The sequence below is a fragment of the Mastigoproctus giganteus genome, chromosome 12, assembly GCF_048544385.1.
Source record: "Mastigoproctus giganteus isolate SK-2022 chromosome 12, ASM4854438v1, whole genome shotgun sequence".
Taxonomy (NCBI): Eukaryota; Metazoa; Arthropoda; class Arachnida; order Uropygi; family Thelyphonidae; genus Mastigoproctus; species Mastigoproctus giganteus.
The window spans coordinates 38401581-38651974 of record NC_143586.1 but is presented as its reverse complement, the minus strand read 5'-3'; the positions used below and the strand labels follow the sequence as shown (position 1 = coordinate 38651974).

General features: G+C 36.7%; 2 protein-coding genes across 4 annotated transcripts; one reads left to right on the top strand and one right to left on the bottom strand.

The window, feature by feature from the left end:
* Positions 1-18565: 18565 nt before the first annotated feature.
* LOC150076909 (RCC1-like G exchanging factor-like protein) lies at positions 18566-180370 on the bottom strand. 3 transcript variants are annotated; one of them, XM_090386027.1, is made up of 12 exons: positions 180317-180370; positions 176469-176960; positions 158319-158445; positions 137318-137443; positions 108679-108797; positions 99519-99603; positions 88713-88823; positions 61603-61673; positions 54712-54799; positions 43362-43535; positions 37287-37372; positions 18566-18696 (listed from the first exon to the last, which is right to left on the bottom strand). In XM_090386027.1, exons 2-12 carry the CDS (start codon positions 176844-176846, stop codon positions 18619-18621), a joined length of 1443 nt encoding a protein of 480 aa, XP_090242153.1. In that variant the 5' UTR covers positions 176847-176960; positions 180317-180370; the 3' UTR covers positions 18566-18618. The 3 variants fall into 3 exon arrangements, with proteins under 3 accessions (XP_090242153.1, XP_090242152.1, XP_090242154.1); XM_090386026.1 differs by lacking the exon at positions 180317-180370 and adding an exon at positions 180135-180221; XM_090386028.1 differs by lacking the exons at positions 137318-137443; positions 180317-180370 and adding an exon at positions 180135-180221.
* Positions 180371-199486: 19116 nt separating this feature from the next.
* LOC150076908 (transcriptional regulator ZNF706-like) lies at positions 199487-239157 on the top strand. Its single transcript, XM_090386730.1, has 3 exons — positions 199487-199608; positions 215490-215641; positions 238681-239157. Exons 2-3 carry the CDS (start codon positions 215507-215509, stop codon positions 238768-238770), a joined length of 225 nt encoding a protein of 74 aa, XP_090242856.1. The 5' UTR covers positions 199487-199608; positions 215490-215506; the 3' UTR covers positions 238771-239157.
* The last annotated feature ends 11237 nt before the right edge of the window (positions 239158-250394 follow it).

The following is a 250394-nucleotide window of genomic DNA, read 5'->3' as shown; positions in this document are numbered from 1 at the left end:
GCTTTTGGCAGCAGTGGCTGCCTTCATCAGTTGTAGTGGTTGCGGGATGACCGACAATCCATATGAACTGTGTGCAGATGCCACACAGTTAGATTGTCGGTCATCCCGCAACCACTACAGCTGATGAAGGCGGCCGCTGCTGCCAAAGCTCCTGTGTTAGTGGTTCTAGTGATTTTAAACAACTTTTATCGCTTTTAAGTTTATATATTTTATTGTATTTTATTCTTGTTATACAACATTTATTTTATTTTGTTTTAATATTTTAATATACAGTTATACGATCAGTACGCATGTATTTTATTTTATATTATCATAATAAAGACGTTTTACAGATTCGAGTCAGCGTTATTTAGTAGCATTACACATGAATCTGTTAGATGCCATAACTAGCAATGGAAGGTTAATTAGTTACAGTAGCACTTCTGTAAAATATCTTTGAATAAAGACTTTTAAAAGAAACACGACAGCCACTTTTATACTCGCTGATGTTGATATTTTAACATGTAAAAGGACTTTTGTTCATCGCATTGTCAGAAGCAGCAGTAGCAAAGTATTTGTTGCAAGTCTTCTTTCTTAATTTAAGCTATCCACAACTCTGGAAGTAATTCAAGACAATGATTTATTATTATTTGCATCTTTGAACATTGCACCCTTCAGTAAAGTATGTAATTGTGACATGTCATGAAAGACAAAAGCCTCCTTTGAAATTATACAAGGTTATATTATGTTCATTTCCAGGGTAACTATATAAGTGTGCACATCTAAAATATTAAAAAAAAAAAAAACAAGGAAAATATTTTAGTAAACATATTTTCTTGTTTCTGAAGACATATGTATCTGTTTGGAATTTTGATCTGCCAAAACATTTTTTTATTTGTTCTTATTTTTAAACACAGACTGACTGTTTTGGTTACTAAGTACAGCTGATGCATTGCTCATAATACAGCATATGAAACAGCTATCATCTTTTGTGGGAAAAATAACTGATTGCTGCACACTATCTTATGAATACATGTTTTCCACCAGATTTTGAATTTCTGAATCTCAATTTTTCATTTCAAAGTTTATGATTGATATATCAGTTTTGTGAATTTTTAAATGCTCATTCATTAACCTATACATATATATATATACCTATATATATATTTTTTTTTTACAGGTGTGCTGAAGTCCTGGCATTCATTGATTAATTACATTCCTCTGCAACTACATGATGCATTTATATTAGATATTACAGAGTATCTCGCAAAGAATATGGACACTGAAACTTCAGAGAATATTAAAGTGAATTACTCACTTATGAAAATTTATGCAAGAAAAAATATTTACAGCAAGTAAAATTATATATTTATAAAAATTATAAGTTATAAAATTAAAACACACTCACTCATCTTGAAGCATAGACAGTGAAACATAAGCATATGTGGTAAAGGTGAAGTTAATAATTCCAAAGATGAAATCAAAATGAAGCTGCATATTTTAGAGCACAAATTAATATTATCCAATCACTGCATGAAGAGCAGAAATAAAATAATTAATTTGCTGGCCTGAACAACAGTGATTATACATGTAGTTCTATCCTACCAAGAAAGAATGTTACTAGTCCAGAGTTTTAAATGACAATTTAAAACTCTGGACTAGTATTATTGTATTGGATATAAGATTTATTGTATTGGTAAATATAGAATGTTGCCCCTGCATATATTCTTTATCTCAAAGACACAGGAAATGTAGGAAAGTATGTTTATTTTTTATAGTTGTTATTCACCCAAGAAAAATAAAGCCTGCCTTTTCAACCTGACTTGGTTAATTTCTAATACAGTATTTAATTTAGATGTTAAGAAACAGGAATGGAAGACTATATATATTCATTTTATTCTTCTTATCCACATATATTAATTTTATCCGATTATAACCATTTTATTATCACTCTCTTGTTGGCAGTCTGGCTTTGTGTTTGTCAAGTACTTAAAATAAAGCTTTCTCAGTTTTATTTCTTTACTGCATTAGGTCCACCATGGTGCAAGTGTATTGCTTCAGTGGGCTGACTTTTGTTTGTCAGTCACTTTCCACTGCAATGATTTGTATTGCATTCAAAATGCAGTATTTTCCACAGCTATTATTGTCCAGTGGCCCTCTGACGAAAATGGACTCAATGGTCATCTGTTTTATCATTTTTTTATTTTTTCCTCTTTTTATAGTGGTTTTACTTATCTGTTATACTTTTGTGTTTGGCTTATTGCGTTTTGTCATGATATTTCACACTTTTTTGCCCTTGGCACTGTTTCAGATTGGCACTGGTCTAAATTTGTTATTTATTGGCTGGTAATCTTAGCTACATTTACCTTTTATTTATATATTCTAAATTTTAAATACATTTTCCTTCCACAGTACTTCTTTTGTAATTTTTTTTTTTTTTGGTTTAACTAGTTTCTTTGCCTAACTTCTTGATACTTCACTTTTCTACGTGCTTTTTCGTTGCTTTATTTCTCTGACTCTCTTTTTCTTTTTCAGTCTACTAATTTTAATGTTTATATATATACTTCTTCTTCTTCTTTAATGCTGCCGAATGGCGTTTGCGACTTCGTTTTGATATTGTTCTCTGTCTAGCGCTGCGTGTAGAATTTGTGCTGTTGTCATGTGAAGCCACGTGTTGATGTTATCTAGCCATGCCATTTTCGGTCTGCCTGGGCGTTTCTTGCCTTCGATCTTTCCCTCCAGGATGAGTGGTAGTAGGTGATATTTTTGTTGGTTCCTAGCGATGTGACCTAGGTATTTGCATTTCCTGCTGATGATGGTTTTGAGCAGGTCCCGTTCCGTGTGCATGTCCTGCAGGACCTGTGCGTTGGTTATCTTGGCTGTCCACGGAATTTTCAGCATTCTTCGGTAGAGCCACATTTCGAAGGCCTGGAGCTTTTTTGTAGTGGCTGATGTTACAGTCCAGGTTTCTACACCGTAGAGCAGTATTGGCCAGATGTAGCATTTCAATGTGCGTAATTTGAGCATGATGTTCAAGCTTCTGTCGGTGAGGAGGGTTCTCCATTTGGTGAATGCCTGCCTGGCTTGTTCAATTCTGCTTTTGATTTCGGCCTCATGGTTCAGCTGGTCATCAATGAGTACTCCGAGATACTTGAAGCGGTGTATTTGCTCTAATTTTTCGTTGTTTAGTTTGATCGTGATTTTGCTTGCAGTTCTGCTGACCTTCATCACCTTTGTTTTCTTTTTGTTGATTCGTAGCCCCCATGCTTGGCTTTCTATATCCACTTCGTTCAAGATGGTCTGTAAATCTTGTTCTGAATCCGCTATTAGTGCTGTGTCATCGGCATATCTTAAGTTATTGATGTAGTGTCCGTTAACTTTTATGCCGATGTTCTTGTCAGCCAGTGTTTGGTCGAAGATCATTTCCGAATAGATGTTAAAAAGAATGGGAGATAATGGACAGCCTTGCCGGACGCCTTTTTTTATTGGAATTGGGTCTGTCAGATCGTTGTCATAGCGAAGCCGGGCTGTTTGATTCCAGTAGAGAGTTGTAATAAAGTTGATATCATTGTTTTCAAGCCCAAGTTTTCTCAGTCGGTCAATTAGGCGGTCGTGGTCTACTGAATCGAAGGCTTTCTCGTAGTCAATAAAACATATATACACGTCTTTTTGATGTTCATAGCACCTTTGTAGCAATATTTGTAAACAGAAAATTGCTTCTCTGGTGCCTAGTCCCCTGCAGAATCCGAACTGTGCGTTTCCTAGTGCACTTTCGCACTTACATCTTATCCTTTGCTGAATCACCTTGAGGAAGACTTTTAGCACCTGGCTCATTAGACTGATCAGCCTGAAGTCTTCGCATTTCCGGCTGGTAGCCTTTTTTGGCAGGGCCACGAAGATGGATTGGAGCCATTCGGATGGAATGTCGTTGTTGTTGTAGATTTGATTGAACCATTTCGTTAGTTGTTGGATGTTGCTGTAGTCTAGTTGTTTCAGCAGTTCCACATGAATCTGATCAGGTCCACAGGCCTTGCCTGGCTTTGTTATTCGGATGGCATGTTCCACTTCAGATGTTAATATGTGGAGATTGTCTTCCTGTGTTTGTTGTTGCGTTTCTGCCGGTTTTCTGTTGGTGCCGAACAGATTGTATATATAGCTCTTCCAGGTGTCGAGTTTGGCTTGTTTGCTTAGTATAGGTTGATTGTTGTCCGTCTGGGCACCTGCCTTTAGACAAAAAAAGAGCTTTTATTGTGTCATTTAATATTTTGTGCTGAAACCTTTTGCTTTTATGACAGCCTTCAATCTTCACGGCACACTCTCACACAGTTTTTTATAAATATCAGGTGATATGCTCCTCACACTTGGCCTTTAACGCAGCCCTCAGTTTGGCCTTGTTCTTTGGGCGATCTTGACGTGCACATACTCAACAATCCAATACATCCCAAAGATGCTCGATAGGGTTCAAATCAGGACTCTGGGCTGGTCAATCAAACTTTTCCACACCCACGTTCTCAAACCACTCTTACGATATGAGCAGTATGGCATGGCATGTTGTCATGCTGATACAAGTATGGGCCTTCCCTGAAGTATTGCCATAATGTTGGAAGGGCATAATTGTCCAGGCTGTCCTGGTATTGCACAGCATTCATGGTTTTATCGATAATGACTAATGGGCCCAAGTCAAACCATGAAAGGAGCTTCATACCATGACACTGCCTCCATCAAACTTCATTGTTGGGGATACAATCAAGAAGGAACTGTTCCCCTGGCATTTACCACACCCAGGAATGACCATCAGACTGGTAGAGTGTGAACCATCCATAGGACTGTTTTCCACTGCTCTACAGTCCAGGATTCGTGCTCTTTACACCATGTTAATTGGCATCTAGCATTTGTTGAGGTGATCAATGGATTGTGAACGTGAAAGCTACATGACTATTGTAGCCCATATCATGGAGTCCTTCATATTGTACTAGTGTTGACATTAGTCCCAATACTCTCACAGAGGTTTGTGTGACTTGAGACAATGGCAAATTATGCTTTGCATGCACAGTTCTTAGCATAATTCTCTTGTCCCATTTTGTTAGTTTTTGGGGTTTACCAGACCATTTTTTTGGCAGATTCAGTCCATTCCTCTTCCATTTGCATATGACGTTACTAACCGTTGACCTAGTGATCACCAAAGTGACTGCGATGTCTCGTACAGAATGCTTGCTTATGTGGCATCCTACTATCATTCCACATTGGAAGTCTGTTAATTCTGTTAAATGTGTCATCTTGCATGCCCACTTTTGCAATTGTCTGTGCAAAGCCCAGTGTGCATATTTATAGCAGGTTCTGTGACATGTTACATGCATAGGACCTGTTTCCCCATCCATAGAGGGGTGTCCAGATATTAATGGTAGGGCAGTGTATATAAACATTAAAATTAGCAGACTCTGAAGAACAAAAGGGCTGGAAACATAAAGCGATAAAGAAATTTCGGCAAACATCAGAGGCTGCATAAGCATAACCCACCACATGTAGCCTGGATTATAACATATGTAAGATAAAATAGGAAGAATGGAAGGCAGAATGGAAAAGCATAGAGAAAAGCAAAGAAAGAAGTTAAACAAAGAAAGTAGCTAAACCAAGGGCAGAAGTAAGAGGGGGGGGGGGAAAGAGCAAAGAAGTACAGAGGAAGAAATGTGTAGGTAAAATTTAGAACTTATGCGTAGCACATGCTTCTTGATTAGACCAGGGCTCGAGCCCGTCACCACCAAATACGGAGGATGAGGAAAGGTCAGGGAATGACCACCGCATATCCCGGAGCAATATGGCCTTAGTTGCTAATGCTCCTAAAAACCAAATAACTAACTAACTAACCTGATGGTGTCAATAACAGAAATGTGAAAAATCAACACAAAATACAATAAGCCAACCACAAAAGTATAACAGATAAATGAATCATGATGAATAAGAAAAACAACTAAAAATAGAAAAAAAGTCAACCACTGAGTCCATTCTCATCAGAGGGTAGGCCACTGGAAAAAAACAGTTACAGATAATACATTTTGAATAAAATGCAAACCATTGCAACAGAAAGTGATAGACAAAAGTCAGCCCACCAAAGAAAAAAGACCCTCAACATGGAGACCCTAATGGAGCAGTAAAGAAATAAAACTGAAAATAAATTGAATATAGAAGGCAACATAAGCATGCAGAGCAACTAACACTCACTACAGCCATGTAACATAAACATTAAAATTAGTAGACTCTGAAGAACAACAAAAGAGCTGGGAAATAAAGCAATACAGAAATGTTGGCAAATATCAGAGACTGTGTAAGCATAACCCACTACATGTAGCCTGTATTATATGTAAAGTAACTATATGTAAGGTAAAATAGAAAGAAAAGCATAGAGAAAAATGAAAACATTTAACAAAGTAAGAGAGGAAAGGGGAAAAAAAATGAGAAAAGTTACAGTGGAAAGAGCATGTAGCTGAGATCACGAGCTAATAAATAACAAATTTAGGCCAGTGCCCATCTGAATTTCTTTGCACTCTTTTTTTTTCTCTCTTACTTCTGACTTGGTTTACTGCTACCAATATGTAAGACTGGTCTATCTTCTTTCTATGCTTTTACATTCTGCCTTCCTTTCTTCCTATTCTACCTTACATATGTTTTATATATATATATATAAGTCCGGGTACAACTTTGCATATAAATACATATAATTTTGTTTAATTGGGACCAAGGACTAACAAAACCACTAGTTTAGAAGAAAACTAGTGTTTAGAAGAAAACTAGAAGAAAAGAAGTGTCAGATACTTCTTTAGAAGAAAAATATTTAATAAAATCGCAGTTCTTTATACATATTAATACAAAATATGTATTAAAAAAATAAATGAGTTACGTAAAAAAGTTATTTCGATGTCGATGGCTTCATAAAATCTAACAAATTTGTCTGACGACACAGTGCCTTCTTTTTTTCACACAGAATTTCTTCGTAGCAAGCTAATAATTTTTTTATTCCTTGCTTTGTAGCTGTAACGCATTCTTCGTTGGAGTCTGTTTTATAAAATTTTTAAGCCCTTTTCAATTGAGCTGAGACCTTCTCTCAAGCTTGCAATTGTCATGTACTTTTCTGGTGGAACTGAGTCTGAAGTGTCAGATACTTCAGTGACGTTTTTCTCACACATCTCTATGAGCTCATTCATTGTCAGCTCCTGACTATGTGAATCCAACAGCTCGTTGACATCATCACCATTGACTTTGAAATCTAATTGCCTGGCAAGATTAATAACTTCTTCTATCACATGAGCGACATTGATCAGTTTTTGGCGTTGTTTTCATCTCGGTTTTGAAAAAAAATGGACAAAGTTACTTCCAGACACCATTCAATGTTTTTTGTGAATTTCATCCCAAGATTCTTCAATGATTCTTACGGCATCTAAAACATTGAATTGTTTCCAAAACTCTTTAACAGATATCTCACTATTTTGTCTCATAGCTTCATTCAGACGTGCAAACGAACGCCTCGTGTAGTAAGCCGTGAATGTTTTGATGACTCCCTGGTCCATCGGTTGAAGCAAGCTGGTTGTGTTTGGAGGCAAAAACACAACTTTCACACGTGGGTCGAAATTAATTAGGGTGGCAGGAGAGTAGTGACCGGGTGCATTGTCAATAAGAAGCACCACTTTAAATGGAATCTGTTTAGACTTGCAATAACATCCGACTCCGGATATGAAGTGGTGACCAAACCAGTCCTCAAAAACGGAATCTGTCACCCAAGCTTTATGATTTGACTTCCAAATCACTGGTAAGCTAATTTTAGATATACACCAAATGAAAAAATCAGGAACCGCGTAACTCCGAGTTTGCGTAAGTCGTCGTATTACTGTATTACGAATTTTTTCACAAAACATTGCACCTTGAAACGAAATTGCATGTAAAATTAACCCCATATAGCGAAGTGTTAGTCTCTCTATAAAGAATTTTTAAAAAAAAAAATAGTAAAAGCAATTTTGAATATTATCAAGCATTTACTGCTAAACCAGCCACTCAAATCTACGGCCTCCTTCCCTCCAAACTTGCGCATCAGCATCTGGAATTAATCATGCTTTTAGTGAATACTTGTGGCCATTGACGCCTGTAGGAGGGTCTTTGTTTCATTTTCGTTACAGTTATAAAACCAAATGGGTTTTCTTAAAAGTGGTCATAAACTTGACAATAAATAGGATAGAGTTGTAAATTGATGTTGGCTCAGGGGGAAAATGAAATTCGCTGCTGTAAGCCTTTAGCGTGCTGCAGCGGCAATACATAGAATGCTACCATAGTCGGTTTTTAACAACACCTACTGAGTGACATTCGCTTCTCACCTCAACCGTACCATGTGACCTTCCTGTCAATCATTATATGATATGTCCGTTCTCATCTAACTGGACTCCCAGTAGATGGTTTTCATGAATTTTTTTTATTTTTTTTATTTTGTTCTTTTAGAACAATTTGTCATCAATCACGTAGACTATATGCTCTTGTTTTTTTTTTTTTTTTTTCATATGAATGAAAGTCATATATTTCTTCAAAGTCGTATATTTCTTCAAAGTGATTTATAGGAAAAGTCATGTGATACTGTTGAATTGGCAAGCGAATGTCATTGAGTAGGCAGTACTAACAATGCACTATATGGCCAGCGCAGTGAAAGTTTGCGGTGTGTATATCGGCAAGAGCTGCAGTCGAGTAATTTTTACAGTTGTGGAAACAATGTCAAAGAGAAAGCATTTAAGTATTAATGATAAAGTAAAGATTCTTCATGATATTGACCAGGGTTTTAAGAAAAAAGATATTGGGGAGAAATATGGCATACCTTCAAGCAGCTTATCTACAATTTTAAAAAATCGAGAATCAATTTTAAATTGAAGGAGGAGTAGACAAGAATCAAATTAAGTTGTGTACATACGAAGATGTTGATAAAGCTGTTCTAACTAAAATTGGTGCAAATGATACGTGAAAAGAATATACCAATATCGGGTCCAATAATTAAGCAACAAGCCCTGAAATTTGCACACTCCCCTGGACATACAGAATTTAATGTGAGCACTGGGTGGCTAGATAAATTTAAGAAGCGCCACAGAATTGTGGAAAAGGTTATTTGTGGAGAAAGTGTTAATGTAAGCGAAGGTGATTGCAACAGTTGGAGGAACAGTACCTTAAAGAAGATTTTGGAAGAATATGAACTTAAGGATGTTTTTAATGCTGATGAAATGGATTTATTCTTTAAATGTTTACCAAATAGAACACTTGCTTTTAAGGATAATAAATGTTTTGGCGGAAAGCAAAGCAAAGAAAGAATCACTGTGCTGGTTGGAGCAAATATGACAGGAAGTGAAAAATTAAGACTTTTAGTCATCGGAAAATCAAAACAATCAAGATGTTTTAGAGACACAAAATCTTTGGAAGTTGACTACACCTTTAATAAAAAAGCATGAATGACAAGTGATATCTTTGAAGACTGGATATTAAAACTAGACAAGCATATAACAAAAGAAAAAAGGAAAATTGTGTTGGTAACTAACAACTGTTCGGCACATCCTGCCAGTATTTCTGCCAAACTTAAAAGTGTGAAGTCGTTTTTACCACCAAACGTGATGTCAAAACTCCAGCCAATGGATCAAGGTACTATTAAAAATTTTAAATTTCATTATCGAAAGAGAATAATAATGAAGAGTGTCAATGCGTTATCAGAAAATAGAAACTTAGAGGTTACAATTAACCTTAGAGATTGCATCTCTGAACTGGCAAAAGTTGACAAATGATGTCACTGAATACACTATTCAAAATTGTTTTTCGAAGGCGGGATTTTGCATTGAATACAGAAGTCGAACAAGATGAACTGCCCCTTTCACAACTGAAAAACCTTTGGATATTATTAGAATCATCCGGAAACATTGAAAATGAAATAACACTGGATAGTTATATTTATATAGATCAAGATCTCACTACAACAGAACATCCAAACAGAGATGAAATGCTGCTGAACAGTGTTAGATGTGACCATGATCACGAAGAAATTAACGATGATGCTGAAGACACATCAGAACAACCCGTAGAAAAGCCAACTTGCGAAGAAATGATTAATGCTTTTAAAACGGTTTTTATGGGTCTACAGTTTTGTAAAAACGTTCCTGATAATGTTTTTAATGCTCTGAACAAATGAGGTTTTCTTTGAGAATCGGACAATTTTTTTAATTGTACTGTGCAAACAAAAATTACAGATTTTTTTTAATTTGTGATACTTACCGGTGAAAATTGTGTAAACGTAATTTAAATAAGTGTTTTTGAAATAAAATACATTAAAAATAAATGTAGATTCATTTTCATTTTCTAATTAGATAACAATTTCTAATAAAAAAGATTCTCTGTATAATGAAATTTCTCTATAACGAATTTTTTCGCTGGATTTATCAAGACTTATCACCCCATTAAACAAGACTGATAGTCTTGTTTAATGGGGTGAAATATCGTTATAGGGAGGTTTGACTGTATGTATATATATATATAGAACAACAGATATTTCACCCCATTAAACAAGACTATCAGTCCATTTTATTGTATATAGTAGTAGTAGTAGTGGCATGTGATGCAAGAAAGCAAATGTATGAGCTTATGCAGCATCAGCCAAAAAAAAAAAAAAAATCACACCATTCCCTCCAAATGCCTGTCCAGTTCCTCCTTAAATTTATTCAACCTATCAACTTCCACAACGACAGATGGAAGTTTGTTCCAGCAAATAACCACCCGCTGGCTAAAGGCAAATTTCCGCACATCTAATCTACATCTGTCTTTTCTTAATTTGAATTAATGCCCCTTAGGTTCGTAATCTGAACAAGTGGAAGCATCCCATCAGAATTCAGCGTGCTCAACCCATTCAAGGCCTTATATACCTCAATCAGATCACCGCGCAGGTGCCTAGTCTCCAGCCACTGCAATTTGCAGAACTTAAGCCTCTCTTGGTAAGAGGATCCCTTCATTCCCCTCACCAATCTTGTTGCCCTTCTCTGTACACGCAAAAGTAAATCTACATCCTTCCTAAAATGAGGCCTCCAGACCTGTACGCAGTACTCAAGGCGTGGCCTGACCATTGCCTTATACAGAGGGATAATCACCTCCTTTTCCCTGATAGCAAAATTCCTATATATCATTGACAAAACTCCATGACCTGCCCTGGCAGCCTGTCTGCATTGCTCAGAGAACTTCATATCTGACTGCACAATTACTCCCAGGTCTTTTTCATTTTCTACCACCTTAAGTGTAGTACCACACAGTTGGTACGTTTCTCTGGGGTTACTTCTACCCATATGCAGTACTTTGCATTTGTCAAGGTTAAACTTCAGTTGCCACTTCTTAGCCCATCTGCCCAAATTATCTAGATCCTGTTGCAGTAGCACACTGCCATTACTGTCATTAACAACCCTGCCAACCTTTGTATCATCTGCAAACTTCGACATTAGGCCTAATATACCTTCATCAATATCATTGATAAATATACAAAACAACAGTGGACCTAACACCGAACCCTGTGGGACTCCACTAATAACATTAGTCCAAGAAGAGCAGCACCCACTGATTACCACCCTCTGTCTTCTCGCACTTAACCATCCTTTTATCCATTGTAGCAACTTACCCTTAATACCATTCTGCTCCAATTTGTATAATAGTCTTCCATGCGCAACAGTGTCAAAAGCTTTCCTGAAATCCAAATATATGATATCAAAATTATTTTTTGCATCCAGTTCCTTTGTAACCACATCATAATATCCTATCAAATTTGTCAGACAAGACTTTCCCTTAACAAACCCATGCTGTGTCTGAATTAATGCTGCAGTCTTGTCTAGATGATCCTGCAATGCATCTTTAACCAGCGACTCCATTATTTTACCTGGAACAGAAGTTAAACTAACTGGTCTGTAATTACTCGTGTCACCCTTCGATCCCCCTTTGTGAATTGGGAATACATTTGCACATCTCCAGTCCGTGGGAACCTCCCCTGAGTTCAAGGATGCTCTCATAATTATGGCTAAGGGTTTGCTTAGTTGCTTTGCCGCCTCCTTTAATATAACTGGATAGATCCCATCCACCCCAGGTACTTTTCTTACATTTAACTTCAGCAATTTCTCTTCCACTTTGCTCTCAGTTATTACAAGATCATTAAGCACCCTGCTACAATTTGATAACCTTCTGCCATTTTCAAACCTTAATTCCTCACGTGTGAATGTAGATGCAAAATACTCATTCAGTTTGTTTGCTATCTGAGCAGGATCATCAACAGTCGAAGCATCGATGTCAAGTGGACCAATCAGATTCATCCCCTTCCTTTTAGAGTTTATATAAGTAAAGAAATCCTTGCTGTTTTTCTTAGCATCTTTTGCCAAGGATTTCTCTTAATCTGCCTTCGCCTGCCGAACCTCCTTTGTGACCTGATTACAGACTAGCTTATATCTGCCATAGGCTTCTGAGTCGCTTGATAATTTATATGCATCCCATGCATTTTTCTTCTCTGTTACGAGTCTCATTAGTTCATTTGACAACCATTTAGGCCTAAACCTTGAACAATATTTCTTAATAGGTATGAACCTTTTAGTAGCTTCCACGATTAATTCCTTGAATGCTTCCCATGTAGAATTTACTGTTGGTAACATCGTCAGTTGATCCCACTGTACAGAATTTAGAAACTGTCGGAGACCACTGTACTCGCCTTTATGTAAGCAAAAACCCTTTCCTTTCCTTTACCCCTGATGGTAATTAAATCTTTAAGTAAATCCCACGTCAGTACACTGTGATCACTGCCACCTAGTGGTTCTTTTATCTGCAAATTCCTAATACATGAATGATCACTGCTGATAACCAGATCAAGAGTATTACTTTCTCTGGTTGCCTCTCGAACATGCTGCTGCAGAAAACAATCATCCAATAAATCGACAAAAGTCTGACTAGTGTGTGAGTGCCCAACCCACAAGTTCCAGTCAATATCTGGGAAGTTAAAATCCCCCATTATAAGACATTCTGATTTACTAGCCCACTCTATTTCTCTGTACAATTGTTCATTGTACTCATTCGAGTCATTAGGCCTATAACACACTCCTACTCTAATTTTTGCTTTCGCAGTGCTTATGTCACACCAAACTGACTCAACAGTGCACTGTTCATCTATATCAACTGGATGCACTTCTTTTGATTTTATGTTTTTCTTTATTAACAGCATAACACCTCCTCCCTTCCTATCCTGCCTATCCCTTCTGTACACATTGTACTCCCCAAATTACAGTTCGGCATTCCTTATATCTGTGTGACACCACGTTTCTGATATCCCAACAATATCCGCCTTTGATGTCTTGACCAACACTTCAAATTCATCAAATTTATTTACTATACTTCTAGCATTGGTATACATGCAAGTATACATGCACCTATTCCTATTCCCAGCCACTCTAACACATCTCATATACCCACCTGTTTCACGATGACTGACATCCATCCCTGAAACCCCCAACACCCCTTGCTCCAGGTCGCTACTTATTCTAATAGAAGTTGTGCAAGAATCACCTTCACCTCTGCCTACGGCTACTGTTAAACTATTAGTCCTTGTATCCCCCCAAGCTATCAGTTTCGGACCCACCTAACACTGCCTCGATAGCATCAGCAAATATTCTTGCACCCTTTTGTATTTAAGTGTATCCCATCCCTGTAGAAGCAATCTCTCCTGTTAACAAGTACAGTCCAGGCTGAAAAAAATTCTACCCCTTGAGCCCTGCACAATCTTTCCAGGGACGAATTGATCGACAAGGCTCTCATCATATACTCCCTCCTATCGTGTCTAGGCAGAATTGCAGACACTTTCAAATTCCACCCTAATTCACGGCTTTTTTTCATCAGTGACCTGTACTTGTTAAGTAATTCTGCCGGTCTCCTACTCTTAATATCATTAGTGCCAACGTGTACAACTATATCACCTTTTGTGCCCTTAAAAGATGATATCTGCTCTACAACGTCATCAACCTTTGCCCCTGGCAGACATACCCTGGTCCTGTTCCATCTATCCTTTCTACAAAGGATGTTTCCCGTTTCCCTGACAATAGAGTCACCAACAACTACTAGTTCCTTTGGGACCAGCGCAATCTGCCTTGGGGGTTGCCGCTGTGTTGCGTGATGACCAAGTGCAAGCTCTGGCGTTGATGTGGGCAGCTGAGAGCCTGATGGGCCCCTCAAGTTAGATCTTTCGAGGGCACCCACCCTGTCCTTCAAACTCTCATATAGGCCCATAACAACGCTGAGTTGTCGCCTGATTTCCTTACACTCCTTACATTGCGCACACACAAAGACATCCCCCATGGCAATATCATGTTCCATTCCAGATAGTTCAGCAAACATTTCACAAGTTGCACATTTTTTTAGGCTGTGATGCGTTGGAGAATCGCCCCCTTCAGTTCTCCCCCGAGTCACAGCACTCCTGCCACTTTGTGCCCGTTGCTTTGCTGCTCTAGTTTGGGGCATGATATTTTAAATTAATAAGATCAATAAATTAAATTAAATGTCAATACTACGATATCGAATAGAAACAGTGAAGCGTATTACTGTTTCTATAATTATACGTTAGAGCTACCTAACTACCTCAATTAAAAATTTGAATTCCCTTTCACTATATACAAAAACAATGCCTACAATATTCGAATGAAATAACGGTTTTATAAAGTATTACGTATATCTACAAAAACTGTTTATACAAATTAAAATAAAAATAACCAGCGTAATTAGAACTATAAGACTACGTATTAAGTACAATATAAAATAACAATTATGTAAATAAAAAGCAAAAACTTATCGTTTTTTTCGGAGCCTGTAATTCACAGCTGTAATTTTTAAAGAGAGTCAGTGCCCTCTCCCCAAATATGTTTCCCCAAACCAATGAAGTTAATTTCCAGTGCACTATAGCATTGAAAGTTATTTTGTTGGGAGGTTGTATATATGTATATAGTTATACCACTGGGCATAAGTTGGCTATTAGGGTGTAGAAAGGTTATAGCAGTCTTTGTACAATGGAGACAACATTATAAGTGTGCATTAAAATTATGCCATTAGTTAAATATAATTAGCCTTTACTCTATTCAAAAAATTGCTTCAGATTACCATTTCTAAATTAGAATAGCAAGCACTTAGATTTGATTGAATTTAAATCAATAATTATCTACCAGATGTTACCAGATTGCAAGGTAACAGTTCACCAAGTGGCACTCTTGCAACCAATATAATCAGCGGTAAACTCAAAGTCACTCTCTTTCCTTGCTACTTGCCACATGTTGTGTGGTTTCCAGAGGTATCTGGTAAATCCTGTATTTTATTGAATTATCTGATGCATACCCACAGAGCTTTGGGTTCCAATCCCAGTTTGTTGTAAATACCAATTATGTGTTAAAAGTAAAAAATTCAGAATTGTTCTGGAATGTTCTAGAATACTGTTACATGCAGAAGAAAGGTCGGGATATTTCTGGAAGGTTCTAAAACTTTTGACACAGTTCTCTAGAAACTCCTCTACCAGTATATATATACGAGTGGGTTCCACACCAAGCAAGCATTTTCATATTTCAAAAAGTATGCATTTCAGAGAGCGAGTGGTGAATGAAGTGAACGTTTTAGTGAATTAATGTTTGTAAACAAGTGTTGTGTGCATAAGTGTAAATTGCAAACTGTGTTTAATGTGGTACCGGAAAATCTAGAAAAATTAGGTAGATGGCCTGTGAAATAATAATTCAAGTTTAACATTGCATTGACAAATACAAGGTATACTGTATATGGGTAGCTGTAATCCCAGATTAATGTCTCAACTGTCACCAACTGTGGTACTACCTGTGTTTTAGGGTACTGAAGAATGAAAAAGACCTGGGGATAATTTGTGCAGTTAATATGAAGTTTTCTAGGCATTGCAGAGGCTGCTAGGACAGCTCATCAGGTTTTGTTAATGATGTACAAGAATTTTGCTTGCAGGAATAATGAGGCGATTATCCCATTGTATAAGGCAATGGTTAGACCACACCTTCAGTACTATATATGGGTTTGGTAACCTCATTTTAGGAAGGATGTGGATTTGCTGGAATGGGTGCAGATGACATTAGCAAGGAGAACTAAAGGATGCTCTTACCAAAGGCTTCAGTTTTGCAATTTGCAACATCTATGAGGAGATATGAGATAGTAGTAGTAATATTAAAGGTATGTGATGCAAGAAAGCAAGCATATGAGCTTATGTAGCATCGGTCAAAAAAAAAAAAAAAAAAATTCACACATCCATTCCTTCTAAAAGCTTGTCCAGTTCTTCCTTGAATTTATTTAAGCTATCAACTTCCACAACGACAGATAACCACCCACTGGCTAAAAGCAAATTTCCGGCACATCTATTCTACAACTGTCTTTCCTCAATTTGAATTTATGTCCCCTCAGGTTCGTAATCTCAGTAAGCGGAAGAATCCCATCAGAATTCAGTGTGCTCAACCCATTCAAGGCCTTATACACCTCAATCAGATCACCTCAGACCAAAGACCAATCAGATCACCTCACTTTAACTTCCCAGATATTGAATGGAACTTGTGGGTTGGTCACTCGCACACTAGCAAGACTTTTGTGGATTTATTGGATGATTGTTTTCTACAGCAGCATGTTCGAGAGGCAACCAGAAAGGGTAATACTCTTGATATCAACTTTCATGTTAATTATAATCTATCCCTTTTATACAATGTATTACCCATCTTCCTGACAATAGAATCACCAACAATAACTAACTCCTGTGGGACCAGTGCATTCTACCTTGGACATTGCCACTACTAATACTAATTTCCACTGCATTGATTATTAAAAATAGTTTATTATAGTAGGACATTTGGCACTTAACATTTTGAATTTTAAATTTAAATTATAGGCATCACACATTTCAACTTCATCTTTGTGGATCGCCTTTAGTGAATTTTAATTAAACAATGCAAAAAAAAAACAACTATTAATAACTTTTAACATCCAATTATGATTACTGTTATAAAGAAAGCATTATTATATACAGTTCTTAGTGAATGGTATATTACAAAGGGGAAGAGAGAAAAAAAAAAAAAAAAGAATGCTATGTTAAAAGTTATTAATAGGTTTTTGGAATGTTAGTAGAATTTTTAAAGTCTACTGAAGAGCCACAAAGAGGAGTCGAAACATCAGGTACCTCTACATTAAATTCAAATGTTAAACATTATTCCAATATAATAAACTGTTATTATACTGGATATGGTTACAACATACCCAGGCCACTGATTGAAAAGAGCCCAAAATTCCAACAAAGAGCACCCCCCTCCCCCAGTCTTGTAAATGAGGACCAGATGGACAGAGTTTAAATCTTGTACCCAGCTCCCTAGATTCTAGGGCTGGTTTACTCTCGAGTAATCTGGTGCTTCTACCACTGCATTTAACATGAAATGAATGCTGTAAGTGGATTATCAGTTCCTCTAGTACTTTCTTTGTTAACAAAAAAAAAAAAAAATTTGTAAACATTGTCAGAAGGAAATAACACAACTTCCAGATTTTTTCAGACGTTACTGAAAAAAAAATTTTATATGAAAATAAGTTACAAAATTTAAATATAATTACATTAGAATTTCAAAGGTAATATTATTGATATGTAAAATTTAAACGCACCACTAAATGGACCATCATAAATTAAATAGTTATTAACAAATAATATTGAAAATCATGGTTTTTAATAAAATATGATCATGCAATGAAGCTGTTATGAGACAATTAAATATGAGAATAAATGCATGCTTAGTTTTATGATGTGCCAATATATTTTGTTTAAACTGATGGAGACCATTACTACATCATAATTTTACAAGCTATAGTATTCAAGGGTTAAATCGTATTTCAAGAAACTGATTCATAAATATAGGTGGAAAAGGGAATTTTGAAGAATTTATATTTACACCATTAGTTTGATAGCTGGTGAGCAAAAAATTTCTATTAATTAATATTCAAAATCTATCAAGAAACAACAAATACCTATATATTAGTGGTTAGGAGCTGTTCTCCTACTTCTGACCCTGCTGAAAGAAAGTTGATTCAAAATCTGAGTGACTGCATGAATTAAAGTAGGTTATTCATTTACACCAAATAATATCTATTGAAATAGTATAGGAATATTAACAAGTATGCAGCATATATATATACATATATATCTCATATGTAATCAGTTCTTTCTGGCCATCACTTTTATGTTTGTAGATATCCATTTCATGAAAATAATGAATTTCATATGTGAAAACACTGTTAATTTAAGGAGGGAATAGGGAACAATTAAGATTTTGGAATCTTGCATAATAATAACTTCTGCTTATGAATAATAAGATCACTTATTGATTCATAAGCAGATCATTAATAAGATTGTTATGAAATACTAGACTACATAATAACTTACAGAATTTCAATCAAAGTGCTTTAATGATTCCAATTTTTACAGATATACAGTAAATAAATAAAACTTTTATAGTTACTCGAGAAATAAACTCAAAAAGTAAATGTTTGTGCTGTTTAAGCCTCAACTGCTTTTAAATAGAAGAGTACTAGCGAAAGAGCTTGTTAACTGAATGATCTACATAAAACTGCAGTATGATCAAATCCGCATGATACTTTTAAAACTTCTGCTGGAACATTTACCTAACAAAAAGAAGAAAAAAATCGCTGAAAAACAACTACAAAGTATTGTATTCTAGATGCTCTAATTTCATAACATAATGGCATAGTGATTTAAATGAAAAGCATATTTCTAATTCATTTATAAAACAGTGAAACTTCGTTACATTATTATGACACTTTATTTCTTCAACAACCCTCTTGGTATACTCTAAGCAAAATTTAAAAAGACCAAAAACTTTCCTCTGGAAAGTTTTTGGTCTTTTTAAATTTTGCTTAGAGTATACCAATGCTTGACCTTTTACTAATGGACTGTAATACTTTATTAAATGTATTTTTTACTTTTAAAAATGTTTTTTTTTTCACTCCATTATTTCAAGGAAAAACAAAAGTTTTATTAATTTTGCCAAAAATACAAAAAAAAAACAAAAAAACACATAAATGTAAATATCAATATGAAACTATTATTCGTGTCAATTTTAAAGTTCATAAAACAAATAAGCAAACAAATTTTTAAATTGTGTATGCACCAGTATTTCTGCATACATATGTAAATCTTTTTATACATTAAAATAATTTTCCTCCTAATGATATTTATTCAGCCAATGGGAGAAGAAAGATGTGGGTTATGTGGTAATACGTAACAGAAGCCTGTTTTACTGTGGTAAAACAAAATTCTGTTTAAGCGTGGTCACGCGCTATGTTTATCCAACATGACCACGCGGCTCCATTCTTGATTTCCATACATAACGTATTTATTTAAATAAACTAAATGCAATAAGGCATAGTATTTTAAGAGTTTAAGATTCTATATCTATATAATATTGGTGTAGATAAACCATAGACAACTCTTAAAGAAAAACCATGATCGTAGTGTGAAAGGCACCCACCGATGAAAAGTCAACTAGCTTTGAAACGGTGCCATCTGGGTGGTGGTGCCCACCTAGAATAAGTGACAATAGTCTTCTCTATTAGTGAAGTGCTACTTATTCGAGGTAGTGCAATACATGGCAACTCATGAAGGTTAGCAACTAAGGCCATATTGCTCCGAGGATATGCGGTGGTCCTTCTCTGACCTTTCCGCATCCTCTGTATTTGGTGGTCACAGGCTCGAACCCCGGTCTAATCAAGAAGTGTGTGCTATGCACTGCTGCTCCTGCCCAACTTGTGAAGGATGAGCACAATATGAGAAAGATGAAATGATGCTTTTCACACTATGATCATAGTTTTTCTTTAATAGTTGTCTATGGTGTATCTACGCCGATATTATATAGATATAGTAACGTATTTATGTATTCATAGCTGAGGAAGAGACACACAGAGTCGAAAGCTTCTGTAAGCATTATATTTTATTTTATCAAAAGAAGTGAGCGCAGTGAGTAGGGGGCAAAGCCCCTAGTAAATATTAAAAAAAGAATAATAAAAAAAGAATATATATATATATATATATATATATATATATATATATATATATATATATATATATATATATATATATACATACATATGTGGTACTATTAGTCACTTCCATTTTCAAAAATCATTATAATCAGATTATAACAGTAACTTAATTAACTTAACTCCATTAAAATTAACTTTTAATTAAACCTTTAACCATCTAGTAAGAATTCCTATCCAGTACTAATTGGGAATTATATGATTTTATGATGGGTGAAAAGAAGCTGGAAGGAAAACTGCTGCAACTAAAAGTGAACAAGAAATCTGGGACTGATGGAATCTATTCAATTATATTTGATAGTATGAACCAGAACTGTAATGCTCAATATGTTCTACGTTGATATCAATATTTGTAAAATAATAAGAGAAGTTTAGCTCAATATAATATGTAGAACACTTCTGTATGATACTCTCCAGCAATTAAAATGAAAAAAATTGCAAATCTTACATTACAGTAAAAAATAAAAATTAATTAAAACTCAATTAAACATAATTAAAAAACAATGAACACAATTAGAAATCAATCTAACGCAATTAAATATTAAATTAATTAAAAGAAATTTAACAAAAAACGATTTATCTTCCTGAAGCTCAAAAAACGATTTTCCTTCCTGAGCTTCAGGAAGGAAAATCGTTTTTTTTTGCAATTTTTTTCGTTAAATTTCTTTTAATTAATTTAATTTTTAATTGCGTTAGATTGATTTCTAATTGTGTTCAATTGCTTTTTAATTGTGTTCAATTGAGTTTTAATTATTTTTTATTTTTTACTATAATGTAAGATTTGCAATTTTTTTCGTTTTAATTGCTGGAGAGTATCATACGGAAGTGTCCTATGTATTATATTGAGGCAAACTTCTCTTATTATTTTACAAATATTAAATTATATTGAAAGAAGCTACAAAAGAGGTAATCAAATTGTTTAACTATAATACTTGTTAACAGGAGAGACTGCTTCTACAGGGATGGGATACACTTAAATAGAAAGGGTGCAAGAATGTTTGCTGATGCTATCGAGGCAATGTTAGGTGGGTCGGAAAACTGCTAGATTGGGGGGATACAAGGACTAATAGATTAACAGTAGCCACTGGCAGAGGTGAAAGTGATTCTTGCACTGCTTCTATTGGAATGAGCCGCAGCCTGGAAAATAAGATGCAGGATATTTCAGAGACTGCTGGGAATCATTGGGGTACAAGTAAACACATGGGTTGTGTTAGGGTAGCTAAGAAAAAGAACAGGTGCATGTATACTTGTGTGTACACCAATGCTAGGAGTTTAGTAAATAAATTTGATGAATTTGAGGTGTTGCTCAAAACATCAAAGGCAGATATTGTGGGGATTTCAGAGACGTGGTGTCACACAGATATAAGAAATGCAGAACTGGAATTTGGGGAGTACAATGTCTACAGAAAGGATAGACAGGATAGGAAGGGAGGAGGGGTTATGCTATTAGTTAAAAAACACATAAAATCCAAGGAAGTGAAGCCAGTCGACATCGCTGGACAGTGCAGTGTCGAGTCAGTTTGGTTTGACATAAGCATTGGGAGATCAAAATTGAGAGTAGGAGTGTGCTATAGGCCTAATGACTCTGATGAGTATAATAAGAAACTGTTCGGAGAAATAGAGTGGGCCAGTAAATCAGAGAGTCTTATAATGGGGGATTTTAATTTCCCAGATATTGACTGGAATTTGGGGGCTGGTCACTCACACAGTAGCAAGGCTTTTGTGGATTTATTGGATGATTGTTTTCTACATCAGCATGTTCGGGAGGCAACTAGAGGGAGTAATACTCTTGATTTGATTATCAGTAGTGATTCTTCATGCATTAAGAATCTGCAGATAAATGAACCACTTGGTGGCAGTGATCACAGTGTGCTGAAGTGGGAGTTACTCAAAGAGGTAACTACCATTAGGGGTAAAGGGAAGGGGTATTGCTTTCGTAAAGGCGACTACAATGGACTGAGACAGTATTTAAATTCTATACAGTGGGATCAACTGATGATATTGCCAACAGCAAATTCAAAATGGGAAGCATTCAAAGAACTTATCGTGGAAGCTACTAGGCTTTACATACCAACTAAGAAATACTGTTCAAGGTTTAGGCCTAAATGGTTGTCAGATGAACTAATGAGGCATATGGCAGAGAAGAAAAATGCATGGGATACATACAAATTAACACGTGACACGGACGCCTATGATAGATACAAGTTGATCTGTAACCAAGTTACAAAGGAGGTTAGGCAGGCGAAGGCAGATTACGAGAGATCCTTGGCAAGGGATGCGAAGAAAAACAGCAAAGAGTTCTTTACTTATGTAAACTCTAGAAGGAAGGGGATGAATCAGATTGGTCCACTTGAGATCGATGGGTCAACTGTTGATGACCCTGCTCGGGTAGCTAACAAACTAAATGAATATTTTGCATCGACATTCACACATGAGGAGTTATTCAGCGAGGGGAATGCCAGAGGTGTATTCAACTCTAGCAGTAAGCTAGAGAATCTTGTAATAACTGAGAGCAAAGTGGAGGAGAAATTGTTGAAGATAAACACAAGAAAGGCACCTGGGGTGGATGGGATCTATCCAGTTATATTAAAGGAGGCAGCAAAGGAGGTAAGCAAACCCTTAGCCATAATTATGAGAGCTTCCTTGGACTCAGGGGAGGTACCCATTGACTGGAGATGTGCAAATGTGACCCCAATTCACAAAGGGGGATCAAAGGCTGACACAAGTAATTATAAACCTGTGAGTTTAACTTCTGTTCCCGGAAAATTAATGGAGGCACTGGTGAAAGAAGCACTGCAGGATCATCTAGACAAGACTTCAGTTATAGCTAGGACACAGCATGGTTTTGTTAAGGGGAAGTCTTGCCTGACCAATTTGATTGGATACTATGATGCAGTCACAAAAGAACTGGATGCAGGGAATAACTTTGATATTATATACTTGGATCTTAGAAAGGCTTTTGATACTGTTGCACATGGAAGACTGCTGCACAAATTGGAGCAGTGTGGCATTGGAGGCAAGTTGCTGCTATGGATAAAGGGGTGGTTGAGGGGGAGAAGACAGAGAGTGGTAATCAATGGACACTGCTCATCGTGGACTAATGTTATTAGTGGAGTCCCTCAGGGTTCAGTATTGGGGCCTTTATTGTTTTCTGTATTTATAAATGATATTGATGATGGTATATCAGGCTTAATGTCCAAGTTTGCAGACGATACGAAGGTTGGCAGGGTTGTCAAGGACACTACTGACACTATGCTGCTGCAACAGGATTTGGAAAGGTTGAGCAGATGGGCTTCGAGGTGGCAAATGAAGTTTAACATTGACAAATGTAAAGTACTACATATGGGAAACAGCAACCCCAGAGCAACGTATCAACTCTGTGGTACTACACTGACAGTGGTAGAGAATGAAAGGGACCTGGGGGTGGTGGTGGTGCAGGCAGATATGAAGTTCTCTGAGCAGTGCAGACGAGCTGCAAGAGTAGCTCATGGTGTATTGTCAATGATATATAGGAATTTTTCTAGCAGGGATAAGGAGGTGATTATTCCCTTGTATAAGGCAATGGTCAGGCCACACCTAGAGTACTGTATACAGGCCTGGAGGCCTCATTTCAGGAAGGATGTAGAGCTGCTGGAACGAGTACAGAGAAGGGCAACTAGATTGGTGAATGGGACAAAGGGGTTCTCTTACGAAGAAAGGCTTAAGTTTTGCAAATTACAGTGTCTGGAAACTAGGCACCAGCGCGGTGATCTGATAGAGGTGTACAAAGCCTTGAATGGTTTGAGCATGCTCAATGCTGATGGGATTCTTCCTCTAGCTCAGAAAAATCACCTGAGAGGGCATAAATTCAAATTGAGGAAAGACAGATGTAGGATAGATGTGCGGAAATTTGCCTTTAGCCAGCGGGTGGTTGGTGGGTGGAACAGACTTCCATCCCTTGTCGTGGAAGTTGATAGCCTAAATAAGTTTAAGGCTCAGCTGGACAGGTATTTCGAACGAACAGAGGGGTGAAGTGGAAGTGGTTATTTTTATTTATTAATGTTACTTAATTTTTTTTTTTTTTTTTTTTTTTTTTGGCTGATGCTGCATAAGCTTGCTTTCTTGCATCAAATGCCTCTACTAATGCTAATGCTAATGCTAATACTGAGCGCATCTTTAGATTTAGGCAAAGTCCCTGTATACATAGGAAATGTGCAAATATTAGCATTAGCAGCAGCCTGGAAAGCAAGGCAATGGAGATTTCCAGAAATGCTGGGAGTCATAGTGGAACAAATAAATACATGGGCTGTGTTAGGGTAACTAGCAGTAGAAACAGGTGAATGTACACCAATGCTAGGAGTATAGTTAATAAATTTGATGAGCTTCAAGTGCTAGTCAAGACATCAAAGGCAGATATTGTTGGGATATCAGAGATGTGGTGTCACACAGACATAAGCAGTGCAGAATTGGAATTTGGGAAGTACAATATGTACAGAAAGGATAGACAAAACAGGAAGGGAGGAGGGGTTATGCTGTTAGTTAAGAAACACATAATATCTAAGGCAGTGCATCCAATTGATGTTGGTGGACAATGCAACGTTAAGTCTGTTTGGTGTAACATAAGCACTGGGAAAAGAAAAATGAGAGTAGGAATGAATCTGATGAGTATAATGAGCAATTGCGCAGAGAAATAGAGTGGGCCAGTAAATCAGAATGTCTTATAATGGGGGATTTTAACTTTCCAGATATCAACTGGAACTTGTGGATTGGTCACTCGCACACTAGCAAGACTTTTGTGGATTTATTGGATGACTGTTTTCTACAGAAACATGTTTGAGAGGGAGTAATACTCTTGATCTGATTATCATCAGTGATTATTCATGCATTAAGAATTTGCAGATAAAGGAATCACTGGGTGACAGTGATCACAATGTACTGATGTGGGAATAACTTAGAGATGTAACTACCATCAAGGCTAAAGGTAAGGACTATTGCTTTTGTAAAGGTGATTACAGGGGTCTCAGACAGTTTTTAAATTCTGTACGGTGGGATCAACTGATGATGTTACCAATGATAATGTTGAATTCTAAATGGGAATCATTCAGGGACTTAATGTATCGTCTGCAACTTGGATATTAAGCCTGATATACCTTCATCTATATCATTGATAAATACACAAAACAACAATGGGCCCAGCACCAAACCCTGGGGGGGGGCAGAGCCTATTGTTGGCCCCTCCGCTAATAACATAAGTCCACATAGAGCAGTGTTCATTTATTATCAATCTCTGCCATCTCCCACTCAACCATCCCTTTATCCATTGCAGTAACTTGCCCTTAATGCCATACTACTCCAATTTGTACAGCAGTCTTCCATGTGCAACAGTATCAAAAGCTTTCCTGAAATCAAATCCCAGTATATGATATCAAAATTATTTTTGGCATTCAGTTCCTTTGTGACCACATCATAGTATCCAATCAAATTGGTCAGACAAGACCTCCCCTTTAACAAACCCATGCGTTGTCTTAACTATTACTGCAGTCTTGTCTAGATGATCCTGCAATGCTTCTTTAACCAGTGATTCCATTATTTTTCCAGGAACAGAAGTTAAACTAACAGGTGTATAGTTACTTGCATTACCTTTTGAACCCCCTTTGTGAATTGGTGATACATTTGCACACCTCAAGTCCACGGGGACTTCCCCTGCTCTAAGGATGCTCTCATAATTATGGCTAAGAGTTTGCTTACTTCTCTTGCTGCCTCCTTCATTACAAATGGATAGATTCCATGTGCCCCACTTGCTTTTTTGTATGCTTAACTTCAACAATTTCTCCTCCACTTTGCGCTCAGTTATCACAAAATAACTTAGCTTCCTGTTAGAGTTCGATAAACTTCTGACATTCCCCTGCTTGAATAACTTCTCATGCATGAATGTATATGCAAAATGCTCATTCAGTTTATCAGTTACTTGAGCAGGATCATCAATAGTCAAACCATCTATGTTAAGTGAACCAATCTGATTCATCCCCTCCTTCCAGAGTTTACATAAGTAAAGAATTTTTTGCTATTTTTCTTTGTGTCCTTTGCCAAAGATTTCTCATAATCTGCCTTTGCTTGCCTAACCTCCTTTGTAACTTGATTACAGACTAGCTTATATCTGTCATAGGCTTCTGTGTTGCCTGATAATTTATATGCATCCTATGCAATTTTTGTTCTCTGCCACAAGCCTCATTAATTCATCTGACATCCATTTAGGCCTGAACATTGAACAGTATTTCTTAATTCATACGAAAAGCCTAGCAGCCTACAAGATTAAGTCGCTGAAAGCATCCCATTTAGAATTCATTGTTGGTAACATCATCAGTTAATCCCACTGTATAGAATTTAAAAACCATCTGAGACTTCTGTAGTCACCTTTACGAAAACAAAAACCATTCCCTCTACCCTTGATCGTAGTTACATCTTTAAGTAAATCCCACATCAGTACACTATGATCACTGTCATCTAGTGGTTCCTTTATCTTCAAATTCCTAATGCATATGTCATCACTGCTGATAATCAGATCAAGGGTATTAACTCCCTCTGGTTGCCCTTCACAAATGTTGCTGTAGAAAACAATCCTCTAATAAATTCACAAAAGTTTTGGTAGAGTGCGAGTGACCAACCCACAAGTTCCAGGGCGCCTCCATAGCCAGGTGGGAAGGAGCAGCAGTGTGTAGCACACACTTCTTGATTAGACTGGGGTTCGAGCCCATCACCACCAAATACGGAGGATGCGGAAAGTTCAGGGAATGACCACCACATATCCCGGAGCAATATGGCCTTAGTTGCTAATGCTTCTAAAAACCAAATACCAAAATACAAGTTCCAGTCAATATCTGGAAAGTTAAAATCTCCCATTACAAGACATTCTCATTTATTGGCTCATTCTGTTTCTCTGCACAAGTGTTCAATGTACTCATCAACGTCATTAGGCCTATAACATACTCCTACTTTCATTTTCCCTTTACCAGTGTTTGTCACACAAAACAGACTCAATATTGCACTGTCCACCCATGTAAACTGGATGCACTTCCTTAGATTTTATGTGTTTCTTAACTAACAGCATAACCCCTCCTCCCTTCCTACCCTGTCTGTCCTTTCTGTACACACTGTAGTCCCTAAATTCCAATTCTGCCATGCTTATGTGTGACACCATGTCTCTGAAAGCCCAATAATATCTGCCTTTCATGTCTTGATCAGCACTTCAAATTCATCAATTTTATTTACTATACTTCTAGCATTAGTGTACATGCAAGTATAATACATGCCCTTGTTCTTATTCTTAGTTACCCTAACACAGCCCATGTATTTACTTGTTCCATGATGACCCCCAGCAGCTCTTGAAATCCACAGCAACTTGCTCTAGGCTGCTGTTCATTACAATAGAAGTAGTGCAAGAATCATTTTCATTTCTGCCTGCGGCTACCATTAATCTTTTGGTCTGTGAATCCCCCAAACTATCAGTTTCCTGACCCACCTAACACTGCCTCGATAACATAATCAAATATTCTTGCACCCTTTCTATTTAAGTGTATCCCATGCCTATAGAAGCTGCCTCTCCCGTTAGGAAGCACAGACCACACTGAAATAAAAATTCTACCCCGTGAACCTTGCACAATCTCTTCAGGGCTGAAATGATTGACAAGGCTCTCATCATATCCTCCCTCCTATTTCATATGGGCAGAATTGCAAACACTTTCAAATTTAACCCCAACTCCCAACATTTCTTTCAGCATTGACCTGTACTTGTTAAGTAAATCTACAGATCTCTTATTCTTTAGGTCAATTGTGCCAACATGTACAAAAATATCACTTTTTATTCCCTAAAAAGATGATATCTGCTCTACAACGTTATCAACTTTTGCCCCTGGTAGACATACTCTGGTCCTGTTCCACCTATCCTTTTTACATACTATATTCCCCGTCTCCCTGACAATAGAGTCACCAACAATAACTAGCTCCTGTGGGACCAGCGCATTCTGCCGTAGAGATTGCCGCTGTGTTGCCTGATGCACAGCAGTGAGCTCTGGTGTTGAGTTGGGCAGTTGAGAGCTAGATGAGTCCCTTATATTAATTTCTTCAAGGGCATTTATAATACACCTCAAACTCTCATAGATGACCATCAGAATGATGAGTTGGTGCCTAATTTCTTCACAGTCTCTGCACCTAGCACACACAAAGACATCCTCCTTGGCTAGATCATGTTCTGTTCTACAGAGGTCTGCAAACATTTCACATTTTGCGCATTGTTTTAGACTATGATGCGTGGAAACATTGCTCCCTTCAGTTCTTCCGCAAGCCACCTTGGTCCTTGAGGTTGTCACAGTCATTCTCTCAGATGTGCCAGACAAGCTGTACTTGCTACCTGGGAGTCTAAAACGCTGATGGAACTGATATTCGGGTGACACTCAAGTCAAGTGGACTCAATTTCGGCGAAGTCTGGACGGTCTGTGACAGCCAAATCCTCTGCTTGCACCTTCACGATGGTGGGACTGTTAGTAATCCTGGGTATAACCTCCATGCACAAGTACATGGTGGGCGACCACCCAGGTGTGAACCAACGTAAGCAGGGGTCGAGGTGTGGTGCCCAAACCACATGGAGGAACGCCGACTCTCTATGTTACCAGGCAGTACTAGGTGGTAGACGACTCTCATCAACCGGTGAAATACCACCACTTTGCTTATTGGAGGCTTGAAGTGGTGGAACCCATGTTTAGTCTCTAGAGCTAAGTTCCAGTCAACCCTTCCCTATCTCTTCCATCATGCAGTATGAGTGATGACTTTTGAGGTTATGATGAATGTCGTGGCGAGATCCAATATTCCTTACATTTTGAGGGTACAGCTCTAAAATGGTGTTCACAGGCCGGCCGCTAGTTAGAACACTGGATCGAACCTATTGGTAACTCTCTAGGAGGCTTCCGGATCAGCTAGTGTATAATCTTGCTACCTCTACTCTGCCAGATAGTGACTGGAGGGAGTCCGAGTAGTGTGTATGCATGGAGCATTGTCGAGGCCACATTATGTCAAGGATCTGGGTATATTCTTAATACGTGTACGCCATATCCAAAAATTTCATTACTTCATACAGCATGTCCCACCCACTTTTTCTTAATATTGAATACACTATGAATTGTTCAAATAATAGAGCAAGCTTATCTGCGAAAAGATCTAAACCTCCCAAGCACTTCCTAATTCATTTCACAAATATACGTGGTCTCAATTCTAATCTCAACGATGTCCATTTCCACTTGCAGTCTGCCAAACCCCATGTACTTTTTCTGACAGAATCTCAGTTATTGGTTGATTCAACTACTGCTCATCTCGGATTCCCAAATTATTCGTTGTATGATTCCTTTTGCTTCAAAGGTGGCACTTGTGCATATGTCCGTTCTGATATTCCCTGTCAGAGACTTGGAAATTTGGAATCTCCTCTCTTTGATCTTCTCTGGCTTAAAATATCTCTCTACCTCATTGTGTCAAATTCATCTGTTGTCTCTACCGTTCTCCCAATTCCACTAATCACTTGGAGCTCTTTGACTTCCTCTCTTTGCAACTTGACTTTCTCCAGTCCAACTTTCCTAACAGTGAGGTAATTTTCCTTGGTGATTTTAATGTTCACAACTCTAGCTGGCTTCCATTTTCTAGTCACACCGACCTAGCAGGTCGAGATGCTGAGGCTTTTGCAATTACTAATGACCTAGCACAGATTGTTCATTTACCTACAAGAATACCGGACAATCCTAATCATACAGCCAATACACTCGATCTTTTTCTCACAAACAACCCTTCTAAGTACACGGCCGAAGTGAGAGCTCCTTTAGGCACTTCAGATCACAACTTGGTGATTGTCTCTTCTCCAATGGAACCTTTATCTCATGGCTATTCCCAACCTCGTGTTGTTTGGCATTATAAGAATGCAAAATGGGATGTGACCTGCGAGACTTCTTTTTTTCTTTTCCTTGGTCGGATTACTGTTTCAAAACTTCTGATGTCAACGTTTGCTCAGATCGTGTCAGTGAAATTATTCTAGCAGGAATAGAATCCTTCATCCCACACTCCACTTTAAAATCTCGTCCTTTATCTAAACCTTGGTTTTCCAATAAATGTGCTAAGGCTGTTCAAGAGAAGAATGTTGCATATCGTAATTGGCTTGTTTCTAATTCTTCAGTGTCATTTTCTGCCTACACCAAAGCTCGCAACAATTGTAAAGCAGTTATTAATCAGTCCAAACTAGAGTTTGAACAGGTTAAGAGTAGAAAACTTGCTTCTTGCCCTAATGGTAACCAAGCATTCTGGTTTCTTGCCAAAGCTATTGGCTGCAACTTTTGCCCATCTCTGCTCCCACCTCTGTCCAAACCAGATGGTTCTGTTGTCACTTCAACCAAGGATAAAGCTGACCTGCTAGCATTTCATTTTTCTTCCAGCTCACGTATTAATGATCTTGGTAAAACACCTCCCACCATTCCCAACATGCTCCACTCAATGCCTCCTGTGGTCTTTCGTCAAAAGGATATCAGAAAGATTTTGATTAATCTTGATGCTAAGAAAGCTCCAGGTCCTGATGGTATTTCTCCAATTGTTCTCCAAACCTGTGCTCCTGAACTTACTCCTATTCTTTGCCACCTTTTTTCACTTTCTTATTCCAAATGTGTTTTTCCTTCTGCTTGGAAATTTCCTCATATCCAGCCAGTTCCAAAAAAAGGTGACAAATCCCTCCCATCCAATTATCGTCCCATTGCAATTACTTCTAGTGGGGCCTCCGTAGCCAGGTGGGCAGGAGCAGCAGTGCGTAGCACTTGCTTCTTGATTAGACCGGGGTTCGAACCCGTGACCACCAAATACGGAGGATGCGGAAAGGTCAGGAAATGACCACTGCATATCCCCGGAGCAATATGGCCTTAGTTGCTAATGCTCCTAAAAACCAAATAACAACAACAACAACTTCTACTCTTTCTAAAGTAATGGAGAAATCGATTAACTGCCAACTCTTAAACTACCTAGAAACCTTCCGTCTGATCAACGATCGCCAGTATGGATTCCGTCAGTGTCGATCCACTGGTGATATTCTGGCTTATGTTACCCATTTATGGACTAATTCAATGGAAAGGTTCGGTGAAACACAAGCAGTTGCTCTTGACATCTCAAAGGTTTTTGATCGTGTTTGGCATAAAGGTCTTCTAAACAAGCATCCATCTTATGGTTTGCCAACTGTTTTTAGTAATTGGTTATCCAGTTTTCTCTCCGATCGCTCACTGAGGGTGATGGTAGATGGCTCTCTGTCTTCTAACTTCTCCACTAATGTCGGTGTCCCCCAAGGTTCAGTTCTTCCCCCCACTCTTTTCTTCTTGTATATTAATGACCTTCTTCCATTGACTGGAAATCCTATCCATAGTTTTGCCGATGATAGCACATTGCATTCCACTTTCCATTTTGAGAAACCTTGCCCTGCTCAATCAGCTTCAACTTGTCGAAAATCTGCTACCAATTCCTTAAATGCTGATCTTCAGGTAATTCTCCAGTGGGGCAAAGACAACTTAGTTGATTTCAACCCTTCTAAAACTCGGTCTTGTCTTATATCTCGCAAAAAGGATTCTTCTGCTCCTATGCTTATCTTTAGTGACACTCTGATTTCTAGGCAAAATGATATATCTCTTTTTTGGATTACCCTGACTTCTAATCTCTCTTGGCACAAGCACATTACATATACTGCTTCTTCTGCATCTAAAAAACTTGGTTTTCTCTTTTGCTCTCCACGCTACTTTTCTTCCAAACAGCTGCTCACTCTGTATAAATCGCAAATCCGCCCTGCCATGGAATATTGTTCCACATCTGGGGTGGTGCCCCCAAAACCTCTCTCAGGCTTCTTGATTCCATTCAGAAGAGGGCAGTTAGGTTAATTAATGATTCATCTTTAACCGAGTCTCTCCACTCGCTTTCTCATAGACATACTGTTTTTGCTGCATGCCTCTTCTACAGATACTTCCATGGGCACTGTTCTTCTGAATTGGCTTCTATAATTCTCGCTCTCTCTTTCAAAACAGTCCGAACACGTGCCGCCACCAGCAAACATCCATTTACTGTCCAACTTCAAACCCACAGAACCAACTTTTCATCTTCCTCATTTATTCATTCAACTGTCGTTTTCTGGAACAACCTTCCTTCATATGTATTTCCTGAAAATTACAATCTACAGAAGTTCAAGTCCAATGTCAACAAATATCTTCTTTCGTCTTCTCAACCTCCAACCCAAGCACAGTACTAAGTACTATAGGTTCTAATACCTCTCGTGTTTGGGGTTCACATAAAAAAAAATAAAAAAAACAGCAATCTGGCTATTCTGTGAACGCTGCTTTGCTGCTCTAGTCTGGGTCATGATTCTGTTTAAGTATAATTTAATTAACAATGAAATTTTATAAGATTAATATCTCTGCAATTTACTTCCATTCCTCCACAGGAATGGAAATATAGAGCAATCAGCATGGATTTATTAAGCATAGATCATACCCGACTAATTTCAGCTGCTATGTATGTGGTCTTTACAAAGGAACTGGATGGATGCAAAGAACAATTCTGACATCATATATGTATATTTCTATAAAGCAACTCATACTGTTTCACACAAACAATCATTGTATAACGTGGAGCAATATGGCATTAAGCAAGTCTGAGGATAAAGGGATGGTTAAGTGGTAGGAGACAAAGAATAGTTACAAATGGAATAGTACACTGCTCTTCATGAACTAATGTTATGAATGGGAGATGACAGGATTTGGTGTTGAGCCCCTTACTCATTTTAATATTTATTAATGATACTGAAGTAGGTATTTCAAATTTGATGTCAGACTTTGCTGATGATAAGAAGGTGGACAGATAACGGCATTAATCCAGGTATACTACTCTAGGAAGATCTAAATAAACAAGGCAGAATGGCTAAAAAATAGCAACTAATGACTGACTGACTTTATGGCTAATGTTATGTTAAGTAAACTAAACGCTGACAGTATTTTTACACACATGGGGGGGGGGGGTTAAGCTGAAAAGGATGGTTGCAGAAATTTGCCTTCAGCCAGAGTGTAACTGACTGTTGGAATAAATTTTGATGTAGTGTTGTGGAAACGGGTAGCTCTGAATCAATATAAAGAAGGGTGGCAGTTATTAGAAGGAAAGGGCAAATGAAGTGGGTAATAAGTTTTTTTTTATGGGCTGCTATTGTATAAGCTTTGCTGCTTCTTGCATCATGTTGTCAATACTAATATTCAATTAAGTATTCCTTAAGTATTCAACTTTAATATGCATCATGAGTTTTTTTTAATTGGATATCAAAACGCACTGCTTTTCATTCATCTTGGGGATATGCTGACATCACAGCAAGTAGTAAAAAGAGGAGAACTAGCTCCTGTAAATTAATAGTGTAATTTAGGAGCTCTCACCAATAATCACAGCTAAAAGTTTATATCATCAGCATAAATCAGTAATTCAATATCCAATCCTATTAATATTTCCACATCATTTAGAAAGTTGAATTGTAAAGGCCCCTGGCATTTTAATATTGGTATAAAATTCTAGAAATTCAAAGTGATAGACAATTAAACATATGAATTCTGTTCAAACTTTTGACAAGAGGTTAACAGAAGAATAATGTAAACACTGTCAGCAAGTTGCTTCCAATTTGTTTGAATGTGTGACTAATGACAAGACATTTTTGAAATTGGAGAATAAGCATGTGTTTACAGGTATGATCACAATACCAAAGAGCAGTCATATCAGTGGAAAAATCCTTCCCAATTTGTTTAAATGTGTAACTAATGAAAAGCCATTTTTGAAATTTATTATAACTGGAGACAAAACATGGATTTATGGGTATGATCTTAATATCAAACAGCAGTCATCCCAGTGTAAAGACTCCACCTCACTTCCCCTTCCCCCAACCAAAATAAGCACAGCAAGTGCACAATAAAATGAAGGCCATGAAGCTAGCAATTTTTAACTGAGGGAGTGCTGTCCAGCACAAATACAGAGTTCTACATTGAAATTCTGAGATGCCTTCATGATGCAATTCAAAGAAAAAGAAGAGAAAATGGAACTCCAAAGAATGACTGCTTCACCATGATATCACACTACCTTATTTGTCGTTACTTATAGTTTTTGGCCAAACATGAAATTTCTCATTGGCTCCATATGACATTTTTTTATTTTGTTTGTTTCACAGAATGAAATGGCACATTAAATGATGGATAAATAATAAATATAAAGGCATAGTTTTCGGCAATTTTAAAAAAAAATTCAGCTTTCTAGAAGTGCTTCCAAGAGTTGGAAAATCATTAGGCATAAGTTTTTCTAACATAATGTCCAGTTTGATTATGTTTGAAATTCATTCTCAAGTCTTAGAACAGAAAAGAAAGAAAGAAAAGATTCTGAAAATTTCACCAGCACAAATTAATATTATCACTATAATCCTAGAAGACTGACAAGGGAACTCAAATTGTTTGGAAATGGTAAATAGCAAGAATATGAATGAGATCCCTTGTGATAAGATCATCTGTGACTTTACTGGCTAATTTACAGATCCCATAAGTTGCAGTCGAAATTATTTCGAATTTATTATAAACTTAAAATAAATTATATAAAATAATAGCCTAACCTTTATAATTTTTAAGTAACCTTTACAAAAAATTCCATTAGAAATTCTTACATGTGATTTTATGAATATGACTGGAATTCTTATTAAAGGAAATAAGAAGGCAAAAAATACCAGCACAGAAACAAGATGGAATGAGAGAGACAAACTTGCCTCCAAATTCTTCTCTCACTCATCGATCTATAATTAAAATTAGCATTCTCACACTCTTTTCCTCCATAGATCTCTAAATGAAGTTAGTCTCAACATTTAAACTAGCTCATCTAATAGGCAGAATATCTAATTAACTAGGAAGTGGGGAAAGAAACACTTTTGTAAAAACAGCCTGTAATAGTAACCAGACTGCAATTATTTAATTTTATCTTAGAGATGTTAAGATAAAATTAAATGTCATTAATACTGAGAAATTCCATCTGTTTTGTTCCTAAGAGAGTTTGATATAACTAGATTTCAAATGTATCCTTTCTTTAAAAAGTATACATAATATTCTATAGATAATTAACATTATCAATGGCAAATGATGCAAGAAAGCAAGCTTATAGAGCATCAGCCCAAAAAAAAAAAAAAAAACCCACCACCTCCCATTTTATGTATTAATTCCCTCCAATAATTCATCTAGTTCTTCCTTGAAACTATCAACTTCCACAACAGATTGAAGCTTGTTCCAACAATCAAGCATCCACTACCAAAGACAAACTTCTGCACATCTATTCTGCAACTGTCTGTCCTCAATTTCAATTTGTGCTCATATGTGTGTGGTCTGAGCAAGAGGAAGAATCGCATCAGCACTGAGCTTGCTCAAATATATTCAAAGTTTTAAACAATCAGATCATCTTGCAGGTACCTGATCTCCAGATGCTGTAATTTGCAGAACTGTAGCCTTTCTTGGTAAGAGCACCCCTTTGTTCCGCTCACCAATCTCATTGCTCTTCTCTATACTCATTCCAGCAGCTCTATCTCCTTCCTAAAATGAAGCCTCCAGAAATTTATGTAGTACTCAAGGTGTGACCTGACCATTGCCTTATACAATGGGATAATCACCTTCTTATCCCTCCTAGCAAAACTCCTGTATATCATTGACAAAACCCCATGAGATGTCCTAGCAGCCTATCTGCATTGTTCAGAGAACTTCATATCTGACCACAATTAACCCCAGGTATTTTTGATTTTCCACTAGCCTGAGTGTAGTACCACACAGTTGGTACATAATTCTAGGGTTACTGCTACCCATATGCAGTACTTTGCATTTATCAATGTTAAACTTCAATTGCCATTTCTCAGCCCATTTGCTTAACTTTTATAGATCCTGTTGCAGTAGCATCAGGGTGAGTTTGCAGGGTGATTAATGTTATTACTGTCATTAATCACCCTGCAAACTAGGACAATAAGTCTGATTTGCCTTAACAAGATTTCCCCTTTCCTCTCAGTTATTACAAAATCATTTAGCTCCCTGTTAGAGCTTGATAAACTTCTGTCATCCCCTTCCCCTAAAGAATTTCTCATGGGTGAATGTAAATGCAAAATACTGATTGTCAGCAACCTGAGCAGGATCATTAACAGCCAAACCATCGATATCAAGTGGGCCAATTTGATCCATCCCCTTCCTTCTAGTTTACATAAGTAAAGAAGTTGCTGCTGTTTTTCTTTACATACTTTGACAAAGATTTTTTGTAATCTGCCTTCACTTGCCTGACCTTCTTGGTGACTTGATTACAGACTAGTTTATATCTACCATAGGCTTCTGTGTCACCTGATAATTTATATGCATCTGTGCACTTTTTTTCTCTGCCACGAGTTTCATCAGTTTACCTGACATCCATTTAGGCCTATGCCTTAAAGAGTATTTCTTAGCTGGTGTGAAAAGCCTAGTAGCTTCTATGATTAATTCCTTGAACGCTTTCTATTTAGAATTTGCTGATGGTAAGACCATCGATTAGTTCCACTATATATAATTTAAAAACTGTCTGTAATAAATCTTATGTAATACTTTCATTTTTTTTAAACCCCACTTCTTTAACCAATCAACTTACAAATCTGAGATGATCTCAACTTTATGAACTGGACTTAAAATATTGAACTGTTTGTAAACAAACTTTTTATATTTTGATAACATCATGTAAAGTGTATATTATTGCGCTTTATAATATCTAATTGTTTATAATAGATAATAATAAGTTTATTAGTAACTGCCCAGCCTCATGGCAACATACAGGCATCTGTTTTAATTGAAATGTTCTGTGTGTGTGTGTGTGTGTGTGTGATTTCTTTATTGATTAAATTATTCAATAATTCATCAATCAAATTATAATCCTGTTAACCCAAATCTTTTCATATTTAGTTTCATCTCAAGTCTATTTAATATGCAATTTTTTAAACCAATATTTAAACATTATTTTTAACCCGCACTTTGTCTTATAACTGCTTTTTATGATTGCATTCCAGAAATACTACTCTTTATTTAAAAAATTTCCTTTTCAAGAATGGAAAACTTTCTTACTCTGAATGGAAAGAACTGGTCTATATCATGACCTAGTCCAAGGCACCTTTGTCGGTTCTTACCCCACATATAAAGTTCTCCAATATCTGAAAAACACAAAATGCATAAATGCCACTGTAAGAGTTTTTTTCCCTTAAAGAAATGATTATGAATCTATAATTTTTGGAGAATGCTAACTGTGTAAAGGAAAAAAAATTAATTAATTAAATAAGTGGAAGATGCTAAGGCCATGTGTAGTTTAATAATTTTATCATCTGCACTAAAGAAACATACCCTTAGCATACAGCTCTAAAATTTAAGATTCAACTAAATGTCTAGATTATGTGCCAAGTCCTATTTTCAGGGTGAGATGTGGAGTACATTCTTTTAATAGCATATAAGAATGTTGAAGCACTTAATTTACAGTTTTCCAACAAAAGTGTGCTATGCCATTGTTGTATCAGAAAATTAAATAATTTTTTTTAGAAAATTTAAATTAGATAGCTTACAGTTTTTTTAAGTAAACTGCAAAAAAATTAAGAATATTCTAACAAAAGATAAAAACAACAAAAAGAAAAGGGTAAATTTTTCTATGAAAAATCTGCTCTTCTTTCTGATTCATTAATAACTTCAAACAATGTCAAACTGTAAACTTAACATTTTTTAATACCGAATAACTGAATACTGAATACACTAAATAACTTTCATTGTCTCCTGATAATTAACACCAGACAACTGTGAAATAATTATTCTCCACTACCTGTTACCCATGTGTTAGGTTAAGTATTTAGTTCAACTGTTATGTACAATTCAATTCAGAAACAAGTTAATAATTGTATGCGGTGCATTTCAGGCACATCAGCAAATAGAAATAATTCATGATTTAAAAAAAAAAAAAAAACAATCCAACACCATTTCATTTCTGTGCATCCACCACATTGTTAGGCACAACTATAGCTAAGCACACTTCCATTAATATTCACAGTATTCTAGAGCTCATTTCGGTTTTACTTGATGCCAGACACTTTTGGTTTCAAGACCATATATATGAAGAAATATTCAGACTCCCCATGGGATTAGGAATCTCAGCACCCGCCGGAAATTTATTTAGCTACTATTGAACACCAAGTACTCCTCCAACCTTTTCCTATGGGTATCAAGCTTTATATGCGTTACGCTGATGATGTGTTATTAATAGGAGACAAGTCCACTATTGATAGACTTTATTAAATTTAATGCAATACATGAAAGACTTAAATATACCCTTGAAGTAGAATCTGACAACAAGATTAATTTTCTCAATCTTACAATATACAAGACAGGCACTAAAATTTATAGAAAAGATACACAGGGAAGTATTTACACTTTCAATCACATCACCCACTTAGTTCAAAAATGTTCATTCTTTATAACCTATTTATAATTTATAATGCTATTAAATACACTTCTTTATATGCTACAGAATTACAGATCTAGCCACAGAATTACAGTATCTCACGCCTGGCAACCCAAAGGTCACGGGTTTGATTCCCGCCTCGGGCTTGGATCAAAGTACTGCAAAAACCTTGGGAGGTGCATTATGGCCACAGAAACCTATGTACCAAAAAAAAAAAAAAAAAAAACAGTATCTCACAAAAAAGTTCATAGCTAGAAAATACCCTTTACAATTAATTTGACACACAATCTCCAATGCAGAAAACAGGATCAATAACCAGCGTAATCATAATACCAACCAGAACAACAAAACACACGCATTGTCCTCCCCTATCACAGTCAACTCGCCAGACAACTTCGTCAAGTGTTCGTCAACACAGATATAGCATTAATATTTTCTTCATACAACAAACTGGGGACTACATTTAACTCATACAAAGAAACACATGAATATTCAATAAATGATATCAACCACATCGTCTACTTGATTAAATGCCAATCTGATTGTAACGTGCGCTATAATGGGAGTACCCCCCACTAAATTCGGCACAACTAAAACTTTTAACACACGTGCACATTATCACCACAATAGTTTTAAGACTAATCAAGCCAACATGGAACTCACACAGCATGTACATTCCCATAATCACAACCTTCTAATTGATTCAACCATTACAATTATAAAATTAAAATCAAGTTATAAAATTTTCCAACAGGAAGCACTTGTTATAGAATGGTGTCGCTGTAACACCACATGAGACATTTTAAACACGAAACTTCCAACAAACCTTTCTTCCATTTGGAACCTTACACGTGTGAAGTTCTCACATGTCCTGAAATGCATCATGGGAACTTAGGATCTCTTTAAGTAATTTTCCAACAGGAAGCACTTGTTATAGAATGGTGTCGCCGTAACACCACATGAGACATTTTAAACACGAAACTTTCAACAAACCTTTCTCCCATTTGGAACCTTACACATGTGAAGTTCCCACATGACCTGAAATGCATCATGGAAACTTAGAATCTCTTTAAGTGCACAATCTCTTTTTTTCCTTCATTATTGCCAACCGAAGACGTTATCACGAAAATCATCCGTTATGACTATTGGCTTTATTTATTAGTTCTTCACAGTTTCAACAAATTTTATATAGTACAACCAAGGGATGGAGCAGTGCACGTCTTCCTCCTTTGGGCAAACTTTTAATTTTTAATTTACAGTTTCGATAGTCTCTACTCTATTTATATTTCAACAATTTTATATTTTATGCAACTTAATTGAATTTCCACAACTTTCACCTTAAACACCATAAACTAAGTGGGTTATTTGAGGTGAGTACCGTCAGTTAAGCTTTGCTATTAATTTTATCAGATGGAGCACTTAAGTTGAAATTCAAAAATACACTGTTGGCAGACTTCTGGGTTCAAATTCAAAAGGAATATCCTGAATTATCAAGCACTGCATTAAAAATGGTGATTCCATATTCACCTTCGCATTTGTGCGAAACCGGATTTTTAGCTTTAATAGCAATGAAAAATAAGTATAGGAACGGACTTGATATAACGTCGGACATTCGAGTGAAGCTAACAAAAAATGTAGACCCAAATATAAATGAACTTTGTAAAAGAAAGCAGGCAATAATCATTACATTAAAAATTTTAAAGCCCTTTTTTTCTTCTATTTTTTCAATAAAAAATATGACAACATATAAATTTTTCTTTCTTTTAAAATTTCCTTTACTATTCGTACATTATTACCACTGATTCATTACTTATCAGAGCTGATAATAAAAGAAAAAAACTATAAATTTGTCGGGAAAATTCATAGATGTAAATTCATAGCAGTCCGTGAATGATAAAAGGTTGAGAAGCACTATACTAGAGTATCAGTGAGAAAACAATTCATGAGAAATATATATATATACAAGTGAAAATGGTAAAAGCACTTAAATTTGGAATAAAAATCTGTGTTACATTATGTTAATCCCTGTACCAATAGATTAAAGCAGCCATATTAGAAATGTTAACCATACTCATTTAATGGCAATGTTATTATAATGTGAAATAATTGAGTATTTTCAAAACTGCCAGGATATTCTCCTTGCAAAATTAAGATTACAAAACAGCATGTCTCAAAAGTTTGCAACAGATTATTTTCTTACTGCTTTTTACTTCATGCATAATACAGTCTGCTACAGGCTATTTTTTTTTTTAATATACTGTAAGTCAAATCACTTAACTGCTGCTTTGCTTTAAATTCCTTCCTGATGATAACCTGTTTCTTGCCCATATTGACTGAATAGCCACTTCATTATACATGTATCAGAGTATGCGATATATGTATAATGTACATATATCACAGTACAGCAGACTCTCGATTTACCGGGATTGGATTAACCAGAACACTTCAAGACTCCAAATAAAAAATTTAAAAAATCAACCAGAAATCATAAAATTCAAGTAATAACTAGAATAGATATAAACAGATGTTTTGCAAGTCGTAAATAAGCGACAAGAAGTGGCATTATAAATCATCATAGGAGATTAGTGTGCCTATTATCTTTCAACTCCCGCTGTCTTCACACCTGCCGCTCAAAAAAAAAAAGGAAAAAAAAAAAGAGAGACCAAATGTTTAGTTTGACCAAATTTAGTTTGTTTTAGTGCATCGTGTCGATTGTTGTGTTCCGTCGCACTGCAAAAGGCCAAATTTTGTTTCGTTATTTATGTCAGAGATGTTGGAATTTTTTTTTTTATAGTAACTATTTTTTTCTTTTTTTTTTTTTTTTGTTTAGAAATTGCAAAAATGATGAGCAAACGCAAGAGTTGTTCTTTCAATTAAACAAAAACTTCAAATTATTCAAAAGTTTGAAAACGGTGCATCCGTTAATTAAATGTCTAAAGAACCATTATAATGTTGGTGACCAAACCATATGCAACATTGTAAAAAGTAAAGGGAAGCTATTAGATTTAAAATCGATATCATAAAAAACAAATGCGTGTCCAATATGCACTACTCGCGTATTGGACACGTAAGTACCGCATGGTAAGTTTTTTATCTATCGCTATACTTTTTATGTAGGTTGCTGAACATTTTTCGATACAGCAAGTCCCCGACTTATGTAGCTTCGAACTCACGTTATGTTATTTATATTATTTTTTTTATATACGACTGAAGATAGATTTCAGTGAAGGAGAACTCATTTCACCATAATAACGTAAAAAGTGCTATAAAAAAATAATAACGTAAAAAGTGCACAATAGCTTTCGGTATTATCGTAAATGCAATAAGATCAAGTTTACTACCCGTTTATAATTGCTTGAACTAACAGAAAAGCCCAATAAACCAGAAACTGCAAATTTTCTTTATTGTTTTATGGGATAAAAATGGGGGGGGGGGGATAATAGTGAGTTTTTGCCTTAACCCTGTGAAGTTCTTTTCAGAAAATTTAATTTTTACTGTTATCATGGTGCCGACTAAGAGAATAAGTGACAGCGGTACTAGTCAATCTATCAAGAAAAGGAAAGCGATCGAGTTGGATCAGAAAATTAAAATAATAAGGATGCATGAAAGTGGCTAAACATCAACAAGTATCGTGCGGAATTCAGATTTGTCAGTGGCAACGGTGAACACAATAAAGGAGAAAGACAGATACGAGAAGTGGTGAAGCGATCGGCACCAATGAAGTCAACTATAATAACCAGGGCTATGAAATACATATCACTTTTTACAGTACAATAACGCATTTTTTCTTCCTCTTAGGTTTGCTTTTCTTGTGCCACTCCGGCTACTTCACCGCTGTCCATAGATAAAGTTTTTAATTGAACTAATTAAAAATATATAACTATTTTTCACCATTCTTCCGAGGATATTATGCGGTTTTTGTAATTTTGGCATATCAGGGATATAGTAGCAATATTTTATTAGTCATTCCCGAGTTACGTAAAATTAGACTTACGTAAGAAGTCCTGGAATGTATCTCTTATGTATGTCGGGGACTTACTGTATTTTTGGATTAATCGGGAAATCGATTATCCGGGAATATTTTTTCACAATCTATCCTGGAAAATCAAGAGTCTACTGCATACGATATATTTATAATGAAATATAATAACATTAATTAAATATATATTATACTACTATGCATATCACAACACTTTCCTTCCTATTTATGAAAATATTTTCTTTTGGCCCTGAAATGAATGTAATAGTTATTTTGCTTATTTAGCATATATATATATATATATATATATGTCAAAAATTTTCTTTTATGCATAAATTCATATAAGAAACTACTACTTTTTTTAATGGGAATCTATTTATTCTGTAATTTTTTTATAATATTTAAAATATAAAAATATTTATATAATATAAAAATAATATTTTTATTATTTCATAAAATAAAACTTTCTATACAATACAAAATTATCTGAATATTTTTTTAAAGTCATTACATAAAAAAGTAGAAAATTGTATAAAAAAATTCTGTAAGTAATTATAATTGATAAAGTTTTCATTTAAATATAAGTTGAGCAATAATAACAACAAAAAAAAGGCTTACCACATTCTTTTTTTGTGTTTTTATAATGAATTTTGCAACAAATTTTTTATGGTTATGTTACTTTGTCATGATAATGTTTTTGGTGTGAACCATCACTACTTACTTGTAACAGCAGCAAAGTGACTTAGGCTACAAGTAATATGGGAAACCTTCACTGATGGATTGAATTCATTACATCCAAAGAGAGGTTCAGGTAATAATGTTGGTGTTTGAAGGTAAGAAACATTTGGCCCCTGACCAAGAATACCATAACCCCATACAAATACTTGTCCTTTTTCTAAAAAAAAAATAAAATAAAGTGCATATACATATATATATAATTTATTATTATTATTATTATTATAATAAATTTGATAAAGATGCAATGAAATTACGAAAGTCTTATCAAACAGGAATGAGCTATTAGAGTTTATGCAAAATTTATAAAATATATATAAGACTAGGTTATGGATCCGGGTACTACAGTAAACGCAGAAAGGACCAGCAACCATAATGAATAATAGACAAAAAAGGTAAATATCAGTATATTTGTGTATACGGTAGGGGAGATGAACTATCAGGTGTAATAACCATGGAAGAACAGGGAGAATCTGTAAGTAAGCAAAAAATCAATTTACCTGAAATAAAAATAAAATGCAATTAATAATTATTGTAAGCATCTAATGCTGTGGATCCTAGGAAAATGTTGTAGTAGTTAAGGTCCTAGGACCCACAGCGTTAGGTGCTTACAATAATTATTAATTGCATTTTATTTTTATTTCAGGTAAATTGATTTTTTACTTACAGGTTCTCCCTATTCTTCCATGGTTATTACACCTGATAGCTCATCTCCCCTACCTTATACACAAATATACTGATATTTACCTTTTTGTCTATATATATATATATATATATATATATATATACTATCATTGAATTATATTGAATAAAGTTAAATTATAATGAAATGAATAAATAATTAAGCATTCATTAGAGGCAGCGACATGCAATTCCTCCATATGAAGCTGAAATACATCCATTATTCTAAATTAAATAAAACATAAGCCAGTAGTATGGCAAAAACTGTAGAGCGAAAATTAACATAAAAATAACCCAAATAAACAATCGAACGAAAAGAAAGAATAGATATAAATAGTAGCCCAGAAACCCTAATATAATTTTGATCTTTAAATCCCGAGAATCCTTTTGGAACTGGTACCCCGAGAGGTACCAGTTCCAAAAGACGTGAAATATCACCCAAAGAGGATTAAAGGAACTACCAAACGATAACAAAATCAAAATAAACTAAAATAAAATAGACTGACCATCATGCCCCATATCGACAGAGGACCACGAGGCCAATAATGGTCATGGAATCGCTTTGTTAATCTTGTTAATCGCTTTGTTAATTTTGTTATCGTTTGGTAGTTCCTTTAATCCTCTTTGGGTGATATTTCACGTCTTTTGGAACTGGTACCTCTCGGGGGGGTACCGCTAAATTAATAACTAATTGGCATTATCCTAAAATTTGTATAGTTTTTGTTAATTGGATTTAAAGATCAAAATTATATTAGGGTTTCTGGGCTACTATTTATATCTATTCTTTCTTTTCGTTCGATTGTTTATTTGGGTTATTTTTATGTTAATTTTCGCTCTACAGTTTTTGCCATACTACTGGCTTATGTTTTATTTAATTTAGAATAATGGATGTATTTCAGCTTCATATGGAGGAATTGCATGTCGCTGCCTCTAATGAATGCTTAATTATTTATTCATTTCATTATAATTTAACTTTATTCAATATAATTCAATGATAGTATATATTTCGGCTTCATATGGAGGAATTGCAAGTTGCTGCCTCTAATGAATGCTTAATTATTTTAATTTTTTATTATAATTTAATTTTCGTCAACATTTAATATAATTCAATAGTAATGGGTCGATATGCTAATTTAGCAACGCCTGTGCCGCCATCTATTTCCTTTTTTTCTTTAATATAAGCTGATTCAGCTTACAGTATGTCAGTGGTGTGGCTCTGCTTTAGAGTGCTGTCTGTTCTATAGTTTATTTTCGCTGCATAAGGACCACCGCCATGCAAATCCTCTGCATTGGTTGATCTATCGGAGAATGGAAGGGTGGTTTGGTTCTTCGATATTTCCGCCTTTGCGATGTTTTGTATGACGATTGAAATGTAGCGATTCCATGACCATTATTGGCCTCGTGGTCCTCTGTCGATATGGGGCATGATGGTCAGTCTATTTTATTTTAGTTTATTTTGATTTTGTTATCGTTTGGCAGTTCCTTTAATCCTTTTTGGGTGATATTTCACGTCTTTTGGAACTGGTACCTCTCGGGGGGGTACCGCTAAATTAATAACTAATTGGCATTATCCTAAAATTTGTATAGTTTTTGTTAATTGGATTTAAAGATCGAAATTATATTAGGGTTTCTGGGCTACTATTTATATCTATTCTTTCTTTTCGTTCGATTGTTTATTTGGGTTATTTTTATGTTAATTTTCGCTCTACAGTTTTTGCCATACTACTGGCTTATGTTTTATTTAATTTAGAATAATGGATATATATATATATATATATATATATGTATATATATATATATATATATATATATACAAAGGGTACTAGGAAAGTTTTGCAATACAGCTTTGTTTATTTAATTTTTTCAAAGTAATTTCCTCTACATTCAATACACCTCTCCATCCTCCGAAACCAATCTTTAAACCAGTTCTGCCAAGTTTCACTAGGGAGTAAAGCACACTCGTTGTCCCAAGCCCGTAGAAGGTCCTCATCACTGGAAAACCGCCTCCCTTTTAGCTTCATTTTCACATGCGGGAACAGTGCAAAGTTGCAGGGAGCAAGGTCTGGACTGTAGGGAGGGTGCTCGAGAAGTTTCAGTCCTGTCGTGGTCAAATATTCAGTGCAGGCTTTGGCACGGTGAGCTGGAGCATTATCGTCATGGAGGTACCAGGTGTCCATTCTTGACTTTGGCGGCAGGTTCTTCATAGATCCAATGACTTTAGGCAGGCATTGTTCAGTATACCACTTAGCTGTGACTGTCTTCTGCGTGTCCAAAACGACACGTTCCACAATTCCACTCGATTTGAAAAATACAGCTATCATTTTCTTCTTTACAGATCAGGATTTTCTGACAATTACGGGTTTGTCGTCATCATCAAAGACCCAAACTTTGTTTAGAGCCTTGGTCGGCAGATCGTAATAGTACAGCCAAGTCTCGTCACCTGTCACGATGTTGTTCACATACCGAGATTGTCCCTTATCAAACTTTTTTAACATCTCCCAGCACCAAGTCACACGTCGTGTCATCTGCTCTTCAGTCAGTTGATGCGGCACCCAGAGAGAACAAAGTTTCTTCACGTGCAAATGATCTTGCAGAATCGAACGAATTGCTGGTGCATTTAGGCCCAAAGTATCCTCTATCTGTTGGTAGGTCACTCGCCTGTTTTCGTCAAGCATTTTCCTCACAGCAGTAATGTTTTCCTCTGTAACTGACGTTCGTGGCCTTCCCGGGCTCTCCGAATCCTCCAGAGTGAAATTTCCCCTTTGGAATTCTCTATACCACCTGAATATCGTTGTACGATGTGGACAATCATCATCTAGTGCAAGAGTCATTTCTTCTAAGCACTGGTCTATGGTTAAACCACGCACGAAATTATACCGCAAAACTGTCCTTATCTCATTTCGTGACCACGATGCCATCGCAAGCACTTTACACTCTCACTACTAATGAATAACTGAGCCCATCGACTTGGCGCTGCGGCTACTATGCATGTATGAACATGTCTCAACATGCAGCAACAAGCAGCTTCCTGTGATTCATTGTTGCGTCATATTGCAAAACTTTTCTAGTACCCCTTGTATATATATATATATATATATATATGTGTGTGCATGTGCACATGCAAACACACACATACACACACTGCATAAAGTCAAACAGTTCAAAACTACTGTCTTAAATGAAGAAAGAAAAAATGCACTGGCATAATTTTGTTTTAACTGAAATGAAACTGATGAAAATTAAAGATGAAAACTCAAATTAGCATCTTCATATTATGCAAATACATTTCATACTATAGAGAGAGAAAGCATCTTATTTATATGCATAACATTTACTAACTCCCATAATGAAGTGCAAAAAGGATGGGTGGAATAGGACCAGGTATGTCTGCCAGGAGTAAAAGTAGATTGACATCACTGAAAAGTGATATTGTTGTACAAATGGGCATTAATGATATTAACAGTATATATCTAAGGATTACTTAATAAGTAATCCTTAGATATACAACAGGGCAATGTTGTGAAAAAGTCACGAATTCAGATTAAATTTGAAAGTATCTACATTCCTACCAAGACAGGATAGGAGGGAGTACATGCTGAGAGCCTTGTCGATCAATTTGGCTCTGAAGAGACTGTGCAAGGATTAAGGGGTAAAATTTTTCTCAGGGTGGTCTGTATTTGTTAACAGGACAGACTGTTTTTACAGGAATGGGATACGCTTAAATAGAAGGGGTAAAAGAATATTTTTTAGCCAGGTGGGAAGGAGCAGCAGTGCGTAGCACACGCTTCTCGATTAGACCGGGGTTCGAGCCCGTCACCACCAAATACGGAGGATGCGGAAAGGTCTGGGAATGACCACCACATATCCCGGAGCAATATGGCCTTAGTTGCTAATGCTCCTAAAAACCAAAAAATAACAATAACAAAAGAATATTTTCTGATGCTATCGAGGCAGTGTTAGGTGGGTCAGAAAACTGATAGCTGATCGGAATATACAGACTAAGAGATTAAATAGAGCCACAGGCAGAGGAGGAAGTGATTCTTGCACTGTTCTTAATTAGGGTAATTAAGAGTAAGAATGGATGCATGTATACTTGCATGTACACTAATGTTAGGAGAATAGTAAATAAATTTTATGAATTTGAAGTACTGGCTAAGTCATTAAATGCATATGTAGAGACAGTAGAGACATGGTGACACTCAGACATAAGTTATTTGTTATTTGTTTTTTTTTTTAGGAGAATTAGTAACTAAGGCCATATTGCTCCAGGGATATGCGGTAGTCATTCCTTGACCTTTCCGCATCCTCCGTATTTGGTGGTCACGGGCTAGAACCCAGGTCTAATCACGAAGCGTGTGCTACTACGCACTGCTACTCCTGCCCACCTGGCTACGGAGGCGCCTCAGACATAAGTGATGCTGAATTTGAATATAGGGAGTACAATGCATACAGTACGGACAGAAAGGATGGAGGGGTTATGTTATTAGTTAAGAAACATATTAAATCCAAGGCAGTGCATCCAGTCAACATGAGTAACCAGTGCAATACTGAGTCAGTTTGGAGTGACATAAGCCGGGGAAAACAAAAATGAGAGTAGGAGTGTGTTATAGACCTAATGACTGTGATAAGAATAACAAACAACTATACAGAAAAACAGAGTGGGCCAGTAAATCAGAATGTCTTATAATGGAGGATTTACCATAGGGTTCTGTATCACCTGATAATTTATATGCATCCCATGCATTTTTCTAATTTACTAATGCGGAATTTAATTAAATGCTCCTATGCTTATCTTTGATCATATTCTGATTTCTACACAAGGTAATACATCTCTATGGGGATTACCCTGACTTCTAATCTCTCTAGGCATAAGCACAATACAAATATTGCTTTCTCTGCTTCTAAATAACTGGGTTTACTCTTTCTCAGCATTACTTTTCTTCCAAACAGTTGCTCACTCTGTACAAATTGCAAATCCACCCTACCATCAAGCCACATCTGAGGCAGTGCCTCCAAAACCTCTCTCAGGTTTCTAGATTAAATTCAAAAGAGGGCAGTTAGGGTAGTTAATGACGCATCTCTAACAGAGTCGTTCCACTCTGTCTCACAGACATTGTTTTTGCTGCATGCTTTTTCTAGATACTTGCATGGTCACTGTTCTTCTGAGTTGGCTGCTATAATTCCCTCTGTCTTTTCCAAAGCAGTCTCAACATTTGTCATAACTGGTCAACATGCTTTTACTGTACAACTTCAAACTCACAGAACCAACTTTTCTTCTTCCTCATTTATTCATTCAACTTCCGTTTTCTGGAACAACCTTCCTTCATATGTATTTCCTGAAAATCACAATCTACAAAAGTTCAAGTCTAATGTCAACAAGTATCTTCTTTCATTTTCTCGACCGTCAGCTCAAGCAAAGTACTAAGTACTATTAGATTCTAATAGTGCTGCTTGTGTTTGGGGTTTTAATTGAAAAAAAAAAAAAAAAATCCTTATATACTAATGTGAAATATAACTAAACACATAACTACTTGTCAAGGGTAAAGGGAAAGGCTTTTGCTTTTGTAAGGGACTACAGAGGTCTCAGACAGTTTATAAATTGTGTGCAGTGGGACCAACTGATGATGTTAACAACAGCAAATTCTAAATGAGAAGTATTCAGGAAAGCAATGAAAGAAGCTACTAGGCTTTTCATACCAATAAAGAAATACTGTTCAAGCCTTAGACTTAATGGACGTCAGATGAACTACTGAGACAGGTGGCACAGAATAAAAGTGCATGGGATGCATATAAATTGTCAGGTGATAGAGAAGCCTATAGTAGATATAAATTAGTTTGTAATCACGTTGAAAAGGAGGTTAGGCAAGCTAAGGCAGATTATAAGAAGTCTCTGGCAAAGAATGCAGAGAAAAACAACAAAGACTTCTATACTTATAATGGAATCTGGTTAAAGAAGTAATGCAGGACCATTTGAATAGGCACACAATTATACTTCAATCACAGCATGGCTATGTCATGGTGCAGTTTTCTCTACCCAATCTGACAGATAACTATAATACAATGACCATGGAACTGGATGCAAAAAATAATTTTGACATCATATACTATTTCAGGAAGGTTCTTGATAGTTTTGTAAATAAAAGTTTGTTATATAAATTGGAGCAATTTGGCATTATGCTCATGTTTATCCATGTATTAACTTTGTCTTCTTCCACATGATGGTTAAGTGGAAGAAGACAAAGAGTGTTTATCAATGGACACTGCTCTTCATGGACTAATATTATTAGTGGAGTTCCCCAGGGTACACTGCTGAGTCCATTATTGTTTTCAATATTTATCAATGATATTGATGAAGGTATATCTGGCTTAATTTCTAAGTTCGCAGATGACACAAAGGTTGGCAGGGTGGTTAATAACAATCATCAGGGGTAAGCTACTGCAACAAGATCTAAGAAAATTGGATCAATGTTGAAGTTAGTTTAACACTGAAAAATGCTAGGTACTGCAAATAGTAGCAGTAACCCCAGAGTAACTTACCAAATGTGTGGTATTACACAGAGGGTAGTGGAGAATGAAAAAGATCAGGGGGTAATTGTGCAGTCAGACATGAAATTTTCTGAGAAGTGCACACAAATTGCCAGGTGAGCTCATGGAGTTTTGTCAATGATATACAGAAATATTGCTAGCAGGGATAACGAGGTGATTATCCCTTTGTATGAGGTATGGTAAGGTTGCATCTTGAGTACAGTACACAGATCTGGATGAGTCAATTTAGGAAAGATCTGCTGGAATAGGTGCAAGAAAGGGCACCAGATTGGTAAAGGGAACAAAAAAGTGCTCTAAAAAGGCTTCAGTTCTGCAAATTGCAGAGTCTCAAGACCAGGCACCTGCAGGGAAATCTGATTGAGGTGTTTAAAGCATTGAACGGATTGAGTAAGATGAATATTAATGGTATTCTTCCACTTGCTGACACTATATACGAGGGGGATGATTGCAGGATGGATGTGCAAAAGTTTGCCATCAGCCAGCAGGTGGTTGATTGTTGGAAGAGGCTTCCATCTTTAGTGGAAATAGATGGACTGAATAAATTCATGGGAGAACTAGACAAATTCTTGGAGGATATGGATGGGTGGACTATGTTTTTTTTGGCTGATGCTATATAAGCTTACTTTCTTACATTATTTGCCATTACTACTATTATTTTAACTTACAAGATATTGAATGGAGCTTTTGGGTTGGTCACTCACACATTGGCAAGGTGTTTATGGATTTATTGGATGACTGTTTTCTAGAGCAGCATCTTAGAGAGATAACAAGAGGAATAATGCTTTTTATCTGATTATCAGTAGTGATTCTTCATGCATTAAGAGTCTTCAGGAAAAAGATCCTCTGAGTTGCAATGATCACACTGCATTAATGTGGGTTTTATTTAAGACATAACTACTGTTAAGGGTAAAGAGAAGGATCTTTGTTTTCATAAGGCAAGACGTGGCAAATAAGAAAAATATGTGAGATTTATATATAAATTATCAGGTAATACAGAATACTATGGTAGTTATAAATCAGTCTGTAATCAAGTCACAAATGAGGTTAGGCAGGATAAGGGCAGATTATGAGAAATCTCTGGCAAAGAATGTCAAGAAAAGCATTAAAGGCTTCTTTACTTATAATAACAATAGAAGGAAGGGGTTGAATTACATTGGTCCACTTGATGTCAATAGTTTAACTATTAGAGTTTGTTCAGGTTGTTGACAAACTAAATTTTGCATCTACATTCACACGAGAAATTCTTTAGAGAGGGGATGCCAGAAGGTCATCAAAATCTAAGAAGGAGCTAAACAGTGGTGTAGCTACCATGTAGCTACACCACTGTAGCAGGCAAGGCAATTGCCTCTGGGCCCAGGTCCTTTAGTGGCCCGGCATATTTGGCTGTCTCCTGTTTTTGCAATTTTCATTAATTAAGTAGGGACCCGAACGTGTTCTTTGCCTCTGAGCCCGAAAAAGGGTAGCTACACTACTGGAGCTAAATAATTATGTGATAAGTGAGAGGAAAGTGTAAGAGAAATTGTTGAAGTTAAACATAAAAAAGGTACCTGGAGGGGATGGAATCTATCTGGTTATATTAAAGGAGTCAGCAAAGGAAGTAAGCAAACCCTTAGCCATTATTATGAGAGCATTCTCTGATTCATGGGAGGTCCCTGTGGACAGGAGATGTGTGAATGTATTCAGAAAGGGAGATCAAAGGAGTAATTACAGACCTATTAGTTGAACTGCTGTTGCAGGAAAAGTAATGGAGTCACTGGTAAAAATAGTAATGCGGGATCATTTAGAGAAGGCCACAATTATACCTCAGACACACCATGACCAATTGGATTGGTTACTATGACATGGTAACAAAGGAACTGGATGCAAATAATAATTTTGATGTTATATGCTTGGATTTCAGAAAAGCTTCTGATAACATTGCACATAAAAGATTGCTGTACAAATTGAAGCAGTGTGGCATTAACAGCAAGTTGCTCCTATGGCTAAAGGGATGGTTGAATGGGGGAAGACAGAGTGGTAATCAATGGACTAATGTTATTATGAGGTTTGGTGTTGGGCCCATTGTTGTTTTCTATATTTATCAATCATATTGATGAAGGCATCATCAATATCATCGATAAATAAAACTGCAACAGTATCTAGAAAAGTTAGGCAGACGTGTTGAGAAATGGCAATTGAACTTTAAAATTGATACATGCAAAGTACTGCATATGGGTGGCAGTAACCCCAGAGTAATGTATCAATGTGTGGTATTATAACACTCAGGCTAGTGGAAAATCAAAAACACCTGGGGTAGTTGTGCAGTCAGATATGAAGTTCTCTGAACAATGCAGATAGGCTGCCAGGATAGCTCATGGGGTTTAGTCAATGATATACAGGAACTTTGCTATCAGGAATAAGGAGGTGATTATCCCATTGCGTAAGGCAATGGTCAAGCCACATCTTGAGTACTGCATACAGGTCCGGAGGCTTCATTTTAGGAAGGATGTGGGGCTGCTGGAATGAGTACAGAGAAGGGCAAAGAGATTGGTGAGTGGAACAAAGGGGTGCTCTCACCAATAAAGGCTTCAGTTCTGCAAATTGTCTGGAGACTACACACCTGTGAGGTGATCTGATTGAGGTGTTTGAGGATTTCAATGGATTGAGCAAGCTCAATGCTCATGGGATTCTTCATTTTACTCAGACCACACATATTAGGGGCACAAATTCAAACTGAGGAAGGATGGTTGCAGAATAGATGTGCAGAAGTTTGCCTTTAGCCAATTGGTAGTTGATTGTTGGACCAAACTTCCATCTGTTGTTGTTGTTGTAGTTGTGGAAATTGATAGCTTAAATAAATTCAACAGAACTAGAAAAACTATTAGAAAGAATGAATAAATGAAATCAGAGGTGTCAGGTTGTTTTTTTTTTTTTTTTTGCTGATGCTGTATAGGCTTGCTTCTTCTTTGCATCATTTGTCACTGCTAATATTTTTAATATTTTCTGCAGAAAAGATTGGCAGTAACATAAGAGACAGAAAAACAACAAAGTTAAGAATATAATAAAAAAAAATCAAGAAAAACAAGATGGGATAGTCAAATGTCCATAATGCAAGAATATGATGGATTAGAACAGCATTTCCCAACTTTTTTTAGTCATGGGAACACTTTTCATTTCACAATATATTTATGGAACACTTAGGAAACACAAGTTTAGCGGGACCCAAAGAACTGTTTGCTAATATTTTATTACGACAAACTGTGCATCAGGAGCATCTTCATTTCCAACACATTTGAAATTCAAATAACTGCATCATACTTTCGTTTTGGTCTTTTATTAGTTGGTTCCTGTTTTTTCACTTCGGATTTTTGGGAAACAAAAGAGGTGCGACTGTTCACCTCACTTTGAAATGTGACAATATTGTGTTCGTTTTCATCGACCACTGTTGCACTACTAGAAGTACTTGCTTCTCGTTTTAAAGATCTTTTTTTAACCACAAATCCATGGTAATTTATTTTAATAATAGTATTTCAAAATACTGATAATTATCAAAAAAGATTTATACAAGGAAGTGAGTTTAGTTATGATATCGGCTCACTTACCCCTCTCCTTCAACCCCTACTCCAGGCTAAATTGCATACAAATGGCATATTAGACCACTACATTGCTACTTTTTCGTAGATGTCATTACCTCTACGCATACTTCTTTATGCAAAGGGCCACCAAAATAAAGTGTTCCGCGGTCTATTTGATTATTAGTCTAGGCCAGTATATTAATAATCGAAAAAAAAAAAAAAATGTTAAAAATTATAATGATACAAAAGTGGTGTAAACTACAAATATGCAAAAGTTATTTTATTTCTTTAATTATTAATTATAATTTTTCATGGAACACTAGTTCACATCTTACTGAACACTAGTGTTCCGTGGAACACAGTTTGAGAAAAGCTGGATTAGAAGATGTCTAGATTGAACATCAAGTAGAGGGTATAAGACCAGAGAAACCCATGGAAAAGGTGGTGATATAAAATAAAGAAGTGGCTGAAACTAAATGGAAAGAAGCCAAAAAATGAATCAATAGAGAAATTAAAATTAGAAAACTCAGTATATTGTGAATATTAACAACCTACCATTAACAACTGAACACATAGATCCACCTGCTGCTGCTGCAATAATTCTTTCAATATTCTTCAATTTAATATGGGCGGAGATACATAGCTGAAAAATAATAATAATAAAGTATAATAAAAGTAATTAAATTAAAAATATATCTTTTTAGTTGCATTTGAAATTTTCAAGTTAACTAATATAGCATTATAAATAATATAAAATTAAAGTATTGGGTGAGAGGAACAAGAAGCATACTACAAATTCTATTTTACCTAAGAGAAAAATATCATATAATTAACTTTAACTCATTTAATCAGCAGTAATTGTAACTTAAAAGATTCAATGATGATTTTTAAATGCCAGTGTCGTCAGATTAGATCTGGTGTTTCTTCATGACATCACATCACAGACATAGCCAAGTGGTCAGGAATGCAAGTGCAGTAGCACATTCTCTGAGTGGACCAGGGTTCGAGCCTATGACTGCTAAATACGATTAACATTTGTATTGATGATTTATTGTAAACTCTACTGACCTATTGGTTGTGCCGGAATATATTTGAATACTTATATGTGCAACCATTTATGAATATTTCTCATAATATGGAATTCTTTTCCATCCCAATAATTCCATAAGCACCAAGAAATAAAATATCAAGCTCAAAATGGTTATAGTTTTTAAAATTTTTCAAAGTACTCATATTCACATTCCAACTTTCAGAAGTTTAGAACAGCTAATAGCAGAAATGCTTACTTATTCCCCTCCCCCTGCTCAACAACATTATGGACACTGCAAAAATAATATTTCATATGCAACAATGGCATTAAATTTTAACTTTTATAACAAAGGTTTTATAACACTTTTTTACTGGTTAATAATGCTATAAGAACCAAATTATTTATTCCTCTTTTACATTATCAAGAGTAATAATAATACAAAAGTTATATCAATGGAAATAGAACCTGAGCGATCGGTATGTAGACTGAATTTACTATACAGCTGTACTAGGTAAGTGCACACATCATCATCAACTATTATAGAAAGATTATTATCTTTCTATTATTATCATCAACTTTCGATTATTATCATCAACTATTATAGAAAGATTTTTTTTTTTTTTTTGGCTGATGCTGCATAAGCTCATACACTTGCTTTCTTGCATCACATGCCACTACTATTACTACTACTACTATTATACATTTCCAAGGAATGGCAAAGCAGAATTTACACTATGGCAATTAAAGAATATAGCTCAGTAGAGAAACCTTTTTCGAGCATCACATTTTAGTTGTAAGTTAATAAGTAATTAAATAAAACAGGGTGGTAAAAATGTTTCACTGTATTATATATTTCTGTCTTGATGTCTTGGAGAAACTCTGCTGATATTATTATTTATTCAGTTTATTGATTTTTACAATCATCCCTTGTACAGCATGCAAGCTAGAGGGGTGCAAGGAGAATAATTACATAGTTTATTTGTATAGTAATATATATACAATTTACAGTACTGATTTACAATCATATTTACAATTGTCATTTGATATATAGATAAATGTAATGAAGTTAAAATATAAACAGAATTGGACAATTGACACTCTATAAAAGAGTTTTCAGAAATCTGGTAAGTCGAAGATGGATTAGCATTAGCAGGTCATATGATGCAAGAAAGCAAGCTTATATAGCATCAGCCAAAAAAAAAAAAAAAAAAAAACACCCATCCATTTCACTCCAAATATTTGTCTAGTTCTGGTTGTGTGAATTTCTTTCTTTTTTTTTTTTTTTGGCTGATGCTACGTAAGCTCACACGCTTGCTTTTTTGCATCACGTGCCACAATTACTATTACTATACAGCAGTGGTTTAACCTTTTTTTAATAACGGCACTCCTAAGTAACTGATTTTATTTTGTGGCACCCCTTCTCAATTTTGTGCCTGTTGGATCTAATTCTCTCTCTCTGTATATATCCGTATATATATATAATATTAAAATATATGTTATATGAGGCGCCTCCGTAGCCAGGTGGGAAGGAGCAGTAGTTCGTAGCACACGCTTCTTGATTAGACCGGGGTTCGAGCCCGTCACCACCAAATACGGAGGATGCAGAAAGGTCAGGGAATGACCACCGCATATTCCTGGAGCAATATGGCCTTAGTTGCTAATGCTCCTAAAAACCATATAACAAGAATATGTTATATGATATTTATTACAATAATATAATTATAAAAATTACATTTCATAATACAAATTATATATATACAGTATATAATTTTATTCTTTATATAGAGGTATTAAGTAAACATCAATTATAGATCACCACAAAATTAAAAAGATACTGTACACCTTTTTATAATGAAATAAACATATAAATTTTAAAAATAATACGTTTTAAGTAACTTAAACCCAAATTACGTGATACCCCCGGAATGTTGTTGTGGCACCCCGGTTGAAAACCACTGCTATACGGCATAAGCCAAAAAAAAAAAAAAATTCATTTTACCCATCCATTTGCTGCAAAACTTTGTCTAGTTTTTCCTTGAATTTATTAAAGCTATCAACTTCCACAGCAACAGTTGGAAGTTTGTTCCAGCAATCAACTGGAACTGATTGCTGCTAAAGATAAATTTACACACATCTATTCTACAACTGTCTTTCCAGATTGTGTGACTGGTGGTCTCGACGGCAAAAAGCCAAAATTCATACTGGAGGTAAGAACATTAATCTGTTCAGAGGTCAATCACTTGCTGCTTAAATTCAGAATGAAATTAACATTATTAGTAGGATGTGCTTTTGCTCTTGAAGAGTGAGCTTCTATGGTTAAGTTAATAAATTTTCGCTGTTGGCGGGCACGGTAAGTGCCAGACATACAATTGGCTCGACAACAAAGGTTTTACGTTCTCTGGTCTCAAATGTAAAAACTCCCATTGCTCCTCTGTTACGTAGTGGAATAGTATACCGAGTAACATGCCACGATTGTGGCAGTTGCTATATAGGGGAGAGCTCAAGATGCCTTCAGGATTGCCTCGCAGAACATGATAGATCGATTTGCCTAGGTGACACTGAACACTCCCCAATCATGTAGAACATTTCTGGTGAACTCATCATGACCTTAATCCCAGATGCGATTGTGAGGTTGATTTCATTTGATTTGATTTTGATTTTTTGTAGCGCAAAAACAGCAAGGTTATAGTGCGCCATGGAAAGATTAAAATTCAAAAAAAGATAAGACTGGTTATGTGATTGTGAGGTGATTGACCAATCTGGCACTATCGTCACAGCCTTTGGTTAGAATCGTTAAATATATCAAGCTGTCCAAAAGCCTTAAATCACTGCAAGAGTACAAGGCTACACCCTATCTTAGAATCAACAGTTTTTAAACTCGAAAAATGCCAGCAGCAATCCCATACACGTCTGTGCACCAACAATGAATGCCAATCTAGTGAATGAATGTTTGTACAATCTCGGGGTCATGTGCACACTCTCAAAGTCGGTAAGGGTTTTTTTTTTGGCTGATGCTTTTTTTGCATCATTTGCCACTATTAATACTAATACAATTATATCGGGGAAGGGGGCTCAGTGCACAATATGCCTTTTTTGGTTGAATAGCATTTTGAGTTAACACTGTGGCAGCTTTCTTAATCTGAGTGTATAATTTGTTTGAGTATTCCAACACTGAAATAAAATCTTGAGTTTTTATCGATAATGTTGGAGGATGTTACTTTAAGTGTTCATGCTGTGATGTTCTTTGAACATGATGGAGCGCCTTCATTTGGGAGGGAGGGCAGATCAGAGAATGACTGAATGAATCATACTAGTACCGTTGTATCCACAGAGAACCTTCTGCATGGCTACTACATTCACCCACAACTGAAATCCAATTTATTTTTTCTCTTGTGAGGCACACAAAACAGCTACTGTACAATATAGAGATTACAACCTATAATCACATTTTAGACAAACCACAGTTTTTACATTAAATCAATGCAGTTCTGAAGTTGTGTATTGCTCCCATGAAAAATTTATATGCACCAAGCATCTGTCTTGCAGCACACTAATGTATTATTTGCATTACTAGCGGTATCTCTGAACATCTGCAAATTGCTTCACATTCCAAAGAGGATGCTTTAAATTATACAAACGACCAACATATTTAGGTACATTATACAAAGTTGATGATTTTAACATTTTTTTATTTCAATTATTGCTCATCTTTAGAATTACTGCTACTGCATACACAAGCAGAAATGATGTGTTGAAAGTTTCAGGTTGTATAATGCAATAACAGTGCTTTAAATCCATAAATGCTAATACGACTTGAGCTGAAGAATGGAAAATATTTAAGTTAGCTTATTAAGACAGCTTATTACAAATTCCAAGATTTTGCAAGTAAATATTCAGGAAGAATTATGAATAATAAAGATAACAGGAATAACACTTCTAAAATTCTGTAAGTCACAATTACATGGATCACTAGCACCCTAAAAGATGATATGATTTGGAGGTGCCAGGTACATCAAAGCAATTAACAGCACAGGGTATTTTATTAGCTCAAATCAGTATCAATCACTACATATTTATTTAATTTATTTGTTGCCAGAAACAGAAAATAGTTCTTTAAATAACGCAACATTTTAAAAATATGTGCAGTATATACCTTATCATTACACGCCAAAAAAGAGAATGTTAGGGAACAACCGGTATAGCAAATTCCAATTAAAAGCTGCTTTACATTATGCATTAATGAAAAAAAAAATATTGTTCTGAAAAAGAACAGTAAAAGTAAAATGATACTGCAAAAGTTATATGATAATCAAGGCAATGAAAGTTTCGATTAGTTGCATGGGAATTTTCAGAAATGAGAGCAACATCTCTTTTTTAAGTTTTGTATTTGACAAGAACGTGTTCAAATTCATCCCAATGAATGATTTTGTTATTTTATTACAAAACTGAGAAGCTAAATGATTTGTAAAAGGTTTATCTAATACAAATGTATAGCAGTGTCTAAGAGGATAGATATTTTTCATATGCTGGGAAGAATAAATGGGGTCAGAGATAAGTTTATACAAATGGCTAATATCCAGTACAGCACATCAATGTTTTAAAGGCAGGATAGATAATGGGTGCATCAATCATTGTAGTACTTAGTATAACAGTACAAGCAAGATATATAGCAGATAAGTCTAAGAAAACTGAATTGGAGTTTTCAAGACTTTAATGTGACCAACAAGTAAGGAGGCCAAACTTGAACTGCATTTCCAGAAATGGGAGAATGATCATTTTGCTAATAGTAATCACAGAAACAACAACTGTAAAATCCTCAAGCATACATTAAAGTAAACTAAGTCTTTGAACAGCGAGATTAAAGGCAAAAAAGTGAGGTCCTTATGTGGCATGATGGTGAAGGATGATACCTAAGTCACTAATTTTGAAGGTTTTATTAATGAGATTAGTCCCAAAGAGAGAGAGAGAGAGAGAGAGAGAGAGAGAGAGGGAGAGAGGGAGAGAGAGAGAGAGAGAGAGAGAGAGAGAGAGAGAGAGAGAGAGAGAGAGAGAGCATAAGATGGTCATAATAAGTAAATAGAAAACATTTGTCAAAGATTTTTCTGGTGTAATTCATTGGGAAATGTCTGGGGAGGTTGACAATAAACATTTTTACATGTATGTTACAATCATATGACCGTAACTATATGTTACAGGATTTGTTAAGACTCTCACACTGGATAAGCTTGCATTGCACATTAGCATGAGGGCTGTGAGCTGTTGCTATAAAAGAACATGACTATTTGCTTTTATTGCTAATATAATTATCTGTTTAATTATGGCAATTACTAAAAATCAACAGATCAACAATATATAAAAAAAAAAAAAAACAGGTTCCAGATATTCAGAAGAAATGCTTCAGGGTGTATCATCTTTATGTAGCAATTCTGATTATTGACAAATGACCAAAAACTTGATAAAGGAAAACAGCATACTCTATTAGAGAGGAAAGTTTTTAAATGAGATTTAAAAACACGGGATAACTAGAACATTCTGCCTAATAAAGCGAAATTAGTTTTTTAATTATTCATTCATTAAAAGACATTGATTTTAACTAAAACCACAGTTTCAATCATTTAAAAATTACAATGGAATTAAATGTAATAGTTCAAAAATATTAAAAATCTAAGAACAAGAAGCAAGGATAAATTATTATTATTATTATTATTAGCCATATGATGCAAGGAAGCCTGAGACTTATGCTGCACCAACATATATCCAGCTCAGGACCCTGGGTGTGCCAAGCCCATACTCACTAGATGGGGGCCCCTGGTAGGTTGCTTATGCACAATATAGTTGTTAATTAAGGCATGAGGTTATTAATTTATAAGCAAGTTAAGCATATAAATATTATTCTATATAATAAGGATTTTTATGTTACTAAATGATAAATATGAATTGAAAAGTATCGACAAGTAGTTTTGCAACTTGCCTAGTTCATATAAACATAGTATCATCCAAGGACAAGAAAAGTAATAAAATTGCTTAAAACAATATGATGGCCAGTTTAAATTCTGCTGATATTCAAGAAAACGCCTAGAATACCTGCTTGACCCCAGGTGCTCACATCTGGTGAGTATGGGCTTGGCACACCCAGGGTCCTGAGCTGGATATCATCATTCTTCTCTCTTTCTTGGTGATACTCTCTCTCTCTCTCTCTCTCTCTCTCTCTCTCTCTCTCTCAGGGTAACTGGAGAATTTTTTTTGGCTGGTGCAGCATAAGCCTCAGGCTTCCTTGCACCATAGGGCTAATAATAATAACTGCATACAAATCTATTGATAAAACAAATAGCAAAAAATTTCAGGGATTGTTTTCAAATAGCATACTCACTTGAAAAGCACTAAAATATAATAACATGTAACTATCAAACTCCTACCTGCTTTTCAGGGGTGACTGAATTCAGTTGTCCATATTCAGAATTCCCCCAGCCAAATAAGTCTCCTTTATCTAAAAATTAAACAAAATACACAGTAAAGAAAAAAAATAAACACACACACAGGTTGTTAAAATTAAAGTATCCCTATGTAGAGGGTTCTGGAGCGAGTTCTAAGGCTCATACTGAAGAGAAATTTGGATAACAAGTACAATAAAGAATGCGCTCGCCATTTATTGAAAAAAAAAATCAGTTACAAAATTTGTCACTATGGTGCTGTGGCAATACAAATCACTTGCATGTATACCAATGCTAGAAGTATAGTAAATAAATTTGATGAATTTGAAGTGTTGGTCAAGACATCAAAGGTGGATATTGTTGGGATATCAGAGACGTGGTGTCACACAGATATCAGGAATGCAGAATTGGAATTTGGGGAGTACAATGTGTACAGAAAGGATAGACAGGATAGGAAGGGAGGAGGTGTTATGCTGTTAATTAAGAAAAACAAAATCAAAAGAAGTGCATCAAGTTGATATAGATGAACAGTGCACTGTTGAGTCAGTTTGGTGTGATATAAGCACTACGAAAACAAAAATAAGAGTAGGAGTGTGTTATAGGACTAATGACTCGAATGACTACAATGAACAATTGTACAGAGAAATAGAGTGGGCTAGTAAATCAGAATGTCTTATAATGGGGGATTTTAACTTCCCAGATATTGACTGCAACTTGTAGGTTGGTCACTCATACACTAGTAAGACTTTTGTGGATTTATTGGATGATTGTTTTGTGCAGCAACATGTTTGAGAGGCAACCAGAGAGGGTAATACTCTTGATCTTGTAATCAGCAGTGATAATTCGTGTATGATCAGTGTACTGATGTGGGATTTACTTAAAGATATAAATACCATCAGGGGTAAAGGAAAGGGTTTTTTCTTCCATAAAGGTGAGTACAGTGGTCTCAGACAGTTTTTAAATTCTGTACAGTGGGTTCAACTGATGATGTTACCAAAAGCAAATTCTAAGTGGGAAGCATTCAAGGAAATAATCGTGGAAGCTACTAAAAGTTTCATACCTATTAAGAAAAATTGTTCAAGGTTTAGGCCTAAATGGTTATTAGATGAACTAATGAGACTCGTGACAGAGAAGAAAAATGCATGGGATGCATATAAATTATCAGGCGACTCAGAAGCCTATGGCAGATATAAGCTAGTCTGTATTCAAGTCACAAAGGATGTTAGGCAAGCAAACAGATTACGAGAAATCTTTGGCAAAGGATACTAAGAAAAACAGCAAGGATTTCTTTACTTATATAAACTCTAAAAGGAAGGGGATGAATCTGATTGGTCCACTTGATATCAATGGTTCGACTGTCAATGATCCTGCTCAGATAGCAAGCAAACAAACAATGAGTATTTTGCATCTACATTCACACATGGAGTTATTAAGGTTTGAAAATGCCAGAAGGTTATCAAATTGTAGCAGGGTGCTTAATGATTTTGTAAAAAAGCAAAGTGAACAGAAAATGTTCAAGTTAAACATAAGAAAGGCACCTGGGGTGGATGGGATCTATCCAGTTATATTAAAGGAGGCAGCAAAGCAACTAAGCAAACCCTTAGCCATAATTATGAGGGCATCCTTGGACTCAGGGGAGGTCCCCACGGACTAGAGATGTGCAAATGTATCTCCAATTCACAAAGCGGGATCGAAGGGTGACACGAGTAATTACAGACCAGTTAGTTTAACTTCTGTTCCGGGTAAAATAATGGAGTCATTGGTTAAAGATGCATAGCAGGATCATCTAGACAAGACTGCAGCAATAATTCAGACACAGCATGGGTTTGTTAAGGGAAAGTCTTGTCTGACAAATTTGATAGGATATTATGATGTGGTTACAAAGGAACTGGATGCAAAAAATAATTTTGATATCATATATTTGGATTTCAGGAAAGCTTTTGACACTGTTGTGCATGGAAGACTATTGTACAAACTGGAGAAGAATGGTATTAAGGGTAAGTTGCTACAATGGATAAAAGGATGGTTGAGTGGGAGAAGACAGAGGGTGGTAATTAATGGGTGCTGCTCTTCATGGACTAATGTTATTAGTGGAGTCCCACAGAGTTCGGTGTTGGGTCCTCTGTTGTTTTGTATATTTATCAATGATACTGATGAAGGTATATCAGGCTTAGTGTTGAAGTTTGCAGATGATACAAAGGTTGGCAGGTTTGTTAATGACAGTAATGGAAGTGTGCTACTGCAACAGGATCTAGATAATTTGGGCAGATAGGCTTAGAAGTGGCAACTGAAGTTTAACCTTGACAAATGCAAAGTACTGCATATGGGTAGAAGTAACCCCAGAGAAACGTACAAACTGTGTGGTACTACACTTAAGGTGGTAGAAAATGAAAAAGACCTGGGAATAATTGTGCAGTCAGATATGAAGTTTTCTGAGCAATGCAGACAGGCTGCCAGGTCAGGTCATGGGGTTTTGTCAATGATATATAGGAATTTTGCCAGCAGGGAGGAGGAGGTGATTGTCCCTCTGTATAAGGCAATGGTCAGGCCGCACCTTGAGTACTGCGTACAGGTCTGGAGGCCTCATTTTAGGAAGGATGTAGATTTGCTTGAGCATGTACAGAGAAGGGCAACAAGATTGGTGAGGGGAATGAAGGGATCCTCTTACCAAGAGGCTTAAGTTCTGCAAATTGCAGTGGCTGGAGACTAGGCACTTGTGTGGTTATCTGATTGAGGTGTATAAGGCCTTGAATGGGTTGAGCATACTGAATTCTGATGGGATCCTTCCACTTGTTCAGATTACGAACCTAAGGGGGCTTAAATTCAAATTAAGAAAAGACAGATGTAGAATAGATGTGTGGAAATTTGCCTTTAGCAAGCGGATAAAAGGCAAATTTATCCGCTGGGTGGTTAATTGCTGGAACAAACTTCCATCTATCGTTGTGGAAGTTGATAGGTTAAATAAATTTAAGGAGGAACTGGACAGGCATTTGGAGGGAATGGTGTGATTTTTTTTTTTTTTTTTGGCTGATGCTGCATAAACTCATACACTTGTTTTCTTGCATCAAATGCCACTACTACTACTTTCTCAACTTGAATTTATGATTAATACATACACACTTCACCCATCCATACCCTTCAAGAATTTGTCTAGTTCCTTCTTGAATTTATTCAAGTCATCCACTTCCACAACAGACAGAAGCCTATTCCAACAATCAACCAGCTACTGGCAGAAGAAAAACATCTGCACATCCTTTCTCAACTTGAATTTATAATTCTTCCTGTGTGTAGTCTCAGCAAGAAGAAGAATGCCATTAACAATCAGCTTACTCAATCCTTAAAGATATAAAGTGTTAAACACCTAAATCAGATCCCCTTGCAGGTATCTAGTCTCCAGATGTTGCAATTGGCAGAACTGAAGCGTTTCTAGGTAAGAGCTCCCTTTTGTTCCCTCCACCAATTTGGTTTCCCTTCTCTAAACCCATTCCAGCAGATCTATGTCCTTCCTAAAGTAAGACCTCCAGACTTGTATTTAGTACTCAAGATGCAGCCTAACCATGGCCTTATACAAAGGGATGATCACCTTCTTATCCCTGCTAGCAAAGTTTCTGTGCATCACTGACAAAATCCCATGAGCCGTCCTGGCAGCATGTCTGCCCTGCTCAGAGAATTTAATATCTGACTGCACAATTACCCCTAGGTCTTTTTCATTTTCCACTTCCCCGAGTGTAGTACCACACAGTTGATGATTACTCTGGAATTACTGATACCCATATGCAATACCCTGCATTTGTCAATGTTAAACTTCAACTGCCATTTCTCAGCCCATCAACAATTTTCCTAGATCCTGTTGCAGCAGCTCAGCCTGATTACTGTCATTAACCAACATACAGTTTGTCCAACGTATTTAATATTGCAAGCGTAGCAAGTAATAAGGTAAATAACATTATGCCATCTGCAAAAAATAGGTGCTGCTAAATTATCAATGTGATGCTGTGGGTGCATGTATAGACAAGTAAGGCAAAATTTACTATTACATGTGCTGAACTTAGGGACAAAGTTATTAGTCACTAAGCTCACTTGTAGGAGAATGAATCTCATGGGAATCCAACCTGGATTCCCATGAGACTCATTAGATGCTGATTTGCTGTATAAAGTGTGTGTATTCTGTGCATGTAAAGCATTAAAGGTATGTGAAGGTGAACTCTCCAGAGCAATAGACCCCAAGGTCAAATTTATAGAATAATAGTGTAGAGTTGTATAATTGTTTGTACGTTATCCTACTAAATGGGCAGAGTGGTATAATGTATATATATGTTGTAAGTCCATTTTTTTTTTTTTTTTTATGAGAACCCCAAACACGAGAGGTATTAAGAACCATAGTTGGTTCTAAAGTAAAGAACCATAGTAAAGAACTTTAGAACCATAGTTGGTTCTAAAGTAAAAAAAAAAAAAAAAAAAAATATATATATATATATATATATATAAAATAAAATAATAAATTCAATGCCAGTAGCATGGCAAACCAAATGAGCGAAAATAAAATAAACTATATATCATAAGATAACACAAAAATGGGGGAAGGAGAAAGGGTACTGCAGAAGTAAACATTCCTACAATAATTTAGATCAAGCCAAAAGTTAAAATATTACGTAACAAATTATAATTTAGAATCCAATTTGGGAACTGATTTTAATAATAATAATTTAATGGCGTCACCCTTTTCCGAATTATGTGAAATTTCACTTAAATATGAAATGAAAGCCAACTACAATACTGGACCAAATGAAATCATTAACAAAATGAAAAACTGACCATTATGCCCCATCTCAACAGAGGACCACATGGCCAATAATGTTCAGGGAATCACTTCATTTCGAACACTAGACAAATCCAAGCATACACAAACCAATACAGTGATTGATCCACAAATGCAATGGATCTGTATAATGGTGTCCCTTATGCAGTGAGAAATTATAACAGAAACAGAATATAGCACTCACATGGCAACAACATATGACTGACACAATAACTGTTGAAGCAAAATATATAACAGAAATTAGAATATAGAGGGCAGTATGAGCGCGCATTAACTAACTGACTCACTACTACTTTGTGAAATAGATTGACTAATTATAATGTAAGAAAATTGAGAAAATTAAATTAAAAAATAGGAATAGCAAACATTGGGGCAGCATTAATGCCTGAACCACTGCATATTGCTTAAGATACAAAATATATTATATTATATTATATATATATATACAGGGTGATTCACTACCAGTGCGACAAACTTGCAGGAGGTGTAGGGGGCACAAAGACGAATCGGAATCACATAGCATTGCGGGGTCCGAAATGCCTTCGTCATGCGGTAGAGGACGTTGAACGGGAGGTCGCGTGAACAGCGATCCCACTGGAAGTCAGCATTTGCGAACCGGTTCCTGAGGCAGTAGGATGGACGAGTATTCAAACGTTGAATTGGCCGACATGCACCTCGCGTATGGAGCTGCAGACTGTAACAGGCACGCTGCTCTGCGCTTGTACCAGGAACGTTTCCTGCACAGGCGTGCTCCTCATCATACGATTTTCGCACGTGTGCACAGAAGGTTACGTGAGACTGGTTGTTTCACGAGAGGTACCATGAATCGAGAGCGAACGACAAGGACGCCAGACAATGAGGAGAATGTCCTACGTCTTGCAGAAGACAATCCGAGTATGAGTACTCGAGCGATAGGCCAACGATTGGGTATTTCCCAATCCACTGTATGGAGGATACTGTCAACAAACCAAATGAGCTCATACCATCTGCAATGCGTCCAATCATTGGAGCTTGCGGATTATCCACTCCAGAGGACTTTTGCTACTTGGTTTCTTCAACAGAAACGGTTTGCAAATGCTGACTTCCAGCGGGATCGCTGTTCACGTGACCTCCCGTTCAACGTGAACGGGAGGTCAAAGGCGGATTACGAGAAATCTTTGGCAAAAGATGCTAAGAAAAACAGCAAGGATTTCTTTACTTATATAAACTCTAAAAGGAAGGGGCTGACTATGATTGGTCCACTTGACATCGATGGTTCGACTGTTGATGGTCCTGCTCAGATAGCAAACAAACTGAATGAGTATTTTGCATCTACATTCACACGTGAGGAATCATTACAGTTTGAAAATGGAAGAAGGTTATCAAATTGTAGCAGTGTGCTTAATGATTTTGTAATAACTGAGAGCAAAGTGGAGGAGAAATTGTTGAAGTTAAACATAAGAAAGGCACCTGGGGCGGATGGGATCTATCCAGTTATATTAAAGGAGGCGGTAAAGCAACTAAGCAAACCCTTAGCCATAATTATGAGAGCATCCTTGGATTCAGGGGAGGTTCCCACGGACTGGAGATGTGCAAATGTATCCCCAATTCACAAAGGAGGTTCGAAGGGTGACACGAATAATTACAGACCAGTTAGTTTAACTTCTGTTCCGGGTAAAATAATGGAGTCACTGGTTAAAGATGCATTGCAGGATCATTTAGACAAGACTGCAGCAATAAATCAGACACAGCATGGGTTTGTTAAGGGAAAGTCTTGTCTGACAAATTTGATTGGTTATTATGATGTGGTCACAAAGGAACTGGATGCAAAAAATAATTTTGATATCATATACTTGGATTTCAGGAAAGCTTTTGACACTGTTGCGCATGGAAGACTACTGTACAAATTGGAGCAGAATGGTATTAAGGGTAAGTTGCTACAATGGATAAAAGGATGGTTAAGTGGGAGAAGACAGAGGGTGGTAATCAATGGGTGCTGCTCTTCGTGGACTAATGTTATTAGTGGAGTCCCACAGGGTTCGGTGTTGGGTCCACTGTTGTTTTGTATATTTATCAATGATATTGATGAAGGTATATCAGACTTAATGTCGAAGTTTGCAGATGACACGAAGGTTGGCAGGGTTGTTAATGACAGTAATGGCAGTGTGCTACTGCAACAGGATCTAGATAATTTGGGCAGATGAGCTAAGAAGTGGCAACTGAAGTTTAATCTTGACAAATGCAAAGTACTGCATATGGGTAGAAGTAACCCCAGAGAAACGTACCAACTGTGTGGTACTACACTTAAGGTGGTAGAAAATGAAAAAGACCTGGGAGTAATTGTGCAGTCAGATATGAAGTTTTCTGAGCAATGTAGACAGGCTGCTAGGGCAGGTCATGGGGTTATGTCAATGATATATAGGAATTTTGCTAGCAGGGAAAAGGAGGTGATTGTCCCTCTGTATAAGGCAATGGTCAGGCCACGCCTTGAGTACTGCGTACAGGTCTGGAGGCCTCATTTTAGGAAGGATGTAGATTTGCTTGAGCGTGTACAGAGAAGAGCAACACGATTGGTGAGGGGAATGAAGGGATTCTCTTACCAAGAGAGGCTTAAGTTCTGCAAATTGCAGTGGCTGGAGACTAGGCACCTGCGCGGTGATCTGATTGAGGTCTATAAGGCCTTGAATGGGTTGAGCACGCTGAATTCTGATGGGATCCTCCCACTTGTTCAGAATACGAACTTACGGGGACATAAGTTCAAATTAAGAAAGGATAGATGTAGAATAGATGTGCGGAAATTTGCCTTTAGCCAGCGGGTGGTTAATTGCTGGAACAAACTTCCATCTGTCGTTGTGGAAGTTGATAGGTTAAATAAATTTAAGGAGGAACTGGACAGGCAATTGGAGGGTATGGTGTGATTTTTTTTTTTTTTTTTTTTTGGCTGATGCTGCATAAGCTCCTACACTTGCTTTCTTGCATCAAGTGCCACTACTACTACTACTACTACTACGTCCTCTACCGCATGACGAAGGCATTTCGGACCCTGCAATGCTATGTGATTCCGATTCGTCTTTGTGCCCCCTACACCTCCTGCAAGTTTGTCGCACTGGTAGTGAATCACCCTGTATATAAAAAATATAATCTATATATTTAATACAGAAGCCATTTTCTTTCGCCAGTCAGTGTGAACAATAGGCTTAACTGATAAGGCTGGAAGTGGTCTCAAATTAAAGCTATTTCTTCCTAGGTGTGCACAAAAGTTATTAAAATTTTAAAATTCCAAACAGTTTTATTTTATGGAATGGACCAGTTTTATATTGCAAACGAGAATAGTTCAACATTGCTTCACAGATGGATAAGGCATTTTTTTCTGTTTAACAATTTGCATATTCGCACAATCATGTCTTTTGTTCCAAAAATAAAAAAAATAAAAATAAATAAATAAATAATAATAATAATTCTCTACTACCTTAAAAGAAAGAACTAATCGTTAGGATTCCATTGCACTGCTCACTATGTCCCCATGCTGTGCACGCGAGCTCATACATTCATTGCCATTCATTACGTTTAAAACGTTCAGAACTCATAATTTTATGAATTATCAACTTTGAGTTTATTTGTTTTTTGTTTATTAAGGTGAGTAATAATTTAAGGATTTAGTATTATGTCGCAGTCAGGAAGACATGTCCACCGCCATGCTACTTTGAATGGTTGTGTTGAATGTACCTTGCGGTAAAAGATACACGCCTTTTCGTGTTTCTGCAAATGTATTCAGGAATCAGTCTGAAATGGTGAAATCAAAGAAAATTTATAGGCTTCCTCAGATACAAGAAATGACAAAGGATTCAACACGTACTGGCTTACTTACTCACAACAAAACACGCACTACATTTCTTTAGAACAGCTAGAGAAAACTTTAAATCTGCGTACTAATGACGGAACGAAATTTAAAAGAGAAATTCAGGTATGCATTAGCTTCAGGTCTGTGGTTGAGAATTTTTAAAAGATCCAGACTAGACTACAGTTGAAATATGCTGGCAAACTTCAAGAAGTTGGGCCGCAACATGATTGTCACAGTACATTTTTGCACTTCCACATTTGGAAGTATAAGTGAAGAACAGAGTGAGAGGTTTAAACAGGACATTAAACACATGGAGATGATGTACCAGGGGAGTTGAAATGTCAACATCAGGGGCTGATATTTGCTGGATACTGAAGAGGTACTGTACAGTAGAAGCATATGCAAGGAAATGAAAGAAACAAAACAATAATAATGAAAGGTGAGTTTTTAGTGTACTTTTTAATATTCTGCCCTTTTCAGTAGTATTTTATAGAGATGACAATGAACTGTCCAAAAATTTTCAGGAAAATATCAGGCAATAAAAACTGTGCTATGAATTGCAAAATTTTTGCAACAGGTACAGCTAGTATATATAAATATATAAAACATAATGTATATATATATATTGCATTTTATTTTGTTTAATCTGCTTTTATTTTTCAGGCAATTATTTAATTTTTCCATGGTAACTACATCTGACAGGTCAGCATTACCCACTCATACTCTAATTTACTTTTTTTTGTTTTTTGTTTTTTAAGGTGAGTAATAATTTAAGGATTTAGTATATATATACTGTATATGTATGTATGATCAGTGTATTGGATAGGAATGCCGACCTGACAAGTGTAATTACAATGGAATAAATTGAGAATACCTGCAGAGTAAAGGCAGATTACCTGAAATTAAATAAAATTAAAATAAAACATAAAAATAGTATTGACTGCTGTAAGTCCTAAGATTTTAACTGTGTCTTCAAAGTGTTGGCAGACAAAACCAAAGGAACCACAGCAATAAGCAAGGTCCCTGTATCTGTTATGATGTATACATATGAAATGTATACATCATAGCTGACCCGATAGAGAACAAAAAGGAATGGAAAAAAAGAATAAAATTCAAAAATAAATAAATAAAAGTAAATTCAGAATTATGCTAAAATAATAAAAAAATAAATCCTGTTAAAAAAAAATTGAATAAAGGTAAAAGTGCCCAGTTTGAAATTTAAACAAAGTAAAAGAAAGTGTAATTTTAAGACAAAAGAATAAAGTCAGGATTTGATAACTTACTGTAGGACCAGAGAGGAGTCAGTGAAATTAGCTGAATGTAGTGAACACAGAGCTGTATCGGAGACCAGTGGTCTCCGATACAGCCCAGTGTTCACTACATTCAGCTAATTTTTGGTCTCTGTTGGGTTGGCTATGATGTATACGTTTCGTACATAAACATCATAACAGAAACAGATACCTTGCTTATTACTGTAGTTCCTTTGGTTTTGGCTGCAGATCCTCTGAAGATGTAGTTAAAATTTTAGGACCTACAGCATTAAGTACCATTTTTATTATTATTATGTTTTATTTTAATTTTATTTAATTTCAGGTAATCTGCTTTTACTTTACAGGCATTCTCAATTTCCATTGTAATTACACTTGACAGATCAGCACCCCTACCCAATACATTGATCATATACACTCGTCTATATTTCATTATGGTTGTTGAGTATTTCTGCTGTAACTAGCAGTGCTCTGGATCCATAATCCAGTTTAATAAATTAATTTTTTTGTTCTTTTTTAGACGTTCCATTTTGTCACTACATCCTATTATTTATTTATTTATATATATATATATATATATGACGCTGAGGAGTCCTCTTCTTCAAATCCAATGCTGCCTGGTTTACCTTCCTCCGGACCACAATGATGACTCCAGAGCGGAGCTGCTCACGTGGTTAGCAACCAACTTAATGCCTAAAATTCCAACTGTTGTAGCAGGTGACTTTAACTTGCCACTGCCCAGGCATGGGAATGCTCTTGAGGGCCTTCAGGCCACTCTCCGGACCTTTAACCTTACACGGTTAGTGACGCAACCAACTAGAGCATGTCAAGCACTGGACCTAATCTTCCACAACTTAAAAGATATCAAACTCCTACCTGGCAACTTTCGATTCCAATCTGATCACTCGCCAATTACATGTAAACTATCCTTACAGAACAATTCCCTTGGGTTACCTAGCCAAATATCTGAAGCCAGAGATCATTCTCCAATGCTTGATTGGGTTTGACTGGGGGCGTCTCTATTCTGAGCCGTTGGAGGATGCCATTATGCTCTTGTCGGAACAACTGAAGTTAATTGCACTACATGGTGCAGCCAGAATCACCAGGAGTGGTAACAGGTCGAACCGGGGTTTCAATAAGGAAACTAAAATGGCTTTCATCAAGAAGCAGAAGGCCTACCGGAAATGGCAGAAAACTCAACTTCCCTCAGACCATTCCATCTTTAAGAAAGAAAGAGCTTGCTTCTTGAAAAAAAAAAGGCTGGTCCTTAACCAAGCTGTTCTCAATAGGTTGAAGAGTGGTAGAAGGATCCTTTCGAATCATCATCATCACCTAGCCATTGACAAAAAGCTTGTCCAGGAATGGGCACAGTTCAGCTTACAGCAGGCAGATTTTCCTGACTCTGATTCCTTTCTCTCGCAGGAGAACTGGTTACCTAGGGCACACTTGTCTGAAATAGAAATAACTAGAGAGACCCTAATTGATGTCATCAATAAACTACCCAACAAAGCCACTGTAGGTCCGGATGGTTTACTCTTTATTATCAAAATTTGCAGCCCATATATAGTCGACCTTCTCCTTCACCTTTTCAGACAAATCCTGCAATCTGGAATAGTTCCTTCAATTTGGAAAACTTACCATGTTAAGCCCATTCCAAAGGTCAAGAAACCCAAATCTCCTAAAGACCTGAGACCAATATCCATCAGCTGTTCTTTACTCAAAATTTTCGAAAAAGTAATTCAGCCAACAATTGCCCAGCATTGCTTTGCACAGAGGCCCGAGTACCTCCATACCGTTCTACAAAGGAGATCGACAACTACCAATCTTCTTGATACCCTCTTCAGAATTCAGCACACCCTTAACAACAAATCACAGATTGATATCATATTCCTCGACATAAAATCGGCGTATGACAGAATACACCTCCCAGCTCTTTTTACCATTCTGAAACACTACTTCGGCTTGGCGGAAACCTTACTTGAAATTTTGAAGTCTATTTTACTTCCTAGACATCTGTCTGTGACCCACAATGACTTTCAAGAAACTATTGACGTCTCAAGAGGCATCCCACAAGGAAGTGTACTGTCAGCTATACTGTTTGCAGCAGTTTTGGAGCCTTTCCTTGCTCAGAATCCGAACTTTGTTTCCTATGCCGACGATCTGAAGTTCTACGTGAGCTCAGACCATAATCATCAGATTCATGATATCAACCAGCAAGCTTCTAGGCAGATATTGAGCTTGGAAAGTTATCTTGCCACAATAGGGCTGCATCTGAGCCCTTCCAAATCAGCACAACTGACAATAACCAAGAAGAGAGCCAAAAATGATGTCCAAATCTTTGTGAGTGGGGAACCGGTGCAAAAGGTGACCTCTCATACTGATCTTGGCCTCACCTGGGACGTTGGGCTCACATTTCAGCCTCACTTTGCCAGGATGAGGCAGAAGACGTACGCTGCTCTTTGGGCAGTGCGTCAAGAGCTCGTTGGTGTGCATCAGCCAGCGCTGCTTGTTCGGCACATCCTGAGGTGTATTAAGCCGATTCCTCTCTATGCTTCGGAAATTTGGTCATCTGCCCCTGCCTCATACCTTCAGAAGTATCTTAGTTTAGAGTACTGGTTGCTTAGATGGATGAACAGGGTGGTAGGCCACCCCCTAACTATCTCCAGATCTATCCTACAAGCAAATCTAGGCACCACTCCTTGGAGACATATCATCATGACAAAAAATGTTCTCACGCTTGCACGGCTTATAACGAGGCGAATTGATGCTCCATCAGTATCCGCATTAATCTCTGGCCCGAGGAGGGCAAGAGGGAAGCACCCCGACTCCTGTCTCCCTCTACGTCTTACTCTGTCAAACATTGATTCCCTGAGGAACATGTTTCCAGCCAATTGTCTTCGGATCTTCAATAAATTTAGGATCCACCCTGATTAGGTTCTGTGAAGACAAGCCCTACAGGAAGGAAATCCTCAAGAACTGTTACCAGATTATGAACTTATAATACTCCCCTTCTCCTGGACAGACTTTTTTTTTTTTTTTTTTAACTTGCCTATTTGTATATGGCAAAGACTTTCTGTTTTCATGTAATCATGTATATTACTGTATATTGTACATTATTGTTTATTTAACCCTGTAAAAGTCTCGGGTCGAGCACGAACGTACCCTTGTTTATTGTACATTATGTTCCTCGCACCTTAGTCTGTATTCACACCCTTCTGGCACAGAGCCGTCCCGGGGTGACCCAAGGTTTCTTGGGAAATAAACTGATTTTAATAATAATAATATACACATACACACACACACACACACACACACACACCATAACGTTAAAGGAAAATGTAGAAATGATGAGAAGGAAAAGAAGTGCTAAATAAAATATCAAAAAAGAAAGTAAAAAGGAGGATAAAAGAAATCCAAAGCAGTGTGCTTGGCATATAAAAATATATATAGTATGTAAAAAAGAGAAATGGAGAAAGTGACAAAGATAAAAGCATTTCATGGATTAGAGCTACTGATAGTCAGGAAGAACCAAACAACCATAATGAATATAAGTTATATTCATTATGAATATTAAGAATATAAGTAAAGAAATATATGGAAAAGGAATGAAAGAAATTACAGTGTGTGTGTGTGTACTCACACACACACACACACACACACACACACACACACACACACACACACACACACACATATATATATAATCCAATTAATCCAAAATTAAATAGACAGATATAAATTAATAAAAATATATATTAAAAATAAATAAGAAAAATAGTAGGAAAACTAACATCAGTGGCAGCAGAAAAGCACAATCCATTACACGTTGCCTATAATAAGCTAAATTAAAATAGGATATTTGCCAGTAGCACGGCAAACCAGTAGAGTGAAAAAGAACTTAACCAAATAAAATAACGTAACAATAACAGAAAAATATATATAGGGGGATAAAGAAGAAGAGAGTAGTGTTGAAGCAACATTCCTAAAATAATTTAGAAAATTAAGCCAATTAAAAGAAATTTAGTGGCGCCCCTATGAAGGAACCTGTTTCCGAATTATGTGAAATCTCACTAAGGTAGACTAACAACATTACATGACCAATTAATAAAATGAAATGAAATAAAATAAAACAGACTGACCATTATGCCCCTTCTCGTCAGAGGTGGGGCATAATGGTCAGTCTGTTTTATTTTATTCATCAACTTTATCAGCAAACTTCAGCTTCATCAACATTTTCTTCTTTCACTATAACTGCCAGCAAGTCAATAAGTCCTCGTTAGATAATTCCTTCTCTTCTTCCTCTATTAACTCTTCCATGTCTTTGGCAATAACCTCAAACTGAAGTAGCTGTGCAACCTTTACAATCTTATTAGAATTAGTTGAGGCACATGATGCAAGAAAGCAAGCTTATACAGCATCAGCCAAAGGGAAAAAAAAAAAAAAACCTTTCCATTTCACCCATCCGGTCACTCCAAATCTTTATGTAGTTCAGCCTTCAATTTATTTAAGCTATCAACTTCCAAACAACAAATGGAAGTCTGTTCCAGCAATCAACTACCCGTTGGCTAAAGGCAAACTTCCACACATCTATTCTACAACTGTCTTTCCTCAATTTGAATCTATGCCCCCCAAGTTCTTAGTCTGAGCAAGCAGAAGTATCCTGTCAGCATTGAGCCTGCTCAAACCATTCAAGGTCTTATACACCTCAATCATATCACCTCGCAGGTGCCTAGTCTCCATATGCTGCAACTTACAGAACTTAAGCCTTTCTTCATAAGTGCACCCCTTTGTTCTTCACACTAATCTAGTTTCCCTTCTTTGTACTCATTCTAGCAACTCTACACCCTTCCTAAAATGAGGCCTCCAGAACCGTATACAGTACTCAAGTTGTGGCCTGATCATTGCCTTATACAAAGGAATAATCACTTCCTTGTCTCTGCTAGCAAAATTCCTATATATCATTATCATTTAAAAAATTCCTGAGTTACCCTGAGTGAGAGAGAGAGAGAGAGAGAGAGAGAGAGAGAGCAGTAGAAAGGAATCACCAAGAAAGAGAAGAAGCTCGGGGGCCTGGGTGTGCCAAGCCCATACTCACCAGATGTGAGCCCCTGGGGTTGTATCATTGACAAAACTCCATGACCTGCTCTGGCAGCCCATCAGCTCTGCTCAGAGAACTTCATATCTGACCGCACAATTACCTCCTAGCCTTTTTCATTCTCCACCTCCCTCTTGGGTTACTGCTACCCATATGCAGTACTTTGCATTTGTTAATGTTAAACTTCAGTTGCCACTTCTCAGCCCATCTGCCTAGATCCTGTTGCACTGTGTTTAGTGTCATTAACAACCCTACCAACCTTTGTAGTGTCTGCAAACTTGGACATTAAGCCCTTTATTAATCAATCTAAAGGACATTAAGCCCTTTAGATTGACTAATTATAATGTAAGAATATTAAGAAAATTGAGAAAATTAAATTAAAAAATAGGAATAGCAAACATTGGGGCAGCATTAATGCCTGAACCACTGCATATTGCTTAAGATACAAAATAAATTATATTATATTATATATATATATATACAGGGTGATTCACTACCAGTGCGACAAACTTGCAGGAGGTGTAGGGGGCACAAAGACGAATCGGAATCACATAGCATTGCGGGGTCCGAAATGCCTTCGTCATGCGGTAGAGGACGTTGAACGGGAGGTCGCGTGAACAGCGATCCCACTGGAAGTCAGCATTTGCGAACTGGTTCCTGAGGCAGTAGGATGGACGAGTATTCAAACGTTGAATTGGCCGACATGCACCTCGCGTATGGAGCTGCAGACTGTAACAGGCACGCTGCTCTGCGCTTGTACCAGGAACGTTTCCTGCACAGGCGTGCTCCTCATCATACGATTTTCGCACGTGTGCACATTGATAAATACACAAAACAACAATAGGCACAGTACCGAATCCTGGGGAACTCCGCTAATAACATTAGTCCACGTAGATCAGTGTCCATTTATTATCACTCTCTGCCATCCCTTATCCCTTCATCCATTGCAGTAACTTGCCCTTAATGCCATACCGCTCCAATTTGTACAGCAGTCTTCCATGTGCAACAGTATCAAAAGCTTTCTTGAAATCCAAGTATATGATATCAAAATTATTTTTAGCATCCAGTTCCTTTGTGACCACATTGTAGTACCAAATCAAATTGGTCAGACAAGATTTCCCCTTAACAAACCCATGTTGTGTCTGAGCTACTGCTGCTGTCTTGTCTAAGTGATCCTGTATCACCTCTTTAATGGAATCACCAGTGACTCCATTACTTTCCCCAGAACAGATTTGGTTTTTTGGTTTGGTTTTTTTTTTTTTTAGAAGCATTGGCAACTGAGGCCATATTGCTCCAGGAATATGCGGTGGTTATTCCCTGACCTTTCCGCATCTTCCGTATTTGGTGGTGACAGGCTCGAACCCCGGTCTAATCAAGAACTGATTAACAACACTCTGATCATATACTCCCTCCTAACATGTCTGGGCAGAATTGCAGACACTTTCAAATTTAACCCCAACTCCCAACACTTCTTTCAGCATTGACCTGTACTTGTTAAGTAAATCTGCAGATCTCTTATTCTTTAGGTCAATTGTGCCAACATGTACAAAAATATCACCTTTTGTGCCCTAAAAAGATGATATCTGCTCTACAACTTCATCAACTTTTGCTCCTGGTAGACATACTCTGGTCCTGTTCCACCTATCCTTTTTGCATACTATATTCCCCATCTTCCTGACAATAGAGTCACTGACAATACCTAGTTCCTGTGGGACCAGTGCATTCTGCCTTGGAGATTGCCGCTGTGTTGCCTGATGCACAGGAGTGAGCTCTGGCATTGAGTTGGGCAACTGAGAGCTTGATGGGCCCCTAATATTAATTTCTTAGAGGGGCATTTACCCTACACCTCAAACTCTCATCAGAATGGTGAGTTGGTGCCTAATTTCTTCACAGTCTCTGCACCTAGCACACACAAAGACATCCTCTTTGGCTAGATCATGTCCTGTTGTAGTCAGGTCTGCAAACATTTCACATTTCGTGCATTGTTTTAGACTGTGATGCATGGGAGAATCGCCCCATTCGGCTCTCCTGCGAGCCACAGTCTAAAACAATGGCTATTCTTGAATGCTGTTTTGCTGCTCTAGTCTGGGTAACGATTCTGTTTAAGTATAATTTAATTAACAATGAAATTTAATGAGATTAATAAATTTTATTGATAATGCTATACTAATCTAAGAGATTTCTAATACACTGCTACGTATTTCGGTATCTAGTTTTACGTTAAACCCTACGGTATTCCGTATTGTATAACAATGGCAGCAAGTTATGAATGTAAAATCTATGGACACTAAGTATTAACTTTCAAAATCTCTATCTAAATTCAAAATAAACGACCGAGCTTGACTAGAACTATAAAGCTACTTATAGAAAGTAATTTAGTATAACAATTAAGTCAATAAAACGACTACTAAATAAACTTTATAAACTTATAATAAACTAAATTAACTTTATAAACTTATAATAAACTAAATTAACTTTATAATAAACTAAATAAACTTATCTATAACCTCTTCATATGATCCATCTTGTTCAAACCCTTCGAAGCCTTTTATGTGCCGTGGGCATATTTTCTTCCTGCACATTTAAACAAATTTTAGTAATTTCTGCCCAGACCTTATTAATGTTTAGGATGGTGTGGTAAATATTGTAAGATTTCCAAAAGCCTTCTTCGATATAGCACCTGAATGCTGTTTTGTGATCACTGTTGATCTTAAGTGCGTTGATCCTTTGAAATGTTCTTTATATGTGCACTGTCCCTTAAAATAGTATTCGCTGTTGAAGCAGAGACCTAATTCCGTGCAATAGATGACAAACTTTGTCCTGCTTCGTACTTCTCAATCATTTTCATCTTCATTTCTAAATCAATTTTGTTTCATTTCCTGGCACTGCCAGCACTTTCCGTTGGTCCCTTTCCCTTCATCATTGTAATATGTAAATAGGAATGATGAGAAGTTTTTGAAAATTTGTTTTTTATATGATTGAAGATTTCAGTGAAGTGGAAACACATTTTCACCATAATAATGTAAAAACCCACACAACAACTGCAGTTACCAGTATTATTGCAAATGCAATAAGATCAAGTTTACAACACATTAATAATTAGATGCACTAACAGAAAAGCCCAATAAACTGAAAAGTGCATACTGTTTTTTGGTTGTGACCTCTAGAAACGTCCTTTAGAAAAATATTACATAAAAAAACCAAACAAACAATGTGTTATTGGGTTCACATCATGATACCTTGTTTTCTTCCTACGGGATGCAGAATATATGTTTCCACGATTTTTTTAAGTTTGCACCGCCTGGCAAAAACTTAATTCGTAAAGTCCAATTTCCGTAAGCCGAGTATTACCTAAGTTGGGGAGTTCCTGTACTAATTAGTTTACTAATTGGACCACTGTAGTTTATTGTCTTTGTGATCACCCACATTGGAGGTAAGCTATCCAACAGCAGGAACCAAAACACTGAAACAAATATAAAATACAGTTGATTCTGGTTATTTGGGACACGTCGGGACTAGTGCATTTTGGCTCGATTAAGCAGCTGCCCCAATTATGCGAAGTGTCATGTAAATAGTTAAAAATACAGTGGACCCCCACTTTACAATTGGTTCACTGTACATTCAAATCACATTACAATGGACTCACCACAGTAAAGTACTATTCACTGTACGATGTGTAGTAAGTGCCGGTCATTGAGATCACTTCTCATTGAGATCTGTTCACTATACGATGTGTAGTAAGTGCTGGTCATTGAGATCACGTTTGTGAATTGAATTTTAATTTTATTAAACAGCGATTCTAATTAGTGAAAATAGGAGGAATATTATCCACAAGCTATAAAAGTAAAGATATATCAAGCAAAAATTTACGCTTTATTACCTTACCAATTAAAAAATTAAACATTACTTGAAAATCAGAAAAATATTATATTATTATTATTTTTAGCTATATGGTGCAAGGAAGCCTGAGGCTTATGCTGCACCAGCCAAAAAAAAATTTCCCGAGTTACCCAGTGAGAGAGAGAGAGAGAGAGAGAGTCAAAAAGGAATCACCAAGAAAGAGAAGAATGATGATATCCAGCTAAGGACCCTGGGTGTGCCAAGCCCATACTCACCAGATGTGAGCCCCCAGGGGCTCACATCTGGTGAGTATGGGCTTGGCACACCCAAGAAATCTGACTGAACCACAAGGTTAATATACGTGATAATCAGAATAATTAATACGTACTGTAATATGTACATACTAACTAGTTGACATTTCTGTTCACTGACATTTGTGGGTAGGGGGTTAAAATTTAAAACAGTAAAAAGATAAGCAATCAATAAAAAGAACACGGCACACACAAATTGCAAGTAACATGATATGAGCAAGTGAGAACGGAGTAACAAGTTACAAAGCTTTAAAAATAGGAATGAAGAGAAGATTCTGAAAATTAATTTTTTTATATGATTGAAGATTTCATGGAAATGTAAACACATTTCACCATAATAACCCACAGAATTCCAGCTGTCGGTATTATTGCAAATTCAGTAAAATAATAAGAGGAGTTTACCTCAATATAGTACGTAGAACACTTCCGTATGATACCCTCCAGAAATTAAAATGGAAAAAACGAAAAATTCGACAACTTACCGGTACATTAGAGTAAAATATAAATAATTAAATAATCAATTTAACACAATTCAAATCAATTTAAAACAATTAAAAATCAAATTAATGCAATTAAAAGAATCTAACAAAAATATTCAAAACGATTTTCCTTCCTGAAGCTGACAACGCTTTTCGACCGTATGTCATGATCACAGGAATGAAAATCGTGTGATCTTATTTTCATTCCTGTGATCACGACATACGGTCGAATAGCGTTGTCAGCTTCAGGAAGGAAAATCGTTTTGAATATTTTCGTTAGATTCTTTTAATTGCTTTAATTTGATTTTTAATTATTTTAAACTGATTTGAATTGTGTTAAATTGATTAATTATTTATATTTTACTCTAATGTACCGGTAAGTTGTCGATTTTTTCGTTTTAATTTCTGGAGGGTATCATACGGAAGTGTTCTACGTACTATATTGAGGTAAACTCCTCTTATTATTTTACTAATATTATTATCAACGTAGAACATATTGAGTATTACAGCTCTGATTCATACTATTGCAAATTCAATAAGATAGAGTTTTACTATCCATTTATGACAGGTTGCACTAACAGAAAAGCCCAATAAACAGGTGACTGCTAATTGTTTTTATTGTTTTATGGTTGTGACCTCCAGAAATCTGACTGAATCACAAGGTATGGTCGGAGACAATCATACAGTAATCTCGAGTGCTGCGGTCTCCTGCCCCGATTAAATGGCATGTTGTTCCAATTAAGCGAAGTAAACCCTGGCTATTTTCTCGATTGGGTTCTGTTCTTTAAGATTTGTCCCAAATAAACGGTTGCCCTGAAATAACCAGAATCCACTGAATAACATACCCTCCTCAAAAAATAAATAAATAAAATAAGAAATAGAATAATATATTGAAATTATATTTTAAACCAAAGTTTACAGCATAGTGATTTACTACTATTCTTTTTTAATTTTATTTACTTTATTGGATATTATACCCCCAAATAAATAAAACAAAATTAGTTTATATTAAATTAAGCTTAATTTATATTTAAAAGAACGATTAAGATAATTTACATTAGTTATAATAGCTTATATTAGTTTCAGTGTTTGGATTCTTGCCATCGATAGTATACTGTCAAGGTCATGATGGACAGTAAATTACAGTATAATCTAATTCTTCTTAAAACCTCTTAAATCCAATTATTCTGCACTGTGTGCAGAATAATTGAATTCTTAAGAGGTTTTAAGAAGTTTTAAAATTTGATATATGAAATACAGTACATGGTATTCCATGTTTATACTCTGTACTGACAAAATGAGGCTGCTATTAGCAGAATGTGGCAACTCTGCACCAAATGTTTATGCATTATACATGTCCAATGAATATGCCATATTTAAAAATTAAAAATATAAAAAAAAATTATGTTTATACTTTGGGATGGCTGCCACATAGGATCAGAGGGCAGATTTTTACATTGAAATTAACAAAAGTGATACTGCAAAGTATCTATTTCTTTATCTTCAATAATATATTGAGAAGTACTAGATTTTTTTTTTGCAAAATTAATTCATTTCAGTTTGGTTCAAATAACTTGTTCACTGAATAGCACTATTGGATAACAAATTGATTCTCAAAATAAAATTATATTTAAGAAGTTAAATAATATTTAACTTAATGTTTCCAAAAACTCAGCTGGCAACCTGATATCTATGAATTCTGTTTGGAACCAGCAGATTTTCGACTGCCATAAGGAAACAAACCTTGATCTTAGAAATTCATAACAGAAAGTCAGCTGACCATCAAACAATTACCATAATTTATCAAATGTATTTAAAGTCATACAGTACAGCTTCTGGCTATGAGTATATTAAATATTTGAAATTGTACAACCTCAATGGATCATATCAGCACACAAATCACCTCAACAGTACAACATTAATAGAACTGGCCTAATGCCTTTTTTTAGCAGCATGCATAAAACACTTAGACAATCACATTGAATCTGTGGCTTATTACTATGATCAGTTCATCCATCAACCTGTTTTGACATTCATGACATTATATCTCACTCTCATTGGTATTTTATAATTGTGATTAATAAGGAAGACATCCTTTACTAATTTATTAATTGGAGTGGAGGGAGCTTTGGCTTGTATTTCTAGATTATTGTGGCAATGAAAGTTAGAGAAGTTGCTGTTGTTTGTTATTTTTTTTGGTTTTTAGGAGCATTAGCAACTAAGGCCATATTGCTCTGGGGAGTGGTCATTCCGACCTTTCCACATCCTCTGTATTTGGTGGTCACGGGCTCGAACCCCAGTCTAATCAAGAAGCGTGTGCTATGCACTGCTGTTCCTGCCCACCTGGCAGAGAAGTTGCCATCTGGTGCATTTACTTTCTTTGAAAATAAATCTTTAATGGTATTAGTTTTCATAAATTTAAAAATTCTTTTATTAATCTTTATTGCTTTCTTTTTGAGAGAGAGTATCATCGCTGGAAATGAAACAACCCTCAGAATTTTTTTTTTTTTTTTTTTCATGGCTAGCCAAACAATTACAGAAAAATATTCTCAGGCATTTATTACAGCCATATTTGTTAACAAAAATAAGAAGAAATTTGAGACTTTTTTAAAAATTCCAATTTTGACATAGCTGTACTATTTTTTTTTTTTTGTGAAAAGAAAAATGGCAGAGGAAAAACTATGTTACAGTGGTGAGATGGTGAAGTGGTCAGATTGAGTCAAGAAGGAGGGTTTCTTTGTTGTAAACCCGGAGTGTTAGTATCTATGCTTAAAGACAAAGTTTATGTTAGACACCTAAAACACTGTACACCTGAGATTTGTGCAATAAAATACAACAGGAATCATGTAAAATTGCAGCTGACATGTGTACTGCACTATGCTGAAATGTTGAGAAATGATGCTATTTGTAAATGCATGGAAGTTATTGAAAATTTTTAACATCTCACCTAATCTTTAAATATGTATCACATTTCTGCATATCCATTAGTTATGTAGAATATTTTGGATTTATGTTTACTCAATAAGCTTTTGGAGCTGCAATATCACAAATCGTTTACATATATTACAAGTCGTCCTGGAGTGATAAAACACATTGAAAAAAATCAGGAAAAATGCAAAATTGTTGCAACACAAGTCAATGATGAGTTAACGATTTATAGTCGATAAGATGGAAATATACATACAGTTCTTTCCCTTTGTATATAATTGTGACAAAAATCTGAGTTAAAAACTTTCAGTCTGATTTTTAGTGTAATTTACTCCCACAAAATCTCAGGTTCTAGAGGCCCCAGCTGGAGAAACACTGGAATATGACTGTCAATAATATTAGGGTTGCTCTTCTGTAGCAGGCCAATATAATTCAATACTTTCTTTTTAGAGTTCATGTATATGATGAATTTCTTGCCAGGCTTCTCGCAGTCTATGTTAACTTACTTAACTCCCTGAGTAACTGTACTATGGATCAATTCATACTTACGTAGTATTCAGGACTCGTGATAATTTACAATCATTCCGTGTAACTTTCCAGATCACATAATAGCCTGGGCCTTGAACAACAGTTCTTTTAAAAAAAAACAAAAGAACAGAATTAAAATGATCCCACTGCAATCTCACTCTCACTCTTGACAAGAGGAATTTCTATGAATATAAACTAAAATAATACACTGTGATCACTGTCTCAAGCAATTCCTTCATTTGAAAATTCTTGACACCTGATGAATTCTCTTTACCACAATCTAACTTCAATTGGTATCTCTAATTAGTAATTATTTTGTTGAGAACATTATCTTGACTTTTTTTTAAAGGATAGCATATAACCACCCAATAAGAAATGTAAGAAGCCTTTCATCTTATCAACCTATCAACTGTGCTAACTATTTAACTAGGATTTCCAATATTATTTCCTTCTCAACTGACAGCTTATTTAAAACTTATATACTCTGAAAATCACCAAGGATTTGTAACAAAATAGATCCACACTGAAAAAAAAAAAAAAAAGTTATAAAAAATCTTTGTAAAACTCTTAAATCCAACATGTAAACAGATATCACATAAGAGTACTTCAACCTTTCCAAAGCATTTGATTTCTGATTTTATTCATGGTCTCATTAATAAATTACAAGATTATAGCAAAACAGATCTTGCTCTTTAATAGCCCAAAAAATCTGCTGAAGGACAATGTTGTAGGTGGGTGAGTGGATGGATATCCATTATCCATTTGTTCTACACAATTTGGATTCACAGGACTCTTCACTAGGTCCTTCTGTTTCAGCATCTTCATCAATAATCTGGCCAATAAATTTGAAGGAACAAGTTCACTTCTTTATCATGTCTGTCTTTAAATGAGAAATTTTCTTTGTGGGTAATATCCATCAAGAAGTAAACTATTCCAACACTTAAACACAATAAATATTTTAATAAGTGAGTTATAGGGCTTGTAACATGACTTTAATAAGTCATGTTACAAGCCCTATACAGATTCTTGTGTATGCAAACAAGAACCTGGTATAGGGTCTGTAATGTGATACTCATTTATTAAAATATTTATCGAGATGCATAGTGTTGGAATAGTTTATTTCTTGATGGTTCACTTGTACTTACATATGCAAATCATTTGACATATATGTAAGTATATAGCCTTTTTCTTCTTTACCGCATCATGCAGCACTTAATTTGGAATATCAAAAAATTTCTAACCAGGTTGCAAAAAATAATTAAACTTCAATAAGTGATCACCTGTTTTATTCACAGACTACCATAAAACAAAAATAATCTATTACTGGAAATTGGTTAGTATCATATACTGAAAAGGGGTTGGAAGGGTTGCTGGCTTGAACATTGTATGCATAGGTGGATATCTATCCACCCATGCAAACAATCTTCTACTTTCATGCTAATTTTACTTCCTATATCTCCAAAATGTCCAAACACACTGCTTTCTGTTGGGATTAATCAAACAAGTCTTCAGAGACTGTTCATCAACTAAAAACAAGTATTGTACACTTTATGTTCCATCTGCATTAAAACCTGTTCTACATAAAGAATATTTGTCAGATCCTGCTCTACCAAGTAACTGGAGGGAAAAAGGAATCAGTGAGGACATTATCAGGCATAACCAAAGATGGAACGACTGCTAAATGGAACAATTACAGACTTAATTTGGCATGTTGTAATTCCAGTTAGTAGCAATTCCATTTCTGCTTAGGCCTGAAGACAAAGTTTGACCTCAAAACATTACCAAAAATGTTTTAAGTGTATATCGAGGTAGTAACGTTTTATTAAATATCTTAAATCAATATCACGGCGTATATAACAGTGTACTCTTAATTTGATATCTATTAATTGCCAGAATGTAAAAAAAAAAAAAAAAAAAAAGCTCAAAAAAAGCCCAGTTTGGCAAAAACTAAGAAATGCTGACTTAACTGCATCACAATCCTTTAAAGAGATATTTGATGCCTCTATAAAAAGTGGAAAATTTTGAGATGTTGGTATCTAATTTAATAGAGAACTATTAAATCTAATTTAATAGTTCTTGTATTGTATCTAATTTAATAGTTCTTGTATTGTATCTAATTTAATAGTTCTTGTATTGTATCTAATTTAATAGAGTTATTGTATCTAATTTAATAGAGAAACTTGGGTTGCTAAATATCTCTGAAATCCACTTTTTTTAGATTCACACTTAATTTCTTCCCTGAAAATTTAGGTGCTGTAAGTGACAAACAGGATGAAAGATTCCATCAGAATATGTTCACAATGAACAATGATATCACGGAGATGGGACCCTGTCATGATGGATGATTACTTTTGGTTACTGCAAACAGAGTGTGACATTACACACAAATGAAAATCTGAAAGCAGCATATGAGGCTTGGGAGGTAAAAAGCTACTTAAGTATGTGGTTTATTTTGGTTATAATCTTTTTTATTAAAATCCTTTATCTTAGATGTATGGATGTATTGTAATTATTCTACCTTAAAAATATGTAATTCATATGGAATTTACTGTCATTTATCTTAGTTATACATTCATGAATCCCTACATTAGCCTTGTGCAACATATAGTAGTACTGTATAAGCATACCATTGCTTAAAATTCTGAAGTGCTATAAAAATATTAAATTTCATTTTTGAAATTTCAGGGTATCAATATCAAGCAGAATCACACACTTTCATCTGGCTATTTTTTTAAATTTGTTGTCTGGAAAAATTTGATGTAATTATTTATATTGGCTTGATTACATCCTAATAAATAAGTTATATTATTAACATAAAAACAAATATAGTAAACCCCCGCTATTCGTGGGGATTACGCGAATGAAAATGCGAATACTCAGTTATGGCTCCCATAGTAATAAAGGGGTTCCTCTCCAAAGTATGAAATATATAAGAAAAACTAGTCTAAAATTTTGCTATTTATGTATGTATTATATGTACCTTCATATTATGACTACGTACATAGTGAAATGCAAGCATATGGCATCGAAATGAAAATAAGAAACAATTTAATATTAAATGTAATATTTATTAGAAATTTCAAACAAATCTTTCAAACCAGTGCCTTTGCTAGCAAAAAAACTTATCCCGCCAGTGCTATCACCAGTTTCGCTAAAGTGTTGATAAAGGAGTTTTGCTTCTTCACGAATGATGAGTGAACTTAACGGAATTTTATTTTGAGTTCTGTCTTCTCTCCACAGATTTAAAGCCTTTTCCATTTTTTCTAATTTAACATCACGAGTTACAGAGCAAATTTTTGAAGCAATTAGCACATTTTCATGGACACTACGGCGGATTTTTTCTTCCGATTTCTTGATTGATCGTACTGTTGACTCATTGATTTTATAATGTTTTACCACTGAGGAGACACTTTCACCATTAGAAATTTTGTCTAATAACTCAATTTTATTCGCTAATGTCATCACCTTCTTTGATCTTTTCACATTTCCCTTGTTATTCGTAGCCATATTTTTGTACGGGTTAGAAAGAACTTGTCCACAATAAAGTCACTTTCTTCCGTTAACACGCTCGAAAAAGTCTGTTTTACACCGCAAAATGGTAGATTTATCATTTTTGTAAGCATATCAATTTATAAATTTATTCAATTTATAAGCATATAAATTAAAAGCAAACAACGAAACCTTCCATGACAAGCGCATAACACATACTGAACAAGGATTAGCGAGAAACATCCACGCTCGCGATTTTGTCACCCCTCTCCCCCTACCCACTGAGTGCTGTTTTGACCGGGAAAGATAATTCTAGCCACGCCCATGTTTTTTTATGGCGGAAAATATTCACGGCGCTTTAAAATTCACATTTTTTTAGGTTTCATTTTATATTAAATCGGCGATCGCGAATACGCGAAACCGCGAATACAGATACCGTGAATAGCAGGGGTTTACTGTACTAATTCACTAGTACATCAATAATACATTAAATAAAAGAAATTAAGAAATCTATTTACCAGATATTGCCAAAGTGCAGTCAGCAGAGCCAGATATAAAAACTATCTTCTCACCAACAATATCTCCTTTCACTTTAGCAGGTATACCCTGGTTCCGGTAATGTCCTTGGCCTACAGAATCAGTTTTATTTATTCTTATTTAAATCTTAAGAGATATCATGTTAGGCACAACAAATACTGAATGGCATAAAAATTTGCACATATTAAACTGGATTATTAACCCCTTCAGCAGCATATATATGTATTGCTTGACATTTCTAAGGTAATTGGTCATGTTTGGCATAAACAATCTTCCATCTTATCGAGTGCTTACTGTCTTTTTTGCAATTGGATATCCAGTTTTTCTTTCTGACCACTTGTTGTGAGTAATGTTCGACAGCTCACTGTCTTCTAATTTCTCTACTAATGCTGGTATTATAGTAATAGTATTCACCATACAGCATAAGGAAGCCACAGGCTTTTGCTGCATTAACAAAAAAAATAAAATAAAATAAAATAAACAAGTAGATAAGAAAATACAAATTATGTGCTTCTCTCCTCACATAGTAACTATCCAGTTGACCTTTAAATTTATTCAACGTGTCAGCCTCATATACCTGCAAAGCCAACTTGTTCCAGCAATCAATTACTAGCTGTGTAAAAGAAAACTTCCCACAATCTAGTCTAAACCTCTTCTCCTGTAATTTCATTTATGGGCCCCTAGTTCTGGAATTCTTTATAATGGTGAAAATTCCTCCTTCATTCATTTTACTAATCCCTCTCAGAGCCTTATAAACTTCAATCAGGTCACTCTGAGATGCCTGGTTGCCAAGCTCTGCAAACAACATAACTGGAGTTTTTCTTTGTGTGGTTGCCCTTTTGCTGATTTCACCATGCGAGTTACCCATTTTTGGACCCTTTCAAGAAACTCAATGTCTTTTTTCGGATGAGGTCTCTATACTTGAACACAGAATTCCACATGTGGTCTTACAATTGTCTTATACAATGGGATTATGATCTCCCTATCTCTACAGGAATAATGTTCAATAAATCATTGATAGGACACCATGGGCTTTCCTGGCTGCCTGTTTACACCACTCAGAAAACTTCATATCTGCCTGTATTGTAACTCCCAGATCCCTTTTTTCCTCTACTGTTTTTAATTTAACCCTACTAAATGTATAAGTTATTTTGGGGCTGCTATTCCCCAAGTGTAAGCCCTCACATTTTGCTGCATTAAAACATAGTTACCACTTTTCTGATCATTTCTGGAGTCTGTTCAAATTATCCTGAAGGAGTGCTGCTTGGCACTGATCATAAACAACTCTATCAATCTTTACGTCATCTGCAAATTTTGACATCACACCTGCTATCCCTTCATCGATTTTGTTTATGAAAATCAGAAACAACAGTGATCCAAGAATCCACTGTTGGTTCTGATTTTCATCCCTCAAGGTTCAGTTCTTTCTCCCACTCACAAAAAGGAGCCTACTGCTCCTATGCTTATCGTTGATCTCAGATTTCTAGACAAGATCATACATCTCTATTAGGGATTACCCTGTCTTATAATCTCTCTTGGCCTAAGCCCATCACAAGTACCGCTTCCTCCGAATCTTAAAAACTGAGTTTTCTCTTAGGCTCTTACTGTTACTTTTCTTCTAAACAACTACAGCAATACCTCACTTAGCACAGCTTCAAACAGGACAGGTTTCACTAAAATATGGTTTTCAATTAAGTTTAAGTCGAAAATTTACTGTACGTATTAAAACTCATTTAATAGGCTAGACATGTACTCTACATATATGCTGCGGTGCCAACTCTATTGTCTCACATGCACATGTGCCAATAGCTCCCCTCAGGCAGTCAGTGGCAACGTGCAACAGTGTTCAGTATTCTTAATTCTATCCTGACGAGACAGCATGATAGCTTTTCAAACTTTTCATTTCACAATTTATTTTTTATCCCTTTAAAATTTATGTTTAAAATTTAAATATAGAGTTATTTATGTCATAAACAACTCTATCAATCTTTATGTCATCTGCAAATTTTGACATCACACCTGCTATCCCTTCTTGAAAATATACCTGCATCTTGGCTAGAAATCATTGCCAACAATATGCGTTCTGTTTGGCAGTATGTTTTGCCCCATTTGGCAAATGATTTCACTGGTTTTGAATCACAAGTTCAAACAACTGCCAAAGACATTGTGAAGATCAGAAAAGACTTGGGATTCAAAACTTTGGACACTGTCAATATATGTGACTGCACTGACTCACATGCAAATGACTTAGATGATGCAACTCTCCTATCCTTCCCTATGAATAGGTGCACTATAGCCATGGCAGCTTATGCACCCTTAAACCCCCATAACACACACACACACACACACACACACACACACACACACACACACACACACACACACACACACACACACACACACACACCTCCTTGAAATTAATGAGAAAACTGTATATGAAGAAGAGGAAAACAATTCTGAAGTGGTACCAAAAGAATTTTCAACAGAAAAATTGGAGAAAGTTTTTTTTTGGGGGGGGGGGCTGACATGGCTTGCAAGGCGATTATGAATGGAGATCCGAATATTGAATGTGGTATCAAGATATGGAAAATTTTACAAGATGGGATTTGATGTTACAAAGACTTGCATGCGAAGAAAACAAAAGATGACTTCACCAGACGTCATCATTGAAATACCTAAATAAACAATAAAGCTTTTTTTCTCTTCTCTCATGATGTTACCTTTTCATGAATATAATTTTTGCAATATATTTTAATTTCAAATCTTTTTAATTGGTTATCAAGTGCAAACTGTTTGTAGATTTATTATAATTTGTTTATAGACTTTCTCTGGTACGCATTCAATTAAAACCCATTATAATTATACCTCAATCAGCATGGCTTCACATAACACGGAATAGTTTCGGTACCAGTTATCAGTACTATGTGGTGTATTGCTGTACCTCACTCTGTACAAATCAAATCTCAAATCTGCCCTACCGTGGAATATTGCTTCAACTGCTGGAATGGTGACCCCAAAAACTTCTCTCAGGCTTACAGACTCCATTCAGAAAAGGACAGCCAGGTTAGTTAATGGTCTGTCTCTTACAAAGTCTCTTCACTCTCTGTCTTAGAGATGTTTTCTTATGCAGCAGAATGGTCTCTCAGAAATGTCCTCTTATGCAGCACGCAGCATAAAATGAAATTTTTCTGCTGCATGCCTTTTCTATAGATACTTCCATGGGCACTGTTCTTCTGAATTGGTTTCTGTAATATACCCCCCCCCCCCCCGCTTCCAAACCATTCCACACACATGTGCCATAACCAGTTATTATCCATTTAATGTCCAACTTCAAAATCACAGAACCAATTTTTCTTCTTCCTCATTTATTCTTTCAATTTCCATTTTCTGGAACAACCTTCCTTCTCAAGGGTTTTCTGAAAATTACAATCTACAGAAATTCAAGTCTATAAAAAAAAAAAAACAATAAGTATCTTCTGTCTTCTCAACTTTCAACCCACATAATACTAATTGCTATAGCTTCTAATACCATTCTTGTTTGGGATTTCATGAAAAAAAAATGTGAATAAGAAAATCTAGACAAGGGACCAAGCTTATAATAATGACTAGAACAAAATAAGTTAATTTACAATTACAAAATTATGCAATTAAATAAATGCTTTGTTTCCAAGTTGTTAGCATGGCAATTTCAATGAATGCATTACAATCAGGTAAGCAATGCATAATATAGTGTGGCATGGTGAATGCTAGGAATCTTGTAAACCACAAAAATCAATAATAATTACTCATATTTTTAATTTGGTAATGAAATATTTTTGAAAAAGTTGACTACATTGAAAGATACATTAGAGAATGTGTTTTTTAATGTTAAGAGTTCAGTTCTATGATTATAAGTTTGACATTCTTTTAATACAATGTAGAGAGTAGAAATTTGCAAGGTAGAAATTTTGCAGCAGTACATAATATTCTGTGATCATCTTGTATTACATATTACATTTTTTTTTTTTTTTTTTTTTTATGAAAACCCTAAACACGAAAGGTATTAGAACCTATATTACTTAGTACCATGTATGGGTTGAAGGCTGAGGAAACAAAAGATGCATATGAAGGAAAGTTGTTCCAAAGGCCAGCGAATGTTGGCTGATTGAGGCATATATTCAGATAGGTTTGGAAGAGAGCTGTAAAATTACAGATGCCAATTCAGAATGAGATAATGCCATAGAAGTATCTATGGAAAAGGCATGCAGCAGAAATTGACCATCTGACATAGATGTGAGACAGAGAACAAAGCATGGATGTCATTAATTAACTGACTGGAAGGATTTGAAATTTGTACACAGTCAGCAGCTGTTTAGAAGAAAAGGAATATTGAGAGTGAAAGAGAAAACTCAGTTGTTTTGATGCAGAGGAAGAAATATTTGTAATGTGCTCAGGCCAAGGGTGTTAGAAGTCAGGATAATCCCTAATAGATATATATGATCTTGTCTAGAAATCTGAGTGCCATCAAAGATGAGCATAGTTGCAGTAGACTTTTTTTTACAATAAATAAAACAGGACTGAGTTTTAGAAAGACTGAAATTAACTAAGTTATCTTTGCCCCACTGGAGAATTACCTGAAGATCGTCATTTAAGGACTTAGTGGCAGATATTTGAGAAGTTGAAGATGACTGTTTAGGGCAAAGTTTCTCAAACTGGAAAGTGGAAAGCATTGTGCTTTCATCACCAAACCATGGATAGAATTTCCAGTTAGTGAAAAAAGGGTCATTAATGGGCAAAAAAAGTTTAACCCTAGCAAAAATAGGCATTAGTTGAGAAGTTAGAAGAGAGAGAGTCATCTACCATCATCCTCAGTGAGCAGTCAAAGAGAAAACTGGCTACCCAATTGCAAAAGAAAGATGGCAATCTACAGATGGTAATATTGGAGCTGGCTTAAGAAGTCCTTCACATGATCAAAAGTCTTGGAAATGACCAAAACTGGCCATTTCCAAGACTTTTGATCATGTGAATTTCACAACTCCAGCTGGCAAATGCTTGCCAGCTGGAGTTGTGAAATTCAAATTCGTCCAAAGATGGTAACATAAGTCAATATATCGCCAGTGGATCAAAAAATGGTGATATACAGGCATACAGCAGAATCCATATTGGTGATTATTGAGCAGATGGAAGGTTTTGAGATAGTGTAAGAATTGTCAGTATGGAATTCTCCATTATTCTGAAAAGAGTAGCGGTAAGCTTAACAAAACAATAAGGATGGATGGGATTAGCCACTTCCTTTATAGGAACTGGCTGGATATAAACAAATTTCCAAGCAGAAGTAAAAACAGCAGTGATATACAAAATTGTAAAATGGTGGTGAAACAAAACACAAAACAGGACAGGAACAAACAGAGTTATTGAGAACAAGTGGAGAAATGCCATCACTGTCACAATCATCTTGCTAGTGGACGAACCCGCCACTTGCAGGTACACTGCACTTCTGCATTCACATAGACGGTAATTCGATGTCAGTATAGATAAACGTCTTGAGTTAACTGACTTTGAAAGAGGAATGATAGTGGATGCCTGTGCATGGGTCACTCTATTGCGGGGGTGGTACAGAAATTGCACTATACCCGTTCGACAGTATCAAGAATATATCAGGAATACGCCATTTCCGAAATAACATCTCATCGTGGACAGTGCTGTTGGAGGAGAAAAGTGGTGGATGAATGTGGCCGTTGATGTCTGTCATGCATTTTTTCAGCCAACCAGAGAGTGACAGTGGAACAAATCACTGCCAACTTCAATGAGGGGTGGGGTGCTAGAAATGTCTCCACCAAGACCATCAGGCGATCATTAGCTGCAATAGGTATGGGAGCCACCAACCCACCAGAGTCCCATTGCTAACACCATGACACAGGACTCTATGTCTCAACTGGGGGAAAGAACATCAGCACTGGACCTTGGATGATTGGAGATTGGTCTCTTGGTCTGATGAGTCCCGTTTCCAGTTATTTCGAGCGGATGGGAGGGTGCGTATCGGGCAGAAACCACACGAAGCTATGCACCCGTCATGTCAACAAGAACTGTTCAGGCAGGTGGACGGTTGGTAATAGTCTGGGGCATGTTCAACTAGCACATGTTGGGCCCTCTGATACATCTAGATGCATCTCTGAAAGGTCCAGGTTATGTGTCCATCCTTGCAGCAATGGACTCTTCCAGCAGGACAATGTGCCTCCCCACAGAGCCATGGTGACCAGAACATGGCTCAAAAAGCATTCCACAGATTTTTCCACCATGGAATGTCCTCCCCGTTCACCAAACATGTACCCTATAGAGCATCTTTGGGATGCTGTGGAAAGGTCCGTTCGAGCTTTGGATCCTCCAACCAGGAATGCGATGGAATTATGGACACGATGCAGCAAGCATGGATGAAAATATCTGTGGAATGCTTTTGTGAACTAGTGGACTCAATGCCCTTGCTGTGTGACTGCCACCTTTCTAGAGAACAGAAATCATGGGATACCTACCTACCTGTTACTAGGTAGATATCCCATGATCCCTGTCCACTCAGTGTAGTTTACTATATTAAAAACACTGATGTACAAGTTAGTGCAATTACATCATTTCTATAATCTATATTAGCTATTCTGTAATCTATATTAAAAACAGTGAGAGGCCTAAATGAGAGTTGGCTATGTACTGAAATGATGCAATTGCACTAACTTGTACATTAGCTAATCAGATTGGTTAAACAAGAGCTCCCTTTACAAATCCATGCTGTGATTGTCATATAACTATATTCCTGTTCAAGTTGATCCTGCATTGCTTCTTTAACTACTGTTTCATTATTATTCCTAGCAGGGAAGTCAAGCTTACATTGTAATTACTCATTCTGCTCTTTGATCCCCTTTTATGAATAGCAGAGATACGAGGTGCGAGCCATTCCAGACTGGGAAAATAAAATGAATTTAGATTTATTTCTGTTTTGTGATGCTATCCAACACTTTCTGTAATTCAGCTTAAACCACTTTAAATCTTCATCCTTTTAACTGGATTTTCATTCTGAGGAATGGGAAGACGTCACAGGGGTCTATATCGGAAGAATAGGGAGGGTGTGGGACCCTCCCTATTGATAATTGATTAATTAAATTAACTGATTAATAATAATAATAATAATAATAATAAATAATCTCATTAATTTTCATTGTATTCAATCAGATATCATGCCCCAGAATACAGCAGCAAAGCAACGAGCACAAAGTAGAAGGAATTCTGTGGCTCGGGGGAAGAACTGAGGGGGCCAGTTCTCAAATAAATGTGCGGCTTGTGAAATGTTTGCGGATCATTCAGGAACAGGACATGATCTAGCCAAGGAGGATGTCTTTGTGTGTGCTAGGTGCACATAGTGTCAAGAAGGTGCAAACTCAGCATTCTGATGGGTGCCTATGAGAGTTTGAAGAGCCGGGTAGATGCCCTCGAAGGTAACAAAGTGGGGGACCCATCAAGCTCTTAGCTGCCCAACTCAATGCCAGAGCTCCCTCTTGTGCATTAGGCTACACAGCAGCAATCTCCAAGGCAGACTGCACTGGTCTCTCAGGAGATAGTTATTATCAGTGACTCCATTGTCAGGAAGAAGGATAATATATTGTGTGAAAAGGATAGGTGGAATAGGACCATGGTATGTCTGCCAGGGGAAAGTTATTGATGTTGTAGAGCAGATATCATCTTTCAAGGGCATAAAGGGTGATACTGTCATACAAGTTGGCACTAACAACATTAAGAGTAGGTGATCTCCAGGCTTACTTAACAAGTATGGGTCAATGTTGAAAAAAAAGTCATGAGTTAGTGTTAAATTTTAAAGTGTCTGAAGTTCTGTCCAGACATGATAAGAGGGAGTACATGATGAGAGCTGTGTAAATTAATTCGGTCCTGGAGAGATCGTGCAAGGCTCATGGGGTAGAATATTTCTCGGCATGGTGTGCGCTTGTTAACAGGAGAAACTGCTTCTACAGAGATGGGATACACTTAAATAGAAGGGGTGCAAGAATATTTGCTAATGCTATCGAGGCACTGTTAGGTGCGTCAGAAAACTGCTAGGGAGGGATTCACGGACTAAAAGATTAACAGTAGCCACAGGCAGAGGTGCAAATAATTCTTGTACCTTCTATTAGATTGGAGGGCAGGGTGCTGGTGGGTTTAGGGACTGGTCATCATTTCTGGTGGGAGTCATTATGAAACAAATAAAATTGCCTTTAGCCAGCGGGTAGTTGATTGCTGGAACAAACTTCCATCTGTCATTGTGGAAATTTATAGCTTAAATAAATTCAAGGAGGAATTGGACAAGCGTTTAGAGGGATTGGATGTGTGAAATGGTTGTTTTTTTTTTTCGCTAATGCTACCTAAGCTTGCTTTCTTGCATCACAAGTCTCAACTACTACTACATTTAAACACTAATTTCACAAAAGCACAATATCCTATTGGCACAAAGCTCACCACACTAACTTACAATTAGTTTATCAGTATCTAATGGCCCACTGCTATATTACATGTGGTTAGCGGCCAGTGTGGAAACTTTTGGCTTGCACCTTCTATTTGCTGATTCCACTCTGCAGGGACCTCTCCTGAATCCAAGAATGCTCTTATGATTATGGCAAAATGTTTGCATACTTCTTTTGCTGATTCTACCAATATAATTGGATATTCCATCAGCTGCAGGTACCTTATTTAATTTTGGCTTGAACAATTTACCTTCCACTTTCCTCTCAGTTATCATAAAATCATTTAACTCTTAGTTTGACTTAGATGTACTTCTGGTATATCCATTTCTGACTTTCAAAACAAATTAATCATCAACACATGTGTATGCTCAGTTTATTTTTCTGATAATAAATACTTCTCTCCAAAGTTGCATTTTGCTTTTGGAAAGGACAAAGGCAAATTATGTACGCTGGTTTGCATAAGTAGACACAAGACACAATGAAGTAATTTTCTTGCAAGAGGAGATAAAGCAAGCCTCTACTGGAAAGAAATGGGAACAAAAACATTTATTGTGCTGATGCTTCTATTTACATAAGTGAAAAATTCAAGACAGTATATCTGTTAATGATAGTTAACAACAGCTGAAAATAAAAGAGAAATTACAATTACTTAAGAACTAAAAAATTAAAACATTATTTTTAATGATGTCAGTTTAGAGCAATGTAGTCTTCATCATCTGTCATCATTCTGCTGTTCCACTGGTCAATGTAAGAAGCCTCACCACCATGTCCTGTCCAAGTACTTCTCTCCATTGTTGATTTCACTCCAGTTTCTTTTTCTCTTAATGACATCGGTCTTTATCATGTCCTGCCACCTCATTCTTGGTATTTTGTCCTTTAGTTGCAAATCAAACATTCTTCTTGGCAAATGCCTCTTGTTCATCCTCTTGACATGTCCGCACCATATCAAACAGGACCCTTCAATCCTACTCTGAATTCTCTCCCTAATCACTAAGACTGGTGTGATTACACATGGAAAAACTACGTATATCCAATGATGACACTGTGACAAGGTGGGGAAGCTCCGCCATTAAATAAGAGCTACCACACCCATACAGCTGAGACAGGTTTGACATATCAGCAGCTTAAATTTATTGCCTTCAACAGAAAAAGAAGACTCAGAAGAATAGAGAAATGTGGTGTTGATGGAAAATACAGATTAATCTAGAAATGTGCCCCCCTTCATTTTCAAACTTAAAACAGAAATACATACACTAAATACTTAATAGATTCAATGTATTCAATGATGAATAAATTGATTTCATCATTCAATGATATGAATTCAGTACTATGGTTTTGAAGCAAAGACTGCAGACAGAGAGCTTTTGATGGCCTACAAACTTAAGTTATTATCTAACAAGATAGTGTCGTAGAGTGCTGAATGGGTAATAATCTAACGTATACCAAATACAACATTTGTGGGACTTTTCCTCAAATAAACTCATCAATTTTACTAATGTGAACAGAGCAGCATGAGATGCATTTTCAGTTTGTCTTGAATAAAAAGAACACCTGACTAGCCCAAGAAGAACATTTTTCATTCAATGCAACGCTCAAACTTTGCAACTGTTGATAGCAAACTTTTGTTGTAATGGTTTCGGGCTGAAACAGTTCAAAGTAAACAATGCCATGAATATCTCACCAAACAGACTGTCCTCGGCAGAACAGCAATAATAATAACTACTGATGAACCTTAGCATTGTGAGAAAGCACCTAATTTTCATCTCTAATAATGAGGTAAATTCATAAATAGTGCTCAGAGTTCATAAGAATGCAGTAAAACACAAAAGTTTACCCAATCCTTAAGCTTTTCTGGTGCGAAAATATGTGAATCCCACTTTCCACATTTTGACCCTTGACACTGAAAGTGGAAATGAATGTTGAAATGGAATAAACTGAGTTTCTAAGCAAGTTCTTCAACAGTTACAGCAGGATCTTTTTCAACAAGCATGGCTATCAATAATCTGATAGCCACTTTTGGTTCTGAGAAAAGCTGGTCTAATTCATTACGGGATCATCTGTGATCTCCAAAATAAAGAATACAGATTTTAGCTTGTAGGAAGAAAACATGTTAACCAATACGTGCTGACAAGCAAGCAAGTAACCAAAACATATTAATATAAGAGAGTATATTACAAAATATACTGAGGATGTTTACTTTTGCTATGTTTTTACACAGCAAACATAGCAAACATTTAGATTTGCAATGTTTTACGTTTATGTTTAAACATAGCAAACCTAAATACACCAATTCTATATTAAACTAACCTGTCTGTCCATCGGCTCCCCAGCCACAACTATAGACTTCTCCTTTTTTAGTCAAAAATAGTGTATGATCTTGGCCACACACCACCTATGAAAAATTTCTGAATATTATTTATACACGAAGTGTAATCAATAAATAATAAGACAAAATTTTTGACAATTAGGCTGAATGAAATCCTCCTCCTTATTTAAATGTTAAATGCAGAATTACCAGATGTCCCAATTTGTGCAAGATTACCTTACACAAACTACATTGCCAAAAGTAACCAAACATCTGCATGTTTCAAAGAAACTTTTATGGATACAATATTTAATAACAAATCAGCCCACTTGGGCCTCAGCTGCACACTGTATTCTCATCAGAAGCCCACAAACCACTTATTGATAATGGGAAGACAATATTTTAGTCCATTCCTCCTTCAACACAGGTTAATTTAGCTACCAATCATAGGAAGGTAGAACTGACCTAAAGACAACATTCCAGTTCATCCCCAGAGCATTCAGTGAGATTAAGGTGGTCAAGGTTCTGGGCAGGCTAATGAAGCTTTTGCACACCCATGTCTTCAAACCAAGCCAGTACTGGCTGTGCAGTATGACATGGCATGCAATCATACCGAACAGAAAGGGGTTTTTCCCATACTGCTGAAGTGCAAGAAGAGTAGAATAGTCTGGAATGTCAATGTACTACATAGCATTCATTGTTCCAGTCCAGGAATAACGATCAATGGTCCAGCCCCAAACAGGAAAAAACAACCAAAGACAGTGACAGCAGCTGTGACAAACATCACAATTGAGATAATACACTGGTAAATATCATTATCAGGGCATCCACCAGACACAAACATAACCATCAGACTGGAAAAGTGTAAGCCATAACACAGCTTTCTAAAGTTGCAGGGATCAATTATGATGAAATAGAATAATAGTAGTAGTAAGGGAAAATGATGCAAGAAGGCAAGCTTATATAGCAACAGACAAAATAAAAAAAAAAACACTACACCTTCATCCATTCATACCCTCAAAGAATCTGTCTAGTTCTTCCCCGGATTTATTCACACCGTCCACCTCCACAACAACACATGGAAACCTGTTTAAACTGACGTGTGCTACCCAATGTCAAGTTGAAAAAGAGGCATCTGCCTTAAATGCTTCCTGTCTTATAACCTTATTATTTACTTACTTTATTTTTATTTGATCTTATTCATTTTAGCCGTGCATTTTTACTGCTTTATTATTATTATTTTATCATTTTTAACTTATTTTTATCATATTTTAATCAAGTTTTGTCAGCTGTTTCAAGTAATTTTTATTGATATCTTTCCTGATGCTCAAAAGCCTTTTTTCTAATACAGTAGTGAAAATAGCAGAAGACCCATTGACACATTGACAATATTGTTGTACGACAGGTATAATACAGGTAATACTGGTCACTAAGGCCTTGAATGGGTTGAGCACGCTGAATTCTGATGGGATTCTTCCACTTTTTCAGTTTATTAACCTAAGGGGGCATAAATTCAAATTAAGGAAAGACAGGTGTAGAATAGATGTCCGGAAATTTGCCTTTAGCCAGCGGGTGGTTAATTGCTGGAACAAACTTCCATCTGTTGTTGTGGAACTTGATAGGTTAAATAAATTTAAGGAAGAACTGGACAAACATTTAGAGGGAATGGTTGTGTGAATTTTTTTTTTTTTGGCTCATGCTGCATAAGCTCATATGCTTGCTTTCGTGTATCACATTGCACGATTACTATACCAGTGGGATATCAGAATTACACTGATCATTCCAGTAATGTTTAGCAAGGCACTAACAGTGTAATGTCACAATCTCATGCTTGTCAGATTGAACTGGAATGGCCATGAGTGATACTGATATGAGCTCTACTGGTTAAATGCATTGCCAAAACATGGTCTGACCTATACTCTAAATTTATGGTTTAATATATCATGCTGGATTTTATAGATCTAAGTCTTCTTGTTTCTGTTTAAAATAATGTTTTTGAATTTGTGATTAAAAGCCCTTTGTTAATTTCCTTGATTGCTTTTTATTTGTCTCTATTCAGAAATTTTACGCTATTAGAATTTGCTTCATTGCACCGAGCTGACAAAATCTGGCACTTAGATTCTGAATGCAGATTCACCGAGCACTAAACCTGAATATAGATTTTCTTCACTCAGACTGGTAAAATATGAGCTATTCAAGGTCACATCATACTGGATGTAATATAGACCTTGTGTCAATGTAACTCTGAGTAGATGAATTCTGAGTAGATGCAGCAAAAGAATTCTGATGCAGCAACAATGAATTCTGAGTAGATGCAGCAAAAGTACCTGATTACACCAGAATAAGAGTGGTGCCAGGAGTGTATGAAAGTGACAAGTACTAAAGATAAATTAATGTTCTGTTGTTCTTGATTGTTTTTAAGAATTGTTCTTTCACATTTTATACTTTTTGATTTATAACAACCTAAGGATGAAGACATATTGTCCTGTGAAATATTAGCATTATCCAGTTAATCCATTAAAAAAGGTTACCTATGAAATAAGGATTCTTTTGGCAGTACTTTTTACATAGAATCTGAATAGCTACTTCCAACCAATTTTTGTTGTTGGCCACATATGTACGAAAAAACATTAGCAAACCAAACTGACATTAACGTTTGGATTGGCCAATGTGATTATTCATACTGATTTTACAGATCGCTCTAAACATTATGATCACACTGGTGAAAGAAAAGGCTCAAAGGGTTGTGATACCCTTAGCCAACTTTGCTTTGGTGCCTGTGTCCCTGTCCCATTATAAGTTGAAAAAAGTTTTCAGTTCAAAAATAAATTATAAATTTTTGATAATTTTATTGTTTATTTCAATCAGTTCATTTCATTAAAAGTCTTGAAATAAAAATATAATTTATTAATTTAACAGGGGGCATTAATTATTACATATTCGTTAAATTTTCTGTTTCAAAAATTAACTTTTTGGGCCTCAACAGTTGCAAATCTTTGATTCGTTTCAACTAGGTCTAAATTTGGGGCATGTAGTAGTAGTAGTAGTAGTAGTAGTGGTGGTGGTGGCATGTGATGCAAGAAAGCAAGTGTATGAGCTTATGCAGCATCAGCCAAAAAAAAAAAAAAAAAAAATCACACCATTCCCTCCAAATGCCTGTCCAGTTCCTCCTTAAATTTATTCAACCTATCAACTTCCACGACAGATGGAAGTTTGTTCCAGCAATTAACTACCCGCTGGCTAAAGGCAAATTTCCACACATCTATTCTACATCTGTCCTTTCTTAATTTGAATTTATGCCCCTTTAGGTTCGTAATCTGAACAAGTGGAAGGATCCCATCAGAATTCAGCGTGCTCAACCCATTCAAGGCCTTATACACCTCAATCAGATCACCGCGCAGGTGCCTAGTCTCTAGCCACTGCAATTTGCAGACCTTAAGCCTCTCTTGGTAAGAAGATTCCTTCGTTCCACTCACCAATCTTGTTGCCCTTCTCTGTACACGCTCAAGCACATCTACATCCTTCCTAAAATGAGGCCTCCAGACCTGTAAGCAGTACTCAAAGCGTGGCCTGACCATTGCCTTATACAGAGGGACAATCACCTCCTTCTCCCTAGCAAAATTCCTATATATCATTGACAAAACCCCATGACCTGCCTGGCATCTGTCTGCATTGCTCAGAAAACTTCATATCTGACTGCACAATTACTCCCAGGTCTTTTTCATTTTCTACAACCTTAAGTGTAGCACCACACAGTTGGTACGTTTCTCTAGGGTTACTTCTACCCATATGCAATACTTTGCATTTGTCAAGGTTAAACTTCAGTTGCCACTTCTTAGCCCATCTGCCCAAATTATCTAGATCCTGTTGCAGTAGCACACTGCCATTAACAACCCTGCCAACCTTTGCATCATCTGCAAACTTCGACATTAAGCCTGATATACCTTCATCAATATCATTGATAAATATGCAAAACAACAGTGGACCCAACACCAAACCCTGTGGGACTCCACTAATAACATTAGTTCACGAAGCGCAGCACCCATTGATTACCACCCTCTGTCTTCTCCCACTTAACCATCCTTTTATCCATTGTAGCAACTTACCCTTAATACCATTCTGCTCCAATTTGTACAATAGTCTTCCATGCGCAACAGTGTCAAAAGCTTTCCTGAAATCCAAATATATGATATCAAAATTATTTTTTGCATCCAGTTCCTTTGTAACCACATCATAATAACCAATCAAATTTGTCAGACAAGACTTTCCCTTAACAAACCCATGCTGTGTCTGAATTATTGCTGCAGTCTTGTCTAGATGATCCTGCAATGCATCTTTAACCAGTCTGCCTGATAAGGCTGCCAATACATCCAACTGACCTTGTGTCAATGTGGAAGAGCAGTAGGTTTGATTAACTTCATCTATGGAAAAGCTTCCTTCACCAACATTCTCAGTTGGCAAGAATTCTTAGTGTCATCAAAAGATTTGCTAATGATGCCTTCAAATTGTTTGATTTGAACATATGAACTGCAAGATTTTCAGTGAGATTATATGCCTTTGAAATGGTTTCACAAATATTTTAATTCCTCTTATAAATCGATTATGGAGATGACTTTCTGATCATCACATATATGCAGAATTACTAAATTACTAAATTTAGTAATTCTGCATATCCTCATCTAATCCATATTAGAATTGATTGTTATACTTTACAATCACCTCAAACTTGTCTTTCAATTACTGTACTGCATTGTCTAAAAATATCATAAAGTGGATCCTAAAATTTTCTTTCTCCATCTTGTGTTCACTATCATTCTTTTTGGCAGTGGATTATTGTTAGTTCAAATTCATATTCAATTTCCAATTCAACTGCCAACCTTTTAGCATCATCTAGAACAAACAGTGCTTCTCAAACTATCTGTGGTGAAGGACCAGTTCCTTTTATTTCCAATTTGTCGCAGACCGGTACTTTTGTAAAATACAAGTCATCACAGACCGGTAACGTCCACGGCAAATTCCCAATTCATCGTGGATTGGTGCTGGTCCACGGACCACACTCTGAGTAGCACTGATCTAGCATTAGCATTAGTAGAGGCATTTGATGCAAGAAAGCAAGCTTATGCAGCATCAGCCAAAAAAAAAAAAAAAAAAAAAACCACTTCCTCTTTACCCCTCTGTTCGTTCAAAATACCTGTCCAGCTGAGCCTTAAATTTATTTAGGCTATCAACCTCCACTACAAGAGATGGAAGTCTGTTCCACCAACCAACCACCCGCTGGCTAAAGGCAAATTTCCGCACATCTATCCTACATCTATCTTTCCTCAATTTGAATTTATGCCCTCTCAGGTGATTATTCTGAGCTAGAGGAAGAATCCCATCAGCATTGAGCATGCTTAAACCATTCAAGGCTTTATACACCTCTATCAGATCACCTCGCTGGTGCCTAGTCTCCAGACACTGTAATTTGCAAAACTTAAGCCTTTCTTCGTAAGAGCACCCCTTTGTTCCATTCACTAATCTTGTTGCCCTTCTCTGTACTCGTTCCAGCAGCTCTACATCCTTCTTGAAATGAGGCCTACAGACCTGTATACAGTACTCTAGGTGTGGCCTGACCATTGCCTTATACAAGGGAATAATCACCTCCTTATCCCTGCTGGAAAAATTCCTGTATATCATTGACAATACTCCATGAGCTACTCTTGCAGCCCGTCTGCACTGCTCAGAGAACTTCATATCTGCCTGCACAACCACCCCCAAGTCCCTTTCATTCTCTACCACTGTCAGTGTAGTACCACAGAGTTGATACGTTGCTCTGGGGTTGCTGTTTCCCATGTGTAGTACTTTACATTTGTCAATGTTAAACTTCATTTGCCACCTCTCAGCCCATCTGCTCAACCTTTCCAGATCCTGTTGCAGCAGCATAGTGTCAGTAGTGTCCTTGACAACCCTGCCAACCTTTGTATCGTCTGCAAACTTGGACATTAAGCTTGATATACCATCATTGTTTGTTTGTTTGTTATTTGGTTTTCAGGAGCATTAGCAACTAAGGCCATATTGCTCCGGGGATATGCGGTGGTCATTCCCTGACCTCTCCGCATCCTCTGTATTTGGTGGTGACAGGCTTGAATCCCGGTCTAATCAAGAAGCGTGTGCTCCGCACTGCTGCTCCTTCCCACCTGGCTACAGAGGCGCCATACCATCATCAATATCATTTATAAATACAGAAAACAATAATGGACCCAACACTGAGCCCTGAGGGACTCCACTAATAACATTAGTCCACGATGAGCAGTGTCCATTGATTACCACTCTCTGTCTTCTCCCCCTCAACCACCCCTTTATCCATAGCAGCAATTTGCCTCCAATGTCACACTGCTCCAATTTGTGTAGCAGTCTTCCATGTGCAACAGTATCAAAAGCCTTTCTAAGATCCAAGTATATAATATCAAAGCTATTCCCTGCATCCAGTTCTTTTGTGACTGCATCATAATATCCAATCAAATTGGTCAGGCAAGACTTCCCCTTAACAAAACCATGCTGTGTCCGAGCTATAACTGAAGTCTTGTCTAAATGATCCTGCAGTGCTTCTTTAACCAGTGCCTCCATTAATTTTCCTGGAACAGAAGTTAAGCTCACAGGTCTATAGTTACTTGTGTCAGCCTTTGATCCTCCTTTGTGAATTGGGGTCACATTTGCACATTTCCAGTCTATGGGTACCTCCTCTGAGTCCAAGGAAGCTCTCATAATTATGGCTAAGGGTTTGCTTACTTCCTTTGCTGCCTCCTTTAATACAACTGGATAGATCCCATCCACCCCGGGTGCCTTTCTTGTGTTTATCTTCAACAGTTTCTCCTCCACTTTACTCCCAGTTATTTCAAGATTCTGTAGCTTACTGCTAGAGCTGAATACACCTCTGGCATTCCCCTCGCTGAATAACTCCTCACGTGTGAATGTCGATGCAAAATATTCATTTAGTTTGTTAGCTACCTGAGCAGGGTCATCAACAGTTGACCCATCAATATCAAGTGGACCAATCTGATTCATCCCCTTCCTTCTAGAGTTTACATAAGTAAAGAACTCTTTGCTGTTTTTCTTTGCATCCCTTGCCAAGGATTTCTCGTAATCTGCCTTCGCCTGCCTAACCTCCTTTGTAACTTGGTTGCATATCAACTTGTATCTATCATAGGCTTCTGTGTCATGTGTTAATTTGTAAGTATCCCATGCATTTTTCTTCTCTGCCATATGCCTCATTAGTTCATCTGACATCCATTTTGGCCTAAACCTTGAACAATATTTCTTAGTTGGTATGTAAAGCCTAGTAGCTTCCAAGATTAATTCTTTGAATGCTTCCCATTTTGAATTTGCTGTTGGTAACATCATCAGTTCGTCCCACTGTATAGAATTTAAATACTGTCTCAGTCCATCATAGTCGCCTTTACAGAAGCAATAACCCTTCCCTTTACTCCTAATGGTAGTTACCTCTTTGAGTAAATCCCACTTCAGCACACTGTGATCACTGCCACCTAGTGGTTCATTTATCTGCAGATTCTTAATGCATGAAGAATTACTGCTGATAATCAAATCAAGAGTATTACTCCCTCTAGTTGCCTCCCGAACATGCTGATGTAGAAAACAATCATCCAATAAATCCACAAAAGGCCTGTTAGTGTGTGAGTGACCAGCCCCCAAATTCCAGTCAATATCTGGGAAATTAAAATCCCCCATTATAAGACTCTCTGATTTACTGGCCCACTCTATTTCCCTGTACAGTTTCTTATTATACTCATCAGAGTCATTAGGCCTATAGCACACTCCTACTCAATTTTGATCTCCCAATGCTTATATCACACCAAACTGACTCGACACTCCAGCGATGTCGACAGGCTTCACTTTCTTGGTTTTTATGTGTTTCTTAACTAATAGCATAACCCCTCCCCCCCTTCCTATCCTGTCTATCCTTTCTGTAGACGTTGTACTCCCCAAATTCCAGTTCTGCATCCCTTATATCTGTGTGACACCACGTCTCTGATATCCCAACAATATCTGCCTTTGATGTTTTGAGCAATACCTCAAATTGATCAAATTTATTTACTAAACTCCTAGCATTGGTGTACACACAAGTATACATGCACCTGTTCTTTTTCTTAGCTACCCTAACACAACCCATGTGTTTACTTGTACCCCAATGATTCCCAGCAGTCTCTGAAATATCATGCATCTTGTTTTTCAGGCTTCTGCTCATTCTAATAGAAGCAGTGCAAGAATCTCTTTCACCTCTGCCAGTGGCTACTGTCAGTCTATTGGTCTTTGTCTCCCCCCAAGCTAGCAGTTTTCCGACCCACCTAACACTGCCTTGATAGCATCAGCAAATATTCTTGCACCCTTTCTATTTAAGTGTATCCCATCCCTGTAGAAGCAATCTCTCCTGTTAACAAGTACAGTCCAGGCTGAAAAAAATTCTACCCCTTGAGCCTTGCACAATCTTTCCAGGGCCGAATTGATCGACAAGGCTCTCATCATATACTCCCTCCTATCGTGTCTGGGCAGAATTGCAGACACTTTCAAATGCAACCCTAATTCTCGGCTTTTGTTCAACAGTGACTTGTACTTTCTAGAAAGTACAGGTTTATCTAGAAAGCATTCAAATTTATAACCTGTTTTTCAATTTATAAGGTAGTTGATTGATTTTGAAAGTAGGAGGAATAGCTTGCAACATATTCAAATTGACCTCTTAGAGGGCTTTGCTTGTGATGTTTATTTGGCTCAAAATGTCATACTAAACAATTAGACAGAAGATAAATTTGCTTTGATAGTAGTTTTTCAATGGTCAAAAATTTGGATTCTAATTATAGAGTTTTTTTTTATATATAGAATATATAAAATAGCACATATTTTATATATTAGTTTTTTTTTATATATAATATATAAACAGCTTATAGTCTATGCAGAATTCTTTTTTAAACTGTCACTTGTTTCTTGTTAATTGACAGTAATATTTGTTTTCTTTTACTCTTTTGGTTTTTGGAATGCCCCCTAAACTTTGGCATGATGAGCCAATGCCACATTATGTCACCCTTAAAGTGGCTCTGATTGTTAAACTATTTGTGCACCACTGTGGTGAATTCTAAAATATGTTGTAATCATTATTATAGCATCACTTACATCAGATATTTTTTCATCAATACCCTCAATTTTGTTGATCCTACCACTACCTTCATATATTTCATCTTCTACTATTGGATATCCACACTGACCAAATGTATTACTACCAAGGGCAAAACCTAAAAATAAATATAAAAATATCAGTGAATGTACCATGACTCCTTAATTCTTTAATAAGATATTCTGCACTTATATCATTAAAAAAACTGTTGGTGAGAAAGTTGATAAATAGCAAAAAAAGGATAAATGCAGAAATGCATGTGAAGCAATCTAAAACAATATTTTTGGTGTAATAATTTTAACTAGAAAATACAATTCTAAAAAACAAACCACAGTCAAGATTGTGGTTTGTTTTTTATGCAGACTGTATAAAAAAAATTAAAACTGAAAAACTGATTAGAATGATTTACTTAAAATAACCTTGACCACTCTCAATATAGAGTCCATCTACATCAAAGAAGTAATTGTCATAAATTCCTTTATGGCAACACTGAAAGATTAAACTAGCAGCACTAATCTGTTTGTTGCACCACAGCATACATTATCAGCTGTACAAAATTGTTTAATGTCAGTATGATTAGCATTCTAGGTACATAATAAACAAACTGATTGGGCTAAACATAAGATGAGTATTTTGCAGGCACACTAAAGCCATTGCAGCTTATATGCCACTAAACACCCATAGTGTGTGCGTACACGCACGCACGCACGCGCGCACACACACACACACACACACACACACACACACACACACACACACACACACACACACACACACTTTAACATAAGAAGGAGGACCTCTGGGACTAAACTTTATGGTTCATTCCAAGCTGTTTACCATTTATATGTCCATGAGTCTGACATTCAAGTCTTTCTATGAGAGCCAAAACTTCAGAGTTGTAGGAATGTCAAGAAGCTCAACTGTTACTATATCTGTGTAGCCAATTTACAAAGTCTCTAAAAATCTTACAGTAAGAGATTCCTTTTGTTTAGTTATGGCAAAATATCGAACATCAGTAAAATGTTCTTGCATCCACTGATCCAACACAAATGTAAATAAAATAAAATATATAATAAACAATACAATATGGAGAATGGAAAGTGCAATTAAAAACAAGATAGAAACCAGTATAACTAATAGAAATACAGAGCTAAAAATGATAAAATGCATAAATGAAGAGTAGCTCTGCCTCTTTCTCAACTCTACAGCACATGACACAATATCAATTTCAATAACATATTGTGATGCGCAACAGAAATCATCATATGACACAATACGATTCTGTGATATGATTCCTGATGCACAAGGCCTTTTCCTGTAAAAAAAAAAAAATCCATGCTCAGTATTTAGAAAACTTGAATTCTGTTATATGGTTATGTATTTTTTTTTCTCATGTAGAACTGCATTACTGTAAGAAATACGAAGGACCCAGGTGACTTCAGTGGACATTTTCCAGAGTTGCTCCAAAAACCATAGATCTTGAAAACGTAGCCTAGTGGGCAGGAGCGAGAGTGCATAGCACACGTTCCTTGAGTGGACCGGGGTTCAAGCCCATGACTACTAAATACGATAAATATTTGTATTGACAATTTATTGTAAACTCTACTGACTTGGTTGTCGTGCCGGAGTATAAACAGAAAATTTAAAAGACATCGGACACCCAAGATGGTAATGGACTGTGCCAAACAGTTTAGATTCCCTTCCGTAGGAAAGTTTTTGAGGCCTGCACATAGATAGAGCAACTGGCAACTTGCCAGCATTTCTGCACAGTCAGCTCCAGTGACAAGCAAGACATGATAAACTGCAATCAGTGGTTTTTGTGAAACTTAATAATTTCATAAAACATTAGTCCACTGAACAAGCACAGTCTTCTTTTAACTGCAAAGTAAAAATAAAAATTTTATTATCTTATTTTCATTAATTAGGTAATTTTCCTTGGTGATTTTAACGTTCACAACTCCGGCTGGCTTCCGTTTTCTAGTCACACCGACCCAACAAGTCGAGATGCTGAGGCTTTTGCAATTACTAATGACCTAGCACAGATTGTTCATTTACCTACAAGAATACCGGACAATCCTAATCATACAGCCAATACGCTTGATCTTTTTCTCACAAACAACCCTTCTAAGTACAAGCTTGAAGTGAGAGGTCCTTTAGGCACTTCAGATCACAACTTGGTGATTGTCTCTTCTCCAATGGAACCTTTATCTCATGGCTATTCCCAACCTCGTATTGTTTGGCATTACAAGAATACAAAATGGGATGACCTGCGAGACTTCTTTTCTTCTTTTCCTTGGTCTGATTACTGTTTCAAAACTTCTGATGTCAACGTTTGCTCAGATCGTGTCAGTGAAATTATTCTTGCAGGAATGGAATCCTTTATCCCACACTACACTTTAAAATCTCGTCCTTTATCTAAACCTTGGTTTTCCAATAAATGTGCTAAGGCTGTCCAAGAGAAGAACGTTGCATATCGTAATTGGCTTGTTTCTAATTCTTCAGTTTCATTTTCTGCATACACCAAAGCTCGCAACAATTGTAAAGCAGTTATTAATCAGTCCAAACTAGAGTTTGTACAGGCTAAGAGTAGAAAACTTGCTTCTTGCCCTAATGGTAGCTGAGCATTCTGGTCTCTTGCCAAAGCTATTGGCCGCAACTTTTGCCCATCTCTGCTCCCACCTCTGTCCAAACCAGATGGTTCTGTTGTCACTTCAGCCAAGGATAAAGCTGACCTGCTAGCATCCCATTTTTCTTCGAGCTCACATATTAATGATCTTGGTAAAACACCTCCCACCATTCCTAACACGTTCCATTCAATGCCTCCTGTGGTCTTCCGTCAAAAGGATATCAGAAGGATTTTGATGAATCTTGATGCTAAGAAAGCTCCAGGTCCTGATGGTATTTCTCCACTTGTTCTCAAAACCTGTGCTCCTGAACTTACTCCTATTCTTTGCCGCCTTTTTTCACTTTCTTATTCCAAAGGTGTTTTTCCTTCTGCTTGGAAATTTGCTCATATCCAGCCAGTTCCTAAAAAGGGTGACAAATCCCTCCCATCCAATTATCGTCCCATTGCAATTACTTCTACTCTTTCTAAAGTAATGGAGAAATCAATTAACCGCCAACTCTTAAACTACCTAGAAACCTTCCGTCTGATCAACGATCGCCAGTATGGATTCCGTCAGTGTCGATCCACTGGTGATATTCTGGCTTATGTTACCCATTTATGGACTAATTCAATGGAAAGGTTCGGTGAAACACAAGTAGTTGCTCTTGACATCTCAAAGGCTTTTGATCGTGTTTGGCATAAAGGTCTTCTAAACAAGCTTCCATCTTATGGTTTGCCAACTGTTTTTAGTAATTGGTTATCCAGTTTTCTCTCTGATCGCTCACTGAGGGTGATGGTAGATGGCTCTCTGTCTTCTAACTTCTCCACTAATGCCGGTGTCCCCCAAGGTTCAGTTCTTTCCCCCACTCTTTTCCTCTTGTATATCAATGACCTTCTTCCATTGACTGGAAATCCTATCCATAGTTTTGCCGATGATAGCACATTGCATTCAACTTTCCATTTTGAGAAACCTTGTCCAGCTCAATCAGCTTCAACTTCTCGAACATCTGCTACCAATTCCTTAAATGCCGATCTTCAGGTAATTCTCCAGTGGGGCAAAGACAACTTAGTTGATTTCAACCCTTCTAAAACTCAATCTTGTCTTATATCTCGCAAAAAGGATTCTTCTGCTCCTATGCTTATCTTTAGTGACACTCCGATTTCTAGGCAAAATGATATATCTCTTTTGGGGATTACTCTGACTTCTAATCTCTCTTGGCACAAGCACATTACAAATATTGCTTCATCTGCATCTAAAAAACTTGGTTTTCTCTTTCGCTCTCGGTGTTACTTTTCTTCCAAACAGCTGCTCGCTCTGTATAAATCGCAAATCCGCCCTGCCATGGAATATTGTTCCCACATCTGGGGTGGTGCCCCCAAAACCTCTCTCAGACTTCTTGATTCCATTCAGAAGAGGGCAATTAGGTTAATTAATGATTCATCTCTAACAGAGTCTCTCCACTCGCTTTCTCATAGACATACTGTTTCTGCTGCATGCCTCTTCTACAGATACTTCCATGGGCACTGTTCTTCTGAATTGGCTTCTATAAATCCCGCTCTCTCTTTCAAAATAGTCCGAACACGTGCCACCACCAGCCAACATCCATTTACTGTCCAACTTCAAACCCACAGAACCAACTTTTCATCTTCCTCATTTATTCATTCAACTGCCGTTTTCTGGAACAACCTTCCTTCATATGTATTTCCTGAAAATTACAATCTACAGAAGTTCAAGTCCAATGTTAACAAATATCTTCTTTCGTCTTCTCAACCTCCAACCCAAGCACGGTACCAAGTACTATAGGTTATAATACCTCTTGTGTTTGGGGTTCTCATATAAAAAAAAAAAAAAAAAATTTCCCTAAACTAACTGAAAAAAACAGGAAACAGTTTTGTTAAGATAAGTTAGGTTAGGGAAAGCAAGTAACTCATCAGCAACACTGATAACAGAAGTGCACAGAACATGCCGGGAGCTGTTTCATTCAGTAAATTTGGGATTCCAGACCACTTGCTTTATTACAGAGTCTGACTTTTTCTCATGCTACAAGGTGTGACTATTAAATAATGAGACTGCATGCACAGCCACTGCACACCAAATGCCACTTGTGAAACAAAGACACAGCAGTTGACCACAGATGTGAAACAATAGCACAGCATAAACTAAAACTAGATGAACTTTTTCCTAGTTTTTTTGCCACGTCACATTCTAACATGATAATTTGTTTTGCAATGAGACAGGTTTTCATTACCTTCTGTTTTTTTCAGTTTTCTAGAAAAATGACAGACAAAAGAATCGAACAAAGAATTAACCTCAAATTTTTAACAAAACTAAAGAAAACATCAATGAAAGTTACGTCAAGAGCTCGTGTGTTTGAATGGGGTAAAAGATTTTTAGAAAGAAGAGAGAGAGAATATGAAAAACAGTGAATGACCAAGCCATCTGTCCATGAAAACTTATGAAAATGTGGATCACGTAAGGCCATCACTTAGATGTGATCATTTAAGCATTAAATGATCATTTCTAAGCAGTGTCCTTATCCAATCCACATCAGAATTAAATGTGTCCTTATCTGGTTGCATCAGAATTCAATATGGACAAAGAAACAGTTAAACAAACTTTAACTGAAAATTTAGGCAAGAGAAAAGTGTGTCAAGATTTTGTCAAAAATTTTGAATGAGGATCAAAGAATGAGAATACTCCAAATTTGTTTAAGATGGTTTGAAAAAAACTGAAGATCCAGAATTTCTGAGTACTTTAATTACTTGTGATGAAAGTTGCTGTTCCAGTATAACCCAGAAACTAAAAGACAATCATTGCAATGGAAGACAAAACAACCCCCAAGACCAAAAAAAGCAAGAATGTCAAAATAAAAAATGAAATCCATGCTTCTTGTTTTCTTCATTAAAGGAATTATTATGGCTGAATACATCTCACTAAATCAGACTTTCAATCAAACATACTACATTGAAGTTCTCACAAGGCTGCCTGAAAGGAAAAGACCCGAACTGTGGAAGGATGGTTGGATGCTCCATCAAGACAATGCTCCAGCACACAACGCACTCTCTGTTTGCTGGTTTCTGACCAAAACACAAATTCCTGTGTGCGAACATACACCCCACTTGCCCGACCTAGCCCCATGTGATTTTTTTCTCTTCACTAAACTGAAGTGTACTTAGGAGAATCTATTTTCAGTCCACTGGAAAGAACAGAAGATAACTTCCAGGAATTTTTCTGTGCTTGGAAGAAAAGTATTGAACAGTGTGTGCAAGCCCAAGCCCCATTCTGAAGGGGTAACTTGTAAGATATGATATATTTCATTTATATTTATTTTATTTCATCTTGTTTTTAATAACCACACCTCGTATTTTTGTTTAATATTAAAATGTATCAACAAAAGGTGTACTATATTGCATTTGCTCTTGTTCTAACTACTTATCCTCAAACAGTGGCAACAGCAAGCCTTTTGCCACTAATTTTTCACTGTTAGTGGTAAATTTAGTATCCCAGACCTTTAAATATACTTTTAAACAGAGTTGGGCTTTTTCTATCATTACTCAATATTAAAATGTATCATTTTTCATAAGAATTTCAAAAAGATTCTAAAAGCCACTGAGTTCATGCCCCCTTTTAAAATTATACAGGGTGTGACAATGAGGGTGTGAGATGTATCCAGAACCAAATCAATTTAAAAAATACCAAATGTCAGAATGGGAAAAAGTGCATTTTTTTTCCAGGAAAACCCCAAGTACAAAAAAGTATTAGAACCTAGTAGAGTCAATTCTGCTATAACACACATTTTCGCAATGCGAATTTGTGTGCTATAGCAAAATGCTATAACACACTGCAACTGATATATTAGGGAACAACGTGAGTATAACACGATGTTCGCATTGGCTCATGTACAATTTCGCTTGCGAGTAACACCAGGTGAATGCAAAACCTGGCACCAAGCTAAACGTAGTGCACTACGTTCAGCTTGGTACTGTTATTTGGTTTTTAGGAGCATTAGCAACTAAGGCGATATTGCTCCGGGGATATGCAGTGTCATTCCCTGAATTTTCCACATCCTCTGTATTTGGTGGTCATGGGCTCAAACCCCCGGTCTAATCAAGAAGTGTGGTGTGCTACGCACTGCCACTCCTGCCCACCTGGATACGGATGCGCCCCAGCTTGGTGCCAGGTGTTTTGCGCAGGTCACGATACTTATACGTATCGTGACCTGCGCTATGTTCACGATACATATAAGTTTATGAAGCTTAAAAAACGTCAAACATCAAATATGTGAGAGATATATTTCCCATTTCCTGCAGTTGTATTGGTCAGAGACACTGTTGTCATTCACAGTATTCACATGATAGCAAGTGATATTGTAGGCCGACTCATGTTTTCAGGAGCTCACATGTTTCTGTTAGAACAGAAATTTTGTGAGGCATGATAACGTGAGCAGAGAAGCACATTTCTGGAGATCACTACCATAAAACAATAAAAACAATTTGCAGTTTCCGGTTTATTGTGATTTTTAGTTAGTGCAATCTAATTATAAACAAATAGTAAATTCAACCTTACTGCATTTGCGATAATACCGATAGTTCTGTGGGTTTTTAAGTTACTATAGTGAAATGTGTTTCCCCTACCACGAAATCTTCAATTATATAAAAAAAACATAAATAAATTTTCAGAATCTTCATTCCTATTCCTATTTTTTAAGCTTCGTAAACTTGTCTCATGTGCAATTTGTACGTCCCGTGTTTGTCATTATTGATTGCTTATCATTTTTACTGTTTTAAATTTTACAATCCAAAAAGAAAAGAAAATGTCAGTGAACAGAAATATCAATCAAAAAAATTTCATATCTTGTCAAGGTAAAGTGCTATATTTACTGAAATATTTATTTATTTATTAGAAATTTAAGATTTAAACCTGTGTTAGCAATTTTATTGTGTTTCTATTTTTTTTTAGTGTTTTACTTATCAGATTGAACATTTTTTTTGAGTGCTTTGAACATCTTTCCCATAAGCCCTGTTGTTTTTAATGCACAAAATATCATAACGCAAATATTTTTAGGAACACATGTACCGCGTTATAGCAGAACTGACTGTACTTAGCAGAGTTTGAAGGCTGAGAAGACAAAAGATATTTGTTAATATCAGACTTGAATTTCTGTAGATTGTAATTTTTGGAAAATACATGAAAAAGAAAGCTATCCAAAAAATAGAAGCAGAAGGAATAAATGAGGAAAAGTTGGTTTTCTGAGTCTGGAGTTGAAGGGTGAATAGATGCTGACTAGTTGCAGCATGCATTTGGACTGATTTGGAAGAGAATGGGAGAATTACAGAAACCAATTCAAAAGAACAGTGCACATAGTTATCACAGAGGTTTCCAAACTTTTATACCTTACACTACCCCCCATAAAATACTTCACAAATTTTACGTCCCCCCCAATTCCAGAACAAGTACAAATATGCACATCTGACATAAAATTTAGTAAGCACACATACTTTGATAAATTAATATATACTTCAATACATTTAATTCCAAAGTTCAAAATAAAATATGCTTCATACCTGAATTTAGTGGGATGGTTTATCCATATTTCATTAAAAAAACAACACCCACTCCCCACAGGGACATTCCTCACGCTTTGGGAAATATTCCCTCTGATCTACAGAAAAGGCATGCAGCAGAAACTGAACATCTATGAGATAGAGTGGGGAGACTTTGTAAGAGATAGGTCATTAATTAACCTGACTGCCCTCTTTTGAATAGAGCCTAGAAGTTTGAGAAGAGGTTCTCCAATACTGTTCCCACATTTTGGGAGGTTGCCCCAAAATTCTGATTCTACTGTAGGCAGTTGAAGAGAGCAGACGTGTTTTAAGTTGGCTACGGCAGCTTAACTAAAGGGGATTAAGATCAGGTGTTTGGTAGACAAAACTTAAAATTTGTTTAATCTCATTTCAGTAATTTTATGAAATTAATTTATTTTATTTCTTTTTCAAAATTTCTTATTAAAATTTTATTCTCAACTATTCTAAAGTATTTCTGCTAAGTTAAATTCTTTCTGGTAATTTTGGTAACTTAATTTTAACTTCACTAGTGGAAAAAGTTTTGGTAACAGTTTAATTTCTATAATACTCTGTTAACTAATTTAAATTCTGTAATATAGTCAGTCTAGTTAGTACACAAGCCAAGCTCAACTGACAATTCTTTTCTTTGTACCTGATGTAAGCTGATCACAAATTAAAACTTGTTGCATTACTAGAAGAATTTGAGTCACTGAAGAAACAGGTGCTTCACCTGAAAACAAATGCAACTGGGAGCTTGAGTAAGTATCTTATTAAGTATCTCATGTCCTGCATAGTGATGCACCCCAACTTGGGTCCTAGAACAGAATAGTCAAGTGCATGCTGCTCTGGTTGAAGGAGATTTGGCTTTATTGGGGAAGACTATTGTCAGGAAAAGTAACATTTTTTGTAATAAAGATAGGTGGGTGAGAATCAAGGTGTGTTTGCCAGGAACACCAATTCATGATATTGTCAGATTTTAAGGGGATAAAGAGGAGACTAATGACATTAAATGAACATGACGATTTGTTCGATAAATATAGGGTAATGCTGAAAAAATGCAGCAAGTCAGGTCAGAATGTGTATGTGTCTGTAATTCTTCTCAGACATGATAAGAGGGATATGTCAAAAACCATATGGATTCAAAACATGAGGGTCTCTGAAAGGCTTCGGGGGGAAAGGGAATTTATTAGAATGGCAGCACTTTTAAGTAGAAGGAATCTATTTTGTAGGGACAGCACTTATTTGAACAAAACTGGTGTAAGGTTTTTCCCCCTAGTATCATTGAAAATACCTTAAGAGTTCAGGGAAACTGCTAGTTAGGGGGGGGGGCAGCATAATATGGGCATGTTTATCTTGTGTGTCCAAGTATGGAGACCTTATCTGAAAACAAACATCGAACTCCTTGAACAGGTTCAAAAGATGGGCAACTCATTAGCATAGCAAGTTTACATAGCATCAGCCAAAAAAAAATTCCCATTTCACCCATCCATTCTCTCTAAATGTTTGTATAGTTCTGCCTTGAACTTATTTAAGTTGTTGGCCTCCACTACAACAGATGGAAGTTTGTTCCAACTATCAACCACCCGCTGGCTAAAGGCAAATTTCTGCACATCTATTCTACAATTGGCTTTCTTCAATTATAGTTTATGTCCCCTCAGGTGAGGAAGCAAGGAAGAATCACATCAGCATTGAGCTTGCTCAAACCATTCAAAGCCTTATACACCTCAATTAGATCACTCGCAGGTGCTTAGTCTCCAGATGCTGCAATTTGCAGAACTTAAACCTTTCTTGGCAACAGCAACCCTTTGTTCTACTCACCAATCTCGTTGCCCTTCTTTGTACTCGTTCCAGCAGCTCTACATCTTTCCTAAAATGAAGCCTCCAGAAATGTATACAATACTTAAGGTGTGGCCTGACCATTGCCTTATACAAGGGGACAATCACCCCCTTATCCCTGCTAACAAAATTCCTGTATATCATTGGCATGTTGGACAGACAACTTATGTGATCGAGACACGCTAATATTCATAAAATCGGACAGATGCTATACTATTGTGATTTTCTCTTGTAGAGAATCTGAGTCTTCATTTTGAATTTAAATCAAATGTTTTGAAATTTAACCAAATCAAAAATAAAAATAGAATACTAAATATAATAAATGGGATCTTAAGATTATATTTCAAGTCAGGAAATCTCTTGCCTGAGATATTTTCCAGGAATAACTGCATCCACAGGAGCTAACATCTGGTAAGTATGAGCTTGGCACACCCAGGATCCTGAGCTGGATATCATCATTCTTCTCTTTCTTGGTGATTTCCTTCTACTTTTGACTCTCTCTCTCTCTCTCTCTCTCTCTCTCTCTCTCTCTCTCTCTCAGGGTAACTTGGGAATAATTTTTTTTTTTTTGGCTGGTGCAGTATAAGCTTTAGGCTTCCTTGCACCATATAGCTAATAATAATAGTAATAATAATCCATGTAAGATGTAATCAGAAGAGATGGAAATTGTTTCAAAGACCTGCTTAAAGGAAGGGAAAACCTTGCAACAAGACAAAGGAATAAAAATAAGCTTTTACCCTAAATCCATGCATGGTGAATAATTGAGAGTATAATGGGAGAAGATTACCCAAAGCTTGATGGAGACTTTTCGTCTATACCATCTTCAAAGGGGAAGCTAGCACATGTAGAAGGCTGTATTGTACATATAGCCCCATTCCATTGTCATATTTCAAAAGGGTCGTGGGGGATGTGTAGGCAAAAGGAAAAGAAGGAAAAGTTTGGGAATTTGAAAAAGCTAGGGGTTAAGAACAGCTTGTTCTTAATCCCTAGATTTTCTGATTACATCTTATGTGGATGCAGCTATTCCTGGAAAATATATCAGGTAAGAGATTTCCTGACTTGAAATATAATCTTACGATCCCATTTATTATATTTAGTATTCTATTTTTATTTTTGATTTGGTTAAATTTCAAAACATTGATTTATATTCACAATGAGGACTCAGATTCTCTACAAGAGAAAATCACAATAGTATAGCGTCTGTCCAATTTTACGAATATTAGCGGGTCTCAATCACATAAGTTGTCTGTCCAACATATCTAGTAAAGTCTCAAGACAAGGGATTCCCATAATGTTTTTATACAATGTCGGTATATCATTGGCAAGACACAATGAGCTACTCTTGCAGACTGTCTGCACTGCTCAGAAAACTTCTTATCTTACTGCATAATTACCCCACATCTTTTTCATTCTCTACTAGCCTGAGTGTAGTACAACCCAGTTGATATGTTACTCTCGGGTTACTGCTACCCATATGCAGTACTTTACATTTGTCAATGGTAAACTTCAGTTGCCACTTCTCAGCCCATCTGCACAACTTTTCCAGATGCTGTTGCAGTAACATACTATCATTACTGTCATTAACAACCCAGCCAACCTTCGTATCATCTGTAAACTTAGACATTAACCCTGATATACCTTCATCAATATCACTGATAAATACCGAAAACAACAATGGGCCCAACACCAAACCCGAGGGGACTCCACTAATAACATTAGTCCACGAAGAAAAGTGTCCATTGATAACCAATTTGTCTTCTCCCACTCAACCATTCCTTTATCCATAGCAGCAACTTGCCCTTAATGGCACACTGCTCCAATTTGTACAGCAGTCTTCCATCTGCAACAGAATCAAAAGCTTTCCTGAAGTACAAGTATATGATATCAAAACTATTTTTTGCATCCAGTTCCTTTGTGACCACATCATAGTATCCAATCAAATTGATCAGATAAGACTTCCTCTTAACAAACCCATGCTGTGTCTGAATTATTACTGCAGACTTGTCTAGATGATCCTGCAAATTCTTTAACCACTGACTCCATTATATTCCCCGGAACAGAAGTTAAACTAATTGGTCTGTAATTACTCATATCACCCTTTTTTCCTCTTTGTGAATTGGAGATACATTTGCACATCTGCAGTCCACTGGGACCTCCCGAGTCCAAGGATGCTCTCATAATTATGGCACGGATTTGCTTACTTCCTGTGCTGTCTCCTTTAATATAACTAGATAGATCCCATCCACCCCAGGTGTCTTTGTTTTGTATATTTAACTTCAACAATTTCTCCTCCACTTTGCTCTCAGTTATTACAAAATCATTTAGCTCCCTGCCAGAGTTTGATAAGTTTCTGGCCTCCACTTCCCTACAGAATTCCTCATGTGTGAACATAGATGCAAAATACTCATTTAGTTTGGCAGCTACCTGAGAATAATCATCTACAGTCAAACCACTGATATCAAGTAGACCAATCTGATTCATTTCCTTTCTAGAGTTTATATAAGTAAAGAAGTCTTTGCTGTTCCTCTTTGCATCCTTTGCCAAAGATTTCTTGTAATCTGCCTTCACTTGCCTAACCTCCTTTGTGACTTGATTACAGACTAGCTTATATCTATGACAGGTTTCTGTGTTGCCTGATAATTTATACATATCCCATGTATTTTTCTTCTCTACCACGAGTCTCATTAGTTTATCTGACATCCATTTGGGCCTCCACCTTGAACAGTATTTCTTAGTTGGTACGAAAAGCCTAGTAGCATCCAAGTTTAATTCTGTGAATGCTTCCCATTTAGAATTTGCTGTTGGTAATATCATCAGTTGGTCCCATTGTATAGAATTTAAAAAATGTCTGAGACCACTGTTGTCACCTTTATGAGAGCAAAAATCCTTCCCTGTACCCCTGATAGTAGTTACATCATCATCCCAAATGATTAGGAGAGGAAGTTTCTCTGTGCCAGACATGCTTGCCACTAGGAGAATGGAAATCCATTATTTTGCCTTCTTTCCACCATCACATTTCTCAGCTTTAAACGTAAGCATTTCATCCAGCAGCAACTTAAAAAAAAATTGTGGTTTCATTAGATGAAGTTGTTGTTCTCGCCATAAATCAAACAGAACATTTTTTAAACGATTCTCCTTCTATTCCATCATAGCTTCCAGTGGCAACTGCTATGCTTACATCACACAATTATTTGAAAGACAACCCATGACAAGCCTTGAATTTTTGTAACTATCCATCAGATGACTTGAAATCTTCAACATTCATCCAATGCATGAATCATTCAGCCTTAATCATGTATTTAAATAAGATGTTTTGTTATGTTATGTTATTTGGTTTTTAGGAGCATTAGTAACTAAGGCCATATTGCTTGGGGGGTATGCGGTGGTCATTTCCTGACCTTTCAGCATCCTCCATATTTGGCTTGAACCCCAGTTTAATCAAGAAGCGTATACTACGCACTGCTGCTCCTGCCCACCTGGCTACGGAGGCACCATAAGATGTTTTCTTTTCAAATCTGAAGATATTAGGTGTTATCCATCCAGAAATAAACATACTTTGTACACCTCAATAAAGAATTTTAATAAACAAGCATTATGTTACAAACAAACACTTTACCAGGTTCTTCTTCACATGCATAATAAGTCAGAATGAGGATTACCAAATTAGCCTTTCTCTAACTGCTATCATATCATATCCAATCCAGTGTGTAGTATTCTCAAGCCTCACCTTTTCCAGCACCCTCCACCAGATACCATTAGTTCCTACTTAATTTTACTGTTGAAAAGCCCATTCCACTTTTCCCCCTATATTTGGAGTCCCCCAGGGTTCGGTGTTGGGCCCACTGTTGTTTTGTATATTTATCGATAATATTGATAAAGGTATATCAGGCTTATTATCGAAGTTTGCAGATGATACAAAGGTTGGAAGGTTATTAATAACAGTAATGGTAGTGTGCTACTGCAAAATTAACTAGAAAATTTGGGCAGATGGGCTGAGAAGTAGCAACTGAAGTTTAACATTGACAAATGCATAAGAACTGCACAGGGGTAGAAGTAACCCCAAAGGAACGTACCAACTGTGTGGTACTACACTTAGGGTAGTATAAAATGAAAAAAGACCTGGGAGTAATTGTGCAGTCTGATATGAAGTTTTCTGAGCAATGCAGACAGGCTGCCAGAGCAGGTCATGGGGTATTGTCAATGATATACAGGAATTTTGCTAGTAGAGAAAAGGTGATTATCCCTTTGTATAAAGCAATGGTCACGCCACGCCTTGAGTAGTGCATACAAGTCTGGAGGCCTGATTTTAGAAATGATGTAGAGTTGCTTGAGAGTGTACAGAGAAGAGCAACAAACTGGTGAGGGGAATGAAGGGGTCAGTCCTCTTACCAAGAAAAGCTTAAGTTCTGCAAATTGCAGTATCTGGAGACCAGGCGCTGCAATTCTGAGGTGTATAAGGCCTTGAATGGGTTGAGCACGCTGAATTCTGATGGGATTCTTCTGCTTGCTCAGATTACAAATCTGAGGGGGCATAAATTCAAATTGAGGAAAAGTTGTAGAATAGATGTGTGGAAATTTGCCTTTAGCCAGTGGGTGGTTAATTGATGGAACAAACTTCCATCTGTTGTTGTGGAAGTTGATGGCTTAAATAAATTCAAGGAGGAACTGGACAAACCTTTAGAGAGAATGGATGTGGGAAATTGTTGTGTTTTTTTTTTTTTTTTGGGCTGATGCTACTACTATTTCTCCCCTTGTTTCTGTTTACAGGCACCTAGGATAAATTTCTTAATGCAAAAGGCTTTTTTTCTTATTTTTCTTTTTTCAAAGTCTCTTCCCTGCTATTACCATAAAGTTCCTATCACTATATACATGAATTCATTCCAGCATGTGTTCTGTCAATTTTGATTCTTTAGTGTTTCCTTTGGCTTCATGTTTGTTGTGTTCATCTATGTGCAATTATAATTATTACAAAATATTAAAAATGTCAATATTTTAACAAAAAAAAAAAAAAAAACACGTCACACAATATGGATTACAAAAGAGTGGTAGTAATTCTGCATATAAAAGGTATTGGCAAAAAAAAACCAAAAAAGAATCTGCAAAAAGTAGACTTCCAGCATCTGTTCTGTCAATTCCAATTCTTTAGTGTTTCCTTTGGCTTCAGGTTTGTTGCGTTCATCTATGTGCAATTATAATTGTTAATAATTATTAAAAAATATTAAAAATGTTAATATTTTAACAAAAAAAAAAAAAAAAAAAACAGCACATCACACAATATGGATTATAAAAGAGTGGTAGTAATTCTGCATATAAAAGGTATTGGCAAAAAAAAAAGCAAAAAAGAATTTGTAAAAAGTAGACAAAGTGATTAGACTTAAGCCAATTAATATGACAGGGGGCTGGTTCAAACGTCTGACACCAGAGAATAATAGAAGACATAAAATATACAAAAATACACATAAATGTGGCAAAGTATATATGGTGAGACCAGAAGAAAATTTCAAATGTGCACAGATGAACACAACAAACACATAGTCAAAGGAAACATTAAAGGATCAGAATTGGCAAATTATGCATTGGAATGCATTCAAGCATATAGTGCTAGGAACCTTGCAGTAATGGAAGGAAAAAGGACTTTGAAAAAAGAAAAACAAAAGAAGCCTTTTACATTAAGAAATTTAGCCAGGTGGCTTTAAACAGAAACAAGGAAAGAGATTTATTTATTTTTATTTTTTTTTTTTTTGTGCTTTGTTGTGGCCTCCAGGGTTCCCCCTATATGTCGGTGTAGCTTCTGAAGGCACTAGGCCAAGGCCGGCAACTGCGCGCGTGCGCGCGCGTGCGTGAGTGCGTGCGCGTGTGTGTGTGTGTGTGTTTTGTTGTTATGTTGGGTGCCGGTGTCTGGCATTTCGCAGCCAGGAGGCATAGAATACCTGGTCCCCTGACTCCCATCCCAAGCCACGTGGAGGCAGCCAGGTTCCACAACCTTATTGAGATTTCAAGAAAACTTGAAAGCTCAAAGATTGAATGAATGGAGAAAGGGAAATATTGAGAAACCATGGAATGGGCTTTTCAACAGTAAAATTAAGTAGGGACTAATGAAGCATGGTGCAGGGAAACATGAAACTGCAAGCACACTAGACACTGGATTGAAGCAACTCATATGATGTGACATTAGCAATTAGAGAAAGGACAATGACTCATGCATTTTGGCACTACTGGCTGCTGTCTATGCTAAATGCGTTATTATGTGTTCCTGAATTTTATGTTGAAAACGTTGTATTAAGTAGAGTTATTTAATTTCCTTGGTGGTCAATCTTGTTGATGGAGTTGGATTGTGGTGGGGTTCAGTGTATTTTTCAAAATATCAGGTAGTATTTAACTACTTATTGACAGTCGGAATGTTCTTCATTCTAATGGTCAGTCGATTGTTTGCTTATGCTACAGCATAGCGTAAATACTTAAAATTTTATCTGGCTATAATTTAAAATTCTGTTGCTTAGAGACTGGGGGACCTTAATTAATGAGAATGACCTTACTGTTCTGTGTGTCAGGGTTTGAATCTGAGGATATATAATTAAACTTAAAAGAAGTGATTTTTGGAAATTGTAGTAGCACTGTGTATTATGATTGAATTTTGATTAATAAGCATAAATGAATAAAATGAGTGCTAACAAAGATACTGTGATTAAAACATTATCACAGTTTTAATGTTTTTACACGTATATTTAATATAATAGCAGTTTTTGTAAATATTTATTTTATTTTAATATGTAAATAAATATTTTAGTTACAGTAAATACTTATTCTTATGGTTGGTGTGAGCTGATTTAATACTAAAATATAGATGGGGTTATCTGGAAAGTTTGGCCTTGAAATTGGGAACAGAAAAATAATTACAGGTTTTAGGTGTACTCGTAAGCTATACAGTGGGGTTTGTTAAAAATGGTGTTAAGGAAAATAGGAAGGATAAATAACTAATTATGACAGCCATGCAAAGCAGAATAATGGGCTTAGAAATAACGTTAGTTCAAATAATATACTTCTGATGAGGCCTGAGCGTGATTCTAAACTTAAGTCTGGCACGTAGAAAAAGCGGTCTCTAAAATCATGGAAAATTCGCTCAAAAGGGTACAAATTAGGAGAATGCAAATACTACCTGACAAGGGTATTGCGATTGAGACAGAGTGATGAGGTGAAAATACATTTTTCTAATGAAAACAAAAATGGAATTAACTGGATCTTGGAAATATCCTGTAGACTTAAAAAAGTTTCTTGATAAACAAACATGGATCTTTATTGGATTGATGTCCTACAGGTTTAAGGAATTTCATTTCATTACCATTTGTTATAATTGTCAAAGGTACGGGCACTCTTCTTATAATTGTCAGAGGTACGGGCACTATTATCTGTATAATAAGTATGGGCACACTTATTATACAGATAATAAGTGTGCCCATACGCTTGTAGGACATGTAGAAGTGATATGCCGGTTTGCAGCTATTGTGCTGTGATGGGATGGGTTATAATTTTAAATTCTGTAAAAATAAAAACAAACCTCAGTGTGTTGTTCCAATTGTAATGTGAAAAATAGGTCTGCTGCTCATTTGGTTAGAGATAAGAAGTGTCTTGAATACATATTTGCACTGAAAGTTACCAAGGAAAGAATGTATTCTGTGCTTTACGGTAATGAGCAATAGCACTCTTATCCATAGAAATAATATGTACGGCAAACTGAAGGTTCTCCAAATTAATGCGCAGCATGCAAGATCTGTAGCAGATGAACTAAGATTAGATTGTGAACATGAAAGGATTGACATAGTCTGTGTTCAGGTACCTTATGCTTATAGAGGTCAGATAACTGGATATCCTAACTCTATTAGAACTGTCTCAAAGAAGTGTGACAAACGATGGGCCTAAACTAATTTTCAGCTCTGATCTGGTTATGACCAGAATTAATTCAACAGAAGTTATTTGATTCCTCGAGGGAGTCAATGAAATTAAAGCAAAGTAAACATGCTCTGGTGTAATGGTGGTCCTCTAATTGTACTGATCTTCTGAAGGAGGTCAACAGGGTGTGTAAGAAGTTCCAACATCAGAAATTGTGGAATAATAGAGAATGTGCTGCTATGTTGAAAACTGAGTATCAGCTGATCAAAAAAAAAAATATACCCGTTTAATAGCTAAAAGAAAATTTGAAGGAAAAAACTTAGTGCAAAGAGATGGTAATGAGGATCCATGGAGTATTGTTTATAAGTTGTGTTTGCACAATCAAGGCCATCTGGGGATGTTGATAAGTTCTATGCATTGTGGATTTGGTTTTTTTTTTTTTTAGGAGCATTAGCAACTAAGGCCATATTGCTCTGGGGATATGCGGTGGTCATTCCCTGACCTTTCCAGATCGTCCGTATTTGGTGGTCACAGACTCAAACCCCGATCTTATCAAGAAGCGTGTGCTACGCACTGCTGCTCCTGCCCACCTGGCTATGGCTGCACCATGCGTTGTGGATACTGAAACTGTAGATTGGCTCAGCAGTATTAATGTTATACTTGATCACCTAGTCAATGGATCTCATATGGAGGAGATGGAGCATTCTAATAGTAATGATCGGTTAGATTGTGGTTGTGTTAGCAATATTCAAGAGGAACCATTTTCAATGGAAGATCTTAATTCATCTGTTAACAAAATTCATAATAACAGGTGTCTTGGTATGGACCTCATTGAAGGGGAAGTTATTAAGTAAGAGTTTCTTCAAACTGTTTCCTATTCCTGAGCACCTTCTTCAGGTTTTCAACAAATGCCTGCTTGAACAAACTTATTCCTTGCCTTGGCAAGATGCTCTTCTTAAGATCATTTGGAAGTCACCTGAAAAACCTAAAACTGAGCCCTATTCTTATTGTCCAATTGTGCTTCTTCCAGGTTTGGGCAAGGTTTATGAACACATGCTTTCACAGTGAATATTAGCATTAAGCATTAGTTGAGGCATATGATGCAAGAAAGCAAGCTTATACAGCATCAGCCAAAAAAAAACAAAAAAAAACCACTTCCCATTTCACCCATCCGGTCACTCCAAATGTTTGTCATGTTCAGCCTCAAATTTATTTAAGCTATCAACTTCCACCACAACAACAGAGGAAGAATCCCATCAGCATCCAGCTTTCTCAACTCATTCAAGGCCTTGTACACCTCAATCAGATCACCTCACAGGTGCCTACTCTCCAGGTGCTGCAAATTTGCAGAACTTAAGCCTCTCTTGGTAAGAGCATATCTTTGTTCCCCTCACCAATCTTGTTGCCCTTCTCTGTACTCATTCTAGCAACTCTACATCCTTCCTAAAATGAGGCTCCCAAGACCTGTAAAGAGTACTCAAGGCGTAGCCTGGTAACTGCCTTATATAAAGGGATAATCATCTCCTTGTCTCTGCTAGCAAAATTTCTATATATCATTGACAAACCTCCAAGACCTGCTCTGACAGTCCGTCTGCACTGCTCAGAGAATTTCATATCTGATTGCACAATAATCCCCAAATCTTTTTCATTCTCCACCTCACCACACAGTACATTTCTCTTGGGTTACTGCTACCTATATGGAGTACTTTACATTTGTCAATGTTAAACTTCAGTTGCCACTTCTCAGCCCATCTGCCCAAATTTTCTAGATCCTGTTGCAGTAGCATACTGTCTTTACTGTCATTAGCAACCCTGCCAACCTTTGTATTATCTGCAAACATGGATATTAAGCCTGATATACCTCCATCGATATCATTGATAAATACACAAAACAAGAATGGGTCCAACACCAAACCCTGGGGAACTCCACTAATAACATTAGTCCACGTAGAGCAGTGTCCATTTATTACCACTCTAATCCGATCCCGGTAAATCAAGAGTCTGCTGTATATGATATCAAAATTATTTTTAGCATCCAGTTCCTTTGTGACCACATCATAGTATCCAATAAAAATCCTTTTCCAAAGATTACTCATAATCTGCCTTCGCCTGCCTAACCTCCTTTGTGATTTGATTACAGACTAGATTATATCTGCCATAGGCTTCTGTGTCACCTGATAATTTATATGCATCCCATGCACTTTTCTTCTCTGCCACAAGCCTCATTATTTCATCTGACACCATTTAGGCCTGATATGCAAGAAAATTTGGGGTTCTTAAATAAACAATATGGCTTTACTCCTGGTCATAGTACAAAGGATGCTTTAAAGTCTTTGCTGAAATTGATTAGAAATTCAAATGCAAAATATGTTCTTGGCATTTTCGTCGATTTTGAATAGGTTTTTGATAATATCTCTTGGGACAGTGTGTTATTGATGCTTTGCCTTGAAAAATGATCCCATCAGCTTTATAGCATCATAGTGGATTATTTTAAGGAAAGATCTTTTACGGTTAAGTCTAGTTGGAATTCAGTAACTACATCTGCTATTCGAGGATGTCTGCAAGGATCTGTTTTTGGGCCACTAATGTGGAAATTGGTATTAGAAGATTGGTTATGAAAGGAATATAGTCATGTTCATGTGATTGCATATGTGAATGACCTAGTAATCTTAGTTGAAGGCTCTTCATGGCTAAAAATTGAACAATCTAATGAAATAATAAAAGATCTGAATGCTTTTTATAGCTTCCATAAATTAACAATATTCAGGTCAAAAACAAAAATATTATTGCTAAAGGGGAACCTATCTGTTTGTAGAGAACCTCGTGTGCTGATTGGTTGTGAAAGTTAAAGTCCTCCGTTAAGAATATTAAATATCTTGGAGTCTTCACTGACAGGTCTTAGATTTGACACCCATATCAATTTTCTATCTGAAAAGTTGCAAAATTTGTTAACATGATAGCAAGAATTACTAGGAAGGAATGGGGTATTAGAGGTAGGGCACAATCTCTTCTTTATGACTGTTTTCCTTCCTATTGTTTCTTATGGTATCTCAGCTTGGATAGACTTAAAAATATATATAAGAAAACTGATTCCATTCAGAGGATGATACTCCTGAAGATGGCTCTAGTTTGTAGAACTGTCTCCACTGATGCACTACAGATTGTCACAAGAAAAATGTGAATTGACCTCTTTCTGATTTACAGAGTAATGACTTTCAATGTTTGGCGTGGAACTCCTTTTATTATTCGTGATCTTGAGTTGGATTTGGCTAATGATCCTAAGAATGAGGCCAAGCTCATTGTACCAAGCGAATCTTAGATATCTTAATGACTCTTTGGAATCATAGATGGGCCAACTCAAATAAAGGTGAAATAACTCGCAGGTTCTTTCCCTCTAAAACACCCAGCTGAATTAGCTGGGTGTTTCGGAATGGTTGCAGTGTCACTGCACGGCTCTGGAGACACGGTGTCATGTTTTATATTCCAGCTTTCTTTCATCCAAGTACTCAGGATCTTAGAAATTAATTTTTATTTGCTAATCCCAATCTTGCTCACCTGACTGAGAATGATGAGGCCTAATTAAGTCTGAGGAAGATTTCCAGGCTTTTCAAAAATTTTCCAAGGAATTATTCAAGAGAAGATTAGTGCTAATTGAACTTGAGGAAAGAACATTAGAAGGCTTATAGACTAATGACATGAATTCTGTCTAACAGTTAAAGATGCTGAAATAAACAGTGTAATTAATCTGGTAGTTAATGATGTCATATAGCTCATTGTGACCTGTGCTTGTCCTGTTGTTCCTTGTACCACAATTTATATTTCTGTATATCATATGAATGTGTGTATTATCTGTATATAATATATATGTATATAGCAGATTTGCCGGTTTCTGGCTAGGGGCCGCTTGCTAATAAAAATGAAAAAAAAAAAATAATGACTCATTATGCATGTGAACAAGAACCCGGTAAAGGGTTTGTAATGTAATGCTCATTTATTAAAATTATTTATCACAGTGTATGTATATGAATAATAATTTATTTCTGAATTTAGGCTTAGTTTTTAAAATATTGCCATATATGGGAACATTTTTGCACGTCATAATTAGCCATTCCAAGAGTATCTTTTCAAAATCCAGATACCTCACCTTTCATGCTCTGATCCTACCTGGTGCAGTAGATTTCTCTAAGCTTTCAATCATGTTTTGATCTTTCAGAATGGTGAACAGTGTGCTTTTAGGGATGGTGGTCTCAGAACACATGCCATTATCTATAGATTGTAAAATTTTAATATTGTCTGCAATTGTCAAAGTTACCCACTTTGTAGGAACCACACCAATATACTAACAGTTGTTATGCACTGTATAACGAAATGAACTTCTATACAAAGTTAATTTCATTTCACCAATGAGCATGGAAAATCACCGAGTAATTTCTCATGGTCAGTCTGCCAGCTAGTCATTAGTTTTAATATTCTTTCATTTTAAAACATGAATATTGTAATAAATAAGTAAAAAACAAGAGAGTGGTGGAAATTTTTTGGGTCATTATAGAGAATTTATTCATCCTTCACAGCCATTAACATGAATGTAAAATAATATTAAATTTGCATTATATTACATTAAGTTTATAAGAAATTGGTGAGGACTACCCCATAAGTCATTATAACATGCTGGGATCTTAAAAAGAGGGTTGCTATAAAGAGCTTTAACTGTATAACAAAAACTTGTAATACAAATATAAGAAACTTATCAATCAATTTATTTATTTACTTTCTGAATAAGTTTGTCTCCACAATTTAAGAGGAAAGACATTTGCACATCTTAAGTCTGCAGGGATATCCCCCTTAACCCAAAAATGCTCTCATTATTATGGGTAAAGGTGTACTTACCTCTTTTTCTGCTTCTATTAATATAATTGGACAGATTCCATCAGCCTTAGGTGCCTTATTTACTTTTAGCCAACAACTTCTGATTCAGAATTAGGTGTACTTCTGATATCCTCATCCTGAAAAACTTCTAGTGATCACAAGCAAAGAATTCACAGCAATTTTTCTTCTGGGTCCTTAGCCAAAGACTTCTCATATTCAGCCTCAGGTTACTATATGTTAACTTAATAACCTGATTGCAAACAAGTGTAATCACTAGTTTATACTCACTGCAGGCTTTTCTGTGCCTGATAATTTATAATCACCCATATACAGTAAACCCTTGATTTAACGGACCCCGATATAATAGATTTCAGATATAACGGACCGGACAAATAATAATACAGTAATGTACATATTAATCTTGACCATATTATTTTTTTTTAGGTTATACAAAACTTCAGTGTTATTATTAATTAAAAATAAATAATAATTACCTATTTCCATTATTGTTTTGATAATTACCTTCTTTTATTTTTATAATCATATTCAGGAAATTGTTTTTTATTCTTTCTGAAAATGTCTTCAAATAGCTGTTTTCCCAGATTACAGATAACAGATTAGAGCAGGCAGTGACTTGGGAGCTGAACATGACTTGGACACTCAGGTCTACAGACTCGCTTTGTTTCAGTCTCAGTCTGCCTCAAGCTATTGTGCGGTCAGGTTGTATACAGAGTGTTTCTGAGATTTCTGAATTGTGACTTTATTAAATAATTTCAGCATTAGCATTAGTAGAGGCATATGATCCAAGAAAGCAAGCTTATGCAGCATCAGCCAAAAAAAAAAAAAAAAAAAAAAAAAAAACCCACTCCCATTTCATCCCTCCCTCCGTTCATTCGAAATACCTGTCCAGCTCAGCCTTAAATTTATTTAAGCTATCAACTTCCACAACAAGGGATGGAAGGCTGTTCCACCAACCAACTACCCGGTGGCTAAAGGCAAATTTTCGCACATCTATTCTACATCTCTCTTTCCTCAATTTGAATTTATGCCCTCTCAGGTGATTATTCTGAGCAAGAGGCAGTATCCCATCAGCATTGAGCATGCTCAAACCATTCAAGACTTTGTACACCTCTATCAGATCACCTCGCCGGTGCCTAGTCTCCAGACAGTGTAATTTGCAAAACTTAAGCTTTTCTTCGTAAGAGCAACCCTTCGTTTCGTTCACTAACCTTGTTGCCCTTCTCTGTACTCGTTCCAGCAGCTCTACATCCTTCTTGAAATGAGGCCTCCAGACCTGTATACATTGCCTTATACAAGGGAGTAATCACCTCCCTATCCCTGCTAGAAAAATTCCTGTATATCATTGATAAGACACCATGAGCTACTCATGCAGCCCATCTGCACTGCTCAGAGAACTTCATATCTGCCTGCACAATTACCATCAGGTCCTTTTCATTCTCTACCACTGTCAGTGTAGTACCACAGAGTTGATACATTGCTCTGAGGTTGCTGTTTCCCATTTGTAGTACTTTACATTTGTCAAGGTTAAACTTCATTTGCCACCTCTCAGCCCATCTGCTCAACCTTTCCAGATCCTGTTGCAGCAGCATAGCGTCAGTAGTGTCCTTAACAACCCTGCCAACCTTTGTATCGTCTGCAAACTTGGACATTAAGCTTGATATACCATCATCAATATTATTTATAAATACAGAAAACAACAATGGACCCAACACTGAACCCTGAGGGACTCCACTAATAACATTAGTCCACGATGAGCAGTGTCCATTAATTACCACTCTGTCTTCTGCCACTCAACCATCCCTTTATCCATAGCAACAATTTGCCACCAGTGCCACACTGCTCCAATTTGTGCAGCAGTCTTCCATGTGCAACAGTATCAAAAGCCTTTCTAAGATCCAAATATATAATATCAAAGTTATTCCCTGCATCCAATTCTTTTGTGACTACATCATAGTATCCAATCAAATTGGTCAGGCAAGACTTCCCCTTAACAAAACCATGCTGTGTCCGAGCTATAACTGAAGTCTTTTCTAGATGATCCTGCAGTGCTTCTTTAACCAGTGCCTCCATTAATTTTCTGGGAACAGAAGTTAAACTCACAGGTCTATAATTACTTGTGTCAGCCTTTGTGAATTGGGGTTACATTTGCACATCTCCAGTCTGTGGTTACCTCCCCAGAGTCCAAGGAAGCTCTCATAATTATGGCTAACAGATTGCTTACTTCCTTTGCTGCCTCCTTTAATATAACTGGATAGATCCCATCCACCCCAGGTGCTTTTCTTGTATTTATCTTCAACAATTTCTCCTCCACTTTACTCTCAATTATGACAAGATCATCTAGCTCACTGCCAGTGTTTACTTCATCTAGGGCATTCCCCTTCCTGAATAACTCCTCATGTGTGAATGTAGATGCAAAATATTCATTTAGTTTGTTAGCTACCTGAGCAGGATCATCAACAGTTGAACCATCGATATCAAGTGGACCAATCTGATTCATCCCCTTCCTTCGAGTGTTTACATAAGTAAGGAACTCCTTGCTGTTTTTCTTTGCATTCCTTGCCAAAGATGTCTCGTAATCTGCCTTCGCCTGCCTAACCTCCTTTGTAACTTGGTTACAGATCAACTTATATCTATCATAGGCTTCTGTATCACATGTTAATTTATATGTATCCCATGCATTTTTCTTCTCTGCCATATGTCTCATTAGTTCATCTGACATCCATTTAGGCTTAAACCTTGAACAATATTTCTTAGTTGGCATGTAAAGCCTAGTAGCTTCCAAGATAAGTTCTTTGAATGCTTCCCATTTTGAGTTTGCTGTTGGTAACATCATCAGTTGGTCCCACTATATGGAATTTAAATACTGTCTCAGACCATCGTAGTCGCCTTTACGAAAGCAATAACCCTTCCCTTTACCCCTGATGGTAGTTACCTCCTTGAGTAAATCTCGCTTCAGCACACTGTGATCACTGCCACCTAGTGGTTCTTGTATCTGCAGATTCTTAATGCATGAAGAATCACTACTGATAATCAAATCAAGAGTACTGCTCCCTCTAGTTGCCTCCCGAACATGCTGATTTAGAAAACAATCATCCAATAAATCCACAAAAGCCTTGTTAGTGTGTGAGTGACCAACCCACAAATTCCAGTCAATATCTGGGAAATTAAAATCCCCCATTATAAGACTCTCTGATTTACTGGCCCACTCTTATTTCCCTGTACAGTTTCTTATTATACTCATCAGAGTCATTAGGCCTATAGCACACTCCTACTCTCAATTTTGATCTCCCAATGCTTATGTCACACCAAACTGACGCGACACTGCACTGTCCAGCGATGTCGACTGGCTTCACTTCCTTGGATTTTATGTGTTTCTTAACTAATAGCATAACCCCCTCCTCCTCTCCTATTCTGTCTATCCTTTCTGTAGACGTTGTACTCCCCTTTGCATTTTGCAATTTTGCAATCCTTACAATTTAAAATGGCATCAAGTGATAGAGTTAAAAGAAAGTGTGAACTTAAATGTGGCACAGAAATTAGAGCTAATTGAGAAATTAGAACAAGGCATCTCAGTAATACATTTGTAAAATTTACAGCATAAAAAAACAAACTGTTTCTGATATCCATAAATCAAAGGCCAAACTGCAACATAATTTTATATTGTACAGTACTGTATATTATATTAAAGCTTTTTTTTTTTACATTAAGAAAAATAAAAAAGCCCCCCCCCCCCCGATTTACATTCGATTTAACGGACTTTCAGCATCAATGGACATCCCTCCCCTATTAGTTCATTAAATTGAGGGTTTACTGTATTTATGTTTATGCCACTAGTCTTATTAGCTCATCTGACAATTAAAAAACTGTCTATTATCATTGTAATTACTTAAGCAGAAGCAAAATCCCTTTCCTTTACCTTTGATAGCAATCATGTCTTTAAATCTGTCAATATACTGTAATCGCTTCCACCTAGTGGTTCCTTTCCCAGATGAGCCATTGCTGATAATCAAATGAAGATAACTGCTTTCTCTTATTGCCTCTCTAACACACTGGTAGAGAAGGGAGTCATCCAGTAAATCCAAAAATGTTTTGCTGCTGATTAAGTGACCAATCTACAAGTTGCAATCAATAGCCAGAAAGTTAAACTCCCCCACGATAAGACATTCTGATTTACTGGCTCACCCTATCTGTCAGTTGTTCATTATACTCATCACAGTCATTTGGCCTATAACAGATTCCTACTCTCATTGTTGTTTTCCTAGTATTTGCATCACACCATGCTGTGCTTTTTAACCAAAAACATAGCTTTTTGCTCCTTCCTTTCACACCTGTCCTCTTTGCATCTTTGGCAGTATGATTCTCTCCCTCTGTTGTTCTACTTGAACCTGCTAAGTAGTTGTCACATAGCATATGAAGGTTGTAAGACAATTTCTAATGGTGCTCTTGGACAAACCCAATCATGCATTCCTTTCCATGTGTTGCCTTCTTTGTCTCAACCCTAATCTAATCTTGACTATAAATCTCCTTTCCTCTCCTGCTACCAACCAATTTTTCCTTCCTTTTTTTTGAATGATTAAATTATTTTATTATTTTTTATGGGGCTCAGAGGACAGCCCAACACAAAATCCAGGAACTAGCCAGCAAAACTGGCTAGTTCCTGTGGATTTTCTGCTGGCTAGTTGCTAAGTTCACAATACTAAACACACAAACCTACAACAACATGCAGAAATACTACAACAAACATTTTGTTGTAGTATTTCTGCATGACAGGCTATGCAGAAATACTACAACAAAAATGATATTAGTGATTTTTTAGGATGATTCAGGGAATCACCTACACAGAAATGCATATACATCCTTTCTGTATAGATTGTACTCACTATATTCAAATTATGCATTCCCCTATGTCAGAATTGCATATTTCTGATATTTCTATTTGCACCATGTTTATCACATTTGATGACATCCAGTACCTCAAATTTATCAGATTTATTTACTATGCTCCTAGCATTAGTGTACAAGAAGGTTTGCGTAGCAACTCTAACACAGCCCATATAATTGCTTGGCCCATTAAGACCCTGTCCCTCTCCTTGCTCCCAAAGTTACTACATATCTGAATAGAAGCACTGCAATAATCAAATTTAACCAATAATCCTTCGGCTGCCACATTAGTTCTGTTGCTTAAACTCCAGGATAGCATATGGCAAAAGAAGTATTAATAACTTTATTGTTACAGCAGCTACACATAATGCTCATTTAAATCACAGTCACACTGGTTGACCATATTTTCTAAAAATAAATAAATTTAAAATATCTATTAGATTACATCAGGTATTTAGACTCTAAAGCATGATGATGCGTTTGCACTATATTTATACAATACATCAGGTATAAATTTGGTATTCTCCGATAGATCTTTAGTTGCAACCTAAATAACTTTTTTTATAGTTATACCCTTCTAATTATTTTTTAATTATAAGGGTATAACTATAAAAAAATCAAATCTCTCCGTGTTGCAATAAAAATAAAGATATCCAATTTTTTTCCCCCTCATTGTTCTGAATAGTGTACAAGGAGATAGTGAAATGTTATTATGCTTTTATACCACTATAGTTTAATCAGGTATATTCTCTGCAAATGGAACTCTATAACCTAAATTTTATTACCTAAAGTATATACACTTTAGATAATATTATTACTTAGTATATATTGTATATACTAAGTAATATATATTTTAGTATGAATACTTTATATTTTATTACTTAGAATATATACTCCATAATTCCATCAAATAGGTACAAACAAAAACAGTTAAAAATACAAGTTTCTTAACATTCTTCCTAAATTCCAATACTTACATCCCTCCTTATCAGTTAAAATTATTGTGTGTGACCTTCCACAAGCAACCCTTATAATTTTGGTAGTGCTATCCAAAAGAGGAAGGGAAATGGGAACAGGTGCTGTTAATACATTAAGTGGATGACCTATAAAAAAAAATTTAATTATATACTTCTTGTTTTTTTTTTATTAAGGAAAATTAGTAACTGTTTATATGTTAATATATTAAAACAGCAATTCATTAGCTGTATTGAATAAAGGAAAAACAACTTTCCACAGGAATTTTTAATATTTCAGTTTAGTATTTAACATTTCAGTTTACTTTACAATCCAACTACATGGGAAGTTTTTTAAGGACTGTGCTCAGATATACAGCAAGATCAGTGATCTCCGTATCATTACAGTAAAAGAAGTGCTATTTTGTTTCAGATTTCGTGTGACTAGTCACGTGACAGCTGACATTAGCTTTCACTGCCTTTACTAATGATGATTGATAGCTGTAAATCAATACTCTTGCTATGAATTTTTTAAGGGGGGGGGGGTTGTTCACCAACTGCTCTTATAACATTTTTAAAGTGCTTATCAAAGTGACATACAGTAAACCCCCTCTATTAGCAGTATTTGTATTCGCGGTTTTGCATATTCATGGTTGCTGATTTAATCTAAAATGAAACCTAAAAAATGTGAATTTTAAAGCACAGTGAATATTTTCAGCCATAAAAAATATGAGTGTGGCTAAAATCATCTTGCCTGGTCAAAATAGTTCTCAGTGGGTGGGGGGAAGAGGGGTGACACAATTGTGAGTGCAGACCTTTCCTTCTAATCCTTGTTCGGTATGTGTTATATGCTTGTCATGGAAGGTTTCATCGTTTGCTTTTAATTGATATGCTTACTAAAGTGAAAAATCTACCATTTTGCAGCGTGTTAGTGTAAACAGACTTTTTCGAGTGTGTTAAGGGTTAAAACAAAGTGATTTTATTGTGGAGAAGTTCTTTTCTAACCCCTATGTAAACATGGCTACGAAAAACAAGGGAATTGTGAAAAGATCAAAGAAGGTGATGACATTAGTAAGTAAAATTGAGTTATTAGAATGGTGAAAGTGTCGTCTCATTAGCAAAACATTATAAAATCAATGGTACGATCAATCAAGAAATCAGAAGAAAAAATTCTCCGTAGTGTCCGTGAAAACGAGCTAATTGCTTCGAAAATTTGCTCTGTAACTCGTGATGTTAAATTAGAAAAAAATGGAAAAGGCTTTAAATCTGTGGATAGAAGAACAAACTCAAAATAAAATTCCGTTAAATTCATTCATCATTTGTGAAAAGGAAAACACCTTTATCAACACTTTAGTGAAACTGGTGATAACACTGGCGGGATATGTTTTTTAGCTAGCAAAGGCTAGCTACGGTGGAGAGAAGTACACGGACAGGGAATGATGGCGAGGCTTCATACGTCGACCCATGGAATAGCAGAATGATGACAGATGATGATGATGGAGAAAATTGTGGCCAAAAGTGTTTGTTGCTAAAACAATCCCCAATATCAATGAACTGGTTGCCGATATTGCAGCAATCACACAAGGAATAGAGGGCGTGGGCTTTGAAATCATTGATGCAACAGACATTCAAGAACTTATTGAGACTCGTGCAGATGAACTTACAATAGAAGAGGTGGATGAATTAGTGACAAGATCAAATGAGAACCAAAATAATCCTGAGGAGAAAGATCTCGACATTGTTAGACTAGAATTAAATAACAAATCATTAAGGGAAATCTTTAGCTTCTTCATACAACTTTCAGAAAACGTGGTGGAAATGGATTTGGAAAGCAGCATCAAGTTTAAACGAGACCTAGAACAATTACTCTTGCCTTACAGGGAAATACAAAAGGAGCTCAATAAAAAAATGAAGAAACAAACTTCATTTTTTTATTACGAGTTATTTTTCACCCAGCAACCTATATTCTTGATATGTTTTTGAAAGATTTGTTTGAAATTTCTAATAAATGTTACATTTAATATTAAATTATCTTATTTTCATTTCAATATCTTATGCTTATATTTCACTATGTACTGTCTATGTTTATCTATGTACATAGTCATATTATGTAGGTACATATGATACAAACATAGGCAAAATTTTAGACTAATTTTTCTTATATATTTCATACTTTGGAACAGAACCCTTTTATTACTATGGGTGCCATAACTCAGTATTCGTGCTATTTCTCAGGAATGTAATCCCTGCAAATAGCAGGGGTTTACTCTACTTTAATATAAAAAATCTGAATTCTATATTAAAATGAAGTTACAACGAATTGCCCATTTTCCCTTGTTTCTTACTTTCCACTCACTTATAATACTAAAACTGTTACATTCAGTTAGTTTGCAAAAATGGAGATAAGTTAGTAAAGTGGTTTATCTCGAATCTGCAATTGCATATGCCTTTAAGCACAATGCTTCAAGCAACTAACAAAAGCTGCAGATTTAGGTAGATGCCTAAGCAGTAGCCACAGGTTTAGGTAGTTGTCTCTTTATAACACAGTCCTCAAAAAATTTCCCTGAATAGTGGCTACATTTCTGGATTCCAGTGACAATCATTTGATTATCACAAGCCTTCCAGGAATGTGGCAGATCAATTAACAACTCTAGCAATTGAAATGGCCCTTTTCTGGCTTGATGGCAGGATTCCAAAGCAGAATTCAGAAATACAGTCAATCTATATTTTAGTAATTGAATTGTTTGGTAGCTGAGTTGCAATGTTTTCTACAAAATAATAATAAACTAAAATATTAAAAATTTATATGGGCAAGTATTTTCCCTTAATTAATTCGTGCTGTATGATTCCTTGTAATGTCCTTTACTGATTAACTCATAAGCTCATTGAGACATAACAAAGGCTATCTCATGTTTAATAGTACAGATTAATTATACATACTATGCTTCCACTTATGTTTATCATCATCATCTGAGAAACCATATAAAAATTCAGTGGTCACACGCTGTGAAGGAAGGGGGAGTCCTATCAATGTCTGCTATAAGCTTCATTTATGTGCACCACACATTGTTATTTTCCTCCATGCACAGCTACTATTTTGCCATGCATAAGTCAGAAAATATTGCAATAGCCCCCATGATATCAGTAAGTAACACTTAGTACTCATAGTACGTCAGCTACAGTTCTCCACGATAGTATAGTGGTTCACCACGTGTCATTTGTTTTTAGAGGTCTGGGTTCAATTCCCATATTTGGAAACTGGAAATTCCTCCATTCAAATGACTGGAGGAATTTCTAAAGTAGTCTTCAATCAAGGCTGTAAATATTTTGACAATAATTTGCTGCTGTTTCAATAGCAGCAATGGGAAAACTAAAAAATATATGTATATTTTTAGTTTGAATAATGGTAGTTGCCAGATCTCATTAAGAGCAACCAATGAGAGAGACATTATGGAGTCTGATTATTAAAAAACTGTTTAATCACATCACAGCACAACTTTAACTGACATCTGGATGCATGCTGCTTCAGTAGGTTATAACTAAGTTTCCTGCAATTTATTTATTATTATTATTTTTTTAATTTAGGGTTTAGAAAGTGATGCTATGGAATGTTTCTCTAAAGTGAACAATATGCTATAATTGCAGCAACAGCAACATTACTACAAAGCTAAACCAAAATATCACTACCAGTGTAGATGTATGCATTAAGTTTTTTTTTTAAATCTGGAATTTTTCAAAAATCCAGCAAGGGCAAAGTCCCAATGTTACCAAATTTATAAGGTTCTACTGTATTTAAACAGCACTTTTATTTTTATTTAATGTCCACTAAGGAGGGCCAAGCTAATCAACCACAAAGAGAGGTAAACACCTCTCTCTCTCTAGTGGTATCATAAGCCACATAACTTCCATGCATATTACCCTGGTGGATATGCCAAGCATGTTCCTCAATTTTTATCTTCAGCTGATGCAATATTAATTTCACATAATTCTTAACACAGTGTCAATTCAATCTATAAAGTGAGTCTCTAACAAGTTTTGGTGGGGGGGGTGTATATGATGGATTGGGATAATTTTTGTAGGAGGGCTACTGTACAACAAATCTGATCTTCCTATCTTGCCTTAAAATGAAATAAAAGATTGATTCTGGTAGATAAAATAATAAAAACAAGTAAATGTAAATGTCAGCATAGGTCTGTGATGCTCAGATAAATACACTTTCCCCACCTCAACATCTAAGGCAGGGGTCCCCAAAACTACGGCCACAGGCCGGATCCGGCCTGCGAAAGAATTTTATCCGGCCCATGGATATTTCAATTAGATCATAAAAATTAATGGTTACATAAGATCACAATAAAATTTATAAAAAACACATTTTACAGATTATTTTAACGTTCGTTGGTTAATTAATAGTGCTAATGCCTCTGTGTCATCAGCTTAGTCTTGTTAGGTATTAATTCTGTTATTTCCACTCAAAGCTATTCTTTGAAACATCTTTAAAATAATCCGTTAATCTTGACCCTGTCAATAAATAGCAATAGGCATTTGAGACAGTAATTAGGGATTTCCTAATCCCTTGCCAGCCTGCACACCAACCCTGATGTGCAGAGTATGGGAGCAAAGGTCACCCTAGGCTTCCACTACACAAGAATCCCAGATCCAGGATAAAACCTGGCACCAGCAGCATGGTCTGATCATTGGTATCCATAAGATTCTGAACCAGCCTGCATATGAACCCTGATGTTCAGAGTATAGGAGCAAAGGTCACCCCCGGCTGCTACTATACAAGAACCCTGGATCCAGGATAAAAACATGACACTATCCTATTGGTTAATGGAGTTAATCCCTCTGCTATAAATTAACTGCTGGCAGCCTGTATGCACATAAAGTTTTTGCTAGCATTGGCAAGAGGAGGCTGTTGGCAGGTATGAATTTAATCTCTTTGTATTACCTTAGATTTCCTGTTTTCTATTGTAACAGCAATTCAAACCTTAATACTTAGTATAGTAATAGTAATAGTAATTATAGTAATAGTATAGAATAGTAATTTGCAAATTGTAATATCGGTAATTGCAATTGTATTATTGGTAATTGCAACTGTAATATCCTAAAATATTCAGATTTGCAGCCCTTTCTGTTCTGTCCACAGTATAGTCTGATGATGGGTATCAGTAAGATACCCTAAACATCACCTTATCAAACTATATTATAATTAATAATATATTTTATTATAATATAATTAATACTATATGTAATATAATTAATAAAACTTATATTATAATATAATTAATAATATAAGTAATATAATTAATAAAACTTATAGTTTTATATTATAATATAAAACTATAAGTTTTATAAAAAAAAAAAAGGTAAACTGCAGCCATTATCAACCCACTGCAGGATGGAAGCCTCCTCAACAATTTTATGTTGAGGGAAATGGACCATAATCTGCCACGCTGGTCCAGTGTGGAGTGGCAGATCGACCATATTTAGTAGTCAGGGGCTAGAACCCCAGTCTACTCAAAGAGCGTGTGCTACTGAACTCTTTTCCTTGACCACTCGGCTAATAAGTTTTATATTATAATAATGTAGTTTATTAGGCAAACAGTCTAATAAACTATATTATTTATTTCACGTGATATAAGAGTGATATGAATATAATAATAACCTTTATGTTAAAATGGTGTTCAAGGAATATAATGTGAACCATCACTACACCACAAAACATGCCTGAAATTATGATAAATTTAAAGGAGCTTTGCGGCAGAACAAATTCCAAGAACTAACCCAAACTTTTCAAAGCCAATAACAGAAGATTAGAACTTTTACTCATCAAAATTTATCTGCAGTTAGAGCTAGTTTTCAAGACTCCCAAATCATTGCCAAAGAAGGAAGGGCCTTTATGGATGGAGAATTTGTAAAACAAATTTGTTTGGCAATTGAAGAAATATGTCTTGAGAAAGTAAAGAATTTTGCATCTGTAAGTTTATCTTCATCAACTGTAACAAGAAGAACTGAAGATTTAGGAGCTGATGTTCAAAATCAACTCATAGAAAAAGTTTGTGAATTCATACATTTTTCAATAGCAATTGATGATAGTGAAGATACAAGCCATACAGTACAATTACTAATTTATATCCGAGGTGCAAATAAAAATTTTGCAGTAATTGAAGAGCTAGTTGCATTAAAAAGCTTGAAATATAAAACAGATAAAAATATATTTTTGAGTGTGTCAGAAGCAATTGACGGCCTCAAATTAAATTGGGATTTGCTATCAATGGTTATGATGGATGGCGCTAAAAATATGGTTGGTACTAAAATTGGGTTCATGGGTAAACTTCATAAATATCTTGAAAGTAAAAGTATTAAAAAAACCAATGAAATTTCATTGTATAATTCACCAGCAGCCTTTGCATGGAAAATTTTTGGGCATAGATTCAGTCATGTCAACTGTAATGTCAACAGTAAATTTTATTCGCAAGACTGGTCTGAATAGTAGACAATTCAAAATTTTTCTTGAAACAATTGAGGCTGAATATGGTGATTTGTTATACCACACAAAAGTACAATGGTTGGTTCATAGTAACATGTTGAAGTGATTTTTTGAATTTAGGATCGAAATAGATCTACTTATGAATGAAAAATTAAAACCTGTTCTGGAACTGTCAGATTTAAAATGGATGTGGAACCTTGCCTTTTTAACAGATATATGTGAACACCTGAATTTTCTTAATATGAAACTACAAGGACGAGACAAACTTGTCAATGAATCGTATTATAATGTCAAAGCATTTGAAACAAAACTGGAATTATTTAAAAGTCAACTACTTCGGATTTTTTTTTTTTTTTACTTTGGAATAATTTTTCACATTTTCAATGTTGCAATAATTTATCTAAAAATATGCCTAGTTGTAATTTTTCCACTGAAATTTTGTTCAAAACATTAGTTTGTTGCAGGAAAACTTTGTGGCTAGATTTTTCTGATTTTAAAAATAATTCAAAGGTGTTGAACTTTTCCAAAATCCGTTTGACGTACCGTCAATGATGTTGATGAGAATTTACAATTAGAGTTGGTAGATCTTTAATCTAAATCAAAAGCACTGAATACAATATTTAAAAATGAAAATCTCATTCAATTTTATTCAACATTATCTGAGTCAGATTATCCAAAAATTAAAAATTTTGCAAGAAAGGTTACATCAATTTTCAGAAGTACACGTATATGTCAGCAGACCTTTTCAAAAAAATGAAATATGTAAAATCAAAAATACGATCATGTCTAACTGACCCACATTTACATGACTTTTTAAGAATTGGAACTAGTACTTTAAACCCGATATTATGAAACTAGTCGCAATCTACAACCACATTCATCACATTAATTATAATTTTGTTTTATTACTGACTATTTTTGAGATCAGTACAATAAATAAGTAATAATTAAAATTTGATATACACAAACTGGTACATTTTGTATTACATATCCATTGATTTCTTTTTGAATCTGTAGATATAGGTAGGTATAGGATTTGTTTCTCCGCATAACATTAAAGTTATGCAGAGAATGTAGTTTTCGGTAATTAGGATTTTTCTCTGCCTGCCAAATATTCCAAAAATTCATATGTAGCCCACCTCTCTAAAAGTTTGGGGACCCCTGGTCTAGGGCTTCTCTGATGTCACCTTCATTTAACAAGTGGAGGGTTGGATATGATGGACTGGGAAAATTTTTGTAAGGGGCCACTATACGACAAATTTTAAATTTTTAATCTTACCTAAAAATTGAAAATAGACTATTCTGGTAAATTAAATGATAAAAAGAATGTTCAACATTGCTATGTTCCTTAATTACTAAATGCTACAAGAAGAAACACCATAAGCAGAGTATTGACTATATACATATTATATCGTCACCATAATTAGAAAACCTTGTAACGCCATTTTTGGTTGAAAATGACATTTCGTGCCATCTATTAGGAGAAGGAACTAACTGGTTCAGAAAACCTTGTAACTCCAATAAATTTATTAAACGGCCAAATAACCATTTTCACAAACCTAGTAACTCCATAACTGCATAAAACAATTTTGCAAAACTCATAACACCACTGTAATTATAATCTCCCCTAATGTCTCAACAGCTGTTCAGTCATTGTGTTCACCAACACTCACAAATATCTCCTTATTTATCAGTTTATCGGTTGATCGCAGAAAATTTGGTTGAAGCAAAAAAGAAATGTTCGACGAATGTGTAAATAGAATTATTTATTCAATTTTTTTTATCTCATGCACAGGAAAAATTACCAAAGTGTACAAAATTACAAAGATTTCAAAATTATAAAAAGAGAGAGGAGACAGGCATGATGTCAGCAAGTTTTACCTTTCGAGCATCATTGCCAGAATTAACTCTCCAGCTGATAAGCACCCAGCTGTGGAGATTTAGAAAAGGTTTTTTCCAACACATCACAAAATTTCTCTGCAGCTACAGAATCAGCACTGGTAACTTCACCGCATACTTTAATGTTCTGAAAACAGCACGATGCTTGAACCTATTAAACCACCCGTTGCTTGTCACAAACTTGGCTTGGGGTTCATCGTACTTATCCTTAATATCTTCATAAATACTTCTTGCTTTTGCTTGAATGGCCATTGGACTCAGGGCACTTGCTTCTGAATCTGATTTTCCATCCTTATTATTAATAGCTTTTCCATCTTCGATACAGTACCTGAACGCTGTTTTGTAATCACTGTTGATCTTAAATGCGTTGATCCTTTAACATGTTCTTTTATACGCCCACTGTCCCTTAAAATAGTATTCACTGTTGAAGCAGGGAGACCTAATTCCATGCAATAGATGACAAACTTTGTCTTGCTTCATACTTCTTAATTAATCATCTTCATTTCTAAATCAATTTTGTTTCATTTCCTAGCATTTGCATTTTCCGTCGGTCCCTTTCCCTTCATCATTGTAATAAGTAAATAGGAATGAAGAGAAGATTCTGAAAATTTATTTATGTTTTTTATATGATAGAAGATTTAAGTGAAGGGTAACTCATTTCACCACAATACCATAATGTAAAATCCAGTTATCGGTATTATAGCAAATGCAATAAGATCGAGTTTACTACCCGTTTATAATAGATTGCACTAAGAGAAAAGCTCAATAAACTGGAAAGTTTATTGAGCTTTTCCTTGAATTACGTGGAGATTGGCATTTAAGGAATTGATAGCAGATATTCGAGAAGTTGAAGCTGATTGAGCAGGTCAAGATTTCTCAAACTGGAAAGTGGAATGCAATGTGCTATCATCAGCAAAACTATGAATAGGATTTCCAGTCAATGGAAGAAGGTCATTAATATACAAGAGGAAAAGAGTGGGGGAAAGAACTGAACCTTGGGAGACACCAGCATTAGTGGAGAAGTTAGAAGACAGAGCCATCTACCATCACCCTCAGTGAGGGGTCAGAGTGAAAGTGAAAACTATTTTCGTTGTTGTTTTATGGTAGAGACCTCCAGAAATGTGTTTTAGAAAATTATCACAAAGGTGTTCAAAACTGATTCTTATAGCGGAACATATGATAACGATGACAGCGTAGTATAATTTCCATTATAAAAATGACCTTTTTAGAGAGATAAATAGCTCACGTATAGAGCAAAAATTTCAAATTCTGGTCTTGGAACAAATTACCAAAAGAAAAAAAAAAAAAAACAATTTGTTATTAGGTTCACATTACAACATTTTCACGATACCTCCATTTATTCCTATGGGATGCAATATCTTTCCATGATTTTTTTTAAGTTTGCACCGGCCGGCAAAAACTTACATTTTTTTTTTTTTTTTATGAAAACCCCAAACACAAGAGGTATTAGAACCTATAGTACTTACTACCGTGCATGGGTTGGAGGTTGAGAAGACAAAAGAAGATATCTGTTGACATTAGACTTGAACTTCTGTAGAATGTAATTTTCAGGAAAAAATACAAAGGAAGGTTGTTCCAGAAAACAGCAGTTGAATGAATAAATGAGGAAGATGAAAAGTTGGTTCTGTGAGTTTGGAGTTGGACAGTAAATGGATGTTGGCAGCACGTGTTCAGTTTGTTTTGAAAGAGAGAGTGGGAATTTTAGAAGATAATTCAGATGAACAGTGCTCATGAAAGAATTGGTTTTCTCTTTCACTCTCAGCGTTACTTTCCTTCGAAACAGTACATCTATGAGACTCTGTTAGAGATGAGTCATTAATTAACCTAACTGCCCTCTTCTGAATGGAATCTAGAAGACTGAGAGAGATTTTGGGGGCACCACCCCATTTGTGTAAAAAATATTCCATGGTAGGATGCATATATGTGATTTGTATAGAGAGTGAACAGCCATTTCGAAGAAAAGTAACGCTGAGAGTGAAAGAGAAAACCAAGTTTTTTAGATGCAGAAGCAGCAATATTTGTAATGTGCTTGTGCCAAGTGAGATTAGAAGTCAGGGTAATCCCCAAAAGAGATATATCATCTTGCGTAGAAATTGGAGTGTCACCAAAGATAAGCATAGGAGCAGAAGAATCCTTTTTGTGAGATATAAGACAAGACTAAATTTTAGAAGGATTGAAATCAACTAAGTTGTCTTTGCCCCACTGGAGAATTACGTGGAGATTGGCATTTAAGGAATTGATAGCAGATATTCGAGAAGTTGAAGCTGATTGAGCAGGTCAAGATTTCTCGAACTGGAAAGTGGAATGCAATGTGCTATCATCAGCAAAACTATGAATAGGATTTCCAGTCAATGGAAGAAGGTCATTAATATACAAGAGGAAAAGAGTGGGGGAAAGAACTGAACCTTGGGAGACACCAGCATTAGTGGAGAAGTTAGAAGACAGAGCCATCTACCATCACCCTCAGTGAGCGGTCAGAGAGAAAACTGGATAACCAATTAAAAAAAACAGTTGGCAACCGATAAGATGGAAGCCTGTCTAAAAGACCCTTATGCAAAACACAATCAAAAGCCTTTGAGATGTCAAGAGCAACTGCTTGTGTTACACCGAACTTATCCATTGAATTTGTCCATAAATGGGTAACATGAACCAGAATATTCACAAGTGGGATCAACACTGACGGAATCCATAGTGACGGTCGGTGATCAGATGGAAGGTTTCTAGGTAGTTTAAGAGTTAGCAGTTAATTGATTTCTCCATTACTTTAGAAAGAGTAGAAGTAATTGTAATGGAAAGATAACTGGATGGGAGCGATTTGTCACCCTTTTTAGGAACTGGATGGATATGAGCAAATTTCCAAGCAGAAGGAAAAACACCTTTGGAATAAGAAAGTGAAAAAAGCAGCAAAGAATAGGAGTAAGTTCAGGAGAGGTTTTGAGAACAAGTGGAGAAATACCATTGGGACCTGGAGCTTTCTTAGCATCAAGGTTTGTCAAAATCCTTCTGACATCCTTTTCACAGAAGACCACAGGAGGCATTGAATGGGGCATGTTGGGAATAGTGGGAGGTGTTTTACCAAGATCATTAATACATGAGTTGGAAGAAAAATGGGATGCTAGCAGGTCAGCTTTATCTTTGGCTGAAATGAAAATAGAATCATCTGATTTTGACAGAGGTGGGCGCAGAAATGGGCAAAAGTTGTGGCCAATAGCTTTGGCAACTCTTAGTCTGTTCAAAATCAAGTTTGGAATGATTAATAACTGCTTTACAATTGTTGCAAGCTTTGGTGTGGGCAGAAAATGAAACTGAAGAATTCGAAACAAGCCGATTATGATATGCAACATTCTTCTCTTGAACAGCCTTAACCCCTTTTTTTGGAAAACTAAGGTTTAGACAAAGGATGACTTTTAAAATGGAGTGTGGAATAAAGGATTCCATTCCAACAAGAATAGTTTCACTAACACGATCTGAGCAAACGTTGACATCAGAAGTTTTGAAATAGTGATCCGACCAAGGAAAAGAAGAAAAGAAATCTCACAGGTCATCCCATTTTGCATTCTTGTAATGCCAAACAACATGAGGTTAAGAATAGCCGTGAGATAAAGGCTCCATTGGAGAAGAGACAATCACCAAGTTGTGATCTGAGGTGCCTAAAGGACCACTCACTTCGACTGTGTACACGGATGGATTGTTTGTGAGAAAAGGATCAAGCACGTTGGCTGTATTTTTAGGATTGCCCGGTATTCTGGTAGGTAAATGAACAATCTGTGTGAGGTTGTTAGTGTTTGAAAAAGCCTCAACATCTCGACCAGCTGGATCAGTGTGTCTAGAAAACAGAAGGCAGCTGGAGGTGTGAACATTAAAATCACCAAGGAAAATTACCTCACTGGTTGGAAAGTTGGACTAGGGAAAGTCAAGTTGCAAACAGAGGAAGTCAAAGAGTTGGAAGTGATTACGGAGTTGGGAGAACAGCAGAGACAACAGATGAATTTGACAGATGAGGTAGAGAGATTTTAAGATAGAAAAGATCAAAAAAGAGGAGATTCCAAATTACCAAGTCTCTGACAGGGAATATCGGAACGGACATATGCACAAGTACCACCTTTGAGGCGAAAGGAATCAAAAAGCGAATAATTTGGGCAACTCAGATGAGCAGTGGTTGAATCAACCAATAACTGAGATTCTCATTCATAAAGTCGAATTTCCATAAGTCAAGTATTATGTAAGCCGGGGAGCGGCTGTACTTTATTTCACTTTGAATATTTTTTTTGCCAATGACACCTATAAGCACTATAAAAAATAAAATATCAATTTCATAAAAATAATAGCTACTCTTTTATAAAACTTTTATAACACAGACTGCATGTGGGGTAATTTCTGTACACCACCTTTTGAGAAGCTTATAAAAGCACCATACAAGAATTTCCTTGTATTCAATTTCCTATGGGAATCATTTCTTAAATAAAGTGGTCTACACCATAAATCAATTAAAAACAAAGGCAACTATTTCTAAATTAAATCTGATAGTTTTACATGTTTTTAATTTTAGAATGTTTGTTTGAAAAATATCAATTATCTATTGATTTTTTTAATAGAGAAACCAAAAAGCATACTCTTTTGACAGGTAGGGTGAGTTACAGCTAGATGGGCATCATCACTGAAAAGCAGAAAATACAGACACTGCCCTACTTACATAAGGTTTGCATAAGTTGAATTTTACGTCAGAATTTTCCTAAAGGTTTATGCAGCACTCACAACTATGCTTGCTGAATTTGATTGAAGCAAAAAAGAAATGCTCGACGAACATGTAAATAGAAGTACAGTAAACCCCCACTATTTGTGGGGGTTACGTTCCTGAGAAATGTCGCGAATAACGAAAACGTGATACTGAGTTATGGCTCCCATAGTAATAAAGGGGTTCTGTTCCAAAGTATGAAATATATAAGAACTAGTCTAAAATTTTGTCTATGTATGTATTATAGGTACCTTCATAATATGACTATGTACATAGACAGTACATAGTGAAATACAAGCATATGGCATCGAAATGAAAATAAGAAACAATTTAATATTAAATGTAATATTTATTAGAAATTTCAAACAAATCTTTCAAACCAGCGCCTTTGCTAGCAAAAAAACTTATCCCGCCAGTGCTATCACCAGTTTCGCTAAAGTGTTGATAAAGGAGTTTTGCCTCTTCACGAATGATGAGTGAACTTAACGGAATTTTATTTTGAGTTTGGTCTTCTCTCCACAGATTTAAAGCTTTTTCCATTTTTTCTAATTTAACATCACGAGTTACAGAGCAAATTTTTGAAGCAATTAGCGCATTTTCACGGACACTACGGCGGATTTTTTCTTCCGATTTCTTGATTGATCGTACTGTTGACTCATTGATTTTATAATGTTTTGCCACTGAGGAGACACTTTCACCATTAGAAATTTTGTCTAATAACTCAATTTTATTCGCTAATGTCATCACCTTCTTTGATCTTTTCACATTTCCCTTGTTATTCGTAGCCATATTTTTGTACGGGTTAGAAAGAACTTGTCCACAATAAAGTCACTTTCTTCCGTTAACACGCTCGAAAAAGTCTGTTTTACACCGCAAAATGGTAGATTTATCATTTTTGTAAGCATATCAATTTATAAATTTATTCAATTTATAAGCATATAAATTAAAAGCAAACGACGAAACCTTCCATGACAAGCGCATAACACATACTGAACAAGGATTAGCGAGAAACATCCACGCTCGCGATTTTGTCACCCCTCTCCCCCCACCCACTGAGCGCTGTTTTGACCGGGAAAGATAATTTTAGCCACGTCCATGTTTTTTTATGGCGGAAAATATTCACGGCGCTTTAAAATTCACATTTTTTTTTTAGGTTTCATTTTATATTAAATCAGCGACCGCGAATACGCGAAACTGCGAATACAGATACTGCGAATAGCGGGGGTTTACTGTATTTATTTTATTTTTTTTTTTTTTAACTCATGCTTAGTAAAATTAAAAAAGTGTGCAATCACAAAAATTTCAAAATTTTAAAATTATAAAAAAAGGAGGCAAAACGTCAGAAAGTTTACCTGTCGAGCATCGTTGCCAGAATCAACGTCTCCAGCTGATAATTTCGCTGCTGCAGAGGTTGAGAGCTGTGAAAATTTAGAAGGGGTTTTTTCCAACACATCACAAAATTTCTCTGCTGCTGCAGAATTGGCACCGGTGACTTCACTGAATACTTTAACATTGTGTAAACCAGCATGATGCTTGAACCTATAAAACCATCCATTGCTTGTCACAAACTTCACTTGACGTTTGCCATAAAAAAGTAAAGTGCAGCCATTATCAACCCACTGCAGGATGGAAGCCTCCTCAACAATTCATGTTGAGGGAAATGGACCATAATCTGCCACGCTGGTCCAGTGCGGGTTGGCAGATCGACCGCATTCAGCAGTCAGGGGCTTGAACCCCGGTCTACTCAAAGAGTGTGTGCTACTGCACTCCCGCTCCTGCCCACTCGGCTACGGAGACCTTGTTTGCCATACTTATTCTTAATATCTTCATAAATACTTGTTGCTTTTGCTTGAATGGCCATTGGATTCAGGGGCACTTGCTTCTGAATCTGATTTTCCATCCATATTATTAATAGCTTTTCCATCTTCAATACAGCACCAGAACGCTGTATTGTAATCACTGTTGATCTTAAATCTTAATGTTAATCTTAAATGCACTGATCCTTTAACATGTTCTTTTATACGGGCACTGTCCTTTGAAATAGCATTCACTGTTGAAGCAGCAAGACTTAATTCCCATGCAGTAGATGGCAAGCTTTGCCCTGCTTCTTACTTCTTAATCATTTTCATCTTCATTTCTAAATAAATTTTGTTTGGTTTCCTAGCACTGCTACTGCACTTTCCATTGATGGCTTTCATAACATTCATCATTGTAATAAGTAAATAGGAATGAAGAGATGACTCTGCAAATTTATTTGTTTCTTATATAATTGAAGATTTCAGTGAAGGGGAAACACCTTGCACTATAAGGCAAAAACCCACATAATTCCAGTTATCAGAATGCAACAAGATCAAGTTTACTATCCATTTATAATTAGATGCACTAACAGAAAAGCCCAATAAACCAAAAAGTGCAAATTGTTTTTATTGTTTTATGGTCATGACCTCCAGAAAAATATCAACAAAGCCATTCAAAATTGATTTTTATAACAGAATATATGATAATGATGAAAAGGAAGCACTCCATTATAAAAATGACATTTTAGAGAGAAACAGCTTGGTTATATAGCAAAATTTTCAACTTCAAGGTCTTGGAACGAATTACCAAAAAAACAATGTGTTATCGGGTTCGCACTGCGATGTTTTCACGATACCTCCATTTATTCCTACGGGATACAAAATAAGTTTTCACGATCTTTTTAAGTTAAGTTAACATTTAAAGTTAAATCGAGTATTACTTAAGTCGGGGAGTGCCTGTAGTTTTGTCACAGGGATCATTTTGGCTGCAGTATGTCTATGGATTAATATTCAAATGGACAAATAATGAAAGAAAAAACAGACCATTTCTGGCAACTACCAAATAAAAAAAAAAAATCGCTCACTTTTCCCACTGCCAAAAAAGTGACCACCCAATTCTGCTTTGAACTTAATCAAACTTTTTTCCATCAGTTACTGAAAAATAATTTAATCAAATTACATTTCAGGTAATTTTATTTCAAATTACTCACAAGATCCAGCATTTTACTACTCCCTAAGATTTTATACTTGTACCATATAGTTCTTGTCTTCCACCATTGAGAGTATCTTCCCTTGTTCACTTACTGATTCCCTTTAAGGGAATTATAAAACTCAGTTATGTCTACCCTCAGATGTCTAGCTGACAAACTTTGCAGTCCTCACCCTCAAAGCAGTTCTTCATATGGACATCAATCTAGTGGTAGATGACTCTCATCAACCGGTGCAATACCACCACTTTGCTTATTAGAGGCTTGAAGTGGTGGAACCCATGTTTAGTCTCCAGAGCTAACTTCCGGTCAACCCTTCCACATCTCTGCCATCATACAGTATGACTGATGACTTTTGAGGTTATGATAAACATCATGGCGAGATCCAATCTTTCTTACATTTCGAGTGTACAGCTCGAAAACGGTGTTTGCAGGCCGGCCGCTAGTTAGTACACTGGACCGAACCTATTGGTAACCCTTCAGGAGGCTTCGGATCAGCTAGTGTATAATCTTGCTACCTCTACTCTGCCAGATAGTCACTGGAGAGAGTCTGAGTAGTGGGTTTGTGGGGGCATTGTCTAGGCCAGTGTTTCTCAAAGGGTGTGCCGCGTCACATTAGTGTGCCGCAAAATTTTCCAAGTGTGCCGCAAAATTTAGAAATTTCTTCTTCTATGACTAAGTAGGTGTGCCGCGAAATTTTTCTTCTTTGGAAAATGTGCCACGAGAGTAAAAAGATTGAGAAACACTGGTCTAGGCTACGTTATGTCAAGGATTTCGGTATATTCTTACCATGTGTATGCCATATCCAAAAATTTCATTACTTCATACAGCATGTCCCCTCCCACTTTTTTCTTACTATTGAATACACCATGAATTGTCAAACTAATAGAGTAAGCTTATCTGCGAAAAGATCTAAACCTCCCAAACACTTCCTAGTTCATTTCACAAATATACGTGGTCTCAATTCTAATCTCAATGATGTCCATTTCCACTTGCAGTCTGCAAAACCCCCATGTACTGTTTCTGACAGAATCTCAGTTATCGGTTGATTCAACTACTGCTCATCTCAGTTGCCCAAATTATTCGCTATATGATTCCTTCACTTCAAAGGGCATTCAAAAGGGCATTCTTTCGCTTCATATGTCCGTACCGATATTCCTGTCAGAGACTTGGTAATTTGGAATCTCCTCTTTTCGATCTTCTCTGGCTTAAAATCTCTCTACCTCATTGTGTCATCAACTGTTGTCTCTACCATTCTCCCAACTTCACTAACCACTTGGAACTCTTTGACTTTCTCTCTTTGCAACTTGACTTTCTCCAGTTCAACTTTCGTAACAGCGAGGTAATTTTCCTTGGTGATTTTAATGTTCACAACTCCAGCTGGCTTCCGTTTTCTAGTCACACCGACCCAGCTGGTCGAGATGCTGAGGCTTTTGCAATTTCTAATGACCCTGCACATATTGTTCATTTACCTACAAGAATACCAGATAATCCTAACCATACAGCCAACACGCTTGATCTTTTTCTCATAAAAAACCCTTCTATGTACACAGTCAAAGTGAGTAGTCCTTTAGGTACCTCAGATCACAACTTGGTGATTGTCTCTTCTCCAATGGATCCTTTATCTCATGGCTATTTCCAACCTTGTATTGTTTGGCATTACATGAACGCAAAATGGGATGACCTGCGAGATTTCTTTTCTTCATTTCCTTGGTTGGATTACTGTTTCAAAACTTGTGATATCAATGTTTGCTCAGATCGTGTCAGTGAAATTATTCTTGTAGGAATGGAATCCTTTATTGCACACTCAACTTTAAAATCTCGTCTTTTATCTAAACCTTGGTTTTCCAAAAAATGTGCTAAGGCTGTTCAAGAGAAGAATGTTGCATATTGTAATTGCCTTGTTTCCACCCATTCTGAGAAGGTGATTATAACCACTGTGCAACCTGCAAATATATATTATAGAGTACTAGTCTGGGTATAGAATGTATTGGGAGTCAGAGTGTAATATTGAAAATCATACCGGGGTATCCCCGTTAGTCCCTTTAAAATCTCGTCCTTTATGTAAACCTTGGTTTTCTAATTAATGTGCTAAGGCTGTTCAAGAGAAGAATGTTGCATATCGTAATTGGCTTGTTTCCAATTCTTCAGTTTCATTTTCTTCCTAAACCAAAGCTTACAATAATTGTAAAGCAGTTATTAATCAGTCCAAACTTGATTTTGAACAGACTAAGAGCAGAAAACTTGCTTCTTGCCCTAATGGTAGCCAAGAATTCTGGTCTCTTGCCAAAGCTATTGGTTGCATCTTTTGCCCATCTCTACTCCCACCTCTGTCAAAACCAGATGGTTCTATTGTCACTTCAGCCAAGGATAAAGCTGACCTGCTAGCAGCCCATTTTTCTTCCAACTCATGTATTAATGTTCTTGATAAAACACCTCCCAACACCCTCCATTCAATGGCTTCTGTGGTTTTCCATCAAAAGGATGTCAGAAGGATTTTGACGAATCTTGATGCTAAGAAAGCTCCAGATCCTGATGGTATTTCTCCATTGTTCTCAAAATCTGTGCTTCTGTTACTCCTGTTCTTTGTCACCTTTTTTTCACTTTCTTATTCAAAAGGTGTTTTACCTTCTGCTTGGAAATTTGCTCATATCCAGCCAGTTCCTAAAAAGGATGACAAGTCCCTCCCATCCAATTATCGTCCCATTGCAATTACTTCTAATCTTTCTAAAGTAATGGAGAAATCAATTAAATATCAACTCTTAAACTACCTAGAAACCTTCCATCTGATCAACAATCGCCAGTATGGATTCTGTCAGTGTCGATCCATTGGTGATATCCTGGCTTATGTTATCCATCTATGGACAAATTCAATGGAAAAGTTTGGTGAAACACAAGCAGTTTCTCTTGACATCTCAAAGGCTTTCGATCGTGTTTGGCATAAAGGTCTTCTAAACAAGCTACCATCTTATGATTTGCCAACTGTTTTTTTTTAATTGGTTATCCAGTTTTTTCTCTGATCGCTCACTGAGGGTGATGGTAGATGGCTAACTGTCTTCTGACTTCTCCACTAATGCTGGTGTCCCCCAATGTTCAGTTCTTTCCCCCACTCTTTTCCTCTTGTATATTAATGACCTTCTTCCATTGACTAGGAACCCTATCTATAGTTTTCCGATGATACCACATTTCATTCCACTTTCCATTTTGAAAAACCTTGCCCTGCTCAATCGTTGTTGTTGTTGTCATTTGGTTTTTAGGAGCATTAGCAACTCAGGCCATGTTGCTCCGGGGATATGCGGTGGTCATTCCCTGACCTTTCCGCATCCTCTGTATTTGGTGGTCATGGGCTCGAACCTCAGTCTAATCAAGAAGCGTGTGCTACACACTGCAGCTCCTGCCCACCTGGCTATGGAGGCACCCCCTGCTCAATCAGCTTCAACTTCTCGATTATCCGCTACCAATTCCTTAACTGCTGTTCTCCAGGTAATTCTCCAGTGCAGCAATGTCAACTTAGTTGATTTCAATCCTTCTAAAACTAAGTCTCGTCTTATATCTCGCAAAAAGAATTCTTCTACTCCTATGCTTATCTTTGGTGACACTCCGATTTCTAGGCAAAATGATATATCCCTTTTGGGGATTACCCTTACTTATAATCTCTCTTGGCACAAGCACATTACAAATATTGTTTCCTCTGCATCTAAAAAAAACTTGCTTTTCTCTTTCGCTCTCGGCGTTACTTTTCTTCCAAACAGCTGTTCACTATGTACAAATCGCAAATCCGCCCTACCATGGAATATTGTTCCCACATCTGGGGTGGTGCCCCAAAACCTCTCTCAAGGCTTCTAGATTCCATTCAGAAGAGGGCAGTTAGGTTAATTAATGATTCCTCTCTAACGGAGTCTCTCCACTCTCTGTCTCATAAATGTACTGTGTTTCTGCTGCTTGCCTTTTCTACAGATACTTCAATGGGCACTGTTCTTCTGATTTGGCTTCTATAATTCCCGCTCTCTCTTTCAAAACAGTGTGAACATGTGCCACCACCAGCCAACATCCATTTACTGTCCAACTTGAAACTCCCAGAACCAACTTTTCATCTTCCTTGTTTATTTATTCAACTGCCGTTTTCTGGAACAACCTTTCTTCATACGTATTTGCTGAAAATTACAGTCTACAGAAGTTCAAGTCTAATGTCAACAAATATCTTCTTTCGTCTTCTCAACCTCCAACCCAAGCATGGTACTAAGTACTACAGGTTCTAATACCTCTCGTGTTTGGAGTTTTCATAAAAAAAAAAAAAATTAGCACCCCTCACCAACCCGGTTTCACTTCTTTGAACCCTCTCTAGAAGCTCCATGTTATGTTTTTCAATGCCACCTGCCTTGGAATTAAATAAGATACAGATAGGAATACAGCTAGAAACAAGTTAGAAGAAAATAAACAAAATGTAAATTAAAACAAATGAAAATTTTATTTCCATATCAAGACTTCAAAATTCTGCAAACAAAAAAAGGATGATAGTCATAATAATTGCACAAATATTATTTGGGCCTGGAAATTGTTACATCCATGAGAAAAAAATGCTTGTTCAGTCTGACCCTGAGATTTGTTGACTGTGATGACAAAAGTTAAGAAATTCTCTTCTCTTCAAAGTAAATGGTAAGTTAGTTTCACTGGGAGTTAAACCAATTGTTAGGATTTGAAACTCAGTCAGATAATTTTTTAGAATTTGTTTTTCTTCTCAATTTTGCTGCCAAATAAAACCTATTGCAAAAGGAATCAGATCAAAAGCTTGTTTAGTCTTTTGAGTTATTTAAGTTCAAAGAGCGTTCCAAATAGAGGGTCATAAGCAAATTAATATACAGATTATTACACTCACCCTTCCGCACACAATGATATCCAATTTGGGAATCTGTATTTAGTCCTGTTCCGAATACATTATAAGGAGTACCTTTCTTTGTGGCAGCAAACACGGTAAAACCACTACCACAGGATACATCTGTTACCTACTTGAAAAGTACATAATTATGGGATTTCTGGATGCCTATACACATATATATATAAAAATTTTAAAAAATTAAGATATGCCACAACATGCAATAGTGTTTATACTCCAGCATGACTCCATAAGGTTAGAGGAATTTACATCTAATTATTTGACAAGAATATTATCATTATCTTATTTAGCAGTCACATGCATTTGAACTACAGTAAACTCAAATGTGCATATTGCTCCATTCCTGCACTGACCTCGACTAACCCCAAGCATGGAAAAAAAAAAAAAGAAGTTTAACACTGAAATTTGATTCTTCAATGAACTGTACCTACTTTGACATCTTTGGGTAAAAGGAGACAATCAATAAATTAAGTTTACATGACAACAGCATCCCAATGTGGAAGCTTCCAGATGTAATTCATTAATATTCAATTTGAGGTGACTGTGGATTAAGCCACATGACTGCTAAAGAAGCAATATATATGGAATTAGTAAACCTCTAGAGAGCATGCCAAAAAAAATCATGAGCAGGAATGCTGTTACACTGATTTCTCTAATCAATATTTTTTTGTGAAATAAAGATAAGAAATAGTTTAAAACTGGAAAAATTTTAATGTTATTCTTTATTTTGATATCACATTAATACAAAATATTTAGTAGCAACAGCCTGCTATCCAAAAAATTATTATCCATTTACTTCACTTTCAGGACATTTGTATTACAAGCAGCAATACAAATTAAAGCCAAAATAAATACAAATTAAAACTTTAAGCGAATATTAGAATATACCATTGCAAAAACCAGCTAAACAAGCAGCAATGCATTTTATATAATGCCATTTTTTAAAAAATATTAAGTAGCATAACCAATCACTAGAAGCAGGCAACAATGTGGGCACACTGCCATCTACATTACACTTACATATGAAATGATATTTGAGATGTTATTGAGGCAGTGTTAGGAGAGTCCAAAAACTGCTAGCTTGGGGAAAGGGGATAGAATGACTAACAGATTACTGGCAGCAACGAGCAGAGGCAAAATTAATTTTTGCAGTATATCTATTGGGACATGCAGCAACTTGAAAAGCAAAGGAATAGGGAATTACAAGGCCTGTTGGGGAGGATCTTCATAGGACAAGCAAATACAGTCGAACTTGGTTATAACAAGCATGAAAATAATGAGATCACGGCTGCAACGAGCAAAAAGCCATAATGATTTCAACTTATGCATATTCCCAAACAATCGCTCACTGTTATAATGAGCATACTACACAGATATACCATATAAAGTTCGGTAACTATGCAATCATTCTTAATTGCTCGGGTAGTCGAAAAAACCCAATTCTTGGAATACACAAAAATGAAAAGGTGTCTTAGCTTATATGACCACTCACATTGGATTAGCGGCCGGTTTATGACCTTTCCCTTTTGGGGGCAGGGGGCTATACAATAGTGCATTGGTGTTCCGCTTGTCGCATTATCCTATTTACAGATTGTCTTGTATTCACTGAACCAAATTTATATCAGGACTTTAAGAACTTTGTATGCATTTTGGGACTTCTAAGAATTTTGGAAATGGGATTTCTAAGAACTGTGTATGTAGTTCACTTTACTGTAATTTTAAAGTAAAATCAATTAGAAATGAACCACTCCTTCAGAAACGTGTCTACTAACAAAATAAAGTGGCTCTCGATTCACAAAAAAGTCGAAATTATTTGTGAGTTAGAACGTGGTGCAAAAAATGTTGAAGTGTGTAAAAAGTTTTCTTTGTCCTTTTCAACAGTATTGATATTGTGGAAGAATAAACATGTTTACATATCGGCACTGGAAAAGAACATAACTGTGAAAAAAAAAAAAAATTTAGAAAGTGCGAGGTTACAAATGTCGCTGAAGCATTGCTTCAATGGTCCACTATACAAAGAACTGTTGGGTTTTCAACAGACGGTCCAATCTTGAAGGCTCAAGTGGAAAAATTTGCTAAAAAATTGATGCAATGATTTTATATGTAACAACAGTTGGCTGGATTGATTTAAAAACCAAATACAGCATAATAATACAAATAATATATAAGTATATAATAATATTATTTTTTTCTCTCTCTAATATTTCTTTTGTTTTTTGTATCTATCTTTTTATCAAATTATTGAGAATTAAAAAAAATAGGAGGTAAATTTCACTCATCGCTGATATAGCGAGTAATGGTTATAATAAGAGAATTTTTTCAGTCCACATGACGCTCGCTATAACCAAGTTCGGCTGTATATGGGCTGTGTTAAAGTAGCTAATAGCAGAAACAGGTACACATATACAGTAGGGCCTGCTTTTTGGCATTCTACTAATACGGCAGTTTTAAATTATATCCATGTTCATTAAGTTCATCGCTTGTTCCGCTTTTCTGGCATGACATGCTCATCAACTGAGTCTAAGAAGGGCATTGGGTGCTATTTTACTATCTGTTATTCAGTCTGTTTACAGCACATGATAGTGTAAACATGTTATTAGGCTTTTATATGCATTCACAAGTGAAAAAAAAGCTATGTTCCACTTTTCGGTGATTTTTGCTTTTTGGCAGGTGTCTGGGACTTAAACCACTGTATGGGTGGGCCTTACTGTACTTGTTCATACACTAATACTAGGACAATGTAAATAAATCTGATGAAGTACTGGTTAAGTCATGAAATACAGACATTACAGGGAGGTCAGAAATATGGTGCCACTCTGACACAGGGGATACAATTTGAATACAGCAAATACAATATGTACAGCAAACACTGAGAGGACAGACAGGAGAGGAGAGAGGGGTTATACTCTGATTAAGCCACAAACAGATTCTAAGGCTGTATACCCAATTGGCAGGGACTATCAGTGTAATGTTGAGTATGTCTAGTATGATCCCAGGGGCTCACATCTGGTGAACACAGGCTTGGTACACCTGGGATCCTGAGCTGGATATCAAGATTCTTCTCTTTCTTGGTGATTCCCTTCTACCCCTGACTCTTGTTCTCTCTCTTTCAGGTTAACTTTTTTTTTTTGGCTGGTGCAGCAAAAGCCCCAGGCTTCCTTGCACCATATGGCTAATAATAATGACAAGAGGCAGGAAAACAAATATGCAGTAAGAATATGTTTTGAGCAAAATAAAAGTAATGAGTATAATAAACAACTGTACAGAAAAATAAAGTGAGCAGTGAATCAGAATGTCCTATCATGGGAGATGGGAGATTTTAACATTCTGAATATTGATTTGTGTGTTAATCACAGCAACAAGACATTTCTGTATATAGTGCATGACTGTTTTCTCTACCAGTTTGTTAGACAGGCAACGTTAGAAAGCAATAGTCTTGACGTGATTATCAACAGTGAATCCTCATGTATTAAGAATCTTTAGATAAAGGAATCATTAGGTGACAATGATTGTAGTATATTGATGGGTTATTTAACCTTCATCTGCTAACATGGTATTTGACACACCACTTTTTGTTAATTTTTTCTGTTATTTTTTTTTAAATGTGGAAAAAAAAATCAAATCCTCCCACTTTTCCTCACCAATATTCTCTAGCGGTTATACAGTATTTTATGCTATCATTTAGACTTACTATGAATTACAAGACATTAAATTTTTGTTTGCAATTTAACAGACACCAAGTGAGCAAAAGCTTCTAAGCACACTCCCATTCCTATGTGGTATCTGTGAGATGCCAGCAAGATGTCCAATTTTGACGTAATGCTTTTATTTCACCAGCTAATTGCGAACAGTTGACAATAATATAAATTTTCACATTGCCAGACACCATGCAAGCATCTGAGTTTCAATCTCGGGGTCAGTGACCTCTAAAATTATTGGTTTCTTTCATTTATTTTCATTCAGTATTTTTTTAATTGGGTTTAGCAAATCATAATTATTAGATTGCCATTTGTTTAATTAGATGCCACACAAGTGTCCTTGTCTGGAAGAGATTCTGCATCCACAAAGGTGATTACAGTGGATTTTAGACAGTTTAGAAATATTTTTTCAGTGGGACCAACTGACATTTACAAATCTTAATGCAAAATTGTAAGTGTTAAGGAAGAAAAACATTGAAGCTAGCCTCCATAGCCTCGGCACCATCAGTACAGGCGTCATATACTTCTTTCAGGTCAAGTTCATGAGCACAAAAAAGGTGGCAATTTTTTTACAAAAATATCAGCTCCTGTTGTAATGGTTTTCAAATCGTCACAGATAAGAATCCCTTTGCACAGCTCACCATTACACAGGTATCGAGCAAATACTGACAGCTACACTACTGACATCAGTGCTATCATAGAGTTGCAAGTAAAATAAGGTGACAACTTAAGTCTGCGAATGAGTTAGTATTAGTATTAGCAATGGCCACATGGCGCAAGAAAGCCTATGGTTTATGCTGCACTAGCCAATAAATAAATAAATAAATAATAAAAATAAAATAATAGGAAGAAAATTTTAAAATAATACATAATTAATAAGAGAAGGAAACAGACAATACATGCATTTCCCTCCTCCCGTAGGTAATTATCCTGACCTTTGAATTTCCCCAAACTGTCAGCCTCTACCACCCATATTATTCCAGTAATTGATAACTCACTGACTAAAATAAAACTTCCGGCAATCCATTCTAAACATCTCCCCACTGTAACTTGAAATTATGACCCCTAGTTCTAGAATTATTTTTATTTTATTTTATTTTTTTTTATGTGAACCCCAAACACGAGAGGTATTAGACCCTATAGTACTTAGTACCGTGCTTGGGTTGGAGGTTGAGAAGACGAAAGAAGATATTTGTTGACATTGGACTTGAACTTCTGTAGATTGTAATTTTCAGGAAATACGTATGAAGGAAGGTTGTTCCAGAAAACGGCAGTTGAATGAATAAATGAGGAAGATGAAAAGTTGGTTCTGTGGGTTTGAAGTTGAACAGTAAATGGATGTTGGCTGGTGGTGGCACGTGTTCGGACTGTTTTGAAAGAGAGAGCAGGAATTATAGAAGCCAATTCAGAAGAACAGTGCCCATGGAAGTATCTGTAGAAGAGGCATGCAGCAGAAACAGTACGTCTATGGGAAAGCGAGTGGAGAGACTCTGTTAGAGATGAATCATTGATTAACCTAACTGCCCCCTTCTGAATGGAATCAAGAAGCCTGAGAGAGGTTTTGGGGGCACCACCCCAGATGTGGGAACAATATTCCATGGCAGGGCGAATTTGCAATTTATACAGAGTGAGCAGCTGTTTGGAAGAAAAGTAGCGCCAAGAGCGAAAGAGAAAACCAAGTTTTTTAGATGCAGAGGAAGCAGTATTTGTAATGTGCTTGTGCCAAGAGAGATTAGAAGTCAGGGTAATCCCCAAAAGAGATATATCATTTTGCCTAGAAATCAGAGTGTCACTAAAGATAAGCATAGGAGCAGAAGAATTCTTTTTGCGAGATATAAGACAAGACTGAGTTTTAGAAGGGTTGAAATCAACTAAGTTGTCTTTGCCCCACTGGAGAATTACCTGAAGATCGGCATTTAAGGAATTGGTAGCAGATTTTCGACAAGTTGAAGCTGATTGAGCAGGACAAGGTTTCTCAAAATGGAAAGTGGAATGCAATGTGCAATCATCGGCAAAACTATGGATAGGATTTCCAGTCAATGGAAGAAGGTCATTAATATACAAGAGGAAAAGAGTGGGGGAAAGAACTGAACCTTGGAGGACACCGGCATTAGTGGAGAAGTTAGAAGACAGAGAGCCATCTACCATCACCCTCAGTGAGCGATCGGAGAGAAAACTAGATAACCAATTACTAAAAACAGTTGGCAAACCATAAGATGGAAGCTTGTTAAGAAGACCTTTATGCAAAACACGATCAAAAGCCTCTGAGATGTCAAGAACAACTACTTGTGTTTCACCGAACCTTTCCATTGAATTAGTCCATAAATGGGTAACATAAGCCAGAATATCACCAGTGGATCGACACTGACGGAATCCATACTGGCGATCGTTGATCAGACGGAAGGTTTCTAGGTAGTTTAAGAGTTGGCGGTTAATTGATTTCTCCATTACTTTAGAAAGAGTAGAAGTAATTGCAATGGGACAATAATTGGATGGGAGGGATTTGTCACCCTTTTTTGGAACTGGATGGATATGAGCAAATTTCCAAGCAGAAGGAAAAACACCTTTGGAATAAGAAAGTGAAAAAAGGCGGAAAAGAATAGGAGTAAGTTCAGGAGCACAGGTTTTGAGAACAAGTGGAGAAATACCATCAGGACCTGGAGCTTTCTTAGCATCAAGATTAATCAAAATCCTTCTGATATCCTTTTGACGAAAGACCACAGGAGGCATTGAATGGAGCGTGTTGTGAATAGTGGGAGGTGTTTTACCAAGATCATTAATACATGAGCTGGAAGAAAAATGGGATGCTAGCAGGTAAGCTTTATCCTTGGCTGAAGTGACAACAGAACCATCTAGTCTGGACAGAGGTGGGAGCAGAGATGGGCAAAAGTTGCGGCCAATAGTTTTGGCAAGAGACCAGAATGCTCGGCTACCATTACGGCAAGTAGCAAGTTTTCTACTCTTAGCCTGTTCAAACTCTAGTTTGGACTGATTAATAACTGCTTTACAATTGTTGCGAGCTTTGGTGTAGGCAGAAAATGACACTGAAGAATTAGAAACAATTACAATATGCCAATTACGATATGCAACATTCTTCTCTTGAACAGCCTTACCACATTTATTGGAAAACCATGGTTTAGATAAAGGACGAGATTTTAAAGTGGAGTGTGGAATAAAGGATTCCATTCCTGCTAGAATAATTTCACTGACACTATCTGAGCAAACGTTGACATCAGAAGTTTTGAAACAGTAATTCGACCAAGTAAAAGAAGAAAAGAAGTCTCGCAGGTCATCCCATTTTGCATTCTTGTAATGCCAAACAACACGAGGTTGCGAATAACCATGAGATAAAGGTTCCATTGGAGAAGAGACAATCACCAAGTTGTGATCTGAAGTGCCTAAAGGAGCTCTCACTTCGACCGTGTACTTAGAAGGGTTGTTTGTGAGAAAAAGATCGAGCGTATTGGCTGTATGATTAGGATTGTCTGGTATTCTTGTAGGTAAATGAACAATCTGTGCTAGGTCATTAGTAATTGCAAAAGCCTCAGCATCTCGACCTGCTGGGTCGGTGTGACTAGAAAATGGAAGCCAGCTGGAGTTGTGAACATTAAAATCACCAAGGAAAATTACCTCACTGTTAGGAAAGTTGGACTGGACAAAGTCGAGTTGCAAAGAGAGGAAGTCAAAGAGATCCAAGTGATTAGTGGAGTTGGGAGAACGGTAGAGACAACAGATGAATTTGACACAATGAGGTAGAGAGATTTTAAGCCAGAGAAGATCAAAGAGAGGAGATTCCAAATTGCCAAGTCTCTGACAGGGAATATCAGAACGAACGTATGCACAAGTACCACCTTTGAGGCGAAAGGAATCGTACAGCAAATAATTTGGGCATCTGAGATGAGCAGTAGTTGAACTGCTCAGAGATGAGCAGTAGGATGGGTTGACCGGAACTTAGCTCTAGAGACTAAACATGGGTTCCACCACTTCAAGCCTCCAATAAGCAAAGCGGTGGTATTTCACCGGTTGATGAGAGTCATCTACCACCTAGTACTGCCTGGTAACATAGAGGGTCGGCAAAAAGGACCAAGGTTCTGTCAGAAAAAGTACATGGGGTTTGGCACACTGCAAGTGGAAATGGACATCGTTGAGATTAGAATTGAGACCACGTATATTTGTGAAATGAATTAGGAAGTGCTTGGGAGATTTAGATCTTTTCACAGATAAGCTTGCTCTATTAGTTTGACAATTCATGGTGTATTCAATGGTAAGAAAAAGTGGGTGGGACATGCTGTATGAAGTAATGAAATTTTTGAATATGGCGTACACGTGGTAAGAATATACCCAGATCCTTGACATAACGTGGCCTCGACAATGCTCACCGCATACACACTACTCGGACTCCCTCCAGTCACTATCTGGCAGAGTAGAGGTAGCACGATTATACACTAGCTGATCCGGAAGCCTCCTAGAAAGTTACCAATAGGTTTGGTCCAGTGTACTAACTAGAGGCCGGCCTGCGAACACCGTTTTAGAGCTGTACCCTCAAAATGTAAGGAATATTGGATCTCGCCACAACGTTCATCATAACCTCAAAAGTCATCAATCATACTGCATGATGAAAGAGATAGGGATGGGTTGACCGGAACTTAGCTCTAGAGACTAAACATGGGTTCCACCACTTCAAGCCTCCAATAAGCAAAGCGGTGGTATTTCACCGGTTGATGAGAGTCATCTACCACCTAGTACTGCCTGGTAACATAGAGGGTCGGCGTTCCTCCATGTGGTGTGGGCGCCACACATCGACCCCTGCTTACGTTGGTTCACACCTGGGCGGTCACCCACCATGTACTTGTGCATGGAGGTTATACCCAGGATTACTAACAGTCCCACCATCATGAAGGTGCAAGCAGAGGATTTGGCTGTCACAGACCATCCGGACTTCGCCAAAATTGGGTCCACTTGACTTGAGTGTCACCCGAATATCAGTTCCATCAGCGTTTTAGACTCCCAGGTAGCAAATACAGCTTGTGTGGCATATCTGAGAGAATGTCTGTGACAACCTCAAGGACCAAGAGCTTTAAAAACTTCAATCAAGTCTCCTCTAAGGTGCCTAGTTTCCATGCATTGCAACCCACATATTCGAAGTCTTTCCTCATAGGGATGCCTTTTTGCCGATCTCACCAGGTGAGTTACCAGTCTTTGGACCCTTTCAACAAGCACAATGTCTTTCTTTAGGTGTGGTCTCCATACTTGAACACAGTATTCCAAGTTTGGTCTAACAATAGCCTTATATAATGGGATTATAATGTCCATATCTTTACTAGCAATTGTTCAATAAATCATCGATAGGACACCATGGTCCTTCCTTGCAACCTGTTTACAATGCTCAGAGAAATTCATGTCTGACTGTATCGTAACACCCAAGTCCCTTTCCCCACTACTGGCTTTAGTTCAACTCCACCAAGTGTATAAGTTATTTTGGGGTTACTGTTGCCCAGGTACAATACCTTACACGTTGCTGGATTAAAGCATAGCTGCCATTTTTCTGATCATTCCTGAAGTCTATCTAGGTCACTCTGAAGAAGCTCTGCTTGGCAGTGGTCATTAACTACTCTACCAATCTTTTCATCATCTGTAAATTTAGACATCATGTCTTCTATCTCTTCATCGATGTCATTTATGAAAACCAAAAACAACAGTGGTCCTAATACTTATCCTTGGGGAACCAGACTTCTTAAGTCAACCCAATCTGAGAAATAACCATTTAGCACAACCCTCTGCCTTCTACCCTGAAGCCATCCAGCTATCCATCTAAGGATTTTCTCTGCGATTTCAACCTGTTCCAGTTCATAAAGTAACTGCTCATGTGGGACTGAGTCAAATGCTTCACTGAAACCCAAACAAACAATGTCGAAATTATTCCCTAAATCCAGCTCTCGAGTGACCCTATCAAAATAGCTAATCAGATTAGTTAAACATGATTTCCTCTTTACAAAACCATGTTGAGTATCCTTCCGAATTCCATTTCTATCTAAACGATCCTGAATTCCACCCTTGATCATTGTATCCATGATTTTCTCTACTACTGAAGTTACACTGACCGGCTGGTAAGTTCCCACTTCGCTCTTAGAACCGCCCATGTGTATTGGAGATACATTGGCACTTTTCCAATCCAACAGAATCACTCCCGAGTCAATGATTCAATGCACTCACTTGCTGCCTCCCCTTAAGATATGCCACCAACCCCAGTAGGTTGGTGGCATATCTTAAGGGGAGTCTTACTGGCCTGTAGGCTCAAAAGTTTTTTCATTAAATAAACATGTGAAATTTCAACATCATTAATTACGTTTTTTCAACTTCACTCCCATAATTTCTCATTGACACAAAGGGTATTTCTTCAGTAAATATCGATGCAAAGTAACCATTGAGTTCATCTGCAACTTCAGTTAGGGTATCTAATATTATCCCACATCCATTACATAAGGGTCTGATTTGGTTTGTCCTTCTCTTCTTTACATTTATATATGTGAAGGATTCCTTATCCCCACTCTTTGCTTTCTTTGTCAGCGATTTCTCATAATTTGCCTTTCCCAGCCTGACCTTTTCTGTGGCACTATTATAGCTGTTTGTAGCTGTTATAGACTTTAGTATTTTTTTTATTGCTCTGTAGCTTTTCCATGCCGACTTTTTCTGCTCATGTAATCTGGCAACTTCCTTATTCATCCAACTTGGAATTTTCCTTGTGCAGTATTTTTTTTAATGGTATATAAGCATTCAAAGTTTCTATGTTTAAGGTTTTAAAGGTATACCATAATTCAATTGTATTCATTCTCTGTGCGATATTTTATTTATTATTATTTTTTTTATGGAAAACACCAAACACGAGAGGTATTAGAACCTATAGTACTTAGTACCGTGCTTGGGTTGAAGCTTGAGAAGATGAAAGAAGATATTTGTTGACATGAGACTTGAACTTCTGTAGACCATAATTTTCAGGAAATACGTATGAAGGAAGGCTGTTCCAGAAAATAGCTTGTTATTTGGTTTTTAGGAGCATTAGCAACTAAGGCCATATTGCTCCGGGATATGCGGTGGTTATTCCCTGAATGACCTTTCCGCATCCTCCGTATTTGGTGGTGACGGGCTCGAACCCCGGTCTAATCAAGAAGCGTGTGTTACGCACTGCTGCTCCTTCCCACCTGGCTACGGAGGCGCCCCCAGAAAATAGCAGATGAATGTATAAACAAGGAAGATGAAAAGTTGGTTCGGTGAGTTTGAAGTTGGCCAGTAAATGGATCTTGGCTGGTGGCAGCACATGTTCGGACTGTTTTGAAAGAGAGAAAGAGAGCAGGAATTATAAAAGCCAATTCAGAAGAAGATTGTTGTTTCTTATTTGGTTTTTAGGAGCATAAGCAACTAAGGCCACATTGCTCGGGGTATATGCGATGATCATTCCATGACCTTTTCGCATCCTCCATATTTGGTGGTCACAGGCTTGAACCCCGGTCTAATCAAGAAGCGTGTGCTATGCACTGCTGCTCCTGCCCACCTGGCTACGGAGGTGCCTCAGAAGAAGAGAACCCATGGAAATATCTGTAGAAAAGGCATGCAGCAGAAACAGTACATCTATGAGACAGGGAGAGAGACTCTGTTAGAGAGGAGTCATTAATTTACCTAACTGCCCTCTTCTGAATGGAATCTAGAAGCCTGACAGAGGTTTTAGAGGCACTGCCATAGATGTGGGAACAATATTCCACGGTAGAGCAGATTTGTGATTTGTACAGAGTGAACAGCTGTTTTTAAGAAAAGTAATGCTGAGAGCAAAAGAGAAAACCAAGTTTTTTAGATAAAGAGGAAGCAATATTTGTAATGTGCTTATGCCAAGAGAGATTAGAAGTCGGGGTAATCCCCAAAAGAGATATATCATTTTGCCTAGATATCGGAATGTAAACAAAGATAAGCATAGGAGCAGAAAAATCCTTTTTGCCAGATATAAGACAAGACCGAGTTTTAGAAGGACTGAAATCAACTAAGTTGCCTTTGCCCCACTGGAATTACCTGGAGATCGGCATTTAAGGAATTGGTAGCAGATATTCGAGAAGTTGAAGCTGATTGAGCAGGGCAAGGTTTCTAGGTTTCTCAAAATGGAAAGTGGAATGCAATGTGCTAACATCAGCAAAAATATGGATAGGATTTCCGGTCAAGCTTCCATCTTATGGTTGTCAAACCATAAGATGGAAGCTTGTTTAGAAGACCTTTATGCCAAACATGATCAAAAACCTTTGTCAAGAGAAACTGCTTGGTTTCACCCAACTTTTCCATTGAATTTGTCCATAAATGGGTAACATAAGTTAGAATATCACCAGTGGATCAACACTGATGGAATCCATACTGGCAATCGTTGATCAGACTGAAGGTTTCTAGGTAGTTTAAGAGTTGGTGGTTAACTGATTTCTCCATTACTTTAGAAAGATTATAAGTAATTGGATGGGAGTGATTTGTCACCCTTTTTAGGAACTGGCTGGATATGAGCAAATTTCGAAGAAGAAGGAAAAAAACACTTTTTTTTGCAATAAGAAAGTGAAAAAAGGCGGCAAAGAGTATGTTCAGGAGCACAGGTTTTGAGAAGAAAGTGGAGAAATACCATATGGACCTGGAGCTTTCTTAGCATTGAGATTCATCAAAATCCTTCTGACATCCTTTTGACAGAAGACCACAGAAACCATTGAACGGAGAGTGTTGGGAATGGTGGAAGGTGTTTTAGCAAGATCATTAATACATGAGTTTGAAAAAAAATGGGATGGTAGCAGGTCAGCTATATCCTTGGCTGAAGTGACAACAGAACCATTTGGTTTTGACAAGGTGGGAGCAGAGATGGGCAAAAGCTGCGGCCAATAGCTTTGGCAAGAGACCAGAATTCTCGGCTACCAATAGAGCAGGAAGCAAGTTTTTTACTCTTAGCCATTTCAAAATCTAGTTTGGACTGTTAATAATTGGTTTACAATTGTTGCGAGCTTTAGTGTAAGCAGAAAATGAAACTGAAGAATTGGAAACAAGCCAATTACAATATACAACGTTCTTCTCTTGAACAGCCTTAGCACATTTATTGGAAAACCAAGGTTTAGATAAAGGACGAGATTTTAAAGTGGAGTGTGGAATAAAGGATTCCATTCCTACAAGAATAATTTCGCTGACACAATCTGAGCAAACGTTGACATCAGAAGTTTTGAAACAGTAATTCGACCAAGGAAAAGAAGAAAAGAAGTCTTGCAGGTCATCCCATTTTGCATTCTTGTAATGCCAAACAATACAAGGTTGGGAACAGCCATGAGATAAAGGCTCCATTGGAGAAGAGACAATCACGAAGTTGTAATCTGAGGTGCCTAAAGGACCACTCACTTCTCCCGTGTACTTAGGGTTGTTTGTCAGAAAAAGATCAAGCGTGTTGGCTGTATGGTTAGGACTGTCCAGTATTCTTGTAGGTAAATGAAAATCTGTGCAGGGTCATTAGTAACTGCAAAAGCCTCAGCGTCTCGACCAGCTGTGTCATTGTGACTAGATAACGGAAGACAGTTGCACTTGTAAACATTAAAATCACCAAGGAAAATTAACTCACTGTTAGGAATGTTGGACTGGTGAAAGTCAAGTTGCAAACCGAGGAAGTCAAAGAGCTCCAAGTGATTAATGGAGTTGGGAGAATGGTAGAGACAACAGATGAATTTGACACAATGAGGTAGAGAGATTTTAAAGCAGAGAAGATCGAAAAAAGGGGATTCCAAATTACCAAGTCTCTGACAAGGAATATCGAAACAGACATATGCACAAGTACCACCTTTGAGGCGAAAGGAATCATACAGCGAATAATTTGGGCAACTGAGATGAGCAGTAGTTGAATCAACAGATAACTGAGATTCTGTCAGAAAAAGTACATGGGGTTTGGCAGACTGCAAGTAGAAATGGACATCGTTGAGATTAGAATTGAGACCACGTATATTTGTGAAATTTGTGAAGAAAAGGTGGGGGTGGCCTTGCTGTGTGAAGTAATGAAATTTTTGGATATGGCATACACATGGTAAGAATATACCGAGATCCTTGACATAACGTGGCCTCAACAATGCCCCCCCCCCCCCGCATACACAATACTCAGACTTGATCCAGTCACTATCTGGCAGAGTAGAGGTAGCAAGATTATACACTAGCTGATCCGGAAGCCTCCTAAACGGTTACCAATAGGTTCGGTCCAGTGTACTAACTAGCGGCCGGCCTGCGAACACCGTTTTAGAGCTGTACCCACGAAATGTAAGGAAGATTGGATCTCGCCATGATGTTCATCATAACTCCAAAAGTAATCAGTCATTCTGGATGATGGAAGAGATGGGGAAGGGATGACCAGAACTTAGCTCTCTGGAGACTAAAAATGGGTTCTTCCACTTCAGGTCTCCAATAAGCAAAGTGGTGGTATTGCACCAGTTGATGAGAGTCATCTACCACCTAGTATTCTCCATGAGGTGTGGGTGCCACACCTCGACCCATGCTTATGTCGGTTCACACCTGCCTGGTCACCCAGTGTGCTTGTGTATGGATGTTATACCCAGCATTACTAACAGTCCCATCATCGTGAAGGTGCAAACAGAGGATTTGGCTGTCACAGACTGTCTGGACCTTACTGAAATTGGATTCACTTGACTTGAATGTCATGCGAATATCAGTTCCATCAGCATTTTAGACTCCCAGATAGCTAGTAATGCTTATCAGGCATATCTGAGAGAATGTCTGTGACAATCTCAAGGACCAATCTACCCAGTCAATAGAAGCTTTGTAGCACCTTAAGCCATCATGATTACCTTTGCTAATATCCTCTCAATATACTCAATTCTTTGCCCTTAACTACTGCTACCTGTCTTTTCATCGACCACTGTAGAACTCTGTGATTGCTTTCTGCTACTGGTTCCTGTACTGTCAGCCCTATTTTGTCATCTGGTTAATGGGTGATGAGGTTCAGAATATTCTTTTCCCTAGTACTTTCCCTTACATGTTGATACAAATAGCAATCATCTAGTTGATTTAAAAATTTTGTCCCCCGTGTAGAGTTTTCTTCCCATTTGCTCCAATGAATTAGAGGCAAATTGAAATCACCCAAAATAAGACATTGATGCTTACTTGCCCATTCCATTTGCATGTAGAGGCTGTCATCATAATCTTCAAAATAACCTGGCCTGTAGATTACTCCCACTCTCATTATATCTTTGCTTCCAACTATCTCACACCATACAGATTCTATACTAGCATGCAAAACATCTGAATCTGGGAAAGCTTTCGTCGCGCTCAGGCTGTTTTTGTTAAGAAGCATGACCCCGCCAACCCTTCTATCTGCCCTAGCCTTCCTAAATACATTATACATACCATACTGAAACTCATCATCCCCCTATCTCTGGGTGATACCACATTTCCGTAAACCCTATTATGTCAGCATTACTTGTCCTAACCAGCAGTTTGAATTCACTCATTTTATTGACAACACTTCTGACATTACTGTATAAACAATTAAGACTTAGTGTTCTTGTATAGTTAACTACCTTGACGCACCCCTTAAATTTATTTAAGCTCACTTCCCTGGCATTAGCTACCTGCTCATTTGAAACATTTCTGCCCTCAGAACTCTGTTCTGAGTTCTGAGAAAAGAAATTTCTCCATAGAGTTCATTGGGAAGAACAACTGAGCAAAATAAAATTCTTCTTTTTACAGTGTCATTCATTAGAGAGTGGCACCCATTTTACTTTTGCTGATTAATTGGGTCCAAATATTGTCTCACACAGATCAGTAGCACAAGGTTATCAAATTTTCACCAATAACGTGAGCAGACAAGCAATGCAAAGTCTCGGGGGGCTCACATCTGGCTTGGCACACCCAGGATCCTGAGCTGGATATCATCATTCTCTTTCTTGGTGATTCCCTTCCACTCTCTCTCTCTCTCTCTCTCTCTCTCTCTCTCTCTGGGCAATTCAAATTTTTTTTTTTTTTTTGCCTGGTGCAGCATAAGCCTCAGGCTTCTTTGCACCATATGGCTAATAATAACAATAATAATAATAATAATAATAACTTACTTTCAGTGCAACTTCTAATAATTCTTTTTTATGACTCACAAACATACATTTCACCAACTAAGTTGTTTTTATGTAATACTTATTTTACTCTTTGAAATAGGCAATGGATTTACTGTTCAAGTTTCGATCTCTTTCAAAATGTCCCATTAACAGAAAGGGGTTTTATACAGTTATTGCTGAGTTTCTGTTCACATATTAAACATAGAGGGATTTTATTCTGCTCATCACCACAATAATAGAAGCCATATTTCAAATATTCATTTTAATAGTGGCGTCACTTTTTTTTTGGTTCTTATTCAGAGCTTATTTGGTCATAGATGGACTCGGTGAATGGTCACGATTACATTCACTACTTGGTCTGTCATATTGAGGCGTTCTTAACTCATCTTTTCTCAGGATTTTCTGTTCTCTCCATAGCATCTAACTTTCTCTTTGTTCCTCTTACTAAAAATTTACCCATGATTTCACCCAAAAATTTACTCATGAATATAAAAAAAAAAATAGTTATGCAGAAAAACCACCGTGTCATTCCGGCATAGACTCACAACACAAAGCGTTTTGGGGACTCATATCTACTGTATATCCATATTACTAAGAGGGGAAAATAACTAAAAACTGGCTGCATATTCGCTTCGATACAGTCAGTATCCAGTTGCTTAGTAATTTTTGTAAACAGGACTTGTTGGTGAATAATTACCATACACACCCAGTTTCTCCCCTCAGCTGGAGATGCAATAAAAGAGTAATCCAGTAGAACACTAATTACAAACAACTACCTCTGGATGGGAATACGGCTACTGTTCATCAAGCGTGATACATCAATTATAAAGTAAAGTTTCTTAAACAACAGCACATGACATCCTTTCGTCAACTAGAAGTTGCATTTAGGATAGTAAAAATTGCTAAGGGCTAAACTAGACCAAAATATACATGAATTGACAAGAGATTTTAAGGAGAAATCACACGACTTCACTTTGGCACTGTGATAGGCCGGACATTTTTTTTTTTTTTTTTTTTTTTTTTTTTCATTTATTGAGTAAAGTGGACCCTAGCCAAAAAAATATCTGGCAAATCCGCCATACATATAGAAATAGTATAATACAGTATACAATTATTAACAATACAAATTTCACATTCACATTACAAATCAACTGTATTGTGCAATGGTCATCCCCTCAGCTACAGCACAACAACTTGATAGGCCAGACATTTTGGTTTTATTTTCTCAAAACATTCTAGGGCATCAGATATAAATACATGGTAAAATCTCACAATTAGCTGACATTTTACTAAAAATTGAGCACATGAAAATCTGCCATTTTGGATAAAACACCCAAGGTTACCCCAAGGGGTACACACACCCCTGGTTGAGAACCATGGCAGTAACAAGAGCCAAGAAAAAAATGAAGACAAACAGTGATACATTATCATTTCATGTGTACAATATTTATTACAAATATATACTTGCAGAAATAATAATAATTTATTTTTTCATTAAAAAAAGTTTGAAGTGTTTTCTTAAATATTGTATAAATTTGTTGTTTTAAAATAATGCCAATTTTTGTGTAATAAATATCTCCACCAATTTAAATTTGGCAGTACCTAATAGTTTCATTTTTCCATTTTGTGGTACCAACATATTTTAAAATTTTAAGCAAAATTAATACACTTAATACACTTTTGTCTCATTATAACTAATCAATATTTTTAGTGGACAAAAAATACAACATTTAGAAAATTTTAAATTATCATTTAAAAAATTAATCAATTTAATAAATATTATAGTCTACTGGTAAACGATGATGTATTAGTGTAATATAAGCAGCAAAATTTAAAACACTCTACTTTTTTTTCAAATACTAAAGTTGTCTGTCAGACCATGCAATGTTGCTTGTGTTACTTTTTAAAACCAGACATACTACTGCTGGGTTAAGAAAGATCAGACAAATTATTAGAACGGAAGGACAGATTATGTGAGGTTTTTTTTTATTTTTTCCTCCTTTGGCTGATGCTTCATAAGCCTGCTTCCTTGCATCATTTGCCACTACTAAGTCTAATAAATGATTAATAATAAATAGACAGGTAATGATTTTATTCTGGTGTAAAAAGTGTAGGCAATTTGTATTAATCTTAATACATTACTACCAGTTTTCTTATTGTGGAGCTCTGAAGTTCATTTTTTTAATTTATTTTTTATTATATTTGGTTTGTTTATTTTATTTTATTTTTATTTTTTGTAAAAAAGGAATTGGTACCTAGTTCTTTCCTACCCAAAGGTAAGCATATATTTAATATTTCAGCATTCAAAAGTTATAATTTATCTTTCTTACCTTATGAGTTTCAGCAAATGATAATCGAAGAGGCTTATGCATTGTTCGGTAACCCCTTCTGTTCTTGGTAGGAGAAATAAATTTTGGGTTTCCCAATGCTCCAAAAATGGCATTACCCCACATATAAATTCTAACTGTCTTTTTTGTTCGTTCTGTAGCACACTGGAATATAGGCATATTTTCTTCTTCTGCCGGATCTCTCTCATGAATAAGCTTGACCATTGATCTACTACTAAGTTTCCACATTAAATGGATGCATTCCTTTGTTTTTAATATAGCAGGCAGCTGATACTGTTTAATAGCTGTAACATTATTTAACCAAATTCTTGATGCATAGCCTGAAGAGGATAAAAATGATGAGAAGGATGCAACAAGCATTTTTATTTTATAAATGGTGTTGCAAATTGGTGGCAAAACTTGAGTTATTAAGAATGCATTATAACATTAGTTATCCAGAATCCTTTTGCAAAATGATGGAACTCAGATAATTTCCTACAAAAAAAAAATTTAAAAATATTTAACAAAAATAACTAAAATTTGTTTAGTGATATATGCATCACACATTTTTAATTGGTCACATAAATCAATTTATGCTGCCCCTATGGCATTGGGCTAGAATTTTGCAACTGTGGCCTCTGCATGTCATAAAGAATAGAGGAAAGATGTTGGCATCAGGAAGAATATTCAGCTGTATGCATGCTATTATACAATTATGGATCTTGTGGAAAAGAATGGGTCGTATAGAGCCCAAATGATCCCAGGTCAAAAAAAAAAGGATGATGGGGACCCAGTCCAGCTGTAGAATGGTTAAGCCCATTAGATTGAGCTTACAGAAGATGGCTTACAGAAGTACCAGCAAGGAGGAGAAGAGGGGGGGGGGGGGGAGTTTGAAATTAAGTTGAATGTAGAATGTGGTGTGCATGATTGGGAAGGCAAGGGAATTAGTTGATATTATGAGGTAGAGAAGAGAAGAGTAGGGATTATATATGTTCAAGAAACTAAATGGAAATAAAAGGTAGCAAGACAGTTAGGGAAAAAAATACAAATTATACATCACTGGTGAGAGTAAGAAACAGAATGGCATGGAAATTTTTTTTTTTTTGGCTGATGCTGTATAAGCTTCCTTTCTTGCATCATATGCCCGTACTAATGCTAAATGATTCTGAGTATGAAGTTTAAGAATAAGGGGGTTGAAATAAATATGAAAGTGATGATGCAAATCTGGTAGAGGGCAAAGAACAAGTTGTGCCATGTTATGTGCCACAGAGTGGGCAGTGGAAGAGACACATTGGCCAAGGAGGAGCATGAGGACAAGGAGTAGTATGACTCAGAGGAGATAAAGGAGAAAAGGAGAGAAGATCGTTATGGGAAGATTTGAATGGGCATGATGGGAGAAGTGCATGGGAAATAAAGATAGTATAATGGAGACAAAGTGTATGGAAAGAAGAATGAGAGAGACAGGATAACCGACAGACACCACACTAAAATCATATGCTGAGACATATGATTTAAGGGTGGTTGAAATGTAGAATGATTAATAATTACTAGTATCAGAAAAAGTAAGTGAATGATAATTGGTAGTACGGTGATCACAGAAGTAGTGGTAACATAGAATAGGCTTTTTGTTATGCATATTATGGAAGGAAAATATCACATATTAAATGATCTAAAATGAATATTTGGAAACTAAAGGTGGAGGAGACAATGTCTGTTAGATTCCAGGAGACCATTAGAAAAAGGAGAGTACAGGGAGTTTGGTGAAAAGGGAATGATAAGTAAGAGGTGGATGATATAGTGGATATAATAAAAGGAATAGTGGAAAGTATAGGAAGAGAGAAGATCTAGAGAGATATTCCGTGAGGAATTAGAATATTCAGGAGGCTGTAAAAGAGATGGAAAAGTAGAGAACAGGAATTGTGAAAGCAGTGTAATAATCATATGGAGAAATCAACAAATATAGCAAGGGAGGCTGAGTGAGAAAACTGGAACAGAAACCTTCAGCTTTCTGTTCATTTAAAAACTTATGAATAGAGAAAACATGACTGATGCATTGGAGAGTGCAGAAAACAACCCTGAGAAAATAAAGCGAGTTCGCAAGAGAAGGAGGCAGGAGACCAACCAGGGTGAAGAAAAGTATGGGGACTATCAGAGATTGTAACAATGTTGGAAGCATTACCAAAGGAGTAAAGAGAAAGTAGTCATGGGAATTTAGTAGGAAGGAACATATGACAGAGGAAATACCACAGGGATGGAAGAGCAACTTCGTAGCAATTTATGAATAGAAGACACACTGGAATGTGAAAATTATATTAAATATAAAATTATATTTTTCAGACAAGCAAAAATTGTGTGAAGTTTTGTTTGTCTGAATTTGAAAGAAGCATTTGTACAAAAACTAAGATGAGAATGTTGATACAATTAGCAGGGGTATCAGAAAAATTGAGAAAGAGATAGAATGTATGAGTAAGTGCATGATAAAGTACAAGTAAAGGCCTAAGAAAAGAGAATGTAGGGGAGACCAGAAAAGCAAGATTAAAGAGACTTCAAAAGTAGCACTGAGGCTTTTTAAGTAAATATTGATTTACTTAAATTATGACAGAAATCAATTTATGTGATCAGTAAAGAATAATTAAATAATTAATAATAAAAAAAAGTAAAGTGCAGCCTTTATCAACCCACTGCAGGATGGAAGCCTCCTCAACAATTCATGTTGAGGGAAATGGACCATAATCTGCCACGCTGGTCCAGTGCGGGTTGGCAGCTTGACCGTATTCAGCAGTCAGGGGCTTGAACCCCGGTCTACTCAAAGAGCGTGTGCTACTGCACTCCCGCTCCTGCCCACTCGGCTACGGAAAATTCAGTTACAATTTTACAATATGAAATTAAAATATATTTTGAAAAGTTTTCTGTTTGCAATCTTTTTGAATCCATTGGAGCAAAAATCAAATGTATTGATAATCAAAAGCGGTGTTTGAAATATAAACTTATTTGAATCCCCTTCAAGCTTCAAAAATATGCATCACTGGGTAGTTGTCCTACACACTGATAGGGCCGATATAGATAGGTACAAGAGACAACCTCTGCAGTAGCCTACTGGATAATGACTTTTGATTTTTAAATAGTGGATAAAAGTCTTAAAATATATTTTAAGAAAGGTGTGTTTTTTTGTTTTGTTTTTTCGTCTTACAATCATTCCCAAATTTAAAGAACTTTGTGAGACAAAAAAACAAAACAAAAAAAACACACCATTCTTCACACTAGTAGCCTATGAGGTGCAATTGATTGTATACTCAAATAGTGACAATTTATTATTCAGTTATTTTTCGTGTCGGTCTGAAAATGGTAATTGTGAACAACAATAAATCAGTCTGAGATATAAATTTTTAATTTTGGACATCTACCGTCCCGACACTGCGCATTTTAAGCGACTATATCTGATTAGGATGTGAGGAACCGTGGTTATTTCTCAAAGCCATATGGGGTTCGCAAGCAAAAAAAGTTTGACACTGGTCTAGAACACTGTGTCGGTGAAAATTTGTCAATTTTTTTAGATTACTTTATTGTTGTTCTAATTAATAAACAGCACAAATTTCGTATTTCATAACGTGATACCTATAAAAATTTAAACAATTTTTTAACCAAGATTAAATGTCCCGTAATTATTACCCTTATGTGGCATGCCAACATGTGACAAGTGCACCTAACAACACAGTAACAAAAGGAAGATGAGGGGGGAGAAAGTTAAACAAGTTATAATTTTGAAATGAATGAAAATTTGTCAAATATCAACATTCAGCTAACATAAAAATATTTTTTAAAAAAATCTGACAATAAAAACAAACAGTTACATGTAGTTGTAGTTAAAATCCATCTTAGATCAAATATATTACGATGCATAGCGAATAATATACACTATATGTTTCATATGAAAAATGCATTGTCCCTAGAATGGAGGGCACTAGGACAGGTCGGGATTTTTCGGGATGGTGTGGGGGAGTCCGTGGGGGGGATAGTTAGAATTAGACTTCTTTTTGACCTAGAATTGTTTTTCCACACTATAAAACTTATATCCTACAGCGACACATTTTACTTAGCTGTCATCAGCGTAACCACACCACAGTAACTACTCTGTGAGCGTAAATTTCCAACATATCTTTCTATCAAGATAAAGTTAAATATTTCCTTCGTGACATGAAATTTAATGTCACGAATGTAAAATTTAATTTAAAATTTAATATAAAATTTAATATTTTCTTCGTGAAGAAGTTTGTCATAAAAACTGTCATATTAGGGCCAAACAAAAACTAACTTACGTGCTCGTGTCACGTGTATTATGCCCATAAATTGCATGAGTTCCCTGGTCGATTTGCTTATTTTTGGTAGACGAAAACCCCAAGTTTTCGGGAAAAATAAACCTTTACATCAAGAGGCGGACTGCCCATAAGACTTTTTTTTTTCTTTTTTTTTTTTAATGAAAACCCAAAACACGAGAGATATTAGAACCTATAGTACTTAGTACCGTGCATAGGTCGGAGGTTTATTAGGATGAGAAGAAGAAAGAAGATATTTGTTGACATTATACTTAAACTTTTGTAGACTGTAATTTTCAGTAAATAGGTATGAAGGAAGATTGTTGCAGGAAATGGCATTTGAATCAATAAACGAGGAAGTTGAAAAGTTGGTTCTGTGAGTTTGAAGTTGGACAGTAAATGGATGTTGGCGGGTGGCTGCACGTGTTCAGACTGTTTTGAAAGAGAGAGCGGGAATTATAGAAGCCAATACAGAAGAACAGTGCCCATGGAAATATCTGTAGAAGAGGCATGCAGCAGAAACAGTACGTCTATGAGACAGCGAGTGGAGAGACTCTGTTACAGATAGTAGTAGTAGTAGTAGTAGTGGTGGTGGCATGTGATGCAAGAAAGCAAATGTATGAGCTTATGCAGCATCAGCCAAAAAAAAAAAAAAAAAAAAAATCACGCCATTCCCTCCAAATGCCTGTCCAGTTCCTCCTTAAATTTATTCAACCTATCAACTTCCACAACGACAGATTGAAGTTTGTTCCAGCAATTAACAACCCGCTGGCTAAAGGCAAATTTCCGCACATCTATTCTACATCTGTCTTTTCTTAATTTGAATTTATGCCCCCTTAGGTTCGTAATCTGAACAAGTGGAAGGATCCCATCAGAATTCAGCGTGCTCAACCCATTCAAGGCCTTATATACCTCAATCAGATCACCGCGCAGGTGCCTAGTCTCCAGCCACTTCAATTTTCAGAACTTAAGCCTCTCTTGGTAAGAGGATCCCTTCATTCCCCTCACCTCTCTGCCCTCTTTTGAACAGAATCAAGAAGCCTGAGAGAGGTTTTGGAGGCACTCCCCCAGATATGGGAATAATATTCCATGGTAGGGCGAATTTGCAATTTGTACAAAGTGAACAGCCGTTTGGAAGAAACGTAACGTCGAGAGCGAAAGAGAAAACCACGTTTTTAGCATTAGCATTAGTAGAGGCATTTGATGCAAGAAAGCAAGCTTATGCAGCATCAGCCAAAAAAAAAAAAAAAACCAACTTCCACTTCACCCCTCTGTTCGTTCAAAATACCTGTCCAGCTGAGCCTTAAACTTATTTAGGCTATCAACCTCCACCACAAGGGATGGAAGTCTGTTCCACCAACCAACCACCCCCTGGCTAAAGGCAAATTTCCGCACGTCTATCCTACATCTGTCTTTCCTCAATTTGAATTTATGCCCTCTCAGGTGATTTTTCTGAGCTAGAGGAAGAATCCCATCAGATGCAGAGGAAGCAATATTTGTAATATGCTTGTGCCAAGAGAGATTACAAGGCGGGGTAATACCCAAAAGAGATATAATATCTTGCTCAGAAATCGGAGTGTCACCAAAGATAAGCATAGGAGCAGAAGGATCCTTTTTGCAAGATATGAAAAAGACTGAGTTTTAGAAGGATTGAAATCAAGTAAATTGTTTTTGCCTCACTGGAGAATTACCTGAAGATCTGCATTTAAGAAATTGGTAGCGAATATTCGAGAAGTTGAAGCTCATTGAGCAGGATAAGGTTTCTCAAAATGGAAAGTGGAATGCAATGTGCTATCATCGGCAAAACTATGGATAGGATTTCCGGTCAATGGAAGAAGGTCATTAATATACAAGAGGAAAAGAGTGAGGGAAAGCACTGAACCTTGGGGGACACCAGCATTAGTGGAGAAGTTAGAAGACAGAGAGCCATCTACCATCACCCTCAGTGAGCAATCAGAGAGAAAACTGGATAACCAATTTCAAAAAACAGTTGTCAAACCATAAGATGGAAGCTTGTTTAGAAGACCTTTATGCCAAACACGATCGAAAGCCTTTGAGATGTCAAGAGGAACTGCTTGTGTTACACCGAACTTATCCTTTGAATTTGCCCATAAACGGTTAATATAAGCCAGAGTATCACCAGTGGATCAACCTGGCCGAATCCATACTTGAAATGGTTTGATCAGACGGAAAGTTTCTGGCTGGTTTAAGAGTTGGCGGTGAATTGATTTTGATTTCTTCATTATTTTAGAAAGAATAGAAGTACTGTAGTTACAATGGGACGATAATCGGGAGGGAGGGATTTGTCAACCTTTTTAGAAACTGGCTGGATAAGAGCAAATTTCCAAGCAGAAGGAAAAACACCTTTGGGATAACATAGTTGAAAAAGTGGAAACACATAGTGGAAAAAGGCGGCAAAGAACAGAAGTAAGTTCAGGAGTACAGGTTTTGAGAACAAATGGAGAAATACCATCAGGTATTTCTCCATTTCTCTCCTGGAGCATTCTTAGCATCAGGATTCCACAAAATCCTTCTGACATCCTTTCGATGGAAGACCACAGGAGGCATTGAATGCAGCGTATTGGGAATGATGGGAGGTGTTTTAACAAAATCATTAATAGATGAGTTGGAAGGAAATGGGATTTTTTTTTATGGAAATTCCAAACACAACAGTTAAAAAAACTATAGTACTTAGTACCGGGCTTGGGTTGGATGTTGAGAAGATGAAATAAGATATTTATTCACATTACACTTGAACTTCTGTAGACTGTAATTTTCAGAAATACGTAGGAAGAAAGGTTGTTCCACAAAATGGCAGTTGAATGAATAAACGAGGAAGATGAAAAGTTGGTTCTGTGAGTTTGAAGTTGGAGAGTAAATGGATGTTGGCTGGTGGCGGCACGTTCAGACTGTTTCGAAAGAGAATGAGAGAGCGGGAATTATAGAAGCCAATTCAGAAGAACAGGGTCGGTGGAAGTATCTGTAGAAAAGGCGTGGAGCAGAAACAGTACGTCTGTGAGACAGCGAGTGGACAGACTTTATTATAGGGGAGTCATTAATTAACGTAACTGCCCTCTTCTGAATGGAATCTAGAAGCCTGAGAGAGGTTTTGGGGCCACCGCCCCAGATGTGGGAACAATATTCCATGGTACGGCGTATTCGAGATTTGAAAAAAGTGAACATCTGTTTGGAAGAAAAGTAACCTCTAGAGCGATAGAGAAAACCAAGTTTTTTAGATGCAGAGAAAGCAATATTTGTAATGTGCTTGTGCCAAGAGAGATTAGAAGTCGGGGTAATCCCCAGAAGAGCTATATCATTTTACCTAGAAATTGGAGTGTCACTAGAGATAAGCATAGGAGCAGAAGAGTCCTTTTTGCAAGAGATAAGACAAGACTGAGTTTTATAAGGATTGAAATCAGCTAAGTTGTGTTTGCCCCACTGGAGAATTACCTGGAGATCGGCATTTAAGGAATTTATCGAAATCTCGAATAACGCATATTCGAGAAGTTGAAGCTGATTGAGCAGAGCAAGGTTTCTCAAAATGGAAAGTGGAATGCAATGTGCTATCATCGGAAAACTATGAATAGGATTTCCAGTCAATGGGAGAAGGTCATTGAAATACAAGAGGAAAAGAGTGGGGAAAAGAACTGAACCTTGGGGGACACCAGCAATAGTGGAATAGTTAGAAGCCAGAGAGCCATTTACCATCACCCTCAGTGAGCGATTAGAGAGAAAACTGGATAACCAATTACAAACAACAGTTGGCAAACCATAAGATGGAAGCTTGTTTAGGACACCTTTATGCCAAACGCGATCGAAAGATGTGACGATGATGGAATGCTATCAGGTCAGATTTATTCTTAGCTGAAGTGACAATAGAACCTGGTTTTGCCAATCTGGTTTTGCCAGAGGTAGTAGCAGAGATGAGCAAACGTTGCAGCCAATAGCTTTGGCAAGAGAACAGAATGCCGGGCTATTATTAGAGCAAGAAGCAAGCTTTCTACTCTTAGCCTGTTCACAATCTAGTTTGGACCGATTAATAACTGCTTTACAATTGTTGCGTGCTTCGGTGTAAGCAAAAAATGAAACTGAAGTATTGGAAACAACCCAATTACGGTACGCAACGTTCTTCTCTTGAACAGCCTTAGCACATTTATTGGAAAACCGAGGTTTAGACAAAGGACGAGATTTTAAAGTGGAGTGTGGAATAAAGGATTCTATGCCTACAAGAAATAATTTCACTGACGAGATCTGAGCAAACGTTGACATCATCAGGTTTGAAACAGTAATCTGTAGGAAAAGGAGAAAGGAAATCTCGCAGGTGATCCCATTTTGCATTCTTCTAAGGCCAAACAAAACGTTGGGAATAGCCATGAGATAAGGGCTCCATTGGAGAAGAGACAACCAAGCAGTGATCTCAGGTGCCTAAAGGACCATTCACTTCGATCGTGTACTTATACGATCTTATATGTTGTTTGGAAGAAAAAGATCAAGCGTGTTCGCTGTATGGTTAGGATTGTCCGGTATTCTTGTAGGTAAATGAACAATCTGTGCAAGGTCATTAGTAGTTGCGAAAACCTCAGCATCTCGACCAGCTGGGTCGGTGTGACAAGAAAACGGAAGCCAGCTTTCGTTTTCTTGGTGATTTTAAACGTTAAAATCACCAAGAAAATTTACCTCACTGTCAGGAAAGTTGGATTAGAGAAAGACAAGTCGCAAAGAGAGAAAGTCAAAGAGCTCCAAGTGAGTAGTGGAGTTGGGAGAAAGGTAGAGACAACAGATTAAAAGGAAGTAGTGTTAATAATTATTATGAATTCAAAGTGGCTGTCAAAAAATGGTTACATCACCAACAAAAAAGATATATTTCTGAACAAATAATGCATATAATTAAGCAATATTTTTCAAACAGAATAAAAATATACAGACGGCCGCCAATTTACATCAGTCCGAATTACATCGTTGTTAAATTTTAAATTCTCAGTTTAAAAACACTCGCTTCTTTACTTCACTTTCTTTTAAGCGTTCATTCAGAACGCTTAAAAGAAAGAAACTCAATAACAAGGCCTAGCTTATTTTCTACAGTGTGTCTGATCATACCTTTACCATTGAAAGTTAGTTGGTTGTTTTACGGTTTTAGCGCATCAGCAACTTAAGTCATATGGGGAAACTTACAGATATATGTAATGTCTTTGTTACAGAAATATATAATATGTGTGTAAGTTACGTGTTTTGTGTGATCGATTTGCTGTTTGCTTGAAGAAAATTCCCAAATTTCCGGGAGAGAAAATCATGCTACCTTCGCCTGAGACCGACTAACTGAGCTGCGAAAAAGACCCATAAATAATCCTCGGGTCATTGACGGGATTCGAACTAAGGTGTTTTCAAACCGCTATGGGGGAGATTGGTGGTTATATCAAGCACCGAACCTTAGGGATTCCACTAATAACATTAGTTCAAGAAGACTACTGCACATGTGACTCATTCCCTTCCTTCTAGTGCTTATATAAATAAAGAAGTATTTGCTGCTTTTCTTTGCTTTCTTTCCTGAAACTTCTTGTTTTTTGTTTTAGCTTTCCTACCCTTCGTTGTTGATTCATTGCAGAAGTTTATATCAACTGTAGACTTCCAAACTGCCTGATAATTTATATGCATCCTATGTATTTTCCTTTTTTGTCACGAGCCTCCTCAGTTGATCTACGATCTCTTTAGTTCTAAGCCATGTACCTCTTAGTTGGTGTGAAAAGTCTAGAAGATTCAACAATTACTTCCCATATGTATATAATTTACTGTTGGTAAAATCATCATTTTGTTCCACTAAATAGATTTTAAAAACTATCTGAAATCATTGTAGTCACCTTTAACAAAGCAAAAACCCTTTACTTCATTATAATAAAGGTGATTTAGCTGTAACTACTTGACAATAGCTAAAACTTAAAAAAGAATATATTTCTTAGGGTCGCCCAGAAAGTTACTTCATCTACCCATGAGCATTGTGGTTACAAATTGAGTGTGTTCTCTGGTCGATTTGCCTTCTTTCCTGACGAAAAACCCAGGTTTCCGGGGAAAAAATATTACCATCCACGCTTGAGACCGACTAAATGAGCCACGGAGTAAAAAAAGCCCATAAACGTTCTCCACGTCATAAACAGGATTCGAACCCAAGCCTGCTATATCTGGTGTGGAGCAGACAGTGACAATATCACTGTGCTACCTGCGCAGAGAGTAGTTCAACTTAGTTGTATTCCACATTCATAAACTGTGATAACTGCTTTCTGCTGTAGTAGTTGTTTTATTTGCCGATTCATAACGTATGAAGAGTCGGTGCTGATAGATGAAGAGTGCAGCTACAGCTTTCTCTCATTGCCTCTCTAAAGTGCCGCTACAGAAAACAATCATCCAATAAATCTACAAACGTCTTGCTACTGGGCGAATGACCAACACACAAGTTGAAGTCAATATCTATAAAGTTACAGTCCCCCATTATAAGAAATTATGATTTACTGTCCAATTTAATATGTATGTATGTATAGTTGTTCGTTATACCCATCACGCATATATTTCTCCTTTAACACGCGCTTCCCTATAATACGCTGCTACCTGTAGCACACTCCGCTCATTTTTGTTTTCCCAGCGCATACGTTAGAGAGGCAACAAGAAAAAGCAATACTCTTGATCTGGTTATGAGCAATGGTTCTTCATGCATTAAGAATCTGCAGGCAAAAGATTCACTGGATGGCAGCGATCACAGAGTACTATCGTGGAATTTAATTAAAAACATAGCTACTCTTAAAGGTAAAAGGAAATGCTTTCGCTTTCGTAAAGGTGACAACAGAGATCTCAAAAAGTTTTTAACTTGTGTGCAGTGGGACCAATTGATGCTATTACCAACAGCCAATTATAAATGGGAAGTATTCAGGAAGGTAATGAAAGAAGCTAGTAGGCTTTTCATACCAACAAAGAAATACATGTACTCTTCAAGATTTAGGCCTAAAAAGATATCACATGAACTATTGAGATATGAGGCAAAGAAGGAAAATGCATGGGATGCAAATAAATTATCATGTGATGCAGAAGTCTATGTTAGATATAAATTAGTCTGTAATCAAGTCACAAAGGAATTTAGGCAAGTTATGGCAGATTATGATCTCTTTGGCAAAGAATGAAAAGAAAAACAGTAAATACTTCTATGCTTATATTAACAGTAGAAGCAAGCAGTTGACTAACATTAGGCTACTTGATGCCTATGGGTTAATTGTTGATGACCCTCCTCAGTTTGCATAAAAATTGAATAGATATTTTGCATCTACATTCACACATGGGGAATTTTTTAGGGTCTCGAGTGCCAAAAGTTTATCACACTCTAACGAGCAGCTAAATGACCTTGTGATAACTGCCGACCGGGCTAGCCGAGTGGGTAAAGTACCTGCCCGGCAACCCAAAGGTCGCGGGTTCGATTCCCGCCTCGGGCTTGGATCAAAAGTACTACAAAAAACCTTGGGAGGTGCAATATGGCCACAGACGCCGATGCGCCAACAACTACCAAATCAAAAAAAAAAAAAAAAAAAAAAAAAATCTTGTGATAACTGAAAGATAAGTGGAGGAGAAATTGTTGGGATGGACATAAAAATGGGCATAAAAAATGGCATCTGGGGCGAATGAAATTTATCCAATTATATTAAAGCAGGCAGCAAAGAAGGTAAGCAAATCCTCAGCCATAATTATTTGAGCATCCTTGGATTTGGTGGTGGTTCTTATGTACTGGAGAAGTGCTAATGCATCCTCAATTCATAAAGGGTGATCAAAATGCGAAGTGAGTAATTACAGGCATGTTAGCTGAACGTCTGTTCCAGGGAAAATAATGGAATCACTGTTTAAAGATGTCATGCATTTCCAGTATAATTGTATACCTGGCCATTTGGCCAGGTATACAATTATACTGGAAACACAGCATGGATTTGTCAAGGTACGGTCTTGTCTAATAAATCTGATATTTTACTATGATGCAGTGACCATATAACTGGAGGCAAAAAATAATTTTGATATCATATAATTAGATTTCAGAAAGGCTTTTGTTACTATTGCAAATAAAAGACAGCTGTACAAACCAGAAGAATGTGGTATTAAGGGCATGTTACGGCTATGGATAAATGATTAGTTAAGTGGAAGAAACAGAAAGCGGTTATCAATGGGCAATGCTCTTCAAGAACTTAGCTTATTAATAGAGCTTCCCAAGGTTTCCGTGCTGGGTCCATTGTCGTATTCAATATTTATCATGATATTGATGAAAGTATATATCTGGCTTAAAGTCTAAGTTTGGAGATGATAAAAAGATTTGCGGGGTGGTTAACAACAGCCATCACGGTGGGCTGCTACAAACAGATCTGGGAAAATAGTGTCAGAGGCGCAGAAATGACAGTAGGAGTGTAACATTGACAAAGGATGCATGTGTGTAGCAGAAAACGAAGAGTACCTTATCAACTTTGTGGTACTACCCTGAATGTAATGGAGAATGAAAAAGAGCTGGGAGTAACTGTGCAGTCAGATATGAAATTCTCTGAGCAGTGCAGACATGCTGCCAGGACCCTCATGGTGGTTGTCAATGATAAACAGAAACTTTGCTAGCAGGCATAAGGAGGTGATTATCCCTTTTGTATAAGGCCCTGATTAGGACTCATCTTGGGTTCTGTATCTTGAGTATTGTTGGGATATTTGAGACGTGGTGTCACACAGATATAAGGGATGCAGAACTGCAATTTGGGGAGTACAACGTCTACAGAAAGGATAGACAGGATAGGAAGGGGGGAGGGGTTATGCTATTAGTTAAGAAACACATAAAAACCAAGGAAGTGAAGCCAGTCGACATCGCTGGACAGTGCAGTGTTGAGTCAGTTTGGTGTGACATAAGCATTTGGAGATCAAATTTAAGAGTAGGAGTGTGCTATAGGCCTAATGACTCATGAGTATAATAAGGAACTGTACAGGGAAATAGAGTGGGCCAGTAAATCAGAGAGTCTTATAATGGGAGATTTTAATTTCCCAGATATTGACTGGAATTTGGGGGCTGGTTACTCACGCACTAGCAGGGCTTTTATGGATTTATTGGATGATTGTTTTCTACATCAGCATGTTCGGGAGACAACTAGAGGGAGTAATACTCTTGATTTGATTATCAGTAGTGATTCTTCATGCATTAAGAATCTGCAGATAAATGAACCACTAGGTGGCAGTGATCACAGTGTGCTGAAGTGGGATTTACTCAAAGAAGTAACTACCATTAAGGGTAAAGGGAAGGGTTATTGCTTCCGTAAAGGCGACTACGATGGACTGAGACAGTATTTAAATTCTATACAGTGGGACCAACTGATGATGTTACCAACAGCAAATTCAAAATGGGAAGCATTCAAAGAACTTATCTTGGAAGCTACTAGGCTTTACATACCAACTAAGAAATATTGTTCAAGGTTTAGGCCAAAATGGATATCAGATGAACTAATCAAGCATATGGCAGAGAAGAAAAATGCATGGGATACTTACAAATTAACACATGACACCGAAGCCTATGATAGATACAAGTTGATATGCAACCAAGTTACAAAGGAGGTTAGGCAGGCGAAGGCAGATTACGAGAAATCCTTGGCAAGGGATACAAAGAAAAACAGCAAAGAGTTCTTTACTTATGTAAACTCTAGAAGGAAGGAGATGAATCAGATTGGTCCACTTGATATTGATGGGTCAACTGTTGATGATCCTGCTCAGGTAGCTAACAAACTAAATGAATATTTTGCATCGACATTCACACATGAGGAGTTATTCAGCAAGAGGAATGCCAGAGGGGCATTCAACTCTAGCAGTAAGCTACAAAATCTTGAAATAACTGGGAGTAAAGTGGAGGAGAAACTGTTGAAGATAAACACAAGAGAGGCACCCGGGGTGGATGGGATCTATCCAGTTATATTAAAGGAGGCAGCAAACGAAGTAAGCAAACCCTTAGCCATAATTATGAGAGCTTCCTTGGACTCAGGGGAGGTACCCATAGACTGGAAATGTGCAAATGTGACCCCAATTCACAAAGGAGGATCAAAGGCTGACACAAGTAATTATAGACCTGTGAGCTTAACTTCTGTTCCAGGAAAATTAATGGAGGCACTGGTTAAAGAAGCACTGCAGGATTATTTAGAAAAGACTTCAGTTATAGCTCAGACACAGCATGGTTTTGTTAAGGGGAAGTCTTGCCTGACCAACTTGATTGGATACTATGATGCAGTCACAAAAGAACTGGATGCAGGGAATAACTTTGATATTATATACTTGGATCTTAGAAAGGCTTTTGATACTGTTGCACAAAGACTGCTACACAAATTGGAGCAGTGTGACATTGGAGGCAAATTGCTGCTATGGATAAAGGGGTGGTTGATGGGGAGAAGACAGAGAGTGGTAATCAATGGACACTGCTCATCGTGGACTAATGTTATTAGTGGAGTCCCTCAGGGCTCAGTGTTGGGTCCATTATTGTTTTCTGTATTTATAAATGATATTGATGATGGTATATATGAAGCTTAATGTCCAAGTTTGCAGACGATACAAAGGTTGGCAGGGTTGTCAAGGACACTACCGACACTATGCTGCTGCAACAGGATCTGGAAAGGTTGAGCAGATGGGCTGAGAGGTGGCAAATGAAGTTTAACATTGACAAATCTAAAGTACTACACATGGGAAACAGCAACCCCAGAGCAACGTATCAACTCTGTGGTACTACACTGACAGTGGTAGAGAATGAAAGGGACTTGGGGGTGGTTGTGCAGGCAGATATGAAGTTCTCTGAGCAGTGCAGACGGGCTGCAAGAGTAGCTCATGGAGTATTGTCAATGATATACAGGAATTTTTCCAGCTGGGATAAGGAGGTGATTATTCCATTGTATAAGGCAATGGTCAGGCCACACCTAGAGTACTGTATACAGGTCTGGAGGCCTCATTTCAAGAAGGATGTAGAGCTGCTGGAACGAGTACAGAGAAGGGCAACAAGATTAGTGAATGGAACAAAGGGGTGCTCTTACGAAGAAAGGCTTAAGTTTTGCAAATTACAGTGTCTGGAGACTAGGCACCAGCGAGGTGATCTGATAGAGGTGTATAAAGCCTTGAATGGTTTAAGCATGCTCAATGCTGATGGGATTCTTCCTCTAGCTCAGAAAAATCACCTGAGAGAGCATAAATTCATATTGAGGAAAGACAGATGTAGGATAGACGTGCGGAAATTTGCCTTTAGCCAGCGGGTGGTTGGTTGGTGGAACAGACTTCCATCCCTTATGGCGGAGGTTGATAGCCTAAATAAGTATAAGGCTCAGCTGGACAGGTATTTTGAACGAACAGAGGGGTGAAGTGGAAGTGGGTTTTTTTTTTTTTTTTTTTTTTGGCTGATGCTGCATAAGCTTGCTTTCTTGCATCAAATGCCTCTACTAATGCTAATGCTAATACAGGTCGGGGGGCCTCACTTTAGGAAGAATGTATATCTACTGGAACAAGTGCAGAGAAGGGCAACAAGATTGATGAAGGGAACAAAAGGGAGCTCTTACCTAGAAAGATTTCAGTTCTGCAAATTGCAGCGTCTTGCAATTTGCAGATTGAAGTGTTTAAAGCCTTGAATGGATTGAGTGAGCTGAATCTTAATGGTATTCTTCCACTTGCTTAAACTACACACATGAAGGGCATAAATTCAAGTTGAGGAAGGAAGGTCGCAGGACAGATGTGCAGAAGTTCCAACAATCAACTAGCCGCTATCCTCGGCCAGTGGGTGGTTGATTGTTGGAACAGGCTTCCATCTGTTGTTGTGGAAGTGGATGGGTTGAATAAGTTCAAAGACGAACTAGACAAATTCTTGGATGGTACGGAGGAGTGAAGTGCTTTTTTTTTGAAGATATATAAACTTTCTTTCTTGCATCATTTGCGATTACTACTACTACTACTGCTACCACTACTACTATATGTGATAACAAACTGACTCAACATTGAAATGATCACGTTTGTCAACCGAATACACTGCCTTAAATTTTATTGCTCCATAACTAAGAGCATAACTCCCCTTTCTCTTATGTGTGGTCTCTCCTTTCTGTACACATTATATTCTGCCACATTCAAATTCTGCATGCTTTGTAATTGAGTTCATTTCTCCAATATCCCTACCATGACTTCGTTTGTTGATTTAATCACTGCTTTAAATTCAATAAATTTCTTTTCCTCGTCTTATATATCTGACTCTCATTTTGCTTTCTACCTAAACGTCAAATTTGGAGTTCTAACTGAACGACGAGACATCTCAGCTGAATCGAGATCCAGTGCGTCCCCAGATCTTCCCACCATCTTCCTCACACCGGGCGGAAAAGGCCTGGGTTTGAATCCCGTCGATGACGTGAGGAACCTTAATGGGCTTTTTTCAATTCGTGGCTGAGTTAGTCGGTCTCAGGTATAGATAGCAAGGTTTCTCCCCAGAAACTGGGAGTTTTTCGTCCAGGAAAACAGACAAACCGACCAGATAACATACATACTTTATGGCCATAATACACTGCGTGAGTACTCTAGTAGTCGGTTTGCCTATTTTTCTGGACGATAAAAACTCAATTTCTGGTGGGAAAACTTTGCTGTCCACGCCGGAGACCGACTAACTCAACCACGGAGCGAAAAAAACCGATCAAAGTTCTTTGCGTCATCGATGGGATTTGAACCCGGAGATTTTTGGATCCGGTTTGGGGAGGACGGTGACGATACCACTGTGCAGACCGATATGACATTTTTTTTTTTTTTTTGTCACTCTGGTTTCTGTCTTTCAAATTTCTTTGAGAAATTTAATTTTACCTCTAAAATGTGAGTCGCCAGTTATTCTCTTTAATGGTCGGCGAACACTTCGTCTCATCTTTATTCTTCCACATGTCTGGATGGAGCGGCTCTAGGACTATCGTGGCAGGGTCTGTCGCTAAACCCTGCCACGATTGACATAAGACGGTTAAAAGTTGGTGAACATAGTTGGTTGGTTAGACGATAATATAAAGTTGACTACGGGTGTTTCATGATAGTGCGACCCATCAGTAGCTTAAGCGCATACCCGAATGAAAACGCACCTAGAGACAATCCCGATGTGGCTCACTCAAGGTATATCAGATATATCTGAAGCCTAATGACGAAGATACAAGAACCCCGGCGAAAAACAGGCCAATCGCCTGCTTCCCAACGATGTAAGAGATCATGACCAGCTGCATAACCAAGTAGATATCAGCTGAACAGCTGAAAGGACGCAAGAAAAAAAAGCCAAATTATGATATTAAGATCCTCTGTAAATGATGACATCTACCCATATTTATTTTATCTGTAAATAGCGTGTGTTCTCTGGTCGATTTGCCTGTTTGCTGGAAGAAAATAAACCCCAGTTTCTGGGGGGAAACCTTGCTGTCTACGCCTGAGACCGACTAACTCAGCCACGGAGTGAAAAAAAGTTCACTAAAGTTCCTCGCGTCATCGACGAGATTCGAACCCGGGCCTTTTCCACGCGGTGTTGGGGAGGACGGTGACGAAATCACTGTGCTATGCGCAGACAAAGGACGCAAGCAGCTGAACAAAGAATGCAAGGAGTAATTAACCGTAGATGCCGCGGATATAGAGCAAGCCTACAAGAAGCACCGCAATCTGTACCCCGCCTACATCGATTACAGCAAGGCCTTCGATTCCTGCCTCATAGCTGGTTAATAGAGGCGCTGAACATCTACAAAGTCAATCTGACAAACTTCTTAGGAGAAACCATGGCGAAAGGAGTACCACTATTAAGGTCGAAAACATCATAACCAGGCCAATCGTTATCAGGAGAAGAATCTGGCTAATAGAGGCGCTGAACATCTACAAAGTCAATCCGATAGTGCCAAACTTCCTAGGAGAAACCATGGCAAAATGGGGAAACAACTATTAAGGTCGAGACCATCACAACCAGGCCAATCGTTATCAGGAGAAGAATCTTTCAGGAAGATGCCCTGAGCCCACTTTCGTTCTGTCTAGCACTTAACCGGCTCTCCACCACGTTCAACAGCAGCAAGTACGGGTATAACCTCAAAGAAGGAAGGAAAAAACTGAACACTATCACCCATCCGATGTACATAGGTGACATCAAGCTCTACGCCGGATCCCAGAAGCAACTATTCCGGATCACTGAAGAATTCAGAAATGATATTAAGATGGAATTTGGTCTAGACAAATGCAAGACCCACAAATTGCACCATTGAAATTTCGGCAATCGAAACTACCATCTGCACACTGGTAAGGAGATCGAAACCATGGCAGACGGTGAAGCTTACAAATACTTGGGGATAGCAGTTACAGCACAAAAAAATTAAGGCGTGCTTGACCGAAAAATGCCATCAGAGACCAAGAAGCCTGCTGAAAGCAAAGCTGAACGCAGGGAACACAGTTAAAGCCATAAACACCTATGCAGTTCCAGTGCTAACATACTCCTTCGGGGGTCATAGACTGGAATAACACCGAGCTGGAGGATATCATGAGAAAGAAAAGGACAATGATGACCAAGAGCCATCAACACCACCCAAAGTCCTCCGTGGAGAGACTGACAATTGCTCGGAAAGAAGGAGGAGGGAGCCTAATAGACCACATCGAGCAACAGAAAACAGCGAATGCTAACTTGAAGGATTACTTCCAGAAACACACAGCAGCACTCCACCAGGCCATAAGGAAGATAGACAAGCAGCTGACTCCACTCAACTTTAGCGAGGAGTCCCCTCCCAACCAGGAGACACAAACCAAGCTAGAAAGGTGGGCAAAGAGACACTCCATGGCAAACACTACATGAAGATCACATAGATAAAATTGCTTCCAGTGCTTGGCTCACGAGCGGGACTCTCTTCCCCGAGACTGAAAGATTTATGCAAAGCGATCACCCGGACTGAGTACATTCATAGACACGACCAGGTAGCCGGGATAAGAAGGAAAAGGAGGAAAAGGCTACCTAGCTGATTGAAAACTGTCCAGAAAACCCATGAGGAAAAATTATGAAGTACACGAACCTAACACAGGAGTTCAAAGAGATGTGGTATATGCAACAAGCAACAACCATCCCGATTATCGTGTCAGCGAATGGTATGGTATGGTACCAAAGACCCTTCATAACAGACTAGCAGCAATAGGTCTCCCAGCCAACACCTACAAATAACTCCAGAAAGCCCGATCCTGAACACCTGTAGAATAGTTAGAGAGTTCCTCGACCAACAGTAACACCAGACATTACAGCCACCCTGTGCACTTGGCAGCAGTACCCGTCACGGAGCGGAATCCCCCAATCAGGGAAAAATAATATAAGAGCAAGTAATAATAATAAGGGGGTACGATGGCCCAATAGTTAAGACACTGGTTTACCAGCGTGATGTACCCGGGTTCGAATCCCGCCTTGGTGGAAGCGAACGCGGCTCTATTCGGCCGGGCGACCAATATAATAATAATAAATAAAAGTAATAATAAAAAAAACAACGCGAAAGTTGCTCCATTGGACTTACTACCCCAAGGTCGGAGCGACAGCTGAGGAAGATAGTGGTGCCATCTGGTGTCACTCGCGAGAATTTAAAAAACCACAGGACATAAGCCGGAGCAAAACAAGTCCACTTCCATAGATGGATGATTTCGCAGAGAAATATTAATCATACTGGTCTTCCAGCATTGGCAAAGATCTTGGGAGCAAACAGCCAAAGGTGAAACAACTAAAAGATTTCTTCCACAAGTTATGATAACTGCACCAAAACCTCCTCTGTGGTATTCACCAGGCCTTCGCGTCTCGTTCTTCTCACTGGTCATGGATCGTTTCGGGCCAAGCTGCATGCCCTGGGTCTCACCGATTCTCCTCTCTGCACATGCGGTGACAATGAAGACTGGATTCACCTCATGTATAATTGCCCTCTTTACGATTTACCCAGAAGTCTCCTAATTACCAGAACTGGAAATATACCCAGTGGGCAGGAACATCTCTACATAATTGACGAAACCAACTACAAAGCCTTCACTACTTTTGCCCAGACTGTATTTGAAATGCGTCAAATTCACCTACAGCAAACTGTTCAGCTCACCCCCATCTTATAATGAACCCAAAACTCAATTCACAGAACATATCCTGAATGGAATCAAAGAAAACACCAATACAGGGGATTGATCTTTATCCTGACCTAACAGAAATCTCTCGACGTTCACAAAGGAAGCTATCTTACAAACCCACCAACCCAAAAAGGACTTTTCTACAATAGACACAAGAACTCCAAGCAATCCCTGTGCTTCATGAATCCATGTGCCTCCTCTCATCCCCTAAGAGAAGATTATCGAAGTCCTCTACCCAGTGTGGGACACTGCTCATTGCCTACAAGTCACACTTGGCTGAAGAAGATTAAATTGCTGACACTGGGCCCTTGCCCAATGTGGGACCCACTCACTTGCTGGCACCTCTTCTCTCCGAGGTGTAGAACAATATCTGATTTTCCTACTTTTGTTAGAACTCACATAAATACTCCTCTGGGAGTGGGACGGGCATTTCACTTTTCAAATGCAGGGTCATGCTTAGGCAACCTGACTTTGTGGGTCACTTGACCTCACAATCTTTTCTCTTTTTCCTGAGGTAGGGTGGGCGCCCACCTTGGGGGGGAGCCTACCCTACCTCGCCCTCTTTCTTCTGCTTACCTTCTTTCTTCTCCTCAATCCTCACCCCTTCTCCTATTTCAAAAAAGAAATTTTCTTTTTTTTTTTTTTTTGGCCTTCCCTGGGAAGCTCAGGCTAACCCCAAGGTCGGCCAGCCAGAGTTCTCTTCCCACTTACCCGGTCCGGCTCCCAGTGCCAGTGAAGGTAACTAGCAGTCTGCGGTGTTCCATAGACCCTAGGCTAAGAGGCCAGATGAACAACATAACCCGCACTAAGCAAACATGAACATACACTAACATATGCTATCTGGCCTTGACAGTACTGTCTTACTTCACAAGAGATTCAAATGCGGAGTTGTGCGAAAGCACCGGTGTCGCTTGTCAAAAAACACTATGTCACTATGTCATACTGCATCGAGTGTGGCGCAGGATAAAGTCACTGGCGTTCAGGCCTTAGGCAGAGGGGTCGGTTCGAAAAGTTGGGGAGTATCTCCCGAGCAAGACAGTGGAGCAAGTGACGCTCTCCCCCGTATGGCTACCACAAGAGAAGGGCAAGACCTTCCAGCCCGCTATCGAACCTCAACCCGCTCAACCCGCTATCGAACCATGCGTAACCGCAGCAAGTATTGATTTAACTTGAAAGAAGGAAGAAAGAACCTGTACACCCTCACCCACCTGATGTACATGGATCACATCAAGCTTCTTCGCGGCAACCGAGAAGCAACTCCAGCAACTACTCCAGATCACCGAAGAACTTCAGAATGGAATTTGGTAAGGATGGAATTTGGTCTAGACAAATGCAAGGCCCACACACTACACCAGGGAAAATTAGTCGGCCGAAACTACGAGCTGCTGACTGGTAAATAGGTCGAAGCTACGACAGGAGAGACTTACAAATACCTAGCGATGATGCAGGCTCAGCAGTTAGAGCACAAGGAAATCAAAAAATGCCTGGCCAAAAAATATCATCAGAGACTCGGAAACCTGCTGAAAGCAAAATTTCATGGAGGGAACACAGTTAAAGCCCTAAACCCCTATGCAGCTCCAGTACTAATATACTCCTTTGGGGTTAGAGATTCGACTAACACCGAGCTAGATGATATCTTGTAAAAGACAAGGACAATGATGACCAAGAGCAGCCAACATCACCCGAAGTCAGCAGTGGAGAATCTAACAATAGCGCGGAAAGAGGGAGGAAGGGGCCTGATAGACCTAATAGAGCAACAGAAAACAGTGATAGTTAACCGAAGGATTACTTCGAGAACAACACAGCACCAAACCACCAGGACATAAGGAAAATAGATAAGTGGTATACCCCACTGAACCTAAGCGAGGAGCCTCCTCCTGCCCCGACTGCACAAGAAACGAAGCTAGAAAGATGGGCAGAGAAGACACTCCACGGCAAACACTATCATATCGATAATATTGCTTCCAATGCATGGCTTACAGGCGGGACGCTCTTCCTCGAGACTGAAGGATTCATGCTGGCCATCCACGACCAGGTAATGAACACCAAAAATTATAGAAAATACATCGCAAAGGAGCCCGGAATGTCAGATGACACATGACGACTGTTCCGCCTAGCCTCGGAAATGATCCAACACATCACCGCGGGTGCAAGGTGATCACCCAGACTGAGTACACTCATAGACACGAGCAGGTAGCCAGGATAATACACACGGAGGGGAATCCCCCAATCAGGGAGAAATAATATAAGAGTAATAAAATATAATAACTCTGTATAATTACCACGCTGTGTCGGAGTGGTCAACAGCGGGAGTACAGTAGCTCGCGCTCTTTGAGTGGACCAAGGTTCAAGCCCCTAACTACTAAATACAATTAACAGTTGTATCGATGGTTTATTGTAAACTCCGCTGGTTTGATGGTTGGCCGGAGTATAAACAAGAACCTTATTTATATACAGTACTGTACAAATATATATATATATTTGCGAACACAATTCTTAAACAACATTCTGAAATGTCCAGGGAGCGCTTTACACGTTGCTTAAATAGTCACTTTCAAGTTGGTTTTTGTGACAGTTGAGGAAGTTGTCTGTGCTTGTGTGTGTCGTGGCCAGCATTCTACAGTTGCGCTTTTGATCAACTTGTTTTTTTGCCATTTGGTTGTGAATTATTGTGTTTTTATTAAGGTACTGTGAAACATAAGGTGAGCAGAAGTGTTTTTTTTTTCTTTGTTTAATTATACAATAATATCTGAAAGTGTGATTTAAAGTAATGTTTTCTTTTATTATTTTGTGTATTTTTTTAATTCTTTGTATGCGAAGAAAATAAGTCTGAGTTGAACAACGATTTGTCTATGCCCAGATTTGTTTTTGCGTGATGCAGCTTTTTAACTGTCTCGCAATTTTTATTCTTGTCTATACCCCTCAAAGAAACTTCGTGTATATGGCTGCCGTGACATAATCTGGGAAAATAAAGTGGCGTTTAAAAATATATAACTTCTTTATATATATACACCACATGCTCTACTTTGGGAGAGAATGTTGTGTATAGGTAAAGAAGGTAATTTGGGGAGGTAAGTTATTGGTAACGATTCTTTGGTAGACTTTAAATTTTATCACCAAGAAATGAAATAAAACCATTAAAATATTCAAGAAACAGTGCAGTTCAGTGCTTAACGGTATTTTTAAAAACTACTAATATATCTTAAAAAGAACTTTTTATGGTTGTTTGAATCCTAATCATGCCATTGTGCATTTGCATTTTTTTTTTTTTTTTTATGTGAACCCCAAACACGAGAGGTATTAGAACCTATAGTACTTAGTACCATGTTTGGGTTAGGGTTGAAGGAGAAGTATGGGGGGGAGGGGGATGCCGGAAACTTTGCTCTAGAGACTAAACATGGGTTTCACCACTTCAAGCCTCCAACTTAGGTAGTTGGTTGCATATATGTCAAATTTTAAATCCTTAACAGCAAATGCATTGGCCTTGGGGAATGGCACTTTAGCAGCATTACTACTCCAGTAAGTCTAGTACAGTATTATATGTGAAAAAAAAAAAAAAAAAGTGTGTAAACATATGTATATACATAATTTAAAAAACACTGCAACATAATATAATCCATGGCAGTATAGTGAGCTTACCATTTCTGGATTCTAACTCCATTGAGAGTGGATGGGAATTTTTTATTATGGAATAAATGTTGATTGATTTTTTTTATCTGTTACTTAAATAGCAAGGGTTTTGGTTCCACTTTATATATTCTTTAGTTTAGCTTTTCACCATAGAATCCATCCTGAAATTTAGAGAAGACATTTGACTGTCCTGTGTGTGTGTTATATTTGTATAGCTGTTTGCAGGCCAATTTGCATATCATGTGAAGAACTTGGAATTGCTCATGAAGAAGCCTTACATCAGCTGTCTGAAGTTTGGCTAATTACAGGCTTCATTGAAGAGTTAACTTGGAGGCATCTGTGTTGGGGTCTTCAAGACTTCTCCCCCCAATGTTGTGCTCTTTGTCTGTACAGCATGAGCCGAAAAAACCCCACATCACCTGCCCATCAATAGATTATCTAGTTCATCTTTTAATTCATTTAAACTACAACAGTGGAAGTTTGATTCCAGTAATCAGCTACCCACTGGCCGAAGTCAAACTTCTGCATACCTCTCTAGAAACCATCCTACCTTAATTTGATTTTTGTCTCTTGTGTAGTCTAAGCAAGAGGAAGGCTGTCAGCATTGAACTTATGCAATATATTCAAAACCTGAAACACCTCATTCAGATCTCCTTCCAGGTGATTCTTTGTTGCAACTTGCAAGACTGAAGCTTTCTTTGTAAGAGTACCTGTTTGTTCTTACAAAGCTCATTGCCCTTCTATGCACATGTTCCAGCAGATCCACAGCCTTCCTAAAATGAAGACTCCAGACCTATATGCAGTACTAAGATGCAGCCTAACTATTCCATTGTACAATGGGATAATCACCTGCTTATCCCTGCTAGCAAAGTTCCTGTATATCATTGACAAAACACCAGGAGCTGTCTAGGCAGCCTTTCCATGCTGCTTAGAGAACTTTATATCTAATTACACAATTACCTGCAGGTCTCCTGCATTTTCCCCTAACCTTGAGCATAGTAACATGTCCTTGGTACATTAATCTAGGATTTCTTCTATTTATATGTAGTACTTTGCATCTGTTGATCTTAAAGTTCATTAGTCATTTCTGAGTCCTGAAATTTTCCCAGTCTTGTTGCAGTAGCATACCTCGATTACTGTCATTAACCATTCTGCCATCTTTGTGTCACCTGCAGACATACATTAAGCCTGATATACCATTAACAATAACATTAAAAATATAGAAAACAATAGTCCAGCACTGAACTCTGGAGGACTCCACTAATAACATTAGTCCCTGAAGAGCAGTGCCCACTCTGTTTTCTCCAACTTAACCATCCATTTATACTTAGTAGTAACTTGACCTTAATGCCAATTTGTAGCAGACTGTACAATGTGAGAAAGCTTCCTGATACCCGAGTCAAAAGGTAAAATAAGTAGCAGCTATTATCAATCCACTGCAGGATGGAAGTCTCCTCAACAATTCATGTTGAGGGAAATGGACCATAATCTGATATGCTGCTCCAGTGCAGGTTGGCAGATTGACCATATTTAGCAATCAAAGGCTTGAACCTCTGTCTACTCAGTGTGCTACTGCACTCCCGCTCCTGACCATTTCGTATCAGACTTATTATTTGCATCCAGTTCCTTTTGACTGCATCGTAGTATTCAATAAAATTGATCAGATAAGATCACTGCTTAACAAATCCACACTGTGACAAGTGTATTCTTGTCTAGATGATCCTGCATTCTCTGTAACCAGAGAATTTATATAGAACACAAGGTAAGCTAACAGATTTGTAATTACTCATGTTGCCCTTGTATCCCCTTCATGAATTGAAAATACATTCACACATCTCCAATCCATAGGAACCTCTCCTAAATCTGAAGATACTCATTATATAGCTAAGGGTTTGCTTACGTAACTTTCTGTCTTAATATAATTTGATAGATCCTAGGCACCTTTTCTATGTGTACCTACAATTTCTCTTCCCCTTTCCTTAGAGTTATCACAATCATTTAGACTTTAGTTTCAACTTGTGGAGTCCCCTTCATCAAAGAATTCCTCATGTGAATGCAGATGCAAAATACCTATTCAGTTTGTCAGCAACCTGAGTAGGATCATCACTATTTAACTGTTCATATCAAGTGGATAAATGTGATTCATCCCCTTCTAGTGTTTACATAAATTCCAGAAATCTATTTGTGGAATTTTTGCACCAACTGGTTATTGTACAAAAAAAAATGCAGAATCAAGATTCTATTTTCTTGAAAAACAAGAATTTAAAATTTAGTTTCAGTATCTTGTATATAATTATTGAAACATGTTGGCTTTGCATTTTATAGCAGTACCTTTCGTTGTTATTTAAATCTCTTCAATAAAAAAAAATGGATTGTTACAGTTCTTGCTAATTTTTAAGATTGTAAATGGGGATAACATTTTCCAGGTTCATGTATGATCCTCAAAAAAAACTGGCACTGATTACGGTTTAACTTCAATTTTTTTAATTAAATTTTCAGTAATTGCATAATCTCTTACTTGCATGGATGACTGTTGTCCTCCAATTAAAATTAATTTTTACTCGTTCAAATTTCAGTTCTTTTTAATCCCATTATAGGTATGTATTGGTTATTTATTCAGCAACATTCAGTTTTTTGCTTTTTCTGAGAGAAAAAGCACTTTCATAAATAATTGAGCTATCTTATGTTCAGTACTAATAGTTGCATATATTTATTTCACTTATGTCAAATAAGGGATAATTATATTGGCTTCCAGCTTATGCCTATTGTGCTTGTAGTAGAAATGCTTCTCTTGAAAAATAAGCATGTTCTTTTAGTGATGTAGTATACAGGTAAATCAAAATGAACACTGAATGAATGGTAATCTGGCACCAGTGTGCCACTGTATGTTCAAATGCAGTTGTGTAGAATGAGAGGTGCAGTGTCCCCCCCCCATGCCAGAAGTCTTTGGTTCTTGAGTTTTACTTATGGCATACCATTATTTCATAACTTTTAAATTATTGAAGAATTTAAATGCTGTGTTTTTGCATGTTATATTTAAAAAACAAATTAATACTGCTGGAAATTAAATTACAAAGTAAGTCATAAAATATAAACCTGAAAAAATTGTTCTATGAATGTGAAAATGTTTTCATGTTTAAACAAAACACACTTTGTACAGTAATTAAATGAAACAGAACTACTTCCATAGCAGGTGCCTTCAATTGATGTGCCAATTTAAACTACATGTGCAAGCAACATGTTTGAGATACTCAATGCAAAACTAGCACTTTGAAGCAAAAGGCAAAAACAGTAAATAATTGGACAGAACATGACAGATTATTTGCAGTTTAATTCCAAGTAAACAATTTTTCACTTCCATAGCATCTCCAATAAAATTTTGCCTACATTTAAGAATGTTAAAATTCTTTTTAATGATTAAAGTATTTATCTGTTATTCTCCTACCAGTGTAAGTTACAAGTAGGGCTAACCTAACCACTGTATATTTATGCATCATATGTATATTTGTTTGTACATAAGTTTATGGTGACAGAGATTGCACTTCTAGAGTAGTGAGGTAACTGGTGGTGCAGATCAGAAAAATAGCAAGGCCAGTGTACATCAAATTCAAGGTTTCTCTTCTGTATGTTAAGGGCTGCCATAGTGGAAATACTTGCAAGAATTGCAATCACTGTGTTGTATATTGCATATTTATCTTTTTGGAACAACTCTTCATAGGCAATTGTCATATCTACTTCATTACAGAAATATGTGTTTAAACTTGAATGTTTACTACATTGTGCAATGTTTGTGTACGTGACTGTCATATGCTCGGGATCCTAAGTGGTATACTGTTTTCAGACAAAGGTTTTAAAGAATGACATCTCTACAAATTAAAAACTTTTTTATTCAGGATGACAGTTTGCATTTCAGTGGAAACTTCTATTACCACACCATATGCTGCATCATCACATGAGTTGTAACATAGGAGTAACTACTGCAAAGTAGTCAAATGGCAAAATGATGCAAGAAAGCCAGAATTTCCCATTTAATGGAAATGGGGAGCTCCTCCCTTTCCTGGTGTGCTTTACCCATCTGGAGAGATTTTTGTCATCCTCACCATGGTCTGAGTTCATTTTCATTCTAACCATATTCCAGTAAACTGTTCATTAGCTGAAAGTACTCGGATTGATTTTTGTTGTACCTTGGAGATGGGTATATTGTTTCCATAATATACCCATCTCCATAATAGGAAGGTACTGTAGTAGATAAAAGGCTGACTAAATAGTAGATAGTGATTATAACTATTGCTCTGAATGTCCTGATTAGTCAATCAGGTTCAATAGCCTGCTAGGTCCTTTATTGCTTGATATTTGTTACATTAGTGAAAATAACAAATATGATATATTATTACTGGCTATGGAAGATAAGGAGTAAGCTTCTGTTGCATGAACAAATTTCCAGCATGGATCCAGCTTGCCTTTTGAATTTTTCCTAACCCATGAAGACAACTTTTTTTCATTGCTCTCAAAGCCTCTTCACTGGTTAAAAGAATTCATCTTTCACAGAAAAATGAATGGATCAGTAATTTTTTTTATACATAAGTATATTTTGAATGTTTGAGTTGTCATGCATTACATGATGATAAAAACATTATCTGTGTTTTTTGTCATGTTTGACTTGGTGCATTATGGCCTTGTTTCCAATGTGTCATTAAATACTAAACCAACCAACCAATTTGTCATGTGATAGTCAAACATCCAAAATAAAAACACAGGCTGTCTTCTAAGAACAATTGATTCTATTGTCTCCCAACATGCAGTTCTTGACAGAATTAATAGTACTTCTGTTATTTCAGTTTATCTTGTCTTATTTTTGCTTCAAAAATGGATTTCTCTCTTTTTAGTGAAGAGAAAGTGTGGTCACTAAATTCTTGGTTATTATCTGACTAAAATTTTTGGCAAAAAAAAGTAGCTAATATTACCAATGAACAAAATATCAGCAGCTGATAGCAGTTTTAAAGGTTTTATTACTCATCTGACACTTGTTAATATTTTGTTGGCTTATCCAAGCAAATAGTTTTTGTAATAAATGGATTTCAAAACCTATTTGCATGGATTTTAGTTGATTGATAATTGAAAACAGATACTTTCCTCAACTCTTGTTTCGATAATGTTTTAGCTTTGGATGGAAAAGGTTATTCTTTGCTGTGACACTGGGCAAAGCCATCTCAAAATGAATTCTGTGTACATTTCTAATTTCCAATACCAACATCACTAAGTCTTTGTAGTATCTGGACATTGCTTTTGAAGAAGCTGCAGGGAACATCAGCAGAGTAAACTCTGAAATTAAACATGAGCAAGCCTTACCTACAAACTCTAGAATGATAAACTAACTCATTTAACCAGCTAGAAAACAACATGAATAATGAAGATCTAGTCTCCTTTGATGCTGATAAATGTTCATTAATCTCCCATTAGAAGAGACTAAGACCATCCTCCACCATACCAAATACTAGGTGACTAGATACATATCACCTTCTCCCACCAACCCCCTAGATATTTCAGACATTCTTGATTTAGCATTAGTAGAGGCATTTGATGCAAGAAAGCAAGCTTATGCAGCATCAGCCAAAAAAAAATAAAGTTAAACAAAAAAACCCACTTCACCCCTCTGTTTGTTCAAAATACTTGTCCAGCTGAGCCTTAAACTTATTTAGGCTATCAACTTCCACGACAAGGGATGGAAGTCTGTTCCACCTACCAACCACCCGCTGGCTAAAGGCAAATTTCCGCACATCTATCCTACATCTCTTTCCTCAATTTGAATTTATGCCCTCTCAGGTGATTATTCTGAGCAAGAGGAAGAATCCCATCAGCATTGAGCATGCTCAAACCATTCAAGGCTTTGTACACCTCTATCAGATCACCTCACTGATGCCTAGTCTCCAGACACTAATTCGCAAAACTTAAGCTCTTTCTTCGTAAGAGCACCCCTTTGTTCCATTCACTAATCTTGTTGCCCTTCTCTGTACTTGTTCTAGCAGCTCTACATCCTTCTTGAAATGAGGCCTCCAGGCCTGTATACAATACTCTAAGTGTGGCCTGATCATTGCCTTATACAAGGGAATAATCACCTCCTTATCCCTGCTAGAAACATTCCTATATATCATTGACAATACACCATGAGCTACTCTTGCAGCCCGTCTGCACTGCTCAGAGAACTTCATATCTGCCTGCACAACCACTCCCAGGTCCCTTTCATTCTCTACCACTGTCAGTGTAGTACCACAGAATTGATACATTGCTCTGGGGTTGCTGTTTCCCATATGTAGTACTTTACATTTGTCAATGTTAAACTTCATTTACCACCTCTCAGCCCATCTGCTCAACTTTTCCAGATCCTGTTGCAGCAGCATAGTGTCAGTAGTGTCCATTCCATTGTATAAGGCAATGGTCAGGCCACACCTAGAGTACTGTATACAGGTCTGGAGGCCTCATTTCAAGAAGGATGTAGAGCTGCTGGAACGAGTACAGAGAAGGGCAACAAGATTAGTGAATGGAACAAAGGGGTGCTCTTACGAAGAAAGGCTTAAGTTTTGCAAATTACAGTGTCTGGAGACTAGGCACCAGCGAGGTGATCTGATAGAGGTGTATAAAGCCTTGAATGGTTTAAGCATGCTCAATGCTGATGGGATTCTTCCTCTAGCTCAGAAAAATCACCTGAGAGGGCATAAATTCAAATTGAGGAAAGACAGATGTAGGATAGACGTGCGGAAATTTGCCTTTAGCCAGCGGGTGGTTGGTTGGTGGAACAGACTGCCATCCCTTGTGGTGGAGGTTGATAGCCTAAATAAGTTTAAGGCTCAGCTGGACAGGTATTTTGAACGAACAGAGGGGTGAAGTGGAAGTGGTTTTTTTTTTTTTTTTGGCTGATGCTGCATAAGCTTGCTTTCTTGCATCAAATGCCTCTGCTAATGCTAAAAAAAATGCTAAATTGACAACCCTGCCAACCTTCGTATTGTCTGCAAACTTGGACATTAAGCTTGATATACCATCATAAATATCATTTATAAATACAGAAAACAATAAAGGACCCAATACTGAAACCTGAGGGACTCCACTAATAACATTAGTCCACAATGAGCAGTGTCCATTGATTACCACTCTCTGCTTCTCCCCATCAACCACCCCTTTATCCATAGCAGCAATTTGCCTCCAATGCCACACTGCTCCAATTTGTGCAGCAGTCTTCCATGTGCAACAGTATCAAAAGCCTTTCTAAGATCCAAGTATATAATATCAAAGTTATTCCCTGCATCCAGTTCTTTTGTGACTGCATCATAGTATCCAATCAAATTGGTCAGGCAAGACTTCCCCTTAACAAAACCATGCTGTGTCCGAGCTATAACTGAAGTCTTTTCTAGATGATCCTGCAGTGCTTCTTTAACCAGTGCCTCCATTAATTTTCTGGGAACAGAAGTTAAACTCACAGGTCTATAATTACCTGTGTCACCCTTTGATCCTCCTTTGTGAATTGGGGTCACATTTGCACATCTCCAGTCCACAGGTATCTCCCCTGAGTCCAAGGAAGCTCTCATAATTATGGCTAAGGGTTTGCTTACTTCCTTTGCTGCCTCCTTTAATATAACTAGATAGATCCCATCCACCCCAGGTGCCTTTCTTGTGTTTATCTTCAACAATTTCTCCTCCACTTTACTCTCAGTTATTACAAGATTCTCCAGCTTACTGCCAGAGTTGAATACACCTCTGGCATTCCCCTTGCTGAATAACTCCTCATGTGTGAATGTCGATGCAAAATATTCATTTAGTTTGTTAGCTACCTGAGCAGGTTCATCAACAGTTGACCCATTGGTCAACTTGATATCAATCTGATTCATCCCCTTCCTTCTAGCGTTTACATAAGTAAAGAATTCTTTGCTGTTTTTCTTCGCATCCCTTGCCAAGGATTCTCATAATCTGCCTTTGCCTGCCTAACCTCCTTTGTAACTTGGTTACAGATCAACCTGTATCTATCATAGGCTTCTGTGTCACATGTTAATTTGTATGTATCCCATGCATTTTTCTTCTCTGCCATATGCCTCATTAGTTCATCTGACATCCATTTAGGCCTAAACCTTGAACAATATTTCTTAGTTGGTATGTAAAGCCTAGTAGCATTCCAAGATAAGTTCTTTGAATGCTTCCCATTTTGAATTTGCTGTTGGTAACATCATCAGTTGATCCCACTGTATAGAATTTAAATACTGTCTCAGTCCATTGTAGTCGCCTTTACGAAAGCAATATCCCTTCCCTTTACCCCTAATGGTAGTTACCTCTGAGTAAATCCCACTTCAGATCACTGCAACCGAGTGGTTCATTTATCTGCAGATTCTTAATGCATGAAGAATCACTACTGATAATCAAATCAAGAGTATTACTCCCTCTAGTTGCCTCCCGAACATGCTGATGTAGAAAACAATCATCCAATAAATCCACAAAAGCCTTGCCAGTGACCAGCCCCCAAATTCCAGTCAATATCTGGGAAATTAAAATCCCCCATTATAAGACTCTCTGATTTACTGGCCCACTCTATTTTTCTGTACAGTTTCTTATTATACTCAGTCATTAGGCCTATAGCACACTCCTACTCAATTTTGATCTCCCAATGCTTATGTCACACCAAACTGACTCGACACGACACTGTCCAGCAATGTCGACTGGCTTCACTTCCTTGGATTTTGTGTTTCTTAACTAATAGCATAACCCCTCCTCCCTTCCTATCCTGTCTATCCTTTCTGTAGACATTGTATTCAGCAAATTCCAGTTCTGCATTTCTTATATCTGTGTGACACCACATCTCTGAAATCCCAACAATATCCGCCTTTGTTTTGAGCAATACCTCAAATCCATCAAATTTATTTACTAAACTCCTAGCATTGGTGTACACGCAAGTATACATGCACCTGCTCTTCCTCTTAGCCACCCTAACACAACCCATGTGTTTACTTGTACCCCCATGATTCCCAGCAGTCTCTGAAATATCCTGCATCTTATTTTCCAGGCTGCTGCTCATTCCAATAGAAGCAGTGCAAGAATCACTTTCTCCTCTGCCAGTGGCTACTGTTAATCTATTAGTCCTTGTATCCCCCCAATCTAGCAGTTTTCCGACCCACCTAACACTGCCTCGATAGCATCAGCGAACATTCTTGCACCCTTTCTATTTAAGTGTATCCCATCCCTGTAGAAGCAGTCTCTCCTGTTAACAAGTACAGATCAGGCTGAAAAAAAATTCTACCCCTTGATCCCTACACAATCTTTCCAGGGGTGAATTTAGTAGATTTGTCAATAGAAGATTCCTTCAGCTTCAAATATGACCTATATAAATAAACAAAAACAAGGTTTCAGCATTGGCAACCTCCCCCCCCACACTGGCAAAGATCTTTATGAATTCCTTTGAAAACAAGACCATAGAAAAAGCTACACTAAAACCAGAAGTATAGATTAGATATATAATGTCCTTACCATTTAGTCACATGGCATTGGGGAACTCAACTTGATCTACATATCAATAGCCTACATCCACACCTTGTTCAAAATCAGATTAGAAGATAAAAAGCTACCATTTCTTGATCTACAATTGAGCAGAACCAACAACACCATAAACTTATATAAACCTACTGACACTGGATCTGTCCTGGACAGCTTCATCCTGAAGGTGTCCAGGATTTTCTCCTTGGATGGCTTCATCCTGGGGGATTTTCCCCTTGAGATCCAGCCTTTACAGAAGCTGGATCTCAAGGAGAAAATCCCCCAGATAAGTCTACAGTAACTGATTAACCACAAATGCATATCAGAAAAAAAAAAATAGAAAAATTCTCCAATAATACACCCAACAGTAATCTTGACAAGGATAAACAATCCATCACTATCCTTTGTGCTATGTAAACATCAGCAAATATATAGCTCAAATAGCCAATTTATCTGGTATACTAAAACCACAACAATAAAAGACAACCTTGCCGTCTTGACTTTGCCCCTCCACCAAAAACCCTATATACTGGCTAAAATGTAGATTGCCCTAAAGCTTACATAGGACAAAGCAAGAGAAAACTGAGCCTAAGGACATTGAAAAAGGCAGAATAACAATTTCAGATCCAGCTTTCCATACATGGACAGAGAATCAAAAATTGGCATTTCCTAAAACATCAGTACTTGCCACAGACATATATATATATATACACACCATAGACTTCTACAAAGAAGCCTTTTTTTTTAATGGGAGTCATGGTTAACATTAGCCACAACAAAGGAAATCCAGATTAAACAGCCACATTCATATGTTAATTTGGGTAGTGCTATGAATAGTCCTAATCCAAATTAAAAATAAGTTTAAACTTTTTTGCTGCCCCCCCCAACTATGAAGTAGACAACCTAGAGAAATTCCTAACCAACCACCCTAGAAACAGATCTTAACTGAGAAAGTTTTCCATCAAATTTTTGTCATCTTCTATTTTAATTTAAATGATTTGTTTACTTAATTTTTTCACATATCATTAAATGTGTTATAATCCCCCATTAAGCCAATACCTGCAATAATGGTGCCCTTGGGACACAAGTAAATCCTGGGATCGAGACTATAAAAGATAATCCCTTGGACTCTTTGACCAAAACCACCTTGTAGTGAGATTATAACCACAGACCACCCACTTTTTCACCCAAAAACAAATCAATAACTTTTGTGACTGATATTACTGTTATTTATTATATAAAAAAATTAGCCTTAAAACAGAATTCTTCCAATTAGATCCTAATTTGATTTAGTAAAACTCAATTTTACTAAAAAAAATTTAAGAATTCCATAACCCTTAGTTACTGTTGTTGCAGTTGCTGAAATGGTAAGAAAATACCATGAAGTATCTGACCCCCATTATGTACATATTTGTAATTTGGAAATAAACAATACCAAAAGAATGTCAAAGTCATTAACAACCAGAAAACTCAATCTTGGTGGCACTGAGTCACTGCTACAAGAAATGCCTTCTCTGGGGTGTAGTCCAAAAGCTGAGTTGGAACAGAACTTGCTCTGTGGAATTTTTCATACTGTTAGAAATAATTGTGGAGACTTGACAAAGAGGTGACATACTGAACACTATCCTGAGCAGCATTTTGCCCATGGATACCTAACTGTTGATTGGCATAATCATCAGGAAATCAAGACATTAAATCAGATACTCACTATGAGATACAACCCCTCCATTCTCTATGGTAGAGCTGAAGGTGGCTGTAATGAAAATGAAACCCAACAAATGCCCAAGGATAGACCTAAAAATAAACATTAGCTAGAAATTCTTCTAGCTCAAACCTAATCTTATCTTATTACCTTTTCAATAAATGTCTCTTGAACTATCTTTCTGGCATGTTGAATAATTGAACTCGTGAAATTGTACATAAGCCCAATACATACCACTAATAGAAAAGCATATGCTGACTGCCCTCCTTGCTAACACTGACACTTTCAGACAAGCTAATTGCATTCACTCAGTGCTCTTCTTTATATACATAACATTCTTTTTCCCCCAGCCAATACTGCTTTTGCTCTGTTAGATGCCCAGTCTAGTTGGCCAAGTACATTAACTCCTCTATTCATCAATACACTCTGGTGGGACACTATTCTCAAAAGGTTGTTCTGCTGGATGCTTCCTCCAACTTTACCAGACAGACAAAAGCTACTTCTGTGACAGTCATCGTAGTCAAGACAAATGCATATAATGAGACAAGTGACTTGTGAGTGCCCAGTGTCTTGGACCCTCTGTGTTGGAATTTGTTTTTTTAACACCTGGTTTCAATATCAGGTTGATGACACTTGTCAATTTGCATATGCAGATGACCTGTTTTCTTCAGCAAGGAATCTTCAAGCTGAACTTAACCGTTGCCAATCAAGTCCTAACTAGTCTGCATCATTGGACTATACAGAACAAACTAAATTTTTCTTCGTCCAAAACTAAAATGCTTGTATTCCAAGGCAGGTTCAGCCCAAAGTGCCATCCATTCATTAAGGTCTTCAGTGACCCATCTGGTCACTGAAGCAAAACATCTTTGAATCACCCTAGATAACAGATCTATGCCATTTAAAGCACTTGGCTGATAAAATTATGATATACAGGGCTCTTAATTAGTCTCCAAGTGGAAATGGGGTTTCAACAAGAAAACGCTACAATTGCTATACAAAGCAGTTTTTTTTTTTTCCCCCTCATTGTCAATTTTTCTGTGAGGTGGAGGCTTGGTTTTGTTGCATCGTGGTTGGCTACTGTCTGAGCAAGTGATAATGCTCCAGGTAGGATATGAACCAAATCAGGAATAACATCCTTGAAGAACAAATGATTACAACAATGCTTATACAGACTGAGAAAGTTATAGAATACTTTATCAGGATTGTTGGACTTACTCCACTAAGGGAGCAGTAACTAGATCCTTTTTCCTAAAGGTTTCTTACACATGTACCAAGGAAATTAGTTCCTGGTTTCACAGTAACAACTACCTCTCAAACCTCACAGGGTACCCATCACTCAATTCCAAGCATTAGTCTTAGAATCTGATTCTGACCTTTGTTACTGTGGTACTCATTAGGACTGAGCTTATGTCCTCTGTTCATGCTACATTTTTGAAGACCTGACTCCTTCCTGTAGAGAATTTCATCTTAGGACTGACACTTGCCTCAAAGAATTTGCAAACAAGTCTTCATTAGAAGAAAGCTCCTTCATCACCATGCTTTTTGCAACAGCTCCTCATTGATCCTGCAATCCTGACATGTTCACTGTTAGCTTCAGTCTCTACCCCTGTGGATGGGACCTTCAGTGGTTTATGCTCCCCTGCAGTACTATTATAATTCTTTTTAATTAAGACTGTACATGAATAGTTGTGGCCTGCCTCCTGATGGCATGGACTGGGGAACAGCCTTCTTAGTTCAGTTGTTTCTGGTAGCCATAAACAACTTAATATAGTGCATAAACATAGCACTGTATACATTTGTAGCCACTTATAAATTTCTGTATCAACAGTCTACCACATTGATACTTAATTCTATAAATGCCCTACATTTTCAAATAACATTCAGTGCCCAGACTTTTCTGGTGACCAAGAGGACAGCCAAAGTATAAGTGAATTTCCAAATATCCATTGTTTAGTCAGAAAGAGCTGCATGGAATTTGGTGACTTACATTTTTGAGGCACAATGATTACATTCAGTATCACATCTTACCTGCAACAATTTATAATTAAATTTTGAAATAATAAGGATATACGCTCAACAATGTTTTATAAATAATATTGTAATAATAATTTCAGTGGGCTGAATCAATATGAGAATGATAGTCTTGTTATCTAACTTTTCTTGTCATAAAAATACTAGATCTATTAGAGGAAAACAGATTTGAAATTGGTGTCCAAGACCTATCTAGCCCACATCTTTTTCTCTTTTGATGAAAAATATTTGGTGACCTATGTAATTGGCCACTTAACATTTTGGTGGTCACATCAGTTTATTAGAAATTTGGCAGTAGTAAGTTGTTGACAAACTTCTTATAATCCTTTATAAATCAAATGTGTATAGTTTTCACATTTAAATATTAACCAAGTCTCCACTTGGTGAGAATAAGTTATGAAACTATTTTGAAATAGTTTAAAGCTAAATGGTTGAATTGTTTGTTCCACTTTTATATGTAGCAGTGGCAGAAGCACTGTGTGAAGAAAAGTGGTAGCTCCTTGACACTTTTGCTTTCAGGTGTTCTTTTTTGCCTTTCTTTTTAATTCAGGTAATTGGTTTTTAACTCTGAATCCCATCTGCATAGAAAACTAATATTTTGTGTAACTAAACTGTTGTCTAAGAAGTATGGCTAGCACCCTTAAACTATCCACTCATGATCACATTACTTCACCTTTTCTCACAAGGATTTCAGAACTGCCATAACTTTCATTTAAGTGAATACATTGTTCTCACCAGAAAACTTTTCCAGCCAGATGGCATGATGAAGTAGCTGGGTGGGGAAGTGTAATACTTCACAATATTATAAAATTTTCTGTTATTTATAAATGACTTAAAGCAATCCAGAGCAAAAATAAATTGCTTAATTTAACATTATATGCTTCTATTGCATTGACCTGCATTGCATAGTATGTTCAAATTAATATTGATTGAGCAGTACCATTCGGTACTGCGAAAATTGCTTAAATTTTAGCTGGGCAGTCAGTTAAATTCACTGGGCTGTGCACCCATTCGATAGGTCCTGGGAAGAACACTGCAAATAGGTGAACAGAATTGATTGTGGTAACATGTTATTTTTCCAGTTTTTTTTTTAAATTTTGTCTCTGAGCTATTGGTGAATAACCCCATTCTGATGAATATACATAATTCAATGTATCAGTTAATCAAGAAATTTTTTCGGAAAAAAGTGATTTTCTGTACCTATACCAAGCAAATGAAGTTCTAGGTGCTGAAATTCTTTTCACTCAACCTAGAGTCTAAGAGCTGTGCTAAATTCTTTGGTAGGTCAGTGATTATTTGAATATATTATTTGATCAACTTTCACAAGAAAGAATGATTTGCTTTCTTGTGAAAGTTGGGTTTTTTATGATGTGAAGTTTTCAAAAGAGTAATACTGTAGAAGGAATCTAGATTAGTATACCTACATAAGTCTATAAAAAAAAAATATATATATATAATAATAAATTTAATACAATGATAAGTTAAAATGATTCTAGCATTTGTTTTTTTCTTGGAGAACACCACTTATCCTATTTCATGTGGAAATAGGGTGTACTGTGCCAATTGTAATGGTCCCCTCCTTAACATGTAGGTTAAGAATAAGTGTTTTTGCTTCTCCCATCAGGTAGTGAATAAAACTTGGCTCTTAGTTTTTAGTCAATAAAAAATGTATACCATCGTAAAATTATCGTATTTTTTTTTTCTCTCTAGTCTTTTAGCTTTGAAGGATGGCAAGAGGTCAGCAGAAAATCCAGTCTCAACAGCGAAAGCTGAAAAAACAGCAAGAAAACAAAAAAGCTGCTGGACATGACCAAAAGGCTGCAGCACAGAAAGCTTTGATTCATACTTGTGGTGTTTGTAAGGTAAAATTATGTAGTTATTTTTTATTTCTAAATTTAAATAACTTTCAGGTTTTCTTTGTTATTGGGCAGTGGTTCTAAAATGGTATGCCATGAGATTAGAAAAAACTCCATTGATCTCAATGGCAGTCACTATTTAAGTGCCATGAATATGCATCCTTTAACTTCAAGTGTGACTTGAGTGACAAAAGATTGAGAACCACTGTTATAGGGTATAAAACACATTCATTTTCAAACTTGGAAAACAAATTTTGCATGTTAAATCTTAAATGGCATGTAAATGATTTCTTCTGTTACTGTATTTCTCTAATACTTGAGGGGAAAAAAGCTCTTAAGAAATTTGAGAAACAGACTGTATATACAAAAGCATGTTTCCAGAAAGTGATTCTTGCATTGCTACTATTGGTACATGCAGCAGTCTGGAAAGCAAGGTGTCTGGGATTTCAGCCCATGTAAGTCATAATGGAACAAATGAATACATGGGCTGTTTTGGGGTAACTAAAACTAAGGAATAATGGAGAAGATAGTGTCACTCAGACATAAGTTATGCTGAATTTTGATTATGTTGAGTACAAAGGGGTTATGCTCTTAGTTAAGAGGAATATTAAATCTAAGGCAGTGCATCCAGTTGAGTTGAGTAACTAGTGCAATGATGAGTCAGTTTTGTGTGATGTAAGCACTGGGAAAACAAAATTGAGAGGAGTGTATTATATAGGCCTAATGACTGTAATGAGTACACCAAACAACTGTACAGGAAAATAGTACCAGTAAATCAAATGTCTCATAATGGAGGATTTTAACTTTCAAGATTTTGACTGGAATTTGTGGATTGATCACTTACACACTAGCAAAACTTTTGTGGATTTATTGGACAACTTTTTTACACTCAGGGTAGTGAAGAATGAAAAAGACTTGGGGTAATTGTGTAGTCAGACATGAAATTCTGTGAGCAGTACAGACATGCTACTTGGACAGCTCATGGGATTTTTATCAATGATATACAGACCCTTTGCTGGTAGGGATAAGGAGATGATTATTCCTTTGTATAAGGCAATAGTTAGGCTGCATCTTGAGTACTGTGTACAGGTCTGGAGGCCTTGCTTTAGGAAGGATGTAAATCTAGTGGAATGGGTGCAGAGAAGAGCAACCAGATTGGTGAAGGGAACAAAAGGGTGCTCTTACCTAGAAAGGCTTCAGTTCTGCAAGTTGTGTGTCGAGACTAGGCACCTGCATGGAGATCTGATTGAGGTGTTTAAAGCCTTGAATAGATTAAGCAAGGTTGAGTAAACATGAACCATAATTTTTTTTAAGATAGACTTAGGAACACTTATATGCATGGTGGGGGCATATGACTCCTCTGTCCACCCCTGAATATGTCCCTGGTACATTATAGTTTCCATTATCTTAACTTATTTCTGCTTTAGTGGATAATATGGATTGTAAAGTTAATTGAATTGTAAAAATTATGTAAATGACAATCAATTTGTTGATTGATACCCATAGCCTCATTTAGTCTAAAGACAAGATTTACTAAGAATCTGAAATGTCACATGCTAACAATCTGTAACTAGTGCACAGTAAACATTTATCCATTGATGGAAGTTTTTCTTGCTGTGGTTCATTTGTATATGCTAGTTAAGTTCCACCAGTCTGATAAATGGGCAGCCAACATGTATGAAGTTTTCATTATTCCTCATAATGTTTTGGAAATCAAAAATTTACAAAATTTGATAATCCAGTATTGAGATTGCACTTAACTGTAACTAATGATCATGTATGGATTGGTGGGCTAACACTGAAGCATCTCTTTATTTTCCAAGATATAGCTAAGGTATTGCACAAATATAATACCTTGGTTGTGTGCTTGTGATAAGTAAAGGTATCCACCAATGGGTAAGTGGTATTATCCAACCAAAGGCCTACCCCAAAGCTGAATCATGTATTGGTTCAGCTTTGGGGTAGAAGTTTTATATTTCAGTTTTGGAATTAAAAGCTGCTTCAGTGAGTTATATTTCTGTTATTGTTGATATAATGTGGCCATTGTCTTATTTGTCATTGTACCTGGACACCAGCTGTTTAGATTTTATTAAAATGATATACACCTTAGTGTCTCTTGACAACTGCTTTCTCCAGATATTGCCATTGGAGATCACATGTTATCTAATGATGAACCAGTAACTTCTGAGATAGGCTGTTATCAGTATTTCATTTTAAATAAGACACTGCACTTTGATTTAGTGAGGCTATTTGAAAATACTACAATACTAAATAACTAGGTAGTAAGTCATGAAGGCAAAGTTAATGCTGTTATGAGCATTATGACCATTGCATTTACTAATGTGTGTTTTATATACAAGAGTAAATTTACTTTGCCTTCACAATGAGTTACTACATAGTAACTTATTATGAAGGCATGCTTAGTCTTCAGTAGCAGTTTTTTCAATTATATCAAAAAGAAATCAAACCTGATATTTATTTGAAAGAGGTTGAAATAATAGAAGCACCACTGGAAGAAGAGACAAATGTGCTATTGGGTGTAAAAAAAAATTCAAAGTGAGAAGTGATCTTAATTAAAGATGTGAGGAACTGGAGTTGCTTAACTTTGCCATGCCATTCATGGCAAGATATGAAACTTGTGCATTCCTTCCTGATTAATGGCTAATTCCAAAGTTTTGAATGGGTTTAGTGGCAATGAAGTTTGGAACTTTCAAAGGGCACAAGAAGCCATTTTGGCATTGTACAGTGTTTATTTGAAATGTGAAATTTTTTTTTTTTTTTTTCTGATATTGAACAATTAATGCTGACATATACTGGTTGTCTACTTTTTTTAAACAGTAGTGAGAGATCTAAATGTGAGTAACAAGAACAGAAGTATGATACTTTGTAATTTGATGCCAAACAGATAAAGCAAGAGTTGAACTGAATCTTAATGCAAAATATATATGATGTATAAGGAGAGTGTTTATCTGTTGTCCCTATTGAATATGCTGCTGCTTCAAGTGGCTCTGAAAACTGTTGAATGAACTAGGACCTGCTCAGAATGGCTTTCTTCAAGCCAGCTGACTAGAATGAGCACTGATGGAGCAGCCAACATAATTGGTATCTAACTTGCACTGCATAAACAGTTATTTATTACAATATATAGCAAAGACTTTTATCCCTTCAGAAATTATTAATATATTTGAGTGAAGTATGCATAAATGGATGTGAAAATTAGTGCCAGTAACTAGAAGGGTGAGGATAGTAGAAAAGGAAGTGTAGTAGATAGTGAAAGAATGTTAATATTCTAAAAGTTATGATGAATTAAGAAAATTATGGGCTGAATTACAAAGCCAATAGAAGGTGGGTGAACTGTAAAGTAAAATTAGTACAGTAAAATACAAATAAGATAATAAATAGTGGTACAGCTATCATCGAATGTGGGGAGATACAAATAAGATAATAAATAGTGGTACAGCTATCATCGAATGTGGGGAGAAACTTTTGGATAAAGGTCGAATATAGGTAAGGCAAATGTGCAGAATCTGATGTCAGCTGAAGCAAATATTGATACATCAGGCAATTTCATCAGGGGACTACACCTGACTAGGAACTTCATTTCTATACTTGTCTGTAGTAGTAGAAGAAAGGCCAAAAAACAACAAATGTAATTAGCATATTCAAATACAGTATGGACAAGGTAGTCCCAGTGCAGTGTCATTTATTAAGGTAAAAATAAGGATCAAGTTAGAATAAAATATGGTTAATATAAATATGTAGGTTTTTTTGTGTCAGATTCACAAGTTGCAATTTTGTGGAGACTGAAATTCAGTAATTTGGAACAAGCACATGGTATAGGGTGAGGTATTAAATTGAGGATAGGGAAGGGAAAAGGAGTGTTTAAATTAAGATGAAAATAGTAATAGAAGTGGGATAGTAGGTATGTTCGTATCACCCTTGTTTACACTTAATAGTTTTAAGAACGATAGAAAGCAGAAAGAGGAAAAAAATTGCAGTCGGGGTTGCCCGCGGAATGAAACCCCAACTTAGGTAAGGGTAGCATTCTGCTGAACACTATGTAAGTTGGATTTTATGCGTCAGAATTTCCCTAAATAAGCATTTAGGGAAATTCTGCACTTGCAACTATGCGTGCTGAATTTTATAGAAGCAAAAAAATGTTCGATGAACATGTAAATAGAATTATTCAATTTTTTTATCTCATGCACAGGAAAAATTTATAAAAAATTTCAAAATTATAAATTTACAAAAAGAGGAGACAGGCATAACGTCAGCAAGTTTTACCTTTCGAGCATTGTTGCTAGAATTAAATTTCCAGCTGATAAGCACACTGCTATGGAAGTTGAGGGCTGTGGAGATTTAGAAGGCGTTTGTTCCAACACATCACAATTTCTGTGCAGCTGCAGAATCGGCACTGACTACTTCACCACATACTTTAATGTTTTGGAAACCAGTGGGTTCTTGAACCTATTAAACCGCCCATTGCTTGCCACGAACTTAGCTTTGGGTTTGCTGTACTTATCTGTAATATCTTCATAAATACTTCTTGCTTTTGCTTGAATTGCCATTGAACTCAGGGACACACACACACACACACACACACACCAGGGGTGTGTGTGTGTGTGGGGTTCTTGACTTTGAGTTAATTCATTCCTAGCACGTGCTCATAAAGCAGGAATTTATTTCCCATAGACAATGTTAAAAATAGGGGCTTCGTTCTCAACAGTGAAATTAGTTTGTTTAAACAATGATTGATTTATCCAAAGAAATGAAAACATTGCCTGTAAAATCAAGCAAATTATAATAATAGAGAAATTATTTATGACTCAAATGTTAAAGGATGTTTATTCTTCATAGACTAAATGCACACTTGTTGATCACCCATTATTGGCTTGGCACTCCTTGGTTTGTTTCACAAGGAGTCACCTTCAGAAATGCTTTGAGGCATTTATTTCCACGATAATCTTCTCTTTTCTTTATAAATTTGAATAGCACGCATAAGCATTTTTTTAACGGAATGCACAAATTGCAACTAACATTTGCATGGAGTAACAAGTTTACGAAGCAAAAAAATTAACGAAGAGAAGATTCTGAAAATTTGTTTTTTTATACGATTGAAGATTTCAGTAAAAGGCAAACACATTTCACAATAATAACGTAAAAACCTACACAATTCCAACTATCGGTATTTTCACAAATGCAATAAAATAGTTTACTACTCGTTTATAATTGCTTGCAGAACAGAAAAGCCCAATAAAGTGCAAATTGTTTTTGTTTTATGGTCGTGACTTCCAGAAATGTGCTTTAGAAAAATATCACATAAAATATTGGTTCTTATAACATAACAATGAAGGTGTAATGGGTTTAATGATTTGAATTGGTAACTAATACAATTTACACTATAAAAACAACCTAATAGGGAGTTATAAAGCAAAAATTTGAAAACTTTCAAAGTCATGGAATGAATTACCAAAAAACAATGTTATTGGGTTCACATTACAATATTTTTGTGATACGATGGTAACGGATTAATATCGTAAAGCACGGTACACTGTATCGTATAACTACACGTGTGGTTTGAAATGCGGTATTTATGAATGTTTAACATTTAATTTTTTGCAATTAATATTCATATTTTCAATTTTGTTGATACTTGATGCTTTTGAGGGGAAAAAGTTCTTAAAGCAAGAACTGCCTGTATATATCCATTTTTAAAAGATCTGAGCTGCCCTTTTGGAGCTTGTCTTTAAATTATGTTAAACCTCAGAAGTTATGGTAAGTAAACTATTGTAAAAGAAGCTAATAGGGTGGAACAAATTAAAACTGCCATTCCATGAGAATAGAATATTCCCTTTGTCTACAATAAAGGGAGGGGGAACTGGAGCAGCAATAAAAAAATTTATTTGTGGTGCAAAAGTTGGAGCTTGAAACAAACTTGAGTGATAGCAACAAGCACTTGCACCTAATTTACCAATCAGAGCAAGCTTTACAAGAAAAAACTTATCTAGTTTAGCAACATTCAAAGTTGCTGTGTCTGACTATGAAAATTTAAGGACAGTTTTTTTTTTTTTGCAAAATGTTTGCAATCAGTTTGGATCTGTTGACAAAAAAAGCTACACACTGGTTTTGTCCTGTACAGTCCATTCTTGAAAAATAAGTCAAGGTATTTTTAATCCTGAAAAGAATGGTAATTACATATTTGCCATTCAAGGAGTCTTGTAATGGTGGAAAATCAAGTAAACAAATCGGTCTACTGTTATTCCACAAAGCAGATGGCAATACAAAATTGCACCCACTTGATGGGTAAATTTATAAGCTAAGACCTTTTAAAGAATTTGATCAACTTCTATGATTATGAGGCCAATAAAAGTGCTTGGCTCATAGCAAACACTTCAATCTTTGTTATTGAGAGTGGATAGAATTACTCAGAAAAAAGGAAATTGATTCTAGATTGTTGCCTAGCACATTGGCTGAAACACTTAGATTGTTCTTGCCTACCAGTACCACCAGTTTTATGCAACAACTGGTTAGTCATTTTGGACTATAGAGCCTACCTGATAAGGTACTTGATGTGTGAATACCTTGGATACTATTTGTAATCTTGTTGTCACTCAGGACAGTTTTGTATTATATATAATAATAAACTAATTCAGAAACAATGACTGTGGAGAGAATATCAGAAACATGGTCCAGCAAATGAATGTGGTAGAAATGTTGAGGAATTGGACTTTGAACAGGAATTTAAGTCCAAGGTCATAGTGAAGTTTCTACCATAGCATTGGCAACACTAGAAGAGGTGTTAAGCAACCAGCAAAACAGTAACATTTGTTACAAGTGATGAGAGTAAAAAATTGAACATACTGCATTGTAAAAAAAAAAAGCTCAAAATGGATTGACCAGTGTTGGCCTGCAGTAACATTTAACAATTCATTTAACTGAATAATGGATGCATTGTCCAAAATATGCTAAGGCAACCATTAAATGTTAATAAAGTTGTATACCAGAGTGACATCAGCATTGATTGTAGTATTCCTCAACTGTTTCCTTTTGATCTCCATTAATTGTTTTGTTAATTAGTTTGGCCATAAACACAAAATAAACTTTTCATTAAACAACCTAACATATACATTTATTAAAAATATGTATTTAAACTGAGCAAGGTATTTTTTTTCTGTTCAGTTTTGGCAGAACACTATAGTTGTGTGCTTTAGGAGCAGCTCTTTGTTTACAAAGAGCTGATGTAAACAACTTTTAATTGAATTAATTGGTTTGTATACTTTCCTATAATATCAAGGCAATTCTTTTACTGGTTTGATACTAATTATGCTATATTTTCATTTCAGTTTAAACCATGTTAATTTCAGGTTTTGTGTTATCTTATAAATAAAAGAATCTAAACAATATTTTTATCACTATTTGACAAAGCTTTTGTTAGATATCTACCAAAAGAAATGGTAATGGTAATTATATCTCCTTCAACTTTGTAGTAATGAGATTCTACTGTTGTAATTGCATTCACCTTTTATATCTTTAATTTTATGATTAGAGAATATATAAAGTTATGCAACAGCCAATTCTAAATTTAAATTTTGATGCCAGATGAGTTGGGCATTGCTGATACAAAGGTAGTTCCTAAGGGGCTTTTGAGAACTGAAAGATATCACATTTGTTCATATGATAATCTTTCTGTTAGACTACTTCAGCATTTGAAAACTTTATTTCAAAAGCAAGTTTTTTTTTTTGTAAGAATTTCTCTTTCTCTGTGTGTACATAACTGCATCAGATCAAAGTGGCCAACTTTGAAATGGGAAACTGGTTTCTTGTATGAAGAAACCAGTTTCCCATTCTATGTTGCCTGCATCTACTATAAGTTGCTTTTGAATGGAAATTTGTGCTTAGCAAAGGTGAACATAATTAAAAACAAACCTAGGTTTCCTATAACAGTATAGTCTTCAAATGTCTTGGTGCAAATCTTTAATGCACCAAATGCAAAAGATTTGACACTTCAAGGGCTGTGGATCATTGGTATTTCAGTGCCAAAAGTTAAAGCATTTATATTAAAAGAGAAATTAAGCACTTTTTAACCTACATAAGAGTTTAGTTATAATGGATGGAAATCTGACTTTTCATAGTGGCAAAAGGTTTGACATAAATGACCACATAATTAAAGTAATGCCAGTGAATGCAAAGTTAAGTTTCTATTGACAAGGTTAGCCAGAGTGTGAAACTGGAAAAATGAGCATGAATGGCTACAGCTATTCAGTTGAGCTTCTATGGGGGAAAAAATAGATTAATAAAAAGGGAAAACAGATTCAGAGCAGGATAGTAATTCCTCAAATTACTTCTATTATTAACAGAATTTTATTTCATATCTTGTCACTTTCTGCTGTGGCGCCTCTGTAGCCAGGTGGGCAGGAGCAGCAGTGTGTAGCACACGCTTCTTGATTAGACTGGGGTTAGAGCCCGTGACCACCAAATACGGAGGATGCGGAAAGGTCAGGGAATGACCACCACATATTCCAGGAGCAATATGGCCTTAATTGCTAATGCTAAAAACCAAATAACAAACAAAACTTTCTGCTGTAGAGGTGTATGTTATACCATGTTACCAGAGATTAGTATGAACATAAGTAAATAAAAATACACATTATGCATGTTGCCCCCGTATGTTATATCATGTATGGGTTTACAAAGAGATGAGAAAAAACATTAACTTATCTAGTGGCGCATGTACTGCATGTTTCAATGTCTGTCTTGTCTTAACTGCAAACATTTGATCAACTACTATAATGATGGGGTTGTGTAATTTGCTCATGAAATGCTTTTCTGTAATCCTTTGGCTGCTATACTAAAGGGATGTACTTTCATCAGTAATATCAGCACTTGTACTTTTTGAATAGTATGACCTAGAGCTATAATGCTCAGTATGTTCTACGCTGATATCAATATTTGTAAAAGAATAAAAGTTTACTTCAATGTGATATGTAGAACACTTCCATATGATACTCTCCAGAAATTAAAAAATCAAATCTTGCATTACTGTAATAAATAAGTGCTTTTTGAATACATGAATATAGTTCAAAATTTCTTTGGGTAGAATTGCTACATTTGCTTTGACAGTTTTATTATTGCCAAAATATAAAAGTTATTAGTTTTTTCTGAGAGTACCAGAGTTACTTTTATATTAATTCATAACAAACTAGTAGATGATTCAGAAATCATCTACTAGTTTCTCATAGTGATGAGTTTCTGAATGAGTTATTTTCAGTTTATTGGATAATAACTTAATTTAGTAATTAAATTCAGATGGCAACCAATGTTATTTTACTGAAACTAGACAATTTTGTTTTGATCAGACTAAAAGAATTTAGAGGTGACTTAGATGAAATGGTAACCATGTTTCAAAATGGTGGATAAAATTATTCCTTTCCTCTCCCATTGGAGTATTTGAGCATCTCAATGGGGCTAGATGATAAATTTTGGTTTCAGTGGATTAAACAGAAATGATGAAATTAGGAAGTGTCCCATTTGCACTTTTTTCCTTTTAAGTATTACTAAAAATCTAAAGAATTTGCTAGTGTTCAAAAATGTGCCACACTTCTGCTCCTCTATAATTTGCCTATAGATTATTATTATTTATTTTTTTTTTTTACCCACTAAATGGTTAATTCTAGTGGCCAAGTTTTGAAAATTTGCACTTATATCCAAAATAAATTTGTGTTTACCTGATTGTTTTGAATATACCTATTAACTTGGAGGGGGGGGTACTTTCTAGGCAATTTTGTTTTGGCAAGACATGGGATATAAATTCTGTCCCAACGGGTTATAGAAGCCCTTGTAAAAAAAAATCCACTTTAATACTTCATGATATGAAGTGTTTATATATTAATTACTAATACCTAGGCCCTTTACAGGCAGCCTTTATGGCAGCTAAAGCTTTCCTGAAGTTTATCTAATTTGATATTCTTTAATTTGGCTGCATGAAGTTAAATGAGCAAATGATATACCAGTCTTTTAATTGTTTGATTTATTATTTTTTTTTTTCTAGGGTAAATATCTTATTAGTTATGTATGCATTTGATAGGTGCATTTAGGCAGATTTCTGTGCACACTTGTTTACCTATAAGTTGTACACTGAATGAAGAGCAGTTCTTTTAGCCATCAGAACAACCTTGGGTTGTTGGGCCTGGACTCCATAACTTTCCAAAAGCAATTTCATAGGATTGTGGGCACATGCAATTCTTAGTTGCTTTTCTGCAGATTGGACAGTAGTTGATCCATTGCTGTAAACTACTGATTCCACCTCAATCCATCATTTCCCATTAGGTTGAGATATGATGGCTTAACAAGCCAGTGAAGTATGGTGTGGTTACTTTCATGCTTTTGGAACCATTCCCAAATAATCCATATCTTGTGATGAGTCTTGTTTTTTTTTCTTTTTTATCATGTTGGAAGTAACTTACCAGAAATAGTGTTCAGGTAGGCAGTGGCATTCATATGTTGACTGTATGTAGTTTGTAGCACAAACTTACATACAGATTAAAATTAAAAATGGCAGCACCAGACAGGAAAATTTAATTTTAGTGTTCCCCCCCCCCCTCTATTTCCATCGTTAATGGAGCTGAAAATTTAAAAATCACATTAGTTATGCATTATTCAATGCTTATCAAGGGGAAAAGTATTCTGATTCAAATCTATCATTTACTTTTTGTGTTAAAATTAATTTTTTTATTGCACTTCGATAAATTGGTCAACTACTGAGTGCCATGCACTCAGTAGTTGACAGATTTATTTACTTATTTTTTATTTTATATAATTGAATAAATTTATGCTTAATAAACTGTTAATATACTAAATTTGTTGTTCTTATTCGAAAAACTTTGTTACTAAAGTAACAATATCAAGAAAAAAATAAATTTTCATTTTCAATTTTTCCTGACAGCAAAGAATGAGTACCGGCACCCTTTTTTTTTTAACAAAAATGTGTTATATGATAATTATTACAATAATATAGCTATAACCAAAATTACAATTCATAATATAAATTATATCTATAATAATTCTATTCTTTATATAGAGGTACTAAATAAACATCAATTATAGATCACCACAAAATTAAAAAGATACCGTATACCTTTTTATAATGAAATAAATATAAATTTTTTAAAAAAGTTTAACTAACTTAAACCCAAATTACGTGGCACCCCTGACTTAACGTATTAAACTTCCAGTCTGTAGTTTTGGCAACCTGAACAATGGTTCCATTGACTTGTGCTGCTGTTGGCATATTTGTAAGCATAGAATAGGGAACTTTTCAGACCAGGCAAACAGCATTGGTGGTCCTATACCCATGGCTGTTTTTTTTTTTTAATATATACCTGCTAGAGCCTAGAATTTGCCTTTGCTGTGCTCCATCTGTGACAGGGTCTGAAGAATTACACTTCTGGTATACCATTTGCACACCATCATAGTACTTGACCAGTTGTCATTGTCTGTTATAATTACTGTTGGCTTTTCATATCAAGCTGTCTTGAGCCACTGGACTACTGTTGACAGAGTTGTGGATGATCACTTTAGTACTGTCAGTGATATGTGCATTGGCATGCATATTATCTCCTTTATATAACCTGGTGTGCTCTCGTCCAATTCCTTGGATGGAATGTAACCGTTAAACTGGCCATTCAGTGTATTAAGCATAAATAATGATCTTAAATATCACATCACATACAGCTTGTCATTGAAATTTTCCACCTAAAAAGAATGTATGCTTTTAGCTGAAAGTAAATGGATGTAGACAAATGATTGTTTGGGTATCAATTCAGCAGTAGTTACTTGCAAAAATGCAGTGCACATCAACACAAAGTGACCTTCACAAATGGTGATACAAGCAGCCAGGTGTTGTGGTAGGAAGTCAAAGGTACAAATCATTTGAACATCAACCCATGCTTTTTCTCTTATGCTATAAGTTGGGCAATGGTGGTAGGAGACTGAGGCAGAAATCACTGAAGGTCCTACCACATCCCAAATATGTTAAATAGCAACATCTAGTGAACAAACTGGACATGAAAGCACTTCCACATCATGTAGACCAGTGGTCTCAAATTGCATGCAGGCTAAATGCACGATCTGAAAACAGCTGACAGGCCGGATTTTTTTATTTTAACAAAATGTGTGAATATATATATATTGCACCGTACTTACCCCTAATGTATGGATACCACTCTTTTATAACCTGGTGTGACATGTGCGTGTGTGTGTTGCGTGTAAGTTTATAATAAGTTCGGAAATTCTTTCTCAACCTATTTATTCTCTTTCTTTTATTTATTAAATTTTTCTTCTACACATACAGAAAAAAATACATATGTTTGTATAAACATGTATTTTTTTACATATGTATTTTTATAAACTTTATTTCTTACTACAACTTGACACTTGATGGCATTTCGATTCTGATAAAGTTTGTAGCCTTGGAGGAAAATTACTAGAAACAATCTTCATCACGGATTGTAGATGCTCATCGGTCAGTCGGGTTCTTTTCTTAGACTTGTTAATTTTCAACTGCGAAAAAAACCTTTTCACATATAAATGTACCCCCAAACAATGTGATTATTCTTATTGCAAAAATTCGTAACTGAGGGTATTTATCTTTTGACAAGTATGAATAAAAGTTAATTCTTAGTTGAATCTTTGAATAAGATTTATATCACACTGAAAATTAATTAGCTCCATTTATAGATTTTCTGGTGTGTTGTTCACATTTGTTTTTAATGGTAATGAAAATAATATAAAATCTGACTCCAAATCATTTAAATCTTTCTTCAAATTCTTGTTGTAATAATGCTGTTTTTCTTGCATATTCTTGATTTTTCATTTGAAATAATAGGGCAAGATTTAAGATGTAGGAAATGTACAATATTTTTTGATTCCAGTTGTGTTTCCCATAATTGCAATTTAACTTTAAAAGCATACAAGCATACCTGTCAGTGATAAGTTTATTCTTTCCTTGCAACTCTTTATTGAGAATATTTAAATGCCTGGTTAAGTCAACAAGAAATGCTAAATCTGTTATCCACATATCATTATGTAGGTCATCGATGGTTTTGTTTTTTGTGTCAGGAAAACTTTGATTTCATTTATTAAATCAAAAAACCATTTTAATACAGCTCCTCGACTTAACCATCTCACCTCATTATAATAAAACATTTCTTCATACTCGCTTTCAATTTCTTCAAGCAATGCAACAAATTCTGGATGATTCAGAGCTCATCCATGGATAAAGTTTACTGTTTCCATAACATTATCCATCTGCAAACTTTTGGCACAAAGTGCTTCTTGATGAATAATGCAATGTATAGTGCAAAAATTATTCTGAAATTTTTCTTCTTTCACTATATTTTTTAATTTTACTGCTACTCCATTTTTTTTTTACCAACCATAGCAGCTGCACTATCACTTGCAAATCCAACCATTTTATCCCAACTTAATTTATTTATCTATTACGGTTTTTATTTCAGAAAAAATATCCTGTGCACCAGTTTTTTCTTTCATAGGAATTATTTCCAATAATTCCTCAATTACTTCAAATTCATCAGTAACACCTTGTACGAAAACGGCAAGTTGTGCTATATCTGTGATGTCAGTACTCTCATCAACTGCTGCAAAATCTATACTTTTTTTCTTTTAACTGACATCGTAAATCACTAGTGATTTCGTTAATATGTTCCGCTACTGACATCGTAAATCACTAGTGATTTCGTTAATACGTTCCGCTACTGTGTAACGGCTGACAAACTAATATTTTTAAATAACTGTTTTGTCAGGACAAAAGTTCAGCAAATTTAATCAAACAATCTTTAAGGAATTTGCTATCAGTAAATGGTTTTGATTGTTTTGCAATGATGTGTGCGAGAGCAAAACTTGCGTGAACTGTTGCTTCAGTAAAAAAATTGTCGTTATAAGCCAGATTTCAGAAACTAACTTTTCTTCCCTCAATTTGCCTTTCAGCATTTCAAATTTTTCTTTGATTTGTTTCATAATGGTGGCATAAATTGTATTCTTTTGGAACCAATATTCCCTTATTACAAATAAAGCATACCATTTTATTGCACACAACACCACAAAAGTACATAATTTCCCGTTTATCTTGAAAAACATGTCCTTCTTCGTCCACTTTTCTTTTATCCTTTAAAATAAATACAATAACCGAGCACATTCCAAGAATCATTGACACAGCTTTATATGTTGACGATTTCAGCATTTCCTATCACTCTCAGAATATGCAAAGTATAGAATGGCAGCTACAAGGAACAATAAGCAAATGGCCTCAAACAAATGGCTTCCGGATTTCCACACAAACTGCATGTCTACTTTTCTGTAGAAAACGAAACCTACACCCCAATCCTGAATTGAAACTTGGACATATTATCCCAGTAGTACCAAGCATAAGATTCTAAGGACTCCTCTTGGATAAGAAACTAACATTCCTTGATCACATTAAACAACTCAGACTTTCTTGCTTAAAGAAATTAAACATTCTCAGAGTTCTTTCTGCAACAACTTGGGGAGCAGATCGATATACACTTCTCAAACTTTATCGATCTATAGTTCGTTCCAAACTAGATTAGTATTAGTAATGGCTGCATAGTGCAAGAAAACCTATGGCTTATGCTGCACCAGCCAAAAAAACGACTAAAACAATGATAAAAAAATAATAATAATTGATAAAAAAATAATTAATAAAAGAAAAGAATTAAACCTATCATCCTATGCACTTCCCTGACCCGAAGGTACTATCCAGATCACCTTTGAATTTCCCCAAACTGTCAGCCTCTACCACCCATGTAGGCAACTTATTCCAGTAATTTATAACTCTCTGGCTAAAATAAAACTTCCTGCAGTCCAATCTAAACATTCCCCCCCATAACTTGAATTTATGTCCCCTAGTTCTAGCATCATTTATAATCTTAAATTTTGTCCTCATTCATTTTACTGATGCCTCTCAGAGCCTTAAACACCTCAATCAAATCTCTAAGGTGTCTAGTTTCCAAACTCTGCAACCCATATATTCTAAGTCTTTCATCATAAGGATGCCCTTTTGCCAATCTCACCAGGAGAATTACCTGTCTTTGCACCCTTTCAAGAAGCTGTCTTTCTTTAGATGCGGCCTCCATACTTGAACACAGTATTCCAAGTGTGGTCTAACAAAAGCCTTATATAATGAGATTATCACGTCCCTATCTCTACTTGCAAAAGTTCGATAGATCATCGATAGGACACCATGGGCCTTCCTTGCAACCTGTTTACAATGCTCAGAGAATTTCATGTCTGACCGTATCATAACACCCAAGTCCCTTTCCTCCAGTACTGGGTTTAGTTGAACTCCACCAGGTGAATAAGTTATTTTGGGATTACTGTTTCCCAGGTATAATACCTTACACTTTGTTGGATTAAAGCATAGCTACCATTTTTCTGACCATTCCTGAAGTCTATCTAGGTCTCTCTGAAGATCAGCTTGACAGTGATCATTAACTACTCTACCAATTTTAACATCTGCAAATTTAGACATCATGCCCTCTATCCCTTCAATGTTGTTTATGAAAATTAAAAACAACAGTCGTCTTAATATTGATCCTTAGGACCCCACTTCTTACTTCAATCCAATCTGAGGAATAGCCATTTATCACAACTCTCTGCCTCCTGCCCTGAAGCCATCCTGCTATCAATCTAAGGATTTTCCCAGTGATTCCAGCCTGTTCCACCTTATAAAGCAACCCCTCATGTGGGACTGAGTCAAAAGCTTTGCTGAAATCTAAATAAACAATGTCAAAATTATTCCCTAAATCCAGCTTGTGAGTGACCCTTTCAAAATAGCAAACCAGATTTGTTAAACATGATTTTCCCTTTACAAAACCATGCTGAGTATCCTGGGAATTTCAACTTGATCCAAATGATCCTGAATTCCACCCTTGATCATTGCCTCCATGATTTTCTCTGCCACTGAAGTCAGACTGACAGGTTGATAATTTCCCACTTCACTCTTAGAACCACCCTTATGTATGGGAGATACATTGGCACTTTTCCAATCCAAGGGAATCTCTCCAGAGTCTAGTGAAGCTCACATAATTAGCCTCAATGGTTCAATACACTCACTTGCTGCCTCCCTTAAGATTATACGGTATATCCCATCAACTCCAGGAGCCTTACTGGCCTGTAGGTGCAAAAGGTTTTTTTCATTAAATAATCTTGCAAAATTTCAATATCATTAATTACATATTTTTCAACTTCGCTTCCAATTTCCCATTGCCACAAAAGGTTTTTCATTTGTAAATATCGATGCAAAATAACTGAGTTCATTGGCAGCTGGTGTATTTAATACTATCCCCTTTCCCTTACGTAAAGGTCTGATCTAGTTTGTCCTGCTCTTCTTGGTATTTATATATGTGAAGAACTTATCCTCCCTCTTTGCTCTGTTTGCTAGTGATTTCTCATAAACTGCCTTTGCCTGTCTAACCTTTTCTGTGGCTCTATTACAGATCATCTTGTAGCTGTTATAGGCTTAAGTACTTTTTATTGCTCTGTAACCTTTCCATGCCAAATTTTTTTGCCCAAGTAATGTGGCAACTTCGCTATTCATCCAACTTGGAACCCTTCTCGGAGTTTTTTTTTGTTTAAATGGTAAATACACATTCAAGGTGTCTGATTAATGTTTTAAAAGCATACTACAGTTCAATTGTTTTCATTCTCTGCACGATATCTACCCAGTTAATAGAGGCCATGTAGGTACCTTAAGGCATCGTAATTTCCTTTTCTGAAATTAAAACCCATTCCTTTGCCTTTTACTGCTACTACCTCTCTCATCATCATCCACTGTGATCACTTCCTGCTACTGGTTCCTCTACTGTCAGCCCTGTTATGTAATTTTATTCATGGGTGATGATGAGGTCTAGGATATTCTTTTCTCTAGTACTTTCCCTGACATGCTGATATAAATAAATCATCTAGTTGATTTAAAAATTTTGTTCCCCATGTCAAGTTTCCTTCCCATTGCCTCCAATCAATTAGAGGCAAATTGAAATCACCCATAATAAGACATTGATGCTTACTTGGCCATTCCATTTGTAGAGGCTTTTGTCATAATCATCACAATCACCTGGTCTGTAGATTACTCCTACTCGCATTATACCTTTTTGTTTCCAACTATCTCACACCATACAGATTCTATACTAGCATGTGAAATGTCTGAATCTGGGAAAGCTATCGTCACACTCAGGCTACTTCTGATAAGAAGCATTACCCCACCACCCCTTCTATCTACTCTATCCTTCCTAAATACATTATACAAGCCATACTGAAACTAATCATCCCCAATTTCTGGGTGGCACCACGTCTCCGTAAGCCCTATTATGTCCGCGTTACTTGTTTTAACCAGCAGTTCGAATTTGCTCATTTTATTGAAGACACTTATAACATTACTATATAAACAATTAAGACACTGTTTTTGTATATTTAACAACCCTAACACAACCCTTGAAGTTTTTTAAGCTCTCTTCCCTGGCATTAGCTACCTGCTCACTTGAAACATTTCTGCCCCCAGAACATTTAGTTAATATGTCCAGTTGGGGTAACAGATAAGAACTCTTGAGGTATGTGCAAGAGTTACTTTGACCAATATTATCAGATAAACATGTGTCAGTATTACCCACATCCCTCCTAACTAGCAGTTTCCCTGAACCTTTAAGGTATCCTCAATAATACTGACAAAAACTTTTGCACCACCTTTGTTTAAGTGTATCCCATCTCTACAAAACAAATTCCTTCTACCTACAGGTGTGGGCCATGCTGATAGAAATTTCCCCCCCCTAAAGCCTCACAAAGTCCTTCATGTCTTGAGTTAATCCACAAGGCTTTTAACATATAATCCTTCCTGTCATGTCTGGGCAGAATTGCAGACACAGACATTGTGGCCTAGCTCGCAGCATTCCTCAGAATGGTCCTGTATTTTTCAAAAAAATCATCAGATCGTGTACGTTTAATGTCATTAGTTCCTACATGAATAATAATATTCTCTTTACCCCCCTTAAAATCTGACAGTCTGTTGGTGACATCATTAATAGTTGCTCCCGGCAGACATACCCTGGTTCTACTCTACCTCTCCTTATTACAAAAAATATTCCCTGTTTCCTTGACAATGGAGTCTCCTAATAAAACAATGTCCTTTTTAACCAAAGTAGTTTGCATTTGGTTTTTCTGTTTTGAGGCCCGAATCGGGTGTGCATCACTTGGTAGATTGCTGGAGTCTTGAGTCCCTGACGAGCTCCCAGATGCATTATTCTCGAGGGCAAGCACCTGTTTTTTCTGGGACTCAAATTGTTCCATCAGTGCACCAAATTGTAATTTAAGATTGGTGCACTTCTTACACAAAGAAAAGAATCCCCAGGTGAGCTATGATTAGTCACCAGGTAGACCTTGTGAAAACATTCCACAGGTTTCACAACAGATTAAATCATGACTCACCCTTAAATCGCCATCGGCTATTTCTGTGTGAGTCACGATACCCTGTGACGTGCTTAAGGCAGATCTTGTAACTACCATTATAAAATTAGCTAAATATCAATGAAAATTAACTTCTGGTGAGTTATGGGCTTGGCACACCTAGGGTCCTGAGCTGGATATCATCATTCTTCTTCTTGGTGATTCCTTTCTACTCTCTCTCAGGGTAATAGGGAAATTTTTTTTTGCCTGGTGCAGCATAAGCCTCAGGCTTCCTTGCACCATATGGCTAATAATAATAAAATAATATTATTAAAGTCAAACTGTTACAGGAGAACCTATAACAAAATAATCCAACAATATCTAAATAAATCAAATATTTAAAAGCAGTAATCCAATCCACTTAACTGAGGAGCCCTGAAGAAGCACGTCCACTCACCTCGAATGCCAACACTTGAATCGAGTGTTGGCATTCGAGGTGATTATGGAGCAGCTGTTTACGACTTGTTGAAACCAAGTGGTTTGAGATGGTTAGACTCCATATAGCACTCAGAGCTTTTCAAACTTCACCTATACAAAGCCTTTATGCAGAAGCCCATGAACCTTCATTAGAGCTTAGACGACAGAACTTGTTATTACACTATGCCGTCAAGATAATCTATCAGTGATCATTCAAATAGAGACTTTCTGTTTTCATATAACCGGGAAAACGTATACCAAACCCATCCACTGATGAATCAACCTGCCAACATCCGTCTGAAAGATTTACTACTTAGCCGAGAGCTAGATTATGACAACGTAGCTACTGCAGTTGCACAAATCATTCCACCATGGTGCATAGTTCAACCCATATACAATATGTATTTTCAAACCTGGGGAAAAAACACTATCAAGAAAAAACTACTAGCAGTTATATGCAGCATACAAAGAACAATATCCACATCACTTTCATATATATAGATAGGTCTAAATCAGACTTGTGTAGGAGCTGCAATTCATTTTGAGGATTGTACCTTCATCCAACAACTCCCAAAAGAATGCAGTATTTTTACTGCCGAATATGGCTATAAATCAAACAAACAGATAGCAAACAGCATTATTTTCACGGACTCGCTTAGCTCTGTTACTGCCTTGCAGAACACAAATACCAAAGGACACCCAATCCTACAACATATCCAATTTTCAGTATCAAACCTATTACAAAGAAATCACTATCAGATTCTGCTGGATCCCAGGCCCCACAGGAATAACTGGAAACGAAAGAGCAGACAAAGCAGCAAAAGAAGCTTCCACCTCTTATGCCTTTCGAACAATGCCATATACAGATTACAAGTCCTTGATCCACCAAGGCAGTATAAAACAATGGGAACAACACTGGCTAGATCAGACTAACGACAAACTTCGTCTAATTAAAGAAACTTCGACTGTGGCCTACTAGCTTCCGATCGAATAGACAGGAAGAAGTGATCTTTGCTCGATTTTGAATCGGGTATATACGTATGACTCACTCTCACCTACTAAGAGGTGAAGACATCCCCCCCCCCTCCTCAATGCCAAAACTGTCAAGTTCCGCTGACTATACATCACTTTGTGGTGAACTATCCAAAATTTCATAAAGAACATCAAAGAGCCTTCCAATCAATAATGAATAATTTTAGATGGCCTGCCAAATATTACCGAAGCTTTCTCCTTCCTTAAGCTAACTGGATACTTTCAAAACATATAAAATTAATAGTATATCATTTATAGAGAAGCTATATATATAACAGAATCTTGGTTCTGCCATAAACAACAAGGAAAGTGAAAAAATGCTGATATACGAAACTCTCCTTCCTAGGCTAGGCCGCATTATAGCCTAAGCTGCTCTTGTGCCAGTAGCTTTCAAATAACAACAACCCTTTGTTAAAGACATGGCTTGCAGTTTAATCTCTTAATTAAAATCACTTATAATTTTATTTACAACTTTAATTTAACAAGATATTTTTATGAAAGCAACACTCAAAAGTTATGCACAATTCTAAACGATAGGTATTGATATAATGTAGAATCTACATTATATCAATAGCTATTGTTTATCGTTAGATCTAACAACAAGCACAAATAAACAAGTTTTTTATAAGCCGTATGTTAGTTTGTCTCCATCTATATAAAGCAATATGAATTGTGCAGCTGTGCATCCAACTAACTAGTGACTGACTCAAGGATAATATATATCAGAAGTACCAATATGTGAGTCTCAATAGAAAAAATTGGAAACACCACAATACTGAAGCACCACCACCAACTGTTGGCTGGCGAACTAAATTTACTGATTGTACTGACATGAAGTTCTCCCACCTTACCCCAGTCACATGGCCTGGCATACAAAGACAAAGCCCCAACCTATTCATTCTATCTTTTTTTTCCTTCAATAGCAGTCGCGCACATAAGCTCAGTCCATATCTGTCTCTAAAACTAAGCACCGTATTTACAACAAATACACAATTGAAATGTATTTGTGGGCTGTGTAAAATTGCTTCGTGGGGCCGAATGCAGCCCGGGTGCTGCTAGTTTGAGACCACTGATGTAGGCGATCTTCCAGCTGGAATCCATTTTTGAAATGGTTTAGACATCTGTTGATGCCAATGGGCCATCAATAATGGCTAAAGTGAACTGGGGGATGGGGTGGATACACGATCCAATAGATTATTAGCAGAGACTGAAATGGTTTCTGTCACACTAATTTATGAAATTATGAATGACCTAATGAAATGTGTATTGTCATTTATCATGGCAAGATGACATAACTTAGTTTACATGTATCATAAGCAAAATGCACTTTATTAGAAATAATGCTTTGATATTTAACTTTTTTTTTTTAGGTAGTGGAGAATTAATAGACAGGCTAGTTTATATGTGAGATCAAATATGGACTCTTGAAATAAATTCCTGTTAATTAGATTGAGATGGTGCTGGTTTGGTGGGGAGGAACCTAGAAGCTTTGTCCTAGTACTTGTATCATCTTTGATTATATAACCATATATTTATCAGGTATTGGTTGATCTTGATTCGATCACAGACATGTTTGTCAAATGGCAGAGAAAGGAGTGGACAAAGATTTCAGACTTGCTATTTTTTGAGTGGATTTGAAAGTATGGATTCAAGTGAGAATTAGGAATATTGTTTTGTGAATTTGTAGCCTTGTCTTATAGAGAATTCAGAAATTTTACAAGTTGTTGTGAAGTCACTTGTTGCTGAGATAGTTTAGATCCTTTAAAATAGGAGTGAAATTTATACATGCTTATAATGCAAGATGGTTCAGTATCCAAGTTTGATTCTAACTTCAGAACTGCTGCATATTCCAACATAAGCACACCTTTGAAACATTAAAAATAAATTTTAAAAAGAAAAAAATCAAAGTTAAGGTTGACTTACATGCAGAGTAAGTTTCCAGACTTGAATTGGAGCTATGTCCTTGGTGTTACAAAGACCAAATTAATACTAATCTATTTACAATGTAGCATACTTTTTCACAGATGTAAATTTTTGTTCATGTTTTAGAAAATTTTTCTTCTTAAATTTAAAAAAAAAATTTAATAAAAACAATTTTCAAATTTGTCAGAAGTTTATTGAAACTAACCTTTTGAGGTAGTAAATTTCTTATGGCAAATGCAATTTCATATTGAGGAATTCCATTGTTTTTAAAGGAAACCCAATATGCAGTGCAGTACTAAACAAATTTCATTTACTGGATCAAAGTTTGGGACGCTTTGATTATGTAACTGAGACATCGATAAAAATGACATCTATTGGCTAGTTTCTTGACCTTCTACATAAGGGACTACCTTATTTAGAAGTTATGCCTTTCTCTACATTTTACAGTGTAGTGTAATAAAACATCACAAATCTAAACTTAAAAGAACAGAAATAATTGAATGAAAAAGTAGTGTGCTCTTAATGCACAGAAAATTCTGCATTGAATTGTAATAAAGATGATTATAAAAAAAATTTATTATACAGTGAATATAATAAAGCACACTTTTTAAGCAAAAATTAGTCCACTTGTGTGTCAAAATATATGGTAAATGCTGACCTAACAAATTAATATTGATTGTAGTAACAACAGAAATCTACATTTTCTTTAATGTTCACATATAGTACTTCACAAACTTAATCTAGGAAAAGGTAAATGCCAAATATTGATCTAAATTCGTTATAACTTTGCTATAAAACAATATTTGAGTTATGCAGACTCTCAAGTAGGTTATCAGTTGTATATAACAAGCAGCTTACGGTTAACATTTTAATATTAAGTGTTTTTTTTTTTTTTTATATCAAGCTTTTCAAAAAATCTACCACTAGGAGTTTGAAAGCTGCACATACTTTTACACAATTTGCCTTGTTAAATGACTGAACACAATGATGAGAAACAGCTTCATGATTTTACTTTATTTTCAGTTCTAGTGCTATTATCATTGAGTGAAACTGCTCAAAATTACACTGAAAATAAATGAATCTCATAAATTCTTTGTGTATGTGTAAAACTGGTTTTTCTAATTTTTACTTATTTATTGCAGGCCCAGATGCCAGATCCAAAGACTTACAAGCAACACTTTGAAAATAAACATCCAAAAACACCACTTCCTGATGAACTTAAAGATGTTTGATGACCTAGCAGCTAGCAAGATGTGGCTGGCATGCTTGGAATCTTGCACAGCTTACCACATAAACATGTAGATCAATTGCTGTTTGTACAATATGGGATTTAAAATGTCTTTCATGTATTTACCATTATTTCTATACAGTATCTAAATGTCATCTGTAATGGCCAGATCTCTTTTGATCTTGGATATTTTTCATAAACATTTGTAAGATAACAGATGAAGTGAGATTTGTCATCTGTTCTACTTTAATGGGGTCCTTGACCTAAAGGTAAGAGTGGGAACAGGTTTTATTGCAGTTGATGTGACCTCTGTCCTTATTTCTAAGGTTACCTGATGATCCTACTCAGTGGCTGTATGCCAGTTACTGCAATAAAGGTTTTTATGGATGCATGGAGCAGTGTTGGAAGCATTTTTATCTTGTGCACATTATACACATTTGAGCATTACCTTATGATTAGATGGAATCTGTCAAGAGTCAGTATGCTGAAAATATCTCTGGACTCAGGAGAGTAACTCCTAATTGTCATCCACATTGTGGACCATAAACCATTCTCTGGTGAACACATTTCTTGTGCTGAAAGACTTTGAATCACCAATTTGAACTAGCTAGAATACCTTTTCTGTAATGTATACATCACCAAAGAAAACTTCTGTTAGTTCCATTAAGAATTTTCATAGTTATTACCAGATAGCAGGAAATGGCATATGTTACATGTGGAAAAATTAACTGTTAACATATAAGGTGCAAGGCTGTCCTAACATTTATTCTATTGGGCTAAAGTAGCTTAACTTTTCATTAAAGAGCCACAATGTTTCTTTTATCTGGTCCTAATACACCAGATAAAGTTTGGTCACCACCAAGATTAAGAATAAATGTTAATTTATTTGAGGCATCTTTAGATTTCAGGATCACAAATTTTTCATATTCATTGAACAGTATCTTGATTGATTCACCATCTTCACTTTGCCTGCCAAACTTAAACTGGCATCTGCTTTTTATAATGTGAATTTTAAAACCAATTAAATGTAAAATATTTAATTGCTTTAAGTGAATGACTTAACTATATAGTTCATTAAATTAAGAACTTTTTAAAAAATTAATACTAATTAAAATATCCATTTGTGCATGAATGAATTTATAGTATATTCAGCTGTACATGCTGTGAATGGCCACTGATTAGAAGGATTAACACTTCTTAACATTATATATTGATATAATTAAAACTATGCCCTTTGAAATTATTTGAGTAATAACCTATAATACATGCCATATCTAAATTATAAATTATGTTCATATACTAGCATGTGTAATGCACCAATTATATGCAACTAAAGGGTAATAGGGATTTTAAAAACTAACATTAACAAAATACCAGATTCATATTATTAATATGATAAAATTTTAATAGCAAAGTTTAACTGACGGTACTCACCTCAAATATAACCCACTTAGTTGTATGGTGTTTAAGTTGAAAGTTGTGGAAATTTCACAACTTTCAACTTAAACACTATAGTACTTAGTGGGTTATATTTGAGGTGAGTACCGTCAGTTAAGCTTTGCTATTAAATTTTATCAAGTTGAATTTCAAAATAATGATACATTAAAAAGTTCTATGAATTAACTAAGTATTATTATTATTTAAATTTATCACCAGCTGATAAGAGCCCCTATACATTGATAGGTACTCAACAGAGACCAACACCATCAATATCGAAAGCAATTGGCAGTATATGATCTGTTTCTATTATCCATATTCCAGTTTAACAGAAGTTTATTAATTGATATAGAATTTTATAGGGAAGTATGGTGAAATTATATTAGTTGTGACCCATTATTTCGGATTTACAACTAAATCAACTCCCCAATTGATATAATTTGTGTTTTTTTTTTTGTATTGAAGTTATGATGAATGTAGCATCACTGATCTCAAACCTTTTCATGGAGGTTTGTGCAAAGCTTGTGAAAGAACTTAGCCGACCGGGCTAGCCAGGTGGGTAAAGTGCCTGCCTGGCAACCCAAAGGTCACGGGTTCGATTCCTGCCTCGGGCTTGGATCAAAGTACTGCAAAAACCTTGGGAGGTGCACTATGGCCACAGAAGCTGATGTGCCAACAACTACCAAAAAAAAAGTGAAAGAACTTGGCTTTTTTTACAAGTTTTTGTTGAGATATCAAATCTTTTTGCAGTTAAGTTTTCAGTACATTAGCACTATACATTATATTGGCAAATAACAATAAAAATTAGCTGGATACCATTCCTTCTTTGCTCTGCAAACAAACAACCCATTTTTAAACAATGGCAAGTACCATAGTAATGCAACAAGTAATGGTCTGCAGCATATAGAGGTGTGCACTCTGTTTTTAATCCATATAGGTTGTATTAATTAAACTCATGCTGTTATTTTAATGCATGCAACTGCTACATAACTTGTCATAGTTATTAATTTTCTCATTACCAGGAATCCTATAACTGTACCAAATTTCAAGTCTAACTTAAACAGAAATGTTAGACTATTGAGAGTCAGGCTCTGTGGAAGGACAGTTGTTTTTTTTCCAGAGAAAAAAATGTGGTGTTAGTTTAAAGTTTTTTTAAGAAATCCAAGATCCTCTGGCTTTTTCATGTTCAGAGTTAAAGCTGTGAAAATGGATATCAGTTGGTTTTAGTAAAAGATACAGGGAGCTTGAGAACTTGGCTAGGTGCACTGCCATGTGCCTTGATTTTCCTTAAATTCTGCACTCTTTCTGAAGATTCTTGACACCCAGTGAACTGACACTTGAACATGGATAAGTGTTTGTGGAGAATTGTTACTAACAAATCCTTAGAAACATTACATTCTCTGCAAATTGTAGAATCTTTAATCCATCTATTCGGCCATGACCATGTCTTCAATTTTTTGATATTTTTGGAGTTGTCAATTCCATTGGCGATCCGAAATGGTAGTCATCTGTGGATTCTCAGCCCTATTTACACTGCTAAATTTAATTTTTTTGTCAAAAATGGCTGCTTTTCCAATTGCTGGACATCTGCAAATAAGAAACATTCCCAAGAGTATGATAAAATTGCAGTTATATTTTTATACAGCAAGCATATTTATAGTCAAGGTAGATAATTTATTAAATGCTTTTTGTGACAATTACAGCCACTCCCCGATTAACTTAAGGGTTGCATTCCGCAGAACTCTACATAAGTCGGAATTTCCCCTATGCTTGTGCAGCACTAGCAACTATCTCTCTGAATTGATTGAATCAAAAAAAATTTTTGACAAACATGTGAATAGAATTATTTATTGTATTTGTTGAATTTATCTCATGCGCAGGAAAAATTACAAAAGCATGCAATTTAAATAATATAAAATTACAAAAAAAAAGTGAGATGGGCATAATGTCAGTAAGTTTTACCTCTCAAGCATCATTGCCAGAATTGACGTCTTCTGCTGATAAGTAAGCCGCTGCAGAGATTGTGAGGGCTGTGGAGATTTAGGAGTTGGCTGCTCAACCTTATGAAAGAACATTAATGGATGACTGGAAGATGGTTTTTTCTTTTCATTGTAGATTTCTTTGTAGCAAGCAATCATATCATTCACCCCTCTAACTTTTAAGAATCGTTTGCTGGCAGGATCCATCTTCTCAAACCTTGCCATTGCTGATGCAATTTCACGAAATGCCATTGCCATCTCTCTGGTGATGAAGCATCTCAGCTTCTCATTTGGTTCATCTTGAGCTTCATCAGCATTTTCCTCTTTTACTATCACTGCCTACAAGTCAATAAGTTTTGTTAGATAATTCCTTTCTTCTTCCTCTATTAACTCCTCCATGTCTTTGGCAACTACTTCCAGCTGAAGTAGCTCTGTTAAGTTACAATCTTATCTGTAACTTCTTCATATGATTCGTCTTTTTCAAGCCCTTCGAAGCCTGTTACGTGCTGTTGGCACATTTTCTTCCATGCACCATTTAAGCAACTTTTAGTAATTTCTGCTCAGGCATTAATGTTTAAGATGGTATGGTAAATATTGTAAAATTTCCAAAAGTCTCTTAACATAATTTTTCTCATTGTCTACTGCAGACAATGCCTGAGCAAATGTGCATAAATAGTATGCTTTTAAATTCAAAATAACATCCTGATCCATAGGTTGGATTAGTAAAGTCATGTTTGACGGTAGAAATGACTCTCACATTGGAATTCAAATCATCTAGATGCGTAGGATGTCCAGGAGCATTATCTAAAAGAAGCAAAATCTTGAAAGGAACATTTGTTTTTACAATATATTTTAACCTCTAGAATGAAGCAACATTTAAACCAATCCTAAAAGATTGTTATCCATGCTCTCTGGTTCGATCGGAAATGCACAGGTAGGGTTGCTTTAGTGATGCTCTTAAATGCACAAGGATTTGAAGAATGGTACAGAAGTGGTATTAATCTGTAAACTCCTGCTGCATTAGCCCCAAGCAAGAGCGGGGCCCTATCTTTTGAAGCCTTGAAACCTGGCATTCTTTTCCAGTTTGAAATGAATGTTCAATTTTTTTTTTTTTTTTTCAATACAGAGCAGTCTTGTCAACATTAAAAAATTTGATGCATTGAATAGCCACCTTCATCAATAACTTTTTTTCAATACATCACAATTTCTCTGCAGCTGCAGAATTGGCACTGGTGACTTCTCTGCATACTTTAATGTTTTGGAAACCAGCATTGTGCTTGAACCTATTAAACCACCTGTTGCTTGCCACAAACTTGGCTTGGGGTTTGCCATACTTATCCTTAATATCTTCATAAATACTTCTTGCTTTTGCTTGAATTTCCATTGGACTCAGGGGCACTTGCTTCTGAATCTGATTTTCCATCCATATTATTAATAACTGTTCCATCTTCGATATAGCACCTTATCACTGTTGACCTTAAGTGCATTGATCCTTTGACACGTATTAAAAGGACACGCATTGTCCTTTAAAATAGTATTCACTGTTGAAGCAGCAAGACCATTAATCATTTTCATCATTTCTAAATCAGTTTTGTTTTGTTTCCTGGCACTGCCAGCACTTGCACTTTCCATTGGTCCCTTTCCCTACATCATTGTAATACATAAATAGGAATGAAGAGAAGTTTCTGAAAATTTGTTTTTTTTGTGATTGAAGATTTAAGTGAAGGGGACACATTTTACCCTACAATATTCCAGTTATCGGTATTATTGCAAATGCAGTAAGATAGTTTATAGTAGATTGTACTAACAAAAAAGCCCAATAAACTGGAAAGTGCAAATTTGTTTTTTGGTAGTGACCTCCAGAAATGTGCTTTAAAAAAATATCACGAAGGCATTCAAAATTGATTCTTATAATGGGAACATATGATGAAAGTGTAGTGCAATTTCCATTATAAATATGACCTTTTAGAGAGAACTTAGCAATATGATAATTTCTAACTTCCAAGGACTTGGAATGAATTAAAAAAAAAAAAAACAGTTATTGGGTTCACAATACCTCCATTTATCCCTACAGATGCAAAATAAGTTTTCCATATTTTTTCCAGTTTGCACCAACTGGCAAAGACTTACATAAAGTTGTGTATTACGTAAGTCAGGGAGTTCCTGTATTCAGTTTAAGAAAGCTTAATATTTCCTCTAACCTTTTAGATTAGATTATCTTAAAACAATAGATACATATATGCTAACATGCCTAATGTAGGCACCAATTGATCTGGAATTATAATACAGTAGCCCTTTGATATGAGTATAAAAATGATTATTCTTTTAGATCCAGAGATTGCAATAATAGTTTAGTATAACTGAGTTGTATGTAGACATGGTCATCTGCCTTGGGCCATGGCTGGAAAGTGCAGGAGTTAAGGGTTTGATATAAGTTCCAACAATATAGTTTGGGTGGGAGGAAAGTTGTGCTATGAATAGCAACTTCGATGCAGAAATCCCTTGTCCAGGCTCATTTAATAAATACTATATTTTAAAAAAATTTTTTTATCCTTTACGTGGATAAAACAAAAAATACAGAATCATGATTAGAGCGAGCTTATAAAGCATCAGCCAAAAAAAATCCTTCCCATTTCACTTATTCATTCCCTTAACATGTCCAGTTCTTCATTGAATCTGTTTTAAGCTATCAACTTCCACAATAACATGGAAGTTTGTTTTGGCAAACCCACTGGCTAAAGTCAGAATTCTGCATGTCTATTCTGCAACTGTCTTTCCTCAATTTGAATTTGTCCCCTCTGGTGCATAATCTAAGCAAGAGAAGAATCCTATCAGCATTGAGCTTGCCCAACCATTCAAAGCCTTATACACCTCAGTCAGATCACCTCGCAGGTGCCCCCAGACACTGCAATTTGCAGAAGTTAAGGCTTTCTTGTTAAGAGGACCCCCTATGTTGCTCTTCTCTGTATGTACTCACTTGAGCAACTTCTCACCTTTCCTAAAATGAGGCCTCCAGACCTGTATGCAGTAATCAGTGTGGCCTGACCATTGTCTTATACAAAGGGATAGTCAACTTATCCCTGCTAACAAAGTTCCTGTATATCATGAACAAGACCCTATGAGCTGCTTTAGCAGCCTGTCTGCACTGCTCTGAAAACTTCATATCTAACTGCACAATTACCAAAGGTCTTTTTCATTCTCCACTACCCTGAGCATAGTACCATGCAGTTGGTACATTACTCTGGTATTACTGCTATCCATATGCATTACTTTACATTTGTCAATGTTAAACTTCAGTTGCCACTTCAGCCCATCTGCCCAACTTTCCTAGATCCTGTTCCAGCAGTGTACCATCATTACTGTCATTGACAACCCTGCCGACCTTTGTATATGATACAGACTTGGACATTAAGCTTTGATTAATATCATTTCTAAATATAGAAAACAACAATGGTCTGAACCCTGGGAACTCCACTAATAACATTAGGCCATGAAAAGCAGTCCATTGATTACTACACTGGCTTCTCCCACTCAAATCCCTTTATCTATAGCAGCAACTTTCCCTTAATGCTATACTGCTCCAATTTGTACAGCAGTCTTATGTGCAATAGTAACAAAAGCATTCTGTAATCCAAGTATGATATCAAAATTATTTTTTTGCATCCAATTCCTTTGTGACCACATTGTAGTATCCAATCAAATTGGTCAGGCAAGACTTCTTCCCCTTCACAAACCCATGCTGTGACTCCATTATTTACCCCAGAACAGAAATTAAACTAACAAACTTCCATGCAGAAGGGGAAAACACCAGTGGAATAAGAGCTACCTTCTCAAAATCTGGGTTTTTTTATATATAAAAAAAAAGTTGCCACATTTTCAAAATTGTTGTTTTTGGAGGGGGGGGGTTAGTCTTGGAATTTTTTTCTTGTGTACAAAATACTTTTTTTTTAAGATTACTTTAACAAAATTTATTAAATGGCATTAAAAAATCACTTGTCTGGAAGATTCATTTAAAAAAAACTGTTGTCAAATTGTTAAGTAACATTAAATGTTGTACAGATAGGGCTATGCCTAACTAATTTAGCATCTGGGGAATTGAAGTTCAGGGGCTCCCATTTGGTGAGTATGGGCTTGGCACACCCAGGGTCCTGAGCTGGATATCATCATTCTTCTTTCTTGGTGATTCCCTTCTATTTCTCTCTCAGGGTAACTCAGGCTGGTGCAGCATAAGCCTCAGGCTTCCTTGCACCCTATGGCTAATAATAATACTGCACTGTGACAATGTCAGAATCTACACCATGCCATCTGGGGGTCAACATAGGCAGTAGGGAAATATCCAGTTTAGGTGCATCTGCCAGCTTCAGTCATGTTTGGGGGGGGCTCAAGAAAACAAATGCACCACACTTCAATTGCATGTCTCATTATATAAGCACATGGGACATTTAAATTTTATTTTTACATTTTCTCTGTTCCACTTAACTCTTGTACACCAATTTGTTTGCAGCACAATGATTTCTTTTTTTTTTATCACAGATCACAAGCACTTGTTTGGCCATTGCAGATTACAGATGTTCATACCACAGTTACATACCTTAATCTGCAAAGAAGTATCTAAAGATTTTTTTATTATATGTACATATCAATGTGCAACAGATAATCAGAACATTCTCATGTACTCTTACACAATCTATAATTACAGTACTCTGAATATAGACAGCCCACACCAAGTGAAGAACTGGGAGAAGGGAGCAGTAGTGGGAGGGGGATGGAGGATATATCAGATTTGGGTTTCTATTGTGGGATTAGTTATTGTGGTGGTGGTTGTTTATGGTCTGGTTGAGGATTTCCCTGCAAGCTAAAAGTACTGAGTCAGTACTTAGAAATATAGATTTTAAGTTATAGAGAAATGTTTGTAGATTCTGGGAAACAGGCAATTTTAGTGGTAAGCCTGTTTCTATGAATCAGTGGGGACAGTCATAAAGCATCTCTAGCCCTTGTGTGTAGGATCACTATCCTCCCTACACCTGGATGGAAAAGACCAGAGTTCAAATCCCATCTATGATGGGAGGAATTTGAGTCTTAACAATGTGGCCAAGTTAATTAATCAGGTGAGGATAGCATAATTTCTCTCAAACTCAGGTTTTTCTTCCAGCAAAACAGAATCTGCCTCAGAATACATGCAGTTCAGACTATATATATGTAGCAGTATGGCCTAAGTAGCCAATGCTTCTAAAATCCAATGGGGATCATCAACTAACCCAAAGCCAAAGTTTTAGCCTTGGAAGAGCCATACCTAGTCAAAATAAGTGTATATAATCATGGTGCATACTAGGTTATGGTACACCAGGTTAACCTGTGGGGATAAACCTCTTGGTTGTTTCCCCTTTGTTGCTGGTCCCAGTTGTCCTGCCACACTTGTAATTTTGTGGTTATTTGTTCTTTCCTGTTTTACAGGATTGTCTAGATTTAGGGGTGATACCCATGAAATCACTGGGTATGTCTTCAATCTATAATGTAACGTAACCTGCTTTTAATAATCTCTAGATCCAGCAGCAAGTTACTGGCCAGTACTTGCAGAGTGGGGGTACTCAGTGCAGCATGCTTTAATTATTAAGAGTAGAATTCTGTGATTTATTTCTTGATTGTTCTTGACTGGCTGCTTGGGAGAATCAGATGCCAGCATCATAGTTTATTACAGGTAGAAAGACTGCTTTGTATGTGAGAGACATGGTTTTCTTTTTTAAGACTCCAGCTTAAGTGATTGATGTGGGCTATCATGGTTGCATAATTTTTGATCTTTTTAGTCAAATAAGTGAGATGCAGATAAATAATTTGTCAAATATTAACCCCAGATACTTTAATTCAGTGGTAATTTTGATTTAAGTGCTAGAACTGGTAGGAAGGAGATCTTGATCAGAATAAGCTGTTTTTACAACAGATTGGGCTATGTGAACATAGGCTTTGCAGTTGTGATTGCAAAGCTTATTTGCAGAATAAGGTCATCTGCAACATTATCTACGGGATCTAGGTGTATGTTAAGAAGGTCATCCAGTATTGAGTTCCAAAAGAAGGAATCGAGTACTGGGCCTTAGGGCATCACTTTAGTCATAGTGAGCATTACTTCTTGGAATCTGTTACACACTGATAAGTCTGTTGCTTAAATAATGTGATGTAATAAGTTGCAAGGTACATTTTTCTGGTGCAGCCTTCTAAGAATGTTGGTCTAATTGAGGTGTGTAAGTTCCTGAAGGGAACAGTAAAATAGGTTTTTCTCGGTAAAAAGTAAAAAAGTAAAGTGCAGGATGGAAGCCTCCTCAACAATTCATGCCGAGGGAAATGGACCATAATCTGCCACGCTGTCCAGTGCAGGTTGGCAGATCGACCGTATTCAGCAGTCGGGAGCTTGAACCCCGGTCTACTCAGAGCATGTGCTACTGCACTCCCACTCCTGACCACTTGGCTACGGAGGTGTAGGCAGTGTTATTCAGGGGACATGGGGCCTGATGTGGTAAGTGGTTGAGCACAAGAGTGTAATAATGCACATACATTTGAGTGGACAGTGGTTCTAACTTGTGTGACTGCTAAATACAGTTAGCAGTTGTACTCATTGCCAAAATAATTGTAAGAACATCTGACCTAGTGGTTATACTAGATTATAAAAACAAGAATCTTAAAGAATTACAGAAGACTAGATCTCATGAAGTTAATCTTTAGGCAGTATGTAGATAATTGGAATGTTTCCTTTTAAGGCAGTTGTGCCAGCTTAACAATATTTAAGGTGGAATTAGAGAATAAGTGACTTGGAATCTTAAATTTTCTTACTGATGCAGAATAAATTTTCCCTAGCCCCCTTTGGCCATTGAAATACTAATATAGGACAAAAAAAAGTACACAAATACAGGACAAAAGTAATATGGTGATCTCAGCTTATGCTGATAGATGAAGTGTGGCTTAATGTGATGTACAGTTATAATGTGCTATACAGTCCAAGTATCAGAGGCACCCACAGTACAAATATACCAAGAGAACTTTTGCCCGGATTGTATAATTCACAAATGCATACCAGCAATTACCTGAAGATTGGTGGTGGCAGTGTGATGTGAAAGGCAGTTTTACTTTGAACTTAAGTCTACTGGTCACTGAAACCATTAATGTAACTATTTTGCATGAAGAACAATTCTGTTTTACTTGAATTATGGCAGTTGTTTGGAGGTGTCTGATTGTATCAGCATGAAAATGCACTCTCTCAAAATATCTGTACAAGTTTGAGAACAATTATCTACAAGCAGAGAATAGCTGCAATCCTATGGAAAAACAAGCAAGATTTCAATTTCCACTTACTAACCTTGTAGAAAGTCTCCCCCAAGATTATACTAAAGAAAAAGAAAAGTTTTCTGGTGTCTCTGCCTGTGTTCTGTTTATGATTTCATTGTGAAGTAGGTGTACCCAATAAAGTAGCCACTTTATTGGGTACACCTACTTCATGAAATGGGCTGCTCCTTTGGTAACAGCCTCACACATTCATATCATGTAATATAAATCAAGTGCCCAATTCAGTGTGAGAATGTGCAAGATAAAAGAATTAAGTGACAATGTGGCATGGTAGTTGGGGCCAGATACACCAGTATGAGTAACTGTAACCCTGCAGGGGTTTTGTTACTCCCGGGTGTATTTCTAACGAAGTGTCACGTAGCCAATGTCAATCCTGCAGTCAGAAGCAGCTTGATACAAGACGTTCTGTGATAGCACAAGGGCTTGTCAGTCAAATAACCCAGTAAAACAGTGCCAAATGGACATTTCAGAAATGCATGACTTACTTTATCCTGCAGGGTATTGTAGTTGATGACCAAGCTAGGTTCCACTCTTTTCAGAAAAGAAAGTATGGTTACGGTTGGCTCTGGAGCATTGGAAAAATGTTGTCTGGTTCCTACTGTCACACGTGAAAGAACTAGATATGACATAAATGGCACGAGTCCATGGACTGAATGCTTGACGTAGCCCAGTGGTCAGGAGTGAGAGTGCATAGCACACATTCCTCCTTGAATGGACCGGGGTTCAAGCCCATGACTACTAAATACGATAAATATTTGTATTGATGATTTATTGTAAACTCTACTGACTTGGTTGTCGTGCAGGAGTATAAACAAAAATATAATCAGGCTAGTAGTGGCTGTGTAATGTGCGTAAACCTGATACTGAGCGTTAATAAGTG

Excerpts from the sequence above, each read along its gene's own strand:
- LOC150076909 (XM_090386027.1), bottom strand. The coding sequence starts at position 176,846 with ATGCTTGTTGCATCCTTCTCATCATTTTTATCCTCTTCAGGCTATGCA. Across the intron at positions 99,604-108,678 it reads TTGATGAAAAAATATCTGAT|GTGGTGTGTGGCCAAGATCA; the intron begins GTAAGTGATGCT and ends AATTTTTCATAG. Across the intron at positions 61,674-88,712 it reads CTGCACTTTGGCAATATCTG|ATAAAGGAGACTTATTTGGC; the intron begins GTAAATAGATTT and ends TTTAATTTTTAG.
- LOC150076908 (XM_090386730.1), top strand. The coding sequence starts at position 215,507 with ATGGCAAGAGGTCAGCAGAAAATCCAGTCTCAACAGCGAAAGCTGAAA. Across the intron at positions 215,642-238,680 it reads ATACTTGTGGTGTTTGTAAG|GCCCAGATGCCAGATCCAAA; the intron begins GTAAAATTATGT and ends TATTTATTGCAG.